We start from the raw sequence: 232684 nt of genomic DNA, 5'->3' as shown, positions 1-232684 counted from the left end.
CAAGCCTGAATTACATTCTATCTTTGAACACAAGTCATAACGAGAGCATAATGTGAATGTTATATTAGTAATAATGTCACCAGTGTTAAACAAATAGACTTTCGGACATTTTACATCCATTTAAGGAGTTTGCATTGCAGTTTTATTCAGTTTTTGCTGTATTTTTCCTACCTGGCTTCTACATCTTTGACCTTTTTATGAGTCTAAACCAGCTGACTTAATCTACTCTCCACATTCCCCTCATGTTGAAAAGTTTTAGATGGAATTCTTGCTCCAGAGTTTTTTTTTTTTTTCCTCAGCCATGTCTATTGCTTTCATTTTCAATATTGTCATCCTTCTCACCCAAGTAAACAGAAGAGAGTACAAACCTCATTTCAGCATCTTCACCTGCATTTTATATCTCAGGGAAAACAAAAGCAACCCCGGAAAAGGTCTCAGGTGTGGATGCTCTTATGTTGCTATTGAACGGCAGTGCTGGGATTCCATTCTAAATTCTCTTCTGTTAACATGTTCATGTTTTTTTGTTTTTATTCTGGTATTGCCCTCAACCATATCAAGGTCAACTTGAGGGTTATTGTGGACCAATCAGTTCATGTCTGGACCTCATAATGCAGAGATTGAGGCAAGGTGCTCACGAGTAAAGAACATTTATATAATATATATATATATATATATATATATATATATATATATATATAAATATATATATTCAACAAGCACAAACAGGTGGAAGTACAAACAACTCTGGCGTGGAGTCGAAAAGGCAAACAAAAGGCAACGATGCAGAAAGAGATTACAGAAGCACCGTGAGGCAAGAACAACAACAAGGAACAAGAAGAAGATGTTACAGGAGATGCAGCAGGGCGCATCGAGGAAAAAAAAGTTACCTAAGACAACTGGAAGGAAAAATTGCAAACAGGAAAAACTCCATACTGCTGCCTCAAGTTGGCGATTGCCAACACCAAACCACTAGAGCAGTGATTCCCAAGTGTGGGCCACGACCCCCTGGTGGGCCGGGGTGGTACTACTGGTACTTCCGCCATGAGAGGTCATTAAAAATATGATTCATTTTTGCAAGTATTATTTTTTTAAATTATCTTTATTGTAAAATATTTATTGCACGATTTAAAAACAATATATATAAGTAATAACCTATTGAGTGTTATTGACCTGTCACAATATTTTAGGAACCTTATACAGTTTATGATTGGAGTATGAGAATTAATTCTGTCTAGTGTGTACACCACAGATTAAAAGTTTGGGCTTCCTTTATCCCCCTGTTTTCATTTCAATAATAATAATAATAATAATAATAATATGACTATTATCATAATATACTTATACTTAAGTGCTCTGAGGACACAGCATTTCGTTTGTGTACTGTTTATAGGACAAAGGTGGGCCGCTGACATTTTTGGGATTTTCAAGTGGGCCCTGATTTGGTAAAGTTTGGGAACCCCTGTACTATAATAAAGGCATATCTTACTCGAGAAATGACATTACAATGAACAACAGTTCATTTAGACGTTTTTTATGCTTGGAAATGTTACATTTGGAAATGTAAAATGACAGCACATTTGAAGCTCTTGTAATTTATCTTTGACAATTCGATGGCAGTACTTGAGAAAATCACGATAAGGCAACAACTATGAACGACTAAGCAGAAATTCGTCGCCGCTGATTTGTGACATGATTGTTATCTCTACGGAGAAGCAGAGACGTCTCAGGTGGGAGGGTGCAAAGGGGTAGCACTGCAGCGGAAATGAAAGGGTAGCCGAAGAGGCTTTCAAAAAGAAGACAGATGGTCAAGGGGGTACTTTTCAGAAGAAATTACTCTGAGTGGTGCACGAGTCTGAAATCTTAAAGACTCACAAGATAGTAGAAGTAGAGGAGTGACCAGCTCAGGCTCCGTCTTGGTGTCCGAGTCACCGCTGACTGCGGAGAAGTGTTGCTTTGCATAGGAATGCCTTTTACTATTAAAATGAAATAAAACTAATCCAGAGAATCAGGATTTTTGAAATTGTACATGTGTGTTATCCACACCAACACCCGTAAGTCAATAACTTCATGTTCTGTTGTTACATAATATTTTAAAAAAGGAACTAATGTCACATACAGGTACAGTATATGTATGTCTTAGGCCACAGCCCTTTCATTCACACACAGACTGAAAATAGAGTTTTTGAAAAGCTCCACTCTGGCAAAAGCTTCGTTTTCAGGACGAAAACATATGCATGCGCGGACATGAAAGGCCAAAATGCATTGAAAAATATGTTTTTAAAACATCTGTATTCATGTGGCCTGCCCTAAATGTTGTGCTGACATGACTTCTTGACGGTGTCCCTGAGCCACTGGCAAATGTTTGGATCGATGTTGTGGGCTCTAATAGAGCACGCCTCTTTTGAAATTGCAGTCACCAGCTGTCAAGTTGACCGCGCTCAGATGATGTGAAGTAGGCGGGTAACATCTGCCCGGCTCTCCCAGATGAATCAGGGGCGTCTCTGGGGGAAGGAAAAGCCTCAGGCACAACATCGAAAATAAATTACAGTGCAATATATACATATATTCAAATGTTTTTTTCTGCTATTGTTTCTTTTTTTTGTTATTTCAACCTTCCTTTTGTATTTTTTTTCTCATTAGAATATGACTTTTTTTTCTCTTAATATTTTGGATTTATTCCTGTAAAATTACCACTTTTTTCATATTTCATCTGCTGGTTTTTTTTCTTTTAAATTTTCCAGCTATTTCCTTTTTCTCTCAAAATTATGACTTTATTCAAATCATATTTTGACTTTATCCTCAAAAGATTGTAACTTTTTCCATTTGAAAAAAACGTAATTTGTTGTTTTTACAACTTAAAAAATTGTGTCTTTAATTCAACAAAATTATGCGACTAAAATGTGATTTTCCTCATAATTTTATCTTATTTTCATAAAATTGTGACTAGATTTTTGTATATTTAGACTTTATAGATTAGATTGAATCTTTTTTCTCTCAATATTTTGAATAGAATTTTGTAAAATTACCACTTTTTTCATATTTCATCTGCTGTTTTTTTTTCTTTTTAATTTTCCAGCTATTTCATTTTTTCCTCAAAATTATGACTTCATTCAAATTATATTTTGACTTTATCCTCTAAAGACTGTAACTTTTTCCATTTGAAAAAAACATTATTTGTTGTTACAACTACTTTAAAAAATTAATTCTTCAAAATTATGCGGAAATTACATTTTCCTCATAATTTGATTTTATTGTCATAAAATTATGACTGTAGATTAGTGTATATTTAGACTTTATTGATTAGAATGATTGCATTTTTTTATCCTCTCAATATTTTGAATAGAATTTTGTAAAATTACGATATATTTTTCCTTTGGCCACCCAATTTTTATTTTAAGTATTTCAACCTTTTGTTTTTTTTGGACACCCCTGGCTTACAGCGTATGTATGCAATGTTACTATAGTCATCAATGCTGGGCATGTATTCCAAACTGGGAGTCTGATGAAGAAACTTTAATTGATGTCATGACCAAGACAACAAGACCACAAATTTCGGAGATTAGATGACAGAGGGGTCAGTCCTGTTAATACACGATGCAACATGAGAAATTAAATTTGAACACCTTAATGCACAAAACATCATAATCCTAACGGAAATAACACCAATCACATGAGTCAACCGGTTCGGCGCGAGTAAAATGAATAATTCATTCATCCGAATGGGAGGTGTGCACAGGAAGTGATAATATATGAAGGTACACAGTTTAGTTTGCCTCGGCAGTAGTCTGTACTCGCACTGTACTCGTCACACTTATTTGGTCTCGCTTGCATCCATGTCGTCGGGTGGCTCATCCCTCTAAGTCGGACGATGCCCTTGTCTGTGTAGAGGAAAACCTTAGAGATTATCGTCATGACTCTTCATTACAGCTTGGCTCTAACCTTTAATATCTTGCCGTGGCCTCGGCGTTATGAAGGAGAAATTGTTGATGGGAGTTTGGTGAACTTTTTGTAGAGGTGCAAAGGAAGTTAAAAGGAGCGATTCACCTTGGGAAATACTTTCTGTATGTTCTTGCTTTTGGTCATGTTCCAGATCTTGTGTAGTACATTCAAGCCCTAACTTTATCCATATAGTGATGAGGCAATTGTTGTCCAGATCCAGGGTTCAACGTGTAGACTCCATATCATATATAGGGCATAAATGGTCAAAAACAAACTGAAATCTATTACACCATAATTCCTCATTCAATCGCCGTGAAGTAGGATTCCTTCTTTATAAATGTTCATCGTTACGTCATATTCTAAATCTAACATTTTCGGATCGGAGCAGCCAGTCCAGAAGTTACGTTTATTTTTGTGCGGGAGGCAAAAAGAGGTACAAAGTACAAGATATTTCCAACCAGCAAGTGAAAAAGCATGTGGGGGTGTAGCGTGCAGGAGGTTACGCATTGAAGAAACATTCTGATGCATTCACACGCGCGCACGAGTGCGCAAACCCTTGCACACATGCAGTTCAGTTCCAAATGTGAAAATTGTAAATAGTCCATGGTGTTTTTTTTTTTTGTAAATAAATAATTATTTTCATATAAAACAACCATTTTCTGGATTGTTTACATTGTGGCATAGCTCAATATATGTGATGGAAGTTATGCTGTTTTTAAGTTTAAGCTGTCTTTTTATTGTTTCTTATTTTCCTGAAACTTACCTACATTCTACTGCTGGTTACTAAAAAACAGAAAAAGGTGCACAGTCTTTCGCTTAGTTGGAACCTTGTTCATAGAAGACAATATCCCATGTGCCTTGAAAAATGCATCAAAATTGTCAAAAATGACTGAGAGGAATGTTGAAAAAAATATTGAAATATTGGAAAAAAAATATTGAAAAATGACTGGGATTGAATGAGTTACTATAAATACACTATATATAATTTTTATACTATGCTATACCTTTTCAATGTTAAACAAATATGCATGGACAGAGTTAAGTGTTTTATAAAGAAAAGTGAAATATTTGTTAGGCAGACTTAAGGTGAGTAGTGCAAAGCTGCAGAATGTGTTTCTGGGCTCCATCAGGCCCCAGTCCTTCATGTCACGTGTTACATTTCCTCTTCCAGCACCAACTAAATTGGAAATCAGAAAATACCAAAGAGCTGCTCTGAACTTCAGAGGTTTCTGGTGAAAGTAATTTGACATATTTGGGGGGGAAAGGCTTCACGGGCTGGCTTCCACAGCATTTCCACCGGGGTTCAACTTGACTTACCTTGAAAGTCATTCCTCCCTCTGCTGTTTCCTCACAATTTTTATTCCACCTGCCTCTTTTATCTTGCCTCTCTTCCAGCGCTACACCCTATTCTCCAGTCTAGTGCTCTCCCAATTACCTCTGTGGAGTCACTGGTTTGTTAAGATAAGTGAGGCGGCGGTGGAGATAGGCCTCCAATCTTAAATAAAACACACCAACTGCTGTGTCTCACCTCGTTGCGCTTAATGGCAGGGACCCAAATGCTCCCATCCTGGAGCACGGTACTAAAGGTGCAGTCGTAAGACAGGCCTGATTTACATGCAGTAACAGTTTCATCAAGACCCCCGTGCCGGTTTTTATGTTACATAGCGCGACATTACAGGAGGTATGAGAACGTCTGCAGTTAAAATAAATACATGATTGTATCTTTATGGGGTACATTAGATTACGGCCACCGTGTTGCCTTTAAAGGTGCTCTTTCTTCACCTTTTCTGCCAGGCAATGTACCACGGCTGGAAGATAATATTACGGTGATGATGCTTGTCTGATGATATTCTGCCGTGTTTCGACTGAATATTTTAGAAAAACAATTACAAAAAAATGTGGTTGAAGCTCAAATATATTTTGGACGTCCAATTGTTAAAGTCTTTAAAGGAAGTTGCTCTTAATTTGTGGAGGCTAGAGCCAAAACGAAACAAGAAATGACAGGAGGATCAACACTACAATAACATTAAACGCAACACAGCAAACTTGACACCACGCAGTCACACACAGGACAACTACTAATACAACATGGACGGATAAACAACCATTTACATAACATTAAGCATATCAAATTAAAAAGGCGGCTGCACGGCGGTCGAGTGGTTAGCACACTCGGGTTCGAATCCATACTCGGCCATCTCTGTGTGGAGTTTGCATGTTCTCCCTGTGCATGCGTGGGTTTTCTCCGGGTACTCCGGTTTCCTCCCACATTCCAAAAACATGCTAGGTTAATTAGCCACTCCAAATTGTCCATAGGTATGAATGTGAGTGTGAATGGTTGTTTGTCTATATGTGCCCTGTGATTGGCTGGCTCCAACACCCCCGCGGCCTTTGTGAGGATAAGCGGTAGAAAATTAATGAATTAATTAATGAATATTAAAAAGGCCGCAAGGTATGCGGGTAAGCAGGAAGTACCTCCAGCAATGCCACGGTATTATATTAGGATGTCCTAGCAAAGCTTTAGCTTCAAGGTCTATAAGTCAAATGCAAAAAAGAAAGGCTATTTTTCAGTAATAACCATAATCATTTAAGTTGTCTCGAGTCAGATTTCCTGCACAGCATGCAGAAATATTATGAACATATCATTCCAAACCTTTTATTATTATAAGCCCGTCATGCATTATTCACGTTTTCCAACAGTATTATTAAGGGTCTCTACAGCCAAGAATTGAATGGGGCGAGTGCAGCGCCATGTGGACTGGAGCATCGATGTCCTTCGGGGATGTCAAAGCGTTTATGCTTTCCCTTTGTCTGTGTGTATGTGAACACACCACACTCACAGTTACGCCAATCATCTCCGTGCTGTGAAGGACGCCGTGCACAGCTGCTCCGTTTGAAAACTCACTCGCACACGAGCGGCTGCGGCGCGTCTGTTTTTATAGCAGCTCGTGATACGAGTAGGGGACAGCAATTAAGCAGTCTATAGCTCAATTTAGCCACAGCTACTGTGGATAGTCAGGTTCCCTGCTCAGATGATCGGCTGACTGTGTCTATGATGGACCCCAACCTGCTTTGGACAGGGAGGGGTGCCCATTCTGAAAATATATTTAACGTCAATTCAAGTTAAAAACAACAAAAAAAATTGAATTGAGTAATTTTGCAAGAATAAAGTGACAACACTGTGAGAAATAATTAAAATCTAAGGAGAAAAACACACAATTTTAGTAGTATAAGATGAAATATTAACAAAATGTATGTAATATTACATGAAAAAAATGTAATTATTGAAAAATTACAACAATACTAAGAATTTCAATAGTGGAATAATTCACACAGTGATTGGCATTAAAGGGTATACGCAAAAATAGTACCATTCATCAGTCATATGTAATTAGGTTTAATCACTACTGACTGTGATTTGAGGTTATGTCAGTGGAAAGGAATTTTAGCATCACAATATGAAACCATGGTTCCAGTTTAACACTGCACAGACACGCATTCAAATAAGAAACCATTGGAAGAAGATCTTCCTTTACAGGTGCTGCTTTTTTTTCATTGATCCCTATTTTCTCTCTATGCGTTTCCGAGCGAGCACCGCTGCATTTCTCAAACTTGCATTCCCAAAGCAGCGTTGCATAAACAGTGTCTCTTGCTCAAGGGCAAATTGACTGCCATGGATGTGACAGCACACATTGTCAATTTCCTCAAACTTCACAGACTGCTGACAAAGTGACATTTCGGACACATTTGATTGAAAATAGCCTACCTACAAACCCAGCATATTTGTGTTTGTATAAAAGCTCCACTCTTATTTCCTCCAGTAAATATACGAGTCCATTCTAATGGATCCTTTAGAGAAATCCCAAACCTTCAGTACCGGCCATTTTAAACGATTTTGACTGATCTTTGAAGGCACATATAATTTTGTGTTCCATTGAACCTACCAAAACAAAATGTTTCCAACTTTTACTGTTCTTTGGAAATCAGCAGTAGAACATAGGTAACTTTCAGGAAAGTATCAGTTCCCAACTACAAAAAGGAACAGCTTTTTGTTCATTCATTCATTCATTTTCTACCGCTTATCCTCACAAGGGTCGCGGGGGGTGCTGGAGCCTATCCCAGCTGTCTTCAGGCAAGAGGCGGGGTACACCTGGACTGGTTGCCAACCAATCACAGGACACATATAGACAAACAACCATTCACACTCACATTCATACCTATGGACAATTTGGAGTCACCAATTAACCTAGCATGTTTTTGGAATGTGGGAGGAAACCGGAGTACCCGGAGAAAACCCACGCATGCACGGGGAGAACATGCAAACTCCACATAGAAATGCCCGAGGGTGGAATTGAAACCGGGTCTTCTAGCTGCGAGGTCTGTGCGCTCACCACTCGAACGCTGTGCAGACCCTAATTTAATTAATTAATTCATTCATTTTCTACCGCTTATCCTCATGAGGGTCGCGGGGGTGCTGGAGCCTATCCCAGCTGTCTTGGGGCGAGAAGCGGGGTACACCCTGGACTGGTCGCAAGCCCCCTAATTTAATTTTAATAATAAAAAAACACTGTCCCTGCAAATATCCATTATGCATTCTTGTCATTTCTGTCTTTTTGCGGCGAGCCGCATCAGACACGTGCTCGTTTGCTGCATGATCTTTCGTCAGTGACACGGTTTGTGAAACCGTAGACAGCAGCCTGATTGCACAAAGAACATCTGTTACACTTCAATTTGCTCACAAGACGCGGCTGATCTTTGTGAGTCTAATTGATATCCAACATTTCTCCCAGCGATATCTTTACGTCAAAGCAGTTACACCCAATCGTCTGCATCATGTTGTTGTCAGGATGCTGCCAATGAATTATTCACGCTTGGGTGACCCACTGAGGAGATCATTCCAAACTGTCGTGCCAGGAAAAGCGCAGGTATTATTGATAATATGAAACCTGGCAACATCCTGTTTATGTGTGCAAGTTTCATGAAGGAACCTCCACCAGAGCAGGCTGGCTCACTCCTTTGAAATCGGACCGCGTTGTGAAGTGCACGCAGAAGTCTGCTCCATCTAATAAGACATGAACCCCTGCTGAAAATATGACTTGTGATGTTTGGGTACTGGCTAAATAATGTTATTTCAATCTGGTAGAAGCCACTGGAGCGAAGGAATGAACACATTTTGGAATAAGTAGTCATGGATGGAGTAATGAAACACTAAGATAATCATATGCTGAGCTAATGTCACATTCACTAACAGGAATATTGATAGAATTTTTTTTTAGGTTCCAGAAAATCACTAAAAATAATTTATTGGTATATTTATAGATACAATATTATACTTACAATTATTATACATTTTCAAGATTTTATAGGATTTTTTAAAAATAGGATTTACAGAAAGCATCCAATAATTATTTAATACCCTTATTAATTTGAATACCTTTTATTGGGCCGGGGCATCATTGATGATTGCAGTATGACGCTGTGTAACCCACCTGATCCAGCCAGCCCCACGGTCCTTGAACCAGGCCATCTGTCGACTAGATGTCTAGCACACGTCTAAAAAAAAACATCAGGGCGTGAGGTTCACCAACATGCTTAACTGCACCAGCTGGCATCGTTTACACTCATCGGCCCTAAACCTCACTCTCATCAGCTTCATGGCACCAATGTACGCTGCAGAATGGTGAGTCGAGAGGAGTAGCCATTTAGCTCAAAGCCTGGAACTCGATGTCCAGCGCAGTTTTGTGTGAGGCTTACCAACATGCACCAGATGGCATCCTTCACAACTGCATCAATATGTATCCGTTACATTTCCCTCTTTAGTATTAGTATATGTTGTAGAGGATGCACGGTGGTCGAGTGGTTAGCACGCAGACCTCACAGCGAGGAGACTCTGTGTGGAGTTTGCATGTTCCGTGCATGCGTGGGTTTTCTCCAGGTACTCTGGTTTCCTCCCACATTCCAAAAACATGCTAGGTTAATTGGCCACTCCAAATTGTCCATAGGTATGAATGTGAGTGTGAATGGTTGTTTGTCTATATGTGCCCTGTGATTGGCTGGCCACCAGTCCAGGGTGTACCCCGCCTCTCGCCCGAAGACAGCTGGGATAGGCTCCAGCACCCCCGCAACCCCCTTGAGGATAAGCGGTAGAAAATGAATGAATGAATGAATGAATGTCCAGAAGAATCCAACGTAATTTTGCGATGTTTTCTGGTAAATTTACAAATTTTATTTACAACTTTTTTTCCTCGAAAATTTCCTTGAAAATTCTCGAAATTCTAAAATCCTAATGCTCTTTTTTTTACTACATCACTTCAAGGAAATTTCTGACTTTATTTATTCCTTTGTTGCCATAAATTGCCGCGAATAAAGTTGTAAATTTCTGACTTTACTTCCCTACATTTATGACTATGTTTCTCGTAAATTTACAAATTTATTCTTGTCGATTTACAACATTTTTTCTTGTGAACTCATGAATTTCTTCCGGTACATTTGCAACCTTTTTTCACCTAAATAAATGTATGACTTTAGTTTCAAAATAATTGTAATACATCACTTCTCGTAAATTTTCAGTTTCATTCTTATTTACGACTTTTTTCTCAGAAATGTATTCTAGAGTTTTTTCTCATAAATGTACGAATTTATTCTTGTAAATTGACAGAATCAGGGTGTACCCCGCTTCTCGCTCGAAGACAGCTGGACTAGGCTCCAGCACCCCCGCGACCCTCGTGAGGATAAGCGATAAAAAATGAATGAATTAATATTTTGTAGACTACATAAACAAGTCGTATGTTTGAAATGTTATCGATTCATGCCACTCACAAAGCAACTTGATTTGGAAGTCTGCATGTTTATCTCTGGACTATCATCAACCGTAGGCGAACTCGTGAACAGAAGTGATTGGTGCACTGTCCGGTCCTTGCTTTGAACAGTCCAAAAACGCCAGTACGACTTCGAGAAAGAGGACTTTGATTGTCAGTATTACCACGCATCTGAAATTGTGTAGGATAGCTTGCGCTGATCAAACAGTGGGGGTGCACCCAGCAGGTGGTTAACTCACACAACCATCTGATGTCTTGACACCCCACTGAATGTCGACCGTGGCTCCGAGTGACAGTATCAAACGATTCAGTGGCGGTGAGATGTAATTACACAGTGTTGCATGGAAAATGGGAGGAGGTCACTGGAGGGATTAGGATTTGTCGAGTGAGAAACTTTTGTTCCTTTTGCAGAGAGAATTTGATGGAGGGCATACAGTAGCAGGACTTTTTAATGAGGTGTTCAGTGTCTGCGTTTTAGACATCCATTGGTTCACATGTCTTCACTTTTCATGTAGACACAGTTGTTGGTTTGCAGGCTTTTTGTGATGAATTTCCATTTAAGTCCTGAAATAATTTTGATTTTTTTAAATATATTTTTTTTTCTCACAAAAGTCAAAAGATTGAAGAGGATTTTTTAGTGTACATTTCAAGAACAAATCAGTTTTTCTCCTACTGCGTCTGTCAATGTGAAGAGTAAATCACTTTCCAACACATGCGGGTGTGTTTATTCTTATAATTCCTGGCAGATCCTACAATATTGAAATTTATTCATGAATATGACTTCCCCCATCTGTTCATGTCTAATCATGAAGAGCTTGGTTTGTTCTCCTAATAGACTTTCACAGTGAGGAGCCTGAGCTTGTTAGAGCCATTTTATTCTTTTTATTTTTTTAGCATCTTGACAAAGCAGATGCTATCTTTCAATTTATTCTGACACTTTTTTTTCTGTACTTTTGGGCAAATACCAGCTCGAGTGTGTTCTGACACTTCATCTTCCCCTTTCTATTTACACTCTTGCAATTACGTGATCTGCAGGGTCATGTCTGAAAATGGTTTTACTGACGTTTTTGTCTGCCAAAGTAGCAATAGCTATTATGCTTTTTGCTATTTGTGTTGCCCATATATACTGTAGATGATATATTTGACTCCTCAACTGGGCTGACCTTTGAACGTACCATTTGAAAAATATCCCACTATACAGCTCATTATTGTTGTCCAGCTAGGTCACATGTCTCCACCCGTATATATATACCATACTGACTCAAGGTTATGGTTTACATTTATGGACAAGATATTCCTACATTAAATGTCATCTTATAGCAAATCTGCAATGTAGTTGATTAATCTGAAGCTTGTTTCAATTAATCGAATCATCGGTCAGGTCCTGGGCAGACCAAATCATGGGAACCAAACCCAAGGAGTTTATGGTTTGGTCCACAACATGTCAGAAAGCAGCCAAAAATGTTGCTCACTGTTTTCCAAAGTAAAAGCTGATATGCGTCATTATCTGGTTTTGTCAAAAAAGCAGAGACAATAGGTCTGCTTTTATTTACGATTATGGAAATTAAGAAATGTGAGAGAATTATTAGATAAAAATGATGAATTGAATACCAAAATAATTGTTGATGAATAATTGTGGCAGCTTATACAGCTTATACTTACACTGGGAGCTCCAAGGCTGCCCTCGTTATGATGTGTAATTGACTTAAATGATCCTTTTTCTGATTGGTCCCTATTATCACATGGCTGCTTGTGTAAAGCGACCAGTTGTCCGTCCCCCCGACCGTGCAACCTTCACTGGCCAAACCCAGCCAGAGAGCCACTGCTGTTGAGAGCCAATTGTTGTGTTGTAATTGGTCTGATGTTGTCACCAAATGCTGGTGTCCTTCTCTGGTGACTGAAGAAGGCTTGTTTTGTGCTGGGAGACAGATGGTATGAAGCACATTGTGTTTCTCTGGAAGCACTCCTTCCTGCTGAGAAAGGTTTGGGTTGAAATTATGGAGCTTTTAGAATAAATCTTACATTTTTGAGAGTGTGTTGGCCTACTTGGCAGGGGGACAGTCGGGCTCACAATATGAAAATGAATAATGTACCATTGTGTGTATCATTGCCATTGTCATTGATATTGGTTTCAATAGCCACGTACGTATACATGGACCCAAATATTCCAATTGCATTCGGTTTATTTGCTCAAACGGAAATAATCTAACCTTTGTATACACCTCATTCCGAAAGAAAAGTGACAATCCGATTGAATATATATTTGGATTCACGGGGGTGGAATATTCCTTTCCCCAATTCGATTGAGGTATCTTGTACCTGCTCAAAGTTGTTCTTCTTTGTGGTGTTTTTCTTCTTCTGTTGTTTATTGGCGGTTGGCAAGCAGCTTTCGTATGCATTAGCGCCATCTGTGGAACAGAATCTAAACCCTTCTATACTTTATTCACAAGTCCAGTTTTGTTAAAAAAGAAAATATATATCTATATAAAACATGTCCCGAGTTTAATTATGAAATATTAGCAAGATTGAATTTGATCTTTTCCTGTTTTTATTTATCTTGGGTGCGTTCTTTCAGTGCATGCTTAGATATGACGTAACACGCAGATCCAGACGTTCTTCAGTTTTAAAAATGGAGGCGAACAATTGGCACTGGACTGCTGCGGAAAGTTTGGTTTTGATCCAAACTAATTTCAAGACTGGACGAAGGAAAAACTGGCAATACGGAGTTATTCCAGTGAAAGAAAAACTCAGGGAAGTCGGTATCACGTGATGTTGATGTTTACGTTTTACTGGGCATGCCCCATTGACTATTCTGTTTTATTATAGCGGCGCATGTAGACAACATATTGGAATATTCCTTTCCATGTATACCATTGTTTTCGGAAAAGTCATTCGGAAAGAGAAAAACTCCCCATGTAAACGTGGTTATTGTTGCTGTCTTTGCTGTTGATGTACTTTTTGCTTGCTCTGTTCTCTCTTCCCTCTCCGTCCCCTCTTACGCAATGCCATCGCTGTGTAGTAGGTTATTGCATCTGTTACTGCTCTCGCTGCTTCTTCTGTTGTTTCTCCTCTTTTCTCTCTTTACCCTCTGCCCCCCCCCGAAGAAATGATGCCATTGCTGCACAGGATGTCGCTGAGACTTTTGCTGTTTTTTTCTGTCGCTTAAATGAGAGCATGAGTCTAATGAAAGGAAACAGATAAGGAGTTTCCACGCCACACCTCACTTACACAACACAAACAAAGAACACAAATACACGATTTTCATTGGTCATACATTCAAGCAAGATTTCCAGATGATTCTTTTAAAGAGTTAAAGTCAGGTCGCAAGAGAGCGGCGATGCTGTATTGATGGGAGTAAAACACATGCAGCTTTCTCCTCAATTTACTAGACATGTTGCCTGTCACCTCTCAGAGACAGCCTGTAATTTCATAAATCAATGATGCAACATCAAGATGACTACACTTGACATTTTGAAGGGAAGGGACACCCACCATCTGATCGATTTTTACAGCACATTAAACACAGAGCACCACTCACGTCACATCAGAGCTGAAGTACTGAGACACCTGGCTGGTACGTAAGAAGCCGACATTGACGATAGACATAGCGGATTACATGATTATCCGTAAGTAAGGGCTTTATTCGGGTTCTTTCGCACTAAAGTGGTACGTCAGGGGCTACAATTTGCAGTAGGCAACTATGAGAAGCGGGAAAAAATAGCACACCTTGCATTGCGCCAAACTGAGAATGCGAGAATGCATCCTAGATTTTGACATTTTGAAGTTCTTATTTTGTAGTGGAAGCAAAGATATTTGTTTGCAAAGAAATCCTTGCGTTGGAAACAAAGTTCAAACATTTTTTCCTCAAGTGGGCTGATAGCAAACATCTTTCTGTTGCTATTGTTTATCCTTTATACATCCTTTATAGAAAAAAAAAAGACCAATATTTTTGATACAAACAAACACACGCTCTCCCGCCTACTTATGACAGACACAAAGAAACATTGTGCTTGCAACATTTTGTAGCGGAAGCGTTGGCATATGTCTTTGTAGTTCCTGTGTATTTACATTAAAGCAGAATTATGTAAATATTTCACTTTAAAATAAGTTCGGTGTCATTTTGAGCTAGTTGCAAATAGTACCTTTGACAAAAATACATGAAAGTGCAGTTTGAACAGGGGGTAGTGCAAAAGAACATCATGATCAGCTCAGGAACAATACGTTGGGCATCAAACTGTACCGTGGTAGTGTACCTGTAGTCTTCATTGTGGGTAGAATTTCCCCATGCAACAACAGGTTGTTCATACACTTTATACATAATATACATATTTTATGACAAAGTATGGACAATTTCAATATCACCCCCTATTGGTAGGATTTTTTCTTACATATAGAGTACATATATTTGGTGCTACATTTGGTGAATTAATTAACACGATTCTAGGATATTTCAAGATTTCAAATCAGTTCATTTCTGCTTTCACATGCAATTTGTACTAAAATTGCTTCCATCTATTGATTTCACTCACTAGGGTTGCGGGTATGCTGGAGCCTATCCCAGCTGACTTCTTCCTCTTGTACATTATCTAATTACATAAATGTATGATCTCATATAATGATATCCATTCCAATACGGTACTCAAATCAATAAAATATTACCTCTCAGTACGATACAGTGCCGTTGTACACATGCATTGTCAACAGCAATTCAAGTGATCGGCATATATTTAAATGATCCGCCTTGATCTTGAACTTTCCTTTTGTTTAATACAAAGACTATTTCCAAAGCAATAATTTTAGCCTGGTTTGTCAGCGTGACATTGTGCTACAATACCGACACGCAAGCCATCATCATTATCATTATCACACACGGGGAGCCAGAATACACATCATTACTTCCTCCTTGTCTTCCCCAAGGACGCTGAAAAAACACAGACGTAAAAGCAAAAATATCATCAGAGATAATGTAAGCAGAAACACATCGGAGAGGAGATGAGAAGTGTGTGTTGGCAGCGAGACTTCTGAGTTGCAACTGGAAGAAAAGTGTGCTGGTGCAACCCTATGAGGAGTTGGAACACAAAAAAAGTGCAGCAGAACAAATGTCGTGCTCCTTTTGCCTTAATGAACCATTGCTATCTTGGAATGGTTTCAAATTACAATTATATGTTCCTGCTGTAATTGTGGAAAATACAAATAAAAAACCCTTTTTAAAACATATGCTCGCCAGTGATGGATGTTCATACAGTGAAACAAATGTTATCTTGAGCCAGTTGAGTCCATTTAAGGGCTGTTGGTATAGCAACGGCAGAAAGCTCGGTGAAGCAGGTAGATAGCAATGTGCTGGCACAGTGAGTGTCAGCGGGGATGGATTGTGCTGGTGACGGGAGTCTGATTCATTATCGCAGATAAGGTGTCAGCATGTGGACTACCTGCCAGGTTTGTGATGAAGCCATGAGCACAAGTCAGGAACACTCGACGGAAACTAATGTTGGGGTTTTGTTTTACACGAGTGTGCAGCGAGGCCGCATTTCTTACAAACGATTAAGCAGTAGCCACGTTTACATGAGGAGTTTTTCTCTTTCCGAATGGAATCTTTCTGAATGACCTTTCCGAAAACAATGGTATACATGGAAAGAAATATATCTCTTGTCTACATGCGCCGCTATAATCAAACAGAATAGTCAATGGGGCATGCCCAGTAAAACGTAAACATCAACATCACTTGATACCGACTTCCCCGAGTTTTTCTTTCACTTGTTGAAATAACTCCGTATTGCCAGTTTTTTGTCCGTCCAGTCTTGAAATTAGTTTGGAACAAAAACAAACTTTGCTTAGTCCAGTGCCGATTGCTCGCCTCCATTTTTAAAACTGAAGAACGTCTTGTACTGCGTGTTACGTCATATCTGAGCATGCGCTGAAAGAACACACCCGGGATAAATTTAAACAGGAAAAGATCAAATTCAATCTTGCTAATATTTTATAATTAAACTTGGGACATGTTTTATATAGATATATATTTTCTTTTTTAATAAAATTGGACTTGTGAATGGCGTATAGAAGTGTTTAGATTCGGTTCCACAGATGGCGCTAATGCACACGAAAGCTGCTTGCCAACCGCCAATAAACAACAGAAGAAGAAAAACACCACGAAGAAGAATGCACCCTGATAACTTTCCGTTTGAGCGGGTACAAGATACCTCAATCGGATTGGGGAAAGGAATATTCTCCCCCCATGAATCCGATTATATATTCATTCAGATTGGCACTTTTCTTTGGGAATGAGGTGTATACAAAGGTTACATTCTTTCCGTTTGAGCGAATAAACCGAATGCAATTGGAATATTTGGGTCCATGTATACGTGGCTAGGGAAGGAGAAGTGATTAGAAGAAACAAAAGTAATTTGAACAAGACTTGGTAATTTGGGAGAGAGGAAGGACTTAGTGAAAAATCAGGATGAAGTGATCTCTTTATGGATTGATATGAACACAGGGCGAGACAAAGTTCTTAAGAGTCAGGCATTAAAGATTGATAACACCGCTTTTTGATGAAAAGCAAGTATGGACAATTTTAAACATCATCAACTTTATATGATGAAATGTGAATTATGCTGGACAGATTCTCTGAACCAGCAGAGATCTTTACAAGGATCTTCTGTTCCATGTATAAATAATAACATTAGTATTTTTCTTGATGGATGATTTAATACAAAAACCTGACCTGTGTAGCATGGTTTTATTGAGTACAGAAAATTTGGAAATTGAATAAAAATAATAGCTTTCCGTGTCACACATGTTAATTAGCGTGGGAAGCGCCTTCTGTTTTGATTCAAACACGCACCAGCTGCAAAGCAAGAGTTTAGTAATGGGGCCAAATGACTCTACGTGAATCAAATGTTAAGTTCATTATGTATTGATATTTAATAATCACGCAGTGTCCAATCATCACAGTATTTCCACCTCCATTTCCGTCAAAGTCTGCTTCTTGTCGTTCTTCCTGTCCTTGTCGTCTTCCCACCAACCATGATTACAATGCAATCAAGGCTCTTTAAATATGGACGCCACATTCATGAGTCACATTTTAACCTTCTCTGGTGAAGTGGAGGCAGAACTTTGGTTTGGTTAAGCTGGTCTGAAATAGTGGCGTGTCGGTCACGAACGAACGGGTCAAAAGAACTAGTTCTTTTTTGTGAACGGAATGAACGAGGTCGCCGCCCCTAAAATACCCGTTCAGTCCGTTCAGTTGCAAATGCTTTTTTTTTGATTGGCTGGAGAGTCAGTTCACCGTTCATCGTTGTGTGGGTGGGTGTGGTTAGCTGACTGAAAGACTGAGACCGAGAGATCGGTGCCCTCGTTCATTCCGTTCACCAAAAAAAAATTGTTCCTTTGACCCGCTCGTTCATGACCGACACACCACGAGCCATCAAATGTTGTTGCGCCGTTGAGTCGGAACGAACGTAACATAAGTGAACGGACTGATTCGACACGGCTGATCTATGCACAGAGGGAGATCATGGTCAATGACCAATTGACCGAAATTACCGAAATGAACGGATCTTTTTACCGAATGAACCGTAACGATCCGGTTCACTGAATGAATGGTTTTGCCCACCACTAGTCTGAAATCAGTGAAATTCTGTATGTCTTTTGTATGACTAAAGTACCAGAATGGTGGATACTCCATCTTACAATTTATAGAGAAACACAATAAACCCAAGACTATGCTCGACTCTTTTACTTCCCGTAGGTTTGCTTCACATATATTTTCAGAGACTCATATATACCATAAAGGGGCAAGGTGAGTTGCATGGGAAATGCCACATTAACATGCGGTAAGAATGAACTAAGAAGTCTCTAATTAGTTTGCCCTTTTAGAAAGAAGACCAAGTCTGTGATCGTCTGCATGGAGACTAATTGTCTGGGAAGGGTACAAACTTTCAGCACTCGACCTGATAGTAGGGGTATAGATTATGGTTAACACATATTTCCAAATATTGTCTCATTGCGCTTATGTTAGGTTTAACTTTATCCCCACCTTCTTCAACTACTAAGGAAAGGAACCAAGGGAAGGGAGTATGCATTTGCTCCACAACATTGTGACGACTGATCCAAAATGCATTTCAACCCTGCCACAAAAGGACATCGTGTTAGTGATTCTCTGGTTAACAGAGGTGAGAGCGTTGACAAGGACAAAGGCTGGAGATGACACTGTCATCCTGTTTGAGTGAGGACAAACAAGCAGGCAGATGAGTGCATCTGCTTGCATAATGAGGCAAATCATTTTAGAATAAGGGTAAAATGAACTTCTCCCAACCATTCAAGAACAATATGGTGACAACCAGCATGATGGAACACCTTACCAAATGGAAAGAGTGCTAACTGGTTCAAGGAACAGAACACTGACAGTCTGGGTCCATGGCCAGGAAACTCTTCAGACCTTAATTTATTTGAGGACTCGTAGTCATCTTCAGGAGGCCGGTGGACAAACAAAAACGTGCACATTTTGACAAACTCAGTTAAAGCCTTTGACACATATACAATGTACTCTTATTGATATGATATACTATGATATACGTACTCTTCGGTATATCATAGTAACATTGGACAAAAATACCTGAAAACACTGAAGAAGCAAACTTTGTGAAACCCGATACTTGCGTCTTCCTCCAAACTTTTGGCCATGTCTGCACATGGGTGCTCACAGCTATGAATCGAGGCACAGCAGGCACCAAGAATCGATGAGGCAAGGTATGAGAATGGTCTGAGGCTTGGAACAGAGAGAGCTTGGCACAAGAAAACAGTCAGCCGCCTTCAGCTGCAAGAGCGTAAATTAAAGGCCGATGCCAATCAGCCTCAGGTAAGAGGCAACAACGTCAGTCGCAGAGAGAGAGCAGATACAGGAGCAAAAGGTCTTCCCGATGTTCTGCATGAATGGTCCCAGAAGGACATAGTATGTTCATGTACTTAATGAAGGCAGATCAAAAGAAAAGTCAATTCATTGTGTGCCGTGTGCGGATAAATGATGGATGCGACCAGGGACTTCAGCCATCGGCGGGGAGAACCGGCGGTTAGAGCCAAGCCTGGCGAGGCTTGCTGGGGACGATGAGAGTCAAAATGGTAGTGCTTGTTTGAGACGATGCAGCTCATGAAGTAGCATTAAAAAACCCTGTTTCTGCCATTTTCAAATACTTCTGCGAAATGTACGCAACTGGGAAGGACGTTTGAATAGGATTTTTTAAATTGGAATAAAAAACATTTTAAAGATATAATTAACATTTCATTCATTCATTCATTCATTCATTCATTCATTTTCTACCGCCTTTTCCCCACAATGGTCGCGGGGGGTGCTGGAGCCTATCCCAGCTGTCTTCAGGGGAGAGGCGGGTTGGTGGCCAGCCAATCACAGGGCACATATAGACAAACAACCATTCACACTCACATTCATACCCATGGACAATCTGGAGTCGCCAATTAACCTAGCATGTTTTTGGAATGTGGGAGGAAACCGGAGTACCCGGAGAAAACCCACGCATGCACGGGGAGAACATGCAAACTCCACACAGAGATGGTCGAGGGTGGGATTGAACTCGGGTGTCCTGGCTAACCACTCAACCGCCGTGCAGCCCAATATTTCAATATATATTTTTAACAATATAATACAATCCATTCAATTGAATGGAGAACAAATGTAGTCAAGTCTTATGTTAATGTACTTAGAGCTAAAAATCCTGCTGTGTTCACTGTCTTTCATTTAGACAATTTGGAGTGGCTAATTAACCTAGCATGTTTTTGGAATGTGGGAGGAAACCGGAGTACCCGGAGAAAACCCACGCATGCACGGGGAGAACATGCAAACTCCACACAGAGATGGCCGAACATGGAATTGAACCCTCGTCTCCTAGCTGTGAGTTCTGCGTGCTAACCACTCGAACACCGTTCCGCCCAACATTTAATTTTTATCCAAAAAATTAAGAACTTAAATAGTCATTCTGGCTGCAGTTATTTGTTGTTGTTTTTTTGTCATTGAAAAAAACCAAGAACCGTGAGATCGGACAGACTGATAGATTAAAGGCAGACCAGCGAATAACACAATCAGAGAAGTCACCTTCAGGCACAATTCATCTTGGGAGCAAAAAGGATGAGCTTGACACATGTTTGACATGATGAGTAAAGAGGCCAGATTTCACAGTTAGTGACTGTTTATTTATTCACTGTCATGACTGTTTTTCTGGGATCCAAAATGTCACATAAAGTTCCTTAAGTGTGTAATTTGGGCCGTACAGATGGTGAAGTGGGCTGAACTCTTATAAATAGCAGATTGTCTGTGATGGTCTTCATCCATATTTTTAAGTACGTCTGTGTTCTATTAAATAAATCCCTGGTGACGTAATGATGCCTTTCGTGCAAACGGTGCAGGTTCGATTCCCGGGCCAGGGCCATATAACTGTTGGAGAAGTCCAGTGCTGGTCTCAAGCAGGGATGCGGCAGGGCATCCAGCATAAAACAAAGCCAAATCAAACATGCAGTTGACTCACTGTGGGGACCCCTAATGATAAAAAAAAAGTGCGGTAAACTATAATTGAGTCATACAATCAAAGGGGTAGCATAATCAATTCATATAACATTAAGAGGGGAAAAACGGATATCAGTATCACCGTACAGAAGTTAACCCAAAACTCATTTTACAATGTGTGACTGCTATAATACGAAACTGACATGTTGCCAGGGGTATTAATTATCTACACAATTATCTCCACTACAGGTACCAGATCCAACACGCAATCCACCTTGACACCATGGATCGATCTGGTTTCTGGAGACAAAGCAACAAAGAAACCAATAACAAAACAAAGAAAATGGCTTTATACAAAATGTTACTGTACATATAATAGCTCTAAATCAAACTCTGCATTTATATACGTAGGTAAAAAAATGTATCCAAGAATCTGTATCTGCTGATTTGCGTACAGGGCATACAGCAACTCTGCAAAAGCAAGCAGAGCACAAACAATACAACAGTAAAGTATAAAAACAAACCAAAGTACTGGACGCACAGAATATGAAACTCAATTAAATACCAAGAACAAACATTTAAGTTAAGCAACAATATCAAGATTCTCTTTTTTTTGTAACAATGTAGTGGTGCTGTGGCAAATTCTTCTCACGGTCACTTGGTCTTTTTTCGGTGCCGTCGTCCAGAGTTCCAAAGTCCAAGCCGTGTATTAAAGTTTGATACAATGAAACAAGAGCAAACTCTATTTCTGCATCCCTTATTTCGCTTTACTTTCTTTTCTCATTCTGAAGGCAGTCAGGTGAGTTTCACTTAAGTTCACTGAAGCCCCTAAGCAATGTTCTTATTAGCTTTCTCATTCAACTTTTCCATGTAGTTCCTAAGATCCTTGGAGTCCCCAAGCTCAATGTCTGGACAAACCCACTTTATCTCGCTGGTTTGCACTAATGCTAACGGGCTAAGCACAGGGCATCCATTACTGGATTTGACGTTGGAAAAGGTGGTGAACTTCACTCTCTTTCTCTTAGTGGTCGGGGAGTTAAGTGACTCATTCCTGTGATCCCGACATCCTCCTGTGCCTGTAGTCCCGTGCTGGGCCCCTCCGTTTAACAATTGGCTCCCTTCCTCGGGGGTGCCAGCCAACTCGTCCAGTTGCTGTTGCTGCAGGCATAGCCCCTCCTCTTGGCCCAGCCAAACCCAGTCATGGGAATGGGGCATGGTCTCCGGGGCTTCTAGGGACAGGTGCTTGCTCCGGTATTTATATGTGTAAGAGATGCAGTTAATGAGGAATACCAGTATGGCGAGGCAGAAGACTCCCAACAACGCGTACATACCAATCTCCAAATCGGTCATAGCTCTTCGGGTCGGCAGGTCGTCATCAGTGCTGCGACTCCGAGGATGCTCAACCTGGTCCGGAAAGTCTGATAAATCTCCCGGGATCTTTCGTCCCGTGTCCGCAGAGAGACGGCCCCCATTGGGCCTCCCTGGGACGTGGCCCCTGATGGTCGTGCCTCCACGGTTAATCAGCCCAGTTTCCACATCTGAGATAGACCCGCCATAATAAGGTGGATCTGGCCGTGTCCGCCGCTCTCCTGAATGTTTATAGTGGTCCTCCGCTCCTCCAAACCTCACCTGTACATTGGCCATCCCGGTGGCTAAACTGCTGCGCCGTTTCCCCTTCTGGCACACCTCGGACATTTCAACACGCACAAGCAAACCTTGACCTTCACCCTTTGCCAAAATGACGGGCCACCTCCATGCGGCATTGCGCTGCACGACCACCACCTGCTCGTCTAATGAGGTGGCTGTCAGAGTGAAATGGGCGGGGTCGTAATTCTCCAGTGGGGTCATAGAGCCATCGCTGAACTGTAGCCAGGCACTGATGAAGGATTCCTAGAAACATCAAATTGTTGAGTCAATGATGTGGTGGTAATATACAGTAGGGTTAGACTACAACTATAGACTGCCGAGATCAATGGTGTCCTAACTTTTTCATCAAGGGCTAAAAAATCAAAGATGGACATTTTTTTAAAATATTGTCTATTCATCTGGGAGAAATCCCATCATCATTTTACTGCCTTATTGCAAAGTGAACACTCACAAATCTCCTTCAGTTACGAAGGACTAAACTCTATAGGAACACAATGTAGTGAATGTTAGTGAAATAGCAGAGCAACAGTTTGAAAAAAATAGTATAAGACAAACAAAATGAAGCAGTGACTGCTTTTGTAAATGATCACCAAGGCTTCAACAAGCCAGTATGCAAACAAACTCTGAAAATAACTCAAAAAATATGCACATTTCCTACAAAAGTAAAAGAAATGCAGAAATACCGAATTGCAAGTGAGACTGATTTATTATAATACATAAGGAAATTGGAGAGAATATCCCCCTGAAAGCCGAATAATATTTTCTCTCCAAGGGACGAGTCAGTTGCCTTCTGCCAGTTGAAATTCTAATTAGCAGTTCACTGGTTGTATATGCAAATCAAAGGGAAGGATTCACAATGTGAAGACCAAATTAATTAGAAGACGAAACATACAAAGAACAACAGATTTCATTGTCACCCTGACGAAGCCAACAATAAAGCCCGGCTCAGTGACAGTATAGTACAAATGCATTTTTCTTTTCTCGCCGTATGACAAAGAAGGACCAATTACAGCAGATAGCTGCAATCTATATCATCATTGTGAATGAAAGGGTCTACCTGTTGGGGAGCTTCAATGACTTCCTGTGTGGTGGCGGTGGCGACAATGGCACGGTTGCTCCCGGGGCTAAGGTGCAAGGACAGCGAGAGGCCAGATACCAACTGCACCCCCAGCTCTGTCACACTCACTTTGTCATCCAAGACCCTGATGCTCCTCTCAGCCAGGACCAATGATGTCAGAGGAGACAGCACCTGCAACACAAGCAAACACTTGTTTGTCCGTTTCAATTGGAACGCCACAACAACAACAACACAGGGGTGGACCCACATAAAGTGAAAGTTGCTCCCATAAAAAGCTTCAAAACTGGACTAGTGGGAGGAGGTCAATGCTACATGACCCAGAGATGAGGTTGCAGTATGCAAAAGATTGAAAATCTACTATCATTCTACCGTCATTTTCGGAGTGGGAAGTTCACTGTGGTACATGATAAATAAAATGATAACTAAAAGTAGCAAAAAGATTTGTTGGAATGTCATAAAAATGCACAAACTTGTATTTTGGTTGTTCCGGCGCTTAGCCCGATGATGACTTGGCCTTTCCATAACTGGGCAATCTTTGTGTCATCCACCCTCAGAAAGTCCTTGACCAATTGCGTCACGTCCACTTGCCAGTCGCTCCCCAGAAGAAAGTTCTGCTGGCCTTCTTCATCTTCCTCAGCAGCACCTTGGACCTCTTCAGTTTCAGACACAAAATGTGTCAGGACTTGCAGGGTGGTGCTCTGGTACTGAGGTGCGCAAGCGTTCTCCGTCCTCTCCTCATCCGCGTCATCATCCCCCTTGTCGTCATATCTGGAGCAAGAGCAGAGCGGGTGAGCATAAACAACCCCCCAAAACATATTGAGTTCAGGTTTGGAGGTGAAAACTCTTTAGACTTGAGTGAACTCAGACAAAACATCCTTTCTAATTTTATATTTTCGATTGAATTTTCCGTGCCATCATCTTTAATACAGTTAAAGCCAGCATGGTTTGTTGTGTTGCTGTAGGTTCTTCTGACCTCCCAAAAGTCATAGGCTCCAGGTATTTTGAAAAATCCATTAAAACAGCTTCCAGAGACAAACTGCTGCCGTGCTTGCATTCTCATTTTGTTCTAAAGGGCAACTAATATTTTGCTATGTGTCTGCCATTTACTTTGCCCATGGAATATAACCTTTGGAGATATATAGCCATTTCACAAGGAGGAGGAAAAACAACTGTTTGCCAAGCCAAACATGAGATTCCTTTATACATTTATTCTTGTCCGTTTTTTTTTTTTTTTGTTTCTACAGATTTTTATCTCAAAGACCCACATTAGCCCGGAGAAAAGTAAAAATGATGTTTAATCACAACTTTGGAACACAACCTGCAGCTTTGTTTTATGCTATGAATTACATTAAATAACATCCTACTCTGTTGTTTGCCCGTACTGGTAAAATATGGCACAGCATTTACATAACGTGTATAAATCTATATCATTGCATTGCAAATATACTTTTACACTTTAACCTATGAAGTAGAACCAATGTTTCCACAAAAAAAAGGTCAAATGCAACCTGAATCATACATAAACAGAAGCCTGTAAGTGAATAATAATATCCCTGGAATACATGGCTGCAAACCGCCATTAAACTAAAAGAAGAAGAGACAGAGGCTGGTGACCAGTCCGTGGTGTGTGTGAATGACCGGAAGAAAAGCTTTGACCCGCTTGGGGAGACGTTTTGTGGTGCAACCTGTTGGGTTACAAGTACAAATAGACTCTCATTTCATTTGACATACAGTATTTTAATATTCATTCATTCATTCATTCATTTTCTACCGCTTATCTTCACGAAGGTCGCAGGGGTGCTGGAGCCTATCCCAGCTGTCTTCGGGCGAGAGGCGGGGTACACCCTGGACTGGTGGCCAGCCAATCACAGGGCACATATAGACAAACAACCATTCACACTCACATTCATACCTATGGACAATTTGGAGTCACCAATTAACCTAGCATGTTTTTGGAATGTGGGAGGAAACCGGAGTACCCGGAGAAAACCCACGCATGCACGGGGAGAACATGCAAACTCCACACAGAGATGGCCGAGGGTGGGATTGAACTCGGGTGTCCTAGCTGTGAGGTCTGCGCGCTAACCACTCTACCGCCGTGCAGCCCAGTATTTTAATATATTTTAATATATTTTTTGAACAATATAATACAATCATTCAATTGAATGGAGAACAAATGTAGTCAAGTCTTATGTTAATGTACTTAGAGATAAAAATCCTGCTGTGTTCACTGTCTTTCATTTAGAAACACAAACACGATCTAATAGGGTCTTACCTTTTTTTCCCAGACGCAACAGGGACCCTCCAGCCCTTGATTTGACTGAGTTCAGGGTCGGCCATGTCAATGAGCAAAGGGAGGCGGGGCATCCACACACTCATCTCCAGCTGCGCACTCAGGAAGCTGTAGGTGAAGTTGAGCATCACGCTGCGCTTTCCTCTCGTCTCTTTTCCATTCACATACACGTAGTCACATCTCTCTGAAACCTTGGCATGAGCAAAGCGGGATGATGGAAATTAAATTAGTATTATTGAGTATTAGTTTCCAAAAAATATATACGTATATTGTGAATCATTATTCTTTTTTTCCAAATTCTGTAGGTCATAGGTTGGATATTGCATAATGATTCGTATCTAATCCACAAATAAACTTCAAAAACGTTCCAAGTTTTTAATTGGTCTCTTACTCCGACTTGAACACCTGAAATCCATCACGGTTTGGACAATATTCAAATGTATCGAGATGCCATGATTTGTCCTGTGATGCCCATGTTACGATGACAGTAATCCAGTGGACAAATGTTTGTGTCATTTCTTACTAAATTCCCATGAACATGTTTACAGGCTTGACATATTTGGCACAGCCCACTCAGGTTCTGCTCATTTATTCTTTTTGTAAGTGTGTGAGTGAGAGTAGCATAATGCAGTATGACTGGAAGAAATAGGACTTCAGTCCAACACAGCAGATGGAGCTGAAAAAGAGACGGACCTGTCTCATCCCACTCAAAGAGAAAACATACGCGGAAGCTAAATTGGGGAATTCCGTAATGAATTTAAACAACAATCAGGAAACAAATGTTCTCAGATTTACATCCAACGTGGAGACATACATTACACAACATCTGAAGGGTCTGTCGTTCTCTTCAAAACACCGCGATCCATCATCATCGTCAGACATTCCTCCCTCCGCAGTCTCATATTCAACAATCTGGCCAATAATTGGATTTGTTATTTAATTTCAAACACGGCCATTATGATGTTGCTTGGCACATGCTCATTTGGACAACAATCACAAATGTTTCGAACAAACGAGTGTTGACAAGACTGTCATCCGTCTGTGTTTCTTTGCATAGAAGTTGGCACATTTACTCTCAGATGATGTCAGAGCTGCCAACACCACTGAAGAACAAAACAGCTCAGTTCACTCCTCCTTTTCCTCCTCCTCACTCTTTCACACGCCACTGCTGGAAGTTTAAGCTTCCAACAGGATGATTACAGTGTTTAAAACAAAGGACTTTTGGGCACATTCAAACTTCTCCACTAGAAATTTGCCACCAACGTTTAGCCAGACAGACACGTACTTCACAAGCAGAAAGTCGTTCATTGCTCTGTGTGCCTCACATCAACAAATGTGATGCACACACTTAACTTTCACTTGGAAAGAAATTTAGCCATACATATATATTCAGCCAAAATATATTAACAACTATGCCACAACATAAACAAAAATAAAATGCTTGTTCATTCATTCATTTTCTACCGCTTATCCTCGCCGGGGTCATGGCGGGTGCTGGAGCCTATCCCAGCTGTCTTCAGGGGAGAGGCGGGTTGGTGGCCAGCCAATCACAGGGCACATATAGACAAACAACCATTCACACTCACATTCATACCTATGGACAATTTGGAGTGGCCAATTAACCTAGCATGTTTTTGGAATGTGGGAGGAAACTGGAGTACCCGGAGAAAACCCACGCATGCACGGGGAGAACATGCAAACTCCGCACAGAGATGGCCGAGGGTGGGACTCCTATCTGCGCGCTAACCACTCGACCGCCGTGCAGCCCCCAAAAATGTTTGTTTACCTGTTATATATATATATATATATTACACATATAACACCATAAACTACAACTGAACTGTGTGTGTGCATGCGTTTGCACACACATGTGCATGTGGATGCACACATTTTCTCACGGCTGCTCAAATTTCCCTTTCATGTGTAATCTCTTGAACGTTACTCGCCCTCAAGCCTTTTCACTGCTGCCACCTTGTGGCCGTTTTTACGACTTAAAACTTCAATAAACATGATGTCTTCTGTTGTGCAGTTGCATCATCACCTCTTTTTGCCTCTCACATAAAAAACGCAATCTCTGAAGGCGTATGCCACTGTAAAAAGTTTGGGAACCGCTGGTCTCTGGACCTGAGTAACTTTCAATGTGTTTCTATGGCAGCAGCACATAAGTGGGACATGTCATGCCATGCTACATTATAAACTGTTGCGCTCATTAGACCCTACGGCCACTAAAACAGGCAATCAAGAATTGCCATGGCAACAAGATACACACTGTTCATTACATGGCACTGCACTGTGTCCTGTAAATGTATGCAATCACTCAAATTGCATCCTGATCCACTTTAATTATCAGCTTCATGTAGTGGTACTTCAATTTTGTAAAATTAAATATCATTTACTTTTCTCACACATATTCTTTAAAAAAAACAAAACATAAATAAACATGTATTAATTAGATGCATGTGTTTAATATATGTCTAAATTTAGCCATGAATGAAAGTCTTACTGAGGGATGAAAGTAGGACTGAAGAGAAGAGAGTGCCACTTACTTAACTGCTAGCCAAACACGACTGGTACCAAGGTCAGCGTCACTGTATACTGTAGTAGTACTGCACTTCAGTGGATAATTAAACCAGGCAAGAGATCTGCTACTTGTCTCTTACATGAGCCTTTGTTACACAGAAGCTTCTTGTCTGCAAACATCGCAGCTTAGATGGGCTCTCAATCAGCTCAGACCTCAGCCAAAGCCACATGTCTTGCTTTACGACACAGAATGCCATTATACTCTTATGGCACTAATATTTAATTCAAAAGTTACTTGCGTGTAACGTTATATGTAAATGGAACATTTTCTGTACAATTACGGAATATAATATATTCAACCTTGGAGGTTCCACACATTTTTCTATTTTATTTTAGTCAACGTCGTAATGTTAGCTCACACACACAGACCCCACTCACCTTAATAACCTGCTCATCTGTTGACTTGCATTCCACCGACTCGGTCACATCAGATACTGTCCCGTCTGTCCCCACGGTAACGACCTTTACAGGCACAGCGACTGTACGTCCGGTGAGGACGGCCGTGTTTAAGATCTCTGTGTCCTACAAAAGAAAAATAAAGAAAATATGAACATTATTTCAGCTCTGCATACTGGTGTTCCTGTGTACTTCTTCTACTGGGGTGGACAGGCAGCCTGTTGATTAGCTGGAGCACTGCTGCCGCCACGCTGAAGGCTTGTGTATCAGGCAATGAATAAAGACACTTTCAAGGCTACGTGAAAATCCCCTCCTGGACACATTCGGGACAATAGGTTGTGATTTGCACCTCACATCTCACCCCAAATCCGCCGGTATAGGTCCTGCAGCATCAGAAAACACTAACTCAACTACTAACTGATGTAAAGTGTCTGACTTAAAATCAAGAGTTGATAAAACGTTTTTTTTTTTTCTGCCATTTTCACCTGCGTAGCATAATCATTGCATCGTATCGGCCTAATCCTCCTCAGGAGACGACACAGTCTCTTCCCAGCAATCAGTAGAGCTCATTTCATACAAAACAATAATACTTCATGTCAAACTGCCTTCATTCCAGTGATATCACAAGATACATTAGCGAGCACAAAGCATTAAAGACAAGCATGAATGAGATAATGAGATCAATTAAGACAATGGCGTTAATCCCCTGGCCCTTAGCGTGATGGCTTTAACAGAGCTTCGTCTGGCTTTACCCGAGCTTCCTGCTCATGACGGCTTAGATTGACTAACAGCTTTGAGAGGAAGAAGAAAAAGAAAAAAAATCAGGCAACACTTTTTTTTTTGTTTGGTTTGCCATTGAAAGCTTAAATGTGGAGAAGCTTATTCATCAGAGGGGTTTTCAGCAAGAACACAATACCTAGCTACATAATACCTCCATACTTGTTGGCGATATATTGATGATTTATTCCAGGATTTTGCCATTTGTTTGTAGGAAACTACTCTGTATAACAGGAAGTAGTTGATTAATTTTGAAGAGCTACCTCCCAGGTTAGCAACTGTCATTCATCCATCCATCCATTCATTCATTCAATTTTCTACCGCTTATCCTCACGAGGGTTGCGGGTGGTGCTGGAGCCTATCCCAGCTGTCTTCAGGCGAGAGGCGGGGTACACCCTGGACTGGTGGCCAGCCAATCACAGGGCACATATAGACAAACAACCATTCACACTCACATTCATACCTATGGACAATTTGGAGTGGCCAATTAACCTAGCATGTTTTTGGAATGTGGGAGGAAACCGGAGTACCCGGAGAAAACCCACGCATGCACTGGGAGAACATGCAAACTCCACACAGAGATGGCCGAGGGTGGAAATGAACTCAGGTCTCCGAGCGTTAGCAACTGTCTAGCAAGTAAAAACATTTTTTAAAAAGTAATCTAATTATCATGACTAATGATGCGCTAACATTTGCACTATAAAATGACGCCGTTTTAAATGATACGCCGTGTTTTCATACGATTCCCCTATAGTCCAATCAATTCTATAACGTCTCTACTCCATTTAATATCGGTCTACTTCTAATTGCCTAACCATTGGAGTACTGCCATTTTGAGGTACAACCTCCACATCGGAGAGAAAAAAAAGCTGTATTTCTGAATAAAAATTTAAGATTCCTTCTTCTTTCAACTTGAATCGAAAAGAAATGAAAACGATTCTCCCCGACTAAATAAAAAAGACTCTGCACTTGATAAAGACAACTTTCACAATGCGAGACCTTCACATCAACTCTGTGCTATTTTCCCCCAGTGAATAATGAACCCATTTTCTCATAATTGCATTGTAAGACAGGGTGTGACTATTAAATACCTATGAGAAACTGTGCTACGTATGTTGTGTTTTATCTCTTTGTAAGGGCTCTTTTCACTCAATAAGCCATTACCAGTGGAAGACACAATGAAAAGAGGGCCTGTAACGAGTACTCAATAGAGCAGATACAGCCAGACAAAATATTTTAGATTCAAGCCTGATGCAATTCACATAATAGCAAACACATCATCTTGAAATTCAGTGAGAGAACACAGTGGAGTGTCAGAAAAAAGCAAGGCGCCTTTTTTCCACTAAATCACCCTGCCTCTCACTAGCCAGCCAGCCTCCTGTGGTTCTGATGAGCGGGACTGGATGGCTTATTTGCAGTCTCATTGTACCAAATAGAAGATAAACACACCGTGTTGCCAAATTGCTGCATTATTAACCAACAAACATGCAAATGGTCCTCGTAATGCCAACCCGCGGCTAAATACCAACCACAGGACCCCCTTGAACAAAGACGACAAGACGCATGTCTTCCTCATCGCCCAGCAGTTTATCTTAACAACCTCACAGAGCTGTAACGGGGCTACAATGGCGGACCGTGTAGGGACGCAATCAATGATGTGTGACCAACAACCTACAGTGGTGCTATTCAAGATAAAAAAAAAAAAACACTGTGAAAAGACTGCAGTGTGGAAAATAAAAGGTCGTTCATTGATATTTAAAGAACATGTCCAGACATCAAGACGTCAAACATCTACAGTAATGCCTCATTTATTGTGATTAATTGATTCCAGACCCAACTGTGATAAGTGAATTTCAGCAAAGTAGCACTCCTTTTTTCCTCCTATTTTCATAATTAGAGCATATTAGAAAACCTGTTTATAATCCCAGGGGACCAGAATGAGTGTAGGACAGGAAGTGCCTTCGGGGGTTGAAAGTTGAGTTTTAGCTTGTTGTGGGTTGTGGTTGCAACAGTCACCTGTGTTACTACTTCTACTATTATTATTATTATTATTGTGCTATTATCAATGTTTATTAATGTGCTGTATTATCAGTACCAATTATTATTGTGCTGTATTATCATAGTTGTGGCATAAATTAAACCTGCAATAAAAGCCTGTTGTTCTGGTGATCAAGTTTGGTGCTTGGGGTAATGCAGTTTGAAAATTAATAAAATGATAAACTGACAGAGTAAAGCCGCAAAATTTAAACTGCAATGCGGTAATGGATGACTCTATTTCGCTTTGTCTGAGTCAGTCGGTACGTTTGGGAACATGGTCCATTTCCAGCCCGTTTGGTTTGTCTCCAAGCAAGAATTCATTGCTCATCGCAAGTGAAATAGCAAAAAATTTAGCAAAATTGTATTCGGTTGGGGCTGCACGGTAGTCGAGTGGTTAACGTGTAGACCTCACAGCTAGGAGACCCGAGTTCAATCCCACCCTCAGCCATCTCTGTGTGGAGTTTGCAGTTTTCCTCCCACATTCCAAAAACATGCTAGGTTAATTAGCGACTCCAAATTATCCATAGGTATGAATGTGAGTGTGAATGGTTGTTTGTCTATATGTGCCCTGTGATTGGCTGGCCACCAGTCCAGGGTGTACCCCGCCTCTCGCCCAAAGACAGCTGGGATAGGCTCCAGCACCCCCGCGACCCTCGTGAGGATAAGCGGTAGAAAATGAATGAATGTATTTGGTTGGTAGTATTGTGGAACAATCCCAGTAGGCCAGTCGTTCTATGCATGTACCCGCTTAACACCCAAAGCACGCAACGTTTGACTAGTGTGAGCACATACGCCTCATTTAGCACGATTGGAAGAGGTGGTCTTGAACGCAGCAGGATTTGATGCACACGCAGAAGCATGTGTGCAGCGTATTGCAGTCATAGAATGTCTGTAGTAAGATGGCTCATAGCAGATTATTAATGATAACTGTATCATCATTATGTATTATGTATTATATATTACGTTACGTTAAATTATACTAATTATGATAATTCATCTTGTCGTCTCAAAATGGCCAAAATGCATATCCACAACTGCATTCACACACTTAATAAAGACATGTACTTTCACGAATGTGATCCTACAAGATGAATAATCCAAGTGACTCCAAATATTTCAAAAAGTCCGAATAAAAAAATGTAGTAATACAGCAAAGCAGAAGTGACAGGATTTTGGCCAACTTGCCAACATTTGAGCTTGTTCTCTGCAGGTCGCAGCAGCATGGGAGTGAGAGTAAGAAAAGCTTGACTTGCTCGGGAAGAAGTGGTTTGACACCACCTGCTGGTTTGCATGTATGAATATCTACAGCAGGGGTGTCCAAATACTGAAAAATGAAAGGATGCAAGGGCCACTTGACATTTTTATTATGACATTTCAACAGATTAATCACAATTTCTAAAATAATCAATCATGATTAATCACCATTAGCAACTGTATTTAACTAAATGAATTTATTTACATATGCTCCAGCATGCCCGCGACCTCCTTGAGGATAAGCGGTGCAGAAAATGCATGGAACTTTATTTACACACACGCATTATAAAGCGGTTTCTGTGATGTCCGGAGTGTCCCTAAATGCATCTGTAGTTCCCACCTCCAAAAGAGGAGTTGTTCTTCCTAGAATGAACAGACTAGAGACGTGTGTGAGCTAATTGGTTAGGTGTTGTTAGGTTAATTACAAATATTCAAGTCTTTTGTACTTTGACATTCATAAAGCGTACCTTCTTTCCACAGACCCGGGTTCAATTCCACCCTCGGCCATCTCTGTGTGGAGTTTGCATGTTCTCCCCGTGCATGCGTGGGTTTTCTCCGGGTACTCCGGTTTCCTCCCACATTCCAAAAACATGCTAGGTTAATTAGCGACTCCAAATTGTCCATAGGTATGAATGTGAGTGTGAATGGTTGTTTGTCTATATGTGCCCTGTGATTGGCTGGCCACCAGTCCAGGGTGTACCCCGCCTCTCGCCCAAAGACAGCTGGGGTAGGATGAATAATCAACTTTGCATTTTGTGCTGCTGTGAGTGCATGACCCAAACAACAGCACAGGACCACTTTGTGTTCATGTGTCACACTCACTAAGGTAATGTTGGCCAGCAATACTTTGGTGTACTGTACTGCATCGCAGAAACTCTTATCTATTCAATCCATAACAATTATCAAAGAAAAAGTCTATTTCCTCCTGCACCTTACAGAGCCCCCCTTCCCTTACTGCCAGGATCAAACAGCGACAACTGGCAGCCTCCCGCCTGAGAAATGAAAGCGAGGGCGAGACTATGAATCAAATCCAGGAGATTATTTTTGATACATTGTCAGAGTTTGTAATGCCACAGCAGGGAAGCTACTTTGCAGAGAAGTCTTTTGGTATGGAATATGGTGTTCTCACAGCAGATGTTGACTTGGGCCTTTATGTGGAGTGCTTGCATGTTTTTCATATACTTATGTTTGTTTTCTACAATTTCCTCTCCGTTTTTAAAAGCATGTAATGTAATGTATTGACGATACAGCGCATGAGTACAGTATACAAGTACAGTATTTAAAGAGAATAGTTATTCAGCCATCACTTTATGAGTGGATGGATAGCTCAGTAGCTCAGTATATATATATATATATATATATATATATATATATATATATATATATATTCATTCATTCACGAGGGTCACGGGGGTGCTGGAGCCTATCCCAGCTGTCTGCGGGCAAGAGGCGGGGTAGACCCTGGACTGGTCTATATATATATATATATATATATATATATATATATATATATATATATATATATATATATATATATTTTGTAGCCACTTCCTTTTGTCGTTCCTTACCCTTTGCTCGCACCGTTACACCTTTTTTCATGCACCTGCCTCTAATTTTCTGTTCCCTATTTAGTTCAGGTGTGTGATCCTTCCCCTTCCTTTGTCAGTTCATTGTCTATCATTTGTTTGGTCTGCCATGTTGTTAGTTTCCTGCCACTGTACAGCGAGATTATTAGTAAAAATACATTTTTACCTGCATTTCATACACTGACATGCTGCACCGTGACTGTTAGAAAGCCCATAATTTACATTGCATTGTATGTTCGGCTTAGAGTGCCGTTTGTCCTACGGTGTTCAGCGGTCAGTAAACGCACCACAGTGCGGGACGTTTTTTTCAGTTGAACAATTCATCTCTGAGCCTTATGGCGCCTCATACATCATATCACCAGGCAGATGCTGTGCATGAATGCATAGAGGTGAGTTTTTGGCTTTATTGTGGGAGCTGTGGAGTAGTTTGGGCACCCTTTTCATGTGCAATATTAAGGGCTCTAAATGCAATATACTAAGTTCTATGTAAAGTATTTCCATAATGCCTCATATTAACTATCTAACAAGATCTCAGTGTATAGACTGGTCATATATCTCATCTCGTCTCATATTATCTACATACTGTATTGTATATAACTCTGGGAAAAACTGTTGATTTTTGTTAATACTTGGGTCGTTTATATTGTTTATTTTTCTATATTGTGTATTTTGTACTGCTTAACTGACTCTGTACTCTTGCTGCTGTGCAATACAAATTTCCCCACTGAGGGACGAATAAAGGCATATCTTAATCTTAATCTTAATCTTATCTTTTCACAAAGTTAGACTCCCTTGTTCATCGGTGCTAATATGAGTATATCAGTATTTAAGCTAACTATGATTAACGGTTATTCTAGTGAGTGTCATGTTTGCTTGGTTTCTTTGGTGAATTTCTGTGTGTAGCGTGCCTTTAGCTCATCATTATACTTGTGTAATATGACTTGCATTACGCTACTTATCATTTATTGTGTATTTGTCTTTGTATGTATGTCTCATCAGTACCACATCATAACCTAAATAAAATCACCAAAAGAGCACAACCTTCCGTATTCTTTGATTTGACCAACACCCCCTATACCTTTGACCCGAGAAGCTTCTCAGGTTATGTGTATGTATATATATTTATATACGTATATTGTTGTTAAAATATAATTATTAGTGGTCTACAGCTTTCAAATCTTGAAAATACATCCACTCTTGAAAGATAAACAAAACGTTTTTTGGGACTAGTAGGGATGGATGACGAAAGTTTCATTAACAGCAGCTGGAATGTTAATTAATTAGTTACATTAATTACCTGGTTTCACAGCACTTTTAAGATAAAAAAAAAGGTTCAAATCTTCGAGCATGCCTGCTTTTGCAATTCCACCTCTTTTCTCTCTTTGGATGTATCGTGTTGATTCCTTTCCTGATGCAGATTCAAAACTGTTTGGACTAAGAACGATACAACTGTGCTAGCTAAGCAGTGACAGTTGCAGTCGTAGCCTCAAAAAGGCCACTTTGGCGTAAAAGAAACACGACCGTTGATTACTAGAATTAAATCCGAGCCTAAAGTGATTTATTCTCTGCTCATTAATTAGATATTGATTCATGACACAACCTGTTGGCCTAGTTATTGTATTGTGAGAACACTGGATGCGTTTAGAAAGATTAAATACTGAGAGTTTTTTAACTCTGTTGATTACAAAGTGGAGGTCATGTTTTCTTGACTCTCTGTTAATGCTTTTTTTTTTTATATACCCTTATCAGTGTGGTCTTGTAACATTCAATACTTTATGTTTACATTACTGGGCCAGTCAAGAGATGTGAAATGAACTTCATCGGATTTACAGAAAGTGTGCATTACTTATTTAAACAAAAGGAGGCCGGTAACTTGATTTGAGCACCTTTTGTATCCTTCCCCTTGACCGTGATTATGAACAATCTTTGCTTTCAGGTCATGTTTCAGGACAGTTGTTTTGAGGCTACCATGGTGCTACTTTTCAGAAAAGATACAACTTGCCACTAATTTTGGCCACCTTAAATACTTTCTGTAAAATCTTCATTTCACTTCCCATACATCAGTGTGTTTGTCTGCTATATGATATATTTAACTGAAATCCAAAGAACTATCGTCAAGGAAAATCTTGAAAATTACCCGGGGTGCCCAAACTTGTTCATACCGCTGTATTCAATAATTGGAAAGTTTGGACACCCGTGGTGTCAGGCCTAACGATGACTCGATTAATCGGAACAACAAGCTTCAGATTAATTGCCTCTGAAAATAATCATCATTTGCAGACCACGTTGTTAAATTAATTCATAGTATTCTGAAAGTGAGTCAAAAGTTAAACAAAAAAAAATATTTTGATTTGATTATTATTAAGCCAAGATAATATATCATAACATGGTGAATTAAACATTGCATTTTTATACGTGTTTCCCAGGTAACAGAACTTTCTCGGCTTTGGAGTCGAGTTAAATATTTCAGTCGACTGGAAACGCCAGGTTTCAATCGAGTTCAAGTGTCTGCAGCTACGTACATTTAAGAGCAAATACATGCTTATTTACTCTCAATGTATTTGATGTTTAATGTCTGGGCCTCACAAGCTTTGTCAGCTGATTGAAGCAATCTAATGACGCTAAGCTAATACATTAGCAGCCACATCTTAACCCCCATAACCCGTCAGGCTGGAAAGTGAACCGTGAGAGAAAGATGAAGCTCAAAACTGTCCTGGTTTGCTCTCTTTGTCTTTATCTCTCCCTCTTAGACGTGCGGGATTATCAAGAGCAGAGACGAGAAACAAGCTTAGTGTGCTTGACGCTGCCTCCGACCGTGAAAAGTGAGAATTAAGATTTCCAAAAGGGAAAAGGCAAAAGACAGAAAGGTAAACTAAAAGCCCCGTGTAAGCATGAGAGGATTTAATTAAGCCGTAAGTTGCACTGCAGTCCCACGTAGGTCGCTGAATGCTGACTTGAGGGCACTTAACATGCCAGCGGATATTCTCTCTGCTCAGCCATTTAATGCTTTGACATGTCTTTCCCCAATAGACGGCGTAACGGAGTGCACAAGTGACTGATGACATACTGCCAGAATATCATTGTCTATCGCGTGAATTACTGATTTCTAGAGCATTTCCGTTGGACTTATGTGGTTCCCAGTCGCCTGTTAATTATGCTGTCATCATTGCTTCAGTCAATCATGGTTATGGCATCAATCTTGTGCGGGCAGCATTTGATCAAAGCCTAATTATTATTCTAGATAAAGGCTCTCAATCAAGGCCAGAAAAAAAGCTCCCTTCTAATGGCTCTGATAACATTATGGAGGAGCCAGCACAAAGTGATTGAGTTTGAAATGGAGTGAGTTTCAGAAGCAATGAATAAAATCCTAATGGTGGCATTTGGGATGTACAGTAAAGAGCTATGGGCGGCACACTCAATGTCTCTCCTAATGAGAGAAAAGAGTGGCACAGCACAGCGAGAGCGAGATCAAAAATTTATGGAAGGATGGCATGAAAGTGGCGTACTCTCCCTTGGCATGCTCTCTGCATGTTCCGCTTTTTGAATTTGTTCATGAAACGTTTTTTTTTTTTCTTTCTCTCCCACCGTCCGCCTCATTGGTGCTGTGTCACCCTCTCTGTTGTCTGGTTAAGGTCCTCCGAGATCTGAAACAGCGATTTGTCACTAGGTAGGTTAACGATATTTAGAGTGTAGACTTTTGCCAAGGTCATACTCAGGGGCGTCACAAGGTGCTGATGACAGGGGGGGGGGGGCTTAGCCCCCTGGAGATGCACAGGATATGAATGAATGAATGTAGTAGACATTCAAAAAATCCAAAAAACAAATAACAAACAAACGTTCCCACTTTTGGACAGATTTAGTAGAGATACTCTAATCTCAATACAATACAATCTCAAATACTCACAATCTACACTGCAAAACCGCTGCTCAAGCTCTGCAACCATTCTGTCCAGTGGACAGTGATCAATGATAATCATATTATTAATTAGCCTATTATTATTACTATCATCATTATTCTTTTTCTGATTATTACTACTACTACTAGCAGTCGTAGTAAGCTAGTATTAGCCTGCTTATTGGCTTGCTTATTAGTCTGCTTTTGCCCTATTATATGAAATTCATCAGATATTTTTTTGTTAAAATATATATATATATATTTAGGGGGGCCAAAGCCTAATGACGCCACTGGTCATACTGATCCATCTCAGTCCGGTCGGCTCAGCTCTGGTTGGTCTCTGCCCTACATAGCCGTAATGCAAGTCAATGACCACGTGCCACGTTTCCAACTTGTCTTGAACTACAAAATCGAATCGATGTAACAATGTCACATCAAATGCATCAGTCAGAATAAGACGCGACAGACTAACAAACAACAACCACTGATAAAACGGGTCTCTCTCATTTACTCGTAATTAGTTGCGTTTTATTCAAGATGAGACTGAGATCAGAAAGACAATGGACTGTCGCAGCAAAGTGGAGACTGTGGAGTACAGTAATCCCTTGCATCGCTTTGAATTTCTTCCAGATCTGACTGTGACAAGTGAATTTTCCATGAAATACAATTCCTTATAATATATTTTTGTCATTAGAGCATAGAAAACCTGTTTATATGTAACCTTCCAAACCTTATTAGAGCCTTCTAGACTTGAAACAACACCCCTATAGTCACATTTCTACTCATATTATCCAATATAGTGAGAAAATAGTGAGAGATTTTGTGTGTCTTTCAATAACAAAGACATATTTATACATTTTTATAAACCCGAATGCCTGATCCAAAAGACATATTTGATTTTTTTTTGTGTGTGTGCGAGAGGTAAAAACAGGCGATGATGCTGCTGCACATGATGTCCCTTTTTAGAGCAGTTTCAAGACACAAAAACAGCCACAAGGTGGCAGAAATGCATTTGATTATTCTATTGATTATATTATACGAGCAGATGTTTTCCTGAAACTTACCTATGTTCTACTGCTGATTACTAAACAATGGAAAAAGGTAAAGACAAACTTTTTCTGATGCATGTAGGTCACATGTTTATATAGCCATAGAACACAATATTCTGTGTATTCTAAAATGGATAAAAGGATACTTAAGGGGGTTGTCTTTTGAAAAATGGCTGGGATTGAATGGGTTAATAAGGGATGAAAAAATCCTCATCTGACAAATAAGGCAGCGCTATTAGAGTCTTAAAGGTTGATTTTCTAAACACAGTAGTATTCATTCTTTTTTTGAAGTCTTACTGGATAAAATTCAATTTCATGATGAAAGCACATGTATTTTTTTTTCCCTGTCCAGTTTGAAGATGATGTTTCATTTAATATTCTGAAATATTAAACATTCCTTTTTGCCCTGGTGGAGTAGTGGCACACATGTGACAGACGTGGGTTTGAGAACCCAGCCACCCAGTGTCGATCCCAAATGCAAAGGTTACATCAGAAAAGGGCATAAAAACTAAAAATGGGAAGATCCAAAGAAAATAATTAATTATCAATAAAAACAACATTCCTTTGCAATTTTAGAATTTAAACGTTCAAACCTTTGAAGCCCAAAACGAGTTTAAACAGAATGTTTAAATACTTGACTGATACTGGACTGCCTTATATTGAGCCCTTTCTATTTTTTCTTTCCTTAATTGATAAAATGAAAGGGAGATCAGATCAGATCTTTACACCAATGTAAATTACAGCCTGTCATTAAGTTCATTAAATTCATTACCCACCTTTTACCTTTTACATACAACAGCAACTGGTTGATATCAATTGCTGAGATTTATAGCAAGTGCCTTGATTGCGACAGCAACCTTAAAAGACTTGAGTCCTGACTTTGGCAATCAGGTGTGTGGTAAAATGAAGCCAGAAGCAGCCACAAAGTGATGAGAATTTTATTGAAAAAGGTGTCTGGCCTTCTGGAGCCGGCGAGGTCCTGCTGAGTGCCTGTGACGCTTGATGTCTACACACAAGAGTAGCTAAGGGGATGATTGATGTCAGTAGTGGACACCGAGTTTCATCAAACTTTTTTTTTCCAGACTTGATATTCAGCGGCTCATCACAGCCGTGCAACTCGTATACGTAACACCGCAATATCTTTCTCTTGAGTGACATTGACCGCTATATGGAAACCATGTTGGGATATAACTTTGAATCCCTGCATTATAAACAAATAATTTGACATCAAGCAGGTGTGATGAACTACCAGGAATGGGCACAGTAATTGATTCATCGGTTATTAAAGATGAATTGCATGATAAAGCAACTGCTTGCTTCGGCTCAACTTGTTTGCTGTCTGAAGAAGTGCAACACGGTCTTAGCTGCAGCGTAACACCTCCAACCCCCACCAAGATGTGCAAACTCGTTTACTATTTCCAAGGTTGACTCACTCACCATTGCTAGTGGCACGATGCCACCAAGGTCCTGCGGTGCCAGGCGGATGAGGGTCTGCACCTCACTGGTCAGGGTGCGGGTGAGCGGATACTCCACCTGCCAAGTCACCTCTCTTCCACCCTCAGGCGCCATCAGCCCGTTCACCTCCAGATCCACCTGCAACACTCGCTGGTAGCCCACCGACTCCCCTCTGGATATGTGCAGATGAAAAAAAAATAAAAAGCCAGAAGTCAGTAGTGGATTTAGATTAAAATAAAGGGTGGGCAATGAGTAGAAATGGGGGTGACAACGGAAAATAGGTATTAAATGTAAAGGCAAAAGTGAAAAAGGATAATGAGGTAGAAATAAGGTGAGAATCAAAATGGGCACAGGAAATAACAAGGAAATAGATGAGGTGAACAGTGGGGCAAAAATATGATAACGGATTAAGTGGAACGCAACGAGAAAGATAAGAAAAAGAGGTTAGCTGAATAAATGAAACAAGGGAAATTGAGTGGAAAGCTAAGAGAAAGACATAAGGGAAGGGGAAGGACAAAAATAATTGGTTTAAATATGAATATTGTAAAAAAAAAAAAAAAAGACGAGACCTTGGGCATAATGATTCTGATTGTCCTCTAGAGTCAACAACAGCATCAATTGTGACAAAAAAAATGCTTGCTAATGACAAAGTGACATAGGCAAATCCCCCCAGTGGCCATTTTCATAGTAGCACAAATCCACATTTAGTTTGTTTGAGTGACTTAGGTTCCATTGTAGAGTGGATTTAGACTAATTTACACTAATTTAGTACAGTGGAACCTTGGTTAGCATCATTAATCCATTCCAGAAGGACCTAAATGTACTCTAACCAAAACCAATTTTCTCTGAAGAAATAATGCTAGAAATGAAACAGAAAACACATGTATAGTTTACATGCAGAAAACTATTCAAAATGCATATAAATGATGAACTGAAAAGATACGTTCACATTAAACGTTCAGAATAACATCTTAATATGACATATTGTAAACTAACCAAAAAAATACATTTTGCTTTACAATCAATTGCAGAGATTATTAAAGCAAAACAAAGAAATACAAGCAGAAAAACAATGAATATAAATTGAATTGAGCTGCCCATCAGGTGTCGTTTACAATCCCACGCCGATTTGCTGTAACTGTTGAAAAGCACAACAGTATCAAAGTAGGTCACAGTGACTGCACTCAAAACACTCGGATGAAAGATGTTTTAAGGACAGACCTTTTTGAAAATAAATGAAATATGAGGATAAATCTTTGCCTTGATTAAAGAGTCGCTATATTTTTACTTAATGCGCATGTCTGTCCCAAGATATTTGTTATAGTTGTCCCAAAATGAAACAAGGCTGGAGAAAACCCAAGTGAAGTTAGGGGAAAGACACGGTGGGGGGGGGGGTATCCAAGGTTTTCCTTGAACATGTTTTTGTCCAAGCCTGCATTTTAATCCCCCACTACTCCACAGACTGTGTTTTTACACACTTCAGATGCAAGCCTCACTTCAAAGTGTCTGGTTTACGGTTCCACTCTCATTCTGGTGGAGGGGGGGCAAGACAAACGAGCGACAGAGGCTGACAACAATACAATTTAAATTAGCGGCGGGCATCATAATACAGTGGGTGTATTGATTGTTAAAAATGGAGTTGATTGATCCTGACTAATCATAATTGTGCATTAATCGTGTGAGTGGGCGTGGGAGGAGGACAGTTGGGTTTGCTGATGTTGTTTTGACACGGTGAGTCTTGTGTTGTTTATCGACCAAGTTTAAGTTTATAATTCATTTATGGGGACGCATCAAAGTAACACCGAATACCGCAAACTACGGACCACAGGTATTTACTTCTGACCTCCAGAAAGCCTGAGATCGTTACACTTAAATGCCGCATATCATTTAAGGTTTTATCTCTAATATTTAAGTCTTAAAAAGCAAAAATAGTCACTCAGGATCAGAGATGGAATTTGACACTTTCTAATGGTAAAAGTTCAAGAGATTAAGTTTTATAATAGAAAGCCTCTAAGAAAAGTGGAATTATAATCCCTTTGAGGCAAAATTCTCTCAGGGCTTTCCTGCCTTGTTCTCCCTTACACAACACACGCAACGGCCATTTCACTGGGGTACTGCATAAATTCACTAGTGCAGAAATACAAGAGTTGTATGAAATCCACCTGAATAGCCCTCAGTAGAGCGGAGACCTCTGCACCAAGGTTGAATCGCGAACAAAAACAATTTGTGTTGCTGAGCGTACGTATGATAGCATGCATCCAACAATAGATAACAAAAATGAGATACAATGGTGGGGAGATACGAAAGTGGGGATGTTTCCATTGTGTGTGCAACAGCAAAAACAAGTGGTGTGCCATTATTGTGTTTATCTGTTTGTGGACAACTGGGGATCACAGGGATCAGCCTTATACTAAATTTCCTTTATTGACAATGTAAAAAAATTAAGATCAGTTCATCAATGAATTCATATTCTGTCAATGTCAATGACTTCTTTATTTTGTTTTTATTTCAATAGATATTTTTCTTTGCTTCTTTTGAAAATGAAACATTAAATGCTATGGTTGAGATGGAATCAAAAGCGCCCATATTGCACTCCATTTTGCCTGAATTGCTGGAGGACACGATGAATCAACAATCAATTTCATGCATTTACAAAATGTAAAAAAATCAATAAATCACCAAATCAATTATGATGCTTATCCCTAATTCAACAGGCTTGTTTCCGATTCATTAGGAAGCCTGCAAGTCCATTCCTGGGCAGACAGGACCCTTTGCGTTGCAGGGCAGGGGTCGGCAAGCTTTACCATATAAAGGGACATTTTGTCTCCTCTCCCAGTGAATAAAAATAGTCTGGAGCTGCAAAATATTACCCAGCTAATAAAGCTTTTACAGTTTTCACCTATTCTTATAACGGTTCCACATCTGTGTTGAAAAAAATATTAAAAAATCACAGAGCTCGGCGTGGGAGCCGCAACAAGGAAGCGACTCCGGAGACGTGGGTTGCTGAGACTTGTTCTTGAACAAGGGGCACATCCCTTAGTGAATCATAACAGCAACAACTGAAATATTAAACTCGAATTTTATAGGTTCCTCCCCAAAATAACTTCACAGATAGTCATGTGGTCTTCTAACGTTTTCATATGACTGTAAATGTGTGAAGGCATGCTAGCATACAAGTAGGAAAGGTACCCTCAAATGACTGATGTCCAATTAGTTGCTAAGGCAACTAATAAAAAAATTGTAGGCAGCTAATGCATCAAAGATGACGGCCATGCCCCCATGAGGTGTCCTTTTTTTTTCTTCACATACATGTATTGCTAAGTTAACACCACCTTGGCAGTGTCAATCAAAAATGAGCATTATCATCTTTATAAATGTGTTTAACTCCGTGCAAGTGTGCCTAAGGCTTCTTTGAGATTACACACGTGTGGACAGTGTGGACAAGTCCAAATCACTTTTTCTTTTTGTTTTTTTTTTTTTTACCATTCTCTGGGGCAGAAACTTGAATTGAATTGATGGAGAGCTGCAGTAGGACCGCAACATTCTGTGTTCAAAGGCAGTGACTGCAGTGATTATGTAGTTTACTGTCATGATGTGCAATTAAAGGCAAGTCAATTATCTGTGAGAGACAGCCTGACAAAAGACACGGCTCACAACTTTCTATTTATCCCCCAAATCAACCTTTTTTTTCTGTTTATTTTACCACTAGGACTTTTCATTTATACATTTTGTCCACCACTTGTTTCTACTTGTCTTCTTGCGGTGTCATGTGACCCCAACAGACAGCAGTAGTTTTAGACCATGTCCACACATTCAACGATTTGATTACAATATCAGTGTGCATATATTTGCTACTAAAAACAAAGGTTTTCCAAACCTCCAGCCAAAGTGTTATTTGGAGAAAAATCTGATTGTGTTTGGTTATTGTAGAAATCCTCCTCATGAAGACTCTAAGTGGATTTCGAAAAGAGCATATGGGAATCTTAAAGAGCCAAATCATAAAATGAGAACCAGATTGTTTATTCCTGACAATAATACCTAATACAGACGTCCGGGCTTATCTGCAGTCCCTGTATGCCTACAAGTAAGTGGGTCTTATTACAGCGCCGCTGCAAAAAAGCACCCTTCCTTTCCCTGCCCGACCTTTCATACACTCAAGATTGTGTAAGAGGCTGAAGTCCCGGACCAATCAGCTTTCGCCACTGCCCTTGCTTCAACCGCTTCTTCTTTCATGGTGTTTCTGCTTTCCTTTGTTCTCAGGGGCATCAAGGAGCCTGGAACATTCTACGGGTTCCTTTGTTGCAAAGCAAGCTGTCTTAAGCGTACCGGATGTTTCCACCTTAACTCTCAGTTGTCACATTAGTCCTTTTTTGTGTGGGTGCTTGTATCTTAAGTAGTATCATGAGCTTTTGTCTGTATTTGTGTTTTAGTAAACAGAGTTCAAAACCTTAAGACTATGTGCTTGTTTTAGCTTTTATCATTAACTAGCAAAAATGAGCAAATACCTTCATTATGGACGTCAATAACCACAGTTTTACATTTCCCACGACAACGTATGCTGTGACATCACACACGTGACCCGTGTTTACATCACAACCACCATGGATGCCCTCAGGACTGTTTTGGTTGTAGCTTGCTTGTATTTGCAAGCCCAAATATTGCTTCACTTTAAAAACAATTCGAGGTCGGCCATCTTCGCTTTCATAAACGGAGAGGGGGATATATGCAGTTTTAAAAAACAATTGTGGGACACAGCCTCAGTCTCCTGCCTTGTTATCAACCTGTGCATCGGATGTGTGCAGCTCAAAGGTTTTAGAGGTCAGCCTGCTTCTCCCATGTCTCCCTGGAAACAAAACTATGGCCTTTCCCAGCACAATTACCATAAAATTCAATACATTCACTGGGCCCCAAGCTCCAGGAACGGGCGGCAGCCAAAATGGACGACGGTTAAGAAGGGTTATGCGGTGAAAAAGCTATGCAGTCAGCCATGACAATGTGGGGGGGATCATAGGTGCTTTTGTCGATGTCGAAATATTTTGGCGGTTCGTGAGGTGTTACAGCACAAACAAATAGGGTAAAGGAATCCTTTCAAAAAGAAAAAAAGACCCCCATTCAATTACTGTATGATACATTTGAAACTGTCATACCAAAATAAATACAGCACCTGACTGCAAGACAGACAAAAGGAAGATAAAAGAGAGGCAGCCCTGTTGAACTAAACACAATGTCTCTTCTCACTCTTAACATCTTAGTGAGGAAGGGAGTGAAAAGAAAAGACGCCTGAATCGTATTTATTTATTTTTTGGAGACCCAAGGGGAGGTTTTCCTTTCATTCTGCTGTGATTTTTTGAGCACCGACAACAATGATACATCAAAAGACCTAAACATATTCCAAGAGAGTGAATCAACCTGCGAGTGGTGAGAGGTGTGTTTGTTTGGCCAAAATCTCAAAAGGTGGATACTTTTTGAACTTCACATGTACTGTAATATAATACATAGTATTATAATATATACCATATTTTCTGGACTATAAGTCACCCCGGAGTATAAGTGGCACAAGGCCAAAAATGCTAAATTAGGTAGAAAAAAAACATACTGGAGTATAAGTCACATTTTTTGTGGGTAATTTATTTTACAAACTACTACTACCAAAACAGACATTATCACATAGTACAGCATTATTTGGCCCTATACACTAGAAACCGCCCATGAATGATACGGGAAAAGGCCAAAATGATACTGTGTTAACCATGTCCAGTATCAGCCCCCACAGCTGTCCACTCAACGTGCGCTGCTCTGGTATCAGGCCCGTGAAACAACCAATCAGAGAACAGCGTACTAGCGTGTGCCACCAGTGAGGTTTCCAGTCTCCAACTATGCGCTACAAAACTCCTCGGTCATGAAGTGGGCTCCTGGGCTCAACTTTCTGAACTCCACTCATGTGACAGGAAATATCACTGTTAATATAAACATTCCTAAAGCTTGTCCAGTAGCCGAAAAAACAAAACTTGATTAATAGAACTTTAATTGTAAGACATATTGATAAGACTGTTGATAAATTGTTGAAATATTGTTGAAATTATTGTGTTTACACTGCTCACATATACATGCAATACATTAAAATAAAATGTTTTTTTGTTTAAATAGTATGTGATAATAAGATCATCCCATGGTTTGTCTGGTATTGGGCCCAGTATCACGCCTCCAAGTGCGAGACCGAAGGTCGAGGATCTATCAAACCAAACCCAAACCCATTGGTTCTATCAAACCATGTGATAACCTATAATTATGTCATCTTGGAAGGCAAGTTCTAACAATGAAAGAATAGAGAACAGGCTGAATAGGTGTAAGATATGCTAACACAATGCTTATTCAGCTACACAAAAAATAAACATGAACAGAAAAGGTGTCCAGAATTTAACAGTTTTAAGTACATAACTGTTGAGTAGCCTCCGCTTTACGCCGGTCCCTAATACATTTCTCAATTACTCCAAACTTTCGATTACTGTTTTCGGCTACAAATGTCACTACTTGCAGATTGAAGTCCGCAGAATATGATTTTCTCAGTTGTCTTTGTAAGCTAACGTCGACTGTTTAAATATTGAATTGTTAAGGAGTAGGAGATATCAATGCAAAAGTCTAGAGTGCCCTCTTGTGTCTGTCTGTGAAATTATATATATATTTTTTTCATTTATAAGTCGCTCTGGAGTATAAGTGTCAGGAACAGCCAACCTATGAAAAAAGTGTGACTTATAGTCCGGAAAACACGGTATATATATAATATAATAGTGAAGACGCTTCAATGTTTCAGCTCAAGACATGAGTTATGGGAAATATACACATACACAGTTCCAGCTTCATAGATAACTGGCTTCGAAAAAGGAGCTTGGAATATTTATTCAATTACATGGACATCATGATGTTTGGCTCATGGAGTTCTTCCATGGCATAACATGATTTATGTGATATTATTGTATTATGAGTTACTCTGCGATGCCCGTGCCTACTTGTACACACCACACACGTGTCCTGAAGCAGGTCAGACAGAAACAAAGACAATCAGAGCATCTGTCTGAAAATGTGTTCCAAGAAGGAGAACATGCTTAATTATATAAGCTGCATGAAGGCATCATGCATGGATTATGTAACCGACCAACAGCTGCTTCATCTACAAACTTGACAGCAGAACTTATGTTCCCACTGAACAAATATTCAAGTCTTTTGTACTTTGACATTCATAAAGTGCACCTTCCTTCCACAGACCCGGGTTCAATTCCACCCTCGGCCATCTCTGTGTGGAGTTTGCATGTTCTCCCCGTGCATGCGTGGGTTTTCTCCAGGTACTCCGGTTTCCTCCCACATTCCAAAAACATGCTAGGTTAATTGGCCACTCCAAATTGTCCATAGGTATGAATGTGAGTGTGAATGGTTGTTTGTCTATATGTGCCTCTTGCCCGAAGACAGCTGGGATAGGCTCCAGCACACCCGCGACACTCGTGAGGATAAGCGGTAGAAAATGAATGAATAAATGAATGACCTTCTTTCCACTACACAATTATTTCATGTCCAAAGACACTTGAAATGGTACATTCATAATTATCATTTTCTTTTAACCCTGCTCTCAACGACATTTGCAATAATCACGCAATCACGCATTGGAATTGTAATGATAGCAATTTGCTGAGGTACAAAACTGTTTCTAAAAAGACAAAAATATTGGAGGCACACAGGTGGTAGTTTGCTCAAGTGCTTCAGATGCGAAAAAGGTAGACGTGACTGTGGATGTGGTCTAATTCATTCTGGAAGAGAGGAGTGGGTGGCACTCATTGCACAGGAGTTTGGCGAATAGTATATGCTTCAAAGTGGAAAACACTGGATGTTTGCGGTCTTCATGGTGATTTATTCTGATTGACTTGCAGCTTTATCTTAGCAAAGACCATGGTTTACTGTCTACTGAATATTTTATGCTTTTTTTAGAATGCAATCACTGTTGTTTTTTTTTTTTTTTTTTGCTTTCTGGGTGCCCCTCTGTGATTATAGGCATAATTTACATTTCCAATTGCCGCTATTTGTAGTTCACTTTGTCCAGCTGTGACAACCTCTGAATTAAAATCTCTTTTGGAACATTTCTGTGTGGAGTTTTGTCCAGGTAGTCAAACTTCCTCCAACATCCCCAAAACAAGCACGGTATCGTAAAACGGAGTTATAAGGGATGGCAGAGTAATAAGGGATCATTTTTGGGAAAATGTTTTTTGAACGATTTGTTCAAGAATATATGCTTCTTTGAAAAAACAAAAACAATACAAAGCAGATTCCGGGTTTAAGCTGAAAAGGCAGAATTACATTTAAAACATTTTCCCGAAAATTGTCCCTTATTGCCCTGAAAATTACCCCTTTTATTACCCCGAAAATTACCCCTTTTATTACCCCGAAAATTGTCCCTTATTACCCCAAAAATTGTCCCTTATTACCCCGAAAATTGTCCCTTGTTACCCCAAAAATTGTCCCTTATAACCCTGTTTTACGGTACCGTACCATCTATAAGGAGACACTTATAATTCAGCTTAGATAGATAGATAGATAGATAGATAGATAGATAGATAGATAGATAGATAGATAGATAGATAGATAGATAGATAGATAGATAGATAGATAGATAGATAGATAGATAGATAGATAGATAGATAGATAGATAGATAGATGACATCAAATATGAAGAACAATGTGCAGCGTAAACAGTAAATTGCAGAAATAATTGAAATAATTTTGAATAAATAATAATAATTTAAAGTTTTGCGTGTGCGTGTCGGCAGGTAGAGGGGCTTATTTCTTTACGGTCACATTCTAATGTTATGAGCTCTTGATGATATTATACAATCAATAATTTTACAATAGCTGTAATGTGGTTCTAGCAATGCCAGCCGAGGAAGAAACCTTCTTTAGTGACATTATTAAGGTGCTCGAGCACAGCTATTCACTCATTGATTTTGCAATAGACACACGTTTAAGCCTTTGCTACCACGACACTCCTGACAGGGCCAACACGGCAAGACCGGGCTCAGGTGCTGCTCTAGTGAGGACGGGTCAAACGGAGAAGATTCATTCATTGCCTACTTGTTAAGTGGCAGATATGGCGGTCGCTGCACATTAATCGTGGAGTTCAACAGTCGCTGACCTGACCGTGCGTATGTAATGAGTTCATGATGGAGAAAGGGTCATTATAATGTAATGATTAAGAAATTGCAAACCGGTGGAGCAGAAGCCTTGTGTGTGTGTGTGTGTGTGTGTGCTTCCTGTGAGAATCTACACTGTGATCTAATGAGTTTCGCCATATCAGGTCTAATATCGGTCTACCCCCACTGGTGATTTTGATGAAACTCTATGAGAACTAGGAGAAGGAAACAAAACACTACTTCTGTATAGCCTGAAATTGTTCTGCATTGGCTTTTTAATGAAGGCCTTTAGACTACCTTGTGGGCTTTTGGGAAAATTGGGATGACACAAAGTCATGCCCAAAACTCATTCGTATCCACCCTGAAATATTCACAAACGAAAACAGCAAAGAACCAAATGACAGTTGCTCCTAATAAAAGAAAAATGCCTCAAATAGTCTTAACCTTGTGTTTATCACAGGGAAATGTATTTCCTTTTTTTTTTTTTTTCTTCCTTTTTTTCCTCTTAAAAAAGGGGGGAAATGTATTTCCATCATTCGGGGTCCTGTTCCCTCTCAATGGAATGATGATGTTTACAACGTTGATGTGTGACAGACAGATAATGAAAGAGTTCATTAAAGTGAAATATGACATGCAGAATAACCAAATCATGAATTTAGATTAATTAATTTAGATTTCCCATTGGATCTATCAAAGCCATCTATATCACTGTCGCTGTCAGTGTAGATTAGTGTACATAGGCCTGCACTGAACAATGATGTATGAGATTTTGCTCACATTAAGATCACTATATATCAACTCGGCAAAAATTTATCTATAGTATTTGGGGAAAAATACCATAAAAATCTTCTTAACAGAAGAACAAAACCAGTGAATGGCAACAATTGCCTGATGTTGATATTGTCCAATTTTGGATCAAAAGAACCCTCCCTTTTTCACTTCAATAGCCATTGTTCTCGACACAATCCAGATTTAAGCCCTAAATACGCCTCACATACTTCCTGAATGCATTTAAAGTATAAAATGCATCCTGTAGGTACTCACCACTAATGTAAGATGCTCAATAAATAAATGGAATCAGAGTCTCAGTGTAGCCTTTAGCCTGGTCATCACGCTTGCGGCAGAGAAGGCATTTCTCCAAGCTGCGTTTACATAATCCACACACCTTGACTGTTATAATTCCAGTAAAGATTTACAATCCTATACTGTACTAAGTTGTGTTCAAGATTGTCTGTCAAAACTACTGCTTCTATTCATCGCCAAACATTTCACAGCACAAAACTATGGTCCGTTCAAGGTCGGTCAAAAGAAGTGTGAAATGTCAATGCTTGACGACAAAACACATACAAAAAACATAAAGAAATAAAAAAAGAATATATAGGACTCATCAACCACTCTTCATCCATCATCACCTCCCCCTTCTTAACCCATAGAATTGTTGTTGTCTTTCTTCGCGATGCCATATTTTCACAATAGAGCTCTCAAACGGTCTGTGAAATGACTGAATTAGGGCCTCCTGTATGAAACAGATGTGTCTTCATGTGTCGACCAATCCAAAGGCAACGTGATCACTCAACACTATAGGCTACAAAAGTGTACAAACAGCCAGTCGCTTAAACAGCAAAACCACATTGGAAATGTTTATGAGAAAAGTCAGACCATAAAAAATGAATGTTAGCATATTTTATTTGTATAGGTATTTTAATTAGTTTGTTTCAGGCAAAACAAGATATTCAATTTGACGTTGGAAAACCGTAATCAACAGATATACTGTGGTCCAAACCACTAACGGTTTCTGTTTGGTTCATATTGATTTGTTCCGTCGAGGGCCTAACCCATTGCTCGATTAATCGAAACAACAAGCTTCAGATTAAGCGAGTAGGAAAATAATCGTTAGTTGCAGTCCTATTTGACTGCATAGCAGCAGCCGGCTCAACTTCTTCTGCTTCCCTTGCACTTCTTTCCTCGATTGAGAAGTCTTCTGCTTCCAGCTGATATGGAAGTCTCCCTAACAGCTTTTCTGTTCTTCACACAGTCCAGCATTTCAAATGGATGTGATCTAGCAAAGCAAATTCACTAGGCACCGGTGCACTAGGAATTTCACTTATTTATTTCATTGTAGATGTTTTTTTTTAAGTACGCTCTCAATGCTTTACTCAATGTTTATAAAAAATAGTAGCTATATGAAAAAAAAAAAAAATTGAATGCCACTGGATGTGGCTCTGACCCTGTCGTTACCAAGGGAAGGGCAGCTTTTGATGCCACTAAGATACATTTTAACACATTTCCTCTGAGAAAGTGCTAAGAAAAATGTAAGGGAGACGGAGGACTTTGTAGTATGAAATATATGCACAAAGTAAAATGATATTCCTTTGGTACAATGTCTGCCACGGTTCATATTGTCACACTCATAATGCCGTTGTCAGTCAAGGGGGAAAAGGAAAAAAAAAAAAATATATATATATATATATATATATATATATCCAAAGCCAGCAAAGCCTTTCAAACACTGGCCTTTATGCTTAAGAAAGTGATTACAATAGCCGGAACACAATCAATCACTGTATAAACACTGCTTATACCCCCTTATTGATTTCTGTGAGCCGTCAAGAGTGTTAGCAAAATTCTGGAGAGCTGCTCATCCTCTTATCCTGGACAATAAGATTAAGCAGTGTAACTGGCTAATCTCCCTTCTTGGAGCGTTAACTCTCCACCACAAATGTCACGTCCCCCCCCCTTGTAGCTCACACACAAACATATAGATGACGAAGGATTAGATTAGCATGTTCTCTGCCTTTTTTCCCTCGCAGTTGTTGCCTGCTGCTATTAATCCCACTCTTTGAAGCCACGTCTGCTGCAGCCCCACTTTGCTTCTATCATCTACATTACATTTACTATAATATCCATAAAAGTACAACTACGGAGTTTGTGCACCTTTCTATTTGCTTTTGATAAAACATCAACAGTTGTGCCGTGAATAATCGTCTGCCAAAGGGTAGGTGAATGGACAAACGGGGCTATTTCACCCTGACGAGGATAATATTCCAGCATTGCTTTATGGAGTGTCTTGAATGCAGGCAACGGCTCAAGGGACTGATTAGGTTGCATACCACATAACTGAAATATCATCAGTTCAATACCTGGGCTGGAAATTTGACCCTGTATCAAATGGAGCTGTCTCCTTCTTTCAGTGGGCCTCAGCAGCGTATCTTCTATTGGGTCGAGGCAAGATGCCAAAATAAATAGTAAACACATTGCATTCTCATGAGCATTTAGCAGTTTCAGTCTATAGGACTTTCTGCGAGTATTGACTTATTTGTGACGTTTATAGCACTTAGTTATGACTGAACGCTACCTACCCAAAGTACTTGTCATCATTTCATTCGTATTGTGTATAAAATGTACAATTTGCACTCCGAAGAGAACACAGTGACTGACTACCGTGTCACATCCCGTGTGTCTGCCATTGGGTGAAGTATTCACCATCAGTTTTAGTCAGATTTTTTTCTTTTGTCAATGATATCTAACAAAAACAAAATGAAATAAAATGCTGCATCGTTACACCTAATTGTCTGATGTGATTTGACTGAACATTTTTCAATTTTCAATTTACTGGTCCATCTATGTTCCTACCCTCACCTCTGGTCGTGAGCTTTGGGTCGTGACCGAAAGAATACAATACAAGCAGCTGAAATGAGTTTCCTTCGTGGAGAAGATACGGTGAGGAGCTCGGTCATCCGGTAGGAGCTCAGAAGTGAGCTGCTGCTCCTTCGCATCAAGACGAGCCAGTTGAAGTGGCTCAGGCATCTAATATGGATGCCTCCCGGACACGCATCTCTGGTGAGGTGTTCGGACACACTGGAGGGACTGGCATGGCGATGCCTCATTGTACTCCCGGTGGGACTGGGAGAGCTGGCCAAGGACTGGGAAGCCTGCTCTGCTCTTCCGACTCGGACCCATGTAAGCGGAAGAAAATGGATGGATGGGCTTTTCAAGTTATACAGTAAAATCAAATTCAAAATACAGTAAATAACTTGGCAAAGAATAATATACATATTTATGACTAAGTCTTGGCGTACAAAACAAAGAAGAAAAAAGTCAAACTCCATACAAATGGTACCGAGATGGCACTAAAAATACAAATCAATTTGCACCAAATTTGTAATGACTGAAGATCAATACTTTGGTTATGCACTTTTCGACCAATTCTTGACCAAAACCAGGCCATACATAAAACAAGGTTTGACCATCTGAAACAAAATATCTGACTTTTGGATTATATGTCAGATCTAAATATTGCTTTAAATCAGTTGAATGACAATGCAGTCCATAATCCAAAACATATTTTTTTTCCGGCGGATGGCAACAGGATCTTTAGCCAGTTCACAGTTATTGCTGTTTTCCTTGTGAGGATGTTCCAGAGAGCACCGTAGATCATGCCCCCCCCCCCCCCCCCCCATATACGTACACTGAGGCACAATTAGATATAAGAGCAGGCAACAGCCTGTGCATGCCCCGACATAACCCCGAATGAACCCGCTCTGGGTTGTGTATATTAAACCTGTGTATCAGGACAGGGTTAATAAGAATGCTGAACACATCATGACCCCTTGCTGACCTGAACTCTTACTTCTCCTTTGCCTCATTAATCTGTCAAGTAAACAACAGCCTACCATCTTCACTAGAGAGAAAGAAGCACACTATGCCCTAGTCATTAACAAAATTTTTTTTTTATAAATTTGGGGTTATGTGACAATGGTGCCTTGGTTATGGGCAATCGTGACCATCGTGACCCACCAACATTTTCTAATATATTGGGAGACAAAGTCATGCTGAAAGACATCTGTATTTGAAAGGACAGCATACACATGGAAATGTGTTGGTACATTGAGAAAAGTTGGCTAGTCCAGTTCCATACTGGCCCATGTTCACAAACTAATCCAGTATTGACAGATTAAAATGCATTTATTTTGCTGGTAGGGAATCAGGAACCTTCGTGTGAGGCATTGCTAACAAGTAAACAGAATAGCAGAACTTGGGGGAGAGCAGAGAGATTTGCCATCTTACAGCCATGACCATATAAGGAAGTCTGCACCTCTGTGACATCACAAAGGCGCAGTTTTGCCACGCCTTTTGAAACCGAGCATTTTGAGCCAAGTGTGCAAACCTCATTATCTAAAACTTTTGCATCGTTTAACACAAGAATATTTTTTATTTTAGGTCAATAAAGTAGAAAAAACATAATAGGAGTAAAAAAAATCTACTAATAATCACAATAATAACAATAAAAAAACACAGAGTGATGTCTTTAAAATGTAAGCCCATGTCCCTGAACACAGTGTAAACAAGTTGGCCTACAGAATCACAATCTCAATTTCATCCATTCATTTTTGGACGGGTTGCCGGGGCAGCGGTCTCATGTAGGGAAGACCAGACTTTGCGGTCTCCAATCACCTCTTCCAGCTCATGGGTGTTCCAAAGCCAGCTGTGAGACATAATCCCTCCAGCGTGTCCCAGGTCTGCCCTGGAGCCTCCTCCCAGCTGGACATGCCAGGAAGAGTTGTTTGCCTCGACCTCAAATAGACAACCTGTCTCTTTTCAAACTTTCTCCTCTTACTCCTCTGCCTTGTGTTTGGGTCAATACGGTTATTTCTGTAACTCCAATATGTGCATGTGAACATAACATAAGCTTAGTTGCCCTGGGTTACTATTTTCCAACTCCAATTTCTAAGAGTAAAATTCAACACCACACAGAAAATATGAGAATTGTAGGTGGACATCTGAGAGCTGAAAATTCCGTGACAAGTTGTCAAAGTATAAAGTGCACCTCAAAGAAACCTGTGAAACATGAACTGTAGCCCTGTGATTCAGGGCTTGATTTATCAGTAAGATGAAGTGGATCAGAGGATCTGAAGTCTAAGGTTCCAGGGGCAATAGACCCGCCTTATCAAACAACACCAGACTCCCTGGCCAATCGCCACTTTGTCTCTGGGCAAGTCCCCACCAGCGCTGGCTTTGGCTGCTGATAAAGCGGAAGCGAGGAGCCACAGAGCAGCTTCGATAGGCTTTGATATGACTTTAAAAATGGCGAGTTCCACGATAAATACCCAGAGACACGAGACAATCACTGCTGCATACTTATAAAGACTTTGCTTTTCTAAACACAACCCCTTCCCATCTGATTGATGGTTTCTGCTTGAGTCAATATTGGACATCAAAAGATTGTTCTATAAATGTGACTGCCCAGCACAGCGGAGAATAATAACAAGATGGAAAGGATAAATCCAGAAATTGACTTCCTGGCTTTACACTTTAGCATCTTTGGTGCATTACCAGGATTATCCAGCTCGAGTCCTGAAGGGCTCAATCAGGGATGTTTTCCTTCACACGGACACATGCACCAGTTCACTGATAACCCACGGGTCAAGAATATGATAGAAACCGCAGTAAATATCTTATTTCTGTTCTGTGCTCTGCTGTTTAGGGGAATAGTTCCATGGAACATAATTATCAACGCATAGAGCAGGGGTGCTCATTAAGTCGATCGCGATCTACCGGTCGATCGCGGAGGTGGTACTGGTCGATCACTGGTCGATCGCGGCGTGACATTAAAAAAATATCATCCTCGCATCAATGCCGTCACTTGATTGATATACAGGGCAGCCATTCAGATGACAACTGAATGTTGCCCTTCGGGCGACCAATCAAATCAAACAACGTCTCTAAGTGCAGCAGAACTTACGATGTCAGCCTATCATCCATCCCCGTTACTTGATTGACATACAGGACAACCAGTCAGATAACAACTGAATTTTGACCTTTAGGTCACCGCTCATGCGTAAACAACGATGCAAAGTCCTAAGCTAGTCGGCGAATTGCGTTAGATTTTAAGCCCTCGCTAAAGTTTATGGTCACTAAAATGAGTGAAGGAGCTGGACCAAGTAAAAAGGCAAAAACATATCACTTCCATACGGAATGGGAGGTGGACTTTTTTTTCACAAAGTCTTTTTCGAAGTGCGTTTGCCTCATATGCCATTCTACCATCGCAGTACCAAAGAAGGGAAATGTGGAGGTAATTACAAAAAATGTTAATAGTTAATTATGTGTGTTTTGCAATATTGGCTCATTTGGTTATGTAAGGTACATCAACATACATTGTACGTACAAATAATCCTCAATACATTTGACAATAGATGACAAATAGATGTTTTGCATTTTTGTAGTGGGTAGATCATTTTGACTCGGTCATTTTAAAAGTAGCTCGCATGCTGAAAAAGTGTGAGCACCCCTGGCATAGAGTATCTGACTAGGAGGATGTGATAGCAAGCTTTGGATGAATTTAATTTCATTATTGGAAGTTTGGGCTGCACGAGTGGTTAGCACTCAGGCCTCACAGCTAGGAGACCCGAGTTAAATTCCACCCTCGGCCATCTCTGTGTGGAGTTTGCATGTTCTCCCCGTGCATGCGTGGGTTTTCTCCGGGTACTCCGGTTTCCTCCCACATTCCAAAAACATGCTAGGTTAATTGGTGACTCCAAATTGTACATAATTTACCTGCCTGTTTAAATCCGTTTTTAATGGCTAACTTTTTATACCTGACTGCTGTGCCCACACCGCATTTAGCCTTGTTTTTAGCTCTGAATGAATGTATGAATGTTGTATTTTAATGCTTCTTTTACTGTTTTTTACTCAACTCTATTTTTTATTTCTTTTTTCTTCACTGTAAAGCGTCTTTGAGTACTCTGAAAAGTGCTATACAAATAAAATGTATTATTATTTTTATAATTATAGGTATGAATGTGAGTGTGAATGGTTGTTTGTCTATATGTGCCCTGTGATTGGCTGGCCACCAGTCCAGGGTGTACCCCGCCTCTCGCCCGAAGACAGCTGGGATAGGCTCCAGCACCCCCGTGACCCTCGTGAGGATAGCCATTAAAGATGTTGATATTTTCTTTTTTGGTATAAAATGGAGCCTGACTGCTTTTGCATTTGTAGAGTCCTGAATGGATGATGAAGCACAGCAATGTTACACAGGCCTTTCCTTCAAATGAAATTAAACATGATCAATACTGCCGGTCCGTCACATAGTTGCAAGCATGGACGGAAAGGGTGGGGGTTGGGGTTCTTTTCAAATTGAACAGAGGCAGTCAGCGGAGAGCAATTCAGAATGCATTAGCGGCCTTACCAATAAATATAAGAAAATAATACATTACGGATGATTGCCTTAAAGGGAATCTATTCAAATATTTCTTAGCCAAATTGTATGCTACCCGAAGCTGTGCTAAGAAAACATCTGTTCATATATGCAAATTACACTACCTGAAAGGGTAATTGCTTTGTCTCTTCTATCTAGCATATGAAATATTGTATTAAAAGAAAAAAAAAGGCTATCATCCCTTTCAAGGACATGCACAAAATGCTGTATGTGCACAATCACAAGTCATCTGCATACATGTACTGCATATTCTATAAGATAAAATATTGTCGGTATATATCGCAACTCGTACTAAAAACATGCGCAGTTGTGCATTTAATGAATGAGTTTCACTTTCTATTAGCATATCTGGGTTCTGTCAACATGATACATACGTAGATGAATGAAAACATGTTTCATCGTGTCCTGTTGGGCTACCCTGCTACTTTCACGCCACTGTTAATAATAGAAATCATTCAGTTTTATTATTACTAAATAAACTATTAATTACGGCTGGTGACTAGTCCAGAGTGTAGCCCGCCTCATTTAAAAGGATCAGCTCCTATGAAATGGACAGTGCTAACTAAGCGGCGTAGTGGTCTCATTATTGACACGTCCTCCTCCCACTAAGCCTGTCTCTCTCTTTTGCAACAACCTTTCCAGTAGGCAAGCCAAACACAGCAAAGAGTTCTGTGATTTTAATTACAGTAGCCATATGAACTAAAGTCAGAAAGCAAATATGATAATAATTCACATCTCACATCTGTGTTTGGTATGTTAATGATATAAATCACAAAAGAGCCACTTTGCTAAAAGTCATTACTGGGGGATCTAGTCTTTACTTTGCATGCTTGATCAATAAAAAAATCTAGGTGCATATGTGTTATGGTGCATTGGTAGACAGGAACAGCAGGAAGGTAATTAACATTCACGTGTTCATGCAGGGTCTTGGCGAGTTTCCTTGATTTGCGTACGATTGCACCGGAGGGACCTTTGATTTAACCGGAGCTGTAAAAGCGGTCCCTCTGGTCTTGCTCAGCTTTGCCATTGATTGCACGCGGCCGTTTGCCATTTGTGAGTTAAGTTCGCTGCAATCAGAAAGAACAGCGCGAGGCTCTCTGACCTCGCTAGCCAACCGGAGAGGACTGCGTATCGAACTCCTTTCTTGTTCAATCTTCACTCATCATTGTTCTGTCAATGACTCCAGTTCCTAATTACTCTCGGGCATGAAATAAAGCTGCCTTGCAGACACACACTCACCAACTGAAACAATGCATGTTTGCATGGGCTTGCATCTCATTGCCTGTCAGCGGCGAATAAACATCATTTTTTTCAATTTGAATATTTGACTGTATCTCTGCAGTCATAGATTCTCAAGTTACACAAGAGTAGCGCATTTGTAGGATATAATCACATTATCCGTTGTAGGCTGACAGCATTTCACATGATAATACATTAATGTGTGACTGAAAATATCTCCAAAGGCTGGATTTTGATAAGTGAAGCCACAAAATAACTTGCATTTGATATGAAGGGAGGAGAAAGTCAATTGAAACGGGTCGGAGTAGTGATGAGAATATTTCCCCCACACATACACAAAAGGCCTTGGGCTATTATTACCATATCATGAGAAAAATCTATCAAATACGGTGAACATCCACATGATGATTCACTTCGACATTCATAATGAGAATATACTCCCAGTTGTGTTACATAAACACCCTAAAATAGTTTACATGGGACTGAATGCATGCATCGCATCCTCCGTGCTCAAGTTCTGGTTCCGCTTATTGATTTTTGATTGTTGAGAATTTTGTTAATCATGTTGCAATCTGATCGTTGAAAAGTCTGTATCGAAACAGTCTTAATATATTTTAGTGCCTGGCAGCAGATGGTGCATTTATTTCAAGTCCAAATAGTTTGCTGCCTAAAGGGGCAGTCAAATGCAATAAAACAAGGTACCCAGGAATATACAGTGGGACCTCGGCGAGAAGGTGCAATTCCAACCGAAAGGGACACTAACCCCAAAGTAAGACACCATGTAAATCCAATCTGGGCATGTCTCTGTGGAGTTTGCATGTTCTCCCCGTGTATGCGTGTGTTTCATTCATTCATTACATCCAAAAAACATGCATGTTCTAAATTGTCCATAGGCGTGGATGTGAGTGCGACTGCCCTGTGACCGGTTCAGGGTGTACCCTGCCCCGCGACCATCATCATCATCATGAATGAAAGGGACGAATGAACATATTGGGCTCTCATTTTGTGGCATAGGCTGGCGGAGTATGGCAATTTGGTCCAACGCACCATTGTGCGCATCCAATTTGGTCGACTGGACTGCACTGAGATGGGCGTGGTGGCGCACCAGGGGAGGTGTCCACATTTTCAGCTTGGCATAGTGACAATTTCATGACAAAATTCACCAGTTCCTACCTGGTTTATTCTTGGCGCAGGCGAAGCGCAGCCTGCGTAATGGTAAATTGGCTGACGGGCACACATTCCAGACACGTGACCAAAACCTCACAGGCAGGTTTTTCAGCGTGTCAGGCAGATGATGCATTGTGGCCTGTGATTTTAAAGGCGTTCATTTGATTGCTTAAGATTACACTCGGCTTTCTTAAACCCTCTCAGTATGTTTTGGTTAGAGTCGGCCCTTCTGGAATGGATTAATGACATTAAACAAGGTACCACCTTATACATTACTTTGAAGGGTTCGAAGAATAAGCGCCAAGCTACTTTGATTTAATGTACATTTGCATAACTGCTTCCAACGGGATTCCAAGTTATTAAATATACCATATATGGGTTTTTATATTTTGCCAAACTAAAATGAAACCATTTAAATGTTTTCCCCTAAGACACATTTGGCTGGTAACAAGAGATAGATGAATAAAACAGTTTAAAAGTTAAAACAAGACGGAGCTTATGTATTTATGAAGGATTTGCAGCTCTAAACTGTGTTTCTCCATATGCATTAGGTAGTACACTACAAGGTGCTGCTGTAGATAGACACATGAAGAATGGTGTTGCTGCTCAAAATTACATCTTGGGTTCATGCAATATGTATTGGGAGGCGCTCAGAGCTGCAAAAGTGGGAGGGGAAAATGGAAATTCATACAAATTTGACTCTTTAAAGCAGCCCTACTGAATGAAGTGGTGGGGGGGGCAAAATTAGTTCAGAACTTACACTAAAGACAACAAAGTATGGAGAGATGTCGGCACTTTGTTTTTAGTATTTATAGAACGCATTTGTCGGGTGGTCAAAATAGCGATAGTTTGTCTTGCGTTTATTGCTACGAGTACTTTTAATGCATACAAAGCAGGCTTTCCTAAATGGATTCAGCACAAGACACAAATTTGAAATTTGGTTCCCCCACCCAAGATTGGAATCTCCATATTTGTGTCCAATGATGTATACGTAAAGATCAGCGATGTCCCAAGTATAGCAGGGGTGGGGAAACTTTTTGACTCGAGGGCGCATTGATTTAACAAATCATTTATTTGATGTAACATGCGTTATAAATTATTATTATTATTATTATTATTATTATTATTATTATTATTATTATTATTATTATTATTATTCATTTTCTACTGCTTTTTCCTCACGAGGGTCGCGGGGGTGCTGGAGCCTATCCCAGCTGTCTTCGGGCGAGAGTATTATTATTATTATTATTATTATTATTATTATTATTATTATTATTATTATTATTATTATTATTATTATTATTATGTGCTTGTGTCCCTTTTTCAGGAGCATTTTGGAAACAACAGACAACATCAAATAAGAAATTGATTTAAAAAAATCAAATGGTTGGCTCAAGCCATGATGCCAGGTTGTATGTTGAGTTTAAATGAAATATTGTGGAAAGAACAGGCGGGCCATATTCAAACACTTGGCGGGCCGAATGTTGTTCCCGGGCCGAAGTTTGCCCACCCCTGTCGTACAGCGTATTTTCGGCAAGTCTTTAATTTTAAACTTTCCAGCCTTGATTTTATAGATCTGCTTGATGTTTTCTCACGTTCTTTTTTTCCAACTGTTTAATTACATCAAAACATTTTTATTTTTTTTAAACATTCGACATTCAATTTTACTGTGCAAAGAAAAATACCTTCGGATAGATTTTGATTTTAATCACTATAATTGGCTTTGGGTATTGGAAAAGAAGGCAAGAATGACAGTACACTCATTTCAGCTATGTTCCATTAAAAATAATAATAGTGAGCGCACAAGTTCTGTCTGAGCTTTTCATTGATGTACAAGCATAGCTAATGGGCAGACGTGTGCTGCAAGGATCTTTAAAGGAATTGTGCCTTTCTCTGTCAGAGTATGCTAAATATTTCAGTCCAACAGAAGCCTCCAATCTATCCCAGTGATAGTTACTTCCTGTGTTTCACCCAAAGATCCACCGAGGTGCATGTCACCTCTCTCAACAGATGGCTGGGGCCGACGCGGAGCCTCGGCTTCACTTCACTTGCTGCTTTCAAGAAAGCTCCAGTCCACTGCCGGAATGTTAAATCTGTTTTCACAGCAGGGTTTGCAGCTAGTGTTTTCTTTTTTTGGGTGTGTTTGTCCACCACACTGGATTTTCAATCTCTGACACTCACAAATCAGCACCAAAAGATACAATACTGCCACGAGACACTCAGATGATACACGATACTGGGGCTATGAAAATGAAATCAGACGAGATTTGAACATTACTTTTAAGAAAGGTACAATGCCATCCATCCATATAAATAGCCCCCTAGACAGTCGAGTGATATAAACAATACCGTATTATCTGGACTATAAGTCACTTTTTTTCATAGGTTGGCTGTTCCTGCGACTTATACTCCAGAGCGACTTATAAATGAAAAAACTGTTTATTTTACATAAACACTGGACACCTTTTCTGTTCATGTTTATTTTTTGTATAGCTGAATAAGCATTGTGTTAGCATATCTTACACCTATTCAGCCTGTTCTCTATTATTTTATTAATGTTAGAACTTGCCTTCCAAGAGGACGTAATGTCTGTTTTGGTCAAGTAGTTTGTAAATTAAATTACCCACAAAAAATGCGACTTATATTTTTTTCCACCTAATTATGCATTTTTGGCTTTGTGCAACTTATACTCCAGAGCGACTTATAGTCCAAAAAATACGGTCCATGACAATGTATTGCAACCTACTGATATAATTTCCACTACATTACACGCTTATGGATATAACATTGTTTTATTACAAAATCAATGTGTAATCTCTTGAACGCTACCGTACCTTTCACTTCCTGGTTGCTGTGCAGCGAATAAAATGTACTTCTGTCACCTTGTGTCATTTTTTTTCACCTTAAAACCTCACCAGCCATGCCCTCTTCTATTGTAGAGTTGCATCATCACCTCTTTGTGCCTCTTGCACACACAAAAAAAGCATAAAGGACGTATACATGTGTCTTTGTGAGCGAGTCGTCGGGTTGAAAACCATGTAAATACGTCTTTGGTAGTGAATGAGTCAAGGATCACTTCAAACTTCTGGTGGTTGCTTCGCATCAGTGAATAGTCTGCATTGCCATTGGAACAGATAAAAAAAACAACAAAAAACTGAAGGTTCCGTCTCCTATCACACGAAACTAAGGAGCAACTCACATGTTTTGACAGATTTTTACAGGTTTTAACTGAATAAGAGAACAAGGATGTGCATGATTAAAACATACTGTGTATACGTATATAATATAACTATATCTACTATAAAAAAGGGTTGTTTTACATGAAAATAATATATTCACAAATGTAACACCAGCTGCATAGTGGGTGAGTGATTAGCACACATGCAACACAGCTAAAAGACCTAGGTTCGATTCCCCGCTCAGGCATCTCTGTGTGCAGTTTGCATGTTCTCCCTGTAGATTTTCTCCGGTTCCCAATAATCACTATCAACATGAATAATGGGACTGTGGCGACCATAACTTTGCATCATACAAGGATGAGATCCTCAAAAGTCCTCAAAGAAAACTTTGAAATCTAGCCGATTAGATAGATGAGGCAAGTTCATGGCATCAATTTCAGGGATTTGGGCAGTTATGAGGGGGTGCCTCCCAGACGGTGGCACCCATGACCACCTTAATCAGACACCGCCCAAAGCAAATTTGGAAGCAACTTCAATTTAATACAGAAAATCCTATTTAACATGTTTGTCCTTGGTGCAGCCGTGCATGCTAGTCAGTCTTTTAAGCCGAGCTCGACTGTGACTTGCTCACAATAGGCGACCCGTCTTCTCACAGCAGGTTCTTTAAATGCGGTGGCACGCTTGCGGACTTTGGAGGAGTAAACGATGCAATGGCGCTTCTATTTGTTCACTTGTTTGTTTCAGGCAGACAGCGCAACGCCATGATGTGCATGAACACAGATGGGACTTAGTCCATATTTACTGTACGAAGAAAACATCTGAGCGCCATTTCCTCTTCCTGCCAAGCACTCTCTTGCATAATTGCACAGTCAATTTCGACATGTCTGAATAAGCACTGGGGTAGTGGGAGGAGGTGCGACCTGAGGCAAACCATAATGATCACTCTCCTTCGCTAACTTTTCAACCTACATACATCCTTATTGCTTCTTCCCCTGCTGCTCTGAGCAAGAACTTACTGTATGGATGACTTATTATTTTTTTTTTCCAGCGAGGCATTTGTGAAGAAACCATGCAATGATCAGCTAATACATGCACTGAAATGTATGAATAATGTAAATCATCGTTATTACATTTAATTTGTGTCACTGTTGTTTTGCAATGTAGTAAAACATATTGTAGATTTATCCATAATGGTCTCGTACAAAACTGCGTGAATGTTTGTGAGGGTGAGCAGACAGAAAAATCTTGACAATTTCATTTACATGAAGTCCCGATCGAGGATGGAAAAGAAATAAAATCAGACTTTTTTTTTGTTAATTGCGCAATTTTTCCAGCATTGGAACAGCATATATACCCAAAGTTAAGTTACATTTAATGACAGCAACAACTGGGGCTGCACGGCGGACAAGTGGTTAGCGCACACAGCTAACCACACAGCTAGGAGTCCTGAGTTCAATTCCACCCTTGGCTATCTCTGTGTGGAGTTTGCATGTTCTCCCCGTGCATGCGTGGGTTTTCTCCGGGTACTCCGGTTTCCTCCCACATTCCAAAAACATGCTAGGTTAATTGGCCACTCCAAATTGTCCATAGGTATGAATGTGAGTGTGAATGGTTGTTTGTCTATATGTGCCCTGTGATTGGCTGGTCACCAGTCCAGGGTGTACCCCGCCTCTCGCCCAAAGACCCCCCGCGACCCCAGTTAGGATAAGCGGTAGAAAATGAATGAATGTTAAAAATCTTATTAAAGCACACGCGTCATGTCAAGTAGTAGTGGGCAAAACCGTTCATTTCAGTGAACCGGATCATTCCGGTTCATTCAATAAAAAGATCCGTTCATTTCGGTCAATTGGTCATGTGCATAGACCCGGTCAGCCGTGAGGAGTCAGTCCATTCTCTCATGTTCACGTTCGTTCCGACTCAACAGCACAACAACACGTGATGACTAGTGGTGTGTCGGTCATGAACAAGCGGGTCAAAAGAACTAGTTCTTTTGTGTGAATGGAATGAACGAGGTCACCGAAAGTGTCGGTCAATCTCTCGGTCTCGGCCTTTCAGTCAGCTAGCTCCTGCCACACACCGAGCGAGGCGCGACGATAGGATAACACAGACAAGTGCGCAGATAGTCCCGCCCTCCAAAAGGAACGGTGAACTGACTCTCCAGCCAATCAAAAAAAAGCATTTGCATTAACGGACTGAACGGGTATTTTAGGGGCGGTGACCTCGTTCATTAAAAAAGAACTAGTTCTTTTGACCCGTTGGTTCATGACCGACACACCACTAATGTCACCTCTCTCTGTGATGACAGCAGACGGAGCCACAATGGCGTCCCCATAGAGTCACACAGAACCTTCCAGTTGTTAATAACGTCATCCTGACCGGACCACATAGACAGCGGTGCAGTCCCATCACCGTATCCATGTCTACAACTCACAACCCCGTCTCTCATCAGCTTGACATGGGAACATCTTCACAAGATGACAACAAGAGTTCAATGCACAATTTCTTTTATTTTGCATCATGACAGTGGAGGCATCACTGATTATTATTATAATTATTATCTTATGTAAAAATGACCGCACCCTTTGCTAACAGGGAACACGGCGGTTTAATCGGCCTATTTAATCTTCCTAACTGAGCAGGCACTTTTTGTCTGATGACCAAAGGTGCTGCTTTCATAATGCATCAGCCTGCTTTTATTATCGCCTGGAGACTTAACCAGTCATGCAGCTCGCTGCTTGGAGATAGATCTGTTTGAAATGGAACCCTCTGGAGAGAGCTAAACACTGACATAACTTATTCTTGATCAGGGTTGTGATTTGTTGCCACAGTGTGATACACATTATGTTGTGTGTTGAATTTTAATAGCGATTAATACACCGTGATTTTTAAAGAGTGTGGTTTAAAGTTGTTATTTTGTATAAAGAGCATCGGCAACGAATGGAAGTATTTAAATACTTACACATATGGACACAGCCTGAGTCCAAGTATTTGTAGAGCCATCTGAGAGGATAGAATAAGCATGGCTGCGATCTTTGCTGTCTGCATACAGATGCCCTTAAACAAAACTGCTGACCACAAAACTTTTGTGATACCGATCGGAGCTCCTGGCTGAAAAATGCTGGATTGGCTTCTAAGGAGCCTCTATGGGCACAGTGAATTCAGAATGTTAGACCCTAAGAGTATAAATGCACTTTTGCTTTGCATGTCTTATAAAATACTAGAGTTTAACTCGATTTGCTTGAGACATGCTTTTGACATCCTTTCATTTAAAAGCTAGAAACATTAGTCTCAGATATCGTTTAGACATAAACCATTTAACAGGAAGCTATTTTGAGAGCCTCTGATAGTTATGGTTCCATAGACTGGCCGCAGACAAATCCACTGGGTATTTATTACACATGCATGAATTCCTCACAATGATAAATGACCATCCCACCCTTTAATACTAAAGACAGGTTTGTCTTTGTGACGCATTTTCTTGGATACATGACAGATGAAGTTCCCCAATGCTCCAATGGTCATCCATTCATTTTCTACCGCTTATCTTCACAAGGGTGCTGGAGCCTATCCCAGCTGTCTTCCGGCAAGAGGCGGGGTACACCCTGGACTGGTCGCCAGCCAATCCCAGGGCACATATAGACAAACAACCATTCACACTCACATTCATACCTATGGACAATTTGGAGTGGCCAATTAACCTAGCATGTTTTTGGAATGTGGGAGGAAACCGGAGTACCCGGAGAAAACCCATGCATGAACAGGGAGAACACGCAAACAGAATTGAACTCTGGTCTCCTAGCTGTGAGGCCTGCACGCTAACCACTCAAACACTGTGCAGCCAATGTTGCCTCCAATGTTGAGCAAGGAAAACAGTACATGTGGTCCTAAGCAGAATTGTACATCTCCCTTTATTAAGTGTAACAATTGAAGTCATCAAGCCTGTCTGTCTGGTTGATGGTGCCAACGTCACTGGTGTCACTGGCGTCACTGGCGTCACTCTCACCTCACAGATTCTGGCACGTCTTGGACCTTTAACGGTTAAGAAAATGAGCTTCAAATGACACGAGCTATTTGATGTTCTGCAGCGCCTGTCTTTTCGGCTTCATTCTGCACTCATTTTCAACAAGTGCCGGCTAATTTGAATCTTTTTTTATACTTAACCTGAATAATGGTCTTTGACTACTGAGCATGAAATGACTCTCCGAGGTTGGACTTACTGCTGGAGAGTTGAGGAGCTGTCACATGGAATATGTTTTATGTAGCGTTCAGGCTAAGAGGAACAAATTCACTGTTGGTTGAGCTCAAAGTTCATTATTTTTTGGTGCAGCAGTTGTTCAATCCATTAGGACTAAAGCTGCATTCACACTCCAGTGTGAAAAAAATAGGACAATTATTTTGAAAATCCGTGTAAGTGGAGCAGCTCATGACAATGTTCCACCACTCCTGCGATGACATCCACCTCCTTGCACCTCAAAACAAAAACCTTGCCCTCTTCTTAATCTTCTGCGCAAAATATTTTGTTTCGGAATATGTTGTGGATGGCTGCACGGCGGTCAAGTGGTTAGCACGCAGACATTACAGCTAGAAGACCCGAGTTCAATCCCACCCTCAGCCATCTCTGTGTGGAGTTTGCATGTTCTCCCCGTGGGTTTTCGGGTACTCCGGTTTCCTCCCCCATTCCAAAAACATGCTAGGTTAATTGGCCACTCCAAATTGTCCATAGGTATGAATGTGAGTGTGAATGGTTGTTTGTCTATATGTGCCCTGTGATTGGCTGGCCACCAGTCCAGGGTGTACCCCGCCTCTCTCCTGAAGACAGCTGGGATAGGCTCCAGCACCCCCGCGACCCTGGTGAGGATAAGCAGTAGAAAATTAATGAATGCTGAATTGAATTTGTCCTGAAGAAACCTAAAAGCAGAGGCTTTTGTTGGCGTCAAATTACCATATCAATGTTTGAGGAAGTCTTTTGTTGCCCAGATAATGTCAAGACTAAATCCCAGGTTCAACGTGATATGACCTTCATCCCAATAGTCCTGTACTGTGTGACTCGTTTGGTGTCCCCGCGGGGTCGGTGAGGCAGATGCCAAAAAAAAAAAAAAATGACAGACTACCTATCATTCATCACTGTCGTCAACCGGAAACCCCGGAGAGCATCGGAGCAGTCAGGTTGCGCTACTTCCTGTGCATATTTCCCATTAATAACAAACCATACACAAGTTATTGAATGTGAAGTTGAAGAGAAAAAACGATGGGTCATTGTGACGGAGCTGCCAATCCTCCCTCACTGATCAGGTGTTTGCCCCGCCGTCACCGTCATTCTTTCTATTTATGTACTTAGTTTCCTTCCATTTACATACATTTTGGTTAATACTTTAGTTATATTACATTTGTTTGCCAGTGAATCCGTTAATTGCCACTTTAGTTAGTTAGTTTTTCCCATCAGTTCCTCCTCTCTTCGAGGTGATTGGTTGCGGCACAATCATGGAGGCGTGGCCATGTGAGTGCACCTTGATTGGACTCTCCCAAGTGTCACCTGGGGAAGGGGGGGGGGGATTAACTGTGTAGTTTATGTTTGTAAATGTAGGTAAATGTAATGTAGGGGTTAAAATATACAGAAAATTAAACCTAAATGAAGAATACTGAAAAAAAGGTGTTTTGAAGATGTAAATAGAGATGTACCTTTTTATAGGAATTGAATCACCCTCTCATTGGGGATTTATGGTTGGGCTCGGACTAGGAAAAGGGACCTGGGAGAATTGTTTGGGGGTGGGAAAATGCTGTTGGACTGTCCTGTAAAATAAATCTGGTGTACATTCCAGATGCTATGGCTTTCCTGGACTAGTAAGAGGCCATTTTCCAAATAAAGAAATTTCCAGTTGGGGTCTCGAGATTCATACATGCAAATCAGAAGGTGTTGCCAGATGACTTCTAGTTGGGTTATCTAGTGGACCGACTGACCGATGACCATGTGTGCAGGCAAACTAGGTGATACTTTGGGTACAAAACGATGACAAGTCATATTTTCATCATCAGGCCATAGAATTAAAGCCGAACTCGTTCTCTCGCAAACTGAGCAACCTGCCTTGTCATCGTTCTGCAAGATGTTCTCTTGGCATTTCGGTATCTCATATCGATTGTTTTGGTAGGTCAGTCAGACGTACCTTTGACCAAAGCTGTTCTCCTTCCTTCGACAGTGCAGAGTGACAACTCTGTGACCTTCACTTCTGACATCCTGACTCACTGTCCACACCACGGGGTTACTGGCTCTGGCCCCCAGGAATGCCACTCCGTCCTTCAGCTTCACCCTGGAAAACACAGCAGTTCACCGCGTCAAGACAAAATGCATTAAAAGAGACATCTCATTCCACCGAGAGGCCTCCTGTGACATTGTCTCTCAGAGTCTTTAGTTCTTCACCTTCCTGAAGCTGAGCATTGTGTCAGAATAATGCTTTTAGTGGACACTGCTTGAATGAGAGCACAACTCTGCATCACACACACACACACACACTAACTAAGCGAGGTAGACATTAAGTCAGCAGTTACACATACATTTGATCCAAAAAAAAAACCTTAGTTCCTTCAAAAAAAGTTGCAAACTGCAGCCAAAAATTCTTTCTACTCTTGGATGAAATCCATTTTTGAGAACATGACTGAACAAATCTCAAATGCTTTTATGAAGCCTTTATGTAATGTTAATTAGGTTATTCATTCAGTAAAAGGAAAGCTGGCTGATATAATATGAAAGAAAAAAAACACTCAGGCCATAATGACAGTGGATCATAACTATAATTTTGGTTTGGACATGTTGTGTTTAAAAAACTAATTATTGGCTAATGCAGCAATAGACCATATTATTTCATTTCTTTATTTTGTGGGTGATTAATATGCACTTTTTAAGTTACATGTAAGTTGATTTCTGAAAATGGTATCATGGTGTCTTGGTTTTTGTACACTGTGTTAAGTTATTGTACAGCTAAACAGCACACTTGGAAATATAATTCTTTATAAAACGTACTTTGTGTTAATATTTTGGGGTGTCTGGAATGGATTAATTTGATTTCCACTAGTTCTTATAGGAGGAATATTCAGTTTAAGTATGTTTCGGGTTCTGGTTTGCTTTTGTAAAAAGGATTAAGGATGAAAACCAAGGTTCCGTTGTAAATGACAACATAATTAAAGTTGAATGTTTAACCATAGGCCGAGTGGTTGGGAGACCCCCGTTCGATTCCCCCCTCTGCCATCTCTGTGTGGAGTTTGCATGTTCTCCCCGTGCATGCGTGGGTTTTCTCCGGGTACTCCGGTTTCCTCCCACATTCCAAAAACATGCCAGGTTAATTGGCCACTCCAAATTGTCCATAGGTATGAATGTGAGTGTGAATGGTTGTTTGTCTATATGTGCCCTGTGATTGGCTGGCCACCAGTCCAGGGTGTACCCCGCCTCTCGCCCGAAGACAACTGGGATAGGCTCCAGGACCCCCGCGACCCTCGTGAGGATAAGCGGTAGAAAATGAATGAATGATTGAATCATGTATAACCTTACAGACCCATTTCATTTTCCAAAATCATGATACCATAGCGGGGCGGCACGGCGGTCATGTGGTTAGTGTGCAGACCTCACAACTAGTAGATCAGGGTTCAATTTCACCCTCGTACTCCGGTTTCCTCCCACATTCCAAAAACATGCTGGGTTAATTGGTGACTCCAAATAGGCTCCAGCACCCCCGCGACCCTCGTGAGGAAAAGGCGGTAGAAAATGAATGAATGAATGAATGAATGAATGAATGAATCCATAGCATAAGAACCTTGCCTGGATTCATAAATCCAAAGAACATCGAATTTCAGTTAGCTTGTTGTGAAACAATCTGACTTTGCATGATGTCATTTCTACTTTCTTTTACTTCCAATTCCACATTGCTCGTGTTTAGACTGCTGCCACGAAAGGGCAGGATATGCGGGCAAAAGATGGAAGAGACAGGTGAGGCAGACATGATGGAGGATAGCCGCAATGTACGGAGAATGAAGATAGAGTGTTGTTTTCAGCAAAAAACAATGGTGGGTATTTCCCCCGCTATAATTGGAGTCTGTCCTTATTCGGAAAGAGCATAAGGCCTGTAAAAGTCGAATAACAACCTTAGCGTAAACAGAGCATAATGATATACTGTACATCTCGTATATGTATATATATGTACATGTGTACCGTTTATACAAAGTTGTACGGCCGCCTTTAGACGACCACAGTCCCCACATTCTCTGTGTGAAACCTCGTTTCTTTGATGCTATCCGGGCGACGGTGGCCGTAATAACTGATGTGCTGCTCACCGCTCCTGACGGACGAGATAAAACGTTGTTGGTGTGGAAGAGGGCGAAAGCGCTGATTGCCGTCTAGCCTCTTCTTTCTTTTCCCCTTCCTGAGTCGAAAGAGCAAAGTAATCACAGACTCACAAAAGTAGCTTTGACCAAGGACTACAAAGCGGCCGATAATCTAAAGATCTAAAGTGCTCTTTTAACTAAATCTTTTGGAGTCAGATGCATTCTGACTTCTTATGCACATCAGATGTGTTGACGGTGAAAGTGGTTGGCGTGAGAGCACAAGTATCTGCTGTAGGGATGTGCAAAACAACCAATTAGTCCATTAAGGGTGTGCTCGCACTAGGCCATTAGTACCCTGTTGGACTTTGGTGCGGGTTCTCCATCCTGTTGGCTTGTGTTTTATTATTTCCACTATTATTTCCAATCTTATTTCAGATTGTTTTGATTGATTAAGTGTTTACTTCCATGAACTGCAAAACGAAAAAGTGTAGTGCACTAATTGGTTGCAACCAGCAGAGGTGCTGTCAACTTGTTTGCCATCTAAAGAAGAAGAAGAACATGAGGTCAGTTATTGGAAGCTGAGTGCCTGTGAGAAGTTGCAACCCTGGTAAAATACTCAATCATTTGTACTTTGTAATAAGGTTCATATCTATAAAAAAAAAAAAAATAACAGCACAAAGAGGAAAACAAATAGACTACTTTCTTTTCATTCCGAGCATGTTGGGGCACTGATTATGTTCACGCTGAACAGAAAGAACAAACTATCATTGTAATTGCACAAAACCAACATGGCACAAGCGATTGCAATTATTTTTGTTAATTGTGGAAAATGTCGGACTCGGCTGGGCCAATTTGATGAATCAAATAATCTTTAAACATTCAAAAACGAAAAACAGCGCAAACAATAATTTTAATGGTACAAAACAGCACACAATCTATTTTGGTTGGATTTGGAGCAAATGGGGTAGGTTGACCTTGGAATATGAATACCAAAAACACAAAATCTATCATTTTTACAGCACAAAACAGCACATACAAAGCAGAAAATAATGACATTACTTTGGTTTAATTTTGAGCATTTTGCGGGGCAGATTACGCACTTAAATATTTAATAACCTAAACTGTATGACAGCACAAACAATCATTTTTATTTGCACAAAAGCACACAAACTATTGTGACTATTTTGTTTATTTGAGAGAAAATAAGGGACTATCACTTACTGTAATCTGGCAGTGTGGAAACATAAATAGTGGGAGTTTACCAAGGCTAGGCAAATTGGCACACAGGGAAACCAGTAAGCTGTCAGTGCTTTATTTTGTTTACTTCAGTATTTTTATTTCCACCTCAATCTTAACTGCCAACGTTTGTGGTTACCTAGCATTTATTGTTTAAGGATGCATTTTTTTTTTACGAGTGAATGACCAGTGAAGCTAAAATGGGAACAGGAGGGGCAAGGCCCAAATGAGGAACAACTTAGAAAAGATGCTGAATGTGAACAGTCTTTGCCAAAATATCCCAAAACCGGGTAAACAGCCAAGAGATTGACGCCGGTGAGCAAGTGATGTGTGACAGGCTGCCTCATTGTACGCCTGTGAAGTGAGAGATATTGAAAGACGAGCAGGAAAAAAACACTCGTATGAAAAATGGATATCCATGTCAGTGTCATCTACAGGCAAAAACAACATTTCTCTATTGTGACAGAACAAGCCAAGCATGGGCAGCCAATGATCATAAGCTCTAAATTACCAAATGGCACGTCGTAATGAGATTGGCCGCTCTAATATGATTATTGGCGAGGGCGGGCGGAGGCAGCGGCAATAAAGGGGACGGAATTTGAAGGGGGGGGTCGCGCTTTTCACACATATCAGCACCCGAGGTCGCTTGATTAATTTCATGAAAAGCTGCATCAGTGGGATGAGTATTTACAGACGAGATGAGCTTGTCAGAAAAGACAGTTTCCGCCATCTTCCCCAGTAATGACACACGAGGATGGCAGCTGCCCAAATAATAAGACAAGTCACCTTGCTCTCAGGCATGGTTCTCACACGCCGAATGAAATACCTGTGCACATTAATATTAATGCACCGTACACAGCAGGAAATGAAATGGAATATAAACAATTACTTATAAAGTGAAAGACAGACAAGGGATCTTGCATGCAAATAGCAACATATACAGGTTTTGCCTCATTTGAAGCACTTATACATACACAAAACAGTCTTTAATACTAACAATTATCAATATTCTGCAACTCTTGACAAATAATTGTCTTGGGATATGTGAAAAGAACATTTGCATTATTATGATTACTTTGGTAAAATAGCATTAGGGGCTCTCAGCATTCACGCAAGGATCAGAAATAGAAGCATAATGGTTTCCACATGATAACATATCATTACACAAAGCAATACTGGAGACCAGAGAGAACCAGATATCTTCAAAGCACTCACAAACATCCTCAAACACAAACCTTGCCCGGTGTCTCTATCTGATATAAAGTTAACACACTGGCACAGACTAGGTCGGCAGATCTAGCTGCCCTTTAGTAGAGATAAATGGAAGTGAGAACAATTGCTCTCATATCTGCTCGGCCACAAAGAAACCACTTTCGGTTCCTACATCAGCGGGTGACTCCGGAAAAACGTAGAGATGAACGAGGGCACAACTGCTGCCTCTAGCATGTAGCGATATAGACCGGCTGCAGCACATCCGCATACAATATGATTTTATTCATGGGCATCTTTACTTAAGCAGCTCCCTCAGAAATGAGGTGAAATGACAAAATAACAGACTATAACGTTTATTTGATTGAAATATAATCCATTCAATGTTGAGGAGAAAAAAAAAAGCCACACATACGCTACTGCTCAAAAGTTTGGGATCACTTGCAAATTTCTTTGTTTTCCAAAGAAAAACAAATTTTCATGCATTTCACAAAAATTTTCATCCATTTCACAAACAATTAAAATGAATCGGATGATTTTCAAAGAAGCATCTACATTTTTGCATAGAGGCCTACTATCAACAACTGTCAGTCCTCTGTGTCAATCTCCTGGTATGGCTGCTAATCCAAGTTCATCATTTTATAAGGCTAATAGATTATTAGATAACCCATCTAAAAATCTAACGAAAACTAAAATCTCTTACCATGCTGTTAACTACTCCCTTCAGAGACCAGCAAACTGGGTCTAACAAGGACAGAAAAACGATGCACAACTGTGCAAGAAGACAAATACTAAATATTATCACATACTACAGTATTAATTGGCCCTGTACCCTAGAAAGCGCCCATGAATGATACGGGAAAAGGCCCAAATGATACTGTGTCAAAGCCCAGGGCAGTGATACTGATAAAATATAGAGTTTAACCATGTCCAGTATCAGCCCCTGTAGCTGTCCACTCAGAGCGCGCTGCTCTGGTATCGTACCCGTGAAACAACCAATCAGAGAACAGCGCACGAGCGTGAACACACACTATAAATATTCCTCGTGCTTCTCCAGTCACCAAAAAACCCAAACTTGATTAATGGAACTTTAATTGTCAGACATTGATAAGATAAGACTGTTGATAAAATATTATTGTTGAAATATTTTTTGTAATTATTGTGTTTACACTGTTTAGATATAATACATGTAATAAACTGAACATTTTCTGGAAACAAAATGGTCTTTTGATTAAATAGTACGTGATAATAAGCTCATGATTAAATAGTATGTGATAAGTTGTATGTGATAATAAGAGACCTTCGGTCTCGAGCTGATACTGACACTTGGGGGCATGATACCTGGCCTGATACCAGACAAACCATGTGATAACCTATAAGTACCCGTCAAACACCAGGGTCAGTATCAACAGTTAAGAGGCGACTTCAGGATGCTGGACTTCATGGCAGGATTGCCAAGAAAAAGCCATATCTCAGACTGGCCCAAAACAATTTCCAAGTGATTCCAAACTTTTGAGCGGTAGTGTATACGTACATGATTAGGCAACCAGACGTCAGGTCACAGGTTGTAGCACACGGGGGGGGGCAAACAGGAAGACACACAGTGAAATCAGAGCTAAAATGGCATTGGGAATTGAAAATGCTCATGACAATGGGCAATGCAGAAATGTCAACCAAGTCATCTCCATGGTTGCATGGTTGACAACAGTCAAGCAAATGAGTAAAAGCGTCGATATGATTGAAACCATTTGTTAGTCAATTAGTAGTTATAGGCTGGGAGTATTTCAGGCTGACACAAACAGATGCGGAGATAAAGACCGGGCTAATCCAATTAATGAGTCTCAGGCTCTTCCTCCCATTATCAAGGGTAGTTAAAAGTGCTGGTGCGTAGCAATGCAACCACAAAAAACCAAGGACAAGATTAATACTATCAGATTGAAGAGAGCACACCGGGCAAAACACCTACGTATGCTTGTTGTACTTCAGAGTGGAGGTTCCAAGCTTTTGTCTGCTTCCCTTCCATGATTCTTCAACTCATCTGTCAATCTCTGACAATCAACGGAGCAACTGTCCTTCATGCGGTCGACATGCCAACCGCAGCTCTCCAGGGGTTTGTCGTAGGACCCGATGAAGTCAAGGGTATTTGATGAAAAATAAACAGACCACGCTATGGCAACCTATGATGGACGAAGCTGAAAGAATGTACCCGTTTTTATGAAACAGAATTTTCAAAAATAACATCTTTCAACATAAAAAAATACATATTTCATATGATGACTGTACTAGAAGTGATATTTGGTCGCAGCCGAACTCTCCAATGATGATTGAGGCTGGAAAGGGTCAAGAGCGACTCTTCTAGCCAAGGACAAAGACCATATTAAATGAAGTCCCAAAAGTCCAGCTTTGACTCCAATGTGGAATGGAGAGAGACGGTCTCATCACAGAGGCACCAAACACTCGACAAAATTACAAGTGGCTGGATAAGAACAGTAGTCTCAGATTAACTTTTGCCAGGCAGTACATTTGATTGGGATATTTTGCTGCCTAAAAGCCTGATGCTTCATTTCCATCAAACAGTATACGTGGATATGCATCTTTTGTCATATCAAGGCTCCAGGTACGCATGCTGAAACCCTGTGTTATGTTGCATAGGGGTTGGCAACCCGCAGGTGTGAAGCCAAATGTGCCCCTTAAGCCTCCTTTTGAGGCACATTTGGGGGGAATGTTAGTGTTTAGTGTCGGCCGATCAAACGGAACATCCATGAGCTTTTCTGCAAAAACACAAATGCATGTAGGACATAGACATCGACTTTCTTTATTGTCATTGCACAATAACACAGCAGTGAAATTGCCAACGAAATGTCGTTGCCTGGCTCCCGTGTAATAATAAATAATAAATAATAATGTGGAGAATAAATAGATGACATCAAATATGAACAACAATGTACAGCATAAACAGTAATTTGTACAAATAATTTAAATAATTTAGAATAAATAACAATAATTTAAAGTTTTGGTTGTGCGTGTAGGCAGGTAGAGGGGCTTATTTGGCACTGAGCAGTCTGATGGCCAGGGGGACGTAATTATCCTTATAATGTTTAATACATATCGTTGTTACACAGTAACTGTATATCAAGGGGTCTCAAACTCAATTTACCTGGGGTTACCTGCTCAGGTAAAAAAAAAAAGGATTTATTTATTTTTTTTTTTCAGTGCTTTGTTTTCCAGTTTTCCACAAGAAAAGTTCTGATAAAACATTCCACTGTTCTCAAATAAGATGAAAATATAATGAAATCAAAATAAAGAAAAACATCAATCAGTAATAAATAAATAAAACAAAAAAAAAACAGCAAATAAGAGAAATGTAAGCAACCACAAATACTAGTTGGTGGGTAGAGAAATTATATATTTTTTCAGATTCAAATTAACAGTATTAACAGTTATTTAATCTTCAACATGAACATTAATGAAACATAACCATTTTACCCAATTAACAAGTTAGCATCGTTACATCTGGGAGCAGCGTCGTAACTTGCAAAATGGCGTGAATTGTGTCCGGTGTGCACACAGCTTCAAGCTGTCATTTCCGGGTACATGATAGCATCCATATCAAACTTGCGCGGGCCGCACTAACATTAAACTTTCATATCAACGTGGGGGCCTCAAACTAGCGTCGGCTCGCGGGCCATGTGTTTGAGACCCCTGCTGTATATTGTTTGCAAACAAGGTCATGTTTTATTGAAGAAACTGAGCGGATGACAGAGAAAAGTCCTCACCGGCGCTGACTAGCCTTGACTCCTCAGAAATCACTATTTTCCATTCTCGTGTGTTTGGACCCGATTGAACCGTGAAGCAAATGGATGTTTGAACACAGCACGGATGCATGGAAATGTGTGTGATATTGAACGTTTCGTTCTAATGGATGAGAGGAACATCATTATTTCTGCAGTGAGTTTTCATTAAGTGAAATGGTATTTGACAAAGACGATACAATGAGCTGACGTACGTATACTAGAATATCTAGTCCAGGGGTGCTCACACTTTTTCAGCATGCGAGCTACTTTTAAAATGACCGAGTCAAAATGATCTACCCACTACAAAAATGCAAAACATCTATTTATTTTCAAATGTATTGAGGATTATTTGTACGTACAATGTATGTTGATGTACCTTACATAACCAAATGAGCCAATATTGCAAAACACACATAATTAACTATTAACATTTTTTGTAATTACCTGAGCCAGGGATGCATAGTCCGGACAGTAGCTGCTGATAGCCAGCCTCAAGCACACTTCCAAATGTTTATCAGTCATGGATAATATCCGTATCATAATATCCGTATAATATTCCATATCCGTATGGAAGTGATATGTTTTTTGCCTTTTTACTTGGTCCAGTTTTTGCCTTTTTACTTGGTCCAGCTCCTTCACTCATTTTAGTGACCATAAACTTTAGCGAGGGCTTAAAATCTCGCAATTCGCCGACTAGCTTAGCACTTTGCATCGCTGTTTACGCATGAGCGGTGACCTAAAGGTCAAAATTCAGTTGTCATCTGACTGGTTGTCCTGTATGTCAATCAAGTAACGGGGATGGATGATAGGCTGACATCGTAAGTTCTGCTGCACTTAGAGACGTTGTTTGATTTGATTGGTCGCCCGAAGGGCAACATTCAGTTGTCATCTGAATGGCTGCCCTGTATATCAATCAAGTGACGGCATTGATGCTGGGATGATATTTTTTTAATGTCACGCCGCGATCGACCAGCGATCGACCAGTACCACCTCCGCAATCGACCGGTAGATCGCGATCGACTTAATGAGCACCCCTGATCTAGTCTAACTAATGTTATATCATGATAAATATTGATGCAATTAGGTTAGTAGTAGAAATGATCAGTAAAGGTTTACTCACAAGTAGTCACCTCCTTTGGATATTTCAGACTTTTATAAATGAAATCAAGGTCAAAGTAATTTGGTAACTATTAAGAATATATAACACGTGTTTGCTTCAACCCCTTGAAAGTGACCTAATTCAGCAGAGATCCGACCAGATGATCCCTGTAGTGTCATTGTTAGTGAAATGGAGTTGATCTGAGTGCAGTTAATGTGTGTCAAGTGATTGTAGTATGCAAACATCTGTGTCTGGGGGGGGATCAGTTTCTTGATTGTTGGCGTCCCTGCTACAATACAACATGAAGACGAAAAGGAATTGAACAGTTCAAGACAGAAGATTACCACGGAAGGTTCAGTTAAACCCATTCATGTTAATCGATGGTGGAATGGACCATCAACGGATCTGTATCCGGACCGAGGTCCGCCATTCTGGCTGGATGAAACACTAGCCACGTTTACATGAGGAGTTTTTCTCTTTCCGAATGGAATGTTTCCAAATGACCTTTCCAAAAACAATGGTATACATGGAAAGGAATAATCCAATCTCTTGTCTACATGCGCCGCTATAATCAAACAGAATAGTCAATGGGGCATGCCCAGTAAAACGTAAACATCAACATCACTTGATACCGACTTCCCCGAGTTTTTCTTTCACTTGTTGGAATAACTCCGTATTGCCAGTTTTTCCTTCGTCCAGTCTTGAAATTAGTTTGGATCAAAAAACTTAAAACTGAAGAACGTCTGGAGCTGCGTGTTACGTCATATCTGAGCATGCGCTGAAAGAACGCACCTGGGATAAATTTAAACAGGAAAAGATCAAATTCAATCTTGCTAATATTTTATAATTAAACTCGGGACATGTTTTATATAGATGTATATTTTCTTTTTTAATAAAACTGGACTTGTGAATGGCGTATAGAAGTGTTTAGATTCTGTTCCACAGATGGCGGTAATGCACACGAAAGCTGCTTGCCAACCGCCAATAAACAACAGAAGAAGAAGAACGCACCCTGACAACGTTCCGTTTGAGCGGGTACGCGATACCTCAATCGGATTGGGGAAAGGAATATTCCACCCCTGTGAATCCGATTATATATTCATTCGAAGTAACATGTTTCTTTCGAAATGAGGTGTATACAAAGGTTACATTCTTGCCATTTGAGCAAATAAACCGAATGCAATTGGACCATTTGGGTCCATGTATACGTGGCTATTGTGTAACACCAAAGACCAAACAAGACAACTAGCCCAAACATTCAGCAAACCTACACGCAACCTGTTCAAAGCCAACAAGGCAAAGGTTCTAGAGTGGCCAAATCAAAGGCCAGAATTCAATCCAATTGATAATTTGTTGGACTTGCTCTCACCCATCCCAGCAAGGAACCTGACAAAGTCTGAGCTGTTGTGCAAGGAGGAATTGGGGGGAAATCGCAGTGTCCATATCTGTCAGCACATTCCCAAAGACTCAGTGTTGTGGTCCATGGACTAAACACTGACCTGAAGGGGGTGAATACTTACTGTCATTTACTCAACATTATATATTTGTAATTTATTGACACACTTTTCCAACATGAAATTGGCTTTTTTTCTAAATTTTCGTCAAAAAAAGCCAAACTACATTGACCTTGGTTTCATTTCTAAAAGAAATAAAAGGCTGAAACATCAAAGGAGTGTGAATACGTTTGCAAGGCACCGTCTGCGTCTGTGTTGATCATCATCACTTTCAAAAACGGATCTTTAAAGCAAAGTGAATACCGCACTGACAATGTTATGCTTGCCGCTTTAAACCAACGATATTTATGCTATGAAATAGTACTACACTGCGTTGTTGACACTTTAATAAAGGTTTTATGATAATGTATAATTTATAATGGAACCAATTAATTCACTTCATAGCATTCGGCTGTTTGAAATTAGAACACCTTATAAATCAACCAGCCTCACAAAACGGATTGTGTCTGACTTTGGACCGCCCTATAAGACGTGAATATTGTTTCTATTCTGCACAAGTAACCACATATATATATTGTAATGACATTGACTTATTACCAGAAATGGTAGATTGAAGAAAACAAATGACTGGAAATGAAGTATTCAAAGACGGTACACAGAAAATTCAAGTATATTGTTGTTTTAATGTCCTAAAGCAATCTGTCTCCAAATGAAAACTTAAAATAGTCCAGGCCAAACTTTGGCAAAAAAAACATTTTCCAGTGAAGAAACAAACAGATGGCTATTGACTGAGATGACAAGGAGATTTATGTGTGTGCGTGGATGTTCAGAATGAGAGCAGCCCAACGGGATGATGACACAGTGGGGTGTGACAGTGAACTCCCCCTCCCTCCCAGCTTGGCTCTACAGATATATACTGTATATATATGGCCTATACCCCCCCCCCCCCCCCACACACACACACATTTTCAGCATCTATTTGAAAAAACATGAAATAACATTATCAGTCCAGCAGTCTTGTGGCCAACATGTAGGATGCTGATCCTATTTAACATTATGGGATTTGGAGGCCATGCCGAGGATTTCAGATTATGTCATACAAATTTTGGAAATGTGTGTCAATATGACTTTTTTTGGTTCGAAATGTGCTCCAGCAGTTGACTCCAAACTTTTTAAATTCACTTTAATGCCGGGTATCATGAACTTCCTCTCCATGCTGCCGTGGATTAGTGGAGGGAATGAGGTCACGTCACTGGCAGACATGCTTTTAGCAACTGTCCAAATCATTAGGTACACCAGTGATCCATTACAAGACCTATATGATGACAACACGGCTGCACGGTGGTTGAGTGGTTAGCGCGCACGCCTCATAGCTAGGAGACCCGAGTTAAATCCCACCCTCTGCCATCTCTTTGTGGAGTTTGCATGTTCTCCCCGTGCATGCGTGGGTTTTCTCCGGGTACTCCGGTTTCCTCCTACATCCCAAAAACATGCTAGGTTAATTAGCCACTCCAAATTGTCCATAGGTATGAATGTGAGTGTGAATGGTTGTTTGTCTATATGTGCCCTGTGATTGGCTGGCCACCAGTCCAGGGTGTACCCCGCCTCTCGCACAATGACAGCTGGGATAGGCTCCAGCACCCCCGCGAGGATAAATAATAAATAAATGAATGACGACAAGAAACTTTTGAGTGACACATTCATGTAGTAGTGTGCAGTGCAACCGACTACAAAAAACTACAATATTTTCACCCACCAACTCAGTATTTAATTAGTTATTGCAAAGAATGATTAATTGGGGAGACAGAGCCTTCTCCATCGCTGCCCCCACTCTCTGAAACTCTTTGCCCCACTCACTCCGTGCTTGCCCTGACCTTCCCACCTTCAAAAAACAACTCAAAACCCACCTCTTTAAATCTTTTTTTAATGTCTAACCTTTTATATCTGACTGCTGTGCCCCGCCCCGCTTTTTTAACTGTGTGTTAACCAATGAATGTTGTATTTTGGTGTGTCTTTTATTCTGTTTACTTGCTCTATTCAACTTCATTCTTTTGTAAAGTGTCTTTGAGTATCTTGAAAAGCGCTATACAAATAAAATGTATTATTATTATTATTAATTGTGTTATATTTGGACTTTTATGACTGACAACTGACTATTATGATGTGTAACGGCAGATTTTTCTATAGCTCTCATCCAATGTTGGGAAAACCACAAAGTGATGCAACACAGGAACAATACATGTCGGATGAAGGGAAAGAATCACAGAATACCTTAAACGGGACCTATTATGTTTTTTCCACTTTTCTGACCTATAAATGTAGTTAGAATGTTGTATTCTCATGTTAAACAATGCCTAAATTTCAGAAGTTTAGGATGGCTCAAAATACTCGCTTTCAAAAGGCGTGGTGAAACTGCCCCTTTGTGATGTCACAGAGGGCCAGACTTCCTTATATGGATGTGTCTCCAAGCTCTGCTACTCTGTTTACTTGCTAGCAAAGCCACACTTGTTTACAATTGCAAAACGCCACCATCAGGCATATTATAAGATGTAATACTGACAGTGTTTTGTTGTATTTGGCCATTTTAAGCATTATTTCCTTCTTGTGTGTGCGGCGCTGTGATCTAGACTCAGTGTCACTGCACCAGAAAAATAGTTTTTCGGTGTTAGCTCTTGCAATAACAATGTCGCTGTTTGGTTAATATGCCGGTCCTGTTATGCAAATGGAACATAGTTAGTATTTTTTTACCATTATGTGCCTTGTTAGCGGCCTCATGCTGTTTTTTTCCACTTTTGTTGTATATATTTATTTACATTTCCCTCATTTACATTCCCTTAAATAATGCATAATTGAAATGGGCACTTTTGGGGTTATTTAGCCTTGGTGGGGCTCGGTTCTTTACTTATTTGAGAATGATTGATACCAAAGTAGAATATGTTTTATACTACTACTGTAGTTTTCCCACTTCCACTTTGTGGGTGGACATTGTCGATAATATTGTTTTTGTATTTGCCATCTTAGTTGTCACACTGTCGACCATTGGATCTCTTTGGCACAAATGTCACAACATGGAGGTACACAACACATCAGAGTGAGACCTGGTTTCACTCTGATGTGGTTTTGCTTGTTGCCAGGTCTTTCTAGCTTCACTCGCAATTCATCAGGACCACTGAATGACTTATGGTAACATTTGACCCCTGAACCTGAGGGCCAGGCGGGACCCCTGCAGGTTCGTAACACCCATCAGCAATTCTGTCAGTGAGACAATAAATCACTTGGAGATGCTATCAGGACTGAGCAAGCATCCTCTGTGATATTTATTTAACTTGCACTCAATCATCTGCCCTGATAATGAAGAAGCATAATGAATAAGCAACCATTTCCAATTTTGAGATCGTAATGTTAAAATTGTTCCGAAAGCTCAATTAAAGCACACAGTGTTGTAATCAAAAACGTGCAGCACCTTTTAAACATATTTAACATAGAAAGGGAAGTCTTCTGGCTAATAGATGTGTTTTAGGAAATTATCAGACACACAGGCACCCCCCCCCCCCCCCACACACACACTCATAAATGGGCTGCAGCAATGACTTTATTAAGTTGTTTGATTTTTTTTCCCTCCTCAGATTAAATGATCTAAAAATAATGCGCAAATTAATAAAGCCCTTTAAGGCATCTTCATAATTGGGCTAAACATTTTAATTTGACTCGATAATTCTCTATGGTGCAGTTGTATGGGCCACACAGTCGGAACAACTGACAGCATCATTACTAATCCACATGTCTCATCCAACTTCGGGTTTATAACATTTGCTACAATTTGTCCCCCTCCCATTCTCAGCTTAGACCGTTTGCCCCCCTTCTGCGTCCGTCCAAATATAGGATCAGAACCAGATTATCTGTTCAACCTAAATTTGCAACATGAGTTTCCACAAAATGTCTTCAATTTGGCATGTTTTTTTTTTGTTTTTGTTTTTTTAAGCAAACAACACAAATAAGGAGTTCCTACATGTGTCACCATTCTACATGAAAGATGATTGTTTTGCTTAAACTGGAAATGGTTCACATCAGGATTGGGAATGATGGGCAACATTCCAAAAAAAGTGTAGTTCCCCTTTACATCTTCTAAACATAAGACGTAAAACCTTTTGGTAGAGATAGTAAAGTATGTATTTGACATGCACACACACACACACACACAAGCAGTCTGAGTAGTTTATTGAGGAACACTGAGGTGCATTTGCAGCTAAAACTGTTCAGGTGTGATCCGTAAAATATATCTACCAGTGCATTAGCCTCATTTGGACTTCATTATGTGCATCAGTGGGCTCCAATACTTACAGGAGATGGGGGGGCAATGGACCCGAGTCGTAAGTTGTGTGCAGGTAAAATGTGGGTGTGAGTGAGTGTGTGTGATGAGGAGGGGGGGGGGGGGCGCTAAGGATGACTTGAGGTTTAAATAACGGACTCAGATCAGGGTGCAGTGAAATACTATTTCCTAGCTACAATAGAGCTGTATGTTTGTTTTCAAAATCACACAATAGGTTAGCACGCAGACCTCACAGCTAGGAGACCCGAGTTCAATTCCACCCTCGGCCATCTCTGTGTTTTCTCCGGGTACTCCGGTTTCGTCCACATTCCAAAAACATACTAGGTTAATTGGCCACTCCAAATTGTCCATAGGTATGAATGTGAGTGTGAATGGTTGTTTGTCTATATGTGCCCTGTGATTGGCTGGCCACCAGTCCAGGGTGTACCCCGCCTCTTGCCCGAAGACAGCTGGGATAGGCTCCACCCAGGATAAGCAGTACAAAATGAATGAATGAAAATCACACTAAAAATAATAATAATTTACATATATGAATGCTGTTAATATAAAATGTATTTCAAAGTGGAATTAGTAAGACCTTGTGTTATCCTTCGAAAGAAACTAAAGTCGGTATGTGAGCAAATCATTTATTTGTATGTTGTTTGGACTGAATCAAACCAGTGCTTAAGTCTTAAGTCTGCACTTTACCCTACCCTTGGGCTGCTGTAGATCTTCTAAACTAAACTAAATATTTCCCCTTCATTTGCAACCTGTGTCAGCAAATACATTTAAGAATCTCATGCTATTTTTTTCAATACAGAAGCTAGCGCATGCTGCGACTGTCATTGGTGCCATCATAGTGCAAACAGGCAGCCTGCAATTTAGCAATCACCGTGCATGATGGTATGCTAATAGCGCCTCAAATTGAATTGTCATGCTGCAGATGACATACGGACAAAAGGATCACTCAGTCATTTACTTCGTGAATATTTTTCTTTTAATAAGGCCGGCAGTCCCCATCCATCCATTGTCTATATGTCTATAACTTCACACAGAACATGCTAACCACTTGACCACCGTGTGCCTTGGTTAATCACGGAAGACCAGTTCAACAAGCCCCAACATCCAGGATTAAATCAGTGATCAGGGAAATATAAATAAAGATCTGTGATCTGAACATCTCATATTGTAAATCACTATGGAGGCAATTGAACACTACCACAGCCGTTGTGTTTCAGGTTGTTTTGTTGCTTTACCTTAGAGGAAAACCTTGCAAATGTTTGAAAAAATCAATTGAAAAATGAGCCCAATATAGTCCCGAAAAGAAACCTTTATCTACGAATCTGCCAGTTGACCTCCAATACATCAGCCACTGTGATTCCGGTGTGCTTGAACATGAACAGGTTTTGTATTTTCATTAAGAATAAAAGCGCCTGTACTCTTGAAGAACAAATCGATTTTAAACTCTAACCTCCTACCCACTGCCAAGTTGCTGTCGGATTGCACCCAAACTTTGTCCTCCATTTCAAAAAAATCCATTTACAATTCTGAGAGACCAAAAGAGTATTTTGACCAGTAACACGATAACAAGAAAACACTACAGTCATGCAAGACATAACAAAAAAAACTCATAGATCTTTCAACTAAGCAACACAGACCAGTCCCGAGCAGAACTTCTTCATTAACGGAGGACTTCCACCTCACTCAGCTGGACTATCAACACATGGACTGTCACTGGCAGTTTGCACTGATCCTTTCATAGAGTGCTCCCTTAGGTGGCGTCATGTGTCCGTGTTCCTGCAGGACCCCCTGTGGACCTGCAAAAAAGCCTTTCTACTGCACTGCACAGTGACCATACTGAGGCTGTTTGTGCACTGCGTGCCAGGAATGACAGCAAACTCAGACAGAGGCTAAGAGAGTGTTGCAAACAGCACAGGGGTGTACACTACAACATGAGATTTTAGCCTTATTGTGTGGATTATGATTTATATTAATATAAGGGCTAGCATGACAGTGGACATGGGCTCCACCAGTGTACACAGAGTTCTTCCAACCTTAACACATTAATTCCGGTGCCCAATTACAACACTACATATATATACAATATGTACTGTATCTACAACAGCGGTGGTGTAAAAATGAATAATATGACCGTAAAGGTGACTATAGGGGTGCTAGTTCATGTCTACAGGGCTCTGATAATTGTAGAAAACAGTACTTAGAAGTCATCAACAAATTTTCTATGCTCCATCTCTTCAATATTCTTATTAATACTGAATCCTACTTCAGTGAAATCCACTTGACAATGGGTATTTGTCAGGCACAGTGCAAATGGTGATTAATCATGATGAATCAGGTTACAATGTATACGGTATTTTCTGGACTATAAATCGCCCGGGAGTATAAGTTGTGGGCCAAAAATGCATAATTAGGTCGAATAAAAACATACAAAAGGCGCACTGGAGTATAAGTCGGATTTTTTGCGGATAATTTATTTTCCAAACTACTTGACCAAAACAGACATTACGTCCTCTTGGAAGGCAAGTTCTAACAATAAAAGAATAGAGAACAGGCTGAATAGGTGTAAGATATGCTAACACAATGCTTATTCAGCTACACAAAAAATAAACATGAACAGAAAAGGTGTCCAGTGTTTATGGAACATAAATTTATAAGTCGCTCTGGAGTATAAGTCAACCTATGAAAAAAAGTGCGACTTATAGTCCTGAAAATACGGTACTTTTCAATTGAATACTAACAACTGTTTAATCATGTGTAAATGTAATAAATGCGAACAATAAAGACAATACTGGAGAAGCTGAACCTACAACTGTAAACAATGTTTGCTTGTGACATAGACACCGAGTATTTCCAGCTGGTTGAAGACTGCACAGAGCCGTAAGGAAACAGCCTGACATGTTGACCCTGCTTTTGGATGAACATGGTCCACGGCAAAGGGCCAACGCAAAAGCAGCCACAAAAGAAACTATCGTAAAAAAGGCCAAACTACTACGCTGTTGCATTTGTGTCACTTTACATGCTTGAAAAGTGAGACAAAGAGAATTAGACGGAGTCCTTGAGGCCATAACACAGCTTGTGCCCACTCAGAGTGCAAAATATAGAGCGATTGCCAACCATCCCCTACTTTGCTCCATCTTCAGGGCCAAACAGCCTTCAACGAGACGGTGAAAAAGCTGAAATAGTGGTCCAAGAACTCTCAAGCCTTTACAGAAGTATCAAAACTCCAGAGGAGCGTTGCTACATTTAGGTGAGACCCCTGCTGGGCTTTCTGAGCACCATTTGAACCTCAAGTGTTTTTGACGCCGATGGAAGAAGAGCCTTAAAAGGTGCTTCACTCCAGAGTAAAAGCTTCACCCCTTGTTCCAACTGCACTTTTTAGTACACGGAAACAAAGTCAATGAGTCACTTATCATGTGTATTTAATACCGACCCAAAACCAACTAAAGTGTTTTTAAACACTTGGAATTGATCGCCATGGTAGCAAGTGGTAGCTTCAACGACACTTAAGCAAAGTAAGATTATGACATATTTGTGACACTGAAAATTATTGTCGGTTATGGTCGTTCCTCGGTTTTCTGCATGAATTTGACGGAAAAAAACAAAAATGTTAGAAAACCCTGACAATTTTCCCCTAGGACTGTGCGGTATGCATACCCCCAGGGGTATGTTAATTGCCTTAGGGCAGGGGTAGGCAAAATACATCCCAGGGGCCACATGCGGACCACCAAGCATTTGAATCAGGCCGGCCAGTTGTATTCTAAATACTGTCTTTTCCAGACTATAAGTTGCACTTTCCCTGCGCCTTTTATCCAGGGTGACTTATAAATGAAAAAACTGTTTATGTTCCATAAACACTGGACACCTTTTCTGTTCATGTTTATTTTTTGTGTAGCTGAATAAGCATTGTGTTAGCATATCTTACACCTATTCAGCCTGTTCTCTATTCTTTTATTGTTAGAACTTGCCTTCCAAGAGGACGTAATGTCTGTTTTGGTCAAGTAGTTTGGAAAATAAATTATCCGCAAAAAATCCGACTTATACTCCAGTGCGCCTTTTGTATGTTTTTATTCGACCTAATTATGCATTTTTGGCCCACAACTTATACTCCCGGGCGATTTATAGTCCAGAAAATACCGTATACATTGTAACCTGATTCATCATGATTAATCACCATTTGCACTGTGCCTGACAAATACCCATTGTCAAGTGGATTTCACTGAAGTAGGATTCAGTATTAATAAGAATATTGAAGAGATGGAGCATAGAAAATTTGTTGATGACTTCTAAGTACTGTTTTCTACAATTATCAGAGCCCTGTAGACATGAACTAGCACCCCTATAGTCACCTTTACGGTCATATTATTCATTTTTACACCACCGCTGTTGTAGATACAGTACATATTGTATATATATGTAGTGTTGTCTTACACCTATTCAGCCTGTTCTCTATTCTTTAATTGTTAGAACTTGCCTTCCAAGAGGACGTAATGTCTGTTTTGGTCAAGTAGCTTGGAAAATAAATTACCCGCAAAAAATGCGACATATACTCCAGTGTGACTTGTGTACTGTATGTTTTTTTCTACCTAATTATGCATTTTTGGCCTTGTGTGACTTATACTCCGGAGCAACTTATAGTCCAGAAAATACGATATTTCAACTTTTAACATGTCTTATTTAGCAGAAAAAACAACAAAACTGTAAAATTAAATTACATGGTTTGATGTGGTCTGATATTTAAAGTGCTCCTGAAAAAGGGGACATGTGAACATACAGCAGATAATATAACACTTTTACAGACAAAATTTGTCAAATAGATAATTCAAGGAAAGTTATAAGCATAAATTTGTGTGTGTGTGTGTGTGTATTAGATTAGATTAGATTAGATTCAACTTTATTGTTATTGCTCATGTCACTGCAACAAAATGCAGTTAGAATTCAACCAGACGTGCAATTAATAAAAAAAAGTAAAAAAAAGTACCTTAGTAGTAAGTAAATGTAGAAATAGAATAGAGCTGTAAATGGACAGATCTATGTACAAACTATAACAGACTGTGACTATAATACAGTGAGGATATATACAGGGATATAAATGACTATAATATACATATTAATATTAATACATATTAAACATATGTTCTGGCCCCCTGAACAATTTGGTTAACTCGAGTCAAAATATTTGCCCACCCCTGCCATAGGGGTTACGTGAATTGCGGAATTGTAATGTAAATCCAATTAATCGGTTCCAGACACCCAAAAATATTAACAAAATTGTAAAAAAAAAACAAAAAAAACAATTTGCAACAATTTGGCAAGATTTTCGATGAAAACCGAGTCATACCATTGACTGTATTATTTTTCCTTTACAAAGATAAAGATTGAGTTCCTGATTTTAGGACTCTTCAAAGGGTTTTTGTCAAGTAGTTTGAGTTCCTTCATGGGATTATGACTAGGTTGGTGGCTGCCCAGAGTCCCTAAAGACTTGGCTTGGGGCTATGAAGGTCAAACGTTGAAAACAAAACATGTAAGTTGGGAGAGATGCAAGTCTTGAGCAGCGTTGAATTACAAGGGACTGAATCCCGAAATCGCTCAGGGGCACAATGCCATTAACAAACACACGAGCGGCCACTTGCTTCTTTCTCTAAATGGGCATCCACTGTACACACAGATACACACACTCCAGCAGATCAAGGTTTATCCTCCTACATTGATATCAGGCCCATATGATGAAGGCTTGGATCCAAAGTACCAGCGTATATCTCTAGATCAATGGCTGACCTCCCAACCATCAACACACACACACACTGACCAGCACCGCACAGCTTAAAACCTTGCCAGAGGCACCGCTCCAAACCACGTGCTCAACACCACATCGGTCTAATGATCCTTCCCACAGGACTCGCCTAGCTTGTCCCATTTCTCAGCTTCTCATGTACGTTACGCGTGTGTTTGTTTCTCCCTGCATCTGCAAATGAGGAGGCCGCCATGTTAAAGGTTCTAACATTATGATCTGTTTATTGAAAAAATTTTTAAAAAAAAGTTTCTTTCCGACTTTTCAATGTAAGGATGAAGGTTATAGTACATTTACTGTTTCTTTCACTTTCTTCTCAAAGAATGCTGGATGTATTTGAAAATTGTCATTGACTTATAATGTTGGCGCTTTTCAAGATCGGTCGATAGATTCCCTCTGTTCTCATCAATCCAGCTTTGCTGCAATCTTAATGACATATTCAGACTCCTGATGAGCATTTGATACAGATTTCCTTGACTGACGATATCATATAACCCAGGGCGAGGTACGTGAAGAATAATACTAATATTCTATTCTAGTTTATGGCACAAGCAAGCGGAATGGGGGGAGGAGGGATGCACCAAATCCAGCATAGTACGACTGGCCTAGTTTGAGTGCGCTCTAATATTTGGGTCAATAGGGTAACGACTCATTGATCTATATATATTTTATTAATTAATTCATTCATTCATTCATTTTCTACCGCTTATCCTCATGAGGGTCGCGGCGTGTTTGAGCCTATCCGAGCTGTCTTCGGGCGATAGGCGGGGTACACCCTGGACTGGTGGCCAGCCAATCACAGGGCACATATAGACAAACAACCATTCACACTCACATTCATACCTATGGACAATTTGGAGTGGCCAATTAACCTAGCATGTTTTTGGAATGTGGGAGGAAACCGGAGTACCCGGAGAAAACCCACGCATGCACGGGGAGAACATGCAAACTCCACACAGAGATGGCCGAGGGTGGAATTGAACTGGGATCTCCTACCACTAACCACTTGTCCGCCGTGCAGCCTTGTTTGGAGATGTTTTTCAATATTATTTTTGAGTTGTGTCGGCTGTTTCAATATCTGTGTAAGTTTCTTACTACGTGGGTGAAGCAAGTTGGGATGATTTACTGCATATTGTCCGTTTTCAGGATTAACGTCAGTCCAAAAATATATATGAGGAAAGAAAGTCCATATGACGAGCACAACATTTCATCGTTTTCTTCTCTCGCCCTCTCCCTACTCCCTTGCCTCAAGTCTTGCAAAAATAAAAATAAAATATGCATGATTTTGGAGTTGGCGTAACAGCTGTCAAGTTGGCGTGATCAAACTAATCAAAGTAAATCCGTAAGAGAAACATGGAGGATAAACAAGTGATTAGAGGGACAAGCTTGTGATTGTCTGGAGGAGAGACAGAGGCAACTCGCTGTTCGCCTAGTGGAGCTTATGCTGCCAGGACTGCCTCACAACATAATCCATGTTCGTCAGCCCCTCCACCACCACTACATTTATTATCTGTGGTGTCGAGTGCAAGAGCTCAATCAGTGTGGAAAAAAGTGTGCTACAGTATTTTGCACTTTTGGTCATTTTAAGCATTATCAGAACTTCCTTCCTGGGCGCACTGATTGCTACATGAATGAACGCTACACTTAATGTTACACTTAATGTTTTTCAAGCTCAACTCAAAAGGCAGAACTTTGAAAGGCCCATTACGACATCAGGAGAGACGCCAGAGTGACTACACAGAAGCATAAACCAGCTCAAGAACTGGTCTAGGGCATAACCTAGGTGTGGGCAAACTACGGCTTGGGGGCCACATGCGGCCCAAAAAGCATTTGAATCCGGCCCGCCAGTTGCTTCCTAAGTATTTCAACTTTTAACATAAAAACTGGCAACATGATTTGCAAGTCGGATGTCTTATTTTGTAAAAAAAAAAAGAACAACAAAATTAAATTACACACTTTGATGGTCTGATGTTTAAAGTGCTCCTGAAAACAGTTACATTAAAACATACAGCTGATAGTATACAGATAAAATTTGACATTTTTTTTTTTTTAAATAATTGTAGGAAAATTATAAGCATATATATGTTCTGGTCCCCCGCACAATTTTGTTAACTCAATGCGGCCCACAAGTCCAAATATTTGCCCACCCTGATTTGATTCATTGAAAGAACAAAGCTTCAGATTAATCAACAAAAAAAATAATCATGAGTTGCAGCCCTAATTGGTAGGTCGCTTCAAGAAACAAAATGGAGTGCACAACTTGCTGTAACCAGCAGAGATACTACTGATTCGACTCCTTTAAAAAAAGTATCAGTATCAGTATTTTTTGCCACTTTTGCTGGTAGTACCGTAAAGTGTGGCTGTACTATATATATATATATATATAAGAAAAGTTCCCTAAGTCACGATGTGACAGCTCGTTTAGTTTCCTTCTATGCCTTAGTTCTTGTTTCCATGCCCTTATTTTGTAGCCACTTCCTTTGTTGCTCCTTTCCGTTCTCTCACTCGTTACTCGTTTCACGCACCTGCCTCTAATTTTCTGTTCCCTATTTAGTTCAGGTGTGTGCACCTTCCTTTGTCGATTAATTGTTTATCATTTGCTTGGTTTGGCCAGTTGCTTTTTCTCTGCCGCTGCGTAGCACAATTATCATTAAAAACACTTTTTCATCTGCATTTTGGTCCTGCTCTGTGCATCCTGGGGTCGCAACGCAATGCTGACACCCTAGTTGCCATTCCGCAACAACCCTCCATAATAAAGTGTAATTTCCATCATGTTTAATCATCCCAATTTATAATGAAGACTGCTTTGTTATTGAACCTCATGGCTGACTAAAGAGTACATTAAAAAAAATGCTGCATTTGTGTTGTCCTCAAGACAGGATTAGATTATTCTTGCCCAAAATCAGTGCTTTTGGAAGAGTTTTTTTTTTTTAATTGCAAATGAGAAATGGCCGAGATGTATTTATTTGGCTCCAAGCTCAAGTCCGAGTCATCTTCCTCTTTGAGCAACAGTAAACAAACATTATTGCTTTCAGAGAAAAACTCTCCCACAGCTGCCAGACAAGGGCAGGTGATCTGTGTAAAAGGCAAAGGTAGGTCTTACCTGGCGTGGTAATTTTAGCAGGATCTCTGTGGCTACTGAACAGTGCCCAGAGCTATACAAGACTTTCTGACATGAAAAAAAAAAACAAAAACAAACACGAATGACACTGTGGATGGAAATTAAACACGTTGTTATGGGAACAGAATGGTCTTTTGTGCATTGGAGGATGTGCTGGCCAGGTCTGCGACTGGCATAACTTATAAAACACTCCGGTGGGTCAAATTAGAGGCTGGGAGCATCATTTACGGTCAATTGGTTGGAGGATATGGGAGTTTGAGTCCTCACAACTAGAATACATAGCCCCAGGATTAGATAGCACAACCTAACATGAATTTGCTTCAGAAGATAAACCTGAGTAGAACAGAATAATGGATTTCAATAGTTAGAATTATATCATTAATACTGTGTATAGGCTGCACGGTGATCTAGTGGTTAGTGCGCAGACCTCACAGCTAGGGGGACCCGAGTTCAATCCCACCCTTGGCCATCTCTGTGTGAGGTTTGCATGTTCTCCCCGTGCATGTGTGGGTTTTCTCCGGGTACTCCGGTTTCCTCCCACATTCCAAAAACATGCTAGGTTAATTGGTGACTCCAAATTGTCCATAGGTATGAATGTGAGTGTGAATGGTTGTTTGTCTATATGTGCCCTGTGATTGGCTGGCCACCAGTCCAGGGTGTACCCCGCCTCTCGCCTGAAGATAGCTGGGATAGGCTCCAGCACCCCCGCGACCCTCGTGAGGATAAGCGGTAGAAAATGAATGAATGAATGAATACTGTGTATAATATTTATTAGGGCTTACAATTATTGTGTTGATTGTTTTCCAGGATGAATGGAGAAATGTGTTTGCGACTTGGTGATGTTGGAAATGGGCACTGCTGTTAATGTGTTAAGGTAGGAATACGGTTTCAAATTTTAACGCAATTAAAAACATTTGTTACATCTATAACGTGTTATTTTTGACAACCCCAATATTAATTTTGATTTAATTGTGGCTTAGGCTTCTCCCATTTCTAACTTAGACCAGGCGAAAGTGCAAAGATAAGCGTCGGAAGCCATCAAAAAAATTGACGTCGTTAACCACATTTCCACAAATCTGAGTTTGATCAAACGTGCAGTCAGAAGGAAAGCTAGTTTCATCCCTACATGCTGGACACGCTTCAGTAATCCTTCCACAGGTCTAAAATAGGAATGGAGCCAATGCCGGCCTCTGTATTTCTCTACGCTGCCCTTATAAGGAGCATCAAACACTTTCACAAGTTCAAAGCCAAAAAATAAAAAATAAAAAAGTAACCTCTGACTGTGTCGATATTCCGAGTCTTCGAGGCAGCAGGTCTGTAACTGAATGCTACGACACATTTGTATGACCCTCTGTCGAGCTGCATCCCTCAGGGATATGCAGCTTTTTCTGAAGACGGCGGACAGAGCAAGTTGAGAAAAAAACAACAAATAAAAAACACAAAAACAAAGAAAAGACAGCAGGGAAATGGCAAAGCAATACATTCTGTCCTTCCGATGTCCAATGCATTCATCAATTTGAAACCGAATTCAAGAAGGGAAATGTGATAGAAAATCATTAAGGTAGAAAATACACGGATTCAAATGACTTGCTTGAGGCAACGGGTGATTGCTTTGGTGGCGGCGGGGTCCAGCAGTGAGTTGGAGCTACATAGTGAGCATTCTCTGCAGGCTGCAAACTGCTAATTACTTATTAATGAGTAGAGGAGGAAAGTCTATGCTTTCACAGTAAACACTAGTAAATAGGCCAAGTGAGTAAAAAGGGGCTGAAAAAAAGAGAAATGATAAACCGGGTAAAAGGGAGGGCGAGTTGACTGTCGTGGCAATTTAGACAATGATGGACATCTGAGAAAATAGTCTTCCGAGACTCGGACAGCGAGGAAGATAAAACACAGCAGATTTATTTTGGTCTTGCTATGCAGAGCAGCGTTTCTCAGAGACGACCTGAAGAATTTGGGAGTACAAAGAACCAACACTCCGGACCTCAACCAATACGGGATCAGCTCGTTCCGTATTTCCGGACTATAAGTCGCACTTTTTTTCATAGGTTGGCTGTTCCTGCGACTTATACTCCAGAGTGACTTATAAATGAAAAAACTGTTTATGTTACATAAACGGGCTGCACGGCGACCAAGTGGTTTGCGCACAGGCCATACAGCTAGGAGACCTGGGTTCAATTCCACCCTCGGCCATCTCTGTGTGGAGTTTGCATGTTCTCCCCGTGCATGCGTGGGTTTTCTCCAGGTACTCCGGTTTCCTCCCACATTCCAAAAACATGCTAGGTTAATTAGCGACTCTAAATTGTCCATAGGTATGAATGTGAGTGTGAATGGTTGTTTGTCTATATGTGCCCTGTGATTGGCTGGCCACCAGTCCAGGGTGTACCCCGCCTCTTGCCCAAAGACAGCTGGGATAGGCTCCAGCACCCCCGTGACCCTCGTGAGGGTAAGCGGATGAGAGTATAGAACTTGCCTTCCAAGAAAGTAGTTTGTAAAATAAATCACCCGCAAAAAATGTGACTTGTATGCCAGTGTGACTTTTCATCCAGAAAATACGGTATGTAGTCCAGCATCGGCGGTGATGATTTGGCATGTTAATAAATACCTCCTGGTAGCTGCTTGTGTCAAAGGAAACGAGACGAGCAAAATACACTTTCAGCCCAAACCTTTCCTGTAAACCATATCTTTGTGAAGGAAAAGTACACAAGAAGCACTATGTCTTGTTTACATACCGTATCATTTTAACACCAAGTACCCTCAGCTATTTCAATCTTTACAGCCAACCCACTCATACAGAAGCCCTGTTCACCTGAAGTCTGCTCAATAGTGCAACACCTGATGCTGAGATGCTTCCAGGCTGAGCCAGCCAGAAACAGGCTACCTCATACCTTCAGCGCTGCGATATTAGATATTCATTTGCATTCATCAGCAAAACCCTCCGCTCCCCAGGGGAATCTGCGGGAACATGTAGGATTGTTTAGTCAAAAAATTGCAGTACAGCTGGGGAAATTTATCGTTTGAAAAGCCAGTTAATTTGTTCAGTAGGAAATGGTGTTTTCATTTGCATGTTGAATGAGGAATAGCTTGGAGAACCCTTTTCCAACCTGTTACGCCATTCTCTCCGAGGCTAATGAGGCAGGGAGTAGGGAATTACAGATTCCGGAGGGAGCCTTTAGCATGATAAACACAGCGTGACATTACAGTTGGCATCGAGCAGGTCCAGGCGTGTCATGAATCCCAGTGTCACTATACTGTATGTGTGCACACCAGCCTGCAAATTTCAGTGCATGTGTGTGGGCATGCCCCCCCACCCACCCCCGACGGAAACCAAAGCCCATAATTATATTACCAATAATTACACTTGTTTGTATTAGATCAAATAGCGCCAATTAACCACAAAGTCGGAGAGAAAATTGCTAATGGGCTAACCTTTGACCAACTATGATGATTTTCCAGTGTAAATACCGACTGGCTATTCATAAGCAATTGCAGTCTAGGTTTTTTTATGGTATTACCCTATAACTGATTTCCAAGAATTCTGATTGTGTTATAATTGTGTCTTGATGCAACAGAGGCAAATATGAGTGTGCTACTTGGCTCAACTATAGGTTGGTTTCTTGGTATGAAACTCATGCACGTTACATTTGCCAGATTGTTGCCATGTTGCATTTTTTTTTAAATTTATATCACAAAATTCAAGGCAAAAGTCAAGTTATTCAATTTACAACAGGATAGCACACAGAACAATAGAGGCTACATACCTTACTGTAAGACGTTAACAGTTATTCAGCGATACACAATAGCATAAAGAACATACCTGGGAGGCTGGGTAGGCTAAATTACCATAACAAGACAGTGAATCCGACAGGCAAGTTATCGGAGACTGAGTTTACCAATGCCCCCGCCTTGGTTCATGACAGTCAGTATGAATTAACATTTAAAAACATGTTATATTCTATAGGTAAATATTTTTTCAATGTATAAGTAACACCTGAGGGCCACACAGTCTATTGATCTGGACGACCTGGGCTGTGCGTGGAGTTCTCATCATGCATGTGTTGGTTTTCTCTTCCTCCCACATTCCAAAAGCATGCATGTTCAGTTATTCATTCATTCATTCATTTTCTACTGTTTCTCCTCACAAGGGTGGCGGGGGTTGTTGGAGCCTATCCCAGCTGTCTTCGGGCGAGAGGCGGGGTACACCCTGGAACCAATCACAGGGCACATATAGACAAACAACCATTCACACTCACATTCATTCCTATGGACAATTTGGAGTGGCCAATTAACCTAGCATGTTTTTGGAATGTGGGAGGAAACCGGAGTACCCGGAGAAAACCCACGCATGCACGGGGAGAACATGCAAACTCCACACAGAGATGGCCGAGGGTGGGATTGAAATCGGGTTTCCTTGCTGTGAGGTCTGCACGCTAACCACTCGACCGCCGTGCAGCCCATGTTCGGTTAATTTATTTCTATTTTATTTTCCCCATAGACGATCATATGAATCTGAAGAAACAACTATTAATTTTCATCACAACAAAGAAAAATAAGAAGACAAGGTCGATAATTGTGGCTGACTTGATGGGCAGAGACCAGAGGCCATTAATTCAGCTCGACCATCTCAGTCTTTATTTGTCACCAGTAACACAGAGGAGGAGAAGGAGATGCATCAGTGGGAGTGAAAAGACAATCGAGATGGGATGGGAGTGGCTCCAAACAACATACTGTAAATAGTTAATGATGCCTTCACTGCTGGGAAAACAAACAAACAAAAAAAACATCCAGCACAGCCACTTGCAAAGTAAGCTGTCAATGGTCACAGCCTCTCCAGTCACACTCTGTTCCATACACAAACCGGAAAAGGGAATGAAGTCAAATAAAACTCATAGTCCCTTCCGTTGGATGTATGAGTACACACGAGTGCACCCCCACCTCCTGTGATACTGCGTATGAAGCAGTGCCAACATTCAGATCATCCCAGGGATTCAGGCCACGTATATATTAAACCCGAAAGATTCATGACCTGATCAGATTTGGAGATTCAGAAAACTGGAACCACTGTACCAGTTTGGTAAGCTTGCCGGATGCTAATGAAATACAGTAGTTCTGGTTGCGTTTTAAGGCTGTGCTCTGCCAAGGGACCTTCTAAATGGCTTTTGGGTGCCACGGACATGGCTGTAGCGAAAATACGACCATCTAAGCTCCCATGGCAGGGACTGTGATAAACACACTGCGAACGGTAGGACTTCATGGGAGTTCATCATCACTCGAGTGAGAGAAACAGCAATGAGGCTTTTTTTGGCAGATTTCCTGCTCATCCAGGGTTGACAAATTGCTGTGGCACTGTGTCACAGCCCCACTTTGAGGACACTTACAGTTTCATCTCCCATGATTCAGATCTCAGGCAAACAGGAAGCCCAGCAGAAATATGCCTTACGCCTCTATTTGCATCAAACAACACACGGCAATTAAAGTCTCGCTGAATAATGTTTCATGCGAGGCATTTCTCCATGAATCAATGACTTGACACTTTTGTGTGGAATCACTTCAAATAGACTTGTACTCAGACTGGAAAAATGCAAAGTGAGTCGGGATGCGTACCGCAACTTGGTATCATAATCGGACTGAAAAACTAAGTGGTGCTCTGTGCCTCATTTCCGTGCTTAATTTGACTCAGCCAGCTGCAACAAGTGCTTGAAGGTGATATTCTTCAGGTAACATCTTGTAGCAATGCAACAGAACACAGTCTGACGCTCCTTATAAAATGCACCGCCGACATTAACGCACCAACAGCAGCGTTCACTGCAAACACGGTAAACACAACACTTCCTCATTATCCACTAACGGTGACTGAGGTGGATTCACGACCATGGGAATTCTGATCAACATGACAACACAGCATGTCACCAGACTGCTGGCAACTTCTGCTGGAATTGAGCAGAATGTTTGTAGTTCTAGAACTATGAAAACATGCGCAGTTCTTGCACATTCCCTATGTTCTCTGTCACTGCTAGTTTTTTCCGTGATAATTATGACAAATTGTTGTGTTTTTTTTATTTCATATTATTGAAATCATTACTTTAGCTCCATTATTGAAATGCAGTCACCCACCCCTGAATTTCATGGCTTCGAAAATATATGAATAAATCATCCTATTTTGCGGTTCAATTTGGCCTATTAGTGAAAATATTGAAGCAAATTGTATTTTTTGCCTAAATTGGGCCTTTTCAAGCATAAAAATGACTTAATGGGGACCTATTATGCTCATTTTTCGACCCTTTGTATTGAGTTGTGGTCTCCTATAGAGCTGCTACACACAATAACCTGCACAAAAACTCCAACTGTATTTCCTTTGATTTGTGATTCCTCCCAGATTCCTCTGATTTAACTTATTCCACCCACTCCGCTGTGATTGGTCCCATGCCTAAAGTGCTTCCTAACCATGAACAATCAAAGGAAGTCCACCCCTTGAAGGAATGTTATACCACGCCTTTTCAAATCCTAAACTTCTTTTACGGCTGACTTCCAAATGTGCATAGTCTTGTGTATGTCCTAAAATACTTATTTACTCTTATTATGTCTACTATATTGGGTATAAGCTGGCTATGCTCTAACTACAAACTAACTGTTTAATCTATGAATAAGGAATCCTGCTCATTACCCATCCACTCATTACAGTTGGGTACAGGACCAATTAACCACAATAAAAGATCAATTATTGTATTTAAAAGACTATTGTGTTCAATTTGCAAGTCATATAATTCTGTCAAAATAAAAAAGATACTATTGTTTAACAAAATTGGTGTGTTTTGCATTTTTAAAGTACGGGTTCGAAGGTCACTTAAGCATCTGCACTGTTTCAAAAGTACTCTTGTTTAGACTTCATTTGCAACACTACTTAAATTGCTTCAGTCGGTAAATGACCCAAATAAACAAACGGCGCTGGACAAGTGGTGTCATGGAAAGGTTTCCTGCAATCGAGAGCGTTCTGTGGCAAATCAAAGGCTTAACATGCATACATATTCTAATCTCTAAAGCCACATACTAATCCATGAATTTGCCCACTGCTGATAAAACGGATGAAATGTACTGCAGTACTTTTAAATTAAAACATCCTGTGGTAAAAAGCTACGGAGCAGACGTTTGATTCATTTCCGTATGTTTGACCAGTTAAGTTTTCATAGTAAAGGATTAGCAAAATAACCAGATGATTACCAACCCCAGAGCTGCAAGGCCAAACCACTCATAGAAACGAGTAAATACACAACCACGATACTGACAACTTTCCTGTATGCCAGTGTACAACCTGATTAGTTTCACTGTTGCTGAGTCATTTTACATGAGTAATAACAATATCATTCAGCGCATCAGTGATTCTCTTCTCTCGGAAATGAGTTGCAACCACACAATTTCACCCACTGATGACAGTTTGAAGACTGTAAATGTCACTAGGCTGGGCTAGTGACACACATTTGTTTTCCCCCCTACTGCTCAACTATTTTTTTTTTTTATCTGTGATTTATGATTTGTTTTTTAAATGGGTTTGAAGGAAGCATTGTTAAGGTGGGCATACACTTTACGATTAAAGTGTTTTGTTTTGTTGTGGTTTCCCCCCCCCCTCACATCGGATGAGTTAATGATCCACAAAGGAAACAAACTGAACCTTTGGCTTGCTGCTGTTTCACTTTAAAAATGCTGTTAACTGTCAAAACTAGTAAAGAAGAAGACGAGCTTCCGGCTACAAACAACGCTACCTGTGCTGAAAACTCAAACAAAGAGACCGTCCAACATAGTCTTAGTCATCACTTTTACATCGATTGTAGTGTACCTCGAAACTCGGATGCCCCAAAGGAGGACATTAGTATTTGTACAACCACATTCATCATGTGTCACATTACACAAGAACTTTTTTGTGATGCCTTCAAAAAAAAAAAAAGGAACCATAAAGCAGCAGTGAGGTTTCACTGTACATTGCAGCACGAATGATTCAGCTCAAAAGGGAGTCGGATTTGGGATCGGACTTGAAACAGGCTTAATTGACACAGCTTGCCAGAATTGCTCACCTAAGGGTGAAGATCTGCACAGAAGAAAGTGTCGACAGAGCCAGAAACGCTGAGACGGTTTCTCTCTGACGGATGGGTTTGGAGGGCACCATGACCAAAAAGTTGCTGTCAAGCTTCAGCTCCGATAGCGGCTGGAAGAGCCTGACGCTCCCGATGCGTTGCATGGCTGTGTGCCCGGCAGAGTACCCCATCGGGCCGTGCTGCTCCGTGCGAATGGTGCTGCCTTTCCTGGAGTCCTCGGCATTACAGTCCCCACTGTTGGTGGTTTGAACCATGTAATAGAGCTCCACAGGGGTTCCCTGGGCCTGCTCGGACACTCTCTGCCGACCTGGCCTGACAGTGGGTGGGCTGAACCAGCTGGCAAGAGGCTCCAGTTCCGCAACACAAATCCCGAGTTCACCTTTCAGCCTACATGTCCCCCGCACCTCTTGGGTCTCGTGGAAGGCGAACATCCTGATGCAGGGCAGCTTTTGGATGGCGCTGTAGTCATCCCAGTCCCGCCCTCCTATGTAGAACAACACTTGGACCTTGGGCCAGCTGGGCTGGATTCTCTCATTGATGATATAAGTGTGAACCTTCCAGTTGAATGTAAAGAGAGGAGACAGGGACGCCGATGTTGGCTCTGGCGGTGAATTAAAAGTGTGCTGGTTGAACGGCCCAGGCTGCGTTTGCAGCATCTCCAGCGAGACGGGCTGTTGGACCGATAGCGGCCCATAGCTAGCATTGACAAAGGGCGTGTGGCGAGCCTGGTGGATGAAGAAGGACTCAGTGCGGGCCTGCAGGCTGGAATTCCTCATTAAATCCTGGTTTGCCTCCTGTAGGAAAAAAGCTGACTCAGCATTAAGGATCCGGTAGCTGACAGGCAGATAGATTGGCATCGGGGTGTACCTCTGCAGACCCTCCAGGATCACCTTGCTGTCTACCACTGAAACACAAAGACACACAAACACAATAGAGGTTATCTATTGTTCCTTTTTTTTAATAGGAAGAGAAAAAGATGATGCAAGACATCCTTTTTACGGCGATTTTATCTAAAACATTTTCTAATCTTATCAGCAAAGCCCCAGCCAGCCATGAAATTACAGCGTAATGTGAGAAAAAGAGAAACTAACTTCAGTTTGAATCTGACCCTCTAGAACGGATTAATGACCCAATCCGAGGTTCCAGTGTACAATCATCTGTGTGGGAGTTTGGCGAAGATTCTAAAAAAGCTCAAATAAGTAGTCTAGTTCAGGGGTGGGCAAACTACGGCCCGGGGGCCACATCCGGCCAGCCAAGTATTTGAATATGGCCCGCCTGTTCTTTCCAAAATATTTCATTTAAACTCAACATACAACCTGGCATCATGGCTTGAGCCAACCTTTTGATGGTTGAAGTAGCCGTTTTATCAATTTCGTAATAATAATAATAATAATAATAATAATAATACATTCATTTTCTACCGCTTACCCTCACGAGGGTCGCAGGGGTGCTGGAGCCTATCCCAGCTGTCTTGGGGCGAGAGGCGGGGTACACCCTGGACTGGTCATAATAATAATAATGATAATAATAATAATGATAATAATAATAATAATTCATTTTCTACCATTTATCCTCCGAGGGTTGCGGGGGTGCTGAGCCTATCCCAGCTTCTTGGGGCGAGAGGCGGGGTACACCTGGACTGGTTGTAATAATAATAATAATAATAATAATAATAATAATTTTATAATGCACTTTACATCAAATAAATGATCTCAAAGTGCACGTATAGCAGACTGCATGACACTTTTATGTGTAAAATATGTGTAAAAATATATGTGTACAAATGGACTGTCACGTGTAAAATACTATATATTGCCCCCCCCTCCCGTCAATTTTATTAAATCAATGCGGCCCGCGAGTCAAAAAGTTTGCCCACCCCTGGTCTAGTTTGTAGGAGCTGCTGTTTTGGTTAGCAACAGCATTCAACTGGACTTGGTAATAAATCACATGTAACTGAAGAAAGGCCACTGTTTGAGGTATTTGATGATTATAGGTTATCACATGGTTTGTGTGGTATCAGGCCAGGTATCATGCCCCCAAGTGTCAGTATCAGCCTGAGACCGAAGGTCGAGGGCCTATACAGGCACGTGGGGGCATGATACTGGGCCTGATACCAGACAAACCATGTGATGATCTTATTCATTCATTCATTCATTTTCTACCGCTTTTTCCTCACGAGGGTCGCGGGGGTGCTGGAGCCTATCCCAGCTGTCTTTGGCGAGAGGCGGGGTACACCCTGGACTGGTGGCCAGCCAATCACAGGGCACATATAGACAAACAACCATTCACACTCACATTCATACCTATGGACAATTTGGAGTGGCCAATTAACCTAGCATGTTTTTGGAATGTGGGAGGAAACCGGAGTACCCGGAGAAAACCCACGCATGCACGGGGAGAACATGCAAACTCCACACAGAGATGGCCGAGGGTGGAATTGAACCCTGGTCTCCTAGCTGTGAGGTCTGCGCACCAACCACTAGACCGCCGCGCTGCCCCGTGATGATCTTATTATCACATACTATTTAATATTTACTATTATACTAATATTTACTATACTATTTACTATTTAACCGCTGACGTGTTGACAGAGCACAGACGGCAGAAAAACAAACGCTGTGTGTTCACGCTCGTGCGCTGTTCTCTGATTGGTTGTTTCACGGGTACGATACCAGAGCAGCGCGCTCTGAGTGGACAGCTACGGGGGCTGATACTGGACATGGTTAAACTCTATATTTTATCAGTATCACTGCCCTGGGCTTTGACACAGTATCATTTCGGTCTTTTCCCGTATCATTCATGGGCGCTTTCTAGGGTACAGGGCCAATTAATACTGTAGTATGTGATAAAGTACAATATAAACCAATGCAAAAGTCACTTGCCAAGAAATCATAGGAGCTTCAAGGGAGTGTCTAACGGCTTGTGAATTGTTAATTTGTTGCTCCGGTCCTGCAATAACTGGTAATGTGTTACCTTAACACACCGGACACCTAGTTTGCCTGTTGGTCTGTGTGCTGCTGTGCTCTTGAACAACTTTGCTGATGAAATCTCTCTTCTTAGTCTTACATTTTCGGAAATAAATGGTTTGACTTCTATATTTTCATCTCATTTCAGATTATCTGCAAACTGTATTTGTATATACGTAACTCTGGGTAAATTTGTTGATTTGTTAATACTTGGGTTGTTTATATTGTTTATTTTTTATATTGTGTATTTTGTACAGCTTAACTGATTCTGTACTGCAAATTTCCCCACTGAGGGACGAATAAAGGCATGTCTTATCTTATCTTATATGTTTTTGTTCGTCTTCATAACACTTTTTTTTTTTTTTACCAATGTGACTTGTTCTCCAGAGTCCACAAACTGACATGATTTCACGGGACTCCGCCCACCGTATTCTGCAGCTGGATCAATATCTGAACTTTCTGCTTTTGCTTCAAACTTTCAATTTATGGTGGAATGAATCAGCCAAGCTGTTTTTTTTATTTATTTTTATTTTTTTTTGGGGGGGGGTGAATTATTACACAGGACGGGGCTCTGATTGAAGGAGCAAGAAAAGCTTCAATTTATTGCCAAATAAATGCACAAATAATGACAATACGGCCTTTGTTTCAGTCACAGCTTTGAAAAGTGTTGGCTTTCAGCATGATAAACAGGCCCAGAGCTGAACCTAATTACAGACCTCCAATTCAATAAAAGAATATGCATCAGTAACACAAGTCTGGCGCGAGTGACAAAGCCATGGAAATAATAAGCATGAGTCATAAACACAAATTAGCTGAACTCATTCGGAACCTTCACATTTGCATTCACGGCAGTGCTCTTTCTTCCAGGTTCCCCTGGTATTAAAGTCCATCCCTGATGGGTGGGAGCACCTGCCGATAAAAAAGACCTTCAGTCAGACAGAACGCGGTGAGTGATGTCTGTTTGGAGTTTGATGCCCCTGATTTGAAAATGACAAAATGGGGCTCGATGTCAAGGGAGCAAGCAGGTCTGGTTGGTGCTGGATCGTGCTTGTGGTGTTGGGAGATGATTTCCCCATCGCTCCGTTTCTCCAGGGGTATGTGACACACTGTCCTACTTACTATGGCACACATGAAAGTAAATACCTCTTTAGAACTGGAAAAAAAGTCACATTTTGCAACTCCAGATTTTGCCCCCCTCATGACACCGGTGGAGTTGTTGTAAATAACACACGGGCAAAGCCGGTGTGATTTGCAGTCGCGAGTTATCCTTGGATTTCGTGTCAGCAGCTACTGTACTTGTAAATCATGTATGCTGCCGGACTGCTTCTGCAAATGAAAAAGGAAATGATTTGTGGAGATAAGTTAACCCCCTGCTGTAAATCTGGGCTGTAAAACTCTTGCAAGGAGAGGATTGCTGGGTACCGACAGCGCGTGTCACGATGCGGGCAGAGGTGGGTGATCACATATAAAACATGCGCGTGACCTGGTCTGACTGCGTAGTTTGTCAGATGTTGATAATCTTGGTTAGCATCATGAATCCGTTCCGCAAGGTTGAACTATAAACAAAACAATATGAGTTTCCATTTGAAATCAGGCAAATCATTCATTCATTTTCTACTGGAGCCTATCCCAGCTGTCTTTGGGCGAGAGGCGGGGTACACCCTGGGCTGGTGGCCAGCCAATCACAGGGCATGGACAATTTGGAGTGCCCGGAGAAAACCCACCTTACAGGATTCGACTCAAACAAACTCACTTTCATTCATTCATTCATTTAATTCATGACAAGACGTGTGCCATATTGTACATATGTTTGCAAACCAAGGCAAAATTGTGGTTCACTAACCAGAGCGAACTCTGAGGTTCCACTGTATCTTTAATCTCTTAGCTTATTCATTCATTTTCTACCGCTTATCCTTAGCTGGAGCGTAACTCAGCTGTCTTTGGGCGAGAGGCGGGGTACACCCTGGACTGGTGGCCAGCCAATCACAGGGCACATATAGACAAACAACCATTCACACTCACATTCATACCTATGGACAATTTGGAGTCGCCAATTAACCTAGCATGTTTTTGGAATGTGGGAGGAAACCGGAGTACCCGGAGAAAACCCACGCATGCACGGGGAGAACATGCAAACTCCACATAGAGATAGCCAAGGGTGGAATTGAACCCCGGTCTCCTAGCTGCGCGCTAACCACACGACCGCCGTGCAGCCTCGTGCAAATCAAATTCTAGAAAACCAAAAATGTGACCCCATAGTTTTATAATTACAGCTTCACTCACAGAAAATAATTTCAAATGCATAGAAATCCACAAACTGTGGATTCGCACGTCAGCTTCTGCAGTTGCATTGCAGCTCCCCCCAAGAGAGCGGTGTTTGACTTCAAATCCAGTCACCTGTTCTCCTCCCTGGAGACGGAGGTAGAAATATAATCCCTTCATCTCGCCCAGCCTCTCCTCATCTCATCCTGTTGTTATCCCTCCACCATGTGTGCGTCTTATAACCAGTCCCTGATCAAATATTTTAAGTTGGCCCAACTTTCTTTACCGTATTCTCTAAACAGGTTTGATATGCCGGGAGACGTGATCAAGGTAAAAGCACGGAGGCGACCGGTGACAGCAGACGGGGATAAAAGGAGTTTAAAAGTTGTTAGAATTGGATGGTGTGAAGACTTGACGCGAGACGCATCAACAGATGATGTGTGCATCGCTCACGCCTCCAGCGATGGCGGATCACTCAACAATTAAGACTTGTTTTCTTGTCGAGACAATGCAGCCTTGGCAGCCATTGCTCAGTTCACCGCTTGTGAGTCAGAGGCGGATAGTGATGTCTGTAATCTTCTCCTGGTAATAATCACACCAGGTTGGACACATTTAAAAGCCAATATAGCATTTTTCAGCAACAACAAGAGCAAATAAAAGATGTTGCATTATTTGCACGGTGATTGTTTTTTTAGTCTATACGAAAGCTATTCACCTAAATTGCTCCGTTTTGTGGGCCAGACGTTTTTTTTTATGTATTTAGTGTTAATACAAGGCTACTAGAAATTAGCATAATAACCTTATTTGGGGGCTGCACGGCGGTCAAGTGGTTAGCGCGCAGACCTCACAGCTATAGGAGACCCGAGTTTAATTCCACCCTCGGCCATCTCTGTGTGGAGTTTGCATGTTCTCCCCGTGCATGCGTGGGTTTTCTACGGGTATTCCGGTTTCCTCCCACATTCCAAAAACATGCTAGGTTAATTGGCCACTCCAAATTGTCCATAGGTATGAATGTGAGTGTGAATGGTTGTTTGTCTATATGTGCCCTGTGATTGGCTGGCCACCAGTCCAGGGTGCCTCTTGCCCGAAGATAGGCTCCAGCACCCCCAGCACTTAAATAGCCAAAAACTTACCACTTCCACACGGATAGGGAGGATAACTATTAACAGTTATTTAACCTTTAACATGAACATGAATCAAACGTAATAATTTTTTCTGGGTACATGATACCATACAGCATCCATATCAAACTTGCGCGGGCCGCACTAACATTAAACTTTCATATCAAGGCGGGGGCCTCAAACTAGTGTCCTGCGGGCCGCGTGTTTGAGACCCCTGCCATAGAGGCATCCTGTCCAGATGCCCGAACCACCTCCTGGATGACAGTGCTCCTCACCTTTATCTCGAAGAGAGAGAGCCCAGCCACCCTACGAAAAAACTCATTGTACCCGCAATCTTATCCTTAGCCAATCACTACCCAAAGGTCCCTCTTCACTTCAAAGGACCGATGTAGAGTCTGCATCACTGCAACTGATGGGTGTCATTTTCAATGATCATTGAAAAGCCTTTGGTATGGTCGACTCGTATGTTCTCCTGGATGGACTCCATAATATTGGACTGGATCAAAACATTGTCTTCTGGTTTCACGTTTATTTTCACAGTCAGTTGTCAGCTGATGGCACAGGGTTCTATATTAGGTCAACTTCTTTTGTTTCTTTGAATGAATGATTTAGCATCCCAACACGGATTTAGTACAACTCCAGCAAGATTTTAATTCTGCCCAACACTGGTTCAATAACAGCAGCCAGTTCTTCATATGAAAAAGTCATACAAAATATGCTTCTGCTCACTCACCTGAGTCACTTATTAATTTCAGTAATAAAACTATACTAGAGAGTGTCAATGTGTTTGAAATACATAGAGCGCTTGGATTGACCCTGAGCTTACTTTCAAACTCCATATTGATTACATTTGTCAGAGAATGTACGCTTATCTGGGCTCTCTACCAATCAATGTTTTCTCATTTTATGTCAGGAAAAAAATCATTTCATTACTGCTACTTCCCATACTTAGCAAAATACCACCGGCTCTTTCCATAACACTTTATGCAAATGTGTCTTTTTTTGTTGTGTAATATTTTGTATATTATGTATCTGTGTCGGGACACCCTCCAAAACGAGACGCTGCATGTCAAGCGGCTATTCTAAATTCTAAATGAAAATCAACCTCAAAGTTGAGGGAGCATCTTCCCCACGTACAATGACAATGCTGTCCTTTTAGCCCTTCCTATTTAATAATCTAGCTTCTTATACATATACAGTGGGGCAAAAAAGTATTTAGTCAGCCACCAATTGTGCAAGTTCTCCCACTTAAAAAGATGAGAGAGGCCTGTAATTTTCATCATAGGTACGCTTCAACTATGAGAGACAAAATGAGAAAAAAAAATCCAGATAATCACATTGTTTGATTTTTAAAGAATTTATTTGCAAATCATGGTGGAAAATAAGTATTTGGTCACCTACAAACAAGCAAGATTTGTGGCTCTCACAGACCTGTAAGTTCTTCTTTAAGAAGCTCCTCTGTCCTCCACTCGTTACCTGTATTGATGGCACCTGTTTGAACTGGTTATCAGTATAAAAGACACCTGTCCACAACCTCAGACAGTCACACTCCAAACTCCACTATGGCCAAGACCAAAGAGCTGTCAAAGGACATCAGAAACAAAATTGTAGACCTGCACCAGGCTGGGAAGACTGAATCTGCAATAGTTAAGCAGCTTGGTGTGAAGAAATCAACTGTGGGAGCAATTGTGAGAAAATGGAAGACCTACAAGACCACCGATAATCTCCCTCGATCTGGGGCTCCACGCAAGATCTCACCCCGTGGGGTCAAAATGATAACAAGAACGGTGAGCAAAAATCCCAGAACCACACGGGGGGACCTAGTGAAAGACCTGCAGAGAGCTGGGACCATATTAACGAAGGCTACCATAAGTAACACACTCCGCCGCCAGGGACTCAAATCCTGCAGTGCCAGACGTGTCCCCCTGCTGAAGCCAGTACATGTCCAAGCCCGTCTGAAGTTTGCTAGAGAGCATTTGGATGATCCAGAAGAGGATTGGGAGAATGTAATATGGTCAGATGAAACCAAAATAGAACTTTTTGGTATCAACTCAACTCGTCGTGTTTGGAGGAGAAAGAATGCTGAGTTGCATCCAAACAACACCACACCTACTGTGAAGCATGGGGGTGGAAACATCATGCTCTGGGGCTGTTTTTCTGCAAAGGGACCAGGACAACTGATCCGTGTAAATGGGAGAATGAATGGGGCCATGTATCGTGAGATTCTGAATGAAAACCTTCTTCCATCAGCAAGGGCACTGAAGATGAAACGTGGCTGGGTCTTTCAGCATGACAACGATCCCAAACACACCGCCCGGGCAACGAAGGAGTGGCTTCATAAGAAGCATTTCAAGGTCCTGGAGTGGCCTAGCCAGTCTCCAGATCTCAACCCCATAGAAAATCTTTGGAGGGAGTTGAAAATCCGTGTTGCCCAGCGACAGCCCCTAAACATCACTGCTCTAGAGGCGATCTGCATGGAGGAATGGGCCAAAATACCTACAACAGTGTGTGAAAATCTTGTGAAGAGTTACAGAAAACGTTTGATCTCTGTCATTGCCAACAAAGGGTATATCACAAAGTATTGAGATGAACTTTTGTTTTTGACCAAATACTTATTTTCCACCATGATTTGCAAATAAATTCTTTAAAAATCAAACAATATGATTATCTGGATTTTTTTTTCTCATTTTGTCTCTCATAGTTGAAGCGTACCTATGATGAAAATTACAGGCCTCTCTCATCTTTTTAAGTGGGAGAACTTGCACAATTGGTGGCTGACTAAATACTTTTTTGCCCCACTGTAGAAGGCACAGTTGCCTTGGCTTCAGACATGGTCATGGCCACTGTCACAAATGAATGGAACGTTAGAGAGGATGATACCGTACAAACGGCAGCCACGCTCCATTGTATCTTAATGATCGCAATCAAGTGAAACCATTCTTGTCTGGATATCTCCGTACATTTAGAGGATAAGTGCATTGGATCTTGCATGAATGCCTCCTTCCTAGTCAGACTCGGGCTGTCCTACCCAGTCATGGACTGAGAGGTACAACATCTTGATCTATCCAGTTCTAATGCCCTGAGAATATAATGACCTAGATGAGAATGTCATACTAATAATCTGTCACCTTTAAGAGGGTTTATTTTATTTTCGCTCTCGATGGTAGCCGTCATTCTTGTTCACAAACACTTAAGGGACCTTGTGGTCACTCTTAGCGGCAACACTGTCACGCATACAAGGCAACTATCACATATCCAGCCTTGGACAACTTGAAAAGGGTATGGTTGGAGCTCATGGAAAATTGAAAACATATACAGACCTTTCTACAATGCAAATACAAAATTCATAGCACCTGACTTCAGGAAGCATCGATCGATGGTGAGCGGTATACTCTGCTTTGTCCTCCACACAAATAAAATCACACAGACACACTAATCACTCTAAGAGCTGATCAAATACACCCCGACACGGCCAGAGATCAGTGGCAGAGCAGAGCGTCCAATCCCAGCAGGAGGTTAATCAGATCCCATAAAAGCAAGGCACACCTCATCTTTCATCACTAGGCAACACATTTATGCAGAGATCAATAGACAGAATCATATTTTGCCTTTCAGAGAAATGAGGCCAAATGAAGTGATGTGACCTGACCAACATGGATGAAGCATGCTTCATCCTATCCCACCAATAAATCTTGGCCGTGTGTCAGTGCTGTTGGTTTTAGCCCAGAGATGGAACGCTGCCATTTTCTATAGATCAGCATCCGTGAGTCTGTAACAAAAAGTGACTTTTGATATTATTGTGATTTCCACACAATTCAACACACACACACAATGCATCATGTATGTGTGCATGACAGTTTGGCATGGTCGTGATGAATGAATATTTATTGTCTATGATAAGGACTGACTGGTTTAAAAATGAAGCCCGTGAAACGCTAAACATGATATCTCAATAGCCACGTATACATGGACCCAAATATTCCAATTTGGGTTCCAATCCGGTTTATTTGCTCAAACGGAAGAATTTAACCTTTGTATACACCTCATTCCGAAAAAAAAGTGCTAATCTGAATGAATATATAATTGGATTCACGGGGGAGGAATATTCCTTTCCCCAATCCGATTGAGGTATCTTGTATCCGCTCAAACGGTAAGTTGTTAGGGTGCGTTCTTCTTCGTGGTGTTTTTCTTCTTCTGTTGTTTATTGGCGGTTGGCAAGCAGCTTTCGTGTGCATTAGCGCCATCTGTGGAACAGAATCTAAACCCTTCTATACGCCATTCACAAGTCCAGTTTTATTAAAAAAGAAAATATATATCTATATATAACATGTCCCGAGTTTAATTATAAAATATTAGCAAGATTGAATTTGATCTTTCCTGTTTAAATTTATCCCGGGTGCGTTCTTTCAGCGCATGCTCAGATATGACGTAACACGCAGTTCAAGACGTTCTTCAGTTTTAAAAATGGAGGCGAGCAATCGGCACTGGATTGATGCGGAAAATTTGTTTTTGATCTGGAAGGATCTGGATGAAGGAAAAACTGGCAATACGGAGTTATTCCAACAAGTGAAAGAAAAACTCAGGGAAGTCAGTATCACGTGATGTTGATGTTTACGTTTTACTGGGCATGCCCCATTGACTATTCTGTTTGATTATAGCAGCGCATGTAGACAAGAGATTGGATTATTCCTTTCCATGGATACCATTGTTTTCGGAAAGGCTACTTTATGAAGAAAATGTTTTCTCCCTCAAAGTCAGCTGAGATAGGCACCAGTTTACCTGTAACCCTATTGAAGACAAGCGGAATAGAAAATGTATGGAGGCATGTTTTCTGTTTTTTCTTGTTAGTTTTTTTATTTTGTGGTTGTGATTGAATGCTGCATAAATTGTTTTTAGTCAGTAGGCACATAGAATGTGTTTAATTGTAAAAACAGCACAAGGTGTTCAAAGGAATGGAACAAATTGAAAAAATCCACTTCATAAATAAAGACATACTAGAGAGCCCTTTTTTTTTTTCCATTTAGCTCGTTGCAGATGGTTAGTCCAATATGCGGGGTTAAAGTCTATCCTGAAAATGAGATGCCTTGCATTTCAGTTAGACATTGCTAAAGTTCCATTATTCCATCATATCAGTACTACAGTAAGACAGAGTGGAATATAAAAAAGAAAATATACTCCCCGCTGGGCATTAGTTATGGAAGACCAGGGAAAACCTGCAGCATCTTCCAACCATGCATTTGCCACCATGAAGCGCCACTCATTCTGCATCATGCTACCCCAGTGGGAGTTACCCAGCAACAGTGCGTGCAAAGGAAAGCTTTCCTCCCTTAAAGACACATTTGGGACATGAATAGCCTTTTTATATCAGCTCTTCCCATCGCCTGTGGCCGCATTGCTTGTGCGTTATACAGTGTCAGGGTGACAGGAGGTGAATGGCGGTGTGGGGAGTCACTATAGAGCCATAGGTTGTTTAGACAGGATGAGCTATGAGACGAGGGCTCTTGAAGGAAACGCCGCTAAATGTGCTGAGCCGAGCAGAGCAGCAGTTTGGCTCGCAATCAGAACACCCACAGGGCTAATCGAAGTATACACTTTTAACTATGCAAACTCATTTAACAGCTCAGATTACCTTGGAGAACTTATCAATGCGGCTGGCTCTTTCCTTCCCCCGGTTACTACCCTTTAAAATGACTCAAATAAACAGTGTGACAGTGATGGACGATGCAGGGGAACTGCTTCGATGGAAGGAGACCTGTGTCATAAATAATAATGACTCACTGTGCACCAAATTCCCAGTGAATCCGGTTCACCTGTAGCATACACCAGGGGTGGTTTTGTGTGCAAATGTATGTAATCCAGCTGAAGCTGGTGAATGTAATGCAATGAGTTGGCAAAAGGGAGAAAGGTGAGAAATGGCCTGGCACTTCTAGCAAGGTTAGTAGAGACTCCAGGACATCGGGTCCTTCAGATCAACCGTAGTTCAATTTGATTCTGTACTATGTTAAATGGACTTTCACTTTTATACCTTTAATGTACTCAAAGTACTTTGACATTGTACATCCTGATGACCTACTGATGACCTCCTGAACAGCAGCAACTGGAAGTTCGGTATCTTTCCCAAGGATACCTCAGCACAGTCAGGGGAGAAGGTAGGATCGAACCAGCAACAATCAGACACTCTATCACCTGAGCAATGCCATCCGCCTAATTTGCTTCAAAATAATCCAATATTTTAGCAACGCTCTTCTTTATTGATGATTGATGAGCCAAACAGATCCATAAAAGTTTACCGTGATAATCATGAGGCTCAATTTTGCATTTAATCAGACACTCGTCAATAATAGGAAAGTCCTTCACACTTCTCATCATGTAATTTCTCAGCAGAAATTCAGAGCATATGCTGTGAACTAGCATTGCTTCGTCAGAAATGTATGCACCACAAACCAAATAGGACGATAGAAATGGACAAGGGGCTTTGATTGGACGTGTCAATTGATTGATTCATTCATTCATGTTCTACCGCTCATCCTCGCGAGGGTCGCACAGGGTGCTGGAGCCTATCCCAGCTGTCTTCAGGCGAGAGGCAGGGTACACTCAGGATGCCTCTATGGGGAGGTGTTTAGGACACATCAATGGTAGAAAGCCTCGTAGAAGGCTGAGGAAACGTCGGAGTGTGTTTATTGTCCAACTTTAGATGTGTTTGAGATTCTACTGAAACTGAGGGTTGCGGGGGTGCTGGAGCCTATCCCAGCTCCCTTCGGGCAAGAAGCACCCAGGACTGGTTGCCAGCCAATCACTGGGCACATACAGACAAACAACCATTCACACTCACATTCATACCTATGGACAATTTGGAGTGGCCAATTAACCTAGCATGTTTTTGGAATGTGGGAGGAAACCGGAGTACCCGGAGAAAACCCACGCATGCACGGGGAGAACATGCAAACTCCACACAGAGATGGCCGAGGGTGGAATTGAACTCAGGTCTTCTAGCTGTGAGGTGCTCTAACCACTCGACTGCTGTGCAGTGACTGCTGTGTCCAATTGATTGATAAACAAACAAAGAAGAGGAAAGAAGAAGAGGAGAAAACGGCTAGATTATCACATTATGGACCAAATAATTTAACGTTACTTGGTGGCTATACGCTAATTGGTCAGGCCGTTTGAGGCATCACTCAAGCCAGGACCGCCCCAGATGTCAGACCAATGCATAATCGTCAAATCAGTATCAGAGTTAAATGGCGAATTTCCACACACCAATTTCCGACCTGCATGCATTAATCAAAACTCAATTAGGGAAAAACTATTTAGGGGAAATTAGACCTTTTATTGTCAATCAGCTCTGAATATTACATTCATTATCCAAGGCTGACGATTTATTTATCAGAACAAAGTCACGATGATCAGCTCTTGTCTTGGCGGTGTTATGAACCCAGCAACGAGTACCTGAGCAGCTGAGGGTTTGAAACATATTGTAATAAAAAATACTTTCATCAGTTAGTCCCGTTACAACGTTTGTTTTCCTCTGTCAACAAATGATCTTCAATGGTAAATAAATAAAGGGCCACTCAACGCACATAATCTGAAATATTCCCATCCATATTTTCCCATCTCAGACATTTTGTCTGAGAATGTGATAGTGACTATTATGAGGAGGGAGTTTATAAAGTAGATACGTCAAGCCGGTGCATCCCCTGCAGTAGACAGTGAGAACACTGGGACAGCAACATAGCCACAAAAACATAAAGTACCACCCTCAAAGACTCGTTGCGGTGTTGTTGTCCTCGTGCTCGGCAGTCCGTTTCTCTGTTTCTGTCCCTACACCTTTAAAATGGCAGCGTTGTCTGCTACTGGTGGCGAGCCATCAGGACCCTGACACGACCCCATCTCAAAGCAGCTCAACTAGCACAATAACATCCACACAACTGCTGATTGGGATGGGACTACATTTCAAGTAATATCTCCACATCCAAACAGGTTGTAATTTTAGACTACACATAACTAAACCACAGAAGGACATTTACCTATTATTATTTCATTGTATCAGTGTTAAGTATTACCGTATTTTCTGGACTATAAGTCGCTCCGGAGTATAAGTCGCATAAGGCCAAAAATGCATCATTTGGTAAAATAAAAAGAGTCGTTTTTTTTTTTTTTTTACATATTATTTGACCAAAACAGACATTATGTCCTCTTGGAAGGCAAGTTCTAACAATAAAAGAATAGAGAACAGGCTGAATAGGTGTAAGATATGCTAACACAATGGTTATTCAGCTACAAAAAATAAACATGAACAGAAAAGGTGTCCAGTGTTTATGGAACATAAACAGTTTTTTCATTTATAAGTCGCTCTGGAGTATAAGTCACAGGAACAGCCAACCTATGAAAAAAAGTGTGACTTATAGTCCTGAAAATACAACACTTAACTTGCCTCTAAGATGGGTTTAACAGGTTGCTGGTTCAGTCTCTCTTACACTGTATTATACAGCTGATGTCCTTCTTGACCTTGAAGCAAAACTTATCTCTTAAATGTGGTCTTGCCTTGGCGTTTTCTTCCAGTTCAGCTATAGCAGAAGTCGACGGGGTTTCAGTTTTAGCTGGGTCGGCACTGCTGGTGTCTGACATGTCTGTTTTCATCTTTAGTGTGATTGTAGCGCTAGTGTCACGCCCCGTGTGGGTTCCCACGTGACAGTTTGAGTTTGAGTTACCTTCTTGGGCTTTGGTTTCCGTTTTGCACGCTCTTATTTTGTATTATTTTGTATATGACTTCCTGTTTTCCCGTGTCTGCCTTGGTTGCCCTAATCACCCATACCTGTCCCTAATTTCAGTGTGTATTTAGTTCAGGTGTGTGCTTCTCCCTTTGTCGGGTCATTATAGTTTGTCCGTCTACGTCTTGAGTTGTTGTATCCTGCTGCTGCTATTATGAGCATTAAATTCATCTTTACCTGCATTTGGTTCCGTTCTCTGCATCCTAGGGTCTCACCGCAAAGCTCTCGTGACCGACCCTGACAGCGAGCCCGGTTCTCCTACCAGGCAGTCTTGTGTTTACAGGTCATATTTTGTTTGCCTACTTCCATTTTGTTTTGTTTTTTTTTTACTCCATAACGGACACAAGTTAAAATGGCCGAGTGTCCCTACTCACGAGTCATCTATTGGCTGATTTTTTTTTTTTTATTACAGGCTAAAATTGGGATTGTACAGCATAGGCGAAGGCTTTATAAGTGGGCGAGGACAAAGGCGCAGAAAAGTGTATTAGCATTTGTGCTTAAACAGCTGCCGCTGTCCAAGAGGAAACAATAATAACAATAACAATAATAACAGAAATAATTTGATGTTTACCTGTGAGTTCCACCACAGAATAAATTGTATTTTTGTCACTGCATAATTAGGTCAAAGTAAAATCGGCAATGCTGAAAACTGGAACCAATAAACCGCGATAAACGAGGGACGACAAAGGGGCGTAAACAAAATACTCATCACAGTAAAAAATGCCTCCCAAAATTTGGATTGCATGTGAAGCTTAATGGAACTGGATGAGAGATTTGCACCAGCAAGCGCAGCGAGGCGCTAAATAGCACAGAGCAAAAGACAAAAGAAGCAAAACAAGGAGTCATTTGGCTGTTGCTGAGAAAACTCTGAGATCTGCTCTTGCAACAGGCGATGCTCACAGAATGTTTTTTTTTTTTTTAATCTACATCATACTCCCCTCAAAAGTGCCACACAGAATTTGATCTTTGAGTGAGCTTGCCAGCTGGGGAATAGGCAGACAATGGAAAAGGAAGGCTGTCGATCATTCTGTTGCAATGCTCGGATGCCAGATTTTCTGACAAAAATTGCATGAGAAGTTAAGTCAGACAGGTACATCATGATCAATTTGGGTTTCGCTGCTCTTTTTTGGATTGTTTTCAGGCCACGGCACAGTTTGAAAAGCTTGTCGTAGACAATGTGGACCAAAGTAACCCTTCATTTTTTTTACAGAACAGTAATATAAATGCACTAAAGCCAGGTAGCAGTATTGTTTAATTCCATGTTCTCCTGGGTAGAACCGCTAGGATAATTGACCTCCTTGTCCCAAGTTCACCCCATCTAAAGGACCACGATGCCAGTTGTTCAAAATAACAGGTGGTGGAAAATAATAGAGAGAAGAAGGACAGTGAGGTACCAGACAGTTCAGTTGAGACTCCAGTTGCAATAATGAGCTGTTGGAAGGCACACTGAAGCGGAAGATGTTCATTTTCTTGAAGGAAAAAGTGGCCTATCCATGAAATGAGGACAGAAGAAAGGAATGTCAGGGAGCTCAGTTGTTGATCCCTTTATCAAATATAAAAAAGCTCTGCAGCGTCACTGATTTCTTCTGTTCATCAATCATCTTACATTATGGTGAATTAGTGGTGAGCACCTACAGTTGTACTTTAAATGCATTCAATAAATCGGTGAGACAGGGCTGGATCTAATAATTAGAGTGGTAGTCCCGGAACGAAAAGGCGGACTTTAATGTATAACTTAATATATGACAGCAAAATGTTCAAGTACTAAGGGTTCAGTCCTCCAAATTTGTATTATTTGTAATGGTGGTGGTCCAAAAGTATTCAAAAAGTCTATAAATTACATTGTCACATTGCATTATGTATTCTTGTACTCTGTACCATTGTATTACATACGTAGGTGCGCTGTATTAAGTTCTTTTCCTTGGTTGCTTGGTAGTTGCAAGTATTAGTATTTGTGTACGTGTACTCAAGGGATAGTATGTATGCTTGTCTGTATGTTGGCTTTTGTGTTTGTACATTGGTCCTCGATTTCCTAGTGTTTTTCTCGCAAATACGGCAATGTAAGTGAGTACGCCATACATGAGAAGATGTTTGCTTGAGGTAGCAAGAGTATATATCCGTTTGTGGGCTTCTGTGTTTGTACATTGGTCAACATCCATCCATACACCCAATCGTTTCCTCCTATCCGGATCCGGGATGCAGGGGCAGCAGCAATAGAGAAGCCCAGACTTGACACCCACGTCAACTGGGAGACATCATAACTCCAGTGTGTCCTAGGTTGACCCTAGAGCAGGGGTCTCAAACACGTGGCCCGCGGGCCAAATGTGGCCCGCAGAACACTAGTTTGAGGCCCCCACCTTGATATGAAAGTTTAATGTTAGTGCGGCCCGCGCAAGTTTGATATGGATGCTGTATGGTATCATGTACGCAGAAAAAATTATTACCTTTGATTCATGTTCATGTTAAAGGTTAAATAACTGTTAATAGTTATCCTCCCTATCCGTGTGGAAGTGGTAAGTTTTTGGCTATTTAAGTTTAAAGGAAATAACTTGAAGGCTACCGTTTAGGTCGCTAGCGCTCTAGTTTGCGAGTTAGCATGTGTCTCAAGACCCTGCAGTTGCGCAATATGTTGTAAATAAAAAGAGTATAAATGTGACTATAGTCGTGTTTTGTCATGTCTACAGGGCTCTAATAATGCTTTGTTTATTTTAATCTGAAAAAAATCATTTGTCTACCCACCAACTATATGTGGTTTCTTAAGTTTTTATTATTTGCCGTTTTATTATTATTATTATATTTATTTATTACTGATTGATTGATTTTCTTTATTCTTGATTTGTTTATTTATTTTTCATCTTATTTTGTGCAGAAAAATAAAAATTAAGATATTTGAGAACAGTGGAATGTTTTATCAGAGCTTAAATTGTAGAAAATCGGAACCAAAGCACTGTTTGTATTTTTTTCTGTTTTTAATAAATGCGTTTTTTTTTGGGAGGGGGAAACCTGATGCAGCCCAGCCTTGCCCAGACCCTAGCTCCAGTGGCCCCCAGGTTAATTGAGTTTGAGACCCCTGCCCTAGAGCTTCCTCCCTGTCGGGCACGCCCGGAACACCTCACCCTGAGGCATCTGGACCCCAACTGGTTCCTCCAGTGCCTTCACCCACTGATCAAGATAGTTCTCTTGGTCCACTCTGAGGTTTAAGCAAGCATCTTGTTCAACTACATACATGGCAACTGGGGAATCGAATCTGCAACCTTCAGGTTCCCACGCAAGCACACTGGCTTCCATCACTGGCTTGCTGAACCCTTCTTAAAATGGCCTCTCGTTAACTCAAACACTCTAAGTGTTTATGTTCTCAATCCCTAGTTACAAGTGTTTTTCCCTTCCTATGAAATAAATCAAGGCCTTATTTGGTGTGAAATAGACAATAAACCCTGGCATGCTTTAGGCCATGGTTTAGCATGGGATTGATGCTGATGCTGCATAAAGATGGAGGCAGCATCTCTCTCTCTCTCTCTCTCTCTCTCACCCCACGGCCATGTCCAGTTCCCAAAGGCCAACATGGCAGCTGACAAAATGCCAACTGTCAGACTTGTAAAGGGTCCACCATGTTGCTTCTGTGTAAAAGGTGAAATGATTGCCGCTGTGGGATATTAAAGCACCAAATAAGCGCAGCATGGAAATGTAGTGACGCTGTCAGCATCTGATACGTTGCGTGAAGGTATTTCAGCACCTTTTATAAACGCTGTCACAGGCATTTTTACATTTCCGTGTTTGTTCTCTTGTAAAGGCCACAGAAAGTTGAGCTGTTTACCACAAGAGACTCATTTCATGTTTAACGCTGAGACCGGGTGGATTTTTGAATATACGATTTAATCTAAAACACATAAACTTTTGTGAGTTTGTTTGCTTGAGTGATGATGCTGGTGGTTTGTTTTGGTTTCTGCTGACCATTTATTTCCAAGTCCAATTTGAACTGTGTAACTGGTTTGTGTGCCTGCTGTTAATCATCCAGATGCCATCTCATTTGCCCTTTGCCTCTTCTCAGTATTAGAACTATTTTATCTCCTGGAGTCGACCAGGGGTGAACTGTTGTGTGTGTTAAGATTACAAAAACACAAATTGAATTAAAATGCCTGTATAGTAGTTGCCAAGTAAGTAGAAAAGATGTATTGGCTTGTGGTTGACGAAGACGACTAATGAGCGGAGGCTTACGGTTGGTCGGACTTCTTTCACCCCTGAACCTGTGGACATACAAACTTGCCCCTTGAAGCGGTCTAGTATTATACGCATTAACTAACGCTACTGTTATTTTGCATGCATTTATTTTTGTTTGTGGTAAATATCAGTTTGAATGGTCCTAAAATGGTAGTTTTTGATTTGTAATTAAAATGCATTTATTGATTCATGTTTTTGGAATTTGGTAGGAAGTACCTAAATATAATTTGGAACTGCCATGAGTGCCAACAGTCCTACTAAAGATTTGAAAATGAAGTAGATATAAAATAAATATATATACACAATATTATAATGGACAAAAGTATATATTTAATATGAATTAAAAATGGCAGCACGGCGAGTGGTTAGCACACAGGCGTCACAACTAGGAGATCTGAGTTCAATTCCACCCTGGGTTTTCTCCAGGTACTCCGGTTTCCTCCCACATTCCAAAAACATGCCAGGTTAATTGGTGACTCCAAATTGTCCATACCAATGAATGTGAGTGTGAATGGTTGTTTGTCTATATGTGCCCTGTGATTGGCTGGCGACCAGTCGAGGGTGTACCCCGCCTCTGGCTTGAACACAGCTGGGATAGGCTCCAGCATACCCCCACAACCCTAATAAGGATAAACGGCATCGAAAATGGATGGAAACAAGGATACCGCAACATAAACACCACAAAAAAATGGTTGGTTTATATGAAAATATTTTTTTACAAATACAGAATAACACCATGAACTTTTTACAATTTTTATATTTGCAACTGAACTGTGTGTGTATTTCCTTTCAATGCATCACCTCCTTAGCGCAGCACGGCGAGATGCCTGATTGTTGCGGAGCATGTACGAATTTCAATGGGAAAGATGCAGGCCGAACTCTTAAAATAAGAATGCCTGCCACTTTGTTGTCATTATTTCGGCTTTATTCTCTTTTTTAAAAGACGTATAAATATTACTGGTGGCGAATGAATTTCAGAGCTCCTCTTCTCAACCTTTATTGCATCACCATTTGTTTCCATTTCCAATTTAGCAAAATGGACTGCAGTTTATGCCAAAATATCTTATCTTAAATATCTTAATCTTCCCCAAGAGGCTCTTGCTCCTGATTCCCCCTCAACGCCGTGCCACTGCTAATGAGCATACTTATTCTTCCACTCTTGATTTTCTTCTATTAGCAGGTGCACGGGCACTTTTGTTCCAACGTGCATTGATATTCAGATCACATGTTTGGGTGTCCGACAAGCGGAGCAGGCTCTTAAGAGAAAAGCACTCTGTTGATGAGAAACAGATCGATATCTAAGCAGCCTATTATCGTCTACATCCAAACCGGCAACCCTGCAAGGGTCTCCCTGCAAAGAAAACGACCTCTCTTAAACACCGACACGTGAGAGATTGTGTTTAAGTACAGTAAGTGGAAACGTTTATTGTGCTTATTTTCAAATATTCACACGGCAAATAGGATACTTTCAAATAAAAAGCACAGAAGCCGTTTGACACTCCGGACAAAGGTTCAGTGGCGACTTGTAATTTAACAACCCAGCTGAGCACACGAGCGCCACGCCAGGCATCACTTCCCTGACCACTACCGGGCTCCTGTTGTTTTTATATCCTCACTCGAGCTGCAAGAGCCATCAAAGGTAAAGGCACAGTTGGTCTTTGTCACACACCGAGACAACGGTCATGAAATGTTAACAGCTTGAAGCGCCGATTTCACACCGGAGAAGAACAACGAGTCCCAGAGCACGACTCACTTTCAGCTATTTGAGCAAATGAAACGCAGAAGTCAACCTGCTCGTGGAACCGTGTTGTGTTCACATGCCTTTGTAGAAAAATATTTACAGGGCGTTAAGACAGCGGCTGCATGCTATACATACAACCCAGTCTGTTTATTGATGTTTTTTTTCTAGTGGTGGTGTTAAAAATGCATCAAGGCAACATTTGGATGAAAAATAATAGCATAGATAAGGACCGGAATGTTTTAGTAATGTAAACATGTCAAATTTAGAATTACTTCAAAAGTACTTCAAAGCACGGTCAGGCATCGGTACATCTTAAAGAGCTTCTAGTGTCTTATCTTATTTAGAATTAGAGAGACTTTAGTTCTCCACCTTTTGGCAAAAGCATATAGTTGAAGGTTGCCCCTGATATGCTGATATGTATCAGACACACTCCTTTATGTTCCTTGGACTAAGATAAACGACTCCTGTTTTCTGTCTTGATCTACCATCTGTCCCTCTACTCGGGTTTTGTACCTCAACCCTACCGGTCGAGACAGACGGCTGCCCCACGGAGCCTGGGTTCTGTTCAAGGCCTCTTCCCCTGAGGGAGTTTTCCTTGCCTCCGTCGCCAAGTGTTTGCTCATGTGGGGTTTCAGTTGGTTCTCTTTTTTGAATTGAACCTTCATGTGTAAAGCTCCAGGAGATAATGGTAGTTGTGATTTGGCGCGATATAAAGAAAATTGAATGAAAATACCAAATTACAGTGAAAGCAAGTGAAAGCATCATCGATGGTTAATCGGTCTCACTGTACAATAAGGTACAAAAAGTACAGCAGTTACTGAGGAACTCGTGGAGAACTAATGAGGAAGGCACATACATTTAGAGTAGTTACTGAGGAACTCATGAGAAACTAATGAGAAACTAATGAGTAGTTACTAAGGAACTTGTGAAGAACTAATGAGGAACTAATGAGTAGTTACTGAGGAACTCACGAAGAACTAATGAGTAGTTACTGAGGAACTTGTGAAGAAGTAATGAAGAACCAATGAGTAGATACTGAAGAATGAAGGCATATAAATGTACAGTAGTTACTGAGGAACTAATGGAAAACGAATGACCAAGGCACATACAATTAGAGTAGTTACTGAGGGAGTAATGAAGAACTCATGAGTAGCTACTGAGGAATGAAGGGACATAAATGTATAGTAGTTCCTGAGTAACTAATGGCGAACTAATGACGAAGGCACATACGTTTAGAGTAGTTACTGAGGGACTCATGATAAACCAATGAGGAACTAATGAGTAGTTACTGAGGAATTAAGGCACATAAATTTATAGTAGTTACTCAGTAACTAATGAGAAAATAATGAGTAGTTACTGAGGAATGAAGGCACATAAATGTATAGTAGTTACTGAGTAACTAATGAAGAATTAATGAGTAGTTCCTGAGTAACTAACGAGGAACTAATGAGTAGTTACTCAGGAATGAAAGCACATAAATGTATAGTAGTTAGTGAGTAACTAATGAAAAACTAATGAGTAGTTACTGAGGAATGATGGAACATAAATGTATAGTAGTTCCTGAGTAACTGATGAAGAACTAATGAGTGGTTCCTGAGTAACTAACGAGGAACTAATGAGTAGTTACTGAGGAATGATGGAACTAGTAGTTCCTGAGTAACTAATGAAGAACTGATGAACAAAGAAGAAAGGTACAAGAAAAGTAAACAAGTGTTGTTTTAAAAGTGAACTTCTGCTGATTTCAATCATGCATTCCGCTTCCCAACCAGCCGTCCATCTCGGCAGATGACAGTTTGTCAACGGATCCACAACTCTGGCCCGGAATCTTGGGAAGGACAGTGTTCCCAGCTGTGTAATCTCTCTAAGGCTCTCATTCTGAACTCGGCAACAGCATGAACTCATTCCTCTGCCACATCTTCTGGCTCCTTGTACAGGCTGAGATGAGATGCCTTCAAATATCAGTGACGAAGAGCCCCGTGTGTTTGTGTGTACTTGTGTGTAAACAGGCTAGTGTGTGTTTGTGTGTGCATGAAACATGGATCATGGAGTTGCCGCGGTTGTGTACACATGGATGGCAGAAAATACCTCAGAACATAAGAAGGTCCTGCTTTATAGGATTTGTGAGTGTGTGTTCCAGATCTGAGCTCAGCCCCCCTGCAGAGAGCAGCGGGGCATGTTGGGGTGGGGGGGTGAATGGAGTCTTCGCGGCACACACCGCTGCACACATTGCTCAGTGGTTGGGCGATAAAACAAAAACAGTGGGCAGATGAAGGCACGGGAGAGGTAGGTCGCAATATTGAAAACTACTTTTGAATCTAAATTGGCAAATTTGAATTTGACAAAAGTGTATTTATATCACATGAGGAGCAATCGAGCACAGTTGCTAGACTGATGTAGAATTAAGTCACATACAAAATAAAATTATGTTGGTGATTGGCCATTGTGTCTATAGAAACAACTGACTTTATTGGCGTTAAAATTTGATGTTAGATATATAATAATTACAGGAAAATATACAATAAAATATACAATAATCCCTTGTTCATCACCCATACCGGGCCGTGATAACTGAATTTCCGCAAAGTAGAATTCCTTATTTATAAATGGAATATTTTCATAAATTGAGCAAAGAAACCTTCTAAATACGTTTTTTTAACATTATTAGAGCCCTCTAGACATAAGATGAGACGCCTATCATCACATGTGTAGAACCCAAGTATTTATCCTCTACTGCCCACCCCCAAAAACAATGGTTTTACTCTATCGGGATGCAAAATGATAAGATACAGTGTGGTCTCACTCCTTGTAAGACAACCTGAACAGTGCATTTGCGATCCATTCAGTGCCCTGAGAATACAATCTTTATGGACGTGCACTAAAAAAGACACAAGCAGTTCCGTTCATTAATTTTCCACACATTTGTGTGAAGTCCAAATTTACATGCGGCTTCTAATTCCATGGTGGGTCCAATGCAGTGCACCTCCAAAACAGTAGAGGGCAATTGTGGTCATTTTAGCTTATCAGAAGTCTAAAAATGTGTGTTTCAAATGAAAGTACAGGACAGTACAGGGTTAACCAACTATTTTTCATATTTCGATGTTTGAGTTCTTTCCCCCATCCATCCATCCATCCATCCATTTTTTATGCCGCTTTCTCTCACCAGGGTCACAGGGGTACAACCTGGACTGGTTGCCAGCCAATCACTGGGATAGACAAACAACCCCGCCCCCTCCACATCATGGATTTATACTGGGATAAGTTCCATTTGCAGACAAAGAAATAACGACAACTGGAGCTACAGTAAACTACATAAACAAACTGATTTTCATTGCTTATGGAATGCACGGCATCGAAAAAGCAAATATGTGATTTGTCATCTAAATATTAAATCAACTTATTCCAATTTGGATTTGGAGATTGATGAGGATAAGTTGCCCCCTGCCCCGCTTCCCCCAGAGACATTTACAAATGAGTATGATTTGAGTTTCATTGCCACTTTCAAAAGAATGTTTGAAACGTTCCACCTCACCAGTTGCGGAGCTGACACTTAATTATAGCCGTTTCTTTTCATTTTCCGTCAGTATATTTCTTTTTGCAATCAGTCTTCAAAATAAAATGTCTTGGTATTAAAATAAAGGTCATTCATGGAGTTCAAGCAGTGTTGATCGAACAACGTCCTTCTTTATGATTTGAACTATTTTTTTTAGTAAACTTTCCTCCTGCAGCTGTCTCCTCAGCTATTTCTTTTTCCTGTGCAGAAACAGGAAGTCGACTCCCTCAGCACGACATCACAGAGACTTTGTGACACTGCAGTTCAAATCACACAGAAGAAAAAAAAACACATTAAATGCCCTATAGTCACTTTGTCTTTGTTTTTCTAAGGCATCACAGGGTTAACTGTACAATCAGTATGTAAACATACAAACACCAAGACGATGGCACACGCCGACACGGCGGATCACCGGGTGTGTTCAAACACATCGTTGGATGGCAAGCTGAGAGGAAGCGTACAGCGGCTGTCTCAGTTACTGTCACGGTCAGCTGCCTTCCCCGCTGAGCTCCCAATCTACAAGCGTCAATATTTACAGCCCGCCAGAGAAGATGCTCCCCTCCCACTCGCCTCCAAAGACAACCATCACCCTGCACCTGCTGCCTGGCTAATTAGACACATTTGTCTTTCATTTAGCCAGGCTTCAAGGTATCAAAGGCACGAGCACGGCATCTTTCATTTGCAGATCCAGTCAACCTCGCGCATGCCGCTGCGAGAACGGTGGCTTGTTTCATCACATTGGTGGAGATCAGACGTAAACACGGCACAGGTCTTGTTAATGTGCACTTTATGTTTGGATTAACCGAGAGACGTTGGGCTTTCATCGACATACAGTGTTTGACAATCCGTGTTATGAACGTTACACTGACACAACATCAGTTCACAGTTAAGTTGTCGTTACGGACGGCGGAACCTTGGTTTTCGTCACTAAGCCATTTCAAAAGGACAGATAAAAACCAAAATGTACAAAAACAAAAAAAATCCACCAGTATGTACGGCACACCCAATCAATTTAAAGAGAAAAAAACATGTATACAAGCTGCTGCTGCCTGCAGAAAAATGTGACACAAATATTTTAAGTTTTGATGAAATAAATGCTTTTTTCCAGTCTACCAGAAAATAAAACCAGTAAAGTCATCTTCTTCAGCATCACAACTGAACAGCCTCATAATTTCTTTGTCACACACTTTGTCGGCCACTCTTTCCTTTGTTTTTGCAACTGGAGTCACTTTTGTCTCGAGGCAAATTAGCCATTTTAGCTTCAACTACGCTCTCCATCACGCAGTTGCCCAGCCTTTTGAGACCCGAAGCTGTAGCAATTCTACACTTGATCAAACCTAAAGTGGGTCAAGAGACTTTAAAATGTGATCTTAGCTTACACTTTACTCGTCCATGTCACTACTTTCTGAAGCTACAGTTTAATTACGATTTATAAAAATAAATGAACATTAAATAAATTCATATGTATACAACCGCTCAAATGTTTGGGATCACTTGGAACATTTTTTGGCCATGAGATATGGCTTTTTCTTGGCAGTCCTGCCATGGAGTCTGAAGTCCTGAATTCGCCGCTTCACTGTTGATACTGACCCTGGTGTTTGACGGGTACTATTTAGTACAGCTGCTAGGTGACGACCTGTGAGGCGTCTTTGTCTTAAACTACACACTCTCAGATATTTGTCTTCTTGCACAGTTGTGCATCGTTTTTCTGTCCTTGTTAGACCCACTTTGTGCTGCTCTCTGAAGGGAGTAGTTAACAGCATGGTAAGAGATTTTAGTTTTAGTTTAGATTTTTAGATGGCTTTTCTAATCATCTATTAGCCTTATAAAATGATGAACTTGGATTAGCAGCCATACCAGGAGATTGATGCAGAGGACTGACAGTTGTTGATAGTAGGCCTCTATGCAAAAATCTACATCCTTCTTTGAAAATCATCTGATTCATTTTAATTGTTTGTGAAATGGATAAAATTGTTTGTGAAATGCATGAAAATGTTTTTCTTTGGAAAACAAAGATATTTGCAAGTGATCTCAAGCTTTTGAGCGATAGCGTATACATATATCATACAAAAATATTTTTCAAAACTATAAAAATATTAATAGATATTAATTGTTAAAATTAATTCCTGTTTCTGCTGTATCATTTTTTAAAAATCAAATCAAAGCATCTTTAAAAAATACATGAATTAAAGACTCATGGGAATCCCTTGTGGCCCATAACATTTTGCATGCAACCGACATGCCAAAATGTCCTTGAGAAAAGAAGAAAATGTAAAACTCCAGGGCACTGTTCTTCAAGATGTACCATGTGCTTTTCAATGCATTTGTAAGCAGATATATATCGTAAGCTGTCCGCCTGAACGAGCTCGCTTGTCAACACACATTGCTTTCGCTTTCATTCATATCACCTGCATTGACACGCAAGGGTTTTTCGTGTGGGTGCTCTCAAAGCTCCGTTTGTTTTTTGCTGTGTGCAAAGCTGCAAGAACAAGATCCAATTTGACATGTTTCAAAACATCTTGTCGGCGTGCAGCACCCCACGGGTTAAGACAAGTGGACAATCAGAAAGTAGTTTGGCTTTGACTCGGATTGGACTGTTCTTGTGTGCGTAATGATCCAAACACTAATTACCGTATCGAGCCAAATATAAGACAACCAAGAAGCATTTTGACAAAATCGAACAAGACACGGCTGCGTCTCTCCGTGTATGTGCGTGTGAGTGACAGGAAGACAAGCTCAAACACGCTGAGGGAGACGTCATCTGTCCATAGGTGACAGGTGTTGAGCAGGAACCCAACTGTCGGAACCAATTTCAGCTCTTCGGGCAAGTCGCGAAGCAACTTCCTCATTATCAAAGATCAATGTGTCACAATAAAACAATTAGCAGAGGCTACCTGATTGCTGCAAGCAATTAAAAATGTGAAATTGCATGTTCAAATGGAGCTGGGCACTGGGATTAAACTGGGAACATGATGTCATTTAATTGCTCATTAGTGGGCAAATTATCTGATGCCTCTCAGGGTTAATATATATGCAGGTAGGGATGAATCCCATTTGACCACTACTCTGAACCAACATTAACTTTGTTTAGATTCGCTTGCTTTGTTTGCTTTTAGATCTTATGCTGATTAATTATAAGTAACTTTTTAAGAGATTTCTTTGGAAAAACTAGTTTCTTGCAAGAATACTAATGACAACGCAAATCTTACACACGTCCTGCAGTAAAGCCACACCACCGGGCTTGATATTAACGAAAGTGCTTGTAAAAAGCAAGGAGAGAGCACAATTAAGCCATAAGTCTTCAAGCTAGGGCCCGGGCAGTGGAGAAGGTAAAAGACACAAAGCATACATGGCTTATAGATGATGAAATTCAGAAATATTATTATTGTAACGCTGCCTTCTTCCAGCCTTAACTTGATAAGCTGGAGTACTCACGGGCGTGGGTTAAGGAAAGCACGGGGACAACCTTTCTCCGTTTCTCACTTACTTTAATCTCTTAATGGTCAGGAGGACAACAACAACTTTGCACTCTCAACATAGCGAAAAACGATTGGTCACTTTACATCCCGTGATCTCAACTATCCTTGAGCTTAAAGGGGAGGTGCATCAAATTATGTAGCACATACTCTTGAACTCTCTGGTATTTGAATTTTACCTTTAAGGAAATTAAATCATTTGTCTGAATAAGTCATAGAATAAAATAAAACCATCTATCAAATAAAACAAATCTTCACAAAAAGAAATCTCATCTTACATTATGATGAAAGACACACACACACACACCTACTTAGATCACCGATGTCATCTAAATTCCCTTGACCGATTAATTGTAAAAGGAAAATCGATCAATGGTGGCCCATGCAGCTGGCACCTGCGCTTTCAGTGGAGACCTAACATTAATCCACCTCTTAATACCATCACTATCACATCACAACTATACAAAGCATATAGCAATAATATACAAAAATATAACACAGTAAGCACTTTTTAATCACAGTTCATTGATTCCAGACCCCGCCATGGTTCCTTATTTATAAGAAAACCTTCTACATACAGGTTTTGACATTGTTAGAGTCCTCTACATATGAAATAACAACCCTATAGTCACCTTTATACTCCTATTATGCTATTATTTACACCACATTGCTCAGTCACGGGCTACGGCTTTAAGCATAGTATGCTAGCAAGCTAACTACTTATCATCCAATTTATTTATTCTAAACTTAAAGAGCACCTTTTATGCTTTTCCACTTTTCAGACCTAAAAGTCATTACAATGTTGTATTCTCGTGTTAAACGATGCCAAAGTTTCAGTTCCATTTATGATAACTACGTATACCCAGCATGTTAGAACATGGGGTTCGTTCATAGTTAGGAAGCACTTGTGACCAATCATAGCGCAGTGGGCGTGCCCGGAGGCGGGCCGTGAGGGGAATACATTAACATTACATTAACAGACCGTTTTAAGAAGCACAAATGGTAATGGTCATGGTTTTATTTCATTTGAACATGCATCAGATTACAATTGAGTGCATCCCATAATCAGTTCCCAGTTCCACATGTCCAAAAGGAGTAGGAAGAAGCAAAGCTTATTAAATCCTACCCCTCCATCTGGTACTTTTACAATCACTAACTGTTACATTTGTTCACTTCCTGCTTTCCTAATATAGTTTAAGTTTGTTTTTTGTTTTTATTTTATTTTTGTCACGTACCGAAGTACTCGGTGATATGAGCATCCAATGCCATAATGTGTACCATAGTGCGTGTCAATATAGTGATATATATAGCACATCATGACTGGTTCAAGACTCTTCATCCTTGGATTTAGCAAACATCAACTGCTTGTATTGTTTCTTGAATTGGCTCATCGTTCGCATTGTTTGAGGGTCTTACGCAATCCATTCCATAGTTTGATTCCACATACTGAAATGTATGTCCAAAGAAATACAGCTGGAATTGGTGCAGATTCTGCCAAATCTAAAAAGTTTTCTGTGTGGGTTATTGAGTGTAGCTGCTCTATGGGAGTCCACAACTCAATACAAAGGGTTGAAAAATGAGCATAATAGGTCCCCTTTAAGTCATTCATTTTTGGATGACTGTGCAGTGATATGACGATTTAGGTCTGTCGACTATGCTAATCAAATTAGAGTGGTTCATACCCATGTGAGCCAAAGTGACCTGTGCAACTGTCCAAGTACCATCTGCTATTTTTTTCCTGACCAAGTCTACAACTAATTCAGGCATGATGTGTATTAGCGTGTAGGCCACTATTTGACTTAATACGGCATTATTATTATTTGTTGTGTTGCAAGGGTTAAACTATCACAACCTGGGTCGACGGCACAGAGTTAATTAAGATGAATCGATTCAATTCCGGAGAGACTGAGGCTGTGATCGAGGGCACTCGGCACACGTGGCGACCATTCTGATTAGCAGCTTGGCACCGCCTTCCTCGACACTTTTGATGCGGGACAATCTCAGGCGTTTTCAATTACACACTCCAACAGGCTTCTAACTACCAAAACCAAGCTCATTTGCATGATTGAAATATAATTACGCTGTGTTCTGTTGCAATGCCACAGCGCCCCACCCTCAAGTCGAAATCAATCATCAGTAAGCAGTGCATGCAGCTTCTCTAAAAAAAAAACTTATTTTGACAGGCTATCGCAACCATCCATTGCAACAGATAAGATCAACCATACAATTTTAATGTGGGAAAAACCTTTCAAATACGCAGATTTGTGCACTTGCACCAGTGTGGCACAGCCGAAAAACTTCAAAATGTTTCAATTCAAAACACACAGAAGCCTCAGGGGAAGAGACACATCCTGACTGCACAAACGTACTGTAGAGCGATTATGAGACAAGTGACTGGATTTCTCCACAAAAGCGCCTCAAGGGTTTGGAAGGTTTATCCAACATTTCACAACTGTAGAACTTCTGCTACCTATGCCAGCAAACATCTGACTTCAGCACTTCGGGACATCTTGTGAGGCCAGACCCAATGACTTTTGATGCAACAGTTGCTCGACACGGCAGAACACTTTCTTTGCGAACTCTTTTAGAAATGGCCTCGGGTAAGCTCCTCTCATGAGGTTGACATGCACACACCGAGGTCTTGTTGGTGTGTTGTCCCTACAAATGCAAGCGGGCAGGAGATCACACCTGATGGTCACTGGCTTAGGGGCCATCCATAATTTTCAACATTTTCACGAGCGTACAAACCGTACGAGGGGGGGAGGGGGTTAAGACATCAACGTACGCTTTTTTGAAAACCAGAAAATGTCCATGTCTGTATGTTCGAACCGCGGGACGCGTCAAATTTTAGCGCGAATAGACTGGTCCCCTGTCGTCGTATGCTAGCGCGAGAGCGTACCAGTCCATGCGATACTCCACGTAGCTCTGCGTGCTTCGCATTCCAACACAACAATCAGACAATGGCCGACCCCGGTGATTTCGATTACCTATTTTCGTTCATCAAAAAGAGAATTACTGCCATTCATCGCTCACCGAGCAATGCATACGAACAATACATCAATGTTTATGTGCGTTCGGAAAGAAAGCCGAAGGACGCTGTAGCGGCTGGCCAGGCGGCTTGGAAAGGTTCCAAATCGAAGGAATCGAGCAGGGCGGATCCGTTGCGAAAATGGAGAAGATCAAAACTAAAGCGACCATCCTGAATCTATTCGCCAGCTCTGTGTTTATTTTCTATATTTGGGCATGGACCTGGCTGTGATCGCCATTTTCTGAATGACTCTGTGGTGGTGAATTTGACTTTGTGGACAGTGCAATAACAATCAATGTGATTTTCACTTCCTGTGATACACTGACTAGACTATAGGTGTGATTGTTAAGCCTTTTCAAAACAGTTGTGGCATCTTTATTGCGTACTTCGCATTGAGTTGAGTTCAAGGGTTGTGTCCATCATTTCAAAGAAGATTTGATCTCCTCAGGCTTTTGGAAACCAGGGGCAACTCTTCTGCTCCTTGAGTAATCATGTGTGTATACAAGAAGTATTCCCTTGTTTAAAAAATCCTGTGGAAAACGGTTGTTGCATCAGGACTTTTCTACATGTATCATTTGATAGAAAGAACAATACAAAAAAAAACAAATTTGTAATACATTTGTATTTTCTTGAAAGAAAAATACAAAAAAGGCATTTGATATATTTTTTTATCTTGTTCGTGTTCAATACAATGTTGATGGGCAGTGACTGATTGACCAGAGTCCCAAAATACAGCCAGAGAACACTATTGGACATGTTCGACATGTCCATAGGTATGAATGTGAGTGTGAATGGTTGTTTGTCAATATGTGCCCTGTGATTGGCTGGCCACCAGTCCAGGGTGTACCCCGCCTCTCGCCTGAAGACAGCTGGGATAGGCTCCAGCACCCCCCGCGGCCCTCGTGAGGATAAGCGGTAGAAAATGAATGAATATTGGGACTGTATATTGTATATTCCCAAGCTACCTTTTGAGTGTTAAGTTGATGTGTGATGATTTAACCCTTCTTTGTAAGATGATAACATGTGTCATTGATGATTAATCTAATCTAATTCATTTAATGAATTAATTCAAGAATATGATTTTATGTACGTGTGTGCGCCATAGATTCTCATATAAGTCCCGTTACCCTGTACATTTTTTTCTGTTTAGGTGGTTTATTGCAAGTCTATAATTACAATGAAGGATCATTCTGTGTGCCACTGTACTTTGCAAAGGTTACGTACATCTCCTTCCTACCAGTGTACTAACAGAACTTAAAAGAGCCATGCCAGATGGCTGCGATGATGATGACGATACAGTCATGCTTTCACAGGTCAATGAGCAGCACTCGGACATTAGTCGGCTTGCCTGTTAGCAGCATGCTGGTCACTTCCCTGCACCACACACTTATGTAAAGGTGACATTTTTCCACCTGACACACAGATGGTATTTACCCATCCACTCAATTATCAGCAGCTGGGAGCATCGTAGTTGTAATCATTCAGCAAGTGGCCTCTTAATTACCTGTGTGTATATTTGCGTGTGTGTGCAGGGGTCATCCAATACGTATTAGCGTATTTTTCATGTTGCAGTTTAGTTGACATCATCATAAGTCACTGTTGTCCAGTCATACTGAATGTGGGGGGGGAAAATTAATAAGAACTTCCGGAATATTTCCATTTTTTTTTGTCAGGACTGATTCCCCTTACACTATCCAAACATGGAGGAAGTTTTCCAAAATAAAAAGTCCTACTGTATACATGAACTAGAACATGATTATGAATAAGAGCACTATTATAGATTAGGCTTTCAGAGAATTCTGCTGACTCATACTTTGATTGTGTGGCCATCTGTGCAAAGCCAACCAGTTCTCTCCAGAGGCTGCAATGAAAAACAATACAGTGACCAACTTATTTCTGCAAGCTTTTATAACCAGCTTCAACTATGTCATTAAAATTAACAAAAATATTCAAAGTATGTTCCTTCTGCATTGACAAAACTAAAAACTATTTTAAATATGTCCACTCCAGCTACTTTCTTGAAAAAAACATGTGTTAGAATGTCTCCGTCTGTGTGAGTGTGCATTTTTCCCTCTCTCTAAGGAAAAGGGACTGGTAAATAATAAAAATGCAATGCAGTATGCCACCTGCTCCACAAGTGCGAGCAAACAAACCTGAGCCATGTGGAAACAGAAGGGGCCTCGGAGTAAGAAAATGTAAAAAGACTGGCCAAAAAACAACAGTATTAAAACTTGATCAGGTGTGGAACCTTGTTTAGTCACAAATATTAATATGAGGCACCAAGACATGATTTCTCAGAGCAGAGCCAAAGTTAAAGTGTCATATTGTATAATAACACTAAAGCACATAATAACTACACATAATAATGAAATGCAAAAGCTATAGAAAATAACTATATAGAACTAAATCCAATATGTGACTATGTAGAAAAATATTTAACGCTAGCATCGGCGGTGTCCCAAAAGCCTACAAAGACACAGGCGCTGCCAGAGAAGGTGCCCTGAGGCCAGCCTCATAGAAAGGCCCGGAGCCTGCTCCCATCACCGCAGCATCCTCCACTATCGCAAAGACACCCTTTGGCCAGCCCACCACTCCGAGCCAAAGCCAACGAACCGAGTTTGGTTGTTTGTTGTGTGCAATGACAATAAATATCTATTTGTTTAGGACAAATCCAATGTTATCACCAAGCATGTTATTGCCATGTTACTGACATCTGGTGACCAATGTAGAGTATGACATATTATCATAACTGTCATCTGATTGCCTTAGTTCATTTAACCATTCATATGCTTGAAAATGCTTAATTTAGGCAAAAACTACATAAGATCTGCTAAATAGGCATTTATTTTTATTAACAATTACTTGTTAAATGAAAACATTTTAATTAACATAATATAAGAAGTGCAAAAAAATGGTTCCAGTATGCTTTTTCTATTAATTCCATTTTTTTTTCTTCTAATTTATTACTGCCAACGGACTGAAAAATCAAGGGTACCTAAAACACAACTTCCTCTGCCGAGGTAATGGGCTGCCTGCTACGTGTGCGATGGCCGTAACTTCCAACTTTCCGCCACGTTTCCCAAAAGCCCCCGTGCAAAATCTTCCTGGAGAGAAATGTGTTTGGCAGAGCAGACAGCGGGGTCTCTTTGTGCTCTGCTGTGAGGCTGCCTTCACAGCTCGCTGAGAAATAGTTGCTTGAATGCGCTCGGCATCTCAACTGGTCCCGAACTCTGCCATGCTGCGGCAAAGCCATGATACGTATTAATGCCTTTGCTTAATGATTGCCTTGTTTGCTTTTCTGCTCGTCTCTGCAGCAAAGATCACTTTCAGTGTCAGTTATTGATCTATTTAATTCTGTTTTTCCAATTGGCTTTTAGAACCCAGAAGGAGGCCCGCAAGCACTGTGGAGATGGGAGCTGGAGGAGGTACTTATCGTGGACAAACACAGCTAAAATCATTGATGCTATGTTGAGCAGTAAGTTTTACTTTACAACGTTGTAAGAAAATAAGACAAATAAAAATGTAGAGGTGTTTTAAATATTATGTATGGAAAGTGTCCAATGCAGACTGTCTCCATGATTGATATGGACATGCATACTGTTTATTAATTGCATGAGGACCAATATATTTATTCCTGTCCTCACTGTTTGCAAATTCCTCAGAATAATCATATGAACTGATAATAAAAAATGTCGAAAACATGATTTCATATTTGAAATAATTATAATAATAATAATTTGAGATTTAAAAAGTCTTAATTTAAAAAAAATGGAAAATATCAGCTCCCAACTAAAACAAAAAACAGCTTTTTGTGAAAAAAACTTTCATTTTGACTTTTACATTTTTGATATCTAAACTATAATATGTAAATAAAATAAAAATGTACAAATATAAAAAATAACACCATAAACTGTGTGATTCTTTCGTTGAAATGACCCTGTCGAGCTCTTATCAAATGCATATCAAATGATCAAATACATTGTTAGAATTGGGCTTTCACGATTCTAAAAACATATAAATAGAACTTTGGTATTGAATGCGTTAACATCTACTCAAAAACATGTGAAGCGATCCAAAGTCACATTAATCTTAACTCATTCTGAGTAAGCTCGGTCCATGATGAACTTATTTCACATTTCACAGCACGCAGAATCTGCCGGGGGCCTTTCAACGTTCCACCTCCTCAACACCTACCATTCTTTTTCATTATGCCACAACACCAGAAATATACAGTATGACCTGCACTCATAAAAGGTTCATTTCTTTTTTTTTTAATTCAGGGTCTGGAATAGCTTTTCCTGCGATCCCACTGCTGAGACAGGCTTTTGGCACTGTGTTACCGTTCTAGCCTAAATTATCATACAAAAGAAATAAAGAATTAGATTTCGTTATTTCACGCAGCCCCTCATCAGACACTTGTGGACACAACAGAGCAGCATCAAAGCAGGAAGAAAATCAATTATTTTCCGCTCTGCCTTCTTCAGTCATCGCATCCAGTCCCCTAAGTTTATGAAGGCACAAATTATAATTAGTCTACAAAGACTCGCTGAATATTCAGTGGTCCACATCCGCTGTGTCTTTTCACCACAATGTACAATGAAAATAGACGGGTACACAACACATGTTGGGGGCAGATTTTTGATTAGCCCGGGCTGCACAAAAATAGATTAGTATACATTATGGAAATAGATTCATTTCCACTTTCATTGCAGAGCTTTGAAGGATGCACTCTAAAGTTACTCATATAATAAAAATAATGAGCATGTTAAATAATGCCGAAGTATATTTACTGGAATATTGGTATTAGCCAAACAGATCTTGGGGGGTCGGTACAGCGGTACCTCGGTTAGCATCACTAATCCGTTCCGGAACGTTCCATTCTAACGAAATGTTCTTTAACTGAATGTATTTTTCCCATAAAATAATAATAATAAAATAATTTCTTGAAGTGCCAGCATTTTGGAGGTGAGAGGTGAGTAACACGATTGACTTCAAGAAATAACTCACGGCAAAACACTGAGGTGGTGTCTGTGTTGATCTCGCTGCCACATTGCGTCTTTGCCAATGATCACATCTTCAATGAAGGTCAAAGTAACCTTGAATTGCTATTTATATACACTTCAAATTGTTTTCTGAATAGTTGATAGATAGAGCCGACGTCTGATTCATGTATGCACAAAAGAAGCCCAAAAATGCTCTAACTGGGGCGTACACTAACCAAGGCACTACTGCAAATGCACCTAAATGACAAATGAATGGGATAAATGACATTTGAACGTCACTCTACCCTGGATTGAAGACTTGATTGTTGACAAGGAAGGCTGCGAGGGTGTAAGATCCACAGGGACAGCTTTCTGTTTTGCTATGAGTTATTTCTTGAACCCAAAAGTTCTTATCACTTTCTCTATCGAAGCGCTGGAAACTATATTTGGTTCCATGTTGGGTTATTTTGCAGCCGTACTCAATATCCTTAGCACAGAACGACAGAGTCAAACGCTGATGACATTACAGACAACAATGGAGCTGGGGGACTAAGGACTTCCGGTTCCAGTTTCCAGTTCAGAGCATGCTAACAGCCTCAGGTTACCAACATGGACATTTTTCGATAAAACGGTTTAGAGCGTGTTTAACAGCATTAAAAACAATGTGAAACAATTTCACCTGCTGTTCCGCAAATGGGACATGCAATCGGTGTAAAGAGACAATTAACATAATGTCCATTAGGGTGAAAATGGTTTTCAGGTGGTGGTCACAGACCATTTCCCTCGCCTCATTCTTTCTGGTTGATTCCTGGCTAGTTTATCATTTTCCGAGTACCCTTGCCGCAAAAGTTGCTGAAGTAGTGCAAATGATCCAGGATGGCACAACCACGCACGTTGTGTTTGTGTCTCCGAGCACAATGTCAAGAAGAGGAGGAGATACCAGGAGACAGGCCAGTCAACCAGGAGAGGAGGGCCCGAGTACTGGATGCTTGGTGCCAGCCCGACACATTAACCTCTCGCCGGCCCTTTTGTGCATATTCCTTCCCAAACTGTCAGAAACAGACGCCATAAGCGCCGCATGTACGTTCCACATGAGGCATGAGGTCAGCGTTCACAACCTTATTTGCATTTGCCAGAGAACACCACAACTGGTAGATTCACCATCGGCGGACATTGAACACATGTAACAGTCGTGAGAGTCCGAAGTTATGGGAACTTCTAATTCCTGCAACATCCTCCAGCTTACTGTGTTGGCGGTAGGTCAGAGATAGCTTGTCCTTGCATGACCACGCAGACCTCCACATGCTAGACAGGTGTACCTGGCGGGTATTGGTGTTGTGGGAAAAAAGCTATCCAAAGTAAGATAGAGAAGCCTGAAATAAAGACATAGTATAAGCAGCTTATTAGCTTGGATTACTGCATTGCTGTCTGCAGATATTATCAGGCCAGGAGTTGCTCTCTGACTGAAATTCATATACCTTATTACATGCAAATTCATTTAATCACTAAAAAAGCAAACGCCACCAGGTCCTGTGGTGCAGATCGGTCAGCAGGTGTGTAGACGTCCTTGGATGCTTTGGTGTCAGCATATGTTTTCTGCCCCCCCCCCCCCCCCCCCCCCACCACCACCTTGCTGGTTCTTACTATGGGGTATGAAGGTATTTGCTCATATTTTGGCTAGCTAACAAAGTTAAAATCAAGCACATAGCGTATGAAGATGTTTTTAGTCCGCGATGCAGCGTCTAGCTTAAACACGGTTAAATACAAACACATAGTTTCACAAGTACAGACAAACTTAGTGTGACCTTTGACACCACACACACACACACACAAGAGAACTAGAGTGATGACCAAGGCAGGAGATATCTGGTATGTATGATATGGCTTGTTTACAGCACAAGAAATCGCAGAACGTTCCAGACGTCTTGGCATCGTCCTTGCTAACAAGAAAGACAGAGATGAGCCGGTGATGCTGAAACCAGGGCAACGACGCGTGCTGATTGGTCCACATCTTGCACAATCTTGAATTGTATAAAAAGCCGGGCAGGGAAAGAAAGGGTGCTTTTTGCAGCTGCGCTGTATTAAGACCCAACTTTCTGTTGGCATACAGGGAAAGCAACTAAGCCCGGACGTCTGTATTAGATATTGTGTGTATCAGGAATAAATACTCTGGTTTTCATATACCGGTTTGGTTATTCTGCCCATATCCTCAATTCGACACCCACAAGGAGATCGCCTCGAAGTAAGGGAGGTTGAGATTTCCTTCAGGTAGCATTTAGAAAGATACTACCCTGCTGGAGCTCATCAAATGCTTGTGCAAACATTGAACTGAAAGTTGAATCAGCCACTTTGATTTTGAGTATAATTCTGAATCCAGTCCTTCTGACCTTGACGCAAGATGTTGCGGACCACATGGAATCCTTCAAATACCTCCTCAATCCCACAGTCACGTCGTCCAGTGCTCTTACGTTCCAGTGAGTGACTGGGGACTCTCCAGTGGTTGGGAAGCTTCTTGGTGGTGGTGCCCTGGGGGTGAACGAGGTCTCGTCAGAGTTCCACTGGGATCAGGATGATGTGGGGCTGTCTAGCGTGACAAGATTCTGGAATTTAAACGGACATCAGGGGCAGTGCTTCTGAATTGGCAGACAGGGGTAATGGTTCCCCTTTAATAGAAGGGGGGACTGGAGCTTTACTAGGATGACATTCCTAGGTCTATACAGGGTACTGGAGAAGATGGCCTGCCGGATAGTTGGACCCGGTTGCAGGATTGCCGTTTCCGTCCTGGTCGTGGAACTGTGGGCCATCTCAAAACTCTGGGAAGGGTCCTTAAGGGTCCATGGGAGTCTGTCCAACCAGTCTACATTTGTTGTGTAGCTTTAGACTAGGGGTGGGCAAATATTTTGACTCGTGGGCCGCATTGAGTAAACAAAATTGTCCAGGGGGGCCAGAACATATAGTATTTAACACACACACACATACACTATTTTATACTTATAATTTAGCTTGAATTATTTGTCTAATTTTATATTTATTTTATTAATTTCTATTTTGTTCTCATGTCCCTTTTTTCCGGAGCACTTTAAACATCAGACCACATCAAACTCTGTAATTTAATTTTATTTTAATTTTGTTGTTTTTTGTTTTGTTTTTTTTACTAAATAAGACACCCGACTTGCAATTCTTGTTGCTAGTTTGTATGTTAAAAGTTGAAATACTTAGAAAGCAACTGGCGGGACAGATTTAAACACTTGGTGGGCCGCATCTGGCCCCTAGGCCGTAGTTTGCACACCCGTGCATTAAACCGTCTAAATGTGAGATGTGTGATTTATTACATTTTTATTTATTTATTATTAAATTTAAATGTACTTTTTTCACAAGTAGTTCTCAATTTTACCTCCAGGTACAGTTCTGACCGTGCACATCACATTTAAGCAGATATCTGCACGGTGGCGTTACACCACACTAGCATCACAAAGCTGCTGCCAGTATTGAGAAAATACACAATGCCTGGGGAGCTTTCACTCACTCACTCACTCACTCACTCACTCACTCACTCACTCACTCTCTCACTCCCACCGCAAGTCAGATTCTCAATGAGAAGCCTGTAATACCAAACCTGCAGAGTTAGATTAGCCTCCAACCAGCTCATTTTTTGCCCTTTTCCTCATAATATCCTATTAACAAAAACGGAGGGAAATCATAATAAAAGAAGACTCGCTGGCGAATGGAAAAACAGCGACAAATGTTTCACATTAATATTCATGCACATACCTTATCTGGTATAGTTTGCATGCTGAATGTTCTGCCGCTCAGTCATCCCTTGATGATGAATAGTGGAAAAGAATGAGCTTAAAGGAATGCCGTGATCGTCATCAACTAACTGGCGACAACGGCTGATAGCTGAAGACTTATTCAGCCGTACAATTCAGAGGTGTAATACAAGTCGACATAAGGAAACGGCGGGGTTCATGACTGATGGCGATATGTCTTTATTTTAAACTCGCTCTTTATTGGATTCCCTTCTTCCTTCAAAGCGAGCTAACCTAAAACAGTCAGTCATTGTGCAGGTTTAGCAATGCAGAGATCTGCTCAAAGCCCCAAGCTAAATAATGGAGGATATTTTCTTTGTGTAGAAGTAACACTGAATATTGTGGGGACTGAAACAATAGTATATTGAAATTTACTGAAGTTTACTTTAAAATGTAACATTATAGACAGCAAATTAAGGCTGCAAGGAACATTAGTGTGCAACATTTTTTTTTTTTACCAGTAAACTAGTACTTATGTGACTGCTTCATTGAACAAATTATTATAGGACATTCTGACAAAAGAAACATGTGACTTTGAAACAAATTGCTTCTACTTTGAAAACATGACATTCAGTGCAAAATAAACGAATTTTATTCTATACTCTCCTGCCATTTTTTTTCTTCATATTTCTTGCCTTCAATGACATTAATGCAGTCGGTCAATTAACATTTTATTAAGCAAATTATCGACAAAAATCGATGACTATTTCGATTACGTCGATGCAGCCCTTCAGAAACTGTAAGAATTGAATCGGACCGTACCATTTGTATTTTGAGGCAATCAATCAATCAATGGTCTAAGCGCATTTTATATGGATCTGTGCCTAAATTTAACAGTAGTTTGCATAGTTTTTTTGCATAGTCCTGCTAACAGTGTAAATTTTGATTATAATAATAATAATTTCTGGCAGTTTTTGTCTGCAATTTTTTTTCCCCTGCCAAAAAACGAAACGGAAAAAATGACCAATGAATGGGATAAATGACATTTGAACGTCACTCTACCCTGGATTGAAGACTTGATTGTTGACAAGGACGGCTGTGAGGGTGTAAGATCCACAGGGACAGCTTTCTGTTTTGCTATGAGTTATTTCTTGAACCCAAAAGTTCTTATCACTTTCTTTATCAAAGCGCTGGAAACTATATTTGGTTCCATGTTGGGTTATTTTGCAGCCGTACTCAATATCCTTAGCACAGAACGACAGAGTCAAACGCTGATGACATTACAGACAAGCAATGGAGCTGGGGGACTAAGGACTTCCGGATCCAGTTTCCAGTTCAGAGCATGCTAACAGCCTCAGGTTACCAACATGGACATTTTTTGATAAAACAGTTTGTAAAACGAGACGGTATCCAATCAAAACAAATTAATGTTGACAAAACTAGGACAAGCTGAATTGACAGATTCGTCTACGAATAGAAACGAGTCAAAAATAATTTTAGAGGTATGGGGGTGAGTTACTGTCTTTGTAACTCACTTGGGCTCTTAGATTTTCCATGCAAAAAGATTATTTATTATATTATATTTCCTGTAATATTGTATTTCCTACGCCTGGGACAAATAGAAGCGGAGACATATGGACACATTTCACGTTTGACACTATGAACACTACAGAACACGGCACTCTATAATGTCAACCATGACAAGCGATTATCACAAAAACAGAGTCATCCTGACAAGTGCAGCAAAATGTGCAAAATAATAATAATAATAATTGATATTTACTGCTGTTTTTATTGCCAAGAAAGAGCCGAGTTGCATCAGAGACGCCTCGACTAAAACAGCATCAATATAGATGACTAAAGTACGGCTAAATCAGTACATTAAACACTGCCGTCAAAATGAACACCGCTTGCTGATAGTAATCACAGCAATTAGCCCCCAAAATCCATGTATGCTAATGGAAGCATCCTGGCCAACTGTAACACCCGTTATCAAACTGGGGGCTTTCCAAATGATACATGATTAACTGGGTGACCCAGCCAGACCCATCACAAAAAAAGCCTGAGAAGGTTTAATGTGGCAAAGTGAACCATGAATCTAAAGCAGCAACGACTTCGGGAGCTGCGGAATTACATTGCGGAGTTAGCTTTACAGGTACAACGCCATTTGTGAGGGAACCTACGTGAAACAAATATGTGCATTGTTTTGACACATTAAACCAACCAAACCATCTAAACTGTGCACGTCTTTCAGTCTGTAGAGTCTGGGTTCCCAAAGTGGGGTACACGTAGGACTATGGTGTTGCTATAGAGCAGGGGTCTCAATCTATCTATCTATCAATCTAGCCCGCAGGACACTAGTTTGATGCCCCTGCCTTGATATGAAAGTTTAATGTTAGTGCGGCCCGCGCAAGTTTGATATGGATGCTGTATGGTATCATGTACCCAGAAAAAATTATTACGTTTGATTCATGTTCATGTTAAAGGTTAAATAACTGTTAATAGTTATCCTCCCTATCCGTGTGGAAGTGGTAAGTTTTTGGCTTTTTAAGTTTAAAGGAAATAACTTGAAGGCTACCGTTTAGGTCGCTAGCTCTCTAGTTTGCGAGTTAGCATGTGTCTCAAGACCCTGCAGTTGCGCAATATGTTGTAAATAAAAAGAGTATAAATGTGACTATAGTCGTGTTTTGTCATGTCTACAGGGCTCTAATAATGCTTTGTTCATTTTAATCTGAAAAAAATCATTTGTCTCCCCACCAACTATATGTGGTTTCTTACGTTTTTATTATTTGCCGTTTTATTATTATTATTATTATATTTATTTATTTATTACTGATTGATTGATTTTCTTTATTATTGATTTGTTTATTTATTTTTCATCTTATTTTGTGGAGAAAAATAAAAAGTAAGATATTTGAGAACAGTGGAATGTTTTATCAGAGCTTTTCTTGTAGAAAATCGGAACCAAAGCATTTTTCTGTTTTTAATAAATGCGTTTTTTTGGGGGGGGAAACCTGATGCGGCCCAGCCTCGCCCAGACCCTAGCTCCAGTGGCCCCCAAGTAAATTGAGTTTGAGACCCCAGCTATAGAGCATCTTGTACACAAACTGTAAGCTTTGCTGGCAAAAGCTGTGAATAATCAAAGTGTCAAAGTGACTATAAGCGTGTTTTAAAGAGGTTTTCTATACTCCAACTACCAAAATATTCCATTTATTCTATATTGTCAAATTAATTTGTTCCCCGGTCGGGTCTGTAAGCGAGGGACGATTGAATATAAATGTAATTCTATCATCTTAAAGTCCAAAGAAATGAAGAAGAGAAAATTCTGGAAGCAATCTGAGCACTCCTTTTTCCAACGCTGTGCCCAATACTATATTTGTGTGTAATCAAGATGGCAATTCCTTTCTGACACATGCGGTTTAGCAAAAGCACATCTCTTGGTGCAGAGGACTGCGTCGGGTAGGAAAGTCAATGCATAGAAAGAAGCTGGTGCATTCAGTTTCCAGGGAGAAATTGAGAAATTGTGCGGCAACACGAAGGCACATATGCAACGCGCTGTGTCGCACTATATATGATTGTATTTATACCCTTGAGATGATGCTCTTTTTCTGTAAAAATCCTCAGCAATTAAAGCATTCTCGACACGCCAGGTGAAATTGAACATCCATCCAACTCTCGTCTAGGAAGAATAGAATAGAATATATGGTCTTACTGACTCATTAAAATACCAAATCAATACTACGCAGATGGTCTCCAGGGAGGCAGACTCACGTAGGTACAGAAGCAGCAAGGATGAGGAAAAGAAAATGAATCTGCTGATGGAAATCGCACCTCACACAGTGAGCCAAAAGACGTGAGGGGGACCGCATCTGTCCAGCGGGCCACCTCATCTGTTAGTTGAAATGACGGTGGCATGTGTCTCCCCGTGCTTACGTGAGACAGGAGGCGCATGAAGCCGCAGTCCAGTCGCTAGCGCTGCAGAAAATCCTGCCACCCCAAGAGGCCACCCACCGCTCCTTGAGCCCTCACAGTGCTCGCTCACTCAGCTTCAAGTCCACAGTGAAACCAAATGGATTTCATGTCTCTGTTTAATGCCTTCAGCTTTGGATCCCCCCCTTGGTGCCCCCCTCCTAATACAAAACCCAGCAGTGGTGAATTGGCCAATTGGGGAAAACGGTGAAAAACAAACAAGGGTGACGACCGTAATGTATCCCGGGCCACTTTGCCTTCCAATTGCAATTCCAATTGAGTCCTGCATGGGGTCGTGTACCCGGAGGCGGATCACGATTAATACTAACAGTACGACAACAGACTATTAATATTTGAATCCTCCCTGCGGCATCTGAATTGATTATGAAGGAGAATGTAGTCGCTCTTCCCTTCTTAGTAAGGAAGGTAAACTGCAGCAACAGTCCCTTCAACTTCAGACATATATTTGACAAAGTTGATAAAGATTTGTTGCAAATCTGAAATCATTTCTTTTTCATCCTAGCTTCCATTTATCTGTTTATCTTTTTCAAAGCTTTCAAATAAATATTTAATTCACGTTATTGACACATCCTTGTACACAACTCATTTTTCTTCATTTTATTCCTATTATTATATTACATATAATATATATATTAGATATTATTATATTATTATATCATATATTATTATTCATATTATTTTTTATAATTTATGTTGGTTCTATATTTTATTTATTTTGAAGTACAACCCTTTGTTTATGTTATTTATGTGGTTAAAGGGCTCTATCAATAGCATGGTATAATATATTATTATAAAGTAATTCCCGCATTCAATTACAGCTTTTTCTCTTCATATTTTGACTTTATTCTTGTAAAATTGTTTACGTTTCCATTTTTGCAGTTTTGTGTGTTTCCTTTTTAAATTTTAGAATGTACCGTGGGCCAATCAAAAAACTGCTGTGCGGCGCAAGCTGCCCCCGGGCCACACTTTGGACACCTCAGCTATGCTGTGTGCATTTGAACCCAAGCATGGGTGGGTAGTAGTACATATAAACGCTCATAACTATTGCTATCAGCAGGTTTGGAGTAGGAACTCCAACTACAAACAGAACTTCTATGGTGAAGATATCCTGCTCCCCAGTTTTGGTTTGGAAAGGATCCAGGCAAGGATTTATCACAGATGAAATGTCTGAAAACAGATATTATGGCCTACAAATGATTCGATATTGAGGGTAATCTGATCAGTCAGTTTTCCAAAGTCTTTAAATCTCTGCATGTTTACAAAATGATTGACTAGTATCCAGATTTTAGCATGAAAATTGGAGTGGATGTATTGTAAGTGTAAATAAGCAGCTCCCTGCTTGATGCAGGACGGGAAGGAAAGGGAATGCACAGCAACGCTCGCTTCGCCTTCTTCACTTTGCCACTCATTTGAGTGCATGCGAGCGGGCGCTAGATTGGCCATTCCTTTTCCATTTGGATTGATTCTGGTGACAATGAATGTGCGCTGGTGTGGTAATTAAATTCAATAGGAGAAGAAAGGCCAACGATATCTGAGGATTCAAAGTAATGGGATGGAGGGAGACGGGATGGAGGATGCAATGGACAAAGTAGAAATGTAGATAAAGAATCCCATCGAGGATAAATGGCACAAAGCACGACAGCCCAGTCAGTACAGCCCACTAAGCATGGGGCCAACATCTTGTTGTGGACTGCAGGATGCTAACAATGAAACCATATACCGTATTTTCCGGACTATAAGTCACACTTTTTTTCATAGGTTGGCTTTTCTTGCGACTTATACTCCAGAGCGACTTATTAATGAAAAAACTGTTTATGTTACATAAACACTGGACACCTTTTCTGTTCATGTTTATTTTTTGTGTAGCTGAATAAGCATTGTGTTAGCATATCTTACACCTATTCAGCCTGTTCTCTATTCTTTTATTGTTAGAACTTGCCTTCCAAGAGGACGTAATGTCTGTTTTGGTCAAGTAGTTTGGAAAATAAATTACCCGCAAAAAATGCGACTTATACTCCAGTGCGACTTATGTATGTTTTTTTCTACCTAATTATGCATTTTTGGCCTTGCGCGACTTATACTCCAGTGCGACTTATACTCTGGATGTTTTTTTTCTATCTACGTAATTATGCATTTTTGGCCTTGTGTGACTTATACTACAGTGCTACTTATGTATGGGTTTTTTTCTACCTAATTATGTATTTTTGGCCTGGTGCAACTTATAGTCCGGAGCGACTTATGTATGTTGTTTTCTACCTAGTTATGCATTTTTGGCCTTGTGCGACTTATACTCCAGTGTGACTTATGTATGTTTTTTCTACCTAATTATGGATTTTTGGCGTGGTGCGACTTTTCATCCGGAGCGACTTATAGTATAGAAATAGAATAGAAGTTTGAGCAATTCGGAATTTGTGAATGGTGTAATGCAGATAAAGCTGCACAAAACCGTCATGAACCAACGACTAACTTCAGCAATTATAATAAAAAGTAAAAACAAACAAAAAACAGTAAAAATGTTAGGAGTGAAAAACACACATCCACACATATACTCACACCTACACACACTTAATCTAAAAAACGATTTTTCCTCATTCGTTTGACGACATCTGTTCCACCGCTGCACAGATTGCAATTTTTGGGACCTAATAAGGCCGAGCAACTGGCCCATCGGAACACTTCATTCTAACTAGAAATTGTCAAATGGCTGTTTTCGAGGCTCTTCGCATTTTTTAGCTCATATTTGGCCTCCAGCCTACAATATGGATCAATATGTGTGTGTCTCCTTTTCCTGGCCACCATATCCCTCCGCTGAGGAAATACACTGACACACACACACACACACACACACACACACATCTGCTGAGAAGCAATATACATATGGCACTCTAACCTGTTCCCACACAAAGTTCATGCTCTGCAAGTAGCACTATACCGCCCATACTTCAAACAATAAGTAGCAAATTGTACGAAAATGTCTTTCTGGTCTTTCCCATTTTCACATTCTTGTACAAGATGTCCAATATTTCAGCATTGTTGACATAGGGGAGAAAAAATATCCCATCAGTCCCAGGCAAAAAATTTCAGCATGATTGTATTTACATACAGAGGATCCTCGGTTAGCGCACACCCCAGTTAGCGTGGGTTTTTTTTCCCATTTTGGGTGATTTTGTGGCCGTGATGAACACGAAAAGCAGAGACATGAGGTGAGAAACACTATTGAATTGAATAACTAACTCATGGCAAAACAAGAAGGTGGTTGTCCATGTTAATTGTGTCGTCGTCTCACAACTTCAATGAAGGTAAACGTAACTGAAAAATGCAGTTTAAATCATTTTGGGCAACCAACCTGATATTTTTCGTTTTTTTGAATGGTTTAATTCGATTTTCTCAATTTCTTAACCTCGAGTCAAACAACATGATGAATTAATGACACTAAACAAGGTTCTACTATATTTACTTTATGGATGATGATAATAGTCCTGAACTATCCCATTGTGAGGTGATACATTAGAGGGAACGTGTGTCAACCCAGCTATTTTCCCCAGACACAATGTTGTGGAAATCAAACTCAAATCTTTGAGGGCTCCGTTGCTGCTCGTATATCATGCGGACATATGTTTTTTAGATGTTCAAGATACAGCAACCTGAAAAAAAAAAAAAACAATGAAGACATTGCGGGTATTTTGTTGGTAAGCCTTCTGTGCAAAATGAAGGAAATCAGAATTGATCACGTTCCAAAATTTTAATTGAAACATCAATGCGGGGAAGAAAATGTTGTTGTTTTTTTTCAAAAGTATTCCATGTCAGACAAGTTGGACAAATAATTCTGACAGCCAGATTTGTTTGCTTAATTGAAGACGCTCTGGTTGAGAAAGCATCTGGGAGGAAAGGCTGATGTTAGCAAACATCTGTTCCCGTACAACTTCAGTCTGCTAGTAGTTAACCCGATATGACAGACTCGTCTGTCTCGGCTGGCCCGTAGCTAGTTTTAATGACACTTTCATTTAAGCCGTCAGCTAAAACTCATAGATTCCCGTCAGAGTCTTCACTTGAACCACCCACAAGTGCCTCATTGCAGAAATGCCAACTTCTGACAATCCAAATCAGGGAGGTTTCTTTTTTGTTTTTTTTTAGTGTTTCCCCAGCGGGGCCTGTATCACATGACAAAAGACATTTTGTTAACAGTTAAGAAGATTGATGAACGCAGCAACAGCATCTACAGTACAACCATCAGTTGCTCAACTAAATAGCACCATTCTAGCTTATCTGGCAATTAAACGTCCCCCGTTACGCTAAAATGACTTTTTAATGATGCAATAACAGGAATATGCGTTCCTAGAGCCCGTTTATGAGCACCAAACGTGAGAAAAATATATGATCTCCCTCAACTTGTTGGCTCTAGTTTTGAGAGGAGCTGGTCTGTTTCGAAGTTCAATGTCCCGAAAAGCCTTCTTCCTTTCTTACGAGCCAATCCTGCGATTCTGTTCACATGGAAACAAATCACGGGGCCCTCCAAACACAGCTTACTGGCATTTTGGGCCCTTTGTATTGAGTTGTGGACTGCTATAGAGAAAGCTTTCTAGATCTTACAGAATCTGCACCTATTCCAGCTGTATTTCCTTGGATTTCCACAACAGTCTGTTTTAATGTATTCCACCCACGACCCGCCTGTAATTGGTCCATTTGTGCCCAGGCACGCCCATATAAGGAAGTCACTGGCTGAATGGAGCCAGGCTCATTGTGACATCACATAGAGCCAGTGACGGAAAAAATCTTAGAAGCCAAGCGTTCAAAGCCATCCCAAAGTTCTTTTAGTGTTCATTTCCAAATGCGCAAACCTCGTTTTCTGAAACGTTGGCATCTTTTAACACGATTAATACAACAGGACTAATTCCGTAGACATAGTAAAATCTCACAGTCTTTTTTTTCCCCACCTTTTGATGAAGTGGGACGACAGATCAATAGTCTCTGAAAAGTTGTTATGGCTGTGGAGCCCCAAAGAAGCAGGAACAGACTTTATGACAGCACAGCCCACTGGGACTGTTTCAATGGAATCAATCATGTTGCCCTGATGGACCAAACAACACTAAAGCAATAGCTTCTTGCTCATAAAGACAACCTCTTATCAATTCTATATGTGCCTCTTCTTCAGTCCAGACTGCATTCACTCACACAAGAAAAAAGTGGAAAAAAACATGTCTGACAACTTTGTAAGATGCCTGAAAGGTGATTTAAGTGACAGGATTGTGAAAGATGTGCTGTACCTCCAACGTCTTGTGGGACAAGAGCTGGTGATGCGAGATAAATGTGATGTCTCCCTCCGTCAGCTCTCCGTACAAGAAGTGACTGTGTTATAGTCTTCCTTTTCTCCGATTGCATAGGTTCGCTTTCTATTTGATTTGTCGGGTTTGTGGGTAGCATGCACATAGCCTTCCGTTAGTTATGCTAATAGTCACCAGACCTCCAACTGAGTGCGATCCCTTCTCAGTGGGAGGCGTGTGATGTTGTTTGCCTGCAAAGACGCTTGCGTGTGCGCCTTGGTGTCACTGTCAATGTTTACAGTTGGTAGTTACTACGAAAGGTTGTCATGGTGGCGCACGTGTGCAGAATTGTGCGACAAAGACGGTGCCTCTGCTTTGATATTAAAGACACCAACAACAACAACGTTCTGCACAAGCCAAAGCGATCCTGAGAAACATTTTATCTTAACACCGCCATACATCTGATATTGTTTTTTTTTTTTTTAATTAGGAAAGCAAAACCTTGGAGGAAAAAGAATGACGGAACCGGGGAATTTCAACAAGACCAACCCGATCGCCGGTCTGAAACGACTGCACAAAAAACACGAGAATTTTCACAGGAGCACAAAGATGACATTGATGACATCTCTGATTTATACGTAAGTACGAAAGAGGCCTGAGTCGAATTTGCCACTGGCATGGAAAAATAATAATCAAATTAGACCTGGAGCTTTTATTCACACGGGTCTCAGGTCCCATCTCTCCTGGTCACTGGTGTATGTGAGTGACAAGGAGAAAACCTCCGGCTCACTTCCCTGTCTGTAAAACCTCTACACTCCAAATTGAAGACATAAATAGAATATTTTTTATTGTGGGTGCATAGAAAACATGTTTACAACCTTCTATTATTATATTACTAACATTATTGGAGCCCTCTTGACATGGAATAACACCCCTATAGTCGGCTTTACGCTCCTACTAGGCTACGAGGTCACGGCAGGGACTTAAGAGACAGTCACCGATCACAGCATATATCAAGCTACCAAGCTAACTATTTAGCCTCTAATGTATAAATAATGAAAAATACACAGAAAATAAGACAACATAAGACATCATTGTGGCACATGTAACATTACTGCCAACTAGTGACCAGTGCGGAATACTACATCTCACATCTTTGTATCTTCTGAATACCTTATATTTGTATTTTGTTAATTTAGCCATTGTTATGCTTGAATATGCTTCATTTCAACCAATAATACATAACTTTTAAGGGGTAATCTAATTAATTTACTATAATTTGCTGTCAGTGAAACAGACACCCAAATAAAATAAAATTGAAATGTTCATTGGGTTAAACAGAGATGAATAAATGAATACAAAAATACACAGATGAATTCCTAATTTTATATCAATGAAGCTGCTAGCAGTGCGACTGTAATCAGCTAACATGCATAGCTAATTAAAGCACTTCATTTGCCGCCCACGAACTGATGCGGTTTAGCTTTACGACTCCCTGAAAAACGTTGCTTCTGCACCACAAATATTGAAATATATAAATCCAGCAACATCTGCACTGGATACGTGGAGACAATTTCACCCCCAATAATTGCAAACAGCTTTGGGTAGGAGCTATATATTTATTAATTATTACTTATTATTAGTCTTATTATTATTACTATTATACATTGCTATTGTTTTCTATTTTTAGTGCTTCCACAAATATTGAGGTTGGGGTGCATCATTAATGCCAACACTCCCAAGAAGAAGTGTTTATCTGGGTCAAGCACACACACACGGCGTAACTTTTCATTTGAAAAGTGCACCATTTTTAAAACAATTTATTCTTGAAATCCCAAACTCAAGAAAGATTATTACTTGTATGGAAATGTGCAGTATTCTCCATTACCAGACATGCAATAATACTAGCTACCATGGGGAAAAAAATCTCCATATGAACCTTATACTGTACATTTAGATTACACTATGATTTATATTATTCATGCATTTTCTTTCTGCCATACATACATTTTTCTTAGTATGTCTGCCTTTAACTCTTAATACATGTACTGTATTTACGGTGTTTATCCCAAGGGACAGTCCAAACTGTCAGAATATGACGTTCTATATTTGTAACATGATATATTGGATTTTTGTCATAATGAAACAACCATGTAGGCATATTTTCAGTGTGTTCCTCAATTAAAAATAGTCGTGTCCAAATTGTAGTTCAACGGTTGTCAGGTTCCGCTGTTGCGCTAATCGATATTTATATCAACAAACCTGTAATGAGAAGCGTGTCCATCACGGAGGGGGAAAAAAACCAACACCAATTCTGATCGCATCCAAGTATGTACATTTCTAGTTATGCCATTATGTTTAATTAGTTACTCAACTGTTATTATCAGCCTTTAGTATTAGCATTGGAGCTATTTTGTTGTAGCATTTCAATAAGGGGGTGGGCATAATAATTGACGACTTGATGAATCAACTCTCCAGGGCTGATTGCTGATTGCGTCTTGAAGCAATTGAGGCCGAGTCTAGCCTACTTCACTCCACTCCTGCAGGCAAGATTACTCGGCTCACGGTGTGAATGCTGAGAAGCATTGTCCATCTTCAGGTGGCGGATTTGGTGCCTCACGACCCAATGGCTGCTGGTTCAATCCTCTGTCATTGGGTAATTCTTCAACATATATTTATATATACTTCAGCTTTTTCACTTCAAATGATGCTATTTTTGGTCCGCTAACTACTCCCACATTTCTCACATTCCTTCAAATGTTTCCAAAAATGCCCAGATTTTCCAAAATTCAACATTTGTTGTGACATTTTTCCCATTTGGAATGAATGAACAATTCCGGAAGTTGATTTTAAATGTGCTATTACAGGTAATATTCTGTTTATTCCGTGTATGGCGGTATGGCACAGGTCCACTCTCATAAAAAACGTAGAAACAGGAGTTCAGAACATTCAGATATATATTTTCCTATTTCATTAAGAGTATTATAATCAGTGATGGGAATATTCATTCATTCATTTTCTACCGCTTTTTCCTCACAAGGGTCGCGGGGGTGCTGGAGCCTATCCCAGCTGTCTTCAGGCGAGAGGCGGGGTACACCCTGGACTGGTGGCCAGCCAATCACAGGCCACATATAGACAAACAACCATTCACACTCACATTCATACAGTGGGGCAAAAAAGTATTTAGTCAGCCACCAATTGTGCAAGTTCTCCCACTTAAAAAGATGAGAGAGGCCTGTAATTTTCATCATAGGTACGCTTCAACTATGAGAGACAAAATGAGAAAAAAAAATCCAGATAATCATATTGTTTGATTTTTAAAGAATTTATTTGCAAATCATGGTGGAAAATAAGTATTTGGTCAAAAACAAAAGTTCATCTCAATACTTTGTGATATACCCTTTGTTGGCAATGACAGAGATCAAACGTTTTCTGTAACTCTTCACAAGATTTTCACACACTGTTGTAGGTATTTTGGCCCATTCCTCCATGCAGATCGCCTCTAGAGCAGTGATGTTTAGGGGCTGTCGCTGGGCAACACGGATTTTCAACTCCCTCCAAAGATTTTCTATGGGGTTGAGATCTGGAGACTGGCTAGGCCACTCCAGGACCTTGAAATGCTTCTTATGAAGCCACTCCTTCGTTGCCCGGGCGGTGTGTTTGGGATCGTTGTCATGCTGAAAGACCCAGCCACGTTTCATCTTCAGTGCCCTTGCTGATGGAAGAAGGTTTTCATTCAGAATCTCACGATACATGGCCCCATTCATTCTCCCATTTACACGGATCAGTTGTCCTGGTCCCTTTGCAGAAAAACAGCCCCAGAGCATGATGTTTCCACCCCCATGCTTCACAGTAGGTGTGGTGTTGTTTGGATGCAACTCAGCATTCTTTCTCCTCCAAACACGACGAGTTGAGTTGATACCAAAAAGTTCTATTTTGGTTTCATCTGACCATATTACATTCTCCCAATCCTCTTCTGGATCATCCAAATGCTCTCTAGCAAACTTCAGACGGGCTTGGACATGTACTGGCTTCAGCAGGGGGACACGTCTGGCACTGCAGGATTTGAGTCCCTGGCGGCGGAGTGTGTTACTTATGGTAGCCTTCGTTAATATGGTCCCAGCTCTCTGCAGGTCTTTCACTAGGTCCCCCCGTGTGGTTCTGGGATTTTTGCTCACCGTTCTTGTTATCATTTTGACCCCACGGGGTGAGATCTTGCGTGGAGCCCCAGATCGAGGGAGATTATCGGTGGTCTTGTAGGTCTTCCATTTTCTCACAATTGCTCCCACAGTTGATTTCTTCACACCAAGCTGCTTAACTATTGCAGATTCAGTCTTCCCAGCCTGGTGCAGGTCTACAATTTTGTTTCTGATGTCCTTTGACAGCTCTTTGGTCTTGGCCATAGTGGAGTTTGGAGTGTGACTGTCTGAGGTTGTGGACAGGTGTCTTTTATACTGATAACCAGTTCAAACAGGTGCCATCAATACAGGTAACGAGTGGAGGACAGAGGAGCTTCTTAAAGAAGAACTTACAGGTCTGTGAGAGCCACAAATCTTGCTTGTTTGTAGGTGACCAAATACTTATTTTCCACCATGATTTGCAAATAAATTCTTTAAAAATCAAACAATGTGATTATCTGGATTTTTTTTTCTCATTTTGTCTCTCATAGTTGAAGCGTACCTATGATGAAAATTACAGGCCTCTCTCATCTTTTTAAGTGGGAGAACTTGCACAATTGGTGGCTGACTAAATACTTTTTTGCCCCACTGTACCTATGGACAATTTGGAGTGGCCAATTAACCTAGCATGTTTTTGTAAAAAGTAACTTACTCCTCTACAAAAGTAACTAGTTACCAGTAAAAATAACTATTGCATTACTTGCCTCTGCTGCAGTAACCCAGTTACTTTTTGGGAGAAGTAACTAGTAATTACTTATTTAAAATAACGTTCCCAATCCTGATTATAATTGATGGTTAATTTCTTCCCATAATTGAACAAGGAACATAATAAAACGTTAAATGCGGCTGTGCTAATGAATCCCAACACATCCAGACATGGTACTTCCTGTAAGTACTGTCTCTATGATCTTATTATTATCGTATGGGCCCTACAGTATGACATATGGCTCCCTGGTGCAGTGTTTGCTTGTGCTGCTCCCTGGAGCCTGGCGCACAATACACTCCTGTACGTAGGGGAAGCCAGCCTTCATCCATCACTGCACGCTACAGTACTGCAACTGGAGTTTGGAAATTGCTACAGAAAAGTTACTTTCCAGCGCTAAAATGACATGATGTATTAATGAACAGAAAATGAGGCATCAAGTATTGTAATGGGGATTTAGTTTGGGGAATATATGTACATATTTTTGGGGAATAGCTAATAGCTGTACGGACATAAAAATGGTAATGAATGTTTAACACCACATGTTTCATAGAGCTGCAATAATTAATTGATGGTAAATCGATGACCTAATTAATCAACAACTAGTTTGGTAATCGCCGCTCAAATGTGAATATTTTTGAATTCCCTTACTCATCCATGAAAGCAGACTTATTATCTTTAGGTTTTATTTGGTTTTATTTGTCATGCTCTAATTTTTGTGTGCTACACTTCCTGTTGTGGGGGAAGTTGCAGCAGCTTGACCCCAGTGTAATTGTACACGGCTGATGGCAATTACAATCAGTGGGGTTTAAAAGCTCAGCATCATCAAAGGAGGAAGGACTGACTCGTGTGTCCTCACATGAACTAAGTTTTTGTACCTGTTGCCGCTGCCATTTTGTTTTGTCATCACAAAGCCTTTTTCCTGTTTCCTTGTGTTTCTTCTGCCCATACCTATAATAAAACTACTTTTACATGCAACCTGCCGCCGGTGTCTCTGCATCCTGGCGGTCTACAGCTTCTCAGATCGTGACATTACTGAAGCTATTTGACATTATACATATATATATATATATAACAAAATATTCAACCAGCAACCTGGTATTTGTGTACTTGCTGTATTTGTTCTGCCAGTTAAAATCTTTTATTTATGAATAATGAGGCTGTAATTAAAGTCTTTGTTAATCTGATTAATCGAAAAAATAATTGACTGATTATTCAGTTATTAATCAGCCATTTTTGACAATTTTGATAGATTTTTCAGGGCACACAGAATATTGTGTCCTAGGGCTATATAAACATGGTACCTACCAAAACAAATATTAGACTCTCATCTTTCATCTTTCAATGGGTTTTTCTACCATTTTCCGTTCTTTAGCAATCAGCTGTAAAACATAGGTATGTTTCAGCAAAATTTCAGTTTTCTTTTAGGGGGACAAACAGATTCATTTCAAGCATAACAATAACTATGTATATATGTATGTGTGTGTATATATATATATATATATATATATATATATATGTATATATATGTGTGTATGTGTATGTATGTATGTAGCCAAAACATCTAAACCAGGGGTGGGCAAACTACGGCCCGGGGGCCACATCCGGCCCACCAAGTGTTTGAATATGGCCCTTCTTTCCAAAGTATTTAATTTAAAATTAACATACAACCTGGCATCATGGCTCAAGTAGCTTTTTTTTTTTTTATCAATTTGGTTATTTGATGTAGTTTACTGTTTACAAAGTGTTTCTGAAAAAAAGGGACACAAGCACATGTAGCATAGATTAGCATATAGCATAGAACATATAGATTGTATGACTTTTACAGATACAATAAATCCAGGTGGACTGTTGTGTAAAATATATAGTCTGGACCCCCCGTCAATTTTGTTAAATCAAGGCGGCCCGCAAGTCAAAAAGTTTGCCCACTCCTGATCTAAACAACTATGCACCAACATAAACAACACAAACAAATGTAGTTTAGCATGAAAATAATTAATTTACAAATCTAACACCTTGACCTCTGGTGCATAACCTGACGCTATTTTTAAACTTCATTGCAAACCTTAACACGCCAACAGCAGTGCTTAATTCCAACATGTATCCACACCAACGCATAACACTTCCTCTTCATCCAACCCCACAGTTGAATAATTATGGTACATTTCACAAAAGAAATTAAAAGTATAACATAGATATGAATAGTTATCATATTTAGTAACCACCAAAATATATATATATATAATTAGTAACCACCAAATTCTCATCGTTGCTTTGATGCCACGGTAGACCTTTTGTATGCAGATAAAAAGTGTATTTATTGTGGCTATATCTCTGAAATTAAAAAGAAATTAAACAAATTTATGTATTAACTAATCTAAATATGAATCAATAGAAAAATATGATTAATTGTAACCCTGGCAATGGAAATAGAAAAAATCACAAGAGACTCCATTAAGAATGCTGCTCCTTTATGCTAATGAGCATTTCAGCTCATCACTATGCCCTTTGAACATACAAGTGACAAGGGAGCAACCGAGGGAATCTGATTTTTTTTTCTTTTGCACCAAATAAGAACATTTTCCAAAATGAGCTGATGCTGCAGGCAAGTACAATCGCTGCCCAATAGCAATGACTTGTCAAGTAGCCAATCCCCCTGCTTCCTTTTAAAGGCGAGGGGATGTTCAAGCAATATCCCCCAAGACTTTGCTCTCCAGAGTTTACATTTCACAGCTGTAATGTTGGCATAAGATCATCGCTTTTAAATCTTCAGCTTTCCTCCTCTTTCGTCAGTCTCCCACTGTGCTAACTGAGATAAAGCAGCCTGGAATAAGCATAATCCACAAAAATCCTCTCTAGCCTTTATATATACATAAAAAAAATTGTTAAAAAAGGAGCGACTGCTTTTTTTGGAGGTTATAACTGCAACTGCAAATGCTCATTGAATAATAACAAATATTCAAAAGCCTGCAAAGCAAAGAAGCACGGGCGTTGAACCGAGAGCGTGAAGCCAAGCAAAGCACATTAGCGAGAAACAAAAGCTGAACAGACAAAATTCTTAATGTAGATGTAATGTAAGAAAGCACAGTGAAGCTTACTAAGCTCCATTATAACAAGGTTGATTAGACTGCGGGCTCGTTGGAAACTTGTTAATTGGGGCTCATTAAAGCCTTTTAATTCAAGAACTACCCATCAAGCATAAATGGCCTCCTGTTATTGCACGAGACACAATTGTTCAGGTGTTGCAAGGAAGATCCTCTGTGGTCTTCAAGTTCTCTTTGGTCTCGAATACCGAATTAGACGACATTTTTTTTTTCAATGCAAAGAGTTGGCAGTGGCTCTACCTTGAAGTCATGTGAATTTAAGAGAGACGAAGAGTGTTTCTATATTAACAGTGGTGGGCAACAACATTTTTGACCATTATTAGAGCTCTCTCAGCATAAAATAACACCCCTATAGTCACATTTATACTATTATTCTACATAATAATGGAAAATGAGCCATCTTAGACATAAATTGACAGCGTACTTCCTGGTTGCGCTGGTATCATCAATATAATGTTACTGAAACCTACAGACCAGTGTAGAATAATACTCAGAAACTCACAATACACTTCAATCTCCCCTTTACACTTGTAGTGAACATTCTCACAGGAGCTGCTGTCGGCCACTCTCTACACCAGGGATCTCAAACTCAATTTACTTGGGGGCCACTGGAGCAAGGGTCTGGGCGAGACTGGGCCGCATCAGGTTTTCCAAAAAAAAAAAAAAACGCATTTATTAAAAACAGAAAAATGAATAAACTTTGCTTTGGTTTCGATTTTCTACAAGAAAAGCTCTGATAAAACATTCCACTGTTCTCAAATATCTTACTTTTTATTTTTCTACACAAAATAAGATGAAAAATAAATAAACAAATCAAGAATAAAGAAAATCAATCAATCAGTAATAAATAAATAAATAAATATAATAATAATAAAACGGCAAATAATAAAAACTTAAGAAAGCACATATAGTTGGTGGGTAGACAAAATATTTTTTTTTCAGATTAAAATGAACAAAGCATTATTAGAGCCCTGTAGACATGACAAAACACGACTATAGTCACATTTATACTCTTTTTATTTACAACATATTGCGCAACTGCAGGGTCTTGAGACACATGCTAACTCGCAAACTAGAGAGCTAGCGACCTACACGGTAGCCTTCAAGTTATTTCCTTTAAAACTTACCACTTCCACACGGATAGGGAGGATAACTATTAACAGTTATTTAACCTTTAACATGAACATGAATCAAACGTAATAATTTTTTCTGGGTACATGATACCATACAGCATCCATATCAAACTTGCGCGGGCCGCACTAACATTAAACTTTCATATCAAGGCGGGGGCCTCAAACTAGTGTCCTGCATTTGGCCCGCGGGCCGCGTGTTTTAGACCCTTGCTCTACACGGCTAACCTGCTGCTAGCACTCAGCTCAATTGTAGCTAGCTGACATCACGGCCCCGCTTCTTAAAAGGCGCATGTTATTTTACAAATCTATGGTTTCTTATATAGACAATACAGTATGCCATCCCTCCACTCATTATACTGTATATTATCACATACTACAGTATTAATTGGCCCTGTACCCTAGAAAGCGCCCATGAATGATACGGGAAAAGGCCCAAATGATACTGTGTCAAAGCCCAGGGCAGTGATACTGATAAAATATAGAGTTTAACCATGTCCAGTATCAGCCCCCGTAGTGTCCAATCAGAGCGCGCTGCTCTGGTATCGTGCCCGTGAAACAACCAATCAGAGAACAGCGCACAAGCATTTTTTTGCTGCCGTCTGTGCTCTGTCAACATGTCAGCGGTTGACACTCCCGGCGAAAGACAAATAGGGAAAATAGCAAACAGAATATTAGAAATGGAACGTTTTATCACCATTAATGAGGAGGACACTCTTGAAATGATCGAAAAAACAAAAAATGCAAACACAAGTCGGAAAACCAAGGGCGACCTCAAGCTTTTTTCTGAATGGCTCATCAACTGCAAGAACGAACGAAGACTGGTAGAAAGTATTCCCCCGCCTGAGTTCGACAAATACGTGTCTATGTTTATTGTAACGTCGTTGCCGACGCTATGGAAAGGACACGACTGTGATCGCTAACAAGCTTTTATTACACAACAATACTGGCTACTGTCGGCCGTAACCACGCCGTTGCAACCACCGCCAGCAACGCAACAGTGCTTCCTCAACACGACACGCCCCCACCCCTGGTGCATTCACAGTCACCCGGAACAGTCAGACACTCAAGAGCACAACATGTCAACATGAACACGTCAGGGTGGCTACATTATTTTATCAATCAGAAAAGAAAATGGGGATGAATACGAGCCTGATTCTCTCAAATCAAAATTCAACTCTCTGGCACGTTACATGATGGAAAAACAAAAGTATGTGACACCTTCGTTCTCGGGCTGATACTGACACTTGGGAGCATGATACCTGGTCTGATACCAGACAAACCATGTGATAACCTCTAAAATAGAACCTTTTTAATTTTTAAAATTATTAACCTCTAAATAGAATCGGTATCAATTCTGTAACAGTTTGGGTCGTGTTTAAGCACTGGCACCAGATAATGTGAACCGCACCCAACCCTAAAGCTGTCACCATCATATACCTTCTAAATCGTACTGCTATGAACGTGGGCGTTGGTAAGGTAGGTCCTGGTTCATGAAAAACAACAACTAACTGTTGGGTTCCGCTCTTAATGCACAGTCACCATTAAATAAAGTCACAAGCAATCACCCACTTAATGCAATATGCAGATAGTGGATTAGAAACTCTTTGATTGAGCCCACAGTTTGCGGGTTTGTACGTATCAGCATTCTTTTTGAGCTTCATCGATTGTTGACACAACACCAACAGACCCATCATTAAATGACAGCCCGCTTCTTTCCATTCTAGTTTGGAGCAATGCCCTTTAAACCGATGCATTTTAAGGATTAATGATGCTGCATTCAGCGAAAGCGAGAGACCATTTAAAGTTACTTTTAAAAAGCACACCGAGCTATGGTGAGCGAATAATCCTTCCATTATTTCAACCGATTTTGTGAAATTGCAAAAAAAAAAAAAAAAAACGAGGCAAAATAGAGTGCACTGCATGGCTGAAACCAGAAGGGGCGCTGTTGTTTCAAATCTAGAGAATAACTACACAAAGTCTGCTCATTCTGCTCATTATGTCTCTGGAAACAGGAGTTCAGAACATACAGTTCATTTATAAAGAAAACAAAATGCAGCACGGTGAGCCATCCCCTCATTAATAAAATATCCCTCAACTTTTGCTGAACATAAATCCCAACTTGGCACACATCTCCCCGGAGACCTTTTCTACTGACCAACCTGCCAAACTGTCACACATCTGCCTCTACGGCATCCTATATGGAATAATTCCTCATGCACTGATGGTCAGTGTGACAGCATGCTTGAAATAATCCCTACCAAGATGTGCCTGTCAGTGTGTACACCTCATGGAGAAAGCCACAATATGTCACTTGGTTGCAGAGTTACAATATGGCTGACTGACTGGCTGGATGTATTATTACCTGCAGGGGCCCAAAGGAGTTCTGGATCAATATTCCGTCTACTACTGTGTTTTACTGCTCTGCAAAATTTGTGTTTATCATAGTTTCTGCCGACGCATTAAATACGTACATTAGAAAGTACAAGTCTGGCCAATATTATGAAAACATAACATGGCTTTAAAGTGTGAAAATGAATGTTTCAGTATCTTTTTAATCACTCCGACAGGAAAGCAGCCATGTTGAAAAGGTTAACGTTTGCTTTTTTTATTTTTTATTAGCCACACACCTCACCTCGCCGTGCATTATTAGCTGTTCAGTTTCGGTGTCACTGCAATTAATTACAGGCATTAATTACACACCAAAAATTAATGGAATTAATTAGATAAATTAGTGAATGCATTTTTTTTGACAGCTCTAATATTTTAGTTTTTAAAAATGCCATTTGGAGCAAGTTCCATACACGTCCTTCTCCACACACACACCCACACACACACGTTTTATGGTTTTACATCCATGCTGGGACCATGTAGTAACAGGTACATTTATGATAACATGTAATACCGAGTATTTTCACATTCATTCATTCATTCATTTTCAACCGCTTATCCTCACCAGGGTCGCGGGGGTGCTGGAGCCTATCCCAGCCTAACCACCAGTATTTTCACATACTTTGGTCATTTTAAGCATTACCGGAGCGTCCTTCCTGGGTACGTTGATTTCACAAATGCTACACTAGCGTTAAGTTTTCCAACTACACGGAGAAGGAGCCGCACAAGTGGTTGGCATGTTGGCGAAACGTTCAGGAAATCGGGAAGATCTGGGTTCGAATCCGTATGGAGTTTGCATTTTCTGGGTGGATTTTCTCCGGGTACTCCGGTTTCCTGTCACATTCCAAAAAAACGTTGGACTCTCAATTGTCCATAGTTTGTCTATATGTGCCCTGCGATTGTCCAGGGTGGACCCCAAAGTCAGCATACCCCCGCAACCCTGATGAGGATAAGCGGTATAGCAAATTGGATGGTGAAGCTAGTCGCTAGCCGGCTAAACGAGGTGTCACTATGCCAGTAATCTAGTTCTTAGGCATAAAAATGTTAATATGCTGGCCTCATTATGTAAATGGGACATTTTTGGGGGGTGTTGGAGTTTTTTTTTTTTGTTTTTTTTTGCAGAAGGCTTTGTAGGCGGAATAGGTTTGTCCCATTTGTCCCAGCTGTCTCTTTTTATATCTTTAGAACGCACAGAAAAGAGAAAGATGTGTGTTTATGTCTTATATTAGTGTTGTGGATGATGGGCAGTTTTTCTTTACCACCACAAATACGCCAACAAAGGGCACCCAAGTGATATCGCCCACTACTGGCCTGGCATGTACATAAATATCGGTCTGGTCATGTGAAGCTTTGACTGCAAAGTGACTCAAAAAATGTCACACATACATAAAACCCCAGAAAGTGTGCAGGAACGACACAAACATTTATATTTCCACGTCTCGTGTTGCAGCCTGCATCACATTTTTTACACACACACACACACACACAGACACAGACACACTCCAGGCTACTGTCACAACCCATTCATGTTAATATTACAAGTCATTTTGTATTCTGCCACAACAGCTTACAGCTAATTATGAGGCTCATAAATTATATATGTCCTCTTGGCTGAAAGGGAATCATTTGCATTTCATGATTGTTAAATAAATAATAAAAAATCACTCCATAAAAGTTGAATCACGTGAATCGCTCCTCATAAGATGTCCATATATCCTTAACAGCGCATCTCCATCATGCTTAGCGAGCCAAATGATGCGCACACAAGTGTCCATGCTGCGCCCTTACCTGTGCACAAAAGTGCTGCGAGTCTCACGCACCGAAGCGGCTCCATGTCTCGCCGTGTTCTCGTCTTTTTTAACTCGGGCAGAGCCGCAGGATCCCTGCCAAAAGCACCGAGCGTCACTACTTGGCACGCAAGTGCTCCTCTCCTGGAGCTGGTCTCCGTTTAGAAGTGAGCGGCTCTACTCGGCGTGCCATGTCATTACAAGAAAAAAAGAAGTGACACCCGGCGTTCCCCGCCACCTAAAACCAAAATAAAACACACATGCTGAGAATGAGCATCGTCATTAAGCATATAGATTGTATAGAAATTAATCGGAATCCGGGTGACTAAATGTTGTCTGGCTGTGCGTAAAAGCGCATCGTCGTTTCCTACCTTTTACTAGTGTACTCAGTTCCCTCCTGTCCTCAAAAAAGTATTCAGTGTCACCCAAAACGTGTCATCCCTGCTCGTCCAAAGGCACCTGTATGCGGGGTGGGGAAGCGTCAGAACTTTCCACTCCGAGAACAAAGAAATCGTGTACAGATCCCAATGTTTGGATCCTCCCTGCCTGCACCTTGTGGCTCCGGACTGGAGAGTGCTGCTGCTGCTGCTGCACAAAACTGAAGGGTTGAACACAGCCAGGATTGGCAAAGCTCAGCGTCACGTCATTGGGCCGTTTAATTCCCGGCGAATGTGAAATTGGATTTTTTTTCTTTTTGTCCTTTTCACACTTGATTATTTTACTCCTGAAATACATTTAAAGGAAACTCAGACGTCTAAGGTGATTTATTTTCTTTTTTTTTTTTTACAATCTGAAATTACAAATGCAAATTACAAATTATTATTAACAGTTTTACGGACATCATAACAATTTTCATATAATCATTTAAAAAGAAACCACAGGCTTATTTATTTAATTTACATCATCACAAAATGTATAGCATTACTTCCGCAGATTATAATAAAACACTAACTTGAATAGAAGACAATGACTAAAAAATAAAAGATCATGATAAACAATTAATGCTCCCATAAATGGATGATTGGTCATCATTCTGCCTGGAAGCTGCAACTTGTTGGGCCCAATGTTGGGTCATGAGAAGCAACACTGCCTCCTGGAGGGCATCCATGGCAGCAAGCAGCTGTCCTCTATTTGCTCCAGTGACTCATGCTATTGATGGCACTGCAAGCCACCAGCATATGAGTCCGCTTTGGAAGAAACATTAGGACAAACAAGGTGCCACATGGCGCCAAGCATATTGCTTTTGCTTCCAATGAGTCATTTATGGCAACGTGTTGGTCTGCTGTACCTGTGATGTTGCTATGTTTTTATACAGTGACTCACAATAGGTGTTCTCTAAAGCAGAATGTCTCTGTGTTAAGTTTGTGGAGGAAAACTGTGGCATATACTGTCGGTATCATATCCTGCCTAAGTTGGATATGCTGGCAAATAGAGCTCATCGTAAGAGCTTTTTGTTGGGCTAATTACTTTCAGACACTCACAAGTAGGCAAAACATAGTTTTTCACACTGCGGTACTTGTCCTAGTCAGCGCTTGTTCTTGCATTAACACAACTAGAAGGTCAAAATGCAATAACACGCACAAGTCCACCAAGTTGTAGCAATATAGTTCATTACTGTAACTTTATTATTCATTCATTCATTCATTTTCTACCGCTTTTCCTCACGAGGGTCGTGGGGGGTGCTGGAGCCTATCCCTGCTGTCTTCGGGCGAGAGGCGGGGTACACCCTGGACTGGTGGCCAGCCAATCACAGGGCACATATAGACAAACAACTATTCACACTCACATTCATACCTATGGACAATTTGGAGTGGCCAATTAACCTAGCATGTTTTTGGAATGTGGGAGGAAACCGGAGTACCCGGAGAAAACCCACGCATGCACGGGGAGAACATACAAACTCCACACAGAGATGGCCGAGGGTGGAATTGAACCCTGGTCTCCTTGCTGTGAGGCTAACCACTCGATTGCTGTGCCGCCTGTAACTGTATTAGTGTGGTGCAAAATGGATTCATTCATTATTTATTACCGCTTGTCCTCATGAAGGTCGTGGGGGTGCTGGAGCCTATCCCAGCTGTCTTCGGGGACTGGTGGCCAGCCAATCACAGGGCACATATAGACAAACAACCATTCACACTCACATTCATACCTATGGACAATTTGGAGTCGCTAATTAACCTAGCATGTTTTTGGTACCCGGAGAAAACCCACCCATGCATGGGGAGAACATGCAAACTCCACACAGAGGGTGGAATTGAACTCGGGCCTCCTAGCTGTGTGGCCTGCGTGCTAACCACTCGCTACCGTGCAGCCATGGTACAAAATGCTACCCAAAATAGTCTTAGGATGGTGATACCGTCATTATCTCTTTGTTTAAAGTGCAAAGAACAACAAAATGAAAAGACTCGCTTAATAAAACATTTTTGTCATACTACTGTCATAGACAAAAAACAACTATGACAAAGGAGTGACATGAAATGACACAATTTTGACATGACATTCACCGCCATTTTCCTTCCTTTCTTTCCTTCCTTCTGCTTGAGTATTTGAGCAAAAGCTTGTCACACAACAGAATCAGAATCAGAATCACCTTTATTGTCATCATATTGCATACAAGGAAATTTGAGTGCAACTCCACGGTGCATTTTGTAGAAAGTAAAAATAAAAATAAGGAATAAAAATAAAATAAGGAATAAGAATAGCAGGTGCTGTTCAGAATAAATGTAAATATTTTCTGGACTATAAGTCGCTCCGGAGTGTAAGTGGCACAAGGCCAAAAATGCATAATTAGGTAGAAAAAAAACATACATAAGTCGCACTGGAGTATAAGTCGCATTTTTTGCAGGTAATTTATTTTCCAAACTACTTGACCAAAACAGACATTACGTCCTCTTGGAAGGCAAGTTCTAACAATAAAAGAATAGAGAACAGGCTGAATAGGTGTAAGATATGCTAACACAATGCTTATTCAGCTACACAAAAAATAAACATGAACAGAAAAGGTGTCCAGTGTTTATGTAACATAAACAGTTTTTTCATTTACAAGTCGCTCTGGAGTATAAGTCGCAGGAACAGCCAACCTATGAAAAAAAGTGCGACTTATAGTCCAGAAAATACGGTATATGTATAATCAAAAACAATAACCTATACAGTAAACAAAATGTAGAATTGCAGTAAACAAATGGTAGTATTGCACATTTTGTACCTGAATTTCACTTGAATGAATGAATCTATTACACATAAGTCCCGTATTGCACATTTATAAGCTTATAACACCCGGGCAGAATCTAAAAAAATGATGCAAACAGTAACACAATTGTGGGGGCGTCCCAGGTGTGACCTGACTTTTCTGCCCCAGACTTGGGAAAGATATGTTTTTGTGACTAAACCTTTACAAAAGTCAACACTCAAGCACACATCTAACAAAGAAAATATGCAATTTAATATAAAGGAGGCAACAAGACTTCACGTACGTATGAAACCGGTACATATGTGCAGAATGTGCAAACATACACACAAAATGTATGAGAAGGGGAAACCATTCCAGATCTCATACAGAATATGGACATACTCTTAAACAGGTAGGGGAGGGGGAAGGGATGCAACCAATAGGCAGGGACTTTTAAATCACCATTTTTTCTATATGTAGCGACAGGCCCAAACCGCAATGCAGACTGTTGAGTAAACAAACCATAACAGGTCACCCAGCCACCATGACAGGCAGCCACCCAGCCTCTGAGGCTTGGCAACAGCCGTGCAAAACAGCGGTTAAAGGCCATCAGAGGAGCAGCGGGACTCTGCGGACTTGGGAGGAAAAGGGAGCTCTAACTTCATCCTTCCCCTCAAACTTGCAGCACGCTACCCCGTACAAGTAGAATGAGATATCAAATGAAGAGCAAATTCAGAATTCCCCTCTCGGAGGACATCACTCGAAGAAGTTTTTTTTTTGTAACACGCGAGTCAAGCGGAAGAGTGGATGTAAAATATGAATTGTGGATTTGACTGCTGCTCTTTGATATACTGACACACTTTACCCGTGCACACGTTCGCTCTCGCTATAATTACCACATTTCCTCCGTGCTCTGTTGGAATATTCATGTTTGACCACTGATCATTTAATACTGAAAGACTTATGAGCGATTGATGGTGGATGAAAACGTTCATGTTAGAACAGGGCCGCTCTAAACTTTCAAGTGTTCCTTAGCGGTACCAACCGCAATCAAGCGTTTGCTATAACTTGCAATGAGTCTCTTCAAGCGCTGTGGAGGAATTTTCTTTGGTCCACTCATCTTTGCAGAATTGTTGTCATTCGGTCACATTGGATGGTTTTCCAGCATGAAGCGATTTTAAGGTCATGTCACAGCATCTCAAGAGGATTCAGGTCAGGACTTGGACTATGCCACTCCAAAGTCTTGATTCTGGTTTTCGATTTGTAATGTCAAGCTTCGTCTCACCAAATGCTTTTTTCATCCATCCATGGAGAGGAAACACATGCTGTGATGGAGCAAATCACACCACAGCGCCATTTATTCATAAGACACGGCTGCAATAACGTGTCGGGGACTCGTTTCAACGTATTGAAGTCGCAATGTCTGTGAAGATTCTTTGTCATCTCCTCGGAGGGTTAAACTGAGGACAGGTGGTCTCGGGTGGTCTCGGGTGTTTTATCCAGGTTTGAACTGGTTGGAAGCGGTGTTTAGAGTATTTCGGGAGTCATTTGAATCATTTTAATTTTATCAACCTTTTCTAAAAACACTTCACAATACACCGGAACCTTCAAACATCCCTAAAAGTCGGGCGATTTGGGGATCCATCCACTTTCTACGCCACTTATCCTCAATAGGGTTGCAGGTAAGCTGGAGTCTATCCCAGCTGACTTGGGGCGAGAGGTGGGGTAAAACCGGATTACCCAGAGAAAACAAACACATGCAAAGAACATGCAAACAGAGATGCCCAAGCGGGGAATCAAACCCAAATCTTCCTGATCATGCTCATTTTATATTTTCATAATCAAAACGTTGTTGTTGTAATTTGTTGTAATTTAATAAATTAACTATTGTGAAATCCTCCACCCGCCACTGAATGCACCATTTTGTCAGTGAGAACCAACAGGATGTAACGTAATATGTGAACATCTGCGTGTAAAGCCTCAACAACCCTTGTCTGACTCTCTGTAGACGTATGAAACAAAATGTTGTTTCCTCTTTACAAGCCATCTGGTCTGGACAAGTTCCATGGACAGCCATGTTACAGTTTAAGTGTTGGAATGACATCTTCATGGGAGCTTATCAGCTATCAAGGTGATGCTAATCCAGGAATCAGACACAAATTGACTTGGTGGAAGACTTCAGATCCAAACGTCTTCTGTCAGTTCCTGTTGTACCTGACTCCAATAGAGCGTCACATGTGAGTCCTTTGCTACGAAATGCATCTGCTTAGTAAATGACTTGCATATCAATGAAGTTGTTGAAGGGCCTGACTGGAAACAAAAGGCTCGTTAGAGTCCACGGTGGGAGTTAAACTGCATTACACTGACAAACCCTGTGGTTAAAAAAAGCCTCCATCCATACCAATGGCATTAGAAAAAGTCTCCCTCAATACAGAAACATATTTGCAGGCGGCCAAAACAGGCATCAGTGGACAGAAAATAATTGAGAAGAACTGATATAATACAACACACTGCATGTGACACATATTGTATGTATTTAAAATAAATAAGATGCAGTTTTCAGTCCCCAACCCTTGTCAATCACACATTCTTTACATCCATAATTTGAATACTGTTGTCTCCTTGAGATACGGTAAACCTTGGATATATCGGAAATTCGCTCACAACGGACAGATAAAAAAGAACCGATTTTTCTGTAATGCATTTCCAATAAAAATTCATTGCATATATCTGATTTTTTATAACGGATTTCGCCTATTTCGGACAAAATCTCCAGTCCTGTTCCAATGCATTTCCATTAAATTCCCCTCGCATATATCGGATGGCCGCATCGTTATGCTAATCTTGTTGATGTCACTGGCTATTGTCTTTCTCCTGGCTCCAGATTTAGGACAAATATAAAAGTGAGTGACGTCAATAATACTAGCACAGCAGTGAATGAGATCTTAACCTCACTATTGGAAATAACGTAGGCCTGACGGGCGTAACAGGGCCTAGCTTAATTAACAATTTGTTATGCTCAGAGTCCAATAAAGTTCAATTCTCATTACCTTACGTCTCTTTTCATTGCCCAGTCCAGGTACATTGGAAACATAGTCAAGGAAGTGCCTTTTTATAACGGATAAAATCCGACGAACGGACATTTTCCGGTATACGCATATAACGGATTTCGCTTATATCGGACAAAACCAGTGGGAACAATTTAATCCGATATATCCGAGGTTTACTGTGTAATCAGTTTGCCAGTCGTGCATCTCCTTGGTGAGGTTTGCTAAGTAGCTTGTCTGGACACAGCAGTGTCGTATGTATGATGTACAGTTCATGAATAGCTCATCCCTCTTGGAGCCGTTCATCCAAACTCAACACAAGGTGATATTCAGAATGTGTAAGCTATTTATCAAAGTGGCTTTTCTCCATACATTTTCAATTGGACAGATTTGCAGGAGGGGAGTTGCACTCTACATTTTTTTAATGACAAAATATCCCGTTAAAAGCACTATTTTGTGTATAGCCACCTCGAAAGGGAGAAGGGGATAAATAATTCCGTCATACTCAAGCCCATTTATTAATTAGGGTTCATTGCCAGAGGGCCAGTTACTCATGAATTCTCATAAGGAAATGGCTTCATACCCTTCACATGGCAGAGGCATCACAAATGAAACAATATCGTAAAGCTTGATGAATGAGGTGATAGTGGCGGATGCGCAATAACAGCATTATGTGGTAAATAGATATAAAGTGTTCCACTCCAGCGCGTCTTTGCTGGCTACGTGGTGCACCTTTAGATAACATCTCGTTCACATAAAGGACCAAAGACGACCTAAGTGAGAAATAACAGCAGCTGGAGAGAAAACACATGCTGCGATGGAGCAAATCACACCACAGCGCCATTTATTCATAAGACACGGCTGCAATAACGTGTCGGGGACTCGTTTCAACTTATTGAAGTCGCAATGTCTGTGAAGATTCTTTGTCATCTCCTCGGAGGGTTAAACTGAGGACAGGTGGTCTCGGGTGTTACACCTTTTTATCCAGGTTTGAACTGGTTGGAAGCGGTGTTTAGAGTCATTTGAATCATTTTAATTTCATCAACCTTTTCGAAAAACACTTCACAATACACCGGAACCTTCAAACATCTCTAAAAGTAGGGCGATTTGGGGATGTCAGAAGGACATTAGCGTACTAGAGTATATGTGTCCCACATAAGGCCCACAAAACCATTTGACAAATGGCTTAAAATAGCCGATTGTTCACCCGAGCACTCCCGGGGACTTCTGGACAGCTGCCGATACCTTTTGTTTAATTGCTTATTAAAATTTTAAATAAAAACACTTGACAAATCGGGCAATTTGGGGATCCATCCATTTTCTATGCCGCTTATCCTCAATAGGGTTGCAGGTAAGCTGGAGCCTATCCCAGCTGACTTGGGGCGAGAGGTGGGGTAAAACCGGATTACCCAGAGAAAACGCACGGATGCAGAGAACATGCAAACAGAGATGCCCAAGCGGCGAATCGAACCCATTCTTCCTGATCATGCTCATTTTATATTTTCATAATGAAAACCTTGTTGTTATTATTATATTATGATAATTTAATAAATGAACTATTGTGAAATCCTCCACCCGCCACTGAAGGCACCATTTTGTCAGTGAGAACCAACAGAATGTAACGTAACGATGTATGTGTCCCACGTAAGGCCCACATAACCATTTGACAAATGGCTTAAAATAGCCGATTGGTCACCCGAGCACTCCTGGGACTTCTGGACAGCTGCCGATACCTTTTGTTTAATTGCTTACAAAAAAATAAACAGAACACTGATAAATTGTTACATACAGCTCGTTCTTCTGATTCTTCAACACAACCGAGCAATGTTGGTAAGGTGTTGGACTGTTTGGCGGATAGTCCAGTTTCACCTTGGCCCAGTGTCAGCAGATTCTTGCCAAATGTATTCAAGAATCACAGACAAAGTTGAAGTTGCGCCGGGGTTGGATACTTCCAACAAGACAATGACCCGAAACACTGCTCAAATTCTACTAAGGTAGTCATGCAGAGGAACAAGTACAACGTTCTGGAATGGCCATCCCAGTCCCGAGACCTGAATGTTATTGAAAATCTGTGGTGCGGTTTAAAGCATTTAAAGAGCTGTCCATGCTCAGAAACAATTAAACCTGATTCACCTGGAGACCAGAATCCAGACCCTCATTGGAAGCTATAGGAAGCATTTATGTCTGCAAAAGGAGGATCTACTAATTATTGATGTCATTTTTCTGTGGGGTGCCAAAATAAAAAATTCAAAAAATTATAATTATTGCAGGGGTGGCACGCCGGTCTCGTGGTTAGCGCGCAGACCTCACAGCTAGGAGACCAGGGTTCAATTCCCACCCTCGGCCATCTCTGTGTGGAGTTTGCATGTTCTCCCCGTGCATGCGTGGGTTTTCTCCGGGTACTCCGGTTTCCTCCCACATTCCAAAAACATGCTAGGTTAATTGGCCACTCCAAATTGTCCATAGGTATGAATGTGAGTGTGAATGGTTGTTTGTCTATATGTGCCCTGTGATTGGCTGGCGACCAGTCCAGGGTGTACCCCGCCTCTCGCCCGAAGACAGCTGGGATAGGCTCCAGCACCCCCCGCGACCCTCGTGAGGAAAAGCGGTAGAAAATGAATGAATGAATGAATAATTATTGCACACTTTCTGTAAATCCATTTACAGAAAGTAATTTCAGAAATTACAGAAAATAATTTCACTTCTGGCGGCACGGTGGTCTAGGGGTTAGCGCGCAGACCTCACAGCTAGGAGACCAGGGTTCAATCCTCGGGTTCCAAGTTCCAAACCCAAGTTCAATTCCACCCTCGGCCATCTCTGTGTGGAGTTAGCATGTTCTCCCCGTGCATGCGTGGGAGGGCATGCAAGCAACAATATGAATGCCCATTTTCAGCACAGTTTTTTTTAATATAAAAAAAAGTCACACAAACACACACACAAGTCACTTGTTAAAAACATTTACATTTACTATTTGCCACAGTCGCGTGGTTAGCACGCAGACCTCACAGCTAGGAGACCCGAGTTCAATCCCATCTCAATCCCGGGTTTTCTCCGGGTACTCCGGTTTCCTCCCACATTCCAAAAACATGCTAGGTTAATTGGCCACTCCAAATTGTCCATAGGTATGAATGTGAGTGTGAATGGTTGTTTGTCTATATGTGCCCTGCTCTCGCCCCAAGACAGCTAGGATAGGCTCCAGCACCCCCGCAACCCTCGTGAGGATAATCGGTAGAAAATGAATGAATGAATGGCTGATCCCAACCACCAATCATTGGTAGTGATGTCCTGCAGCAACCAGCTAGTTAACGCCCCCACTTGTAGGTTTTGTCCCTAGAATACCAACGACTGCTGCCCAGTAAAAAAATAATTTGCAGTCATGAAATTGGTTCTGTCGGTAGGATGTCAAACCATAAAATGCTTGTCAGAAGACAAAACAACATTGTAAATAAACACAGGGGGGGCACTTCTAAAGCAGTCCCAATCATAGAAGGATGGACACAAACTATTTTCTTCACCTGTCTGGTACTTTTGATAAAAATGCGTTGAACAATAAACATCAAATAAAAACATAACGTTATCTCTTCCATGCATATATTAATATACACAAAAAACAGTCGAGAAGCAAAAGACACGATACTCATCAGTAATCTCTGAGTCGGCTCTTCTAGGTGCTAGGTTATGTTCTCTGGCTCATGTCAGAGTGGAGTAATTAACATTTATCAGTCTCCAGCAGAGACCTTTCCTAAAGAGGAGAGAATGATGTGTAAGCTGCAACGGTCTTTTCTCTCTCCCATTGCAACGCTCCCTCACCTCTTTTAGCCTTTGGAGGTGAGGGCTACCATCAAGGTCTATACGGCACTCCAGCAGGTAATACTGATTGACCGGCAAATGTATTATGATGTGCGCTGCCTTCAAAGTTTACCATCCCGCTATTGATTTAACGGTCAACACAATGGGAGGTAATGGCGTCGTGTTTTAATTGGCTGCTCGTTAACATTTCAGAATAAATACCTGGCTTTGTGCACACGCTGCTGTTAGCTTTTTAAAAGGGCTGGCACATTTGACTTGATTAACCTTTCGGGCGTATAAACGACTGTAATTCAAGTCTCCCTCAAAAATTATGACCTCGAGGAGGATCCAGGGGTGTCACAAGGTTCTGAGGACGGGGGGGGGCTTAGCCCCAAGGAGATGCACAGGATATGAATTCAATAAGACATTCAAAAAAATCCAAACAAATCAAAAAAACAAATAAGGAACAAGAACCGGGATATAATTTCCCACTTTTGGACAGATTTAGTAGAGATACTCAACTGTTTTAGGCCACCATTAAATGTACCCAAGTACACACAATCTACACTGCAAAACCGCTGCTCAAGCTCTGCAACCATTCTGTCCAGTGGACAGTGATCAATGATATAATAATCATTATTATATTATTAATTAGCCTATTATTATTACTACCATCATTATTCTTCTTCTGATTATTACTACTACTACTGGCAGTATTAGTAGGCTAGTATTAGCCTGTTTATTGGCTTGCTTATTAGCCTGTTTTTGCCCTATATGACATTTGTCAGAGATTTGTTTTGTAAAAAATATAAATAAATAAATAAAAATAAATCTATAAAAAAATATCAAATTATTTAGGGGACTTAAGAACATTTTAGGGGGACTTCAGCCCCCCTAGAATAGGCCTAATGACGCCACTGGTAGGATTTAAGCGCTGTAAAAAATGTGACCTAATTTAGGTACGCCATTGATGATTTATGTTTGTTGTTTATTTAAATCATTTAAACTGGGATTTCAGCAATCTGTGTGTATCTCTCCGCAGGCTTTGAGTGATCAGTAGGTTTTTTTTTTATGTCTGTGAATATTCTCAAATAAGGAAATGTCCAAAATGAGGTTACCAGTGGAGTCATGTCAATGTTATGTTTTGTTATTATTAACTCAATTTTACCCATGTGTGCATTTCAGGTGTGCCATAAATCAGTGATATCGGATAGCGGATATAAAAATACTTGCCAAGCTTATCAAAAGGCCAGATCATATAGCACACCATATTTTACAATTTCTGAGACAAAGAAATATTACTTTTTAAAGGCCAAACATAAGCTGTATCAAATATTAATTTCATTTTCTACCGCTTATCCTCACGAGGGTGGCGGGGGGTGCTGGAGCTTATCCCAGCTGTCTTGGGGCGAGAGGTGGGGTACACCCTGGACTTGTGGTCAGCCAGACAAACAACCATTCACACTCACATTCATACCTATGGACAATTTGGAGTGGCCAATTAACCTAGCATGTTTTTGGAATGTGGGAGGAAACCGGAGTACCCGGAGAAAACCCGGGATTGAGATGGGATTGAACTCGGGTCTCCTAGCTGTGAGGTCTGCGTGCTAACCACGCGACTGTGGCAAATAGTAAATGTAAATGTTTTTAACAAGTGACTTGTGTGTGTGTTTGTGTGACTTTTTTTTATATTAAAAAAAACTGTGCTGAAAATGGGCATTCATATTGTTGCTTTTTCAATATCCCTTGAAGTGGTAGAAAATGAATGAAAATAAGTAATATTAGTGACATCTTTGGATGAAATAATTAAAAACCTAAAGTTGATAGAAGGTGGTGGTGGTGGGGGGGGGTCTCCAGACCAGGACATTGGAGAAGTGTTGAAGTGCAGAAGCAGCATGTTTCCTAATGAGAAGTGAAGAGCGGTACAGCACAAAGCGGTACTGCAGCAGCATAAAGAAAGAACAGCTCTACTGCGCATTAACGTCTGGAGTGTTTTACGGAGCAGATGAAAGCCTTCGACTAATCACATTTGCCAGGAGCTCACTATCTTTCAAGCCATAATATCACATCCGATCTAAGAGGTTTACCTACATAAACAGTATTTCCTCCATTGCCTGGCTAATCGGATACAAACATGTAAATTACTTTGATACAGTCACGCTTGATATGCAAAATCGGATATGTCGCTTTTGGGGAGCTTTTGTCACACTTGCAACAAGAGGAAATGTCATCAAACATTATATTGGTTATGTCTCAGGTGCATAAAAAAAACCCTCCATTTCTCATCCTATTTTGGGATTTTCATAGCTTTCTAACTCGAGCCGATGGAACACAATCTTGCATCTTTGTCACATTCATTACTTGCTACGTAACCCACAGCAAGCCGATTGTTCAGTAAGCACTACAGTGACACAATAACACACACAAGTGTGTTTTGTGATTCATTTCACCCGGTTTCATCCACGGCAGTTAAGATTCTCATTAATTAGAAGGAGCTACTGAACGGTAGAGACGCTCTTGTTGAATGAACATGAGAAGATTCCTGCTGGAGAACGGCAATGAATCACAAATGGAAGTTTTAATCAGGTTATGCTCACCGAACGCACCTACGAGGCCAGCTTGTGTAACAAATTCACCTGCGTGTTTAATTCAAGAGGTGCGATTGACAAAACAGATGATTGCTTCTAATCTCCATTCGCATGCATGTCAGTGTAGCTGTCATTCATTATGCAGCAGCGGTTACAGTCACTTTCAATGTGGTTGTTATTCAGCACTATATCTTACAGTAAGTCTAATTAAATCTGCATAAAACTACTCTGAATATGCACTTTGAATTGCAAAATATATTCCGTTGAATATGCAAGAGTACAGCGTTTGTCCTGCAAAATAAATGCAAAATGCTTGGTTCTCATTAAATAAGAGAAATCAGATGGTCCAAAGCAACATAAAGCATTTAGGTCATTTATCTTTGTGGGAGCCGGAGGTTTGGACGCACGGTAAATATTCAAAAAATATTCATATGTGCATTGTAAAGAGTGAGGGAGTTCAATGGGGAGAGGCAGCATCCGTATCATGTCAGAGTGAGCCATCTCCCCTGCAGCTATCATTAGACTACAAGCAAGCGTTTGCACCTTCCACCCAGCAAGGAACATGCGATGGCATCATATCATATGCACAACCTCGAACAAAAGGTTACCCGTCAGAGTAGATGTATGGAAAATAAAGCACTGGAATTGGATGAGATAACTTGGAACAAATAACATAGAAAAGTTAAGAAGTACAAAACAGCCATCCATAAATTTACGATATAAGAGGAGAGACTACTTGGATGCTTGGAAGAGAGTGTAAAGCTTAAATGACAAGGTGCTGCAACAAGAAAGGGAAAGCACGGGAGGATAATTGAGGGCATGGGGGTGTGAAAAGCTCCCTGACAAGATTTTTTTTTTTTTGGTTGTTGTTGTTGTTCATTTTAGCTCCATGGCTGTCTCCAGTCCTTACCAACCACACTGCAAAGATAGAGATGCAGTTGCGGCACATGCAGCGACATGTACACACAGGTACTACATTAGGTACTATAATTGGAGTCAGTACCTTGTATGTTACGGCTTGTTATTTTTGGTAGTTCTAAAAATGACTCCAAGAAAACTATGTGAAGGGTTCTTGATTGGACCACAAAAGAAAGCACTGAATTTCAGTCGTGGTCATGATCGTGGATTCAGGATTTTATTGATTTATCTATGGTAGAAATTCAGATCTACCTCTGCTTGTGCTTTAAATTGTTGGACTTGCCGTACTTGTGTTGACAATGAACTCTTCAGCAGTAGCAATGTAAGGTTTCTTTGGAGTGGAAGAGTAGGCGATAAGTCCGGTTGCATGTAAGCACTTAAAAAGCAAATAGGCTCAAGGTAGACACCGACAATAACTACAATTTATATTGAAATCATCATTCATGTCAAATAAATATGTGAAAACTGCAATGTTACAATACAAACTGATTGATGTTGTTTTCATATCCTTGTTAAACTTCATATATGGAACACAATTCATTCATTCATTTTCTACTGCTTTTCCTCACAAGGGTCGCAAGGGGCACTAGAGTCTATCCCAGCTGTCTTCGGGCAAGAGGCGGGATACACCCCGGACTGGTCGCCAGCCAATCACAGGGCACATATAGACAAACAACCATTCACACTCACATTCATACCTATGGACAATTTGGAGTCGCCAATTAACCTAGCATGTTTTTGGAATGTGGGATGAAACCAGAGTACCCGGAGAAAACCCACGCATGCACGGGGAGAACATGCAAACTCCATGGGTGGAATTGAACTCGGGTCTCCTCGCTGTGAGGCCTGCGTGCTAACCACTTGACCACCACACAGCCCACAACACAACATATTTTTACCAAAACAATCTTGTCCAATTCTGATCCATGCTAACCTCTTTCGGGGGTTGACATTGTTTACAAGTTTGCAGTTAACTTTGGTTTTGTAAAATCTTACAACACTGAAGATGTGCAATTCTGAAAATAAAATTAACGGCCTGGTTTTCGTATGTTTCATATTCTTCAAACCGGGGGAGAACATGCAAACTCCACACAGAGATGGCCAAGGGTGGGATTGAACTTGGGTCTTCTAGCTGTGAGGTCTATGCGCTAACCGCTCGACCACCGTGCAGCCTGAAAACAAATCTTACATTAAAAAAATGTATTATGAAGCAAATTAACATTTCTTACCATATAACACACACAAAAATTATAAACATTTAGTACCGATACAGATTCTAAGGTACCAGGCATCAGTCCCGTATCGGTTCAAATGTGAAAGGTGCCCATACCTACTCCCAGTGTCACCCCTGCCCTGAGGCAAATCAGCCCTCGAGCTGTTCTATCTTCCCTAACAAGCAGGAGTCCGGCCCCTGACACAAGTTGACAACAGTGGACCTCCTGACACCGATCCATGCTGCCAAGATCCAGCGGCAAAGTCGCTAGTTCGATCGCCTTCATGAAAGCCAGGACTACAGTCGTAAAACCCCCTAAGTCCAAAGTCAAGTCAAGTCAGTCAAGACTGAGCTAGCACAGCCTTTGTATGTTCTATGACCTGCAATACGTTGACCAATAATTGCATCCTGTCTTTCACCGCGTCTTGCCACCTTTGTAGGACACCTTACCACCTCTGTAGTTTGTACAGTATCCCGTACGAGGCCTCCTCAAGGCCTCCACGACAGAGCTGGGCCGCAGCCACAAGCTTCATCATTCTTCTCCAAGCCTGCCACTGCGGTCGTCTGATCAATGATAGCACTAATAATAACTGCCGTGCTGTCACCCCCGTCTCATCATCCCCATCGACACAGCCAGGGGCAGCTCTCTGCAGATTGCCTCTGAAGATTAGGACTCTATTAGACAGGCTATTTACCCACCTTTTACTCCCCTCGGGTCCCCTTCATTTTCTTTGCCTAACCAAAAACACCCCATGGAGGACATTATAACCTTTTTCAAAGGGAGAAATAAATGCTTCATGTATATTTCTCTTGGGGGCAACTGATAAAAACGGGCTCTCGGTTTGTGATTGGCGGTACCCCTGCAGTGAAGACGGTCTTAGAGGTTTAAGCTTTTTCCACTTAGGGTGCACCATTCATTATCTTGCCAGCTTATACCTCTGTGGCATCATTGACACTTAGTTAAAGGTTAGCTTGGAACAAAACCACTTGCCCTTTTACACTCTGATAAATATGCAGCAGGACACCGCTTTCCAATTTCAGGTGCAAATATATATTTTACACATACTTGCAAAAGAAGGGTGAAACTCCGCTTCTCTTCCATCCACCTCACTAGTGGTTCTCAATGGTGTGACAGAGGGAAAGAAGGCCCATTAATCACCTCGACTGGCACCCCGGTGTAGTGTAGCTCTCAGTTATAGCCATCATTAGAACAAGAATGCCTACTGCATCCCAGCCCGCCCCACCATTAGCGCTTCCACATTAATCACATACATCGCTTTGGATGGAGCAAAGGGAGGTCCTCATCCACTCCAGACCAACACAGCAGATGGACTCTACTGGATTCTTCGTAGGCATTGGTGGCTGCGGCATTTGAAATGGATTCTATGTACAGTGGTACCTCGGTTTTCATTTTTAATTTGTTCCAAATGGTTTGATGGATGCTTTTCTCCGGTTACTATGGTTTCTTCCCATATTTCCTGTCACCCGAAGTCAGCTGGGATAGGTTCCAGCACACCCCTGCGACTCTAGTGAAGATGGAGCATAGAAAGTGATTGGATGGATGGATTTGAAGAATATGAAACATACGAAAACGAGGCCATTCCATTTTTTTTTCAGAACTGCACGTCTTCAGTGTTGTAAGATTTTACAAAACCAAAGTTAACTGCAAACTTGTAAACAATGTCAACCCCTGAAAGAGGTTAGCATGGATCCGAATTGGACAAGATTGTTTTGGCAAAAATACGTTGTGTTGTGGGCTGCATGGCGGACGAGTGGTTAGCACGCAGGCCTCACAGCTAGGAGACCCGAGTTCAATTCCACCCATGGAGTTTGCATGTTTGCATCTATTCTCCGGGTACTCCGGTTTCCTCCCACATTCCAAAAACATGCTAGGTTAATTGGCCACTCCAAATTGTCCATAGGTATGAATGTGAGTGTGAATGGTTGTTTGTCTATATGTGCCCTGGGATTGGCTGGCCACCAGTCCAGGGTGTACCCCGCCTCTGGCCCGAAGACAGCTGGGATAGGCTCCAGCACCCCCGCAACCCTTGTGAGGATAAGCAGTAGAAAATGAATGAACGTTGTGTCGTTCTCATGTCTAAGCTTATGTGTTGGTAAACTAATAACGTTCAAATTCCTAAAGGGCTCGCTCTTTTGTAAAGAGTTTCTATCGCCTCTTTCTCCCGAAATCATCCATAACAAGCCAATATTCATGCATAGCTGGCTTAAGCACAGCATCCCATTCAATGCAACAATAGGTATTTATATACAAATGATCTATTATGATGATATAATTCCCCTGTCAGTCATATTTTCGAAATAGTGTTTTGAATTTCCAGCGCCAATCTGTCTGGGAGAGAGGAGAGAAATGACTCGGACGAATCTCGTCTCCGGCAGTCTATTATCGGGCCAGCTCTCTCCTGGAGATTTCACCGGTGTGTGACTAGTCCCGATAGACAGAATGGAAAAGCAAAATGTCATATTTCCTCCACCACTCTTTAATTCATGAGTCCTCTGCTTTATCAGACCACTGGAGTCTTGACCTGTTTTACTTTCTGCAGGCGTCCATTGTGTGTGGGTGTTCTTCCTCCCCAAAGACTTCTGTTTTTCCCTTACCTAACACTGTGCGGGCCAAGGGTCCCTCAGTTCTCCCGTGGGACTGATAACACCTCTCACATCCCGAGTCAAGGGGATGGGGTAGGATAAGGCTTTCAGAATTCCGAATTGGTTTTCTTAAATTTGATTAGCATTTCATGCTGTTCCATTTTCTTACTCCGCTCCAAGGGCAAGAAGTGGGATTACGCGGTCTACTTCACACGTGCCTGATGTGCGTAACAACAGTAAAAGTATTGAGCATTTCTTTTCGACTTTAACTCGGAGCAGCAGTACTGTGGGAGATATTATTTTTCTCTTCATGGTTTAGATGTGGCAAAGCCGGGAGTGAAATACAGGACATGTTTTTGTAGGCTACATTATACCCGGCATTATACCTGGAATGTGAGCTGACTTTGGAGACAGTGTGGGAGGGGGGGGTGCTCACCCTGATTGCCAGGCAGTCACAAGGCAACTGTGATGGCAATCAGTTGATTGTGCAAAAAGTTTGGAATTTTGTTCTTTTTCACACTGAATTTCTCGCCATCCTATGAAGGCTTGATGGATTGGGCAGCAGTCGTTGCCGTTTACGTAGTAACTGTTGGACTCTAGCATCTGTTGCATATTATTTTCATTTTGCACATCTATTGGCTGCACTGCTTCCAGCAGTGGTGTCATTAGGCCTATTTTAGATGTTTTTAAGTCACCCTATTCATTTTTATTTTATTTTATTTTTTTTTTTACAAAAAAAATATCTGACAAATTTCATATAATTGGGCAAAAATAGGGTAATAAGCAAGCTGATAAGCAGTCTAATACTAGCCTTCTACTACTACTACTACTGGTAGTAGTAGTAATAACCAGAAGAAGAAGAATGATGATAGTAATAATAATAGGCTAATTAATAATATAATAATGATTATTATATCATTGATCACTGTCCACTGGACAGAATGGTTGCAGAGCTTGAGCAGCGGTTTTGCAGTGTAGATTGTGTGTACTTGTGTACATTTAATGGTGGCCTAAAACAATTGAGTATCTCTACTAAATCTGTCCAAAAGTGGGAAAGTTATATCCTAGTTCTTGTTTGTTATTTGTTTTTTGGATTTTTTTTATTTTTTTGAATGTCTATTACATTCGTTCATATCTTGTTCATCTCCCCATCACCCATCACCCCCCCCCCCCCCCTCCCCGTCCTCAGAACCTAGTGATGCCCCTGGCTTCCAGTATGTGCAAGTGTAGATTATTTTTTGTCCAATCGTACGATGTGCTGCCATGTTAATCCAATCTGCTTTGGACCTTCAAAATCAGTAGTGCTGGCTGATGTCACGTTGGCGCTCTTAGTTCTTTCACCAAACAGATTTCAGATTTGCCTCTGATTTGTTGGCCTGCAAGAAGATCAGCATTTTTTTCTCATCACCTGAGCAAACAAAGCCAAGTCCAACAAGATGAAGAGTGTGTAACCATTTGCACACATCGATATCCACAATGGCTAGGAGACAAAGATTTGGTGTCGGACATTCTTAAAAATGCATCCAACAAAATGATTTCACATGTATGTATATTCCATGAGACTTTAGAAGTTTTGCTGTATTTTTTAAATGATTAGGATTCAGGCGTGAAAAACAACACAAGGACAAAAAACGAGCTCGCAAGGGATGAGTGATTCGTGGGTCATGTGCATGTGTGCGTACATAACTGACTGCAAATGCAATATTTCTGCTCTATTAATAACTCGACAACATTGCATCACTTAAGGTCTGAATATGATAATGCACGATATGATTTAAGTTGCTCGTTTTGACAGCAGCATGCAGGAGGAATATGGCAGGCGTGAGCTATTATCCAAAACAGACTTCCAATCAATCACATTGAGCTCGGCTTTAAAACTGTAAGATGGTGAATCCATCTTGTCCTTCATTATTGCCTGTCTCCATTTGCCTTGATTGGCCTGGTAAAACTAATGTTGGAAAGAGCCGAGAAAGATTTAGGGATTGGCGGTGAGGAAGGGAAAAAGAGAGATGCATTGAGAGTTGGGAAACTCAAGGAGGGGAAAAGGTAACACAAAAGGACAGACATTTTTCAGGTTGGCTGATGGAGAATTAAACACTCGGGCAGTGATAATGATCCAGGTTGAGCGCAAGTTCGGCCCTCGTCCAGCCTCCCCTGGTCACCGGGAGGTCAAGCAGGCCACATCCATCAGCGGGGAAACAACGGAGCGACTCCTCAATGGTCTCTTCCCACCCCTTGCAGCCAGGACGGAATGATGACGGCCTTGTCGGGAGATAAAGCCCGATCCATTGGCTTGATTTGTGGGCAGTGGGGCAATTTCAATACCCGTCTGCGCCTTGATAGATGGGGCCCTTGGTTGATAAAGGGCCAATTTGCCATAGGGCCAATAGTGATGAAATTGCAGCAACCTGCATCCATTGCAAAACAAGGCTGAAAGAGGAGGGAGACGTCATTATGCAAAGTAGAAACAGTCAAAACAAAGTAAGCTGAAGCAGAAGCAATGACTGTCTTTGATTACGACGCCGCATCCTGTTTGGTTAAAATGCTACATGAATAAAAACAACTCAGACGGTGCTGCAGACAGTACTTATGGAATATCAAGCACCCAAATCAATAGGCCCATTTTAACTCAAATAGGGCAATTCACTTCAGCTGCCAGACAGTTTAAATCTCGACCGGAGTTCACACTGGATAACAGTTGACAACAAGGTGGAGATGCAATAATCTAAAAATCAGTAAACGGAACAGATTTGATGCCCGTTCCATTCTAGCTGTGCTCTGACGGATTGGAAAAACAAATCTGCCCTTTTCTGCCAAAGCACCTGGATCAATCTTTGCAATTGTAAATTACACCAAAAGCACCTGCACACTGGCTGGATTCCCCAGGGAAATGTATAGTCTTTCAGGCTGCATATATATTGTTTCAAATGTACCGAGTCGAGCGCCCAATATTGGATCAAGCCTCAGGGAGCGCCATCTTTCCTCGTTCATTCCCGGAGCGTCTTCATTGTAATTAGGAACGTATTTGCTTCACCTGGGAGGACAAGGAAGCGTGGCAAAACAAATGCGTGTCTCAAGTAAGGTATGCTATTGTGCAAAAGTCCTGAACATACATGTATGAATAGAATGTCACTGAGGAGAGCGTTGTCCACTACATCAGGGGTGCTCATTAAGTCGATCGCGATCTACCGGTCGATCGCGGAGGTGGTACTGGTCGATCGCTGGTCGATCGCGGCGTGACATTAAAAAAATATCATCCCAGCATCAATGCCGTCACTTGATTGATATACAGGGCAGCCATTCAGATGACAACTGAATGTTGCCCTTTCGGGCGACCAATCAAATCAAACAACGTCTCTAAGTGCAGCAGAACTTACGATGTCAGCCTATCATCCATCCCCGTTACTTGATTGACATACAGGACAACCAGTCAGATGACAACTGAATTTTGACCTTTAGGTCACCGCTCATGCGTAAACAACGATGCAAAGTGCTAAGCTAGTCGGCGAATTGCGAGATTTTAAGCCCTCCTAAAGTTTATGGTCACTAAAATGAGTGAAGGAGCTGGACCAAGTAAAAAGGCAAAAACTGGACCAAGTAAAAAGGCAAAAAACATATCACTTCCATACGGATATGGAATATTATACGGATATTATGATACGGATATTATCCATGACTGATAAACATTTGGAAGTGTGCTTGAGGCTGGCTATCAGCAGCTACTGTCCGGACTATGCATCCCTGGCTGGTTCAATTCAGTGCAAGTCATCAAAGTAAACTCAGGTAATTACAAAAAATGTTAATAGTTAATTATGTGTGTTTTGCAATATTGGCTCATTTGGTTATGTAAGGTACATCAACATACATTGTACGTACAAATAATCCTCAATACATTTGAAAATAAATAGATGTTTTGCATTTTTGTAGTGGGTAGATCATTTTGACTCGGTCATTTTAAAAGTAGCTCGCATGCTGAAAAAGTGTGAGCACCCCTGCACTACATTGTCCACAGAGTTACTGAGGATGTAGTGGCAATTTGACACAAAGTCATCTACTTCCCCAAAAGTAATCAAGACCTTCACTCAGTAACTCTTGGCTTTGCAAGGCTGGCAAGACACAGGGATGTCCTAAAAGCTGGTGGAGCAATTGATGGCAACCATGTCAGAATCAAGACACCAATCGGCCCTATAAATTGTCCTACAGGCAGTTTCTGCCGCTGCATTGACACGGTCAGTACTTGACTCTGGGGTACTTCGATACAGCCCATCTACAGACAGATACTCATACATCCAATGCCCACTCCCTCTCATCAGTCCCTATAAGCAGCCAGGGCAAGGTGTGGAAGCCCAACCCTTTAATCAGCATCATTCAAGGGCACACTCCATCATCGAGTGCTGGAGCTGGAGCTCCACCACACCTCAAATATGTAAACTTGATAGTATATAGTCACACTGTGACACAAGTCATATACAAACAACAACTATATAATACACATGAATGATAGTATCTGGTGATGTAAACAAAGTTATTTTTTGTTTGCGGGTCACAGCAGCATGTGCCATCCTGCACAACATCTGCCGGAGTGCAGGTGACCTCATGACCTCGGATGATGAGCTGCAGGACGGCATGTCAGAGGAGGAGGGAGAGATGGATTTGGAGGCCATCAGCGGTGCTCTGTGGAGGGACCAGCTGTCTGCGGAGGTATCAGCCCTGCAGGAGGTGCCCCATGATCACGGTCATTGTTGGCAAGTATGATACAGAAAGCAATACATTTTCATGTTATGTAATTAACTGCGATTGGCTGATAACCAGTCCAGGTTGTACCCCCTTTATCCAAAAGAACTATTTATTTACAAATGTAACACCATGAAATAGTCACAATTTTTCCTATTTTGAACCTATCTGTGTGTGTATGCGTTACAACGGCCCTTCAATGCGTAACCTCCTGCATGCTACACGCCTTCATGCTGTTTGACTTCTGTGTCCTTATTATACGGGGAAGATGCATGCCGAGCTCTTATAAAATACACTTCAAAATGCACTAAACATGACCTCTTCTCTTGTGCAGTTGCGTCATCACCCTTTTTTCTCTATCTGTTCAAAAAACAACAAAGAATCGGGCGTTCCGGTTGAAAAAAACCCCATAAATAGTAGTATTTATTTATAGTATTTTTTGTTACTGTGTGACTGTATGACTGACAGAGCCTTGATAAAGAGGCACTTCCCCCAGTCCCCCCCCCCCTTAGTGTGTGTTCCTAATTTACTGACCCCGTTTTGATTTTGCGCTTAAATAATGTCACCATGGTTACACAAAATATTATCAAATAGCGCTCTGTGCACCAACAGAACAAATCCAGCAATATAACATGTGCGGGGGTTCTTCGCATGGTGTCTTCTGAATTAATTTGCAAAGAAAATTGTAATTGCAAATGACACTGCCAACTAGTGGCCTTCCATGCACAGTGCAGGATTATTTCTTGGCTTCGCATACAGCAAAAGTAATACACAAAGACTGCCCAGATTGACTATCTTGTCAAGGAAAAAAAAAGACAAAAGTCAAACAAGAGATGGCAAAAAAAAAACAAAAAACAGGAGAGCAGAAGGTGGCAAATGAAAATATAAAACCTGTGATTTCTTTCATCAGATTTGTGCAGACCTCGAGAATATGTCGAGTGCCAAGGCGTATTGGCACGAGAGCCTAAATGTGATTAAGCTAACCCTTGTTCTGATTGCAACACCTGTGCTCATCATGTTGTCGAGTAATAACCCAAAATTCAACATCGCAGGCAGAGATTAGCAATAATCTTATTTCGGCTTCCGGAGTCTCGATTGTACTTGAAAATTGCCCGTGTGTGCACTCCAAAACTGTAAATTAATTTCCATGGATTCCTTTGGAGCAGGCAGCTATTTAGGGCATACACTGAATACTTTGGCACTGAGCAAAATTGGATGTCGTGGAATGATTAATACCCACTGAAACAAATCTCTTGCAGTGAGTTTAACAATATGTTATGTCATCTTCCCAATCATTAGCGGGGATTATTTGAGCCAAAACAGTGAAAGGAGAGAAAAAAGAACCTGGACTTTTCAATCCGAGCCTCTCTCGTCGGCTCTCCGTCGGTCGGTCCACATGGCTGACCCGTGTGACATGTTGCATTAACCAGGCCAATCGTGTTTTCATCCTGAAATCTTTCCGATCAATGTTGTTGTAGCTTTTTATGTGCGCACATAAACCGGAACACTAATAAACACGGAATGGCTCACATTCATGACCAGTCACTGCATCAGATGACAACAAGGGCATCTATTTCTGGTGCCAAGCCTGAGGGGGCCATATTTTATTTTACAATGTTCAGGACGGTTTTAAGTTTAAAATGAAGCAGACAGCATTGAGCTGGACTGAAATAGCCCTCGGAACGCACATCTATGTTTTACAGACACATTTCATTTACTTGATATTAAACATCAAACGGGACTCCTCAGGGTGGGATGTGAACATGGACTGTGAATAAGTTGTTAGTAATGTCATCTAGAAAGCGTTATACAAAAAAAAGGATCTTGGTGGATTGAAAGAAATATTGTACCACAACAATAAATTTGCCAGCACGGTTGGAATTTATCTGGCTCCCCTCCCCTCACATTCCAAAAGCTGGAGATTCCAAATTTCCCACAGGTATGAATGTGAGTGTGAATGGTTGTTTGAAAATGCAATCATCCCTCGTTTATCGCAGTTAATCAGCTCCAGACCCAACCGTGATAAGTGAATTTTCAAAAAGTCGGATTCAATACTTCGGTCAAACACCATTGCTAAACCCCCCCCCCCCCCCCCCTTGATATTTTTGGTGGAGTTATACTCACAAATCCCAAAAATGGTCCTAGCTAGCAATTTTAATCAGTTCTTCCATTACCAACAATTCTTGAAAATTAAAAAATAAAGTGTTAAACAGATAAATTCCAACAAAAACATAACCTCCGCTACAAACTGTAAATCAGGGGTCCCAAACACGCGACCCGCAGGACACTAGTTTGAGGCCCCCACCTTGATATGAAAGTTTAATGTTAGTGCGGCCCACGCAAGTTTGATATGGATGCTGTATGGTATCATGTACCCAGAAAAGATTATTACGTTTGATTCATGTTCATGTTAAAGGTTAAATAACTGTTATATTAATATATTAATATATAATAATAGTTATCCTCCCTGTCCGTGTGGAAGTGGTAAGGTTTTGGCTTTTTAAGATTAAAGGAAATAACTTGTAGGCTACCGTTTAGGTGGCTAGCTCTCTAGTTTGCGAGTTAGCATGTGTCTCAAGACCCTGCAGTTGTGCAATATGTTGTAAATAAAAAGAGTATAAATGTGACTCGTGTTTTGTCATGTCTACAGGGCTCTAATAATGCTTTGTTCATTTTAATCTGAAAAAAATCATTGTTTCTTGATTTTGAATTATTTGACGTTTTATTATTATTATATTTATTTATTACTGATTGGTTGATTTTCTTTATTCTTGATCTTATTTTGTGTAGAAAAATAAAAATTAAGATATTTGAGAACAGTGGAATGTTTTATCAGAGCTTTTCTTGTAGAAAATCGGAGCCAAAGCAAAGTTTATTCATTTTTCTGTTTTTAATAAATGCGTTTTTTTTTTGTTTTTTTTTGGAAAACCTGATGCGGCCCAGTCTCACCCAGACCCTAGCTCCAGTGGCCCCCAGGTAAATTGAGTTTCAGACCCCTGCTGTAAATATTTGTAGTTAAATCATTGAAAAGCTGCTTATGGCATTGTAAACATGGGTCCTACCATTATTGCAGCTCCGTGCTTTTTATGTGCTTTATTACCTCTAAATACAGTCTACACAGGCCAAACCTGTCCTACTGAATCTGAAAGTGAAGTAGACATTAAGTGCTATTGATTGACTGAATAATCAGTGCAATAGGACACACCTGCCAGTCACAATGTATTGAATTAATCACGGTCATTACATTATTGCTAACGCAACAAATCTAATAACAGGCAATATCTCAGTGTGTTATCTTAAAATGAAGCGTTATTATTATGTAAATAGAGGTGAGATGCTGACGTGAGGCCTGTTGGTTGTATAGCAACCAGAATCTAAGTGATTTACCAGCCACAGCATTTGTTCATCATTTTGGAGCGGCCTGCTAATTTCCGGACAGATCCTGGAACTCTAGTGATGTTTACATGGGGAGGGGCGGGTGAGTGAATTTAAATCAAAGCAGGATGTAATCAGCCTGGTAGGGGAGTTGCGCTGCCCCCCTCCAGGGGGTTTAATACTCCATTATTTAAATGAGGGCATATCGATGGGAAAATACGAGGTTAGACAGGGCAATCAAACAGAACATCAAATGGGGGGGGGGGGGGTCATCAGATGTGCTTTATAATTTTCCCCAAATAATGACAATGCATCACGGCGCTGTCCAAACGTTTTCCAGCGAGGGCCGCCCACTGAAAAAGCAACACATGTAGATATATACATATAGTCTATATGCTAAGCGGTTACATACAGTATATTTTAAGAAAAAAACTGCATCTCAGCTTTGCCATATAGTTGAAAAAGGATATTATAAGTTTGAACCAGGGCTGGGCGACATATTTCGATATTTGTTTCAAGATGGTACCAACCGAGTGCAAGCTAGTTATGGCAGCTCTGAATCTTCTGCTGTGTTTAATAGTGATTTATTTGTACTTTCTTATTGTTTTTTTGTGCCATACCGACCCTTTAAGCAAGTGTGCAGCTTTGGAAGTTCATCTTGTTACGTTTGTAGCTTGCACACGGGAGCAGTTGCTAACATTGAGCACCCCTTTGCTATGCCGAGCAACTGGACATCCCCACAGAGATACGGAGGATGAGATGCTGCATAGCGAGAGTAAATAGCAAAAAGACAGTATAAAGGTTGATGGATAAAGACGGTATCAACCATGTGTACCGTCTGTTGTCATGGGGAACGTGAAATGGAAGCGCTAACGGCGCTAACCCGGCTACAGAGAGATTACCGTGACTGCAGTATGAATACACTGAAGATTGAACATTAGATTTAACTTTTTCCACTTTTTCCATACTAGGATATACTAGGATATTTCCATACAAAAAAGAGAGAATACTATTTTATTCCATCAGCTGTTTACATTTTAATAAAATTTTGCACACAGATTTGGCTTTGACTTTTGTGTAAACTCACTGTGTGGAAAAAATATCGGAATATATATCATATATCGATGATAAATCGATATATCTTTACTGTTTTTTCATCTCATTTTAACTTTTTTTCTAAATATTTCAACTTGCTTCTTAAATAATCTTCATAAATGTTCTTTTCGAAATATTAAGACATTATGCCGATAGTAATTTGGTGGGGTTTTTTTTTTGCTGTTATTTTTAGTTTTTAATTTGCTATCTCTTTCTTGTAAATTTTCTTCTGGTATCCTAAAATATTCTTGTAACATAATCACAATTTTTCCACAATTTTTTAATACATTATGACTTTTTTTATACTACTTTTTATTTATTTTTCAACTTCATTCTACTGAAATGATGTTCTTTTTCCTCCTAAAATTATGACATTATAAAAATAAGACTTTTAGATTACAAAGAAAGAAACACCCACGGCCAGAAATGGCCCCGGGGCCAAACTTTGGACACCCCTGATGTATCATCTTAAAACTGGAAGATTGTTGGTATCTTTGTTGATTTTGAGAGTGTGCATCCTGCCAGTGAGAAAATGAGCAGTGCAGGGTTTGCAGCTGCAGCCTCCCTAAAGATTATGTTGGCCACAGAAAGTGATGTTCTTATCTCCCATATTTACTTTACAGGGATAATGAAAAGTGCTGCAGCAGTTGTCCCTCCTGTGCGTTAGACCAGCACAAATGTATAGAAATGCTCAGCAGCCATGTTTAGATTGGGGGGTTCACAATATAAACCAAATCAGTTGCAGACTGTCATCTTGGCCTGGTTGGGGAGTCAGTGGGGCCTTCAGTTCAAAATCTGTGACACGCTGCCACCTATTGAATGCAGTCTACCCTGCAGGATATGTTGAAGAAATCTAATTTCTCTTGCATTTACAGAATCTGTTGTTTCCTGTTTAGAAAGGCGAAAATACACAGTTTAGCTCTGATTTATTACGTGATGCCAACACCCCTTCCCTGTATTTGTTATACTCATACTAATTGGCTTGATACCATTACACAATTCAACTCCAGTCACTTATGGAACAATATACTGTACCGCAGTCCTGATTCATTAGTGTGCTGTGTTAAAGTAGCCAAAGAGTGCAGTTAATCTCCATCTATGGTGTAGAGTTGATATCTTCCTCTCTTCATCAGTAAGATGCAATGATTACATTTTTTTGCATGTGATAAGGGAGGTCCGCTTTCCTTCATTATTGAATTAAAAATATACCCAGTGTTGGCTGAAGTGCAATTAAGTTTAATTAGGTTTTCTTCCTAGATGATCATTTCAGATTAAAACATGCAATGCGTTGAATTGGAGTTAATTTATTTTAGGAGTAAATGCTTTAGTCCACTGTAGGGGTGTCCAAACTTTTCCTACCAAGGGCCACATATTGAAAAATGAAAGGATTTCTAGAATAAAACTGCATCTCAGCTCTGTATGGAAGCCTGTTTCCAATATTGGAAGAAAAAAAACAATGCAAAGTCATAATTATGAAGTTAAAAAATGAAATTACAAGATAAAAAGGCATAATTCTGACTATATTGTAAATCTTTTGACTATATCTCATAATTACAATGGTAACACTTTACCTTTAGGCACACAAAATCATAGAAGTGATTGAGGGACGAACTCTACCTGACCCTAACCATTACTTATTAGTTCTTCATGAGTTCCTCAGTAACTACTTTAATTTTTACTTTCACCATTTGTACTTTGTAAAATTTTCCAAATATTTAAACTTTTTCCCAATTTTTTCATAATATTATGACTTTATTCCCATAATATTGTAAATTTTTCCCAACCTAATTTCCCCCCAAAATTATTTGTCTTTATTCTTGTTATTCTTTAACACTGAGATGCACGAAGTTTAAATTCCTATTGATTTAGGGAGGAGTAGTCGGTCACAGGCTATGGATCACATTGACACTTTTTATAACTCTATCATATTCCCAAGAGCAAATCACCCGGCAAGTTGACTGTCGGGATTGATGAAGCGCCGCGTTAGTGACTTATCTGCTCCTTCCAGTCATTTTCAGCCACACAAAAACAGATAAATAAAAAAAGGATATCCTGTTCCTCGGATGCTTGGAAGTTTCACAGCTCTTCATGAATCATCATTTCAAGTCTGTGTGTGTGAATGACAGGAAGAAACACTCAGATCTCCTTGACAAGACATTGTTTTGGTGCCACCTTATGACTTGTTGGCTTGTTTCAAAAGCACGTCTGTGGATTCATGTGAAGAATTTTCTACACTTGTAATAATTTTCGAGTAGAGGATAGTGATTATCCTCTGAAAATTCAGTAATAATACTTAATGAGACAAAGCAATCGACATTGGGAACTTCAAACTTCCTGGCAATACTGCGTTCCAGACACGATTATATTTAATGCCACCCACATACACAATTTATAGGACAAGAAACTAGAAATCACAAGTTGTTAAAGCAATGATGATTAATGGCGGGGTACAAATGAACAACAGTCGGTGACCTTTGATGCAACCTTTAAATAGGTCTAACCTTTTCTTTCATGGAAAATTCTCATTCCCTGTTGTCTGTCCATGGAATAACAATAGTGCAAGGTTTTGCCCTTTGAACACCAATAAAGATGCTGATATTTAGTTATCGTCTCCCGATTAGCTTATTGGACAGACAGTCATCACTCAAAATGTGAAGGTTGCAAAATGTTTTGGTCTCACGGACACCACCTTCCTGTTTTGCCATGAGGTTTTTATTCAAGTCCATCGTTTCTCGCCTTCCTTATCAAAATCCTGGCACTTATATCTTTCTTTGGCTTCATTCTGGGTTATTCTGCAGTCCTGATCTAAACAGAAGACACAAAGACACAATGTAGCAGTGAGATCAACACCTTCATGTTTTGCCATGAGTTCTTCCTTGAGTTCAATCGTGTTTCTCACCTCATGTTTCGATTTTTCTTTTGATCACAGCTGCGAAATAATCGTGACGATGTCACGTATATACGTCTTCTTCAGCACATTATTATTTATGACATGCAATTAAAGATTGCAACAGTAGTCAGAGGAAAAGCACTCGCATGGAGGTCAACAGGAAGCTTGTTAACTGTTGGGAGAACTCGGGCGGATTGACACCAAAGCATGTCACGACAAAAAGCCAAAGCAAGGCTGCAAAAGGAGTATTTGCATGAGATTAAAGCGCAGCTGACGGCAAGAGATCACCCCTAAGGAGCAAGTAAAACGTTTTCTGGTATACTGTATATTTTATTAGAATGTTTGCCTTTTCCATGCATTCTTGATTGGATGCCTGCAGGGAGAAGAAAACAAACAAGTGAAGGAAGCTCGTAGGTGAGCGAGATGAAGGAGTCGAGAAGTTCCCTGGAAAGTCAAGAGGTTGTCATCTAGGCAACATCGTTTGTTAGGATGGAGAGAATATGTTCTGAATTAAGTTAACACTTATGATAGACTACTTAGTTGACAACAGATGCCTATAAGAAAATGAAATTGATTTATTTCGGGAAGTAAAAGTGTATCTGTATGGCCTTTGGGGAGGTGTGATATCCGTAAAAAGAAAATTGAAAAAGGAGGAAAAAAGAGGATATGAATGCCATTTTTTAAAAGGGGGATTCAATATGTGATGAATTACAAAAACGTTCTTATCCAACGGCTTTTCCTTGCAGGGATCAATACGAAGCCTAGGGGAAATCATTCAAGTAAGGAATTACTGTAGCAGAGACAAAGCGGTGCTAAATAACCCAATATTGTCTGAAAAAAAAAATTTAAATGAACTAGCACTGGTAATGTTTTACAGAGATATAATCCATAATCCAAGTACTGCTTATAAGCAAAAAAAATAATCTATATATTTTATTGTATTACACACAATACATTGAACAGCCGCTATTCCTTGACTCACTTTGCCATACAAGGCAAGTGTACTGACAAAGTAATTGTATTTAATATAGCCCGAGTCTTGTCTTACAGGATCTTTTGCACAGCTCAGTTGCCGTGCATTTCAAGCTTTTCACGCCTTAATACTCTTTTACTTCAATGAGTATAAGTTTTACCTTAACCTCCACGGAAAGGGGATTTCTTGCTGAATATCTGAACCATACAGGCAGCGTAGTTTTCCTGACAGGCTAAAATGAGGGCAATAACCACTCTTACGCGATAACTTCCTGTGAGTTTTTTTCCCCTCCAACTCGTGTGGTCGGCGTCATAAGAGAACGGAGAAACGTGGACGTTGGTACCTGTTTTTGATGTCAAATGTTTTATTTATCAGAGTCTGCGGTCTGACAGCGATTAAGATACATTTAATTAAAATAGTCCAGTCGGAAACGCGTATTTGAAAAATGACGGAACAGTCCGCGTTGTTGCTACGTAAACAATTAGCAGGTAAGTTAGCTAGTGGTGCTACTAGACAAGAGTGACTTAGCTAGGACACTTTTGTTGACATTAGATGAAATTAACTCTTGTTTATCAACGGGTAACAGTGTCCTAGCTTGTTGCTCAATCATTGAAAGTTTGCCTTCACTTGATGCTGTCGTCACATGTATTCAGCTGTGGCAGTAAGCAACACTCCATTTCAACATGACTGTAATTTAAAAATATGAGTGTCGTATTTCAGAGTTGAACAAAAACCCAGTGGAAGGCTTCTCTGCGGGTCTTGTGGATGACAATGACATCTTTCAGTGGGAAGTGGTCGTCATCGGACCCCAAGACACGCTATTGTAAGCTATCTATGCTCAGCTGTTGACAGTTGACTTGAAGACAATGCATACATTCTCTCATTATTTGATAACTTCTGATGTGTTTGCAAATTTCAGCGAAGGGGGGTTCTTCAAAGCCACATTATCCTTTCCCCGGGATTATCCTTTAAGGCCTCCCAAAATGAAGTTCGTCACTGAAATCTGGCATCCAAACGGTAACCATTTGTAACCATTCTGAGGTTGAACTTGAATCAATTTTGGTCATGTTTACAATCACACAATCTGTTTGTTCAAAAATGTTAACTTTATTGCTCATTTTGTTTCTTTTAACATATTAGGTCTTTAATATTTCAATTTAATGCAACTAAAATGATACTATTTTTCCTCATACTTGTAATAGTAGTCTTGTAAAATTGCTCAGTTGTCCCATTTTTGTGTTGTTTTTTCCTGCGTGGGTCAAAAAAAAAACCCACAGTTTAGACACCCCTGGTCTTAATAAGATAAGAAGATTAGTGCCATTGTTTCTCAGTGAATTGATGCATTGGAAAATACTGCCCATAGTGTTCCAACTGATAATTGTACATCACACTCAACCAGAGAGTTAAAACAGGGTCACAAGTTCCATTTCTGTCTCTATGGTTCTCAGTACATTTTTTTCTTTACACAAATCCCTGGTATCACACACTTGGAAAATACAAAAATCCATTGCTGTATAGACTTGCTAGTAATCTTTTGTTTGTTCTTTTTTGGGAGCCAGTTGCAAAAAATGGTGACGTGTGCATCTCTATCCTCCATGAACCCGGAGAGGACAAGTTTGGCTATGAGAAACCAGAAGAGCGCTGGCTGCCAATCCACACTGTGGAGACCATCATGATCAGTGTCATCTCCATGTTGGCAGACCCAAATGGAGACTCCCCCGCCAACGTTGACGCGGCGGTGAGTTCTCAAATGTTTCGTAGGTTTTTTTTTTTTGGGTTGCGGTTGAAATGACCGCTATAATGTTTACCTTGCAGAAAGAGTGGCGTGACGATCCAAAGGGCGTTTTTAAGAAAAAGGTTGCACGTTGTGTGCGAAAAAGTCAAGAGATGGCGTTTGACTGATTTTTTGTATTTTTATTTTTTGCAATGTAAGTGCAATTTGACACAAGCACGCGCCATTTCTTGTCATCATGGTCTTTCTTTACGTTTCAGTTTGGGGATTGAACAAAAAGCTCAGCCGTGAGGTAGAACAGAGTCCACTACTGACTGACCCATCAATGAAATACTTTGATTGAGGATTCAAGATGCTACAACTCCATGTACATACATCAGATTATTATCCCCTCTCCCTTTTCTAACCAGTTACTTTATATAAACCTATTTATTTTTGGAAGGAGAACCAGTCAAGATGCTTTTGGGGGGCGGGTTTACTTCTGCCACACTGAGCCATACAGCCTACAGTGCCTCAATAATTAAAAAAAAAAAAAATAACCGAGGGCTTGTTTGTGGGAGGAAAAAAGAATAAAGGAAATGCAAACATTAATGCGGGGAAGATGCATCTAGGAGGCATGGTAGCTGTGTCGTACTTCGAAGTGGACAGTTTCTGTATGTGTGAAGAATAAAGTAAACATGGTTCAATATTATGCTTTCAATGCATTTTTTTAAGTGCATCAGCTTGAAATGATCTGCACATAGAAAGTGTTACCTATCACAAAAGAAATGTATATACACATCCGGCAACATTATTTATACATGGTGCTTTTTCCTCAGCACACTAAGGACAAATTTAAGAATAGCACAAGTTGTGTTGCATAACATGCACAGCAGAAACAAGACGATTGTCCCAGATCCATAACTGCTTTATTGAATTAAGCACCAGCTCAATTTGAACAACGTCCACAGAAAAGCAAGGAGACATCCTTGTGAACTTAAAGAGTATAAAATTGCACAAAAAAAACAGATCCAACCACCCGAAATAAGCGTCCGTCTTGCTGCTTGTTTACTGTCCTGGAGCAGACAGGCTCTTGTTCATGAACTGCTTCTTGACGAAACACATCCACCACTGCAAGACAAATATCTGATAAATGTACAGTATATGTGCAGCTCCCTAACATTGTTGCTGGGGCGGTTGTTCAAGCGTGGCGCTTCAGTGTTTGTCTCGCTGAACAATTACTACACCTAGTGACCAATGTAGAGTACTACATTCACACGTTGTGGTACTGCATAAAAGCATTTTTATGCTTGACAATGCTTAATTTGGGCAAGAAACTATTTGCTTTAGTCAGCCATGATGAACGTTTGAAAAACCGCACGAGAGTGAGGCAGCGATGTTGGAACTCGGATGTAGAGACAGATGACATTCCAGAGAAAAACGACAGAGAAAATGTGTCTTTGTGTGTGAAGTGGACTGACCTTGCTGGGTTTATCTGTCTGGGGGTCGAACACGCGGTCACATAGCCTCAAGCCAGTCTCCTGTCTGATCTGCTGGAGGTACAACCTCATGGTATCTGGACAAGGTCGCAGGACGTCATTATTTATGGAATGCCCTGTTTTTTTTGTTTATTTACCACTAAGGATGATTAACAAATAATTGATTGGGTTAATATGTCATTTTTCTCAACACACATTCTGTCACTCCACAGTCATTGGAGCCAACCTTCCAGTTATTGGACACCCCCGCTCCACCTCCCGAGTCACTGCTTGTTATATGCATCTTTAGCGAGGGAGCATAAATACATGACATGCAACCGTGTTGCTCAGCTTGTGTGAATACTTCGTTAAATTTAATGATGTCACCCTCACCTTCCTCCTGCTTGTTAGCCGGCTTGGCATACATGGCGTTGAGCGGGAAGCCGGGCTCTCCTGGAATGGGAAAGTTTGTGATGCCCAGCGTGTACATCTCCTTCTCCCCTTGACCCCTGGAGCTGCACTGCAAAGTCAAACATGCCGAGCGGGGATGACCGACATGACAAGCTGATCGTACTAATTTAATTTTATAAATAAAAGTTTTGTTTTAGCACGGTGCGGCACGCTTAAAAGACAAAAAATGCTAATGAAAATGTGTAATCAGAGGCTCCACACAAGGTGACCAATTGAAGGCACCATCATTTACCTTTTGCAGCTTCTTTAGACACTCTGAAATGTAGAGTGTGATGTAGATCAGTGTCCTGTCTGCCTCATTCTGAAATAGACATAACACACAAATTAAACAAACTAAGAATTTTATGACGCAGTCAGATGTTTCTGCACTACGACAGGCTGCACTGTTTGAGCAATTGGAGGAAGCAAGCAGGGACATGTCAAGGAATGAAGTGTACAGCTACTTTAACACAGAATGTAGTAGTTGAAGGTATCTGTACACTGCTCAGGCAATATCTTACCTTGATTTCATAGTTCTTAAAGAAAACATTGGCCTTGAAGTAGTAGATGGCCTCATCAATTATGTCTGAGTCGATTCCTGCAAGGGGAAAAAACGTGTCCTGACACATCACATTCTTCTACTACAGCAAAAACACAACATTATGAGGAACAAGCTTAGCTAAAAGTAGAATATGACTGTCCAATGATGATCAAAGTAAACAATGCAATGTTCTGTATGGACGAGGGTTCACAGTTGGATTACAATATTATGACAACACTGATTCATCATAATATTGTAATGATTGTGCCTGATAATTCAAACTGCAATGTCCTTTTTATTGTTTAATTATAGGCCGGAAGTAAATTCCAGAAACAGGAAACGACTAGCAAGCAGTTACGTGTCATCAAAGAAGGTGTGCAAACGACGCCAAGTAACGTTATTGAAAGCAGAGTTAAAAGGTACTAACCGTCTCCTCTCGCCGGTCCCTTAAACTGAGTTTTCAGGGGGAGTAAAGCCATGTTCCCCACTGTTCTGGTGTTCTCCTCCTGCATGGTTGAGTGATACGCCTGACGAGAGAGGTTCAACAAAGCTGTTGACATTTTCAACTCAGCGTCTTCTCGACGTATCGCATTTGATCTACGACTAAACTGTGCAGAAATAAGCATATAAAGACATTTAACTTCGGCAATGACACGCCATTTCATTTATGAGCGAATGCTAACCCTGCTAGCCACCGATGCTAACGACAGCAACGCTAACTCGGCGGTCTTTGGGACATTCTTAGTTATTAATATTGATTATTGAGGCTTGGCTTCACCAAGGGGAAAAAACGCTACTTACCGGCATGTTGGGTGATAAATGAGCAATTCAACTGCTCTAAGAGAATTATTAGCACCGTCTGATGCTACTTCCGTCTGTCCCACCCTTCTATTGAAACAGGAAGAGGCCACAAGCACTTTGGAAAATGGCCATAAGAGGGCGCCAACACATTCTTTAAACACGAGTAATTTATTAGTTAAATAATAGTTTTTACAAGATATTTCTCAACATCATATATGATACCACAAAGTGAAATAGCATAAACACAAACTGGCTACAGTTCATTTTGTGTCACAGCAACCATGGTGCATTCAAGGACTATCATACAAAGAGATAAATGTTTTATGCACTGTTCCATAAGCACGCCATGCCTTGGAGCGTTCATAGTGGGGTATCAGAACAGTAGAGCACATCACCGAGTGTCACTTCTTATTTCAAACAGTGGAACATCGCATTCATGATAAAAACATTTATTGACAAAACTCCACTTCATCCGCCATCGATATTTACAACTACATTTCTCAACTGTCCACATTTCCTTGGAAGAAGTCATCATAATTTGTGTTATCTGCCTCTTCTTCGGGCTCCTGTCAAACAGAAAAGGATCGGAAAAGTCAATGGATGTGCGGCTACATTGACTCAACCCAAAACTTGCGTATTTAGCTTCATACCTTTGACTCCTTGACCTCCAGGTCCTCCCCATATTGTATAGAGAAGTCGATGTGCTGCTGAACTATGTTGATGCCTTCCTCGTCTGTGCGGTCAAATGGCATAAATCTCACCATGCTGTAGTCATCAATCTGAAAACACAAACACGGAAAAAATAACCAGAGAGCATCGTCTGTAGTAATGATGATACGGACTTTGTTTTTTGCATCTCATCTTTCACACATGAACGGTGGTATTGTATATCAGATAAACTGCTCTTACCAGCTCACAGATAGCTTTGGTCAGCTTCTGGAACTTTTTGCTTCGTAGGGTGCCGGAGTTGTCCTCCATCATGGAGTACATATCTGGATCAAGGTACCTAGGAAAACCGGAAAGCAGCATTTAAGAAACAAGCTTTTTTAAAAGACATGCTTTTTGTTTTGAGGTAACCAGGACACTATCAGCACAGATTTGATCGACATTGGGAGGGCAAAAGAGAAGTGCACATCTCGAGAGGGTGGAGGAAATAAATGGATACATAATCTATTGTAATATACTGTCAACAATAATATACAAAATATTTTTGTAATGCTTGTAACATATTAATTATAATTATACAAGATAAGTCGTAATAGTTGCCTGCGGTGACATCCTGACTAGAAACTGGGGAAATTCACTTCAAAGCAAACAAAAACCTACGAAAAAAGGGTTTACTTTTCAATTTCTTTCTTGGCTTTGGCACTGAGTAGATCCATTTTGGTCATAATGTTTATTTGGGGAATCTCCAACGACACCATAGCACTCAGGGCCGCCATGACTCCTGAGACAAACTGCAGGCAGAAAGGGGAAATATATTTTTAGACGTGTTACACTAAACACATGTAAAAAGGTGAATTTCATACAAGAAAACAAAAGAAGTGTAACCTTAAAAGACTCCACCATGAACTGGGAGTCGACCAGGAAGACACCGCACACCCGAAACTCCCACTGCTGGAGCTGATCCACCAGCTGCCTCATGACGGGAAGGTGAGTGTACAGCTCAATCTGACCTGCAGAAGCGGGACAATTGCTTGCATCGTCTGGTTACAGTCGCCTATGTTGACATCATATCCTGTGTTGGGATCCTCTTGTCAGTCTCGACAAAACATTTACCTGGACAGTCAAACAGGATGTAGTCATCCTCCACGTGACCCAAGCATTCTTCCAGCCAGTCAAAGTTGTTGGCAAAGTACTCCATGCAGAAGACAAGACCGCCATTGGGGCCAAACCTGAGAGAGTCATCCTCCATCACGTCGTCCACCTGGATGAGTTCACGGATGTCTGAGAACACGGGTGCGAGAATGAAAACGGTGAAATAAATCGGATTCTGGACACGCGAAACCAGGTAGATGATCATCACTTCCTACTCACCTGCCATGACAGGGTAGTCAAAATGCTCAGCTGCAGGGTCCAGATTGACCACTTGAACCGAGCGGTTCAAAGCCTCAAAATGTTCGATCATTGTAGCGCAGTAGGTGCTCTAGGTTGGGGGACAAAGCACACCACCGATGAGCTGTGAAGTTTGTTGTTGGCTACATTAGCTAAGAAGCTAATGTAAAGATACTGTCTTCACCCTACGCCACCATTAAAGCCCACAAGCGCTTCATAACTCACCTTTCCGCTGCCAGCTGGGCCCATCACAATCTGGGCATAGCGGGGCATTTTGCCACAAAGCAACAATTATGTTTGTTGACAGAAAACTATCCCCTTGTTTGTGATGGCGACATGTTTCTGTAACGAGGCCGGATACTTCTTCGCGACTTTTTTGCCACATTGACACTGCTGTTGAGTCTATCTACTGCTACCTACCGAGCACGATGTGAACTACAACTACGGTCACAGCGCAAAGGCTATGATCAAAGATGTTATTAGATTAAGAGTGTGTACTTCGTTTCGAGAGCGATAACGTAGCCCCAGTAACAATGTTTTGTGAAAACATTTAAAATTTCATCTTAGTGGTAAAAACGTCAAGAATTTCATCTTTAAAAAATTATCATTACATTATCATCTCACTCACAATATTTAAAAGTCTTTATTGTCAATTTACCATATATCAAGGAGCATCCACTGAGTAATTAAACAGTGAGGATAAGCGGTCGAAAAGAATGAATAAATAGGGAGTATAAAAGTGTAAAAGAAGTAGGTGTAAGTACAGGACATTTTAAATATAAAAAGAGTGCATATCAACTAAATTAGAAAAAATGAGCACATGCCTGATTAATAAACATGCATGCCGGCCACCTTCAACCTAAATAATTATTCCAAAAAACGATTTACAATATATTCATATCAACAAACGTTGCCACCGCATTATCTATATTTTCCAATGGATTATTGTTAGCCGTTAGCATGAAAGCTGGCTGTTGAAGATCTCTGGTAATACTCAAGACGCTTGACAACGAAGCGATGGAAAACTTGATTCCTTTTTACTGACTCTATTTTTTAGGAATCACTCAATTGGTTACTCAATTCACTAGAGTCAGTCGTCACAAAGCGAGGTGAGCACCCGGAATTCAGTGACATTCAAGTTTTCGTCGAGTAAATTTGAAACTTTTGCTAAAACTTTGAACATTTTTGAAATTAATTGAAAATCTGAGCTTCTTAAAAAGTTTACACCAGCAGCACACCACCAGTAAAAACTCGGTACTTTTGAACAACTCGTTCATGACTCGCGCATCTCGAGAAGCAAAACAGTAGCAAGCTAGCAAGTTATGGCTTCCTTACGCTAACGCCAAACGAAATACATTACGTTAAATGTCAACTGCTTAGGTTACGGTGACTTCTGCTAAGTTAAGGTACGAGCACAATGCCCAATTGTACATTAACGTCATGACGGACCGAATTTGCAACACAGCAATGTCTAATAATCCCGGAATGTAACGTCACTGTCAACCGACTCCTGTGATAGTTTGTGACTAAAAGGTGAGTCGATTACCATGAATGCATTCCAGGTGTATTTTATATGCTGTATTCGCGAGACCGTAATAACCGACGATGAAAAATGAAAGGTCCATGTTAACATATACTGTGGTATGCCCATTGTAGCCAGTGCTGGAGGTAATGAATTGGTTATGAGCGTGGGGCGATGGAGGACAATCAATGTGGGGACGTGGACTATCTGATCCAAGATGAAGACACCTTTATAGAAGGTGTCAGCAACCAGGTTTTGTTTGCTGTGGTGCTCACCGTTACCTTCCTGGCAGGGATCCTAACGCTGCTGTGCAGGTAAGCACACATAGGAAAGCATATGCAACGTCAGTTGGATTATCGGGCAACAAAGTTTTGAATTTTGCACTTTGATGTTTCAGAGAAGATCATCAGAACATCCATCCTGAGAATCAGGAGCATGTCCGGGCTGTCCGACAGCAGCTGCAGACAGAACAGGTAAAATATAAGAATGATAACATATAAACTATGTTAATATTTGTAAGATTTTCATATATTTGAGTGTTTTTATTGATGTTTTTCTGTATTTCAGGAGGAAAATCCTCAGCCGGAGGCCAGGCAGCAGTATTACACGGACATGTCCTGCCCCGTGTGTTTACAACAGGCCGTGCTGCCTGTCGAAACAAATTGTGGTCATCTTTTCTGTGGTAAGAATGTTTTAATTGAATGTATTTGTTTTTCATTGTATTAACTCATTCAATTAAAAAAATGACCAAAAATGGAAAAAACACCTTTTCTATATTTTTAAAGGTTGTTCTTAAGTGCCTGTCTCTAAAAGACTTTGTCAAAATTACTTAAATAGTCATTTCCATTTCTATTTAGTGATCACTTAGCTTTGTTATTATTCAATGCAATTCTTTCTCCTCATCTCCTCACGTATAGGTTCATGTATTATAGCCTACTGGAGGTATGGCACCTGGTTGGGTGCCATTAACTGCCCCATATGTAGACAAATGGTGAGAATTGTCATTCATATTGACTCTTATTGTTGCTTTGTGCAGATATTTTATTATATTCTGCATTAAATTCCATTATATATATTTTTATAATAATAAATTTTGTTGTCAGATTACATTTTCTTAAACCTTTTTCCAGGTCACGTTGCTCTTTCCGCTTTTCCATGAGCACACCACGCCTCAGAGGGTCCAGGATGGCGTCGCCGAACCTCAACTCGTCTTGAGAGACATCACCGATTACAACCGACGCTTCTCAGGCCAGCCCAGATCTGTGAGTATTCTCTCGCAAAATATACGGAAAGGCTGCAGTATGCGCAGAACAGGAAAATAAGCTTCTAAGGGCAAAATGACAGTTCAGTGAGCATTATAGGATGAAATACGCATGTGTTCAATAAAGGGGGCGATAAACAGATACGTAATTATCAGCAATGTGCGTATGTAACAGAATCCAGCTAGCTTAAATCTCACTCGCTGATAACCTTCTGGGTGAGGATGTGTGGATCAAGGGGGAACTGTGTGGATTTTTTTCTTTAAAAAAACAAAGGTGGTGCCGGATTTATCTGTGGCGGTCCACCTCAAATAAATGTAGTGAAGAGTGATTTCACCTCCAGATTTCTTCTTGAATGAAAAGGGAAAAGTCTAAAACATTATAGTCTCACAGAGTTTATTTCTCTCGTCTATCAGCTGATGGACAGGCTACGAGACGTACCCACCCTCCTCCGCCATGCCTTTAGGGAGCTGTTCTCCATGGGTGGCCTCTTCTGGATGTTCCGCATCCGGATTCTCCTCTGCCTGGTGGGAGCCCTCACCTACCTGGCCTCGCCCCTTGACATCCTACCCGAGGCGCTTTTCGGCCTGCTGGGATTCATGGACGACTTCTTCGTCATCCTGCTCCTCTTTGTTTACATCTCCATCATGTACAGGGAGATGGTCACACAGAGACTGAACGGCTAGGGCGGCAAGGCCTATGCTTTCTCCAACGCTTGTTTACACTGGAGGTATGTGGTGAATTACCAAAGGAAAGTTGAGCAAAACTGCTTGTTTACGCCATTCATTTGGAAGGAAAAGTTGGCTTTGTACAGAACATACAAGTAATACTTCATCCACTCTTTTGGGGCAATGCAACCAAGAATGGAGGGTGCACCACTGCTTAAAGTAACTGTTGGGGTAAGACTACCAGGTATGTATTAGAGGTGGAGGGAGTTTATTTGTACAAATGCATCTTACAGTTCCATCGACAGTATATATTTGCGTTCTTTTCCCACAAGTAGTAATGTATGTAATTACAAGTATGTAATTCGGCGTCAGTCAAACGTCTGGAGACATTTGCTCATGCTGTTGAATGAGAGTGCATCCATATTTTTGACTGGTACTGTATATTACAGTGGGCACTGTTATATGATTATACCGCCATGTTGCGATGATTTAGCAGTTTCCTAACATCAACCATATTTGCCTGAAGACCACCGCTCTTTTAATTTGGGGCCATCGGTAAAGCAACCCTGCTTCACACCAGGGAAACGGAAGCGTTTCTTTGAGGTGAGGTATTTAATTTTTGGAGCAAAGGCCAATATTGAAAGAGATATGTATTACCATGCATCATACATATTTGTATTTTGTGATGGGGCCTTCTTTACTGTAAGTGGCTGTGGTGCACAAATTCCCCTTCCATTACACGTGTCATTCTGTGGATCTTACAACCTGCTAGCCATTTGCTATTTGGTAATCATTTAGGTTGAATGATCATGCAGGACAACGACACATAATTCTTGATTCTGTCATTTGATGTTTTATTTTTGTGTGGCTGTGAACTGATGATAATGCAAGGCACTCTATTTGGCACCCTGGGCTGGAGAAATAAATCTGACGCTTGAGCAATGTGCAAACAATGATGTGATTTTTTTTTTCAGTAGTATTTTCAAGTAGGTCTTAGTATAACGATTCTCATTGTTCAATCTTTATTTGAAGACAAAATAGTTCCAAACACTGGTTATCAACAATCTAGGGGCCACAATTAATTATTTTTGTTTTCATAGTTGATTCATCTGAAGCACTGAACACAAAATGCAGTTTTAATATGGAACCTTTTATTATTAAGGGAGAAAAAAAATCCCAAACTACAGAAAAATTAACATCATACCAATAGTAAAATATGGTGGTGGTAGTGTGATGGTTTACATTTACTTTCACATGTCCTATTTAGTATCAGAGTTCTTATTTTTTTTTTGGAAACATTTATTTAGCATCTGATTTATTGGTCAGGCACTAGTAGACATCTTTTATTCTTGGATCCTAAAGTTAGTGGGAGGCCATGGGGGGTCAGGACCCCAAGGTCGGAAATGGCTCCTGAAACTTTATCCATGCCATTTGCTTTTCTGGAATTCTATCTGCTGACTGAGCATCTACTTTTCATGGATAGCAAGAGGAAGATTCAACATAAAACCATATATGCTATACCTCTCTGTCGCTGGGGAACCCGCCCTCTTGCTTGTCTTACTAGTAACAACGAAAAGAGAAAGTGACTCAACAGCTGGAAACTAGTTTGACAAGAGTCAATACTATGATTGTAATGCGTTTGCGTAATCACAATTCACCATCAGTGACAGCAGTGACTAATGTTGCATCAGCAGTTGTGAAATACAGTACATGCAATACATGAACTACTCTTTTTTTTTAACCACTTGTATAGTGGAGAATGTGAGAAAATGCGTCTGGTAGGTTCCTGGGGGTTGTTTACACCTGTATATACGCCTGATGAACAGTGGTACTCAAAAGTTTGGAGGCGCTTATTCATGCTGCTGATGCTGAACTGTGCATGGGTCTTCACAGTGTGGCCCAGGGGCCATTTGCGACCCATTGCTAATTTTTTATGGGCCCACGGCCCATTGCAGATGTACAATTCAACAAAAAAGCAAGAATTTGAAAACAAAATAGAGAAAAAAAAGCACATAATGTAAAAGGATAAAGCTGAAGTGTTAATAGCAATAATAACAACAATGTCATTTTTTTAAGTATGCAGAGTTTGGACATCCCTCATTTAAGTAAAACCTTGTCATCTAAAAAATAAATAAATATCCAGATCAGTGGAATTATTGTATTACTGACAATTTGCTTATTTTGTGTGGGAGTTTTACAGTATCAGGTCCAGTTTGTAGACTCCGCCCACCCAGCCCGCCTCTGGCAGACGCCGGTGTAGGATTGCGAGACACCCAGCCAGAGAGATCTCGGAGCGTCTGTGGTTGCTATCAACTTTAGGCTATATTCATCACTTATATTCTACTACGACTTTTCGTAGCAATGACTACATCGGGGTCGCTGGATCGGATGGAACTCTGTGAAAGCCTTCTGACATGGGTAAATCATCGAACACAATGCGCGTGTGTTTTTTTTCCGCCACCGCTACTGGCTAGCGAGCTAGCTAGCGTCAGTGCTAGCCCCCTGTTAGCTTGGTGAGCTAGCTAGGAAGGCTAGGTTTCCGCTGCAGGAAAATGACATGAGCTCACGTCGCTTACGTATGCAGGCCAGCTGTTGGCTGCTTTAGCTGCTGATGTGTTGTTTGCTAGCCGTCTAATCTAGCAAGACTTATCATTTGGGCAACCAATATTGGACTAGATCGACATTGTTTATGGATGTCAGGCAGTTTTGAGTCAAGAGGTTCATATTGGAAGAGTATTTTCTATTCGGGGTTGAGTGAGCATTGACTGATGCTTTTGCTGTCTTTGTGTCTCAATTTGACTTATTTGCTCTCTCTGTATGAGCTTACCAGTCAAATGTTCTCTTTTGCTTACCGAGCAGGGAGAAACATCCATAAAGCATCATGTGCTACTGTCTTTGTTTACCTAACTGAATAGCTCAAATGTGTTTATACACAAATGTCATTGCTCTCGGATTATGTGAGCTGTTGTTATATGCATCATAACCTCTTCGTCTGTATAGGGAATGCCACTGCATACATAACAAATCTTTGCGAGGGAGTGTAAACAAACGTGAAATGGCATGTTGAGGAAACTCTTTCTGTCATACACTGGCTGCAGTGTATACAGAAAATATATAGTTTAAAAAGTATGGTAATAAAAAGAAATAACAGTCATAAATAAACAGACTTAATTACTTTAACCCCTGTGGTTGTCTTTCATATTGGAAGGGGTGTTGCAAAGGAAGGAGAGACGCACTTATTGAAAGGAGGCTGTCTCAGTGTGACCACTCGCTGCTTAGTTTACACTATTTTATAGTCATCAATTAATTGTTGCAGCTCTGCATTTGGCCAAAGGAAACATACTCGGTTCAAACAAACCAAAGGGTGCTACCCTCCATGACTAAAAGGTCAGCTAAAAGTGACTTGGCATCAGGGCCATGTTGGTGCACATGTAGATTTCAGTGCCACTGGGACCAGTCCAAGGACTGTGCTGCACCTTTAGGTTAAACTTACATTGTTATGCAAGTCACAGGCTCTTTACAGCTGATGTTGTTATGCCATTGGCATGTATGTACAGTAACAATAGTAACACAAACTCACTCTATAATAGCCTTCATTTTAGTCTTGGGCAAACATTCCTCACATACCTGTGAACTATGAAGTCACATGTTGGTTGAACTACAGATTCAATGTCAGAAATCGCTTACCAATGCTTATAAAATGACTATGCAGCTAATCGCCAAGCAACATTGATAGCCTTCAGGCGGTTGGGTGTTCAGCTTGTGGGTATCATGTACCACAAGTTTTTTTTTTCTAATATGCATGATGAACCAATATAAAAGTAGATTTGCATATATACACTGCAACAGGATTACTTAATACTGTACATGTCTTAAGAATACATAATTGTCTTTTATTCAAATCACTAGTATTTGGAATTATTGCTCTTTAACTTTTATATTTGTTTTTATAAGAACATTACATTTTTTGTTATGTTTGTGTTTTTGTCGTAGGTTCAAACATTCGGTGTGGAGGCTCCATGCAAGACAGTGGAGGACCTGACGAGTGGTATCGTCATGGCTCAAGCCCTACAGAAAATGTAAGTTGCGATTATTAACTGAATTGGATGGACATTTAGAGATGCAGGCATAACGCACAGACCCGCTCGAAAAAGATGTCTCAGAGTTGGCGCATAATAGAATAAGAGGATGGCAAAAGTGATTGGTCTTCATGCCAGACTTTTTAAAACTCTTTTTAATATCTTTTCAGAGATGAAGTGTATTTCAGTGATGCGTGGATTAGTAGAATCAAGCCAGACGTGGGTGACAACTGGAGGTTAAAGGTAAGAATATGTGTGTTGGAGGCGGTATAAGTCATGGTATTTTTTTGTATTCATTTAATGTACGGAGCAGATATCTACATAAAGTTTTACTTGTTTCAGGTCAGCAATCTCAAGAAAATCCTCAAAGGCATCCTTGACTATAACCAAGAGGTAAGACGCTGTGTTTCCTTCATTCGCTCGCACAAGAGCACTAGATGTTCATGATGTTTTTTTGTCCTTGTCAAGATCCTAGGCCAACACATAAACGACTTCACATTGCCTGACATCAACCTTATCGGAGAGCACTCTGACGCAGCGGAACTTGGGAGGATGCTGCAGCTCATTCTGGGCTGTGCTGTCAACTGTGAACAGAAACAAGGTGCACGTCATATGTACTGTTTTAATGTGTGTCTGTGTTTCTTAAATCTAATTTCCTTCCCGTGGTTCATGCTCTAACTGACGGCAAATGTTTTTCCATGCTTCTAGAATACATACAAACTATCATGATGATGGAGGAATCAGTCCAGCATGTCGTCATGACAGCAATTCAAGAGGTACATGATCAAGCGTGATGAGATTTGCATTCATACGGTGTCTGGGTTTAATGTGGTTCTAATCCGTCACCACTCCTGTATTATTATTATTGTAAGTTATCATACCGTTGTGTCATAACACGACACTTTTTTTGGTGCCCAACAGCTGATGAGTAAAGAGACTCCAGTGATGGGAGGTAACGACTCCTATGTGGATCTGGACAGACAGGTATTGAAGAATGGTTTCCATATTATAGTAATATTATGATTTTATTCCCATATTATTTTGGCTTTATTTTCATACCACTAATACAACTTTACCGCCCCCAAATCATGATAGCAAGACTTAAAAAAATATATATATTTTTGTATTTTTTCTTTAACATTTCAACTCCATTTTGCCTTATAATTTTAAGAGTTCATTCACTCATTAATTTTCTACTGCTTATCCTCACGAGGGTGGCGGGGGTGCTGGAGCCTATTCCAGCTGTCTTCGGCCGAGAGGCGGGGTACACCCTGGACTGGTCGCCAGCAAATCACAGGGCACATATAGACAAACAACCATTCACACTCATATTCATACCTATGGACAATTTGGAGTCGCCAATTAACCGAGCATGTTTTTGGAATGTGGGAGGAAACCGGAGTACCCGGAGAAAACCCACGCATGCACGGGGAGAACATGCAAAGTCCACACAGAGATGGCCGAGGGTGGATTTTAAGAGTTAATTCTCATAAAATTGCTACTAAAGTATATTTTTTGCTGCACTTTGGACACAACTAGTACAGATAAACTGCTTGAAATTCGAACAGTTTGTTACTCAGCAAATAACAATAAATTATGCCCAAAAGGATTCAAATGGTGATCAAATTTTTAGTTAACATAAATGAAATTATGATTTTAATGAATATGTATATATATATTTGTTTGAAAATCTCAGCTGAAGAAGACCACAGAGGAGCTAAACGAAGCTTTGGCCACAAAGGAGGAGATTGCCCAGAGGTGTCGAGAGCTTGACATGCAGGTACATTTCATTCAGTTGTAATCCTGAATTATTTGAAGGTCTTTTATGTTCATGTTTTTACATCACTGTCAGGTGAGAAGGTGTTTTTTTCCAGATCCAGCCTGCGTTAAAAGTATTTTTTTTCTTGTTTTATTGCAGTATGTTGTAATTGACTGAGTATATTCACTAGCGTTCCAATTTCTCATGATTCTTTTTTTTTCAAATTTGGCTTCAATGTGTATCATCATGACTGATGATCAAAATGGACTTCTTGCCTGTATTCTCTGCCTGCTCCAAATATTGGTTTAAAGGCATTATTTAATTTCCTCTGTCTGTTTCCTCCAATTTCCTGACTTTTGCAATACTTTGTGCCTCGCTTTAAAGGCCCTCCATGTCCAAGAGGAGCGTGATAGACTGAGGTTAGACTTTAATGAGCTAGAAGAGAGGGTAAATTCAAACTTTCTTTCTGCCCCCTTTTTTCCATCCATTTTGTGTGTTGTGTCTAAAAAAAGAAGAAGAAAAGTCTTGCAGTATTTTTCAGTTTGCTTGCATCAAATTAATCCTCTCCTGTGTTCTACATGTATGTGTACACGTTTGTACACAAGTATTTGTGCACACGTCTACACTTGAGGGCACACTGGTACACTGCCCACAACTGCAGATTTGTGTCAGGTGTCAGCCCTCCACTACTACCAATCTCCTGTCTATTTGCCTGGTGTGTTTCACGCATTCCCACAGCAATAGTATGTAGAGAACACAGCTTTAGGGACCGGGGATAGGTTTGAATGGAACCTTGTAGGCACGCTCATCTCCACATGAACACAGGTTGGTTTTTTTTAATGACTAAAAAAAAATGTTAATGCCACATCACACTTCATAAGCTTTTTTCCTGACATGATGTGAATTGGTGACGCACCAATCAATGGTGAGTGACGTTTCAACATGCTTCTTGGGTTTCAGCTCAAATGCATTGTCCACGCAGTTAGAGCACCTCTCCTATGCTGTTGATATTTTTCCACTTCGTATCCACCTTGAAAGTTTTTAGCATGTTCTAAACATTCAGACCGACCACAAGAATGGACGGTAATGTTTGGAATGCAGTCTGAATTTTTAGAATGTACTTTGAGGAATAAACCACACATTTTCATTCAGACTATTATATTTATGCATATCAAATATATTTATAAAGATACCTGTGTTCGCGTGGACATAGCCTTAAATACAACAACATCTATATTTGACGATGTGCAGCACAGTTAGTCATGGGCTAAAAATAGGATGCAGCTTTTGCTTTGCTTGGCGTGGAGTTTGATACCCTGTCTATCACACAGAGAGGACAACATCAAACCATACAGTATGTAGCCCTCTTTGTTGGTTTGCCCTGTTGAGGATTTGCAGTGTGTTTGCCTTATTACTACAACTAAATTGCACTCATTGTTGATTGTAATAATGCACTGATGTGTAGACGCATGTGTTATCTACCACCGATTTATTTGGATGCATTGGTGTCGCCACAGGTCGCAGCCTTGCAAGAGGAGAAAAGCAGTTTGCTAGCTGAAAACCAAGTTTTAATGGAGCGACTCAACCAGTCCGACTCCATCGAGGACATAAACAGCCCGGCTGGCCGCCGACACCTCCAGCTGCAGACACAACTGGAGCAGCTCCAGGAAGAAAGCTTCAGGTGTGGAACTACTACAAAGAGTGTTGCTGGTGTCACCCGTGCTAATTTGTAAGGTGGTGCTCTTTCCAGGTTGGAAGCGGCAAAAGACGACTACCGAATCCGTTGCGAGGAGCTTGAAAAAGAACTGTTAGATGTAAAGTCGCAAAACGAGGAGCTCACATCTTTGGCGGATGAAGCCCAGTCTCTCAAGGATGAAATGGATGTACTCAGGTAATTCCATTTATTCCTACCACGTTATTCATATCATACAGTATGCGTTGTCTAATATGAGCTGAAAACCCGTTAGTCTTACACTGAATACCTGATGGATAGTACATCAATTGTTTTCCAACCAGGCATTCATCCGACAAAGTGTCAAAGCTTGAGGGCACCGTGGAACACTACAAGAAGAAACTGGAGGACATGGGACTTCTCCGAAGACAGGTACGTAAAATCCTGATCCAACCACACATTTGTTTATTTTAGTTATTCTTGGCCAACATTCATGTGACAATCACATTTCTGTTTCCATTTTATTTCCAGATTAAGCTTTTGGAAGAAAAGAACACAGTGCTAATGGAGACGAACATAGGCTTGGAAGAAGAGCTTCGAAAGGCCAATGCTGCTAAGGGACAGCTGGAGACATACAAGAGACAGGTACACGTGTGGCATACAGCACATGTTGCCTCTCACACGTGCCGTTGTACATGTTACATACTGCACACAACCCAGACATGGCGGTGATCGTCTCTCCTGGTGTTCTGTGCAGGTGGTCGAACTTCAGAACAGGCTGTCGGAAGAATCGAAAAAAGCAGACAAGATGGAGTTTGAATACAAACGAGTCAAAGAGAAAGTGGACTCCCTACAAAAAGAAAAAGATGTATGTGCAGCGGTCCATAAAGTCATTAAAAGTACTTTCAATGCCATTATTTGTCATCAAGTTAGGAAACGGTGTAAACTGGTGTATTGTTGTATATACAACCAAACAGTACATATGTATGTGTTTGTCTGTGTAGCGTATGCGAACAGAGAGAGACTCTTTGAAGGAGACCATCGAGGAGCTGCATTGTGTCCAAGCTCAAGAGGGACAACTTACATCAGGTACAATGCTTCGGTCTTTCAGAAAGTGTGTAATTGGACATAACAATACTTTCTGTGTTCCCAGGTCTGCTCCCACTAACCAGCAGTGACGGAACTGATTCACTGGCAGCTGAGATAACAACGCCAGAGATTCGGTATGTCATTCGAGATACAATAGCGCTCAAAAGTTTGGGCTCACTTGGAAATTGTTTTTGGCCAGTCTGAGATATGGCTTTTTCTTGGCAATCCTGCCATGAAGTCCAGCATCCTGAAGTCGCCGCTTCACTGTTGATACTGACCCTGGTGTTTGACGGCTACTATTTAGTACAGCTGCTCGGTGACGACCTGTGAGGCTTAAACTACACACTCTCACACTCTTCTTGCACAGTTGTGCAATGTTTTTGTGTCCTTGTTAGACCTAGTTTGTGCTGCTCTCCGAAGGGAGTAGTTAACAGCATGGTAAGAGATTTTAGTTTTAGTTTAGATTTTTAGATGGGTCTTCTAATAATCTATTAGCCTTATAAAATGATGAACTTGGATTAGCAGCCATACCAGGAGATTGATGCAGAGGACTGACAGTTGTTGATAGTAGGCCTCTATGCAAAAATGTAGATGCTTCTTTAAAAATAATCTGAATAATTTTAATTGTTTGTGAAATGCATGAAATTGTGTTTTTCTTTTGAGAGGTAGTGTATATTGCTGGGTTTCATGTCTTGTCGTGAAATCATGCCACATACACACGCAGTACTTGTAATTATGAGGCGGAAGATAAGCGTTAATGGCTGTTTGATTGCCCTACGGTCAACTATTTTTTCTTTATGCAACACACCATGCACACTCACAATTGGAAGGAATAATTACAACGACATGCGCCGTTACTTGCTTTAATTTACCGCACGATCACCGGAAGTGATGCATACTGCCTCTAAGTCACTTGGTTGTAACCCAGCGACTGAAGTATATTTTTTTTACATCTGCTGGTTTTTTATGTTCATGTTGTAGCCACATGCTCTTTAGCTTTGGTTTTATGAGTTTGGCCCAAAAAGCTCTCCTCCTCAACTGTTATGTAATACGAACATATGAGTTACATGAGCCTGGCCGCTGCTTTCCAAGAGGCTGGATTTGTGCTGTCAGCATACCATACCCGAATTATTACATGATCCCACCCCGACCCTCTTTCACTTGTAATCCTATCAAACTTATTGGCAGCTTTGGTGCCAGAAAATGAAGTGGTAAAAGAAGGGCTTAGCGCCGCTCAGTGAAAAGAGGCGAGTTCTCAGTGTAATCATCTCTCTCTGTTGCGTTTTTACACAGGGAGCATTTAATTCGCCTTCAGCACGAGAACAAAATGCTGAAACTGGCTCAAGAGGGATCAGATAACGAGAAGATTGCACTGCTGCAGAGTCTGCTGGAGGACGCCAATAGAAGGAAAAGTGAACTGGAGACGGAAAACAGGTCAGCAAAGTGCATAAAAACACGTTGGCTAACCTGACATCATGGAACTATTTATTACATCTTCCTCAATGGTGTTTTTTTTTTTTTGCTGAGGAGTTATTTGAATAGAAGCCAATGTTGGAAAGAAAGGTTTGCTTTTTGAGAATTGTTTTATAACTCTAGGCCTGCCGTGTCGTTGTGGACTTGAAATGCATGGAAATAATGCATTAAAAAAAATTATATTGCATTTATACTGCAGGCAATTTGAGTTTTTTTTGTTGTCCAACCCCATTTAAAATTAATTATAGTGTTATACTTGTCATACTAGAATTATAGTGTTATAATGTTGCCTTTTTTGACTGACTGTGAGCTACGTATCTGCCCTGTTAAAACTATGCTGCCAAACTCGTCTATGGGCTTTGTGTCTTTGTAGGTTAACCAATCAGCGCTTGATGGAGGAACAGAGTCAGATAGAAGAGCTCCAGAAGACGCTTCAAGAACAAGGCTGTAAAGCAGATGATGTACGTCATAAAATGTTTCTTCTGTTTCATAATCACTGGACATTCCACTGATTCTGAATAGGCGAACAATGTTTTTTCATCCTCGATTTGAACCAATTATAACATCCACTGACTCCGAGAGCTGCTATGAGCCACAAAATAACTTCCTTAAGGATACTTTATTGCAGTCTTTGAGATGAAATGTCGCACAAGTGCTAAGCCAGACTTCTCTTGCTCGTTTCAGTCCTCCAGTCTGAAGAAGAAATACGAGGAGCACATGTAAGTAGTCATTTTACAGACCCACAGATATCCACTACACATAGTAAATACATTCTGTAGTTCATCCCATCCAGTAAGTATTTGGGGTTGAAGTCCTGAATGAATCTTTGTACAGTAAACCTCGGATATATCGGATTCAATTGTTCCCACTGGTTTTGTCCGATATAAGCGAAATCCGTTATATGCGTATACCGGAAAATGTCCGTTTTACGCATATATCGGATTTATATCCGGTATATGTGTAAATCGGATTTTATCCGTTATAAAAAGGCACTTCCTTGACTATGTTTCCAATGTACCTGGACGCGCAGGCAACGCTGCAAATGACGTCGTATAGCGGCCTGTCACGATTCGGCGAATCGGAGTGCCACGATGCGGCCATCCGATATATGCGAGGGAAATTTAATGGAAATACATTGGAACGGGACTGGAGATTTTGTCCGAAATAGGCGAAATTCGTTATAAAAAATCTGATATATGCAATGAATTTTTATTGGAAATGCATTACAGAAAAATTGGTTCTTTTTTATCTGTCCGTTGTGAGCGAATTTCCGATATATCCGAGTCCGATATATCCGAGGTTTACTGTAGTTTAAAACGGACCACATGTGGTCTTTCTCCTTCCCAGGGAGAAACTACGAGAGTTGAACAATGAGTTACTGAAGAAGAACGCCTTCATCGACGAGATGGAGCCCAAATACACTGCCAGCTGTGAGTTTTAGTTTGTTATTGCTGGTTTTAAAAGTTCCTGAAGGAGATATGGCAGCGCAATGCTAAACATCTCTGACTCTGTTAGCTCAACGAGTGGACGAACTGGAAGAGGCCTTGAAAAAGAAGGATGACGAGATGAAACAGATGGAGGAGAGATATAAAAAATACCTGGAGAAGGCCAAGAGTGTAAGGATATTTTTTGCACATCAGCTATGAACAGTTGACAGGAGAATGATGACACTTGTTTGCTTCTTAGGTCATCCGCACCTTGGATCCTAAGCAGAACCAGGGATCTGGTCCGGAAGTTCAGGCTTTAAAGAACCAGCTACAGGAGAAAGAGCGGATGTTGCACTCGTTGGAGGTAACTGCAGACCAAACTGTTTTTCAATACCTGTACTAGCGTAGTTCATTCATCAATGCTTTTGATTTCTTTTCAACAGAAAGAGATGGACAAGACAAAGAGCCAGAGGGATCACGAGGAGAAACTAATTGTATCAGCCTGGTACAATATGGTAAGATGCACCCTTTGGGTCTTCCTCGTTTTTTCACATATCCCTACAGCAGGGGTGTCCAAACCTTTTTCAGCGAGGGCCGCATGTTGAAAAATAAAAGGATGCAAGGCCCACCTTGATATTTTGTCAACCAACCAACACATATGGTTGTGCTAAGAAGTTACATATTTGGTAATGGTTTAATTTCATTTGAACATGCATCAGATTACAATTGAGTGCATCACTTAATCAGTTCACAGTTCCACATGTCCAAAAGGAGTAGGAAGAAGCAAAGCTTATTAAATCCTACCCCTCCATCTGGTACTTTTACAATCACTAACTGTTACATTTGTTCACTTCCTGCCTTTCTGATATAATTTAAATTTTTTATGTTTTATTTTTATTTATTTTTTGTCACATACCGAAGTACTCGGTGATATGAGCATCCAATGCCATAATGTGTACCATAGTGCGTGTCAATATAGTGATATATATAGCACATCATGACTGGTTCAAGACTCTTCATCCTTGTATTTAGCAAACATCAACTGCTTGTATTGTTTCTTGAATTGGCTCATCGTTGTGCATTGTTTGATTTCCTTACTCAATCCATTCCATAGTTTGATTCCACATACTGAAATGCTATGGCTAGCATAACGTAGTCCTAGCATATGTGTTTCAAGTTTAGTTCTTCCCTGAGATCATATTTCTCCTCTCTTGTAGAGAAGTATTGGATGACATTTTTAGGTAATTGCTTATTTTTAGCCTTATGCATTATTTTAGCTGTTTGAAGATGAACTATATCAGCAAGTTGAAGTATTTGTGATTTTAGAAATAAGGAGTTAGTATGTTCTCTATAGGCGGCATCATGAATTATCCTTACATTCATCCTTACATTATTCGTACATTTAGCGAGTGAAGATTGCTTTTATAGTTATTAGCCCATATTTCCACACAATAAGTAACATATGGTAGAACCAGAGAGCAATAAAGAGTGTGGAGTGATTTTTGATTGAGAACAAGTTTTGCTTTGTTCAATATTGAAATATTTCTGGCCGCCTTATGTTGTAGTATATTTGTAATATGAGGTTTCCAGATCATATTTTCATCTATTTTGATCCCCAGAAATGTATTTTTCCTTCACCCTTTCAGTGTCTACACCGTCTATTTGTATTTGTATTTGAGCCTGTAAATTAAACCACAAGATGGTTACTAGAAGTTGACTTCATTAAAACATGAATTCACAAATCCCTCCAAAGGCAGCAGGCACACACTGCTATGAAGTATAACTATGTGAAACCGCTAGATGGCAGTATATGCTCTGAGTGGAGCAGCACCAGCTTAGTGGGGAGATAAACATGATAAATTAAACATAGCTTCAACTGATGAGGTTGTTTGTTTTCCCAGGGGATGACCTTTCAGAAGAAGGCGGCTGAGGCCAGACTTGCCAACACAAGTTCTAGTCAGTCCTTCCTGGCCCGGCAGAGACAAGCCACCAGCTCACGTCGCTCCTACCCGGGCCACGTCCAGCCAGCTACCGCAAGGTAGAAAGGCAGACAACAATAATTCAACAGCAAAACTACCTTACAAGTCCCTCCCCTTTTCCCATCCAATGCAGTACCTTGATGTGCCTATCAGGCATGTCTATTCCCGTTGATTTGAACTTTTGCCTATTGATTTTCTTTCTTTTCCCCCTTCTTCTTGATCAGATCTGCAAGGTAGAGATGCCAGACACGACTGCCAAAAACTTTCACCACTTATTCCCACTTAAATATTTTTTTAACCTGACTTAATCGTGTTGGCAGACTGCTACCTGTCTGACTAATCACCTCAAACCTCAAACACTCCTTCACATCAGTCTCCTAGTCTTAAAGGTTCAGCTTGTTTTCTGCTGCCCATCTTCTGGTTAGCTTCTTAGTTTACTTTTTTTTTATTCATACACAGTACAGTGGAATCTCCAAAGTCATACAAGTGGAAAAATAAGTCACTATTTTCACAGTGATACTCTCACCAGGATCAACATTTTGTGTCATTCTATTTTAAGTAACGGTATGCTCAACATGGCTAAAAACATGGCTTGGTCAAATTAACATGTGGAATTAATATTCAATTAATTGCATTGCTTTTATTGTCACTAAAAGCGAGTTATCAGTACACCTTTCTCAATTTGGCATCACTGTATATCCTTGTCTGATAGAAAAGCAAAACACTTGATAAATTCATTCATTCATTGGGGCGCTGCAATGATGTCAGCCTCCCTCTGATGAACAGAGACAGTATTGCAGCACCATCCATCATTCTCTATGCTACTTGTCCACAAATTGGCTTATTGTAACAACATGACTGCAATTTGCTGATCGCTTCTGAGTGACCAGTCGTTTTATTCGGGCTTAACAACGATTTCATGCAGCAGGTTTAACGTCTAATTCTGCTGTAGACTTTTGAGGTTCCACTTTCCACTGTAATGCAAAAGCAATATCTAGTCACCATGTAAGACCAGCAACTACTAGGCTCTCATATTTGTGCCAACATGTCAGATGAATACGATATTGATTCAAGTATTAGGAGCCATGGAAGTGTAAAGTGAAGAAAATACGGAATTAATACACCCCCACTTCAATTTGGATTTTTTTGTCAAATTAATCCTGTTAATTGTAATTAACAGCCACAAATTGCTGCTAACATTCCCTGCCATCTGACCATTATTTCCTGTTCTCCCCCCCACTGACAGCAATATCCCAGCATGACTGGCACACCACTGACCCGCCCTGGTGCGACCAGGCCTGTCTGTGGGCGAGGCCGAGGTGCGCGATGCATGAATGACCTGCCTGCTGACCGATTGCATGTCTTTGCATTGACTGCAAGTAACCCAACACCAGCAGCAGCAGCAGCATGAGCACTAACACCCTCGGCAGCATTGCAATCCCCATACAGGCCAACAGAGGGAGGCATTGGAAAAGCAAACCCACCCTGTTTGTGCTTATTTATTTCCCCTCATCCTGCTACTGCCCTAACTCCATCGCTGCCTCCTCCTCCTCCTCCTCCTCCTCCTCCTCCTCCATTGCTCCTCATGGACACACCGCCTTGTGCTTCCAACCTGCATCAGGTCTGTTACAACCTTTCTGTTACAAACGTTCAAGGCCAGACCAGCACCGTGACAGAATACCTCAACAGCATTTTCCCACATGTTTAGTTGTCAATTGATGTCCGTATTTAAAAAGGAAAAGAGTCTGCATATTGGAAAAAAAATATGAAAAGGAAACCACCCTTTAAATTCATGACTACCCTGCTCGTACTCGTCGATGTACGGAAGGCGGGACCGCTCCAGGCCACGTCAGGTTGGCTTTTACCTCAAATTTTATAACTTACAGGCATAGGATGGGAACATTTTCATATGGGATAAAAGTCGCAATGAAGTTAGTTTTTTGTTTTCCAAGCTGGAACATATCCAATTAGTATGTATTTTGTGATAAAATGATCCAGCACGTGTATATAGCGTTAAGACAAACTCCTGCCTGTTTTTATGTCCAACAAACCAATAACTGAGCCAAAACCCACAATTGCAAACAGCTATATTAGCTCATGTAGGCTAATGTATAGTATTTAGTTTTTGTTTTTATATATAAGAAAGGCTAAGCCGTTGAAAATCCCTCCAATTTTCTTCCTCAACTTATTCCAATAATCACAGGAAATTCATCACAAGTGAAATCGATCATGCAGCAGTGGTGGTGCAAGTCGGGAGCATCACACTGTAGTTTTGGTGTCGCTTTTTTTTAATGCATATTTATCGTTTTATTTGCAGGGCTATTAACAAAAAAAAAAGCGGCGACGTGCATGTTACAGGCATAAATGCAAATATTTGGATTGACGTGATATGGTGGGATCTTCCAGTTTTAGTGCCTTTGTCACTGGTGAGATAAGAAAAATTGAATTGAGGGCTTTTATTTTTGGTCTTTTACATTCGTTACTCATAATTCTTCTACTGTGTATTATTATTTCATGCAGTGCATTTTTATCCTACAGGGTTATTTATTCGTTTGTGTCTTGTGCAGCAGTGTTAGTACTACATCACTTTTAACAGTTGGACATTAAAAGACTGTCTTATGCAACAATGGAATGACAGCAAAGCTCAAACTGGTTGCTTTTATTTCTTTTACAGGTTGATTGTTGCACCTTTTAACAAGAAAAGCACATTTTACAAATATGTCCTATTATCGTATTAGAGGCTGCTTGCTCACTTGGATATCCAATAAAATGGTCTTACAAGAAATTAGTGGTAAATAATTATTGGATGTCAATATTTAGTGGATAAAAGCAGACAGTGGAATCTCCAAAAGTCATTTTTTTCCAACAGGAAGTAAAGTAAAGGGAATAAATCTGTCACTATAGAGAGGTGTAATTAAGTCGATTGCTCATATTGCGGGGCACGCAGGCCTCACAGCTAGGAGACCTGAGTTCAATTCCACCCTCTGTGTGGAATTTGCATGTTCTCCTCGTGCATGCGTGGGTTTTCTCCGGGTACTCCGGTTTCCTCCCACATTCCAAAAACATGCTAGGTTAATTGGCCACTCCAAATTGTCCATAGGTATGAATTTGAGTGTGAATGGTTGTTTGTCTATATGTGCCCTGTGATTGGCTGGCCACCAGTCCAGGGTGTACCCCGCCTCTTGACCCAAGACAACTGGGATAGGCTCCAGAACCCCCCGCGACCCTCGTGAGGATAAGCAGTAGAAAATGAATGAATCCTCATATTGCACTGAGCAGCCAGACCTGTTCAAGTTAGTTGCTGATTCTATGGTTATCATCACACATGGACTTGTACAGTGATGAACAAAGAAAAATATAAATGAAAAAGTGTATTAGCATGAATGTTGTGCTTAGCTTTTTTTCTCTTTTTTGCTGTTTTTTTACTATCTACATATTTATTTTTATTTTATGATTTTATTCCGGTAGTCTAACTTTTTTAACCTAATTTTCCTTTAAAAGTTAAACTTTTTTTTAAGGATTAAGGATATATATATATTTTTTCTTCAGTTGTATTCATAACAAAAACATTGACAGGCATTGGTTTGGACTGTTTGCATTTGCCACTTTGGAGGTTCCACTGTACTAAATCCATCTCATGACTGTGTATAATGGGGCACATCCATGGTGATCAGTGGCCATTTTGCATATCAAATTGTGTTAAATCCACGTCTTTGTTGCACCTTTTATTGTCTCAGAGTCACATAACAGGAATATTGTTACATGACGAGATCAATACCGGTGCTTGATCATGCTAAAATTGTCTCAAATACTCCCATAGGTCCCATATAGTGTTGCTGGGCTGCTAACTGTTACAACACTGTTTGTGTAAACAAGAGTGGGGAGTGTTTGCCGATTTTTTTTTTTTTACTGATTTGAACAATGACGTTGGAACTAATCTTCCATTTGCCAAGTTTTCTATTGTTTGTATACAAAATCCACTATGTACATAGTATTAACATCTTGCAGTATAGAGGAGGCCTTGAACGGTTTGAGGAAGAGAGAATGGAAGTAGTTAGATGGATAGCATCTATCTCATAAGTGTTTCTCCATTTAAAAAAAAGTGCTTCCCACACTGTAAAACTTGGACATGACATTGTAAATAAAGCTTGTATTAAAAAATGTACTTCAATAAGTCTTTTCAAGGTAATAGGAGTGTAAGGGTGACTATAGGGGTGTTATTTCATATCTAGAGAGCTCTAATGACAAAAATATTCCATCATGGTCGGGTCTGGAATGAACTAATAACTGTTTTGATGATGGTATACTTTTTTCAATTGTATGTTTTCTAAAATGAAGAGCCTGCCGTGGCGTAGTGGTTAACGTTCTGGACTTTGGAGCAGACACCTTGGGTTCGAATCTCCACTAGTCAGCATCATCAATATTCATCAGGAAGGGCATCCGAAATTGAAAGGGCTCAAGCCAAAAATCAGTACGCAGATCAAATGACTCCGTAATCAGGAAAAAGCAGAAATAAACAATAAAATGAAGAATTAACTGTTTCTTCATAAAGAGGAAAAAAAAACCTTCCAGGCGGTGGTATACCATATATATATATTTTGCCATTTCAAACTGTGTGTGCACCACAGAGAATCATCACTTTGGTCGTCAGGCCCCAAAAGACAGTGACAGACAGTTATTGAGAGCATAACGACACCACAGGCAGACGGGAACAAATATAAATACCGACACGATAACCACTGCCACGTTTCCTCAACCGCCTCCGGAAATACCACAAGATTCTGCATCTTCTATTATCTTCTCACTTTCACCATATCCATGCAGTATACGATATATAGGGTACTCTACGTATGTCTACTTGCTGCTTTTAACACTTGTTTGTAAAAGGAGAAAATATTCATATATATTATTTTTACACAAAGAGGCTTCTTGGCCTCCAGTAGATTAGTTAATATATTAGATGAGTTAATATAGTTAATATAGGAGTTCCTGTGGGGGACAGAGACAATGAAGGGCAGACCCGCATGCCCAGACACCCAAGGCTATTTAAATCAGGTGATAAGCATATGGGGGACTTGTTTTCAGTGGATTCGTTAATATAGGAAACCACATATGCAATGGGAGGGGCGATAGAGACAATGAAGGGCAGGCTCACATGCCTCGATATCCAAGGCTGTTTGAATCGGGACAAGCTTGTGGAGAACTATTTTAGCAGAAAGTATAATAGTGCATAATTAAAAGTAATATTAGTCAAATGGAATAATACACAAAAAGCAAGTTTTTTATATAGCGAATCCTATTTTCCTGACACCATGGTTGCCAGGTGTTCTTGTTTTTTTCTTGCTAAATATACAAGTAATTACAATGGGGCTCATTGACACACACAGACACGTCCAGAAAAGGATTCCTCGGCACTTTGAGCCTGGAATGAGATTTGAACACAGATTTGAACACAGATTTTGAACACACAAAGCGAGGCAGGTCGTCTCCCGCCAATGCAAACTTCGCTGGTGATCATTTTTTGGCGTGACTTCACAAAGTCAAAATGGCGAAGGAAACTTGACCCTCACGCTCGGCCTGTTGACACACTGCAAGAGTCAAACGCAAGACAAGAGTCCTCTTTGGATTTTATTGACCTTTAAGAGCGGAGGCCAAGCTGAAGGATGTGATTGACAGCCGCTGTGGACAACAAGCTCCGCTTTTGGAATAGGATGCTCTTCTCCGGACAAGAATCTCTTTCATTTTGTTAACTCTCGGCCTTCGCTCCTGCTGTTTAAACACATCGAACTGAGGTGTTGAAGGCTCATGATGGGCGACGTCCCTCTGGTGCGCCGATAAGTTCACCAAGAAATCAAAACAGAGATAACATTAATCATTCATACAACCTTTCAACACGTTTCGGGGTCATGGTTAAGTGTGTTTTGTGTCACATTCACTCAAACCGGACTTACAAGCGGCGTTTTGTATGAGGCTGAATCATAATTACTGTAAGCTTACTGTTCTAACACGGCTTGGTGTGGATATGAAGCCAGTTCGATATCCATGAACCAGTACACACAATGGAGCCTCTGAATTGGGAATTCAACCACGAGATTGTAAAGTTCTAATTATTACATCCTCTAATGACAAGATCATTCATCACAAATGTCTAATCTGGAAGTAGATATATTTTATTTATTTATTATTTTATATTTTATATTATAATTTATATTATAATATTTTATTTTATATATTATTTTGTGTTTTTATATTATAATATTTTATTTTATATATTATTTTGTGTTTTTATATTATAATTTATTTATATTATTATATTATAATATTTTATATTACATATTTATACATTCATTCATTTTCTACCGCTTTTTCCTCACAAGGGTCGCGGGGGGTGCTGGAGCCTATCCCAGCTGTCATCGGGCGAGAGGCGGGGTACACCCTGGACTGGTGGCCAGCCAATCACAGGGCACATATAGACAAACAACCATTCACACTCACATTCATACCTATGGACAATTTGGAGTGGCCAATTAACCTAGCATGTTTTTGGAATGTGGGAGGAAACCGGAGTACCCGGAGAAAACCCACGCATGCACGGGGAGAACATGCAAACTCCACACAGAGATGGCCGAGGGTGGGATTGAACTCGGGTCTCCTAGCTGTGAGGCCTGCGTGCTAACCACTCGTCTGCCGTGCAGCCCCACTTTGGGGATGAATAAAGTTTTATCCCAATTGTATCTTTTTGACTTCCATATGCAGTATAGCCGATGAAAAGTGTTTTTTGTTTGGAACGCCACCGTGACATCTGAGTGTCAGCAGAGCTGGAAGTGGTTGTGTGACGACGGTGTGAGTCACGGCATGAAAGCCAAGATGGTGTTCATGGTATAACAACTTTTACAGGAACCCAACGTGTCCCAGTGGATTTGCGGTCAGACACAAACGCCACGTACACTAAACACCCAAAGGTTTGATCCCTGCTTGTGTAGTTCATTAATGCCACACACATGAACCCCAGCCCCCCCACCCCAAGCTGGTTGGTTGATAGTAACGTCCATTGATAGTAGGACGATAGGATGAAGTCAAATCTCCTGGTCATTGGGTTCACCTGGTCTCGTTAGGTGGCCAGCGTTGATGTTCCACCCAGGTGGGTCTCATCTCTGCTGTGAGTCTATTTAAAAACCAGTTGAAGCTCTTTGTAGTCATTTTGACATTTAATGATGTGGTTGTGAACACAAGGGAACGTTCAATCCCTCCAATAATAACATTGTTCAGACTTTATTTCCTTGCTTGAAACATATATTTCCTGCTCTTTTTTTGGTCTTTCCGTTCTAAATGATGTTTTGGCAGGTCTTTTTCATTTCTGAACTGTATAAAAGTGGTGGACACCATTATTTTATGTGATAAATGAATATAATTGTGTGGAAAAAGTGATTGACAGTACCATTGAACTGTGTTACTTAAACACAAAGATAATGAGGTGATTCAAAGGAAAAACTTTTCTCCACAAATTCACAATCTTACTGTGAGACATCAACACGTGTCTTTCTGTTTTCTGTGCGTTCTAAAGATAAACAGATAAAACACGACAGCTTAGTAGTGCATATAATGGGACACATCTACGCCTCCTACAACGATAAAGACCATTAAAACACAGCTTTTATAGTTTTGATTACATGCTGTGATGCCCACACTGGAAGATGAATGGGAATGAATGCTTGGTGGGGGTCGGAGAGGCCTTAGGTGCAAATTGTCCAAAAAATTACAACTTTGCTCTTTGTGTTTTTTTTATTCCTCAAAATATTATAACTTTTAAAATTATTTAATATTTCAACTCTATGGTACTAGAATGCTGTTCATGTTTCTCATAAATAATTGTATTTAATTTATTTGAATTAACGTTTTCAAAATGTTTATTTTAGACTTTTAAACTTTTTTTTCATTTCTTTAAATTTTGCAAAATATTTCAATGATCTAGTATTTTTTCTTGCAATATTATGAATTTGATTCCGACTTTATTCTTGTAAGATTATGTCAAAATTACAACTTTATTCTTTGTTTTTTTTTGTTTCTCAGAATATCATGACATTAAAAAAAGACTTAAGATATGGACTCCATGCTACGGCAGTGACATTATTGTTCCAAATAACATCACCAGTTTATTCTCATTAAATACCAACATTTTTTTTCCTCAAAAATGTTTTTATACTCATAAAATGCCTGAAATGTTTAAACATTTTCCAAATATTTATACTCTATCCTCATAAATGTTGTTTTTCCTCATTATGTTATTGAAATTGTCGTAAATTAATTTTACTCTCTTAATATCATGACTTTGTTCTTGTAAAATTATTGTTGATTTTTTTTTTTTTTTGCTGTTTGTTTCTTGTTAAATTAGCATTAGCCATCAGTGTCCAACTGAAGCATCCTCAGCAGTAGAACATCTGCAAAAAAACATGTCAGAAAATGGGCTGACATGTTATTATTATTATTATTATTATTCAAGTCATCCCTGTTGAATAGCTTAGGAGTTCCTGAGGACTTAATGTCGGGGTTTTAATTTCAAAAGGCACATTTTGGATGTCCTGCCCGTGACAGGTCAAGGGAATTTAGTAAAATCCTCCATCCTCAACCTAAACCAGCTGAAATTATGAAAATCATCGCAGCATATCTGACATTTTAGTGGCCATGCAACATATCGATATTCCCAGATGTTACTCAAATATGCTCCTTGGACGAGGTCGTCCACTTTCCTGCCCAATACTGTGCTAATGTGATACGTTTGGGCATCGAACCGGAGGCCTCTTGATTTCAAATTTTCAGTAATCTTGGCCTCACGTGGAAGAAATCAGTCTGACTTCCAAGCAAGCACACACACACGCTGGAGCCGCGGCTTTTCAATCGGAATTTAATGTGCTGTGAAAGAAGCGGACCACGGTCGATAGAAGCCGCCATCTGTAGCGCTCTGACTCATAAGACGTGAAGTGTTGTTACTGGAAGACGCTTCTTCTCGCCACTACAGTCATGTCCTCATGCGGTCACTTGTGCCGATCATAAAAAAGACATAAGGAATGTGTAAACGGGAGTGCGTGCAGAAAACCCAACAGTGTAATCAAGAGATAGGAATCTCGGCCCTCGCCCACAGAAACACGAATTCCCTGGTTTTGTTTGTTGCTACTGGGGGACTCCCATCACTCAACATCTGAAGACGTGTCAACCGGACAAAAATCTAATTAAGATGTCGTACGGAATGGGATTGCTGAACTTGCTGAACACAATAGCCAGTTTTTCCTCTTTTCAAATGGAATCTTCCCGAATGACTTTTCCTGAAAACAATGGTATACGTGGAATGGAATAATCCAATCTCTAATCAACCAGAATCGTCAATGGGGCATGCCCAGTAAAACGTAAACATCAACATCACGTGATACCGACTTCCCCAAGTTTTTCTTTCACTTGTTGGAATAACTCCATATTGACAGTTTTTCTTTTGTCCGGTCTTGAAATTAGTTTGGATCAAAAACCAACTTTCCACAGCAGTCCAGTGCCGATTGCTCACCTCCATATTTAAAACCGAAGAACATCTCGAGTTCCGTGTTACGTCATATCTGAGCATGCGCTGAAAGAACGCACCTGGGATCAATTTAAACAGGAAAAGATCAAATTCAATCTTGCTAATATTTTATAATTAAACTCAGGACATGTTTTATATAGAAATATATTTCCTTATTAAATAAAACTGGACTTGTGAATAAAGTATAGAAGTGTTTAGATTCTGTTCCACAGATGGCGCTAATGCACATGAAAGCTGCTTGCCAAGAAAACCACGACGAAGAAGAACGCACCCTAACAACTTTCCCACGTTTAGTACAAGATACCTCAATATATTATATAGCCAACCACTAATAAACAACAGAAGAAGAAAAACACGACGGGTACAGCGGGTACAAGATACCTCAATCGGATTGGGAAAAGGAATATTCCACCCCCATGAATCCGATTATATATTAATTCGGATTTGCACTTTTCTTTGGGAATGAGGTGTATACAAATGTTCAATTCTTTCCGTTTCAAATGAACCGAATGCAATTGGAATATTTGTGTCCATGTATACGTGGCTAATGGAGCTGGATGGTAGGAATATCAATTGATACATGGATGTAGTGGATGAATCCTTACACCCCGAGTTATCGACCAATATATCGGATATTGCCGATATACAATCAGCTTTTTAAGTAACCTCCCCAAAATATATCATTTTTGCATGAAATCCAACTAAATCCTCATTCTCATGATAGCTATAGCGCTGCGGGGGTCACCTGGGCCTGACAGGATCAGATGGGTCCACCTCCCGGCCCGTATAAAATGAAACATATGTGCATATTTCCATATTGTGAGAACCTTTTGAAGATCTGTCCAGCGTCGGCAGGCAGAATGAGATGTTTGCACTGGATCCCTCAGAAGATCTATTTGATGTTGGCCAAGAGAGAGACACTTTCAAGTGGAAATGTACAGATGGCGCATTGTATCAGTATCGACAGCTGCCTTTGAACGCGCCCGCTTTCATTCCGTGATGATTTTGATCGCGCGTTGATATTTTCACGGCCTGTTTTTATAACGTTCTTAGGTGGCGATGTGATGCCACTTTGCATGGGGGCTGCTTTGCACAAGCGGCGCCTTTGTTCCAACGACCCCTCATGCAGCTGGTCCGTATGCTTTTAAACCGAAGTGACATTTTGTCTGCTGTAATCACTCGCCGCTAGCATGAGCTCTGACATGAAACATGGGATATGCCACTCACTGAATTGTTCACCCTCAAATGGGTTCATGACTTCTGGGTTTCCTCCACTGATGATGGAAAATTGCATTAAAAAAAACGGGAATATTTCCAATAGTTCTGCTGGAGATGCCTTCAGCTTCATCTTGGAGGTGTGTTTGGGCTCATGGTCATGGTGTTGGGAAACAGCCACTCACAATGCCTCACAATGTTACAGTATATACGTATTGGAATCCGGGAACTGCGGCTCCCTATGCCGGCAGCACTCGTGCAGCTTCTTGGCCATGCCCCATAGCTTAACTACGTTGCCGGCTATTTTCGATATTTTTAAATGGATAGTACATCCATCCAGCTATACAAGCTGTACACTGACTACTCTCAAGTCTTGTTTATCGTATTTAATTGGTTCCAGACACGACCCGTAATAAGTGAATTCATTATTTAGAAACAGAATATTTTTATAGTTCGAACATAGAACATTTTCTTAAGAAGTTTTAACATGATTAAAGCCCTGTAGACATGAAATAACAACCCTATAGTCACATTTGCGCTCATACTACCTGATATAGTCGACATTCATTCATTCATTTTCTACCACTTATCCTCACGAGGGTTGCGAGGGGTGCTGGAGCCTATCCCAGCTGTCTTCGGGCGAGAGGCGGGGTACACCCTGGACTGGTGGCCAGCCAATCACAGGGCACATATAGACAAACAACCATTCACACTCACATTCATACCTATGGACAATTTGGAGTGGCTAATTAACCTAGCATGTTTTTGGAATGTGGGAGGAAACCGGAGTACCCGGAGAAAACCCACGCATGCACGGAGAGAACATGCAAACTCCACACAGAGATGGCCGAGGGTGGGATTGAACTAGGGTCTCCGAGCTTATAGTTGACATAATAACTGAAAATAAGACATATGGGACATAATGTAGACTCACACGTCAGCATTTGGAGTGTTCTTTGTACTTCCTGTAGTGGTTATTGTCTCATCGATGTAACATTACTGACACCGAGTGACCAGTGTAGGATATTGCACATAGCAATATCTTTGAATGTGTCTTCTGTCTTATTTTGCTTTGCTTTTCAGCAAAAATATGTAATATATAATACAGGACTTATTACTTCATATAGACTTTGTATGATATATTTCCATTTAATACGTAGTATGAATGTTGGTCTTTGGAAACTGATATAAGGCAGAGAAGTTGATATAAAGTGTGGCCACTAGGGGGAGCTTTGGGAAGCCTTGATAAAGTAGAATTGAATCTCAAACACACATGAACTATCTTCACGGATGTTTTTTGTGGGTTAAATGGTGAACACCATGTAACAATAGGAATTGTTATTGTTGTTTGGGTTTGACCCGGACGTCTAAAAAGTGACGGACCGGAATTAAGAGTTCCCGCATATGGCTGTATATACATGCACGGTGACAGGGAGTGATGCATAAAGAAAGCCAGTGAGAAATGGTGATGCTCTAACGTCCAGTGTGTATCGTCCCCGACCAAACTGACACCCCGGCAGCGTCCACGATATATGGCGAAGCATCTGCTTTTCCTGCAAAGCAGCCATCAACAATACAGAGAACCGTTCTTTATTTACTCACAGGTGACAATGATGTATGTGAATGTGCTCCCTGCACCCATTAAACAGTTGTGTTGCTCTACCCTCCAAAAGCAGCAACACCCCCCCCCCCCATCCCAACACATTATTTTTAGTCTAAAAAATGTACAAACCCTCTAATTAAAGTGCAACATCTGTCAGATTGTTGTAAAGTTGGACTATTTAACGCAGAGCTAAGCTACACTAGTCACGTGCGCGTCCATTACTTGTGCATGGCTTCCGGAAGAACAATGTCAAATTAAATCAAGGAAAATAACATTAAGAGGCATTCATTAATTTAAAAAAAATTGCAAAATTAACAAAAATAATACACAAAAATGAAAAAATGAAGTTACTGATAATCAATTGGGGAAATATTATTTTCTTTGAACATGATTGTGGATGTATTTGTTTATCTTTGTATTTATTTCTTTATTTCGTATTTATCCATTTACATTATTGAGTAAAATAATAAACCACTATAAATACATATTAATAAATTCCTACATACAGTATATACACTCCAAACTATTTTAATCACCATTATTGTAATTTAGAACAGTAATAATATTTGATTATCTTGACTTACAGGGATATGCAAGCAATTCCCTGACGAGGCTAATTGAGTGTCTGCCCATCTTCATGAATTTGCAGGGCAAAGCGCCTCGTTATTGCAGGTTTTGTCATGTTAATGCCCCCACCTTGTAAGGCATTATGGTAATCTGGCTGCTGCATCTCCACTGGCACCTCCTGCCTTGCCCGCAGGCAACTTGACCAAGAAGAAGCCAGTACATTTCATACATGTTATCAGTGCTCATATTTTGCTTC

The 232684-nt window shown here is 40.6% G+C and overlaps 6 protein-coding genes across 11 annotated transcripts; 3 read left to right on the top strand and 3 right to left on the bottom strand.

The window, feature by feature from the left end:
* Positions 1–20966: 20966 nt before the first annotated feature.
* On the bottom strand, positions 20967–165671 carry si:dkey-112m2.1 (transmembrane protein 132C). Of its 2 annotated transcripts, XM_058056315.1 has the most exons (11): positions 165489–165671; positions 165119–165355; positions 103580–103616; positions 102692–103506; positions 70449–70592; positions 41297–41486; positions 29244–29387; positions 26268–26476; positions 24463–24760; positions 23972–24163; positions 20967–23157 (listed from the first exon to the last, which is right to left on the bottom strand). In XM_058056315.1, exons 4-11 carry the CDS (start codon positions 103486–103488, stop codon positions 22096–22098), a joined length of 3036 nt encoding a protein of 1011 aa, XP_057912298.1. In that variant the 5' UTR covers positions 103489–103506; positions 103580–103616; positions 165119–165355; positions 165489–165671; the 3' UTR covers positions 20967–22095. The 2 variants fall into 2 exon arrangements, with proteins under 2 accessions (XP_057912298.1, XP_057912290.1); XM_058056307.1 differs by having other exon boundaries at positions 102692–103616.
* Positions 165672–195785: 30114 nt separating this feature from the next.
* On the top strand, positions 195786–197935 carry ube2g1b (ubiquitin-conjugating enzyme E2G 1b (UBC7 homolog, yeast)). The gene is made up of 6 exons (XM_058056818.1): positions 195786–196000; positions 196233–196335; positions 196432–196529; positions 197072–197250; positions 197328–197440; positions 197505–197935. Exons 1-5 carry the CDS (start codon positions 195958–195960, stop codon positions 197412–197414), a joined length of 510 nt encoding a protein of 169 aa, XP_057912801.1. The 5' UTR covers positions 195786–195957; the 3' UTR covers positions 197415–197440; positions 197505–197935.
* A 195-nt stretch (positions 197936–198130) lies between these two features.
* Positions 198131–200646, bottom strand: arpc3 (actin related protein 2/3 complex, subunit 3). The gene is made up of 7 exons (XM_058056803.1): positions 200494–200646; positions 200120–200219; positions 199673–199749; positions 199405–199473; positions 199095–199221; positions 198705–198799; positions 198131–198354 (listed from the first exon to the last, which is right to left on the bottom strand). The coding sequence occupies exons 1-7, from the start codon at positions 200497–200499 to the stop codon at positions 198292–198294; spliced, it is 537 nt and encodes a 178-aa protein (XP_057912786.1). The 5' UTR covers positions 200500–200646; the 3' UTR covers positions 198131–198291.
* A 9-nt stretch (positions 200647–200655) lies between these two features.
* On the bottom strand, positions 200656–203044 carry gpn3 (GPN-loop GTPase 3). Its single transcript, XM_058056770.1, has 8 exons — positions 202774–203044; positions 202531–202639; positions 202273–202440; positions 202045–202169; positions 201835–201950; positions 201403–201499; positions 201144–201272; positions 200656–201059 (listed from the first exon to the last, which is right to left on the bottom strand). Exons 1-8 carry the CDS (start codon positions 202819–202821, stop codon positions 200994–200996), a joined length of 858 nt encoding a protein of 285 aa, XP_057912753.1. The 5' UTR covers positions 202822–203044; the 3' UTR covers positions 200656–200993.
* rnf170 (ring finger protein 170) lies at positions 202274–206939 on the top strand. 2 transcript variants are annotated; one of them, XM_058056791.1, is made up of 7 exons: positions 202274–202504; positions 204205–204384; positions 204468–204543; positions 204638–204752; positions 204988–205061; positions 205201–205332; positions 205746–206939. In XM_058056791.1, the coding sequence occupies exons 2-7, from the start codon at positions 204245–204247 to the stop codon at positions 206013–206015; spliced, it is 807 nt and encodes a 268-aa protein (XP_057912774.1). In that variant the 5' UTR covers positions 202274–202504; positions 204205–204244; the 3' UTR covers positions 206016–206939. The 2 variants fall into 2 exon arrangements, with proteins under 2 accessions (XP_057912774.1, XP_057912766.1); XM_058056783.1 differs by lacking the exon at positions 202274–202504 and adding an exon at positions 203750–204081.
* A 1305-nt stretch (positions 206940–208244) lies between these two features.
* hook3 (hook microtubule-tethering protein 3) lies at positions 208245–223978 on the top strand. Of its 4 annotated transcripts, none has more exons than XM_058056746.1 (25): positions 208245–208415; positions 209991–210076; positions 210247–210319; positions 210419–210469; positions 210545–210677; positions 210785–210852; positions 210998–211060; positions 211773–211856; positions 212220–212282; positions 213353–213516; positions 213586–213726; positions 213852–213939; positions 214039–214152; positions 214265–214375; positions 214512–214596; positions 214661–214730; positions 215890–216030; positions 216443–216530; positions 216754–216788; positions 217417–217499; positions 217585–217685; positions 217756–217860; positions 217940–218011; positions 219398–219534; positions 219700–223978. In XM_058056746.1, exons 1-25 carry the CDS (start codon positions 208359–208361, stop codon positions 219710–219712), a joined length of 2226 nt encoding a protein of 741 aa, XP_057912729.1. In that variant the 5' UTR covers positions 208245–208358; the 3' UTR covers positions 219713–223978. The 4 variants fall into 4 exon arrangements, with proteins under 4 accessions (XP_057912729.1, XP_057912721.1, XP_057912738.1 ...); XM_058056738.1 differs by having other exon boundaries at positions 220722–223960; XM_058056755.1 differs by lacking the exon at positions 212220–212282 and having other exon boundaries at positions 220722–223952.
* The last annotated feature ends 8706 nt before the right edge of the window (positions 223979–232684 follow it).

The sequence above is a fragment of the Doryrhamphus excisus genome, chromosome 2 (genome assembly GCF_030265055.1).
Source record: "Doryrhamphus excisus isolate RoL2022-K1 chromosome 2, RoL_Dexc_1.0, whole genome shotgun sequence".
NCBI classification, from domain to species: Eukaryota; Metazoa; Chordata; class Actinopteri; order Syngnathiformes; family Syngnathidae; genus Doryrhamphus; species Doryrhamphus excisus.
Note: the sequence above shows the minus strand (reverse complement) of the source record. Positions and strands in the feature narration are given on the sequence as shown.

Excerpts from the sequence above, each read along its gene's own strand:
- si:dkey-112m2.1 (XM_058056307.1), bottom strand. The coding sequence starts at position 165,164 with ATGGAGCCGCTTCGGTGCGTGAGACTCGCAGCACTTTTGTGCACAG. Across the intron at positions 103,617-165,118 it reads CGCAGCACTTTTGTGCACAG|TGGTAGACAGCAAGGTGATC; the intron begins GTAAGGGCGCAG and ends TTTGTGTTTCAG. Across the intron at positions 70,593-102,691 it reads GTGCAGATCTTCACCCTTAG|GGTGAAGCTGAAGGACGGAG; the intron begins GTGAGCAATTCT and ends TGTGTTTTCCAG.
- ube2g1b (XM_058056818.1), top strand. The coding sequence starts at position 195,958 with ATGACGGAACAGTCCGCGTTGTTGCTACGTAAACAATTAGCAG. Across the intron at positions 196,336-196,431 it reads GGACCCCAAGACACGCTATT|CGAAGGGGGGTTCTTCAAAG; the intron begins GTAAGCTATCTA and ends TGCAAATTTCAG. Across the intron at positions 197,251-197,327 it reads CCGCCAACGTTGACGCGGCG|AAAGAGTGGCGTGACGATCC; the intron begins GTGAGTTCTCAA and ends TTTACCTTGCAG.
- arpc3 (XM_058056803.1), bottom strand. Across the intron at positions 199,222-199,404 it reads GTCTAAAGAAGCTGCAAAAG|TGCAGCTCCAGGGGTCAAGG; the intron begins GTAAATGATGGT and ends TTGACTTTGCAG. Across the intron at positions 198,355-198,704 it reads AGACAGATAAACCCAGCAAG|TGGTGGATGTGTTTCGTCAA; the intron begins GTCAGTCCACTT and ends TTTGTCTTGCAG.
- gpn3 (XM_058056770.1), bottom strand. The coding sequence starts at position 202,821 with ATGCCCCGCTATGCCCAGATTGTGATGGGCCCAGCTGGCAGCGGAAAG. Across the intron at positions 201,951-202,044 it reads TCATGGTGGAGTCTTTTAAG|TTTGTCTCAGGAGTCATGGC; the intron begins GTTACACTTCTT and ends TTCTGCCTGCAG. Across the intron at positions 201,060-201,143 it reads TGGAGGTCAAGGAGTCAAAG|GAGCCCGAAGAAGAGGCAGA; the intron begins GTATGAAGCTAA and ends TCTGTTTGACAG.
- rnf170 (XM_058056791.1), top strand. The coding sequence starts at position 204,245 with ATGGAGGACAATCAATGTGGGGACGTGGACTATCTGATCCAAGATGAA. Across the intron at positions 204,544-204,637 it reads AGCAGCTGCAGACAGAACAG|GAGGAAAATCCTCAGCCGGA; the intron begins GTAAAATATAAG and ends TCTGTATTTCAG. Across the intron at positions 204,753-204,987 it reads TTGTGGTCATCTTTTCTGTG|GTTCATGTATTATAGCCTAC; the intron begins GTAAGAATGTTT and ends CCTCACGTATAG.
- hook3 (XM_058056738.1), top strand. The coding sequence starts at position 208,359 with ATGACTACATCGGGGTCGCTGGATCGGATGGAACTCTGTGAAAGCCTT. Across the intron at positions 212,283-213,352 it reads TTAATGAGCTAGAAGAGAGG|GTCGCAGCCTTGCAAGAGGA; the intron begins GTAAATTCAAAC and ends GTGTCGCCACAG. Across the intron at positions 216,531-216,753 it reads AAGGCTGTAAAGCAGATGAT|TCCTCCAGTCTGAAGAAGAA; the intron begins GTACGTCATAAA and ends TGCTCGTTTCAG.